Source organism: Myotis daubentonii, chromosome 5 (assembly GCF_963259705.1).
Source record: "Myotis daubentonii chromosome 5, mMyoDau2.1, whole genome shotgun sequence".
In the NCBI taxonomy this organism is placed as follows: Eukaryota; Metazoa; Chordata; class Mammalia; order Chiroptera; family Vespertilionidae; genus Myotis; species Myotis daubentonii.
The window spans coordinates 1,912,801-2,201,158 of record NC_081844.1 but is presented as its reverse complement, the minus strand read 5'-3'; the positions used below and the strand labels follow the sequence as shown (position 1 = coordinate 2,201,158).

General features: G+C 46.1%; 1 protein-coding gene across 1 annotated transcript; it reads right to left on the bottom strand.

Annotated features, from left to right (window-relative positions):
* Window positions 1–78,278: 78,278 nt before the first annotated feature.
* LOC132234450 (partner of Y14 and mago-like) lies at window positions 78,279–241,973 on the bottom strand. The gene is made up of 2 exons (XM_059695425.1): window positions 241,892–241,973; window positions 78,279–79,280 (listed from the first exon to the last, which is right to left on the bottom strand). The coding sequence occupies exons 1-2, from the start codon at window positions 241,971–241,973 to the stop codon at window positions 78,703–78,705; spliced, it is 660 nt and encodes a 219-aa protein (XP_059551408.1). The 3' UTR covers window positions 78,279–78,702.
* Between the last annotated feature and the right edge of the window lie 46,385 nt (window positions 241,974–288,358).

Below are 288,358 nucleotides of genomic sequence, written 5' to 3'. Positions count from 1 at the left end.
CACCCTCACGTCAACAGCGAACAGACAGCCATGGCGATCTTCAACCATATTGCTTGTGGAAGTGTTTTTCTTACTGAGAGAGGTGACTGTGAGTGAGTATAAAAATAATTTATTTGATCCCACCAGATAATTTTGTATGGAACTATGAGAGTGGATTAAAATTGAATATGTTGAAATAGAATCACCGTGGTACATTAATTTTTAAATCTCCATTGGGAGAGTAGAAATACACTGTATTATTAATAGGGGCGATGAAAAATATGAGTCGTCCCCCAGGGTTGTAAAAACAAGTCCTGCTGTATTTCACAAAAATAATTTTGAATGCTCGAATTTAAAGTATGACCCTGCATACGTTAATTTGGTTCCAGAACTAAGTAGTGACAACTAATCGATATGAAATAAATGAATATTGATATGGTAAGACTTTTTCAATATGTTATTTATAGACCCTTAAAACAAGCTCGACATTGCATCTAAGGAATCAATATGGTGATATGGAAATTATGGGGCTAATACTTTGTACTCTAAATTCTCAGGGTGATGAATAGTTGTTAAATATTTATTCCCTGATGATTTATGCCCTTGATTAGTTTCCAAAACTTATTCTACTTTAAAAAATGAGCAATCTGGACTCATCGATTTCCTTTACATTGGGTTATGTGGCCATTCTTCATGGCTGGACGAGAGAGAGAGAGAGAGAGAGAGAGAGAGAGAGAGAGAGATCACCTAAAAAATAGAAGGAAGCTGAATGTTTAGTTTATTGCGTCATATGTTTGCGCTGGTATAGGATAAAAGAACCAGGGTCTTTGTTTTAAATGATCAATTATTTGACATTTAATATCATATGCAATGCTTTTTCTTATTTAATTACACATTTGTAAATACAGGCTGTCCCCCAAACATGTCTACACACTTTAAGAGCTGATGGCTCAGTTGATATTTCTTTTCAGCCAGACTAAGCTTAGAACACAGGAAATTCATCTTAAAATGCTCCTGGAAATTTGAAAATGCAGCTGAAGTACAAACCCTATGCTTCAAATTATTCTTTTTAAAAAATTATTATACATTTTAATGTGGGAGACAATGGAAAAAGATGACAGTTGGCCAAGGCATGGAAGAAACATACGTAGGATGCCCCGAAACATAGATACACACTTTAACAGCTGATAACGCACTTAATTTTTCACTCCTCTTCAGGTTTAACTGATTTGAACTAATGTGTGAAGCCAGGCTATGCCTTAAACAAAGATTTACCCACTGGACGTTTTTATGGGGGTGCACTTTTGGTAACGCTTATGGCACAAAACCAGCCACAGCTGAAGAACTGAAGACACACAAATACCGAACGAAATGATTCTTGATGTTTGCGATTCCATCACTTCGGGTTATAAGCGGGGCCTGGACCAGAACGCCGTCCGTTTTAAAACAGGCGTTGACAAAAAGAGAGTACTCATTTCTGTGGATTCTTTTAAATTCTGGAAATGAGCTGTCTATTAGTAAACACTGACTTTATAATCATTCAAAGTGGGGGGGACACATTTTGGGGGGACACCCTATGTATAACTTTCTTCCATGCCGTGGCCAGCTTTCATCTTTTTCCCCAGTTGTTTTCCACATTAAAACATGCAAGGAGAGTGCAATGTGCCTGAGTCATTCTATTTTCAAGAATGAAGGGGAGTTTGGCACAGTTACAGAAAAGGAAGAGGACCACAGTGGGCAGGGAGGCCGGGGACGTTCTGAGGGAGCCGGGGGGGAGCCGTGGCGAGAGAGCAGAGGTGAGGCCTGACGTTCTCCTTCTTCTTCACCAAAGGCTCTTTGCCTCCAGCTCCCGAGGTGCCGCAGAAACATCCAGAACTTTCAGCCAATAAACTGAAATCTTGGTTTGCAAAAGGATCAACCTGATTTGGGACAAAAGAAAAAAAAAAAACTATCCACGTTAACCTACTGGCTGAAAACTCAGATGGCAACCCCCCCCCCGCCCCCCGTAAAAAAAAAAAGGTAGAAGAAATTCCTTTAAAATGTGAAAAAGACTTGGCGCATCTTAAATTCTTAAAAAGCAATCTCAAAAACATTTACTCTAGTAGTTTGTTTTTTGTACTTAGTACAAATGTTTCTATTAATTTTTATATGAAAATTTGTCTACATGGTTTGATTCCCAGTCAGGGCACATGCCCGGGTTGCGGGCTTGGTCCCCCGTGTGGAGCGTGCAGGAGGCAGCCAATCAATGATTCTCTCTTATTATTGATGTTTTTTTTTCCCTCTCTCTCTCTCCCTCTCCCTTCCTCTCTGAAATCAATAAAAATTAAAGAAAGAACATATTTTGTTTCAGCCCTTTACCATGGATATAAGTACCATAAGGTTGGGGCAGAAGATAATATAAATGGTCATGCATAAACTCTAGTGAGGAGTGAGACTGGATGTGCCCAGGCCTGAACAGACACAGTCAGGTACCCTGACAGGTGAGAGGTCAACAGGTCGTGACTGGAGGGAAGGCTGAGCTGACTCTGACCACAGAAGAGTGAGGATTAAGCTGCACAGGTTCATCAAAGAAAAATGGAGCTTTAAGGTGAGATATGCAGGAAGTCTTCTTTGATGAAAAGGTGTATAATTATGTAATACTAGAGGCCCAGTGCATGAAATCCATGCATGGGTAGGGTCCCTAGGTCTGGCCCTCGATCAGGGCCAATGGGGGCCTTCCTTCCCCTGGCTGCCAGCTGCCATCTGGGGCCTCCCTTCATTCCACATCATCCCCTGGTGGTCAGTGCACGTCATAGAGAGCGGTGGAACACCCAGTCAGTCGAACTCCTGAGGGGACAATTTGCATATTAGCCATTATACAGGATTGCCCGAACTCCAGGTGAAATTTCTATCTCCTCCCTTGGGCTTCACAGATTTACACACATGGGACTCTCCTGAGAGGAAGGGATTATACTTAGCCTTTCTTATCTCTGGCCCAAGACACACTATTTGGGGGGAAAATGTTGCCGATCTCCCAACACTTTCGGTTCCGCCCAGCCCAACCACTGGCTCAGTATTGAATCATGAGTTATATCAATGACTACATGCCAGCGTGTAAATCAACTACAAACACCCTTAAAGTCCTGGGCATTCATACAAAGGAATGTAATTGGCTACCTATGAATCCACACACCCTGTATCAATGTAATGCTTAGGGTAGCAATACATTCTCCCTTGTCTTATATTATGTATCTTGTCTTACAGCTAACAATTAGGTAAATGTAATTCAATAAAGTATTAAATAAAAATGATACATGTTTGGAAGAACACCTCTTACTACTCGTTGCTGCCGCTAGTGTAAACCCGTGTCGATCCCTGTGCATTCTGGGAGGAAATGTGTTATTTTTGTAAATAGGCAGAGAAACCAGTACTTTGCTGGTTTCAGAGAAATATATTGTAACGTCATCAAAAATGATTACCTTGTCGTCACTCCCCTACAAAACTTTTGAGAACCAATTCAAAGGTTAACTAGTGCACTGGATGAATTGATGTATTATGAACACCTTGGGAGTGCTGCATAATGACATGTCAAAATCATATTCTCTATCCTGACGTGTAAATGGTCCATACATAGGTGATTAAAAGAGAGGGATCCAGGAATATGAATACAGGTAATAAGGTCACCACCAGAGTTGAAAAAAATTAAAATTGCATGATGAAAGTGCTCATGAATACATTAAATAGTAAATTAAAGAGATTATAGAACATTTCTGAAAGGCACATTTCATTTTAAGGAAATATCATGTGAGGAAACCTAGTACCTTCAGGCAATTCTCTAAAAATAGGCAAAATAGACGCCAAGATTAACAGCACAGGCATTTCCCACAGGGAATAGTTTTTACATCCCACTTCTCTACTGGAGTTAAACGGAGAGACAATACCACCACGTGGACAGACCCATGACCTGGAAGGCAGGGGTGTGAACTCAAACTATAAGTAGCAAAATCCAGCTCCATGGCGCCGTCCTGAGACCACCAACCTTCCATCGCCGACATCTCCATTTGCCCACAGCGTGACCCTCAAGGTCTATGGTGCAGTGCACATTTTAAGCACTTTGACGTTTTAAAGGTGACATCCCATTGCATTTGGACAAGAGCTGGGAGTCTTTCAATAGAAACAAGAACTACCCTCTCACATGACATTACTAGCATCTACCAATCAGCCGTTACTGATAGAAAGAACCATGACTTAAGGTGTAATGCAGGGCACTATGGAATCCTACATAATAAAAGCGTAATATGCAAATTGACCAAAAGGTGGAATGATGACACGCACTGGCACCAGGCCAGCCAAGGCAGGTGCAATGTGATTGGTGGTGGGAGGAAGGTGCCATTGCCCCATGATTTGCCCCAAAGACAGAGGCCCAGGCCACCCTCTGAGGGACGATCGATTGGGGGGACACTTTGCAGAACCAGGGAACCAGGGGGTTGTGGTGGCAGGTGCTGGCAGCACCAGGCCAAGGCAGGTGTGGGCAGGGAGGGGGATGGGGGGCGGCTGGGACATGAGGCAGCAGGGGCTGTGCAGGCCTACCTTCTACCCTTGCATGAATTTTGTGCATTGGGCCTCTAGTTGATTTGTAAATACAAGTTGTATCTGTCTGGGTTCTCCTGAGAAGCAGCCCCACCAGATGTGGCTGTAAATAAAGATGTATTTGCAGGGACTGGCGGGCATGACCATGGAGTTGCCAGGATCAACATCTGCAATTCAGGTCCAAAGGCCAGAAGGCTGGAGACGTGGGGATGAGCCGGTGCTGCAGGTCACAGAAGGTCACCTGCCCCAGAAGCCCCTCTGCTCAGGGAGGTCAGTCTTGTTCTGTTCTGGGGTTCGGCTGCTCGATGAGGCCCCCCTACATTGTGGAGGCCACACTGCTCTCTCACAGTCCACAGACTTACTTTCCATATGGATCCCAGCCAAAAACACCCTCGCGGGGATGTCCAAAATCATGTTTGACCACGTATCTGGGCCCCACGGCCCAGCCGAGTGGCGTGATGTTAACTGTCACATAAATCAAATGTGATTGTTGATCATGTACCCGACATGTCCATGTTCCATCTTCATTACAAAGCCGCCTGGAAATTAATGAAAGGCAAAGCATGACCCAGCACACAGGGGGTTCACGGACCAAGCTCACACCACCCTTCACCCTCATGGGTTTCAAGTCCACAGACAGGCCTCGCACACAGTGCATCTCAGCTTCCCCGAGTTCCCACTGGAAAACACAGACCTTGGGAAGAAGCACTGCTCGCTTCATTTTTAACTACAGGGCAGCGATGTATCCCCTGGCAATGCCTGCGACGGCAGATGGCTTTCCGCGATCTGTTACACAGAAATACGAGGCCGTGCCTGGGCTTGGTCTGCGGGCTTGTCGCCCACGAAAGTGATTTGTGTGGCTGAGCCAGAGCGCACGCCCGGTCCCGCCCGCCATCTGGGGCAGCATCTGCCTGGAGCCCGTCAGTCCATCTCCTCAGATGTCCTCCAGGGGCAAGGCTACCGCGGGCACAGCCACTGCGGGCACGGCCACCGCAGGCATGGCCACCGCGGGCACGGCCACCGCGGGCAAGGCGGGATTGGTACTGAGACTTTAAGGGCTGACTCTCCACACATACTCATTTTGCATAAAATGTAAAACCGTAGTCGGTGCTCCTGCAGCCTTGGTAGTGCATATTCCCAACAATGAACTTGGGAAAAGTCATTTCTCTTCGAAGCCGCCTCTCCCTGCAGAAGCAGCGCCCAGCAGGGCTCCCGGCGAAACGCTGCTGCGGGGATCAAAGGCGCGAAGGGAATGATGGAATCCCAGACGTCAAGCATTTACAGAGAAGCACGCGTCTCGGCTCATTCTAAAGAGAGCGCAGTGCCTGTGCTTCATCACGTCTTTTCTTGGGTCGACGCTGACTGGCACGCTGGTCACCACTCGGTGACTGGGCATCCTCGCTGGCTCTGCACCACGGCCTCTGCCAGGCTGAGCACGTCCCACGGACACGTGTGTCGTCTTCGGTCCTTGGAGTTCATCTTCCCCGAGTGGTCATTCCTGAGGCAGCAGACACAGGCCTGCGATGCAGTGTTTGCAGTGGACGCAGCGACTTGGTAAGCGGTGACTACGGAGCTATTGGCTCACTTTTCTCCCTCCTCCTCCTGCATTCAGGCTCACTTTCCTTTCCCTGGTGTTTTCTTGGCCAGTGTTTCCAGATTAAAAATCTGGCTGCCCGAAACCCGGTGTGCAGCGAAGGACACGCTCCCTGCTCACGTTCACATCGGAGGCCCTCAGAGAAGGACGGCCGTCGCCTCAGCTCCCCGAGAACACGTCAGGTCATGGTTAATGTGAGCGTTGTTGAGGATCTGGGTCAGCGTGGGACATGGCCCTGTGAGCAGCCCCATGCTCAGGCTGCCTTCCTGTCTCCTGACTTCTGCTGCCTTGCTGCTGCGCAGACTCTGTTCACGTGCCTATGACATGGTTCCAGGCTCATCCAAGAAAACGAAGCTGCCGGCTGATGTAACTAGCCTCTTATCAGCGCCCGGCAGAGCGTCCGCTGCAGCATGCCTCGGCTGTCATAGTCCCCTGAACAGATTCATCCTCGTGAAACTCGGGGCCATAGACCAACGGTCACCTCTTCTCCCCGTCAGCCGTCCAGATGTGATTCTGAAAACAGAGGGACCTGATCTGACCGAGACGGAATGCTCTGAAGCCATCGGAGAGTGACCCTCATCACGCAGGGAAATTTTTCTTGGTCAGGAGAATCTGGGGGTTTACTTAGGAGTTGAGTTAGAAGCTGTCAGATGTAGGAACCTTCTCTGGTAGAGAACATTCAGACAAATGCTCACCTGGAGCCACAGTGAAGTTAATTTGACTCGATGGAAGGGTTGATGGAATTGGAATCATCAATGTGGGTGCAGAGTGATAGGAAAAAATCCACAGAAAGAGAAGAAAAATCCTCTATTATTCATACACTAGTGGCCTGGTGCACAAAATTCGTGCATGGGGCAGTGTCCCTCAGCCTGGCATGCACCCTCTCCAATCTGGGACCCCTCGGGGGATGTCCGACTGCCGATTTAGGCCCAAACCCTGTGGATTGGGCCTAAACCGATAGTTGGACAGCCCTCTTGCAACACAGGACTGCTGGCTCCTAACCACTCACCTGCCTGCCTGCCTGATTGCCCCTAACCAGCCCCCCTTGCTGGCCTGCTCAGCCCCAACTTTCCTCCCCTCCTGGTCTGATAGCCCCTAACTGCCTCTGCCTCGGCCCCACCACCACAGCTTTGTCTGGAAGGACATCTGGAAGGTCTCCCAGAAGGTCTCCTGGTCTAATTAGCCTATTACCCTTTTATTAGTATAGACAATCAGATTATATTATCAGACATTTAAGTAGAAATGTATTATGATATGTCATCTGATGATTCTGTTAATGTTTCTGTTACTATAGTAATAGTGCAAATGTGGATTCATAAAGGAAATAGGACTTCTTACAAACTTCAGCATCCTTACTCATTCCCATAGGCCACCACACCTGCTGGAATCCCAAGACTTTTGTTTTATTTTGTCTTTGATGCATATCACTTCAATGTCAGGATATTAAAGGTGGGAGCAAGAATCTTAGCAGAACTGTAATAAGTATGAGCTTTCATGGTGAATGCAGATATTTGAAAATCTCTAAGTAGTTTATGCATATTCTTTCATAGTCCAAATTGCTGAATATTAGGTTAATATAAATAATAATCTTGGGTACAAGTTAAATTAATAAAATAATTCAGGAATGCCTGGCTGGCATAGTTCGATTCCCAGTCAGGGCACATGCCTGGGTTCTGAGTTCCATCCCCAGTGTGGGGCATGCAGGAGGCAGCTGATCCATGATTCTCTCTCATCATTGATGTTTCCCTCTACCCTTCTTACTTCCGCTATGAAATCAATAAAAATATGTTTAAAATAATAATAATTCAGGAATAATTATCTTAAATTATACCTTACTCTGACAAGGGAAAGACCTCCTCTAAACACATGCAAAGCATTTGAACTGTCATGCGGACGTGGTAAAAGTCACTGGTGACAGCGAGGTGGGCGTGGTCAGCATCACAGCTGACAGTGTGGAGGCGTGGTCAGCATCACAGCTGACAGTGTGGGGGTGTGGTCAGCATCACAGCTGAGTGTGGTGGGCATGGTCAGCATCACAGCTGACAGTGTGGGGGTGTGGTCAGCATCAAAGCTGAGTGTGGGGGGCGTGGTCAGCATCACAGCTGACAGTGTGGGGGCGTGGTCAGCATCACAGCTGAGAGTGTGGGGGCGTGGTCAGTGTCACAGCTGACAGTGTGGGGGTGTGGTCAGTGTCACAGCTGACAGTGTGGGGGCGTGGTCAGCATCACAGCTGAGAGTGTGGGGGCGTGGTCAGTGTCACAGCTGACAGTGTGGGGGCGTGGTCAGCATCACAGCTGATAGTGTGGGGGCGTGGTCAGCATCACAGCTGACAGTGTGGGGGCGTGGTCAGCATCACAGCTGAGAGTGTGGGGGCGTGGTCATAGTCACAGCTGACAGTGTGGTGGGTGTGGTCAGGTCACTGCGGAAGGTGGACTGTATTATTGTTCCCACTTACGTCTCTACAGAAGGCTGAGCCTCCTGTCTGTCATGTGACTCAGCTTCCTTCCTGCCTTTGTGGTGAGCGTGGCCATGTGACCTGACCTGGCCAATGGCAGGGAAGCAGAGGGGATAAAGACAACAGCTCCCCCAGCCAGGGCGTGTTTCTGCCACGCTCCCACCTTTTACCTGTGACTCAGCACTGCTCCTCCTTCAGGCAGGAGGCTGAGAAGAGGACCGGGTGAGCTGAGCAGAGCAGTGGGGACCTGCAGCCAGTCCCGGCTGCCAAGCCCCTGATGGTTTTGAGGTCCTGGTATTCAGCCTTTCCCAGGGCAGACGTGAATGCACCGAGCTCTTCACACAGTGCCTCACAGGCACCCTGAGCACCTCCCTCCAGGGACCTCTGCATGCACGGCCAGCAGGATGAGCTGCACGTGTTCATAGACGCTAAATAAACTGCAGTGTGGGTACTCACACGGCTGGCAGGCATTACACACCCAGCTACATGGCGAAGGCTGATGCCCTAGAAAGGTGCTAACGGGACCAGAAGTGGTAAGAGGACAACGGTCCCCAAACGTGTGACCACGCCTGGGGTAACCCCAGAGGCCTCCTGCTGTCTGCACACCCGGCTCTGTCTCAGCCTCACTCCTTCACGTCTGGCAGAGGCCACGCCCTCTCTCACAAAGGCCTTCCTTCTGTTTAAATTAAATGTGTCAGGGTGACATGGGTTCATGAAGTGATATCGACGCCAAGTGTACAGTTCCATGATATATCATCTGTGTACTGCATTCCGTTCTTTGGAAAAATAAAAATGGAAAAAGAGACCAATCCCAATTCATTTTTAAGATTGTGCCCCACAAAACACTGGGGAATCTTTTGTTTGGGTGTATTTCAGCTCCCTGTTATTTGATTTTGTATTGGAGACATATTTATGGCTTAGAACCAAGAATAAAATGTGTATAGCTCATATATTTTCTTGTTTTATTAACATATACCTCATTTTATCAAAATGATCAGCAAAATAAAGTTATAGAATATATTTATTAGACTACATATTAGACCACTAGTAAGAGCTAAACATTAAATTCAGTAAGTAAAATCAACTGTCAATTCCATTTAAATATCGTAATAATATACATAATACATTTTATGTGAACTGATACGTGTATTTGCATATTATATGATTTTAGATACCTATTTTAAAGAAAACTTTGTGGCCCTGACTGGTGTGGCTCAGTGGATAGAGCGTCGGCCTGCGGACTCAAGGGTCCCAGGTTCAATTCTGGTCAAGGGAACATGCCTTGGTTGCAGGTGCGTTCCAGGTGGGGAGTGTGCAGGAGGCGGCTGATTGGTGTTTGTCTCTCATCAATGTTTCTAACTCTCTATCCCACTCCCTTCTTCTCTGTAAAAAATCAATAAAATATATTTTTTTAAAAAGAAAACTTTGTGATTACTTTGCTTAGTACTTATATTCTAGCAACATCAGAACCACCTGGGAGCTTGGTGAGACACAGATTGGGGGAGAGGGGCTCTGTTTCCATAGAGATGCGTGGGGTTCTAGACTTGGTGTTTCTTGCATTCCCCGTGAGCACCAAAGCAGAAAAGAGGCCTAAAAAAGTTAATATGTCTGAATTATAATTTTTTTTCTAAACTACAAACTAGGTCTCCTAACAGCAAGTTTTCTTTTACCTTCCATGCAATTCAAATGCCTACACCACCCAAGGTGATCTGTAGATTCAGTGTCATCCCTGCCAAAACTGGCATCTTTCACAGAAAAGGAAAAAAAAAATCCTAACATTTATATGGAGCCACAGAAGACCCAAACAATAGCCAAATAGCCAAAGCAATCTTGACAAAGAGGAACAAGGCTGGAGGCATCACACTTCCTGATTTCAAACTATAGTATAAAGGAGCCGTGGGCAAACTATGGCCCGCGGGCCGGATCCGGCCCGTTTGAAATGAATAAAACTAAAAAAAAAAAGACCGTACCCTTTTTTTAAAAAAAAATATATATTTTATTGATTTTTTACAGAGAGGAAAGGAGAGAGATAGAGAGTTAGAAACATCGATGAGAGAGATACATCGATCAGCTGCCTCCTGCACAACTCCTACTGGGGATGTACCCGCAACCCAGGTACATGCCCTTGACCAGAATCGAACCTGGGACCTCTCAGTCCGCAGGCCGACGCTCTATCCACTGAGCCAAACCGGATTCGGCAAGACCGTACCCTTTTATGTAATGATGTTTACTTTGAATTTATATTAGTTCACACAAACACTCCACCCATGCTTTTGTTCCGGCCCTCCGGTCCAGTTTAAGAACCCATTGTGGCCCTCGAGTCAAAAAGTTTGCCCACCCCTGGTATAAAGGTACTAATGGCCTGGTGCATGAAATTTGTGCACTGCGGGGGGGTTGGTCCCTCAGCCTGGCCTGCACCCTCTCACAATCGGGGACCCCTCACTCCTTACCGCCTTCCTGCAGCGGAAGCAGGAGAGGCTCCCACCACCGCCACTGCACTCACCAGCTGTGAGCCGAGCTTCTGACGGAGCGGTGCTCCCCCTGTGGGAGCGCACTGACCACCGAAGCTCCTGTGTTAAGCGTCTGCCCCCTGGTGGTCAGTGCGCATCATGGCAGCCAGTCCTTCCACCATTCAGTCTATTTGCATATTAGGGTTTTATTATATAGGATAGTAATCAGCACAGTGTGGGGCAGGCACCAAAACCAGCAAGTCAACCCATGGAGGCACAGCAGAGAGCCCAGGAGTAACCCGCCTGAATGCAGTCAGTCAATCTGACAAAAAAGGCAGATATAGACACCAGGGGGAACTTACAGTCTCTGCAGCAAGTGCTGCTGGGAAAACTGCACGGCCACATGCCAAGAAATGCGGCTTGGCCTGTATCTCACACCACACCCCAAAGTTAAGAGAACATCCATCAAAGGCTTGAAGGGGCCCTAACTGGTTTGGCTCAGTGGATAGAGTGTCGGCCTGCAGACTGAAGGGCCCCAGGTTTGATTCAGGTCAAGGGCATGTACCTTGGTTGTGGGCACATCCACAGTAGGGGGTGTGCAGGAGGCAGCTGATCAATGTTTCTCTCTCATCGATGTTTCTAATTCTCTATCCCTCTCCCTTCCTCTCTGTAAAAATTCAATAATATATATATATATATATATATATATATATATATATATATATATACATATATTTTTTTTAAAGGCTTGAAGGGAAGACATGAAACCCTCCACTTCCTGGATAAAAACCTGGGTAAATGCTTGACATTGGTCTTGGCATGATTTTTTTTTTAATTTGATACTGAAAACAAAGGCAAAACAAAAATAAGCAGAAAATTCCTCTAAAATGTTGGATGTAGGTACCCACCCCATTGACCACAGGACTGCGGGTGCTAGTGAGGGCGGTTTCCTACTTGCTGCCTTTTCCTCCTCACAGGGATGGCCAGGCTGAGGGTTTACTGCTACTCTTCAGAGGAAAGGAAAGACGGCATCAGGCTATCTCCACTCGAACTGACTCACACCACCCCGCTGACACACGATAGTGAATGCGCGTGTGGGTATCTATATGGATGTGTGTGCATGTACAATCTATATTATATAGACACTAGGGGCCCAGTGCATGAATTTGTGCACCTTGAAAGAAACTGTGGGTCGCAAAGCTGAGGTGGGCACAGGGGCAGGTCTTGGCCCATCCTCTGCACCCCTGTCTGGCACCTCCTGCCGAGGACTCCAGTTCCCTGTCTGCCAGCAGCCCCCCTCCCCCCTTCACTGCTCTCACTTGCTGACAGCGCAGAGCAATTGGGGCCGGCACCAGCAGCGGGTGTGAGCAGGCCCAGCACTGTCAGTGGGTGTGAGCAGCACATAAAATTATTTTCACTGCTACTTCATAACTGTCATGTTGCAACTGTTTTGAATCGTCATGTAAATGTCTGATATGCAGGATGGTCTTAGGCGACCCCTGTGAAAGGGTCGCTCGACCACCAAAGGGGTCACAACCCACAGGTTGAGAACCGCTGCCCTGAGGGGTGACGGATTGTGAGAGGGCACAGGCCAGGCCGAGGGACCCCACTGGTGCAGGATCGGGGTCTGGGAAGGACCATGGGAGGGCTCCAGGGTATGTCCAGCCCATCTCGCCCAGTCCTGATTGGCCGAACCCCAGCAGCAAGCTAACTTACCAGTTGGAACATCTGCACCCTGGTGGTCAGAGAGCATCATAGCGACTGGTTGAACAGTCGAATGGTCAGACACTTAGCATATATATATATATATATATATATATATATATATATAGTCAATAACTGCATCACTTTCAAGGCCATTATTTAAAACACTGAAGTACTGACTCCCTTCTTTCATTTTTCACTGTCACTTCATCTATCCTCTAGTCCTCGCTCTCTCTGGATATTGTCCCACCACTACTTGGGAGCATCAGCGTCACTGTCACCAGCGCCTTCCCCTCTTTGCTAGCCTGTCCTTTCTGTCCCGCCCTTTCTCATCACACAGCATAGAGACAGGGGTGCACAATTCTCCTGCCCCTCCCCACAGTTCCCACACCTGACTGTCCAGTTCCGAACTCTGATGGACAGCACATTATTTCATACTCAGTTATCATACCCACGGAAAAGAATGCGATTGGAGAAGAAAATACATCAGCTCTGCACACTTTTCTTGTTCTAAGTGAATCGAGGCATCTCATGGGGTGGGCAGCCCCACTAATGATTCCCCAATCAGTGAACCTCAAAAATGTCCAGGGCAGCCACTTCCTCCCATTCAATCTCCAACGTCTCCTCCCCTCCTTTATCAAGCTGATGTCCTGCCTCTATTTTACAGAAAGAGACTAACAGAGGAAAACAAACGCATTTTCTTCCGAAGAGCTGCCGACGCACTCCCACTCGTCTCAGAATCCTCTTCGTCTCTCCTCGGCACGCGGCTCGGCATCTCCGCAGATAACTGTGTAATGGGCTTCTTGGTCACACGTTCAAGACTGAGCTTCCCCCAAACACGGGCTGATCAGAAGGAGAAAGACAGAGTAGGAGCCAGACAGACTCCATCTCAACTAAGAGGAAAAGTCACCCTCAGGAGGGTGACACACGGCAACCCTGCTCTCCCTGCGATTGTGCTCAGAGGGGACAAAAACCTCGCACCTGGGGGACCCCGCCCCAAACCTAACCTGAATCTCAGCACGAGAAACGTCAGACACGTGTGAATGGAGGGACACCCCCCAAATACCCATGGCATCAAAAGCAAGACCGAGGAGCCATCAGATTAAGGGAGAGTAAAGACAAGTCACTCAATGCAATGCAAAATCCTGGGTTGGATCCGGGACCAGATTTTTTTTTATCCTTTGCCGATGAGTAACATCACTGAACAGTAGGCAAAATGTGAATAAAGTCATTACATCGGATACCAGGATTGTAGCACTACTACATACACGATTGCACTGTGGTTGGGAGAACTTTATCTCCCCATGTCTTATCCGTCTCTAAGAAGCCAATGTAAACCTTTGTAACAGACTTGGAACACTTTAGGACAGTGGCTCTCAACCTTCCTAATGCTGCGAGCCTTTAATACAGCACCTCATGTTGTGGTGACCCCCTATTTCACTGTTACAAATTGAACATCATTAAAGCATAGTGATTAATCACAAAAACAATATGTAATTATATATGTGTTTTCCGATGGTCTTAGCGACCCCTGTGAAAGGGTCGCTCGACCCCCAAAGGGGTCACGACCCACAGGTTGAGAACCGCTGCTTTAGGCTAAGAAGAGAAAATTCAAAATGCTTTCACTGGCTGGCGGGATATGAAGGGTATGTCCCGGATCCTGCAGGGAAAGATCCACACGGAAACTCGCCTTGTAATTCTCCCACAGTCAGTCTCGTTGTTAAAACCACTTACTGAACCTGTGAAACGCACGGTTTTAAATATGCACATTTTACATGGAAAACTGCTTGAGAATTTTCCGTGTTCGCTGCATCACCATCATGTTCCTCTGCATCAGCCAGGAAAGGGCTCCCTGCTGTTTGCACGATGATTTGCAGCGAAGCAGCTGAGGATGAATCGACAGTGCATGAGCACGCCTCTGGGTACGAAGACCAGCCTGTCTTGCTCATGTTGATTGGGTGTGCACATACCGGTTTGCAGAGTTTACAAACCTCGCCATGTACGCGTTTCTCCCCAACAAGAACAAAGGCTATCGAAGCAACCTGTCAACTAAATGCTTTCAGGCCTTTCCCCACACTGGTTCTCAACCTTCTGGCCCTTTAGATACAGTTCCTCATGTTGTGGTGACCCCCAACCATAAAATTATTGTCGTTGCTGCTTCATAACTGTAATGTTGCTGCTGTTATGAATCGTAATGTAAACATCTGATATGCAGGATGGTCTTAGGCGACCCCTGTGAAAGGGTCGTTCGACCGCCAAAGGGGTCGCGACCCACAGGTTGAGAACCGCTGCCACAGAATGTCCTATTTCATGGGAAACTGGGTTTCCTGTTCCCATAGGCCCGTTGCTGCCAATGTAAACATGCATTTTTAATCACTAGGATGCCCCCTCTTTCTGTGGCACGCACGATGCATTCTATCCAACAAGGTAGTGATCAACGCATCAAACAGAGGGGGCCACCAGGGGGCGACATGACTTGAATTGTAGCTTAGACTGCAGATGGGTTCTTTCCTAGAAACATCTGCCAAGATGTTTCCCAAGGACGGTCAAGAAAGAAGAAAACGTTTTGAGTTGTTGGAAGGCCGTTCTCCATGGCATCTGAGTTATAACAGCTTTGGTCCTGCCTGCAGTTCCCAGGGCGTTTGAGCAGCACACGGGTGTGGTGTGTACCATGTAGGGCCCTCCTGGAGGGACAGGACTGGGTGGTTTCCTGACCAGGAAATAGAATGTCTCCAAGGAGGTGCATTCACACAGCCTGACTGGCGGCTGTCTCATAGGCATGGCAGTTCCCCAGGCAAGGAATTAGCAGCCGAAACCCACACCACTGTGTGCAGAGCCCCAGGTCCTCCCTGGGTTGCCCTGTGGCCGCGGAGATGGTGCTGCTGGCCGGGCAGTGAGCATGAACCATCCTGCCTCTGACACAGGGTCTCCGTCCTCCACCCGCATTTGGGGCAGGTGCCGACTGGCTTGTCAGCTTCTAAGTGGGGGACGTCTCAGACCCAGCCTGGTTCTCAGCGTGCACCACACTTCACTCTCTGAAAGTTAATAGTCAACTTTCTCTCAGGAGAAGTTAAATAAAGCTCGGTTCTGTTCACTTGCCTCAGGAGTCTCTGCTTTTCAACTGCATTCCCCCAAACACACTCACTCATGCACACACACACACACACACACACACACCCTCAGGAAATGTGTGCACACCTAGATATGGAATGACTTTACTTTTCGGCAATAGGCAAAATTGGATGTGCACTCTTCTCTTACAGGATATGTATTTGTGCCCAAAGATTCTTGTGGAACGTTTATACCACGTTTGGGTCATCTTATATAATAAAAACCCAGCGACCGAAATGGCGGAATGACCGGAATCACCAGAGACCAGAACAACTGTGGCCCGACTGGCCCTCCCCCCCCACAGCAAGGACCCCCAGCCCGATCTGGGGCCCCCATCAGGGCAGGCCGGCTAGCGCCCATCCATGTGCCAGTTTTCTATCCTATATAATAAAAGGGTAATATGCAAATTGACTGTAATGTCCGATGGTGAATGGGGAACCGGGGGTGGGTGGTGGTGTATGCAGGTGGCACCAGGTCAAGGCCTCTGTCCTGCCAGTTGCCCCATACACAGAGGGTGACTTGTGGCGGGGGCGGGGCTGGTGAGTGGGTGGGAGTGGCCAACCTCTCGGTCCCTTCCCCCAGCCAGCAGGCTCCGGGGAAAGGGATGGCTGAGGGCAGCCAGGGAAGATGGCCCTGATCACAGGCTAGGCCTGGGGACCGTACTTGTGCATGAATTTCGTGCACTGGGCCTCTAGCTTAATATAAAATGTCTGGGTTAGGCATATTTAGCATTGCTCTTTCTGCTGTGTATTTTGAGTTTTAAGACTCTTATGAATCTTCGTATTGCAAACTCACATTGATGATTCCTTTGATCATGTGGTTGTATTTACACCCTGAGAGATACCTTATCTGTTGTCATGTCATTTTCCATGCTCTGCAATGTGTTGGATCTTAGTTGGAAAACTGAAATCAGAGTCAGACCATGTGAAAACACGTCTTTTCTATTCAACGAGCCTCCGTGCAGTGGCTATTGGCAGCCATGAGAGTCTTAGGAAGGGGCTGACAGGCTTAGAATGCGATATGTTTGAAAAACCTATTCTCTCTTTTGTGCAAAATAAACCACAGGAGACAAGAAGACGAGAGGAAGACTGCACTGGCCGTGCCCTCCTTGGGGCTGCAGGTGAGGCCGGGGCAGGGAGTGTGAAGGTTTGGAAGGAGGGTGCACGGGGTGGGGTTTGAAGGTGGAGCGGATGGAGTTCACGGGCCAGCTGTTGTCTGGGAAAGAAAGAGTCGGAAGTTAATTTAATGCTCTGGCTTGAGACACAGAGCCTCTTACGGAGAGCAACTGAGATGAGGGCATCAACAGGGTGATTTCTGACTCACTCTGATGTCTGTGACATGCAAACGGAGTTGCTGAGAAGACGTTGTAGACAGAGCACAAAGTCCAGGTCAGAGACAAGGCAGTAACATGTACATTTTAAACAGAACGCACTCGAAACTAAATTAGTGACTGAGGGATTTACCGAGGGAGGAGTCTGAGCACAGAGACCCCGACGCCCGCATGTTCACTCACTCCCGGCGCTCCTCCTAGCAGATGCCACAGGGCATCTACTTACAGTGTAATTGTCGGAAGCATAAAACATTATAAAGGAAATGTCATAGAAAAACAGCTTCAGTTTGGAGATTCACCCTAAGAAGGAATTAAATAATGTATGTTCTGTACACCCATTTCTTTCTTTCTTAGAAGCATCTCTTTCCATTATTCACTATTTCATCAGCTCTGGATCGGCTTAGTTTGTGTGTGTTTGTGTGTGTATACATGTGTGTGCATGCATGTGTGTGCATGTGTGTATACATGTGTGTGCATGCATGTGTGTGTATGTGTGTATGTGCACATGTGTGTGAATGTATCCTTTTTTCCTAAAGCCCAGCCTCCGTGTGGTACCATTTTCTTTTCAGAGTTTCTCTGTGAAATCCTCTCTCTCCATTAATAGCAGACACATCGCTTTCGCCTAGACCGATGTGGAAATCGCGGTGTGCGGCCGTCTCATATTTCCTGTCTCTCCTCCCTCATCTGTTTCTAAGAGCAGCATCCAGTTTAAAGTCCTAAGACATAATTCTATGAGGACACGCATCCGGATTAGAAATAGCACTCGGCGTCTCAGCCTTTGCCGCATTCCCGGCAACGACCGCATCTCTCACTCTCCCAGTCGGCTCCCCTCACAAACGCGTGCCACGCTCAGCACTTGTTCCCAATGTCCGTTGCGATGTCCGGGAGGGCTCCCTGATCCCCCACATTGCTGAGCTTGCAAGAACAGTATGGATGATGGCTAACCCTTTTCTGAGAGCTGTCTCGGTGCCAGGCACCCGCTGGCAGTCTCCCGTGCGGACTATGATGCCACGCTGGGGAAACCTTCACCCCTGGGGGCAGCCGGCCTGCGGGTGGCCCCGCACCTGGTGGTGTAGTATTTTGTGGGTGCAGGTTCTGCCTCCATGTGTGCTCCCCCATTTGGTGGTCAGTTCTGGCTGGGAGGGCCGGTCTGCCCATCTTCACTCCCCGCCCCTGAGTGAGTATTGACTGGATTAGACTGCACAGCTGTGTGCATAAGTAGCCACAGGAGAGGGGGACCCTCACGTGTAAATGTGTCCACCAGTGCTGATGACTGGAATTCATGATGCTAATTAAACACTGCTTTGTCATGCAAGTGAGTATTTCTATCAGAGTCATTGTGTTGACTTTATTTTGACAGTGAATAGCTCTGTAGACTCTGAATTCTCCAAAAGTATGTATTCATAATAAGGGAGAGACGGATTAATCTTCTGCAATCCTGGGAAAACCTGAGCCTGCCCATGAGCACATGCACTAATGTGCTGAACTATTATTCCGATAATGAGCAAACAGATTCAGCTCAAGCTGATGAATTATTAAATGACAACAGTGGACACGAAACTCACGTGATCTGTCTGCTGAGAACGGTGATGGGGAGAGAGAAGGAGGACACGGGGATCTGGTGGGGTCTGGCCACGGGGCATCTTCCAGGGTGGGAATGTACAGGGAGCATGTGGGTGGGGAGGCTGGGCTGGGGGGAGCTCTTAGGAAACAGAATTGAGGGGCTGGAGGCCGCTGCGTGGACCGTTCGCTAAGAGAACAGCGTTTTCCCCTGTGGGAGGTGATGGACATGCTCATTAGGGCGATGATGTACCTATCAGAACGCCACAGGGGACACTTTGTACTCATGCATCTCGCTGGTCAGTGATGCCTCGGGGAGCGGGAAACACTCAGAGCACGTGCGCAATGTCCCAGGGGGTCAGCTAGCGAGGAACAGCAGCGCCTGAGAGTTCAGTGAGATCGTGGCCGGGCCACGCCATGGGACATTCGCACAAGTTCAGCCTCATACAAACGAGAACGAGACGGCTCCGTGAGCCTTCACCTGGGATGTGGGGGGACCTGCAGCTTTGGGGGGAGCCCTGGAGATGGGATGTCAATATCTGAACAAAGGACAGAGGTGCCACGCAGCGCACCAGGAGGGCACGGCTGCGGTTTGAAGGAGGGAACGGCATAGGAGGGGGCTCATGTCCATTTTTATTATTATTTAAACTAGAGGCCTAGTGCACGACATTTGTGCACGTGGGGGATGGGGGGCCCCTCAGTCTGGTCTGAGCCCTCTCGCAGTCCGTGACCCCTTGGAGAATGTCTGCCTGTTGGCTTAGGCCCACTCCCTGCTTCCCTGTGGGAGCGCACCGCACCTATCACCAGGGGGCAGCTCCTGCGGTGAGTGTCACTCCCTGGTAATCAGTGCACGTCATAGCAACTGGTCATTCTGCTGTTTGGTCGATTTGCATATTAGCTTTTTATTATATAGGATAATTTTATTGATTTCAGAGAGAGAGAGAGAGAGAGAGAGAGAGAGAGAGAGAGAGAGAGAGAGAAACATCAATGATGAAAGAGAATCATTAATCGGCTGCCTCCTGCACGCTTCCTACTGGAGATGGAGCCTGCAACCCAAGTATGTGCCCTTGAGTGGAATCAAACCCGGGACCCTTCAGTCCACAGGCTGACGCTCTATCCACTGAGCCAAACTAGGGCCGTAAATCCATTTTTAATCTTCTCTCCCTTGTTTTCACCTCGCTGAGGATATAAACCATTTCTGATGGCCTTCAAAGTGGAAGAGCGTACCTCACCCTTTGCCGCGGGAACATGTGGTGTTTCCTGTGGAACGGGTGGTACTGGCGTTAGCTGCCTCCTCCCAGAAGTGATGGAGCTGTTTATAGACAAGCTGTCCATTTCGGATTATTTCACGTCGATGCACCTATTTGTCAAAACTCTCTCTACAATAGCTCAGAGGCCCTCTGCTCAAAGGGTGGCAGTGACCAGCACCCACAGGAAATAGCAAATGCGGTGAGCTGGGCTCAGCACTGCCCGGAGTGCAATGCGGAGGTGCCTGGTTAGCAGCCGAAGCCAGACGCTGTGAACACCACCTCACCGGCGTCCACAGTGGGCCCACTATGATGTGTTTATTCCCGTCATGGGTCACGGCGCTTAAAACACAAAGTAAAGTTGACTTAGTCAACAGTTGTTTTGTTTTGGTTTTTTTTGGTAATTTATGCTGATTCTTGATGATATGAGGGTGCACACAATCATTTGAGGAATGATTCGCCGAAGATGCACATAAAAGGCCACATATATTAAAGTCTTCTTAAATATGCGCCCAGAGAGCACTGCCCCAGGCCTTGCGAAGCAGTTCCGCGCGACAGGAGTGATGTATGCAACCGCGTGCTGGGTTTCTGTTTGCTCACAAACAAGACCGTGAACAGAAAATCGACACTCAGGGGCCTCCTGCTGTTATAAATAACGATACAATAGAGAACATGAATATAGGAGCAATGGTTTAACACATGAGTTAGTAAGAATTACAAAGATATGTCAATGGTATTTGCTGCAAAACATAAATTTAGGACCTATAAGTAAAGGAGCCAGGGCGGTTGGTGCAGGGAAACTTTATTTTTTAAACATATTTTTACTGGTTTCAGAGAGGAAGGGAGAGAGAGAGAGAGAGAGAGAGAGAGAGGTAGAAACATCAATGATGAGAGCGAATCATGGATCAGCTGCCTCCTGCATGCTCTCTGTTGGGGATCAAGCCTATACCCTGGGCACGTGCCCTGATCGGGAATCGAACCGTGACCTCCTGGTTCATAGGTCAACACTCCACCACTGAGCCACGCTGGCCGGGCAGGACATGCACATGTAAAAAAGCCTCGACACACATCTCGCATCTTCTACAGAAATTAACTAAACGTGAATCTACATGTAAAGTGATAGTTTCTATAAGTCATAGGAGGAGATCTAGTACCCTTAGTGCTGATGAGTTTTTCCACAAACACTGGAGGCAAGAATAGCTACATGGAACTTGATTAAAAAGAAAGCATCTGCTTTGTTAAACATGACATAAGAGGATGGGAAGACAGAGCACAGACGGGGAGAAAACACTGTCAAAAGACACATGGGATAAAGAGTTCTCACCAAAATATACAAAGAACTCCTAAAACTTAATAATCAAAAGCAATCCCACAAACACTCAGGCAATCCCTCTGAATGGAGCCTTCTCCAAAGAAGATAAACTGGTAGCACATGAGCTTGTTAAAGGACGCTGACTGTGCGATGCCATCGGGAAAGTGAAAATTAAAACAACAAGGTAATCCCCCTGTGCCAATCCTGGACTCGCTAACACCCCCAAACCTGACCGGTCCGGCAGGATGGGAGCCAGGGAGCCCCATGCGCAGCTGCTGGGTGCACGGGGGGCAGCCACTCAGGAGGCCAGTGTGCAGTGTCTGACAGCTGCCCTCTCAACCCTGCAACCCAGCGTTCACACCCAGGGAATCATCCATTTCCCTTGGAAACGTGTCCCCACCAACCCCTGCACAGGGATGTTAGAGCACCTCCTATATAATAAAAGGCTAATATGCAAATTGACCGAATGGCAGAATGACTGGTTGCTATGATGCACACTGACCACCAGGGGGCAGAGACTCCATGCAGGAGCTGCCCCCTGCTGGTCAGTGTGCTCCCACAGGGAGAGCACTGCTGAGCCAGAAGACAGGCTCACAGCTGGCAAGTGCAGCGGCGGTGGGGGAGCCTCTCCCACCTCCGTGGCAGCGCTAAGGATGTCTGACTGCTGGCTTAGTGGGACATCCCCTGAGGGCTCCCAGTCTGGAAGAGGGCGCAGGCCAGGCTGAGGGACCCCCCACCCCGAGTGCATGAATTTCGTGCACTGGGCCTCTAGTTTGTGTGCAAGTGCCCAAGCTGGAAGTGACCAAATGTCCTTCAGTAGGTGAACAAACTGTTTTAGATCTATCTACACAACGGAATATTGTTCAGTGATAAAAAAAAAAAAAAAATGAGGTCTCACCCGGCCGGCATGGCTCAGGAGTTGAGTGTTGACCTATGAGGCAGGAGGTCACAGTTTGACTCCAGATCAGGGCACATGCTGGGGTTGCAGGCTTGATCCCCAGTAGGGGGCGTGCAGGAGGCAGCTGATCAATGATGTTCCTCTCTCATCATTGATGATTCTCTCTCTCCCTCTCCCATCTTCTCTGAAATCAATAAAATGTATTTTTTAAGTGGGGTCTCAGGCAACGAAAGACAAGGATTATTACATGAATTGCTGCCTGAAAGAAGCCAACCTGAGATGGTAACCCACTGTGCGACCCCAAGTAGCTGAGGTTCTGGAAAAGGCCAAACTAGAGCAACAGGAAACAGCTCTGTGGTCCCAGGGGTTGGGGCAGGGGAGGGGTGCATGGGGGAAGCACAGGGGTGCTCGAGGTGGCAAAACTTTTCTGTGTGATACCACAGTGGTAGTTGCCTGGCATATTGCATAAATCAAACCCACAGACCTGTACAACAGGAAGAGTGAACCTTAATGCAAACATTGGGGTTTAATCATTTATCAACATTGGTTCCTTAATTGGATCAGCTGCATCGTGCTAAACACAAAAAGTTAGTAACAGGAGACAGTGTGTGTGTGTGTGTGTGTGTGTGTTGAGGGGGGGGTGTGTATGAGGACCCTCTGCCATATTTACACAAGTGCTCGCTAATCTAAAACTTCCAAAATTAAAATATGTTAACAAAAAAAGTGCACTCTTACAGCCCTTCCATTTTTATCGCTATTTGATTAAGAATTCATTTTCCTTGAGGGTAGAGAGGACCTAGAGGTCATGGTCAAATCACTGAGCAGTGTTTTATCAGTCAAAACTGAGCACAACTGAGCTGTTTTAAAATTACGTCTGCACATAGCACCTCTCTTTCTCTCTCTCCCTCTCTCTCTCTCTCTCTTAAACACACACACACACACACACACACACACACACACACACCTTTGAGAATGTAAGGACCCATTAGATTCCTTTGAAGACTCTATTTCTAGCTCAGAATCCCTCCAAGTGATCATGGCATTTGCACTCTATATGGGACTTGGTATGTACATTTTTTCATCTTCATTCTTTGAAAAACATTTTTTTCAGTGAAAGAATATGTTCATTTTTCTTGACTAGCAACACTAGAAGAGTGAATGATAGCCCTCGCTGGTTTGGCTCAGCGGATAGAGAAGTGGCCTTCAGACTGAAGTGTCATAGGTTTGATCATTGATATTTCTCTCTCTCCCTCTCCCTTCCTTTGTGACATCAATAAACATATTTTTTTAAAAAAAAGAAAGAAATACATTTCTTACTCTTATGTAAAAAACTACAGCATTGTTTAGTTCACAAGAACACTGAAGGGAAGGCACGCAGATGGCCCTGAAGCCCCCGCCCCCACACCCGCACAGCCTCCTCCATCATCAGCACCCCCACCCGATAGGACCGTGGTCACATGATACACCTGCATTGACAAGTCGTTATCTCCCAAGGCCCAGCTACCCTACCAGTCACGCTCGCTGCTGCACATTCTATGGGTTTGGGTAAACACACGATGACCTGGGCCCATCACTCTGGTTCTGTACAATGTGGTTTCACTGCCCTGAAAATCCCCCACACCCTGCCGATGCATCCCTCTCTGGCCCCTCTCTCTGGCCCCTCCCCCTGGCCCATGGAAGCCATGAGTCCTTGCATCGTCTCCATATTTTTTGCCCTTTCCAGAATGACATATTTGGGGGGAAAATGTTTTTGAAATCTAACTGTGGATGCAATCCTATATAATAAAGAGGCAATATGCAAATTAACCTTCATGCCCTCAGAAGATGGCTGCCTACAACCAGGCTGGCAGGGTGGTTAATGATTCTGGCAGGCTGTGTGGGGTGACCAGGCCATAGGGGGGCTGTGAGGGGCAACCAGGCTGGCAGGGGGGTAAGTGAGGGGTAACTGGGATGGTGGGGGGAGCAGTTAGGAGCGACCAGGCTGGCAGGGGTGGCAGTTAGGGGCAACCAGGCTAGTAGCGGAGGCAGTTAAGGGCGATCAGGTAGGCATGCAGAGGCAGTGAGGGGCGATCAGGCTGGCAGGGGTGAGGCAGTTAGGGGTGACCAGGCAGGCAGGCAGGCAGGTGAGCGATTAGGAGCCAGCAGTCCAGGATTGTGAGAGGGATGTCTGACTGCTGGTTTAGGCCTGATCCTTGGGCCTAAACCAGCATTTGGACATCCCCCGAGAGGTCCCAGATTGGAGAGGGTGCAGGCTGAGCTGAGGGGACCCGCCCCCACCCCCGTGTATAAATTTCGTGCACTGGGCCTCTAGTGTATGTATAAGAACCCAAGAAAATCTTCAGAATCATAATCTCCAAGGATAGTTGTTGGAAACTGGAACTTAGTTCAAATCTGAGGAAATGAGGAGCATCGGGGAACAGCAAGTCCACCACGCCTTCTCCGCAAAACCTGGCCTGGCATGCATTCTCTCCTGCAGATGTGGATAAACTGAGACAGAGAGTCACTGGGACATGAATCCCAGAACGAGCAGGGCGAGGGACCAGCACTAACATGTACACACTAACGTGTCAATTGCATGGATGCAGCACCTTCATCACCATGGATCAGCTGTGTGCTGCAGCTCCACTAACTAGAGTGAAGTTCTTTTCTTGGAGAAGGAGCTGGGGGTTGGATAGTGTCCCCTGAAAGTTCTGAGGGTGAGGCCCTGACATCGGTACCTGACCTGTGACCTCGTTGGATGGTGGCGTCTCTCCAGAAGTCACCAGCTAAATGCAGTCACTGGGGGTCTGACCGGAGGGAATGGTGCCCTCACCCAAGGGTAGCTTTGGGGATAGACACGCCCAGAGAGCAGGCTCATGACCATCCGTGGGAGATGGGGTGGCGTCAGCGTGGAACAGCGGAGGGACCACAGCTGGTGGCGACCACTGGGAGGAGGTCCTGGAGCATACTCCCTCGGGGTTCCTACAGGACCAACCCGGCAAAGACTGGGTCCCAAATTTCCAGTCCCCAGAACTCGAGACCCTAAAAAGCTCTGTAGAGTCTCCAGTTGGTGGCATTTGGTATGGCTGCCCTGGCCAACCCAAACAGGGGAACCTGTCGCGCCATGATAGTTCGCTTCCCTTTCACCACAAAAACTCCCACTGCTCCGCTGCCTATAAGGACGCGGGATGAGGTTGTTTCCTATTCCATCTGTGGGAATGTCCTTGCACAAGCTGGGCGCTGTCCATGCTGACATCGGTCAGGGAGCACGCGATGTCAGTGGCACTCCTCAGGCCCCGCAGGCACTCACTGAATCCCCTTAGGTTCTCTACTGCCATGTGCTTCTTTGTACGTGGCGATGTTTCAGATTCATCGCCTCCACCTGCAGGTGAGGTGGCAGCTCTTCGATGGCCCCTGAAATGCATTTTGAAAGATGGTAATTCCCTCTGCACTTGCACGAGGCCCTGAGAAAGCTGTGAGGATTGGAGCTTGAGCTCAGAAAAGCAGATCTGCTGCCCATCGGGGGTTAGGGGGACGAGAGCTTGTTTTTCTCTCTAACCCGGGACAGGGCGGCAAGTGTGTAAAGCAGTCAGACATCCCTGGTGATTCAAACATCAGTTTTCATCTCAAGGACTTCAGAGAGGCATGCCTTTGGCATATCCGCACTCTTTGGCCTGCTATGTTAGGTTGACCATATCTCAAGAACATCATCAAATCTGAAGCAAAAGCTAATTTTCAAGCCCATTCAGTGTTTGATAGAAGTGGTTGAGGGCAGCTGTCTTTCACAAAAAACTTCCATTTGGGCCCTGGGCCCAGGGCTACAGTGGACATGATGTGCCTTCACTACCACTCTCCTTAAGGGACACGTGACCATCGGCAACCCCTTGCCAAGAGCCAACAAGGACAGGGTTCGCAGTCCTGCAGCCACAAGGACCTGAATTCTGCCAACAACCTGGATGGCTTAGACTGAGGGCCAATGGGAATGCAGCACAGGGGTGACCTGGATTGCAGCCCTGAGGGCACTGAGCAGAGAACCCAACTACGTCTTGACCAGAATTCTGACCTCAGAAAATTGTGATCTAGGGTGTTTAAGCCATTCAGTGTGTGATAATTGTGACACTGCAACAAAAATTAACTCAAGTCCTCTGCAAGACAGTTTCTGTATTCCCGTGGCAACTCCCTTCAGTAGGTCTTAGTTGATTCTTCTTATATCTTCTTGTAAATAACTGCAAATAACATATGATTTAGGCTATTTATTTACTGTTGGCATTTCAGATGACTTCCCTAAAGTTTTTTCGACCCCCTCATAGCATTAGGTTATCTTAGTTTTAAATGTATGCCTTTGTAGGAACAAATAAGTCATATATTCTAATCTTCTGAGCAAACAAAACTTTGAAATATATATTGAGTGCAGTTAGTAGGACACTATTTAATAAATTCTTTGCACTAATTGTTAATATTGTTTTATAACTTGTATATAAATCTGCATCTATAAATTGTTTTAAATGACTGGAAGACTGAAGTTTTGGAATCTGACATAATAAGTTAGAGTTAATTCTTATGTTAAAAGGTCAAAACCTTGCCCTAGCTGTTTGGCTCGGTGGATAGAGCATCAGCCTGCAGACTGAAGGGTCCCAGGTTCGATTCCTGTCAGGGGCACATGCCCCAGTTGCAGGCACCATCCCGGTCAGTCCCTGATCAGGGCACGTGTGGGAGGCAACCAATGGGTGTGTCTTTCTCACATCGATGTTTCTCTCTCTGTGTCTCTCCCTCTCCCTTCCACTCTCTCTAAAAATCAATGGAAACATATCCTTGGGTGAGGATTAACAAAATAAAAAAAAGAGTTAAAACCTTAATTGGCAACTTTCTGCTCTAATAAGTCAGATATCACCTAAATATTTGACCTGATTGTTAGGTATATTTTACCTTTACTGGTATTTACATAAAATATTCCACCAAACTTCCTCTTTATGTTTAGACATAAATTCCTAGCATATAGGGATGTGTCAACATGCCAATTCTACATTGAAATGCAAAATGAAACTATCCGCATTTTATTTAATCCTTCTTTTAAAAGGTAAATACAAATTGATGTAAGGCATATTTGAATGAATTTCAAGGTGGGATATTGAGCTTGCTGTGCACAGAGGCTACAAGCTATCTTTAGAGCTGTGGTCTTGCACTAGTGAGGGTCTGTGCTAGTTGGGATAACCATCAAACAGATAGATATAAAGTGATAGCTCACTAGTAAGAAAGGTTGACCTATGCATTAGGTTGTCATCTAATTTTTTTTAAGCCTGCGGACTGAAGGGTCCTGGGTTTGATTCCAGTCAAGGGCACAGGCCCAGGTTGTGGGCTTGATCCCCAGTGTGGGGCGTGCAGGAGGCAGCCGATCAATGATTCTCTCTCATCATTGATGTTTCTATCTCTCTCTCCCTCTCCTTTCCTCTCTGAAATCAATAGAAATATATTTTAAAAAAGAGGGGAGGTGAGACTGAGAAAGCCTCAGGGGAATAGAATAAAAACACCTCTAGAATATGGGCATGTGGAAAGTGCTGTGGAAACTGAACACATGGGCTGGAAAATAAACTGAATTTTCTTCACATGCTCTAGTGATTTCAAAGGGCAAGTTCTATTTTAAACACTTTCATATTATCCCATTGTCTGAGGAAGAAAAACCAATTAAGTTTACAGTGTAATCTCTCTCACCAGCACTAGAGGCCTGGTGCACGGGATTTGTGCCCTGGTGGGGGGCGTGGCCTGCAGGGATCTGCCTGTCCTGGGTCAGCCTAGCGGCTGTGGACCTGCTCCTGCTGCGGTAGCAGCTGCTCATCCTGGTCAGCTGAGTAGTGTTCCCACTGTGGGAGCACACTGACCACCAGGAGGCAGCTCCTGTGTTGAGCGTCTGCCTCTGGTGGTCAGTGTGCGTCATAGCGACTGGTCGACTGGTCTTTCTGGTTGTTCCACCATTCGGTCACTGGGCTTTTATTATATAGGATACACACACACACACATACACACACGCGCGCACACACATATATGTATATATAAATATATCTATAAACACACACATCTATGTACACACACACACATACATATATATTTATATATAAATATATATACACACACACTAGCAGCCCAGTGCACGAAATTCTTAGCCCAGCCTGCACCCTCTCCAACCAGACATCCCTCTCACAATCTGGGACCGCTGGCTCCTAACCACTCACCTGCCTGCCTGCCTGATTGCCACTAACTACCTCTGCCTACCTGCCTGTTTGCCCCTAACTTCCCACCCCTGCCGGCCTGATCTCACCCCCAAATTCCCTCTCCTGGTGGCCTGATTGCCCCTACCCCCCTGCCAGCCGGATCTCGCCCACAACTGCCCTCTCCTGCCGGCCTGATTGCCTCTAACTGCCTCTGCCTTGGCCCCCACCACCATGGCTTTGTCCCGAAGGAAGTCGGACATCTGGAAGATGGCTGGTCGACCAGGTCTAATTAGCATATTACCCTTTTATTAGTATAGATATTTTAGCAAACATATATAAGGAATCAGGTAGAAAATAGGAAAACCTTAGGCTAAAGAAACACAGCCAGTCTCCTGTCTATCCCAATGCATCCCAGTGCCTTTGAAGAACTGCATTTGCCCCCCTGGACCTGAAGGCGTTTGTGGGGATCCAGGGGCCACATTGATCCCCCCAGAAAATGCCACGCCCTCAGCACCACAGGCGCAGCTGGGCACCATTTGGTTACGTCCCACTCATTCCCTCTTAGCTGTGATGTACCCCTGGATTGCCCTGAGGCGGTGTGAGTGACAGGAGGTGGGGTCACGCGCGGGTGACCACACCCACTCAGCCTCCTGCCCAAGGGTTCCTGGGACTCCGCCTGGAACCTCCCTGTGTGCTGGGCCATTTCAGGGGGCGGGGGCGGGGGTGGGCTTGTCATTTCTCAGGGACCCGACAGGAGGGCTCTGCCAGCTGCTAAGAGAGTTTCACTGTCAGCGTGGGAACAAGGGCAGAGAGGCAGTTTCCACAGCCTCCTGGGCGCACTGAGGGCAGGACTGGGCCGCAGCGTCATTGGCCACTCGGGCTTCCATCAGCCCACACTCCCAACTCCCCTCCTCCTCTCACAGGGTCTGGGGTCGGGGTGCGGGGGGGGGGGGCAGGGAGTGCCTCTGAGTCTTCTGGGAAATTCAGCTCTTTCTCACAGATTACAGTCACAAGAAGAATAAAAACAGAATTGGGGCACATGCAAATCCCTTTCGTAGTCTTTTGAGCAAACTCCGCATTTTAATATTCCAACAATGGGACAAACGTCTCGGGCTGGCTGGGCGCAAACCTTTATTAGCGAAGTGTCCACGAGGCCATTCATTTGATCTTCCCGCCGTTTGGTTTGGGTATTTTGCCATTAAAAGCTCCACGTGAAGAACTGCCCGCGTGTTTGGTCGCACAATGAGCCGTTTCTGGGCTGAAGAAGCCTGGATAGGAAAACAGACTTGTCAAATCACGAAAAGGCCGTCTTTCGGAAAAAGCTGGAAATCAACGTCTTCAAAAAATGCACCCTGCAATGAAGACCAATGCGCTGTGCTTTTCTTAAGTCTCGGAAACGTCAGTCCACTGTGTTTCTTTTGTGTTTTTTTTTTTTTTAACTCAAAGCTCTCTTCCTGCAAATATGTAAAGTATCTCATTTCCCGTTGCGTGGGGAAACTTGCTCCAAGGGCCTGCTGGGACGGGCTTGGCAGTGACATTCAAAGGTGCCACCCTCTGCCATGACCAGAACCCGGAGCTCTGGGCTCATGTCCGCTTGGCAGGCAGTAACAAGGACATTTTTACTCACAGTTCATCGTTTCCTGTCTCAGCCACCCTCCTTTGCCGCTGCTTTATGGATCACAGCGACTGAAATTGGCAGGTTATTGTGTCTAATCCGTGCGCGCCCCAAGTTTGCTGGTTTATGTAGAGGTCTCTGTGCTTGTGGCATTCACCTTGCTTTCAACTCGCTGGCTACAACCTCCTCGGCGCGATCGCTGATGAGGGACTGATTGGGAAAGCCACATCCTACCCCTTTTTTGTTTTTAAGCACTGATTTTCCTTGTCTGGTCATTGTTAAGAAAACTCAGAAATAACCTGTCAAATAGATGCAAGTGATAAGCTGGTTTCCGTGGGGAACTGGTACGAACTGTCAGGGAAGATTGAATATTACTTTTATGTTGACGTTATTGAAATATCTGCCTTTGCCCTGGCTGGTTTGGCTCAGTGGATAGAGCGTCGGCCTGCAGACCGAAGGGTCCCAGTTCGATTCGGTCAAGGGCATGTACCTCGGGTGCAGGCTCCTCCCCGGCCCGGGTCCTAGTCAGGGCTCCTGCAGGAGGCAACCCATTGTTGTGTTTCCCTCTGTCTCTCCCTCTCTCTTCCACTCTCCCTAAGAATCAATGGAAATATATTCTGGGTGAGGATTAAAAATAAAGAAATATGTGACTTAAAAAAAACACATTTTGTAAAGTGAGAAAATGCTTGCTACCTTTTTATCAGTTATTTTTATTTAGAGGAAGGTTTTTTTGATTTTTTTTTTGCAACAAATATTAACAGAGACTTAATTCTGAAAAGGACCCCAATTTGCTAATAGTTGTAAGTATCTAAGCGCACACATTTCTGTATTCACATATTCTAGCTGGTGTCTGAGAACTAGCAGGTGTCAGATAGATCTTCACATAATGAATAAATGCAGAGATACATCGAGAAGAAATCAAATTGGGTGCGATGTCTTCTTCTTCAGAGAAGTATCCATGCATTAGCGCAGTTCCATCACTAAAGGCCACTACCTTTTTGTTATTCCTGGGCTCCTGATTAAAACAGTGCTGGGAAATGTGAGTCTGGAGGGCGCGCCTGACATCTATACAAATAAAGAGTCAAGGGCCATTGCAACCGAACGGACGAACCAAAAACAGGCTGAGTGGGGTGACCAGGCCGGCAGGGGGGTTAGTGAGGGACAACCAAACGACTGAACAGCAGACTTTGTGGGGTGACCAGACCAGCAGAGGGTACAGTGATGGGTGACCAGGCCGGCAGAGGGGGGCAGTGAGGAGTGACCAAGCCAGTTGGGGGACTGTTGGGGGTTACCAGGCCAGCATGAGGGGCAGTAAGGGATGACAATGCTGGTGGAGGGGGCAGTTGGGGGTGACCAGGTTGGTAGGGGGACAGTTGGGGGTGACCAGGCCAGCAGGCAGAGGTGGTTAGGGGTGATCAGGCTGGCAGGGGGCAGGTAGGTGCGATCAGGCGGGCAGGCAGGTGAGCAGTTAGGAGCCAGTGGTCCCGGATTGTGAGAGGGATCCCGGATTGGAGAGGGTGCAGGCTGGGCTGAAGGGACGCCCCCCTCCATGTACAAATTTTGCGCACTGGGCCTCTGGTTTACAAATAAAGTTTTATTGGGACACAGCCGCCCTGGCTAGTCTCCCCGCAGTCTCTGGCTGCTTTCTCATGGCAATGGTGGAAAGGAGGTCCAATGACCCCCAAAAGCTGAGCTCTCTGCTGCCCGGCCATCTACAGAAACATGTTCTGACCCTGGAACTTAAATGACTAAACCTTTTCTTTAGAGATTCCATCATCCCTAAAATTTCTCATTACATAAGCAAACTGTTGACATCAATGCTAACATATCATTGGCCACTTTTCAACATGATTCGCACCGATAATGGCAAGGGTTTGATCTCGTCTCCACTGGTGCGTAGAACACCCAGGAGACGATAGTTAATTTAGCGGAACAGCTGTGGCTCCTTCCAGTCACCACGCAGAAAGGGTCTCGGTGGAGGCAAAACGTTATGAAAGAAAGGGATTAAAGAGGAAAGTGAATAGGATATGACTCCATTTACATAGAGTGGAAATGGGCAGAGCTAAATCTGCAGTGTGCAAAGGGGTGACAGCAACTCCAACGAGACGAAGTTAGTTCTTTGTGGTGAAAAAACCCTACTCTTGTGTCTTCATAAGGCACAGGTAGACATATGATGCGAAGAAAGATTAGGAAGTACAATGTCGAATGGTATTTTTTGGGGGGGCAGGGGCATTAAAAGGGTTGAGAGACCCTGGTGTAGAGCATCATGTGTTTAAAGAGCCCAGGTTGGAGTGAGATGAAGCCAGGGCTGGCCGTGGGCAGCTGGAAGGTGAGCAGTCAACGGCACAACAGGTTGAAAATGACGACGACTCAATTCAACTCCAGGAGAAGGAGCCTGAGGTCTTGGTGGGAGGACGGGACAGACAGACGAGGCCTGAGGCCTCAAGAGAGAGGTGCTGTCAACGTCCCCCAATGCCCCAGAGTGAGAGTCAGAGGGAGAAATGTTAGAGATCAACGGACTGGGGTGTGTGAGCGCACTGCTCGATGGCAGGACGTCCAAGGCCAGACAACTCCAAGGGGGGCACATTTCAAAATGTAGAGAAAGGTTAAAAAGTGGCCCTCGCCGGTTTAGCTCAGTGGATAGGGCGTCAGCCTGCGGACTGAAGGGTCCTGGGTTCGATTCTAGTCAAGGGCACATGCCTGGGTTGCAGGCATGCAGGAGGCAGCCGATCAGTGATTCTCTCTCATCATTGATGTTTCTATTTCTTTCTTCCTCTCTGAAATCAATAAAAATATCTATATATTTTTAAAATGGCCAAGATTCGCAGGATTTTCTCCTGACACCTCCTAGTGCATTTTCTCGTCTCCAGGTAAATCGCAAAGTTTCCATGTTTTGTATTGAATTTCAGAAGGGATCCAGGATTGGTTGGCTAAGCATCGTTCACGGAAATAGATTCACCAGTCATGTCAGCTTTTCTGTCCACTAACCTCATGTTAGTTATTTACAAACTAACTTTTTAGTTCATAAAGAACATGAGAAAAATATGTAGAGTAATACAGGAATATGTATTTTTATATAAGGTATACATTATATGTAAATATATATTTGACTACTAAATGTGTTTACTAGTAAATAAAAATTAAGCAGGTTTTAATACAAAAACTTGTGAAAAAAGAGGATTTAATTCATCGGAGCATCAATTCTTTTTTATTCTTCAAACAAAGTGCTAGCATTTGCCTAGGAACTCATTAGACTGCTAATATATCCAGTGAAATATGATTTAGCCTTTAAGTAAAAGATCCTCACAGGATTTAGAATTTTAATGAGACAGCGAAAATGAATTAATTGCAAGTGAAAGAAACACCTATACTTTAGTGTGAAATATTGTAATTAGATAACGATGCCAAATACTATATATAAATTAAAATTGTATGTTCTTCCAATTACTACCTGAAGTTATTATCATAATATATGACATGAGTACAATAAAAATTAAGTAGTTACTATATCTCTTAGAAGCTATGAACAGCATATTAAAAACCCCAACCAGTATCATGAGTGCTTCAGATAAGATACTCAGATGTGATCAGGTATTCAACAGAGCTCTTTTATGTGCTCTGAGAACAGGTGTCTACTTAGGTCCTCTGCCCATTTTTTAATTGGATTGCTTGTCTTCCTGGTGTTGAGTTGTATAAGTTCTTTATATATTTTGGAAATTAACCCCTTATCAGATGTATCATTAGCAAATATGTTCTCCCATACGCCGGGCTCCATTTTCGTTTTGTTGATGGCTTCTTTTGCTGTGCAGAAGCCTTTTATTTTGACGTGGTCTCATATGTTTATTTTTTCCTTTATCTCTTTTGCTCTAGGAGACATATTGACAAAAAATATTGCTACGAGAGATGTCTGAGATTTTGCTGCCTGTGGTTTCTTCCAGGATTTTTACGGTTTCTTGACTTACATTTAAGTCTTTTATCCATTTTGAGTTTATTCTTGTGTAAGTTAGTGGTCTAATTACAGTGTTTGTATTTTTCCAACACCATTTATTGAAGAAACTGTTTTTAATCCATTGCATGCTCTTGCCTCTGTTGTCAAATATTAATTGAGCATATAGGCATGGGTTGATTTCTGGGCTCTCTGTTACAATAGCCAAGACCTGAAAACAGCCCAAGTGCCTCTCAGTAGGCGACTGGATGAAAAGGCTGTGTTACATTTATGCCAGGGAATACTATACAGCTGTGAAAAAGGAAGAATCTCTTATCTTTCGTGACAGCATGGAGGGACCTGGGGAGTATTATACTAAGTGGAATAAGCCAGTCAGAGAAAGACAAATTCCATATAATCTCACTTATATGTAGAATCTAATGAGCAAAATAAAGTGACAAACAGAGGCATGGATACATGGAACAGACAAGGGGAGGCGGTGGGGAGGTACTGGATGAAAGAAGGTGACGGGATTAGCCAAAGAGCATATATGCATAACCCACAGACACAGGCAACAATGTGGGGATGGCCAGAGGGAAGGGGATGAGGCTGGTGGAGGTGATAAAGGGGAGAAAATGGGGACATCTGTGGTAGTGCCCACAATAAAAAGGAGAATATTAGCCTGACCGGTTTGGCTCAGTGGATAGAGCGTCGGCCTGTGGACTGAAAGGTCCCAGGTTCAATTCCAGTCAAGGGCATGTACCTTGGTTGTGGGCACATCCCCAGTAGGAAGTGTGCAGGCGGCAGCTGATTGATGTTTCTAACTCTCTCTCCTCCCTTCCTCTCTGTAAAAAATCAATAAAATATATTTTTTAAAAATAAGAATTTTAGAGATAACAAATCACAAGTATATTATTCCTATTTTCAAGTGTCTTATATTTAAACTAGAGGCCTGGTGCACAAAAATTTGTGCACTGGTGGGGGGTGCTCTCAGCCCCACTTGTGCCCTCTCACAGTCTGGGACCCCTCGGGAGATAACCACCTGCTGGCTTAGGCCCACTCCCCAGGTGGCAGATGGCAGGCCCGATCTCTAGGTGTCTGCCCCGCCTCCCTGGGTCACGCACAGGACAGGGCTGATGGCGGGGGGGGAGGTTGGGGCGCCACCCCCGGTTGCGTACAGGGCAGGGCTGATCGGGGGGTTTGGGTGCCAGCCCGAATCACACACTCAGCAGGGCCGATAGGGGGGTTGGAGCACATCCCCGGTCGGACAGGGCAGTGCTGATCCTGGGGTTGGGGCACTGCCCCTGGTGGTGCTCAAGGCAGGGCCTATCTGGGAGTTGGGGTGCCGCCCCCGGTCATGCTCAGGGCAGGGTTGATTGGGGGGTTAGGGCACCACCCCGGGTCATGCTCAGGGCAGAGCCAATTGGGGGGTTGTGGTGCCACCCCCGGTTGGGCACAGGGCAGGGCCAATCTGGCGGTTGGGGTGCCACCCTGGGTCGCACAAAGGAAGCCCGAGCGGGGCCGGTGGATCACTGCTGCCCCGCCCAGCTGCCCCGGGTTGGGTTGCACACCCAGATGTCCATCTCCCCAGGTCATAGATAGCAGTCCCTGAGGTGGCAGGGCAGGTGGGATGGTGCTGTCCCACCCTGCTTGCAGTATGCAAATTAGCCACCATCTTTGTTGGCGGTTAATTTGCATATCGTGCTGATTCATCAATGGGAGGCATAGCGGTCAATTACCATGTTTGTCTATTATTAGATAGGATGTGGGTCATATTTTTATCTACAGAATGCTAAGGAAAATATTTTAAATAAATTAATATAGTTCAAAAATTCAAACCAAAAAATAAAATAAATTGAAATAGAGCCCCTTTTAGAGCAACTAAGTAGTCAATATGGTTCATGAAAATAAATTATTGAAAAATAACCCTTTTCTACATGAGTGGTATGTGTTTGCATATGTGAGGATGGAACTATTCTCAGGGTGGCCCGATGTCACATATTATTTAATGTCTTTTAAATACTTGGTCATAACACACACCCACTCCTTTCTCAATGCACGTAAAGTTATTCAGCTTCTTGAGCAGAGCAAACTTCACTGACATAACACAGGAGTGTTCTTTGTTATATGTTGACCTAGCAATCATTTTGTCTAAAACTGAATTCACGAATTGATAGTAAGAGTTGAGAACATTTCCCCCTTGTTAACAATACGAGGGAAATGAACCGGAATACTAAACAGAGAAAATGCTGTAAATGACGTGCAAATATTCCCATTGGAGGTAAGCTTATGTTACTGAAACCTGTGAAAGTGATAATTAAACATATAGACATACAACTATGTAAAACATGCTAAAATATATAGATTTTTAAATAAAAAAATTAATAAGTAGAAAGCCCTCCTTAAATTTGAGAGTGAAAATGAGGACATTTGGAGGTAATTATGAAAGTTAGTTGTGCACTATCCATGTGTGGCTTCTTCTATTGTTCATGTGTTAACGTTTAGGGCCAATTAGAAATCAGTGAGTGCAGCCCTGGTCAGTGTGGCTCAGTTGGCTGAGCATTGTCCGCACATGCCCAGGTGTTAGGTTTGATCCCTGATCAGGGTGGGTGCATGAGGCAGCTGATGGATGTTTCTTTCTCAGATCGATGTTTCTCTGTCTCTCCCTCAGCATTCCTCTCTCTCTCTCTCTAAAAAAAAGATCAATAAAAAAAATTTAAAAAGCAATGCATGCATTTGTATTGCAATTTAGATGACTGCATATCTATATATATAAAAGCCTAAGTGATCGAACCACCGAATGACCTGATGACGGGTCAACTGGTTGCTATGATGCACACTGACCACCAGGGGGCAGATGCTCAACACAGGAGCTGCCCCCTGGTGGTCAGTGTGCTCCCATAGCCAACCTTCCATGGCTGGCTGGCCAACCTCCCGAGGTCCCTCTCCCCCAGCTGGCCGCCCCCGCACCCCCCCATCAGCTCCGATTGCTGGCCAGGCCAAGGGACCCCACCAGTGCACAAATTCATGCACCACGCCTCTAGTATTAAATATTATCATTGCCCTCAATATAATTTATACCTATAGTAAGAAAAAAATACAATAAGCTACTCTTAGAGTCTTATATAATTTTAAATAAAATACTTTATGATTATGTATCATATACACAAGCAACAAGAACATTATTATGCCTGGCACTTTGCTTTTAAAAGCTATTAAATTTTTAAAAAAATACTTCCTAAATTCTCATTGTTCATTTAAAAACAGATGTTAGTCTTTTTTTATATCTAAAAACTAAACATAACAGCTAACTATTACATTCTGTCAGATTTCATTTATATTTATTTAATTCTGTAGGAAAACAATTGCAAAGTACTTGAAGTCTCTGTATATAACATTTTTTATTATGGGGGTGATTTTTGATATTGTGTAAATCAACACATCATACAACCTAAATAACAGTGCTTTGCATTTTTACCCTCAATAATACATAGTTGCTACAAGACAATTGTTCACATTTTAAAATAATACTTTGTTTTGCCCTGGTCGGTTTGGCTCAGTGGCTAGAGCATCAGCCCTTGGACTAAAGGGTCTTGGGTTCAATTCCTGTGAAAGGCACGTACCTCAGTTGCAACCCTGATAGGGGCGTGTGCAGGAGGCAACCAATCGATGTGTCTCTCTCACATTGATGTTTCTCTCTCTCTGTCTCACACCCTCCCTACCACTCTCTCTACAAACATCCTCAGGTGAGGATTAATAATAATAATAATACTTTGTTTTATGAATATATATTGTTGTAATGTAGTAAATTGGATTATTATTATATTTTTATTTCCTACTGGGTGAATTTATACTTTGTTGCTTTTGTACTTGGACCCTTAGAATTTTTGCACATAAAGCTTTTAGAAATAATTAAACTTTTTATAAAATCTGAAGGGACATCAACCAATGAAGAGCCTTCCCAGATATAACACAGCCATCCACCGTCACGTCCTCATCACAGCAGCTACCTGATCCTGCTTCACAGTCACACTCCAGCTCCCACTGCCCTGAGGTGCAGCAGCTGGCTTTGTTGCGCTGCCCTTTAGCTTGCTTCTTGGTCCTTCCGTATTCTAAACAGCCACACCATGCCTAGTGTTCACACACTAGTTAAACAGCACAGATATAATTTCAGTAACTATTATGGTAGAGAAATTCTGAAAATATAACAGGTGTTTTCAGAAATACATATGACTCCAAAAAGCAGTAATGGAAACACTGCTGCTGGTTTATAAAACCCATGTGGCTTGGTGTGTGGATGGTGGTAGATGGAAACTGTAAGACTCTAGTGTAATCGTTTAATTTCCAGAATGTAAAGCATAAAAGGCAATGTTTGTCCACCAGCCAACTCATAAAGTGAATGACAATGTTTGATCCGGGGACTGTCTTTGGGTGACATTGACATAACTAATTCATCGCATAAGGCAGCTGTGCAATATTTACTCTACTGGGTTAGAAAATATCTCCTTTCATTAAAATACTAGAGGCCCGGTGCATGAAATTCATGCACAGGTAGGGCCCTTAGGCCGGGCCAGCAATCAGGGCCAATCAGGGCCTTCCAGATGCTGGCTGGGGCCTTCATTTGTTCTGCGCTGACCCCTGGTGGTCAGTGCACATCATAGCAAGCTACTGAACTCCTGGTCTCCTGGTCGAACTCCTGAGGGGACACTTTGCATATTAGCCTTTTATAAATATAGAAAATGTCTTGCTGAAGCTGTTGACCAACCAAAGAGGGATCAACAGAGAAGCCCCCCCCCCTCCCCTTTGAATGAACAGCTTCCTGGGTATTGTGGTCAGATAATATGCTCTTCCCTGTCTTTTCTTCTCAAGGAAAAACACACGATTTGGGCTCCTTTTGCAGCCACGGGATGAGTATCAAGTCCTTTTATAAGCGTCACTGCTCTTGCAAAATAACTCATTGATTCCACATGTTTTTACTGAGGATCGACTACCAGGTACCAGACTCCAGGGACACGAAGGTCCGACCCAGAAAACCCCCGCACTTGGAGAACTTCTCCTTTGGTGGGAGGTCAGCAGGCACCCAGCAGAGGGAGCAGGTGCATTTGCAAATGCTCTGAGCTCCTGGCGTCTGCATCTGTCTTTGCCTGAGACTATCTTGTCAAGAACAAGAGCAAGGAGAGAATTCTGCCCAAACCACAGAAGATTTTCCAGGGAGCTGACATCATCTTGTTACTTCAATTCCGGATCTAGTGAATTTACTGCGCATTGTCCCACATGTCTGACTGGTTCTCTCAGGGATGGGAGGGGCGTTGTCTAATACCCTGATGGGTTGGCTGTGCTCCATGTTGCTCTGAATAAAGAGAATTGCCATGGGCTACCAACCATCATAGACTCCTGAAAATCTGAGAAGCATTGCATGTTAGAATGAGACTACAGGGCAATCTGAACATTTGCTTATTCTGTGGCAACTAGTTTGAAGAAATTTATATTTCTCTTTAATTAAAGATTCACATAAAATGCAAAACCATAACTCCAAATTATCTATATATATAAAAGGCTAATATGCAAAGTGTCCCCTCGGGAGTTCGACCTGGAGACCGGGAGTTCGATCCCTCGCTATGATATGTGCTGACCTCTAGGGGGTGGTGCAGAAGGAAGGAAGGAAGGCCCTGGCTGGCAGCCGGAAGGCCCTGATCGACCCTGATTGCCAACCAGGCCTAGGAACCCCACCCATGCATGAATTTTGTGCACTGGGCCTCTAGTATATAGTGAAGAGCTATGTAAGGTAAAGATATCCTAAAAGCACAAACATGGGCGTTCAGGGACAGATGTCTGCTACTTTACATCCCATGTTATCGGTGTCAGAGCACGCAGGAGCCCTGCTCAGCGCTGCTGCTCTGCGTTGTTCTGAGTGGCTGTGAGTCGGGTATTCTTCTGAATTCTCCTTCCGACTACGCCAGGGCTGGTCTTTCTCACACCCTGCCCATTGTACTAACTGCTGGGAACTGAGTTCAACTTCCTCCTTTATCCTCTGCTCACTAGACACAGGTCAATTCTAGGCAATGGGGCAGACGGAGGAGCCATGAGGCTGTGGGTGTATAATGATGAGTGTTCATTGCAGAAGCCAGTGGCCGCATAGCCATCAGACAAGAACTGTCCTCCCAGCAAAGTCCATACAGGCAGGCAGCCGGACACCGGCTGGTGAACATGTACATCTTTCCCACACAGCAGCATTAGTCTCTGTGCCCACCCTTATTATCTGAGCAGCTGCGCGCTGCCCCCCAGACTCACCGCCTCACGTCGGAGCGACACCCGCCCTCTCCCTTAGAGCTGCAGCCTCATGGCCTCTCTGGCTCAGCAGCTTCTCCCATCTCCCCTGCCCAGCACACGGACTGGGTAACAGGGCAGCTGTCCCTGAGCTCTCTGTGAGCTCCTAGCCTCACATCGTGGCAGTCCCAGCTCTCAGCTCTGTCTCAGCTCTCCTGTCTCCTGCACACAGAGGAACTATATTCTCTGTGCTTGCCGCCTCTTCCTCTCTGAGCTCTCTAGCTCTGCCCCTAATCCAGCGGTTCTCAACCTGTGGGTCGCGGCTCCTTTAGCGGTTGAACGACCCTTTTACAGGGGTCGCCTAAGACCATCCTGTATATCAGATATTTACATGACGATTCATAACAGTAGCAACATGACAGTGATGAAGTAGCAACGAAAATAATTTTATGGTTGGGTCACAACATGAGGAACTGTATTGAAAGGGCCAAAAGGTTGAGAACCACTGCTAAGCCCTCTTTCTCTCTCTTGTCAGTAGCCTGTCTATTACTCCAGAGACAAAGAAGGTCAGTTGCCAACAGTGGCATCAATCCTATTTTGGGTTACAGAGGGGCACAGTGTGCCATGTGTCCTGCACCCGCTCATGGTACCTTGGCCCGATAGGGATTCCCAGGCTCAGAGTCCTTGGACGTCTTGATTAGGCTCATGCTCAGAGCGGCCTTGGCCATTCTGCTGTATTGATAACAAGGCCTGGGTGCTCCCACCAGCCTTGACTATCCAGGGACCTGGTGCGTTTCCCACAATCATGCAGGGACAGGAGTTGGTAGGTAGCAATATGCATCATAAACATACACAGTTTTTTCAGAGTGAATGTCTGCGTTCCAGCCGTTAAAAATATATTACAACCCAATCCTTCCTTCTCCCATGCCTATTAGTACATAGAAGGCAAAGTCATTTACAAAAATAAATTAATATGGATTCCTTTTAAAATCACCATCATATGCTTATTTTTGTAGTAAATCTCATTCCAGTGATATCGTGAATAACACTGCGGGTGAAAAATAATTATCTCGTGCCATCCAAGAGGAATGCTTAATGAAACGGTTAAACAGAGAACAAAGTGGCTACTGGGATCAATTTTTATCACACGTGGGCACCTGGAATGTTCAATACGTCATTACCAAGATGAACGACTTTAATAAAAATATAACTTTCTTCCACCGTTTTCTCAGTGGATCTAGATTAATATCGCATTGTGTGACGCGATGACCTATAGCACGTAATTTACCGAAGTTGCTCCTCTTTCTTACATAAAGTGTATCAGAGAGATGTTTCTGAGAAAAGTGTTTAGAGACTTTTCAACAAATAAATAAAACGTAGAAACACTGTGCTCCACACACTGGTAAGTACTCGCAAATCTCCAAAACATTAGTGTACCATTCATAATGGAATGCATCATGTTCACATAAAATGCCAGGAAATACCATTTAATTAAAGCAATATCACAGACAGCAATTTGGAGCCCTCAAATTCTTTATAAATGCCACCTAAATTGGAATAACGTACTTCATGCTCTTGAGATAAATGCACTGGACCATCTGGAAATAATCTCAAATGACACAGAGAATGAATTTGGATACTCCGTGGATTTTTATGGTTATGAATATAGTGATTATTTCCCGTTATGTCTGTCTCTAAGAGCCTATCTTTTAATCTCTGTATTGAGGAGGAAATATATTGGAAGCACATATAATTTTATGTAATACTAGAGGCCCAGTGCACGGATTCCTGTGCACTGAAAGGAAATTAATTAGAAGGTGGCCGGTGGGGTGGGACTGGATTAGATGGGTTGGACACACCCTGGAGACAACCTCCCCCAGTCCCTCCCCAGCTGGCCACAACTGGGCTGGTGCCAGGGCTCAAAGGACGTCTGCGGAGTGAGTGGGGTCCTTCCAGTAGATGGGGTTCCTTGGCCTGGACTGTGGGGATCGGGCCTCTCCGACATCCCCCGAGGGGTCCAGGAGTGCAAGAGGGCACTCTGCAAAGTTGCTGTCACTCAGCAGCTCCTGCATTGAACGTCTGCCCCCTGGTGGTCAGGGAGCATCATACCTACTAGCCGGTTGGCTGGTCATCTGGTCGGGTAGCCTTTTATATCTATACTAAAGGCCCAGTGCACGAAATTCATACAAGGGGCTCGGCCCTCGCAGCTGCGGCGGCTTGCCTCGGCCTTTGCAGTCCCAGCTTTGTCTGGAAGGACGTCCGGAAGGTCATTGGGCTGTCCGGTCTAATTAGCATATTACGCTTTTATCATTATAGATATATAAAAGCGTAATATGCTTCAAACTATGTAGGATTTAACTTCAAAAATCAACTAATTTTATCATAAATTAAACTTGAAGTGTGTCCTATAGGATTTTCTTTATAGTTTAATGTTTAAAAATATAACTAAACTAACACGTAGCAATGTGTGTGTATCTGTGTACAAATTGGTCAGTGAGTTTATGAACGATGGGACATGGGTAAAACAATTCCAGAAACAGGTAAAGCCTAATAGTCTTAAGCTAATATATTTTTTAAAAATATTTTTATTGATTTTAGAGAGGAAGGGAGAGGGAAGGAGAGATAGAAACATCAATGGTGAGAGAGAATCACTGATCGGCTGCCTCCTGCACGCCCCACACTGGGGATCGAGCCCACAACCCGGGCATGTACCCTGACTGGGAATCGAACTGTGACTTGTTGGTTCCTAGGTCGACGCTCACCCGCTGAGCCACACCGCCCAGGCTGCACTAACATGGTTAAGGAGCTTGGCCTTGAATGGTCTTTATTCTTTCTTATTTTGGTTTGTGTACCGCATGTGACCTGTACCTGGTGTTGAGCAGCATTTTCCTGTCGTGAGTGGAGGAGCGCACACCTAACACACAGATGCAGATCAGACCTACCCAGTGTCCGCCTTCGCCCCAACGGCGTTTGCATCAATAAAGGGGCATTTGTGATCGCACCGTTTTGGTGATTTTCACATCTGTCAATCCTCAGATTGCCAGGTCCTGTGCCAGTTCTGCGCCCGTGATGGCAGTGCCCTCACAGGTGTGGTGACAGCACAGATGGGGCTGCCCTGGACGAGCCTCCTTCTCTTTCACTCCCGCACCAGCTCGCAGTGCCCTGGTCCTGCCTGCTCAGCCCCCATCCCCTCCTCTCCAATGATGGCACCTGTCACGTCCCTCGTTAAGGGCTCATTCCTTCCGAAGCCATTAGCGCTGCCTGCATTCACCGCATTGAAACCTGCGGGCACGAGGTGGTTTGTCATCACATCCATCACCGGAGCCTGGCCTGCTGGCCCGGGAGGAGGAGTCCTCCCTGCATTCGTGGTGCTGCCCTGGTTCCCTGAAACTGTGGGCGACGGTCTCCAGCTCTCCTCCTGCGTGAGTGCCAGGGAGACCGTCGCTGAGCACACATGGCGACCTGACACGCACGGTCAAATCACATTGGCCTTGTTGTTTTAAACTCTCTTTTTTAAAAAATATATTTTATTGATTTTTTACAGAGAGGAAGGGAGAGGGATAGAGGGTTAGAAACATTGATGAGAGAGAAACATCGATCAGCTTCCTCCTGCACACTCAGTACTGGGGATGTGCCAGCAATCAAGGTACATGCCCTTGACCCCTGAGTCCGCAGGCAACACTCTATCCACTGAGCCAAACGAGCCAGGGCTTAAACGTTCTTCTTGATAATTCACTTGTGCACTTGTCCACCCCAATGTCTACAGCTACTCATGTCATTCCACCCCCAGGCGGCGGGGGTCGCTGTCACTCGGTGCCTTCGCTGGGCTGCTGTCTGGGAGGAACATTCCGAGGTGGTGGCTGGTGGTAGGGAAGGAGAGGGAGCCTGCATCCCAGCAGGGGTGCTAGGACCCCACTCAGGCACCAAGGACAGGGGGACCCCACACAGGCACACCCAGGACAGGGGGGACCCCACACAGGCACACCCAGGACAGGGGGACCCCACACAGACACACCCAGGACAGGGGACCCCACTCAGGCACACCCAAGACAGGGGAACCCCGCACAGGCACACCCAGGACAGGGTGGGGACCCCACACAGGCACCAAGGACAGGGGGACCCCACACAGGTACACCCAGTACAGGGAGACCCCACACAGGCACACCCAGCACAGGGGGACCCCACACAGGCACACCCAGCACAGGGGGACCCCACTCAGGCACACCCAGGACATGGAACCCCACACAGGCACACCCAGGACAGGGGACCCCACTCAGGCACACCCAGGACACGGAACCCCACACAGGCACACCCAGGACAGGGGGTGAGAGGCAGCTGTGGGTCCAGCCAAGCCAGTGATCAGAGAACATTCAGGCTGAATATCCATATTGTAAGTTAATTATTGAATATGTGTCTCATCCTTTGCTTAATAAGAAGCATTTATATGACCTATAATGTCATCAACATTTTGATTCTGTGACACGGATTTTCGACATTTCAGCTCTAAAATAAAATGAACAAATAGCTGAAAGCATTTCCTTCCAATATTAACGTACTTTCTGAGTATTAACATTATCCTGAAAGGCCCTTTTCTCTTATTTATCACCGATGGAAAAGCAGTGTTTGACAGGTAGCCTCTTGGACCACCTGAGAGAAGGAGTTTAGCTGAGGAAATGGACCGTGTGTCCCAGGCAAGTGGACATGTGTGAGGAGCAGGTCTGCCTCTGGTCAGTAGTTACAAAAGTCTGATAGCAAGTTTTAATTAGTAAATTTAACTCCTATTCAAAGAACAGAATATATATGGAAAAACAAGAAAATAAAACCAAAATAAATAAAATTTCGTGATAATATTTTATCTACTTAAGATATTTGATCTATTTAATGTAATGTGTATAGCTAATTATAATTGACATAGCAATTTTTAAAATAAGTGAGTAATCACTGAAATAAAATACACATGTAAAATAAAAACAATGTATGAAGATAATCCATTTTTGATATTTAATTTAAAAAGGCAATAGATGGCTAAACTATATAAGTTGCCTGAATGTGTTTGTCATTTAAAAAAAAGCAGGTCTGTAGGTATAGGCATTATTGTTATTAAGAAGTAATGTACAATATTCAAAAGGCTATAAGAGACCTGCAGAACATAGCAAAAGTGTGTATAAAGATGGAAAAGTTTAGAATTATGTAGAAGAAAACTATAAGTTTTATCCTTTTCATTTCCATATTGCTGCCAATCCCATACCCTGGAGAAATTTATTTTTTTTTTAAATAAAGATAAGTCTGGCCTGTGTGTTTCAGTGGTTGAGCATTGACCTATGAACCAGGAGGTCACAGTTTGATTCCCGGTCAAGGCACATGCCTGGGTTGCAGGCTTGATCTCCAGAGTGGAGTGTGCAGGAGGCAGCTGATCAATGATTCTCTCTCATCATTGATGTTTCTATCTCTCTTTGCCTCTCCATTCCTCCCTGAAATCAATAAAAATATTTAAAAACAAATAAATATGAAATCAGCCCTAGGGATGAAGGGAGACACATAGATAGAACTCCATCACGTCTATTGACACATATGATGATGTATTTGTTCGCACACATGTATGTAAATTCTGTGTTCATCAAGCAGCAGCCACAGGCCATCATTACAACCAAACTTTAACAAATAACATTATATAACCTTACTGAAGTATACATACACAAAGTATTATAATATATATTGATTTCAGAGAGGAAGGAGATGGGGAGAGAGTTCTAGAAACATCAGTGATGAGAGAGACTCATTGTTTGCTTGCCTCCTGCACGCCCCCTACTGGGGATCAAGCCTGCAATCCAGGCATGTGCCCTGACTGGGAATCGAACCCAGGACCTCTTGGTCCATGGGATGACGCTCAATCCACTGAGCCACCACAGCCGGGCCAAAAGTATTATTCTTAATGCATACATTGCTTCAAGGATGTAAAACAGTAGGTATGTAAGGCTTCATACTCTTTCCACTGAATTCATGAGACTAAGATGTTTGTTGTATACATTTGGATAGTTATGCCAATCAAAGGGAAAGGACTTGCAAAGCCCAGCAGGGCTCCTCTTACCTAAAAATGTTAAGACTGAAAGTTTAAATTCATTTAATCTCTCAATTACTCGCACAGATAATGTCAGGCATCAGCGGTGTGTCATAAAATTAGGAAATCACGTGGCATCTGGGAGAGAAAACTGTAAAATAGAGAGTGATCTGAACTTGGAAATTCTGTGCAATGGTCTTGGGGGGAGGAAAGTGATATCAATTCTTCACACACATTGTTTACGTTTAAAATAAAAATCTCCATATGTAAATCATCCTTTTCTTATCTTACTTTGACAAATTTAGATGTCTATTGGATTACAGTCATCATTTACTTAATATTCTATTAGATAAATAATGTGTTAAAATAATTTCTTTTATTGCAGAGATCAGATACAAAAAATGATGAAAACATAAAAAGCAACTTTGCTCCTACTGTTGCATGATGTGACATTTCTTTTAGTTTTTGAATCTTTATCTTTATTTACTTGAGAAGATCTTGTGAAGCTGAAAGAATAACAAAAGCACAGATCAATTGGACTTATGTTAAAATATTATAGTTTCCCATCTATTTATTTCTGTCTATACATCTTATTTCTTATCAACACAGGAGAGATGTGCTTACTATTTATATTAATTTCACTGACTTACTACGCTACAGTTGCACAATATTTTTTTAGGCTTCAAAGAAATGATTTCATTAACGAGATAGAATTTAAAGCAGGTAGGACACGTGTTAGTTAAGTTGTCTATTATTTCCAGGAAAAGAAAAGAGTGAGTTGTTCATCTGTGTTTCTAAGGTCAGATGGCAACTTCCTAACAAGAATCAAGAGCGTGAATGCCTTTCTTCGACTGGCTTATTTCGCTTAGCATAATGCTCTCCGGTTCCATCCGTTCTGCTGCAAATGGCAAGAATTCCTTCTTTTTTACCGCAGCGTAGTATTCCCTTGTGAGGGCATGTGCCGGAGGTTAGGGGAGGCCGGGGGGAGGTCAATGGGGGAAAAAAGGAGGCATATGTACTACTATTTGTAATACTTTAAAAAAATAAAATAAATAAAATAAAATAAAATAAAAAGAGTGCGAATGTCCTTGGGGCAACGCTATCTTCCAGGGAGCTGCAGCTCTTTGGCATCACTCTCTCATTCTGCATCTCACTGAGCACGTGTAGCACTTAATACATAGAGAGCGGACTGACAGCTGGCAGATCGGAGTGGGGTGGGGGACTGGGTGCAAAAGGAGAGGGATTAAGCAAAAAACAAAAACGAACTCATAGACGCAGACCACAAAGTATGGTGGTTGCTAGAAGGAAGGGGTTGGGGCAGTGAAGGGTAGAGGGGTCAGATAGATGGTGATGGAAGATCTGACTCTGTGTGGAGGGCACACAGTGCAATACACAGATCGTGTGTCGAAGGATTGGATATGCGAAACCTATATAATCTTATTAACCAATGCCGTCCCAATAAATTTAATTTAAAAATATATATGCTAAGTATTAAATATCCTATATAATAAAGAGGTAATATGCAAATTGACCCTCATGCCCTAGCATCATCACAAGATAGCTGCCCCCACGTCATCACAAGATGGCCAGCAGGGGAGGGCAGTTGGGGGTGATCAGGTTGGCAGGGGAGCAGTTAAGGGGCAATCAGGCCAGCAGGGGAGGGCAGTTGGGGGTGATCAGGTTGGCAGGCAGAAGTGGTTAGGAGGCAATCAGGCTGGCAGGCAGGAGAGCAGTTAGGCGCCAGCAGTCCCGTATTGTGAGAGGGATGTATGATTGCCAGCTAAACCGGCAGTCAGACATCCCCCAAGGGGTCCCAGATTGGAGAGGCTTCAGGCTGGGCTGAGGGACAACCCCCCTCAGTGCATGAATTTCATACACCGGGCCTCTAGTATTAAAAATATCTATGCTGAGCCAACTACTGGGTTAATCACATGATGGCCACCAACAGTCCCTTTTTCCCAGGTCCCTGTGCTGCTGGCCAATCAAGAACAAGGATTCATCCCATCCCATGGAGTCTGAGCTATTCCAGGGACTGTGATGACCCATGGAAGGTGTGAAAATGGTGATGGACGGCCTCAGGGCTCAGGGGTGAAGGTGCCTTGAAGTTTCCTGGCTGCCCCTGTGACTCAGCTGTGATGTAAAGAATTCCGATTCCCTACAGGAGAGCAAGGCCACCCGGAGAGACTGCAGGGTGAAAGACAACTTCGGGAGAGAGGCCCAGACTTCAGTCCCTCACAATCCAGCTGAGATGCCAGGCTCACAGGGAGTCACCCTCTGCAGGAACCACTGAGCGGCCCTGGCCCATGAGGGTGCATGTGGAGCACAGACAATCAGCAAGCCTGGCCCAGAGTAGAGTCATGAACAAACAAGTCCTTGCTGTTTTGAACTAGTGGGTTTGGAGCACTTTTTCTGCATCGTTCGATGGCTGAAGTGACCCCGGGGCCACATTTAGAATTCTTTGGCTAGAATTCCTCAGTCTAATAATTAACTGAAGGACTCTTTTGTTAAAAAAAAAAAAATGCAAACTGAGCAACGTGATTAGTGAGTTTTCTTAGTACATACAACTGGTTCATTTCAGGCAGGAAAAATTATAATCAATCTATCCATCCTATATAATAAAAGCCTAATATGCTAAGTGTCCGGTCGTCTGGTAGGCCGTTCAACCAATCAAAGTGTAATATGCTAATGATATGCTAAGGCTGCTCAACCGCTCGCTATGATATGCACTGACCACCAAGGGGCAGATGCTTACACTGGTAGGTTAGCTTGCTGCTGGGGTCTGGCCAATCGGGGCTGAGCAAGACAGGCCGGACATGCCGTGGAGCCCTCCCGCGTTCCTCCCTGGCCCCGATCGTGCACAAGTGGGTCCCTTGGCCTGGCCTGCACCCACTCGAAATCTGGGACCCCTTGGGGGATGTTGGAGAGCTGGTTTTGGCCTGATCCCACAGGCCAGACCAAGGGACCCCATTGGTGCATGAATCCATGCATGGGGTCTCTAGTTTAGTATATATAATAGTTTTGTTCATTTAAAAGAAACTAAAGGAAGATGGCATATAACCCATTTACAAGTTATGGGTTATAGGTTAAACTACTAAATTCCCATGAAAGCATTCCTTTTCCATAGATAATTGAGTCAAAATACAGGTTGCCTGCTTAACTTATGGTAGCTGAGTTTTCCTTATTATTTATTTTATGCTGTAAAATGTCATATGGCCTGAACATAGTCTAGGAAAGCACATGTATGCCAACATCTATATAATTTTTTAAAACAATTTTATTATTATTTTTATTGATTTCAGAGAGGGAAGGGATAGAAACATCAATGATGAGAGAGAATAATTGATAGGATGCCTCCTGCACACCCCCTACTGGGGATCAAGCCTATAACCCAGGCATGTGCCCCGACCAGGAATCAAACCTCGGATCCGTCAGTCCTCAGGTTGATGCTCTATCCGCTGAGCCAAACCAGCTAGGGCCAAAATCTATACCATTTTATTACCAACTAGAGGCCCAGTGTATGGAATTCGTGCATGGGTAGGGTCTGGCCAATCAGGACTGAGCGAGACAGGCCAGACATGCCTTGGGCCTGACCAGCAATCAGGGCTGGTCAGGTTCTCACTTCCCTGCATCCTCCTTCCCTCGCCACCTATGCACTGCCACCACATGGCACCACCTCCACCCGCCGCCTCCCCGCCTACCCGCCTCCCTGCCTCCTCCTTCTCTCACTCCCTCAGCAACCACTGCCACCACTGGTTGCCTGCCATGTTCTGCACTGCCCCTGGTGGTCAGCGCACATCATAGTGAGTGATTGAACTCCCGTTCTCTCAGTCGAACTCCCGAGGGGACACTTTGCACATTAGCTTTTTTTTTTTTTTTTTTTAATATATTTTATTGATTTTTTACAGAGAGGAAGGGAGAGAGATAGAGAGCTAGAAACATCGATGAGAGAGAAACATCGATCAGCTGCCTCCTGCACACCCCCTACTGGGGATGTGCCCGCAACCCAGGTACATGCCCTTGACCGGAATCGAACCTGGGACCTTTCAGTCCGCAGGCCGACGCTCTATCCACTGAGCCAAACCAGTTTCGGCCATTAGCTTTTTATATAGAGAGATGCCCTCTCCTCTCCTTCCTTCTTTCCACTCAATGCAGTTTCAAAATCTGTGCCCCTCCTCGCCTTGTGGGTGTTCCTCCCACAACTTACCAGAGCTAAGAGTCAAGCTGGTTTTCACAGAGTACCTCCAGGACCACGTGAGGTGCGCTGACGACCTGAAAATATGGCCGCGTGTGCTGAACAAAGACCACATCATTCCATTCTGCTCCCCATGGCTTCTATGTCCCAAGGTGGGTCCTTCACACATCAGTGGGTGACTGGCCGTTCACGGAGGTGTAAGACTGAGGCATGAATTGCTACCTGCCAGGAGTTTGTGTACGTGTGTGTCTAGGATAGAGGTTCTCAACTTGTGGGTCGTGACCCCTTTGGGGGTCGAGTGACCCTTTCACAGGGGTCGCCTAAGACCATCGGAAAAAACATCTATAATTGCATATTGTTTTTGTGATTAATCACTATGCTTTAATTATGTTCAATTTGTAACAATGAAATTGGGGGTCACCACAACATGAGGAACTGTATTAAAGGGTCGCGGTATTAGGAAGGTTGAGAACCACTGGTCTTGGAGAAGATGTGAAAACACAAAAAACACAAAAACACCACCCAGCCAGTGTGGCTCAGTGGTTGAGCTTTAACCAATGCACCAGGAGGTCACAGTTTGATTCCCAGTCAGTGCTCATGCCCGGGTTGTGGCCTCGATCCCCAGTGTGGGGCGTGCGGTAGGCAGCCGATCCATGATTCTCTTTCATCATTGATGTTTCTATCTTGCTCTCCCTTTCCCTTCTTCTCTGACTTCAATGAAAATGTATTAAAAAAAACCCAAAACACAAAACATGGACTCAGGTCTCCTGCATTGACTACTATGCTATTCTATACAAATAAAAGGGAAGGCTAAAAAGTAACTCACTTGTTTTGTTATGTGTTCATTATCATTCTTTTCTAATAAAGTTTAAGGCGCTGACTTATTTCCTCTAAGTCTACCACAAGGACTCCTATTTCCCTGGTAAAATAAGTAAAAATTACTCCAGGTACAAATGATTCCTTGCGCCGTCTTATTTTTACATTTTCTTATAAAAGTAATCTGGAATGTAATCAAAAGCAAACGGAATGTATCAGCGGGGCCCACACATTTCCATTTTAACTCTAAGGAGACCACGTCTGCCTTGACCTGCACTGACATCTGGTGGTCCAAAGCGCTTTGTTTGTTTTTATGTGTGAAATGCTCACGTTTTCTGCTTCTCCTCCAGGGTTTAAAGCGGCCGCTTTCATTATCTGGGATTCCGAACGGTCACCGCACGTTACAGAAACGAAATATTACACAGGACTGACAGCAAACGTGTGCTCCACCATCGCTGACCGAATGCCTTGCACAGGAGGTGCAAGATTTCTCGAAGCATGTCTTACTTTTCAATATTGAAAGGAAGCATGGAAAAGGTGATTCAGTTCATTCCAATCTTGAGAGGAGGCAGTCTCAATAATTGTGTGATTTTCTGTGTAATAAGAATCGAAACAACTAACCAAGCAACCAATGTTTTTAAAAATATTTTGACTGCTGGCCCAATATCTACATTTTTCTTAAAACCTGTTCCTTTCTTCCATGTGTACATTTTCTTTGCAAATTAGACGCTTTGGTTGGCTTCTCTGGGTGCACACTGGTAAGCACGGTGAAGGGAGAATGTCCCCAACCTCTCTCTCCTTCCATTATTTCCATATTTTCCGATGTCCTCAGCGTTGCCCTGGTTCCCTGCCCCCACCCGCCCCCCCAATCACTTCTAGTCATTCACAGCAGGAAGCTCAAAAGCCCTCCCCAGGCATTATGAGAAAGTGTAGTTTGGAACTGAGCGTACATGCTAACCTGCCTACACAGAGGACTGCAGTTCCTGTGGCTGAGAATGTGTCCAGCTTCAGCAACTGCAGCCCGTTTCACTTCTTAACAAACTGTCCGCTGCAGGAACTGTCGCCCTCTTTGTAGTCAGGGGGGGTCGGGGGCTGGGTGAGGAGGTGAAGGGATTAAGCAAAGGAAAACAAAACAAGGAAAGACTCATGGACACAGACAACTGTACACAGATGGCCAGAGGGGAGGGGGTTGGGGTAAGGCAGAAAGAGGAAAAGGGGGGATAAATGGTGATGGACGGAGACTTGACTTGGGGTGGTGCACACACACTGCAATATACAGATGATGTATTTTAGAACTGTATATCTGAGATCTATACACTTTCATTAACCAATGTCACCCCCAATACATTCAATCAATCAATCAATAAACAAACAAATAAATAAAGTAATTAATTAATTAAGAAAGAAAATAACGGTGGTATATATAGTACATGATATTCAAATTAATTTAATATTCAACTCATTTTGTATATAATAAAATGCACATTAATTATTTAATAACGTGCGTCTAAACCTAGTTCTGCTCAGTAACCATTAAAATTTTACAGAATAGCTGGTTCCCCAGAGTAATTCAATCGGTCCCATAGCCTCAGCCATCCCTGCTGATCTCCGTCATTCTGCTGCTACTGGTCTTTAGTTCTGGAATTTCTTTTCCACAAATTTCAAAACGAGCATCTCAGCGTTGACAATGAGCCTCCTCATTAACCGTGCACCCTGACCACACCGTGGAGGGTGCCCAGGCGTCTCCTTTTCCTTCTTTGCTTCTTCCCTGCACCTTCCCCCCCAGCCCCCAGCCCTCCCGGCTAGAGGGAGGCCACGGTTTCTAAAGCTGAGCACGCTCTCAGCGGTGGAAACTGCAGCCTCTGTGTGTTCAGGTGAAGATGCGCGTACAGTTCCAAACTGAATGTCCTCCCGGCACACGTGGGGCGCGGACATAGGGCTCCCGAGCTTCCTGCTGAAGGTTCCACAGGAATGAAGCTGATCAGGCCTACACTCCCCGACCCCCTTGCAGGGTGAATATGCAACAGCCACCGCCTCGCAGGTGGGGCCGCACAGGGAGCCTGGCTTCTGGCTGGTCACACCTGCTGTTGGCGCCTCTTCTGAGTGATGTCTGAGCATGCCTCCACCTTCGGACTTTCTAGGTAATCAGAGGGAGTAACCCAGGGACTCTCAATCTGTGGGAGAGATCCATGCCGACATACATACAGGGTGAGTTAGAGATGTCACACAGGGATGATGTGCTGCCCATGTCTACTCAATCCTCTTTCCGGAATCCCGAGGGCATCTGGCTGCCTGGTGGCTCTGGGGGCAGGGCCCTCAGGGGAGAACTGGCATGCTTCCCTTCCTGTCTCCGAAAGATGCTCCTTGCTGTTTCTGCTCTTTCTAAGTGCATTCCTAAACCAGGAGTTGTTCTTCCTGTGATTTCTGGAAACGTCTGAAACCTACAATTCTTAACGTAAGTACTGCAAGAGGCTTGGACAAACCTCATAAATCCTGTGACAGTGGTGAGAAACTGTAAGATGGGAGGTGCCCTGAGGACTATTTCATTTTCATGCAGCAAATGTCATTCCCAGAGAAACGCCTCCGAGACCTCCCGTGGTCCTGACACTTGACAAATAGTGGACTTTTTAACCTCAAGAGCTATCTGCACAGGCTCTGGAAACCCTAGTTTAACAGAGGATGAATGTGAAAGGCCATGGCCAGCGTGGCTTTCGGGCTCAAAGGCTTGGAGAAAGAGCTGATGTGCAAATTAACACACAAGACAAGAAATACTGATTTTGAAATTATGTGGGGAAGCCAGGGAAAAACTCAACTGTAGTAGTCAAGTTCCACTGAGTCTCAGCTGCTTTCATTTACAAGAATACACAATTACCTTTTAGGAATGCAAACAGACATATCAATGGTAATGTTTAGTAAACACTAAGATTATCAGGTTTGGGGGGAGTTTGCTTTAGGCCATTAAGTCAGCAGTAGGTAATAAAATGTAAATATTCACCCTGTGAATATCAAAGGAATCCAGGTCAGCCTTCTGATGGACTCTTGGAATTTATATTAATTATTGTTGATCTTGGTTTCCAGCAGAGGAAACTGAAGGTAACAGCTGTCTTTGTGCTCAAGGTCACAGGTTGTGCTCAAGGTCACAGAGGCTATGTGTTTGTGAAGACAGGTTTCAGCCACATTGACCCACCACAAGGGCTCATGGACTACGCAAAGCAGAGCTCACCTTCCTCTCATCACAATGTCTCCTGAGCATATTTAAATTACGAAGGTATAGAAGGGAAATCCGCTCAGTATTCCCCTGATCCTACAGGGGATTCTAATAATAATGAACCACAATGTGCTTGCTTAAGTGGGCCTTTGTGTGAACATCTAAATATTTAGCCTGTTACATCTCCCTTACAGAACTCCACTGGGCTGGACACGGAGTGGCATCACCTACATCACAGGACGGTCCTCAAGGTGGGGCTTATTGAGAGCCTTCAAGGACCTCCTCACTCGATAAATGCTCTCCAGGAACATGAACACCAGAGGAATCATTATCTAGCTCATTTTTTTATTTGCAAACGTTTTGCTTATGTATATGTGGATGGAAGGGGCCACATGCTGACCTGACCATCTCAGGGGAGGCCTGCAGGGGCCTTGCAAACTCAGAGACCTAAAGCCACCACAAAGGATGATCTGAAATTAAACCTTAAAAGCAGTGATGGTGAGCAGTTACATCCTAGGCTGGAATCATCCCTGACAAGGTCAACCTTTACCTTAACTGAGCCTATCTGTCTTTTTGCATCTATGATAACATACCCTTGAAGTGTTTGGGTAACTTGTAACTTCCCTTTTTCTGGAGCCCCTGGGGCACAACCAAATGTGCTGGGTGCCAGGACAGATGCCACAAATTCCTTCATTATCATGTTAATTGTTCCGCACCCACCTAAGTGTGTGTCCATCATTTTACTTTTTATCCAATCCCAGGAGTTCCCCTCCCCCTTTGCTTTCTCCCACCTCCTTAATCTATCACCAATGAATTTCATGTAACCCACCTACGTCCTTCCTTTGATTGCAAATGTATAAATACAGATCTAACTCTCCATTCTCCAGAGCATTATCTCAATTCCTTGAGGTTCTGCTTCCTGCATATGTCCACAGTTTGGCTCAAATAAACTCACAATAATTCTTTACAGATTTCAATGTTTTTTTTTACATTAACACATATATATTGGATTCTCATGTATTTTATTAGGGCATTTTCTAACTTTATGTTATAGTAGCTTTTATTCAATCCTGCTCATAGCAGACATTCAATTTATATTGTACATGTATTAAAATTATAACAATTTAGATTGACTTTTCATACTCCTTAAAAATGTGGCTTGGCAGGCACCTCTCTTGTTATGGAATATATACAAACACAACTCTGTGCATGTGTGTGTGTGTATTTGTGTATGTACGTGCCCACGCGTGTGTGTGAGAGACAGAGAGGAGGAGGGAGAGGAATAATTTTAACACATGAGAAAGGATAAAACAAATATAAAAATTTAAAAAAATAGATGAGCCCAGGAAAATGTAGAACTTATACTCAGGACGAAAAGTAAAAAAAAAGATTCTTAATTAATAAAAAATTTCTCTTACACTTTATGAATATTATCTTTTCTAAGATACATATGAAGCTTTTAAAAGAGAATATTTAGATAGAAACATTTCACTTATATTCTTAACGTTGATGCTCATAATTGCAAAAGTGAGAAGTAAGTACTTTAACAGAAAATAAATTATTTTATGGGAAAGGAATACAGGCTTAAAGCGGATATATGTTTTGCATATGGCATCTCTCCCCGGTAATAGAAAAGACTCACCAACAGAACAGGACGTGGAACACTTTGTATGCAGATAAGAAAGGAGTATTGAGCTGAGGAAAACAGCTGTTAACTGATTTTACGGCCCAGCACACACAGCTACAAGGAGCTTGATAATTCAAGGCAGATACTTGATTTTGTTTTTTCTTTCTTGTAGCATCTGGGCATTTCTGGCAAAAACTATAAATGGTTTTCTGTCTGAATAACTTAGGAATTGGCATCAGGACAAACCTGGCTAATACTGAATTTTAGAGATCCAGAAATTCAAGGCTCATAGTTAAGTTCTTGAATTTAAATGCATGAATCCAAACCTATAGATTTGAAAAGCAAGACTATATCTGTACCTACATAGAACTTGGTCTTCCTATATATGGTCACATGAGATGATGTGAGTGAAATGGTTTAAAAACAAAAACAGTGCTTAATTTACATGTTAAGCAAAAATAAAAAAAAAGTAGAAGAAAAAAATAAATACTGTAACTTGACTTACATCCAAAACTAACAGCGATCCAAACACCAAATGTAGAAACGTGTTGTTAGAACATTGTGGGTGTTTAGGCAGAGAAAATCTGAAAAGTATGAGAACATAAGAAATAAACAAGAGAGAGATATATATATCCATGAAAGTAAGCATGTTCTAAATTTGAAAATCTTGACAAGTGAATGGATTTCTACAGCGAAATTGATTAAGTCAAATTATGTGATTAAAATAAGCTTAAAGCCTAATAATTATGAACAAAATGAAATAAGATATAAAAGATTATCTTAAAATTTTCCAATTCCGATGGTTTTTATTGTGAATTATTTCAATAGTCATAAACATATTATTATCATACCTTCCTGATATAAAAGAAAACTCATCATGTATTGAACAAAACTAGCCAAATGTTTATTACAAACCCCGATTAGCATCTTTTAAAAGTTAAAGATCTTCCTGTCAACCACTGCGAATGGCTGTGGATATAACATTGACCATTAAAACACTAGCTCTTTTAGCAGAACTTCGCTTGATGGGGCTAATCCACCAGAGAAAATGCATTATTTTCAATTGTTCATGGAACGGTCACTAAGAAACCATACTTGGGGCCACAAAAAACCCCTTGATACACTTAAAGAAATAGGATTATGCAAAGTGAGGTTTAGGGCATGATGGAAATGAACTAGAAATCAATATGAGAAAGATATCTGGAAGTTTCACAAATTTTCCATCATTAACCCAACTCAAAATAACACATGTGTTACATGAGAAAATCACAAGGTGTGTTACAGATTATTTTGAATTGAAGGAAAATAAAATATATCATGTCAAGTTTTGTAAGGTGCAACTAAAGAAATTCTTAGTGGGAGATGTAAGAATTAAATACTTATATCAACAGGGAAGATGTTTTAAAAGCAATGATCTAATCTACCACAAGGAGGAAGTAGAAATTGAACAACACATTATAAACAAAGAAAGAAGGGAATAAAAAATAACAGGAATCAAGACAACTGAGAATGGGGAAAACAATAGAGACAATCAAAGAAATTAAAATTGTATCTTTGAAAACTTTAATGAAATTAATAAAAATCTAGCAAGCACCCCAAGGAAAAAATAAATAAATAACCAAAGAACTCACAAATGACCAATAACAATACCAATGAATAATAAGCAACATTATAAAAAAGGCTTTCTGTAATAAATTTGACTCTTCAATTAAAATGGACTAATACCTTGAAAGAGACATGATACTAGAACTCCTTCAAAAAACGAATATATACAGAACAGTCCTGAACTGTTAAATATATTCAGTTCTGAATTTAAAATCGTTCTGAAAAGAAAAGCAACAACAACAAAAAAACTTGAAAATAGAAGGTTTTACTGGTTAATTCTACCAAACATTTATGAAAGAAAAAATCGCTAAACTTATATAAATTCATCCAGGAAATATATAATCAAAAGAATACATATACCACAAGGAAAATGGCTAGCGATTAATACTCATTACGCAAGGACTTTCAAATACGCAAGTAACTAAAAGCGTATCAAAAGAGCAACACACATAAGAGATAGCAATCCTAACCAAGGTGGCGAGGAGGCTGTTGTTCTGGAAATGCAAGGCCAGTGCAACACTGCAAAACCCATCGATGCGCATCTCCATATCGAAAGAGTAAAAATTAGAAAAAACACATAATAATCTCAATAAATGGCTAAGAATTATTTGAAAAAATTAGCAGCCATTCAAAATAAAAGCTCATAGTAAACTAAGACTAAAACTAAAGCATTTTCTTACCTGTCACAGTCCATTTACTAAAAACATCAAGATTGGAAATAAACCGAATATATCTCTTTTCATGACTCCTATTCCCCGCTGCTCTAGAGTTCCTTGCCAGAGCAATGATGCCAGAAAAATTAAAAATTGAAAATGGTATTTCAATTAGAAAAAAATAAAATGGACCATATAAACATCATGTTTTTTTATAGAAAAACAACAGATTTAAGATACACGAAAGAGTGAATTTAGCATAGTAATAAAATAGACCATATTTCAAATCTATTTTATTTCTGTTTGTTAGCAATAAAAAAGTCAAAATTAAAGTACTTTTTACCAATGTACCACACAGATATGAACTATACAGGTCCAATTCTAATGATTTATTTGCGAGATTTTTAGAATGAAATCAATAAAAGTTTCATGAAAGGAGTCAGGGAAGTTTTAACTGAATGGAGCCATCTGCCATGCCCATGAAACAATGCCATTTCTCACTGGACTGATAAGTGGAGTCAACATCATCCTATTCAAAGTCCATGAGTAGTTTTTGTACAAACCAAGAAGTTGATTCCAAAATTTGCATAGACAAGCGGAATGAGGATCATCAAAATGAGCTCTAAAAAGAACAATTTAAGTAACAATTTTGTTTCAGCAAGCTAGGGACCAAGGAAATACTGCACATCCACTTCACAGAATCATGTGTCCTTTTCTTGTAAACACTCTAGTACCTATTTGAAGACTTGCTTTTGAGCTACAGTCATCAAGCCCGAGAGGAAACGGACCAGTGTTTATACCGACTTGAGAATGCCTGGTCATGAGGCTCCTGCAAGCCTGGTGTGGGGAGAATTGCTTTTCGTAAGAGGAACCAAAGGGACTCAATGGAGAAAAGAGAGCAATTTCCACCAGCGGTATCAGAACAAGTAGACCTCTTTAGGTACAAATGCATCTCAGCATACCTCACTTCATATACACAAATTAACTTTAAAAAAAATGACCATCTACTTAAACGCAAAGCCTAAAAGAATAACATTTCTAGGATAAAACATGAGACACGCTTTGTGATCACGAGTTAGGCAAAGATTTCTTAGAAAATACACAAAACATAGACGATGTAAAACGAACAGACGTTTATCAAAATTTAGAACTGCTATTGTAAGGAAAAGCATTTTATACAGTTTAAAACACATTCATCAAACAAAAGAAAACCAGGAATAGAGAAGCATGCCCTTAACTTGATAAAGAGTATCTAAAACCCTTACAGTTAATATCCTCCCTAATGATGAATGAAACACAATGTTTTCCCCTAAGACAGTCTACTCAGAACAAATAAAATACTTAGGTATCTATATATATAAAAGCCAAGAGACTGGAACAACCAGACAACCGGCTGCTATGATGCGCACTGTGGTGGCCAACCGGCCCGATCGGGGCCCCAATCACCCCCCATTCCCCAACCTCCCTCAGCCCCTTCCTCAGGTGTGCCTGGCCCCCAATCAGGGGCGGGGCAGGCTGGCCGGACTCCACCCATGCACAAATTCATGTACCGGGCCTCTAGTAGGATCCACCAGGGAGCACCAAATCTGATGCAAAAGCATAGAGTCTTTTATTCAAGCCCGGGACTTGGTCCCCCCCATGCCTCCATTACTGGATGCAAGAGAGAGCTCTGAGTCCCAAGGGAACAAAGAATTTATAGGGCTTGGGGTTGGGGGGTGGGGGCACACTCTGACCACTGATTTGGCCAATTTCGGTTGGTGGAGTGAGGGCCGGGGGCTAGTGATGCAAGGGCAGGGTGCAGCTAGGGTCTGGTTACACAAAGACAGGGGGGTGGCTAGCATACTCTTGGCCTTGGGCTAGTTTCCCCCGCTTTCCCATTGGCCGAGATAAGGGCAGGCTGAGTAACTGATACATTCTGCAGCTTTTTCTTGGAAGAGGGGTTAAGGGCACAGCTATCAGTCCTGTTCTGTCCTTTCACTAATACAATATATACAACGTATTAACTAAAACTATGAAACATGGGTGAAGTAATCTAGGAAGAGATAAGTGGACCAGAACATTACACACAATAACATTTAAATTCCCCCCACATTGACACGAGATTTCACCCGATTTCTACAAAATCCTTGGCAAGAGTTTTTAGCTATGAACAAGATTTTCCGAAGGTTACAGGAAAAGACACAGGCATTTGAATCGCTCATACAGGTTAGAAAAGAGGCCTAACGGAGGAATGATCGAGTCCCCATGACCTGAAGATGTGTAGCTATAGGAATCAGGCTGTTTCCCTGGGGGCAGACTCCTAGATTCATGAAGCAGAGCAAAGAAACAAAACCAGCTCCCATAGAGCCAACTGGTCCAGAACACGGTGCAGCAGCAACCCAGTGGGTGGTGTTTTCAACAAATGCTGCTGCATTAACTGACCATCCATGGAGCACACAGTGAAGGACCCTCTACTTACACCTCACATGTACTACACAATAGCTACACGTGGTATAGAGAGTAAGTCCAAAACATAAAACTTTCAGAGGGCAACATCAGAGATAACATTTAGGAAATAGAGTTTGGTGAAGAGTCTTTAGACATGACCAGTCTTTAGGCATAAAAGGAAATAAAATTCTAATGCATTAAAAAAAAAAAACACCAAAAAGCTTTTGCTATTCAAAAGCCCAGGTAAGAAAAGACAAAGTACAAATAGGGAGAAAAGACACAGGCAATAGCGTAGTGAGACCGAACCTGGCTTCTTCACCGGAGGAGAGAACCAAGATGGCGGCATAGGTTAACGCCGGAGTTTGCTGCTTTGAACAACTACTTCAAAAGTGAAACTAAAACACGGAACGGACATCACCCAGAACCACAGAAACGCTGGCTGAGTGGAAGTCCTACAACTAGGAGGAAAGAGAAACGCACACGGACACTCAGAGGAGGCGCAGTGGTGAAGTCAAATTCTGAGGTGCGGAGTGCGCGGAGCGGGCTGGCGGCGGAGGGCGCGGTTGTTGTTTTCAATCGGGAGGGAGTCGCAGACTCTGAGCACCAGATCCGGGCGAGTCTTTAGGGACCCAGACTCAAACGGGAGAAGCGGGACTGTCTGGCTTCGGTCAGAGCGAGTGCAGCTTTCTCTCCGAGCTTTGCAGCGGGTGCTGGGACTCAGAGAGGCAGAGCCCCTGGGGACATGACTGAGAGCCGCCATAACTGCTCTCTCCGGCCCACCCTGTTGATCCTGTGCGACCCGCCCCGCCCAAGCCCTGCACGGAGGCATTTGCCGGATAGCCTCAGGCAAAGGCATTTGCCGGATAGCCTCAGGCAAAGGCTAGATTAGCACCTCCCTAGAGGACAGAAGTTCTCTCACTGCTGACACAGCTGATTCTCATAGCCACTTGGCCTGGAGGTCAAACCCTCCCTGGAATTAGCTACAACAATCAAGATTTAACTATAAGACTTCGAACAAAGACCACTAGGGGGTACACCAAGGAAGCATAACAAAATGCGGAGACAAAGAAACAGGACAAAATTGTCAATGGAAGAAATAGAGTTCAGAACCACACTTTTAAGGTCCCTCAAGAACTGTTTAGAAGCTGTCGATAAACTTAATGAGATCTACACGAAAACTAATAAGACCCTCGATCTTATATTGGGGAACCAACGAGAAATTAAGCATACACGGACTGAAATAACGAATATTATACAGACGCCCGACAGCAGACCAGAGGAGCGCAAGAATCAAGTCAATGATTTGAAATGCGAGGAAGCAAAAAACATCCAACCGGAAAAGCAAAATGAAAAAAGAATCCAAAAATGCGAGGATAGTGTAAGGAGCCTCTGGGACAGCTTCAAGCGTACCAACATCAGAATTATAGGGGTGCCAGAAGATGAGAGAGAACAAGATATTGAAAACCTATTTGAAGAAATAATGACAGAAAACTTCCCCCACCTGGTGAAAGAAATGGACTTACAGGTCCAAGAAGCGCGGAGAACCCCAAACAAAAGGAATCCAAAGAGGACCACACCAAGACACATCATAATTAAAATGCCAAGAGCAAAAGATAAAGAGAGAATCTTAAAAGCAGCAAGAGAAAGAAACCGAGTTACCTACAAGGGAATACCCATACGACTGTCAGCTAATTTCTCAACAGAAACTTTACAGGCCAGAAGGGAGTGGCAAGAAATATTCAAAGTGATGAATACCAAGAACCTACAACCTAGATTACTTTACCCAGCAAAGCTATCATTCAGAATTGAAGGTCAGATAAAGAGCTTCACAGATAAGGAAAAGCTAAAGGAGTTCATCACCACCAAACCAGGATTATATGAAATGCTGAAAGGTATCCTTTAAGAAGAGGAAGAGGAAGAAAAAGGTAAAGATACACATTATGAACAACAAATATGCATCTATCAACAAGTGAATCTAAGAATCAAGTGAATTAATAATCTGATGAACAGAATGAACTGTTGATTATAATAGAATCAGGGACATAGAAAGGGAATGGACTGACTATTCTTAGGGGGGAAAGGGGTGTGGGAGATGTGGGAAGAGACTGGACAAAAATCGTGCACCTATGGATGAGGACAGTGGGTGGGGAGTGAGGGCGGAGGGTGGGGCGGGAACTGGGAGGAGGGGAGTTATGGGGGGGGAAAAAAAAGAGGAACAAATGTAATAATCTGAACAATAAAGATTTAATTAAAAAAAAAAAAAAAAAAAAAGACCGAACCTGGCTAGAGAACCTGGCTCTGCTGATCAACTGAAAAAAAAAAAAAAAAAAAAAAAAAACAAAACAAAAAAAAAAATAGCGTAGTGAAGACATGGGGGGCAGGAGCTAGGAGTATGGGGGGAAAAGGGGCAAGGGAGATAGTATTGTTGATAAAACTATCAACAATAAAAGGTTTGTTTTGTTTTTTAAAGTTGCTTACAGCCCTAACCGGTTTGGCTCAGTGGATAGAGCATTGGCCTGCAGACTCAAGGGTCCCAGGTTCGATTCCGGTCAAGGGCATGTACCTTGGTTGCAGGCACATCCCCAGTGAGGGGTGTGCAAGAAGTAGCTGATCGATGTTTCTCTTTCATTGATGTTTCTAACTCTCTATCCCTCTCCCTTCCTCTCTGTAAAAAATCAATAAAATATATTTAAAAAAAAAAAAAAAAAAAAAAACAAATAGGGAGAAAATATTTGCCAACCAAAACTCTGACAGAGGATTTATATCTGGAATACATAGAGAATTGTCAACCTCAGCCTTTAAAAATCTGACTTTCTAGTCACCTCAGAAAGCAGTTTACCAATTAATGATAAAGTTAAACATACCCTTAAGCCATATGATTAACAATACCAGATGCCCTAGCAATTACTCACCTAGGTGCTTCCCAAGGCAGATGTGTGCTCGTTTGTGTGTGTGTGTGTGTGTGTGTGTGTGTGTGTGTGTGAGAGAGAGAGAGAGAGAGAGAGAGAGAGAGAGAGAGAGAGAGAGACATTTACACACATAAAACATCAGGCAAAATGTTTATGAATTCTTCCATTCCATTTTTCCCCATGACCAGCCAGGGACCTAGCAGAGCTCTTCCTGAGATTGCCTATTACCTATTTTTTAAAGTAATTCTGTCTCTTTACATTGACTTTCCGGAAGCCACTGGGTCCTGGAGGGGTTGAAACCATGGCCAACCTCAGCACCACCAGGCTGATCAACATGCACAAGCCTGAGGATGAGTACCTTACTGCCCCCGGCACGCCTCACCTGGAATGCGCACCTTGTCCCCACATCTCCCTGCTGGGGGACCTGGGGGGGAGGGATGCTAGTTTCTATGGAAACATGACAATTCTGTGATGGGTACCAGCCTCCTTCTGGATACCACACGTGCTCAGCTAGACTCCAGGGCTCTGAAATAGTTGTTCAAATGCATGTTGCCCCTCAGTAGTTATTTCGGTGGAGAGATGGGTTTCCAGGAGGTTCTTGCTCCACTAGAAGGGACGAGGGGGGGACACAGTATATCCATCATCTCTACGTTTTCTTTTCTTTTCTTAAAGCATTCGATAGGCCCTAACTGGTTTGGCTCAGTGGTTGAGCATCAACCTATGAACCAGGAGGTCACAGTTTGATTCCCGGTCAGGGCACATGCCTGGGTTGCAGGCTTGATCCCCAGTGTGGGGCGTGCAGGAGGCAGCCGAGCAATGATTCTCTCTCATCATTGATGTTTCTCTCTCTCTCTCTCTCTCTCTCTCTCTCTCTCTCTCTCTCTCTCTCTCTCCCTTCCTCTCTGAAATCAATAAAAACAAATAAAAAGTGAAGCATGCCTTAGAGCTCCCGGTTCAGAGAGGCATAGTGTGTAAGCTGGTAAGTGGGAAAGTAGGAGGAAATCAGAGTGGTTTCCTCAGCTGTGCAGGGAAAGTCTCATCCTATGCTTTCTGAGCAGCATGCGCAGAGCTGGCTCCAGCCTGCAGCAGTGACGTGCGACAATAAACGCATATTCATGTCGGGGGTCATCCTTAGGTTCCGGAAGCCGCATGTGCTGGGGGAGACGTACCACAAGCTTTGTTTTCACAGGTTGTGTATTAGGAACAAAGATACTCACTGTTGCATGATATTTAAGTAAAATTTAGAAAGGATTCCTAACCGGTTTGGCTCAGTGGATAGAGCGTCAGCCCGCGTACTGGAGGGTCCCGGGTTCGATTCTGGTCAAGGGCATGTACCTTGGTTGCAGGATCGAACTCCAGTAGGGGGCATGCAGGAGGCAGCTGATCGATGTTTCTCTCTCATCGATGTTTCTAACTCTCTATCCCTCTCCCTTCCTCTCTGTAAAATCAATAAAAAATAATATATTTAAAAAAAATGTAGAAAGGATTTCTCAGGCGGGTTCCAGGAAGGATGAGCTCTCATTTTGACTTTTGTGTCTATGATACCTGTTGCCACTTGCTGACTGCCACCAGGTGTGACCCCAGCAGGGTGCACTTAGCACATGAGAGTGCCATCCTACCTGAGGAAGGCGGGGTCCCTGCTGGCCACATGCTTATACCAATGTGAGAACGCCTGGTCATGAGCCTCCCACAGCGTGGGCAGACTTCTCCAAGATGGAGCCTCGGACACGCCCAGGAGCGAGCCAGTGCACCTGTCCCTCCTCCTCACTGTGGTCACTGGCTGTTAGGAATGGTCACTGCCACCAGGCAGCACTGCACAGACACTGTGCCCCAGTTTTCTGATGAGTCCCTGGGGCCAGGCCTCTGTTCTTGCTCCCACGAAGACTGAAATGGGAAGAGGACACCCCCCACTGGCTGGCTACCCAGCAGTCCTGACTTGGCCTGGCTCTCAGCGCGCTGGCGCTGCCTCAATGTTTTTGTGTGTTATTTTAAATTAGAGGCCCGATGCACAAAATTCATACACTCAGGGGGAGGGTCCCTCAGCCCAGCCTGCACCCTCTTGCAGTCTGGGAGCCCTTGGGGGATGTCTGACTGATGGCTTAGGGAGGGGAGCGGGCCTAAGCCATCAGTCAGACATCCTTAGTGCTGCCGTGGATTTGGGAGAGGCTCCTGCCACCGCCGCTGCACTCACCAGCCGTCAACCCGGCTCAGGGCTTCTGGCTGAGCGGCACTCCTCCTGTGGGAGTGCACTGACCACCAGGGGGCAGCTCTTGCATTGAGTGTCTGCTCCCTGGTGGTCAGTGTGCATCATAGCAACCGGTTACCCCACCATTCAGTAGATATGCATATTAGCCTTTTATTATATAGTATGTTTTATTTCTAGAAGCTCCACTTTGCTCTTTTTTATTTTATATATATCTTTATTTGTTTCAGAGATAAAGGGAGAGGGAAAGAGAGATAGAAGCATCAATAATGATAGAGAATCATGGATTGGCTGCCTCCTGGATGACCCCCATTGGGGATCAAGCCAGCAACCCAGGCATACGCCTTTGACTGGAATCAAACCCGGGACCCTTCAGTCCATGGGCTGATGCTCTATCCACTGAGCCAAAGCAGCTAGGGCACACTTTGCTTTTTTCTATATCTTCTACTTATCTCCTTATTATGTTCATGCTTTCCTTTAAATTCCTCAACATATTTATAATAGCTGTCTAAAATTCTTGTCTGCTTTAGAACATTATTATTGTTTTTTTTAGTCTATTTATATTTCCTGATTTTGATTCCCACTCTCCTGCTTCTTCCCAGTAATTGCTAAGTGTCTAAATTTTTTGTTCTTCTTTTAAAGAGCGGCTTTACTTGGAAGACAGTTAAATTGCCTTCAGATCAGTTTTCAAGACTTGAATGTAAACTCTATTGGCAGGGACTTATCATGGCCTTTAATCTAGGGCCATTTAGCCTTAATATCAAGGCATGGCCCTCTGGGGTCTCTAGTAACTGTACCAGATGTTCAAAAATGTCTCATTACTGTGTGGCATCAGAACTCTACCATCTTTCACTTCTTTGTTAGTCCTGGGACTTGTTTAGCCTATAGCTTCCTAGTAGTTTGTTCTGTTCTCACTAATTGTTCTTTGACCAACAACTTGAAATCTCATTCTAAGTATGCAGGGCACAGTATTCAGCTAGAGATTCAATGAGACCCCATGCAGATGTTTGGGGCTCTTTCTCTGGGCCATGCCCTTCTCTCTGATACACTGGCTCAGAAAGTCCAGCCCCTGCAGCCTCTCTGATCCCACCTCAGTGAGACCACCATGCTCTGCTTAGAATCCCCTTCCACGTACTGTTTTCCAGGCAGAAAGTCAGGGATATGCACATCAGGGCTCTCTCCCTTTCTTTCCCTTCTCCCAGTGATCAACATGCTGCATTGCCAGTTGTCCAATGTTTGCAAACACGTGTTTCATAGACTTTGTCCAGTTCTGTCTTTATTTACAATGAGGAAAGGCACCCAGGACCCAGGCTTCCCTTGCAGCCCTGGATTCATCCGGAAGGACATCTGGAAGGATGTTCAGTCTAATTAGCATATTACACTTTTATTATTATAGACTAGAGGCCCAGTGCACAAAAATTTGTGCACTCAGGTGAGGGGTTTCCCTCAGCCCAGGCTGTGCCCTCTTGCAGTCTGGGACCCCTCAGGGGATGACCACCTGCTGGCTTAGGCCCGCACCCCAGGGGATTGGGCCTAAACTGGAAGTCAGACATCCCTCTGGCAGCCCCGGAGCCCTCAGGGGATGTCCACTTGCCAGCGGGGAGCAGGACGAAGCTCCAGTCAGACATCCTTAGTGCTGCAGAGGAGGCAGGAGAGGCTCCCACCACCACCGCTGTACTGGCACCCATCAACCTGGCTTGTGGCTGAGCAGAGCTTCCCCCGTGGGAGTGCACTGACCACCAGGGGGCAGCTCCTGCATTGACCGTCTGCCCCCTGGTGGTCCGTGTGTGTCATAGTGACCAGTCATTCCCAGTTGTTCTGCTGTTGGGGTCAATTTGCATATTACCCTTTTATTATATAGGATAGAGGCCTGGTGCATGGGCCTGCTGGTTTGCCCTGAAGGATGTCCCGGATCAGGGTGAGGGTCCCACTGGGTTTCCTGGCCAGCCTGGGTGAGGGGCTAATGGGTGTTTGAAGGCTGGCCACAGCCCCTTCAGGATGGGGGTCCCCAGTGGGGTGCCTGGCCAGTCTGGGTGGGTGCTGATGGCTGTTTGCAGGCTGACCAAGCCTCCCAGCCACCCAAGCTCCCAGTTGAGGCTGGCTGGAAGCAGGTATCTGGGATTTATTTATCTTCTACAATTGAAGCTTTGTTACCTTTTGTGGAGGCCACAGCCGGCCAGGGCAGGCGGGAAGCTTGGCTTCCTCCATTGCTGGGGCAACCAAGCCTCCTGCTTGCTCCAGCTCCGTGGCTGCCGGCTGTCATCTTGGTTGGGTTAATTTGCATATAGTTGCTCTGATTGGCTGGTGGGCATGGCTTGGAGCATAGCGGAGGTGCAGTCAATTTGCATGTTTCTCTTTTATTAGATTAGATGTCCTCTTTAGCCTCTGGCCATAAGCCCATTTCCAAGGTCTGAAAAAGCATTACAGAGGCCTGGTGAGGGGAGGCGTGAAGCAGCAATGAGGAAAGGATGTCCCCATTAGTGGTGCTGGGTCAATAAATATTCATATGGAAAAATATGCAACTGACTTTTGACTCACACCATTCAAATACCAATTTCAGAACTAAGTCATCGACAATAATAGCATGTAAGAACAGAAGGAGTCACCAAATGTTGAATATTCTAAAGTACTAAAAATCCTGATGTTTTAGATGTAAATTTAAATGAAAATGGTAACATTTTTCAAGATAAATGATATAAATTTTACCCTTAATTTTCATAAATAAGCTCTCATTCAATCCCCAAAATAGCAAAAGAACAACAACACACACAAACCACAAAACAAAACAAAAAAACCTGACTAAACGAAAACATGCATATGATGATAGAAAGAGTCCATAAAAATCAATAATCACAATACCAAAGATGGAATAAACTCATAATTTAGAATATAGAGATGGTAAAATTGTCCAAAAATGCAGATGAAATAGTCACATAATAGTACAAGAAACAAGCACTCAATGAAAGAACAGAGAATCCTTAGACATAAGAAGGATAGCGACCAAAAAGAAATCAAGGTGCCTATGTAGGACTTTAAGGGAAAAATGGGATAAGTACAGTCAGCAGATCACCTCCCAAAGCAGACAGACTAGTTTTAAACTCGTATGTAATACATGTGACTAATCTATTCAATTAAATCCCAGCAAAAGCCCTTTTTCAGGTAAATCTGAAAAATGAATGATGAAGTCTCCACATGGTAGACTTCTTCTTTAGGAAGAAGAAATAGGAGGGGAGCCTTTCTAAGGGGCAGCAGGACCCTGATGCATGTCTGTGACCTCAGTGTGGTGCTGACCCAGGACGGAGGTGGGAGCAGAGGGCAGAGTGTGCTGAAGAGCCATTCAACACGAGCTCCTGGAACACCAGTGAGGCTAGATGAGGCTATGTCAACACATGGTGCATCACAGAAGATTAAATATTCAGGGGGAAGTGTAACATGCTCAGGAAAAAAGCAGAAAATGGATATTCAGGAAAGATATTCCTGAGGTACAACAGCAGGACCCACAGAGATTGCAGCATCATGACGTTAAGGTGTTCAAGACACAGGGCCAAAGGGATAACGGTTTGTGCAGATATGGAAGCATATACAGATGTAAATGCAGAGAACACAAACACACATCTATGCAAGTAGTTCTAAGACTCCAGAAGAAAAACAAAGTCTAAATGAACTAAAGAATACAAGACTATGAGACTTTGAGATGGAGAATAACTTCGCATGTGAGGTAAGCCTCACTACGAGCAAGTTAACTGAAAATTAAAACTAAAGTGAGACGATAATTTGCATATATAAAACTGGTAAAACTTAATGTCTCTAAACATTAAGACACAATTTAGCAAAATGTAATGAAATTTAACAGATGAATAAATATGCATACATTTAAATAAAAAATCATTCTTCAATTTGCATACCTTACCATAACTCTCAAACATGTGCAAGTGGGGAAATATAAAATTACAGCCATAATGGTATTGTTTTAAGTGGAAAAAAAATGAGGTACATTTTTGAAAAAAAACAGTATACCATGAGTAAATGCTCTTAAAAATTGGCATAAGCATCTAACTTTTTGCTCACAAATACAGTGCAAATGACTAAAGAATATCGAAGTAGGAAAACTGCAGACGCGCTCACCGTCCACCCATTTCAGTGACTTCTGTGGGACTCTGCTAACTGAAGACCCACACGAAGGCTCACTACGGAGCATCCCTCCATCCCAAACAAGACTGAACCATGGAAAAATCGAATGGCCATGAAAAAGCCATGTGATGGTGCAGAGCTGGACACATGCAGGTCCAGCTTGGGAAGCGAGTGCAGATGAATGAACTTGGGCCCCTTCTCTCACTGCAGCCAGCCCCCTGGCCAGCCACCTGGGGATGCATGTGTGCCCATTCCAGCATCAGAGGGACATCAGGAGGCAGCGATCTCCTGACATGGCCAGCTCTGTCAGGGAGGCCCGGCAGGCCCACACTACTGGCCCCCCTTATCCACGAGGTCCCTTCCAGACCCACAGTGCATGCCTGAAACCACGGATGGTACCCAACCCCGCTTAAACAGTGATTCTTCTTACACATACATGCTTGTAATTAAGTGCAGTTGATAAATTAGGTACAGTGAGAGGTTAACAATCTACACTAATAAAAGAGAAAGATGCAAATTAACCATCACTCCATCACTCTGCTACACCCACAAGCCACGCCCACCAGCCAATTAGGAGCAAATATGCTAATTAACCCAACTAAGATGCCAGTGGCCACAGAGCTGGAGCAAGCAGGAGGCTTGGGTTTCCCCTGGCGATGGAGGAAGCCAAGCTTACCACCTGCCCTGGCCAGCCCTGGGCTCCACTCAAGGCTACAAAGTTTCAATTATAGAAGATAAATAAATTCCAGATACCTGCTTCCAGCCTGCCATGGCCTCCACTCAAGGAGCTGCAGGAAAAAAAAAAGAAAAAATGATGAGGCTGGGAGCTTGGGTCATTCGGGGGGCGTGGCCAGCCTGAAAATGGCCCTCAGCACCTCATCCAGGCTGGCCAAGCACCCCAGCAGGACCCCCACCCTGATCCAGGACACCCTTCAGGGCAAACCAGCCGGCCCCCACCCATGCACCAGGCCTCTATCCTATACAATAAAAGGGTAATATGCAAATTGACCCTAACAGCAGAACAACTGGGAATGACTGTTCACTGTGACACACTGACCACCAGGGGGCAGACGGTCAATGCAGGAGCTGCCTCCTGGTGGTCAGTGTGCTCACACAGGGGGAGCTCTGCTCAGCCACAAGCCAGGCTGACAGCTTGTGACTGCCAGCTTAGGCCCGATCCCCCAAGGATTGGGCCTAAGCCAGCAGGTGGACATCCCCCTAGTGGTCCCTGACTGAGAGAGGGCACAGGCTTGGCTGAGGGACCCCCCACCCCCCAAGTGCACAAATTTTTGTGCACCGGACCTGTAGTAGCTAATAATAAAATAGCACAATTCTAACAATCTGTACCAATAAAAGGGTAATATGCTAATTAGATGGGGTCAACCAGCATCTTCCAGACATCTGACTTCCTTCTGGACAAGGCCATGGTGGCAGTGGCTGAGGCAGAGACAGTTAGGAGCAATCAGACTGGCAGGGGAGCAAGCAGTTAGGGGCTATCAGGCTGGTGGGGGAGCAAGCAGTGGTGGGCAATCAAGCCGGCAGGAGAGGGCAGTTGGGAGCAATCAGGCTGGCAGGCGAGCAATTAGGTAGTGATCAGGCCAGCAGGCAGACGCAGTTAGGTGCGATCAGGCAGGCAGGCAGGTGAGCGGTTAGGAGCCAGTGGTCCCGGATTGTGAGAGGGATGTCTGACTGCTTGTTCAGGCCTGATACCTGCATGTCCCTGTGAAGAAAAAATGATCGGGCCTAAACCAGCAGTTGAACATCCACCAAGGGGTGCCGGATTGAAGAGGGTGCAGGCCAGGCTGAGGGACACCCTCCCTTGTGCTTGAATTTTGTGCACTGGGCCTCTAGTATACTATAAAGAATGCATATGTGAATGCATTTCTCTCTCACCCTTCCTCCAGTGATGCCCACCTGAGGAGATGAAGTAGGTAGGTGACTTGGCGTCAGTCTGCTTTGACCTCCTGACATCCGTCACAAGTGCTCACAGCTTCTCTGTGGGAATCAGAATCCACAGCATCACTGCTCTTGCCGTTTGGGGCTGTTAGGAAGTGAAATGAAGGCACTCAGAACTCAGGCACTGTGATCCATCCTGGACTGTCCACGTGAGAACAAGCTGGCTGCACAGTGGCTCAGGGGCTGAGTGCCTACAGGGGTGGACACTGGGACAGAGAGATGGTCCTGTCCCAGGTGGGGCAGAGCAGGTCTCCCGACAGTCCATCACACCCCTCAGAACTGCAGCGATTTAAAGCTTACGACATAGTTTGTCTCCACCAGGTACAAGCCCTACTGGAACTCAGGGAATACCACCTCTAGACACCATCGCCATCTCCTTCCATGCCCAGGCCTCATGGTCCCTCTGGCAGAGAACAAGGATCTCTTGGCCCTGAAGAAAAAAATGTTGCCCCCTTTCAGCAGGAAGCAGCTACAGAAGAGACCTTGCTCGCCTTTTCTCTGAAAGAATTCAGGGCCAAGATCCTTGATGGGGAATGGGGTGAGCAGTTAGACATGAGCAGAACAAGGACAATGGGCAGGTACGGAAGGTCACCATGGTGGACAGCCCCAGGTGCCTAGCAATGGACAATCAATTATAGGCTGGGACCTCATCTCCAGGGTGACCTTTCCTCCCCTAGCATATCCTGGACCCCCTGACCTTTCCTCCTGAGACAACATTGAGGCCTTGGTTGTATTTCAGCTCCAGACCCAGAAGAGCAATAAAACCAGCCACACTGACCTCAGAACCAGCTGCATTGGATAGTGACCTCCTATCCTGGTGCCACCAATCAATCAGTGGTGACCACAACCCTGAAAGGGCACACTTGGAAAGCTGGTCTTCCCCTGGGAACTTACCTAACATCTCCGCCCTTAACACCCTCAGAATGGAGGACCCCGTGCCTCTCCCTCCCAGGAGCATGCTCACCCTTTTCCTTTTCTCTTCTTCCTTCTCCCATATGCACCACCCCTCAAGTGTGTTACCATCACTTTCCTCACTCCCAAGCTCCAACAGCCCTTCCTTTGCCTCCGTAACTCGTTTCCTCAGCCCAGCTCTTCCATGAATCACTTCTTCTACCTCTGTGATTTTATAAATAAACTAGAGGCCCAGTGCATGAAGTTTGTGCACTGGGGGGAGGGGCGTCCCTCAGCCCAAACTGTGCCCTCTCACAGTCCAGGACCTCCGCGATTGGTCGCCCCAAAGAGGTAGGCTCTGCCCACCTGGCTGTGGCTCCACGATGGATTGTCCCCACAGAGGGAGGCCCCACCCACCTACTGCAGCCTGCTGGTCAGTGGCCTGGGCCTCCCTCTGCAGGGTGATCATGGGGCTATGGCCGGGCCCCCAACCAATCGCATAGCACCCACCTTGCACCAGTGGGTGTCATAGCGTGGTTGTCTGGATGGTCGTTCCACTGTTCAGCCATTCAGTCAATTTGCATATTAGGCTTTTATTATTATTGATGTTTTCTTATTTTAAAGAAATGTTTAAAAATGCCCAGCTGGCATGGCTCAGTGGTGGAGTATTGACCTAGGAACCAGGAGGTCATGGTTTGATTTCCGGTCAGAGCACATGCCTGGGTTGCAGGATTGATCCCCAGTAGGGGGTGTGCAGGAAGCAGCTGATCCATGATTCTCTCTCATCATTGACGTTTCTATCTCTCTCTCCCTCTCCCTTCCTCTCTGACATCAATAAAAATACGTTTAATTTTTTTTTTAATAAAGCTTATGAAATGCGTATTTCTGGAATTTTCCATGTAATCTTTGGGGTTGACATGGACTTGAGGCACTGGGGATAGTCATCATTATCCAGGCATGATGTTAATTATTTCCTAAGGAACATCTGGCCGGCCTTGTGTGGGCGTCCCCCTCCTGGGCACCCACAGCTGTCAGAGATAATGAGCCCCTTCCCAGCAGCAAAGCACGTTTCCTGAGACAGTGAGCAGTGCCCTGAGGGAGGCTGCCCGAGGGTGAGGGGGGCCATGGTGACCTGTCCTTGCTCAGTGGAGGTAGAGTGGGGACCACAAAGATTAAAGGGGCACCCCCACCCCACCCCACTCCAGGGGAACAGCAAAGTCTCCCAGAGCCCAGGTCAGCGCTGTGTTCTCGGAGAGGCCGTGGGAGGAAGACCCAGTGGAGAATGCTCTCCAAGCCCCCTGGCCCTCAGCGACACCCTGGGGGTGAGGGGCAGCATGAGACACACCGAGGCCTGGAGACCCAGTGTCCCTTGTCCAGCCCACAGCGTGGGCACTGTTTCATTTTTGTAAAAATACTGCTTGTGAGGGTAACTCACAGCCACTCTAAAGCGCTGGTCCGGGCAGCGTGCCCTTCGGTCACCCCCGCCGGTTAGCGTGAGATGCCACGAGAGGAGCCTGTGTGGCCTCCATGCCCAGCTGTTGCCGGGAGAGTGGGCTCCCGGCTCCGTGGCTCAGGGCCTGTCCAGCTCTCCCCTCGGGTCCCAGGACATTGCAGCCGCCTTGGCCTCACACACTAACTCGGAGGGACAGGTGCTGCCTCCTGAACTCGTTTCCTTCTGAGGAGGGTCCCTCTGCCTGGGGACTTACCACCAAGGAGAGGGGGGGCCCCGATCACAGGTCTGCTCAGGCCAGGACCGAGGCAGGCACAGAGCCAGGGCCCTGCATGAAAAACATCAGGAAGCCTCCTGGCTTTTGTCATTTTTCCCCAAAACTTTTACAGTTTTCTTCCCTCCATCCTAAGCTTTCATTTAATAGCTCACATTGGAGGTTGTTTTGTTTTTGATAGATATGTTTTTATTAATTTCAGAGAGGAAGGGAGAGAGATAGAAATATCCACGATGAGAGAATCATGGATTGGCTGCCCCCTGCTCACTCCACACTGGGGATCGAGCCTGCAACCCAGGCACATGCCCTGACTGGGAATCGAACCGTGTTGCCTGGTTCATAGATCAATGCTCAACCACTGAGCCATGCCGGCTGGGCGAGTTGCTGTATTTTACAAGCACAGTGTTTACAGGTTTGTGAGCAAACATCTGACCACAGTGGATCGCAGGATCTGGCTGATGGGTGGGAAGTTAGAGGGTGTGTAGGTTACTCCATCACTGCTTTCCCCCAACAAATAACACAGTTGCTCCGCCCACGGGGGGGGGGGGGCTGGGGGGGCGGGGCCGCACCAGCATGCCTGCAGAGAAATTATCTGATACTGCACAAACATTGCTTAGGAATGTGTTAATTAAGAGTTCTGCGGCTCTACATATAGAACTGTCTGACGCCTGTGTCTATGTGAATATATAAATTGGGGATTTTCATCTGAGTGTGTGTTTGAGACAGATACAGAGGCAGAGAGAGAGAAAGAGAATATGAGCTGGTGTTTCATTGTCGTCTTTGGGTTGCAGTGTTGAGAAAGGTCTGTTTAGTTAAAGTCAGTATTTTTACTTAGAATATTTCGTAATCGCTATACTCTACCCTTTTAACCAGTTAGAGCCACAACTTTTAACCGGGGCCAGGTGACCCTTTGGGGGAAATAATCTTTGTGTGTAGTTCTCGCTTCCTCAGGACACGGCCCTCAATGGTAGCGAGCTCAATGCGCGGGGAATGCGTCCTTAGTGTGATCTGAGGACGGGGCTGCCAATGAAATAGCATGAGTTGTGATAATATAGATGCCCCAAATCAAATCCGATTGTGATCTTGGATGTTCTTAAACTCGCCGTAGTTCATGAGATGAGGAAATGGCCCTCGGCTTGTATAGGCTGAGCCCACGACAGAACACTCGTTCTTGGACACGATGATGAATGGGCTGTAGCCAGGAGAACGTGTGGGCCACTTTGGACAGACCTCCCACCCCCACCAGGGCTGCAGAGTCCTTAGCTGGGAGCCGGGAGCGTCTTACTGAGGCTACAAAAGCTGGGGGGCTCCTCCAGGGACTTGGCAGGACCAGAGGACAAGCAGACAGAACTTTGTCCTCCGGTTAGTGTTTAGAACAGCGGTTCTCAACCTGTGGGTCGCGACCCCTTTGGGGGTCGAACGACCCTTTCACAGGGGTCGCCTAAGACCATTGGAAAACACATATATAATTACATATTGTTTTTGTGATTAATCACTATGCTTTAATTATGTTCAATGTGTAACAATGAAAATATATCCTGCATATGAGGTATTTACATGACGATTCATAACAGTAGCAAAATTACAGTTATGAAGTAGCAAGGAAAATAATTTTATGGGTGGGGGTCACCACAACATGAGGAACTGTATTAAGGGGTCGCAGCATTAGGAAGGTTGAGAACCACTACTTTAGAAGGAGACTGCACCCATGTGTTTCAAAGAAAGAGAAACATCACAGTTTCCTAGCCATCAGGACTGCATGCCCCGGTTCTCATGCTCCCCTGAGAAAGAGAAACAGGTGTGTCCGCAAGCGGCGACATAGATGGCGTCATGACGTGTCTTCAATCTCTGTTCTACGCTGCTTTTCCTTCAGCAGTGCTGTTCTTTCCTGTTGCGTTCTGTATGTGTTACCAGAAAGCAGTGTTTCACATCACAGTGACTTCTTCATCGCCACTGATTGTAATAGCGAGTCCGAGATGAGAGCAATGTTGTGAAGAGTCCCAGCCACGCAGGACTGGGCCAGACAGACGTGTCAGCAAACGTAAATGCAAACCTCACCTCTGCCCACGCACCAGTTTGGCATTTGCTTTGAATTAACCTACTTATCACTTTTTGACACACATGTTATGTGGTGTAAGGACACTGAGTGAGGCCCCCCCACGGACACTGAGTGAGGCCCCCCCACGGACACTGAGTGAGGCCCCCCCACGGACACCGAGTGAGGTCCCCCACGGACACAGAGTGAGGTCCCCCACGGGCATGAGTGAGGTCCCCCACGGACACTGAGTGAGGTCCCCCACGGACACTGAGTGAGGTCCTCCCACGGACACAGAGTGAGGTCCCCCACGGACACCGAGTGAGGTCCTCCCACGGACACAGAGTGAGGTCCCCCACGGACACTGAGTGAGGTCCTCCCACGGACACAGAGTGAGGTCCCCCACGGACACTGAGTGAGGTCCTCCCACGGACACAGAGTGAGGTCCCCCACGGACACTGAGTGAGGTCCCCCACGGACACTGAGTGAGGTCCTCCCACGGACACAGAGTGAGGTCCCCCACGGACACTGAGTGAGGTCCTCCCACGGACACAGAGTGAGGTCCCCCACGGACACTGAGTGAGGTCCCCCACGGACACCGAGTGAGGTCCTCCCACGGACACAGAGTGAGGTCCCCCACGGACACTGAGTGAGGTCCTCCCACGGACACAGAGTGAGGTCCCCCACGGACACCGAGTGAGGTCCTCCCACGGACACAGAGTGAGGTCCCCCACGGACACTGAGTGAGGTCCCCCACGGACACAGAGTGAGGTCCCCCACGGACACTGAGTGAGGTCCCCCACGGACACTGAGTGAGGTCCTCCCACGGACACAGAGTGAGGTCCCCCACGGACACTGAGTGAGGTCCTCCCACGGACACAGAGTGAGGTCCCCCACGGACACTGAGTGAGGTCCCCCACGGACACAGAGTGAGATTCCCCCACGGACACGGAGTGAGGTACTGTGAGCAGAGAGGGCAGGCTCTGTGCTTGGAGCGCCAGGCGTGTGGCAGTGCCGTCCCCTGGGGCTGCCTGGAAGGGGACGGTCATGAAGGGGGGCTTGGCTTAGCCTCTGCGCAGGGCGTCTGAAGGGCCGCTGATGGCCAGGGCGGCACCTGACAGGGCCAGACAGAGAGGAGGGGGACAGGGCGCGGCGTCTCCAGGGGAGTTTAGAGAAGATATGAAGCATCTCAAACGGACGAGATTCAACAAGGAAATGCTTTCTCCTCCTGTGACTCCCAGCCGCAGTCACACAGGACAAAGGCATTAGGGGGACGTGTGCCAGGCGCCTGGTGTAGGGCCTCCCGCGGCCTCAGATCCTGCGTGGCTCTGAGCTTCCCCCGCGTCAGAGCAGACCTTCTCAGCTACCTCCAAACCCTCCAGGACGCGACTCCGTGCGGAGAGCAGCCGGCTCCCAGGTGCCGGAGAACATGGCCTGTGCATGTGCGTGTGTGTGTGCGTGAGCGTGTGTGCATGTGTGTGTGTGTGTCTATTTCAGAGAGCGCCACTAAGATTTATGGAAAAATGCCAGTGGAGAGGACCACTTTATATGTCCCAATTTCACTGTTTCCTTAAGTTATAATTTTTTTTTTTTTCTAAATGAAGGTTAAAAGAGAGCGTACACTATGCATGGCCAAAAAAAAAAAAAAAAAAAAAAAAAAAGAGGTCAGGGATTGAGGGGGAAATAACCCATAAACACTGTGAACAGGAATCAAGACTCCAAGACTTGGGCATACTCCCCCTACCCTCAACCTCAGTTCCCGAGGGTCCCACCCACCCAATTTTCTTTTGAATAAGACACCCAAATCAGCAGCAAAGGAGCCTGGGGGAGTCACTGAGATTTTTGAACACTGGGAATGGGAAGGGGAAACGTCTAAAAAATAGGAGTTTGGAAGAAAAGGGAAGGAATGAGGGAGAGGCTAGGCTCTGGAGGACAGAGTTGGGCCATGAGAGATGGAAGTGAGCCAGTATGGGGGGGGTACCCCTCCTGGCTGCTGCTGCCATGTTCCCCAGGACCCCAGAAAGCCCCATGGTTTGTTTTAGTCCATTCCCAATTCCCCAAAGGCCTCACAGGCCGAGCTCCAAGTCCTCGAGCTCCTCCTCCAGCACCCTCCTCCTTGCTAGCTTTTCCAGCTGCTCTTTGCTGGGCTGGCTGACTTCTCCCGCCTGGATCCGTTGCTGCAGCTCTTCCACCTGCCGAAGCTTCTTCTTTAGGTTCTTTATCTTCTTGGCCTTCTCAGTGATAGCAGCCGGGTCAGGCTGGTCAGAGGCAGCTGGAGGAGCTGCCCGGGAGCCCTGTGGAGCACTGGGGAGTTGAGCTGTCTCTCCTAGGGACGCCTTTTCCAGAGTCCGGCTCAAGGCCTCTGCCTCCCCTTTCTCTTGCTGCTGCCGCCTCTTCTCCTTCCCCTTCATGTTGCATTTGGCTGTCTTGGAGAGGCCTGGTTCCCCGCCTTCAGACCTTGATGGGTTGATAGGGGCAATGGCCTCGAGGCTCAACCCTGGGGGCAGTTCTGGTTTGCTCTTGAATAACTTCACATACTTGTTCTCATACACGGGGACCTCCTCCTGGGGCACATAGCCTTCTTTCACCCTCCGCTGCTTGCGCCAGGTCCCGTCGGGTCGCTGTGTTGAGGCAATGTACTTGCCTTCCAGGTCCACAGGTTCCCAAAGGTGTGGACAGAGTCAGCGAAGAAGGAATGACATGGAGACAGCATTCAGTTGATCAGCAGCCTAGCCAGGTTCTCTAGTCAGGGTCTCCAGCCAGGTTCTTTCCAGGGGAGTTCTGCTCTTCCCGGCTGCAAACCGTCTTACCAGCTGAGCAATTTCGCCAATTCGGTGTGGGTGTTATTAGTTTCAGCTGCTCATTCCATTTGCTCTGGGACACGACCTGGGACGCGTCTGCCTATATCGCCACCATCTTCTTCTCCCCAGGTTCTGTAAAAAGTTATAATTGATTAAATGGATTATTTATACAAGAACCATCCCATTGTTCTCACGTTGCTGGGGGTTTTGTGTGTGTGCCTTTTTGCCTGCAGGCAACATTGTCATTGGGCTGTATTTTATTATTGCTGACGGGTTTTTGTTTCTTTTCCTTTGTATGGAATGTCAGATGAAATTGCACAGAGGCCTCGTTATTAACAATTTCAGAGGTAACAAAAGATGCTTCAACAATATTACAATTCATGAAGTCCCGGCCATATTTTAAATTGTTATTTCTACTTTTGTCATTTCTCCTTAGAAATATTTCAGTGACTCACATTCATCAGAATCAGTACAGTGTTGTCATATGTTACATGTTTGTAATTACAAATTAAAACACTTTTTATGTCAATAAAACTAGTTTTTATGAATTTAATTTAACATTTTCATCCAACAATCAGTTTTGCTATACTTATACCTATATTTTTTAAGGGATAGATTTTAGAAAACCAATAACTTACTTTTGCTTTTACTTTTACTGTTCACCAGATGGACCAGGTGCTGTCTGTTGGTGAAGATAATCCAGTCTGTTTCTTGCTTCAGTCCTATTTCTGTCCGCAGGAAGCACCTTGCACCAAGCAGACATGACTGCATCAATTGCTAAACTACAGTCTTGATCACTTTCCAGGCCCGGGTGTCTATATTTGCATTTTCACGCATGTTCATGAACTTATTGTTGAGCATCTAGGTAGTGATTTGTGGATGAACTTTGTCAAATGTAAATGCTGTGAGACCCCAGCGAGCACGAAGCCCGGGGACCTGGCCGCACCTGTTCACAGACTGACTCCCGCCCCACGGGGATGCTCAGGCACCAAATGGCTGAGCAGGTGGCATTAGGAGGCCTCGCCGGCCGGAATCTCATGTTCCAACCAACCCCTCCCCGCACTCTGTGAAGGAGAAGATGGAGCAGCCTGAGCCGCTGCCTGGCATGTCCTGACTAGCGGTTCTATTTTCCTCTGAGCCGTGGACATGAATCACAGTGAATTTGCTCTAGCGCGTCCACTCCCGTGTAAAAATTATGTATTTTCTCCTGTGGAAGAAATGGTAGTGAAGATTAAAAATTTTTCATTCTCTGAGAAACCGCTCCTGCACTTGAATAAGTGATAGTTTAATCAACATAAATATCCAATGTTTGTACACATGTTTCTCAACCCAGCGTTCACCTTTGTGTTTATATAATCACACTCATTTGGGTTGAGCTATGGGCAAAGACAAGTTCCCACAAATGATTCTAAAAAACCACTGGATTGATATCCACTGAGACCAAATACCAGATGAATCATTGCTTACATGCATTTCCGCATGGAGTAATTCCAGATAGCAATAAAAGATCAATTTTTCCTCTTCAGAATTTCCCAAAGTTTCCCAAGGTTAGTGGTTACACACTAACAGGAATTTCAGTGATAAAAGTTCTGTGTCCTCAAAAGTTTTGGGGATTCCTAAGGGATTCCCAAGATTAAAAAGGCTTTTTTCCCAGCAGACTTCAAGACATTTGTGAAACCAACATGCATTCATTTTAATCACCAATTTGCTAATCCTAAATGCATGCGTCTCTGGCTGTGTGAGGAATGTTGTTTTTCTTGAGTTGAATAAAATGGGCTTTAGGAAACCCTGCACTCTCCACCTCTCTCTGATGAAGACTAAGTTCCCTGTGTATTTTAATTTGTATAAAACAATGGTAGAATGACCACGCCCAAAACCAGAGTCAAACTATCCCAACCTCACTGCTTGCTGGCGCCAGCAAGCCATCCTATATAAAATCCTAATAAATAAAACCCTAATATGCAAATCGACTGAACAGTGGAACGACTCGTTGCTATGACGCACAATAACCACCAGGGGGCAGATGCTCAGTGCAGGAGCTGCCCCTGGTGGTCAGTGTGCTCCCACAAGGGGAGTGCCACTCAGCCAGAAGCCGGGCTCACGGCTGGTGTGGGAGCAGGTCTAAGCCAGCAGGTGGACATCCCCCAAGCAGTCCAGGACTGTGAGAGGGCTCAGGCCAGGCTGAGGGACCCCACCCGCCCCAGCACATGAGTGTCATGCACCTGGCCTCTAGTCTTTTTATAATTAAAAAAATCCACATGCCACGCCCGCTCTGGAAATTTTAAGAGTAGGGCCAGTGTCTGCTTTCCCACAGCAGCGTCCTATGGTGACAGTGCATTTCCTCTTGGAGCAGTTAGGGTTCATAGCACACGCCCCCCCCCCCTTGTTCACAGGGATACAGTCCAAGACCCCAGTGGGTCCTAGGCATGCACACGCTTCACTGAAAGGAAGCTCTTCCCGGCTCCTCCTCGGCAGATCCAAGTTGCCAGCATCACCACTCTTGTGCTTTGGGGCCACGGGGAAGTGGAAGGAATGTTACTGCGCCCTGCACCGGGACCTGAGACAGCTGACCTCTTCACCAGAGGTCACTAAGTGGCTGACAATGGAGGGTCCTCAGTGAGCAGACCCTGGACAAAGGGCCAGGAAGAAAGCGACAGTGGGAGCTGTCATGGCGCTACTCAGAACGGAGCACAGTTTAAATGAATTAATTGTTTATCTCTGGCCTTTTCCTCTTACTATTTCAGGACTGAGGTTGACCGAAGATCATAGACCACAGATAAGAGGGGATGACTCAACTCTTTTTGTCTGGCCAGAGGGATGGCCTCACAGCTTAGGCCTATTCAAGATTTTCCACCAATTTTTCTGTGCAGTTGAGTTTCCAAGGTTGAAACCATGCGAGCCAACCTCCCCAGGGATGTTCCTTTCTGTGCAGTTGAAAGACTTATTGGGGTGGGGGAGAGGCTGATGGGATTGTTCAGGTTGGACATTGTAGCCTGGGCCTCCTGGACAACCTTCTGGAGATCCTGGAGGCAGACATTCCTGCCAGTTTCCACTGGAACCCACAGCAGGAGAAGGGTCTCTGGCAGCCTGGACAGCAGGCAGGGACTGTTGCTCTTGCTTAATAACGTGAGAGATGGAATGCTGATTATGCCTGCTGTAGAAAGGAGTTTGCTCTGTGGAGCTTCTGGAAACTACAATAAATGAATTGCAGAGAATTAAATCTCCAGGTAACACTTCTCCTCTTGAGATGGAGCCCAGGGCATGAAACAGAGCCATTTGGAGATGAGGTTTCTCAAATCCTGTTTCCAAAAGACCATGTGGTCTGTTTCCCTTCAAACTGAAATATTTTGTGCAAGTCAGACACAGGGTGGCTATGGGCAGGGCCCCTGGCGTCATTGAGGGCCTCGAGCAGGAAGGACAGGGTTGCCCCTGCTGGGGTTTCTCCCTTCACTTGCCCCGTGGCCGCCCGGGGCTGTCTGTGCGCAGCTGGCTGAGCGGTGCTGGCCCCGTGTATGGATTTCAGCAGCGCATGCTCCTATGTGGATGAACCTGACGTGGAAGGAGCAGGCTTTTGAGGGGGATGCATGATTGTTCATGAGTGAGAGTTGGCCAGAGATACGGATGCACATAAACCATGGACTCATGGATGACCTAGAACAGTGATGGCGAACCTATGACATGTGTGTCAGAGGTGACACGCGAACTCATTTTTTTGGTTGATTTTTCTTTGTTAAATGGCATTTAAGTATGTAAAATAAATATCAAAAATATAAGTCTTTGTTTTACTATGGTTGCAAATATCAAAAAATTTCTATATGTGACACGGCACCAGAGTTAAGTTAGGGTTTTTCAAAATGCTGACACGCCAAGCTCAAAAGGTTCGCCATCACTGACCTAGAACAAGCATGTCGAACTCAGGCTAACACGGGCCAAATAAACGAGGCATGCGGCCTGCGGACTGAGAGTTTGACATGCTTGACCTAGACCAGCGGTTCTCAACCTGTGGATCGTGACCCCTTTGGCGGTTGAACGACCCTTTCACAGGGGTCGCCTAAGACCATCCTGCATATCAGATATTTACATTATGATTCATAACAATAGCGACATGACAGTTATGAAGTAGCAACGAAAATAATTTTATGGTTGGGTCACAACATGAGGAACTGTATTTAAAGGGCCAGAAGGTTGAGAACCACTGACTTAGACAGTCAGGGTGCTGGAAGAACAAGACTGAGGAACAATGACAAGGGTCACTGGGAAAGGGGGTAACGGTGGGAACAAGTTCACGGAGCACCGAGGACCGCAAGGCAGGTGAGGCCCTTTGCCATGAGCAGGTGAGCATTAGGACTCAGACTCTGAGTCTCCACCTGCTGTCACTTGGCAAGGTTGCTGACCACATGGTACCGGAGGCGGGGCTGCCACTGAGGTGGGGCCTGGGCTCACAGGATGGGCCTCTGCACATCAGCACGGGTCTCGGCCTTCCATGCTCCCAGGACCCTTGGGGAAGCAGCAGCAGTTCCCCACTGGCCGACTAAGCTCGGGTGCTGTTTCTATTGGCTTAACTGCTGCTTATCTCTGGTTTCCCCAGGTGCAAGCTGTGCAGGCAGATTTGCATACATTAGCTTATCTGCTAATGTAGGGGACCTGGGAGGGGAGGAGAAGGAGGTGCCTGTGCTCAGCTGCCCAGGGAGGTTGAAGGGGAGCCCCTCTGACACCAGGTGCTCCACCAGAGCCCAGTGGGGCTCATTCGAGGCACAGGCCAGGACGTATCCACATGGGTTTCCTCTAGTCCAGGGGTGGGCAACCTTTTTGTGAGTGCGTGCCAAAACCAGCAAAATCTCTGACTCAAAATTCTTCTGCGTGCCAACCCTAATTTTTTGAGAACATGTTACACCTACTTGATATCTCTTAAGGTGTACGTATGTGAAGAACCTTGAAGAAATAATAAAATTCATTAGAGCAACAAAAACACAGTATATGATGATGAAAAATACATTTATTTTTTAATGTATACATGTTATGTAAAATTATTTATCTAAGATGCACCTACACTGAGTTTATCTGAAAAATAAAAAAGTCGACATTAAGAAAAAAAATTGTAAATGGAAGATTATAAGAGAGGGTTTCACATGCCAGCAAAAGTGACTGGTGTGCCATGTTTGGCACGCGTGTCAGGGGTTGCCCACCCCTGCTCTACTCCCTCGTCCACAGCAGCCCCAGGGGCAATGCATTCCCTGGCACGTCCATGTGACAAGGGCACAGCAGGTCCCAGAGCAGGCGACACCCTCAGGGAAGGGGTCCCAGAGGGTGGCAGTCAGAATAGACTACAGTGGGCGTGGCTCAGTGGGTGAGCATCAACCTATGAACCAGGAGGTCACGGTTCGATTCCCGGTTGGGCCTCATCCCTGGGTTGCAGGCCCCATCCCCAGTGTGGGGTGTGCAGGAGGCAGCTGATCCATGATTCTCTCTCATCACTGATGTTTCTATCTCTCCCTCTCCCTTCCTCTCTGAAACAATAATAATATACAGGTATTTTTAAAGCGACAATAATGTTTAATACCAACAGGGCCTTTGCAGTTCACCGACGACATCTACCACCCATTTCATCGGCTTAGTGAGACACAGTTTATCCACACCGAGTTCCACACTCTGCTGCTGCCGATTCCAGATTGGGACAAAATGAGTGTCTTTGTGTTGTTGTTGCTGTGGTTGTATTTTTGTTTCATTCAAACTTCTTCACCATCTTCACCTTCTATGGTGAAATACTAAAATAGTCTAACTGTTCTCCTGGGAAGGTTACGATCTTCTGTGGAGAGCTGGATTATGACATCACGCGAAAGAAGGTCAATGAGGTAATTATGTGGGGAGATGCTCTGCGATGTTTAATTGCTCTGATGATTTCGGTTAATTAATTCCATAAATTCACTCACATTTAAAGATCCAACAGCACTAACTGTCTGAACTGAAAAGAGCTAGGGAATGCATCAGGTAAATGGATTTATTTTCATATGTAATATTTTCAGATAAGAAGTATTTCTTGAGTAAACCCATCCATAACAAGGAACATATTTTCATCTCATTCTAAAGGATATTTAAATTTGAATCTTCACATTTCACCGCAGAATGTAAGATACAACCAATTTTTTTCACGTTGAGCGTGTCTTATGTGTAAGGCCACTTAGCAAAGCTTTATATGTAGTATAAATATTGCATCTTATACCTAAATTAATCATATCACTTGGAACATGATGACCCTTTATAGAAAGAGTTCTAGGAAAAAGTGATTGCATCATCAGAAGAATATTATGCACCAATTACAATGAGTAAACATAGCAGTAGTAGCATCCATTCACAGGAATACTGCTTAAAAAACACATCTGGTTAACTGGAGTACACCTTACAGTGGCTCTCAACCTTGGCTGCACATTAGAATCATCTGGGGATCTTTGTTATGGGGTGAGGCCACAACATTAGTAACAAAGAAACAGAATTTCCAGAGGATGAGGCCCAGAAATCAGGATTTTACAAAGATTCCCAGGTGATTCTAACGTGCAGCCAAGGTTGAGAACCAGTGCCTTAGAATAACTAGGAAAGGTTTAGTCATTGTTATGGATTATCTATAATCGTTGTGATTTTGCTAAATTTTGTCTTTAATAATCTTCATTGTATTTGCTGTACCATGAACACTGGTGATTACATGCAGTAGCGTGAGCTATACGTGGCCGCCAAGGTTGTTTCCTTTTCAATTAATATGTTTTCATGCCTCTTGTTTTAACTTTAATTAAACTTGATATTAACCAATATGCCGTTATGTAAATTGTTTTTCACTGGCCTTTTTATTATTTGAGATGTAGTTATAGCCTACACACATGAGCAACTGAAACGTTTCCTGATAAGTACATTGCTCGGTAGAATTGAAAAATAGGAACCGGCTTATGGATTTAGGGGAAATGAAACACATTTTCTGAAAATTGAAGCTTTTAGTGCAGATTTAGATATCAAGTAACTTATCCAAAAATTTACTTTCTGGAATTGCAACTTAAGATATACAGATATTCCTTGTTGTTAATAGTATCTGTAAAATCACCTTGAATGTGAAGGATATTGAAAAGATTGCAAAGGAAACCTTTACAACAAGTTCATGATGGCCAAACTGAAGTGTAAATACTGCAAGTCTTTTGAAAAATGTACAAAATTAATTTTAGACTAAAAGTACTTTTATTTGAATAGCTATTGTTTTTCTAAATATATCCAATTTCTACATTTTATACCCATTTCTATAAAAACATATTGACCAGAAAAACAAATGATTAATTATAAAAAATATTTTTTGTCATAACAATTGATAAGCTGTAATAACTTCACTAAAATCTAAATATGTTTACCATAAGTAAAACCTATGATAAATTCTAAGTCAAAAAAGCATGTGGCTTGTATCAGCTGCGATTCTTATCACGCGTGTCTTCCACCGTCTCCCAGTGTCGCTGTTCCCGGCTGTGGCCCCAGGCTTGCCGGCCGGGAAATTGCCAGTGAAAGATGAGAAAGAACATGCAGCAGCAGAAGAAAAATCTGTGGAGAAAATTCTATTTATGGTCAAACCGGGTGAAAGCATCGTCTGCTGGATACGGAGATATTTGCAGTCTGTGGAACAGCTGAAGAGAGGAGGGCAGAGGTCAGTGATTAGCGGTTCCCAGCAAACTATGGAAAAGCCAGTGACTAAGAAAACTGACAAGATCTCAGAGAGGCCTGCCCTTCCCCCTGCCCCAGACACCAGAGCCACCCCTCCCTGGTAGCTTGGCTTTAACTAGAGATGAGGGGGAGCTGCTTCCTCCTACAATGACAGAAGATGTGATATATATTTTTTTAATATATTTTTTTATTGATTTCAGAGAGGAAGGGAGAGGGAGAGAGAGCTAGAAACATCAATGATGAGAGAGAATCACTGATCAGCTGCCTCCTACATGCCTCCTACGGGGGATAGAGCTGCAGCCCAGGCATGTCCCTTTGACCAGAATTGAACCCGGGACCCTTCAGTCCACAGGCTGACACTTTATCCACTGAGCCGAACTGGCCAGGGCAAGAAGTGATATTTTTAACAATACTTCAAACACCATCACTAGGCAGGGAGAGCTCGAGGTTTGTCCTGTATTATATGTTTTAAACCCAGGCTACCCTGTGTTACTGACATCTATGGGCCAAAACCTGAAGCCCTCAGCTTTTAGCTGTGACCTTCAGTAATGAAGTTTGCAAAGATTAGTAAAAGGATTTTCCACCGGGAAATATCTAACACATAAAAAAAATCTCCAAATATTTCAGTCATATCACCTTCGAATCCTTCTGTCTCAAACACGGATTAGTTCAAGACTATCACTATCTCTGCTTTTTAGAATCTGAAAACTATCCTATATAATAAAAGCCTAATATGCAACTCAACTGAATCACAGAACAACCAGTCACTATGACACACACTGACCACCAGAGGGAAGACGTTCAATGCAGGAGCTGCCCCCAGCCCCTAGCCTGCAGGCCCCAGGCCAGCCAAGGTGGTTGCCAGTGGGAGCACCCTGATTGCCCTGCCAGTTGCCCCACAGATCAGCCCTGATCGCTGGCCAGGCCTAGGGACCCTACCTGTGTATGAATTTTGTGCACTGGGCCTCTAGTAGCATATAAATATGTTGCATAATTTTTACCAGCAACTTGAATTAGTATTCAGGACCCAAGAATTCCAACAAAATGAATGCATAATACATGGAAGTATGGAATAGCTATGTAGGTTTTATTTAAGATATATGTTTTAACTTTAAAATAAAAGAAAAATATCTGCAAAGTAGTTGGCATGGTATTGTAGTATTGTGTGAAGCCAACATTATTGAATAAGAATAACAGTTAAGCTTCAGCAATTTATTACAGATTCTAAACTATGTTGACAATTATTAATGCAATATTATTTTTGCAGAAATAATTCTGACTGTAAAGTACAATTTCTGAATACTTCCAAATCTAAAAATACACACGGTTGTACATGCAAACACACAGGATTAAAAAGTAGAGGATCGTTTTCTTGGGGCAAAAAAATTGTAATTATTATAACCACTGTTTTTTTTTTCTTCTCCAAGAACTTGGCCTTAGGGCATGCCCAGCCCCTTGTGGTTCAAATGCTGATCTGTCCCTTTTCAGCAACTAGAAGTGCCGCTGGCAAGGGCCTCCTGGGAGCTTAATATGCAGCCTCCGCACTCTTGCCGAGGTTCTGCGTGTGTTGCATGGGTCTTACCTGGCCACGCATGCTCACTTTAGCAGATGTGCTGTTCAATTATTCCTATAAATGGAACGACAGAGAGAAGCAATCAAACTGCTTGTAGACTGTTTAGTTTTGTAAATCACATTTCCACTCTAAGGAAAGTGAATATATTACTCCTCAGATTGCATGTGGTATGCAACCGTGTTGTACTTGCCTTCTACATCCCTTCAACAGTGTGGATATTTCATATGATTTTATTTTATTTTTTTTTTACAAAACTGTAATTTGTATGTATGTCAGACACTATAACATTAGAGCAGTTTAATCCAACTCTGTAGGGGGGGGGAAAGGCGTTAGAATTCCTATATATTTTGTTCTCATAAAACCAGAAGAACCAGAACTGGTGTATGCCTCTTATTTATGGCCTACGGGTAAGGTTTTTTGTTTCACTTTTATATAAAGTTAAATTGGCCTTTTCTATTATTGATATGCAGTGAAGTATAACATTACTTGTATAAAGTCCATCCTAGCACTGAGGGAGCCAAGTCAGAAATACAAAAGTGATGCCTTAGGATAGGTAGACTTCTGAAAATCTAGAATCTGAGAGAGATCAATCAATTATTAACAAATTTCATCATCTAATAAAACATGATGAATTATTTCTAAATCAACAACCAACACTTGCTTTACTAATTAAAGACTTTTAAGCATATGATTCCTACCACTGCTCCCAAAGAAAGTATTCTAAAGCGCGTCTCTGTTTCAACCTTTAGGAAGAACACAGTAAGTCGCTCACATTAAACTATTTCAGTCCCATGAGGAAAGCTTGGCAGGCGTTGCTTGTTGGCAAGGTCAGAAGGGCCCCCATGTCTCCCAGCAACCTCTGCTCCTGTCTCGGCGGCCGAGTGTCTCTGCCCAACCCTGGTCTGGCTGCGACGCTCCTCCTGACTCTGGTTATCAGACACCCTCCTGATTGCTTAGACACACGTGAACTTGGCCCAGGTGCTGAATTAGATTGCCCTCCAGCGACTCTGTGAGTTCCTGACATCTGCGTTTGCAACCTCTGATCTAAATGATTGACCCACTGACCTATTATCCAAAATCTGTCATTTCTCTTACAAACAAAAACATTTCATGTAGAACTTCCGCTATTTATTACACCGAAGAGCCCACTTGGAAGGTATTATTTTAAATTTCCCAGAATACTCAGCGCCACTGAATTTGAGGGTTATAACAATAACAGGCAAGTAAATCTAATAGATACACTTTCCCCCACTGAGTTGAAGACTAGAGGGTCACCCAGCTCTCTGGGATCATCAAGATACCAGGCAAACAGGCTCGCAGAAGACGCAGGATGCTCATGTTGTGGTTTCTCTGCAACGGTTACAGGGAAGCTCAGTTCCTCCCACAGGAAGTGTGTGAGGAGGTGGGAATGGCCCTCGCTAGTTTTGCTCAATGGTTAGAGCATCGGCCCAAGGACTGAAGGGTCCTGGGTTTGATTCCAGTCAAGGGCACCTACTCCAGCTCGAACCCCAGCTCATGGCAGGGCTTATGTGGGAGGCAGCCAATCGATGTGTCTCTCTCACACCGATGTTTCTTTCTCTGTCTCTCTCCTCCCTTCCACTCTCTCTAAAATCAATGAAAAAATATCCTCAGGTGAGGATGACCAACAACAACAAAAATAGTGGGAATGAAATCCAGAAAGATCCAACCGCCAAAATTACAAGTCAGGGAGAGATGGGCTCCATGATCTGGCGAAGTCTGGCCAACTGTTTCCAGCATGTGATGGTGTTAGTAAGAATCCACCGAGTCTACAGTATTTTAAATGTGGTCCAGGCAACACCATAAGCAGAGGAGAAACGAACACCCCTTAGAGGTCTTGGACTCCTGGTTGCCAGCAGAACTGAACGTTGGCTCTTCTCCCTTTTGTGAAGAGCTGAGCGAGATTTTGATTTCTGTAAGACAATTGGTTCAGACACACAGAAATGGCGGCTGTGTGTTTGGCAGGGGAGAGCTGAAGGCTCATGGCCATGTGCTATTTTGTTTGGTGAACATGGTTCATCATATTTTTAAGACATTGACTGGCTTCTTTCTCTTTCGGTAAAAATTATTTCCAAGCATTTTTGTTGAGACAATAAACCAAGATGCCCTCCTTCTGTCTAGGAGAGGGAAAGAGAATCAAGCTATTTCCTCAAAATGATTTTAGTGGCTTAATGGGATGCTGTGTTGAGCGAAGGAAAGTTTTCAGAATGAGAAATTCTGAGGGAGTATCCTGAGGTCTCTCCAACATTCTCAGAAGGCGGGAGGTACATTGGCTCCTTTTCTCTCAAGATCACGCTGTCATTTTATTCTGTAACCAGGTAATAGTGTGCATATGTGCATGCATGTGTCTATTTGTGGGTGGTATTTTTTAGAAAACTTTCTACAAAAGTGTAGCATAGACACAGTGCATGATTATAACTGTGCAGCCTATTGAACTTGCATGGGGTGACTACATCCATGGCATCCGCACCATGTATACTAACAGAAAATGCCTCAGAACTAAGAATAAAACAAGTTTTACCTGCTTTTGACATATTTTGGATTTTATTTTTATTTTTTTAAAATATATTTTATTGAATTTTTTACAGAGAGGAAGGGAAAGGGATACAGAGTTAGAAACATCAATGAGAGAGAAACATTGATCAACTGCCTCCTACAGCACCCCCACTTGAGATATGCCCACAACCAAGGTACATGCCCTTGACTGGAATTGAACCTGGGACCCTTCAGTCCACAGGCTGATGCTCTATCCACTGAGCCAAACCAGTCAGGGCGTATTTAATTTTTAAAATGTTTATTGTTGAAAGCATTACACATGTCCCCTCCCCCTCCATTGACCTCTTCTAGCCCGCCACCACCCCGACCCCACCCCAAGCCTTCATCCCCCTATTGTCTATGTCCATGGGTTATGTATAGATGCATACAAGTCATATATGGTCTTTAGTTGATCTCTTCCCACCCACCCACCCTCCCCCGCCTTCCCTTTGAGATTCCACAGTCTGTTCCATGCTTCTAGGTCTCTGGACCTATTTTGTTCACCAGTTTATTTTATTCATTAGATTCCACATATAAGTAAAATCATGAGATGATGTGATACTTGTCTTTCTCTGATGGCTTATTTCACTCAGCATGATGCTCTCCAGGCCCCTCCATGCTGTCTCAAAGGGTAAGAGATCCTTCATTTTTACAGCTGCATAGTATTCCCATGGTGTAGATGTACCACAGCTTCTTTATCCACTCATCTACTGATGGAACTCGGGCTGTTTCCAGATCTTAGCTCTTGAGCTTTTGAAATGTAAATGGCCATCTTATGTGCCTGGCTCTATTTACTCCACGTTTTGTTTACGACACTCACTTCATTGTACATACCTGTTAAACCATAACTGAATTTCTACCCCCTGGTTTACCGAACATCGGGAATGGATGTTAAAGCTTCTCATTATGATTAATGGGCTTATCCACTAATCCTACTAATACTTTCCTTTTTGTTTGAGGTATTTAAAGGGTTATTCAGGATACACAGATTCAGAATGTCGGTAGCTCTATGGTTGCAATGTCATCTTCAGCATTATAATACCTAGTTGACGCTTCTGGCTCTATGCACCTGCCGTAAGGGAAGACACACCAGCACAGATTCAAATGTGCTTGTAAGTGGTGTCTTTTTCTATTCTTTTACTTGTAAGTTTTACCTGTTCATACATTTAATGTCAGTGTCTTATATACGGACTTAAACAAAGTTTACTCCATTCTAACAAGTCCATGTCTAAGTGGCATCCACTTGTGACTCTCCTGGGTGTCACTAGCTGCCCCTGTCTCTCCACGTCAGGTGGCAGTTCGCTCTGTGTGGTTCCCTGGTGGGGCCAGAAGGTCACAGATGTTCCATTTGCTCAGCTTTTTCTATTTTCACGCTGAGAGCGATGATGCCTAAGCTCTTCCCATGTCTGAGCTAGCACCAGAAGAAGCCCTGGGGTATTTTTTCTGATTATAATATTAATTCATCTTCATTGAAGAGAATTTATAATATACAGAATAAAAACGTATTCAATCAACAAACAAACTAATAACAAAACCTTGAATGGATTCCTATTGGAACTAAAATAAAAAGCAGCCCAACTGGCATGGCTCAGTGGTTGAGCGTCAACCTATGAACCAGGAGGTCATGGTTCGGTTCCCGGTCAGGGCACATGCCTGGGTTGTGGGCTCAATCCCCAGTGTGGGGTGTGCAGGAGGCAGCCGATGAATGATCCTCTCTCATCATTTGTGTTTCCATCTCTCCTTCTCCCGTCCTCTAAGAAATCAATAAAAATATATTTTAAAAAATCAAATGTCCTTTGAGGCTCCTTTAAGGCCAGGATTGGTTAGACAAGGTCCCCTTTCAGGCCTCCCCAGTGGCTGTGCCGGGAGCATAGTGGTCACCGGGCCTTCACACCATTTGTCTGGCTGACCTTCCTTTCCTCCTCCTCATTTTATTTATTTATTTACTAGTGGCCCAGTGCACAAAATTCATGCGGCGGGGGGGGGGGGGGGGCGGGGGGGGGTGTCCCTCAGCCCAGCCTGCATCCTCTCCAATCTGGGACCCCTCGGGGGATGTCCGACTGCAGGTTTAGGCTCGACCCCTGTGGGATTTGGCCTAAACCGGCAGTTGGACATCCCTCTCATAATCCAGGAATGCTGGATTCTAACCACTTGCCTGCCTTCCTGCCAGCCTGATTGCCTCTAACCGCTCCCCTGCTGGCCTGATTGACACCTAACTGCTCCCCTGCCTGCCTGATCACCCCCAACTGCCCTCCCCTGCCAGCCTGATCACCCCTAACTGCCCTCCCCTGCAGCCATCTTGTTACAATGTGAGGGCAGCCATTTTGTGAAGGCCATCTTGTAATGACGTCACGGTGGCCATCTTGTGACAATGTCATGCGACGCCACCTAGGCTTTTATTATATAGGATTTTTAACTGGTGAAAGTATTACCAATGTCCTTCCCCCCCTCTCCCCATTGACCCTTTCTAGCCCATTCCTACCCCTGGCCCTGCCCCAGGCTTCACCACACTATTGTCTGTGTCATGGGTTATGCATAAGTGCATGTAAGTTCTTTGGTTGATCTCTTCCCACCCTCCCTCTGAGATTTATCCGTCTGTTCATGCTTCTATGTCTCTGGATCTATTTTGTTCATCAGTTTACTTTGTTCTTTAGATTCCACATATGAGTGAGATCATATGATACTTGTCTTTCTCTGGCTTATTTCACTTAGCATGCTATCCAGGCCCCTCCATGCTATCCCAGAGGGTAAGAGATCCTTCTTTTTTATGGCTGCAAAGTATTCCATGGAGTAAATGTACCACAGCTTTTTTATCCACTCATTTGCTGATGGGCACTTAGGCTGTTTTCAGATCTTAGCTATTGTAAACTGTGCTGATATGAACATAGGGGTGCATACATTCTTTCTGACTGGTGTTTCAGATTTCTTAGGATATATTCCTACAAGTGGGATCACTGGGTCAAATGGCAGTTCCATATTTAATTTTTTGAGGAAACTCCATACTGTGTTCCATAGTGGCTGCACCAGTCTGCATTCCCACCAGCAGTGAACTAGGGTTCCCTTTTCTCCACATCCTCACCAGCACTTGTCATTTATTGATGGTAGCCATTCTGACAGGTGTGAGGTGATAGCTCATTGTAGTTTTAATTTGCATCTCTCTAATGATCAGTGACTTTGAGCATTTTTTCATATGTCTCTTGGCCATCTGTATGTCCACTTTGGAGAAGTGTCTGTTTAGATCAGCCGTGGGCAAACTACGGCCCGTGGGTTGGATCCGGCCCGTTTGAAATGAATAAAACTAAAAAAAAAAAAAAAAAAAAAGACTATACCCTTTTATGTAATGATGTTTACTTTGAATTTATATTAGTTCACACAAACACTCCATCCATGCTTTTGTTCCGGCCCTCCGGTCCAGTTTAAGAACCCATTGTGGTCCTTGAGTCAAAAAGTTTGCCCACCCCTGGTTTAGATCCTTTGTCCATTTTTAATTGGATTATTTGTCTTTCTTTTGTTAAGTTGTATGAGTTCCTTAAATATTTGGATATTAACCCCTTATCAGATGTATCATTGCCAAATATGTTCTCCCATACAGTGGGATCCCTTTGGTTTTGTTGATGGTTTCCTTTGCTGTTCAGAAGCCTTTTATTTTGATGTCGTCCCATTTGCTTATCTTCTCCTAAGATTACTTTGCCCTTGGTGATGTATCAGCAAACATACTGCTACAAGAGATGTCTGAGATTTTGATGCCAATGGTTTATCCCAGGAATTTTTAAGGTTTCATGGCTTACATTTAAGTCTTTTATCTATTTTGAGTTTATTCCTGTATAAGATGTAAGTTGTTTTTCTAGTTTCATTTTTTTTTTTTTTGCATGTACCTGTCCAGTTTTCTCAACATCATTTATTGGAGAGACTATCTTTGCTCCAATGTATGCTCTTGCTTCCCTTGTCAAATATTAATTGAGCATAATGGCTTGGGTTGATTTTGGGGGCCCCTAGTCTATTTCATTCATCTATATGTCTGTTCTTATGCCAGCACCAGGCTGTTTTAATTATGTTGGCTTTGTGATAGAGCTTGATATCTGGTATTGTGATCCCTCCAACTTTGTTCTTCTTTCTCAAGATTGCTGCAGCTATTTGTGGTCTTTTTTGGTTCCATATAATTTTTTGGAGTATTTGTTCTAGATCTGTGAAATATATTGTGGTACTTTACTAGGGATTACATTGAATATATAAATTGCTTTGGTTAGTATGACCACTTTAATGATGTTGATTGTATTAATCCATGAACACAGTATATTTTTTCTCTTGCTTGTGTCTTCCTCTATCTCTTTTTTCAATGTCCTGTAGTTTTCTGAGTACAAGACGTTTACTTCCTTGGTTAAATTTATTTCTAAGTATTTTAATTTTTTTTTGTTGCAGTGGTAAATGTGATTGTTGTTTTTTTAGTTTGTGAGAATTTATCATTGGTGTATAAAAATACCATGGATTTCTGGGTGATAATTTTGTATCCTGCTGTATTGTCGAATTGATTTATTAAATCTAATAGTTTTTTTGGTGCAGTCTTTAGGGTTTTCTATGTACAATATCATGTTATCTGCAAGTAATGACAGTTTTACTTCTTCTTTTTATTTCTTCTTTTTGTCTGTTTACTATGGCTAGGACTTGACTACTATGATGAATAAGAACAGTGAAAGCAGACATCCCTTGTGGAGAAAAAGGAACACTTGTGCACTGCTGGTGGGAATGCAGACTGGTGCAGCCACTATGGAAGACAGTATGGAGTTTCCTTAAAAAACTGAAAATGGAACTCCCATTTGACCCTGTGATCCCACTTCTAGGAATATATCCCAAGAAACCGGAAACACCAATCAGAAAGGATATATGCACCCCTATGTTCATAGCAGCACAATTCACCATAGCTAAGATCTGGAAACAGCCTAGTGCCCATCAGTAGATGAATGGATTAGAAAACTGTGGTACATCTACACGATGGAATACTATGCTGCTGTAAAAAGGAAGGAACTCTTACCATTTGCAACGTCATGGATGGAACTGGAGAGCATTATGCTAAGTGAAATAAGCCAGTCAATAAAGGAAAAATACCACATGATCTCACTCATTCATGGACAATAGAGACCATTATAAACTTTTGAACAATAATAGATACAGAGGCAGAGCTGCCTCAAACAGATTGTCAAACTGCAGCGGGAAGGCCGGGGAGGTTTGGGGGGCAGGAGGTAGGGGGGTAAGAGATCAACTAAAGGACTTGTATGCATGCATATAAGCATAACCAATGGACATAAGACACTGGGGAATAGGGGAGGCTAGGGGACTGTCTAGGGCGGGGGGATAAAATGGACACATATGTAATACCCTTTGTAATACTTTAAGCAATAAAAAAATAAATAAATAAATAAAAAGCAGACATCCCTATCTTGTTCCTGTTCTTAGGTAAAATGGCTTTAGTATTTGCCCATAGAGTATGATGCTGGCTGTAGGTTTGTCATATATGCCATTATATTGAGGTATGATCTCTCCATTCCCAGTTTGCTGAGAGTTTTTATTAAAAAAATGGGTATTGGATTTTGTCAATTTTTTTGTATCTATTGATACAATCATGTGATTTTTGTCTTTTAATTTGTTTATGTTATGTATCACAATTATTGATTTGTGAATATTATACCAGCCTTGTCTATCTGGAATAAATTCCACTTGGTCATTGTGTATTATATTTTTAATATATTTCTGTATCCAATTTCCTAATATTTTGTTGAGGAATTTTGAATCTATGTTCAACAGGGATATTGGCCTGTAATTTTTCTTTGTAGTGTCTTTGTTTGGAATTGGGATAATGCTCACCTCAAAAAAGAGCTTGGAACCATAGCTGGTTTGGCTCAGTGTATAGAGTGTTGACCTGTGAACCGAAGGTCCTGGGTTTGATTCCAGTCAAAGGCACATGCCTGAATTGTGGGCTCGACCCCCAGTAGGGCGTATATAGGAGGCAGCCAATTCATGATTCTCTCTCATCATTGATGTTTCTATCTCTTCCTCCATCCCTTCCTCTCTGAAATCAATAAAATTATATTTGAAAAAAATTAAAGAGCTTGGAAGTATTCCTTGCTCTGGTTTGGTGGTGATAAACTCCTTTATCCATTTTTTGTTTTGTTTTTGTTTTTTTGGTCTGGGAAGCTCTTTATTTCACCATCTATTTTGAATGATAGCCTTGCTGCCTTTAAGATTCTCTCTTTGCCTTTAATTTTTGGCATTTCAATTATGATGTGTCTGGGTGTGGGCCTTATTGGGTTCCTCTTCCTTGGAACTCTCTGTGCCTCCTGAACTTGTGTGAACTTGTGTGACTTTTTCCTTCACCAGGTTAGGGAAGTTTTCTGCCATGATTTCTTCAAACATGTTCTCTATCCCTTGATCACCTTCTATACCTTCTGGTACCCCTATGGAGTGAATATTGTTACATTTCCTGTGGTGACACAGCTTCCTGTTTTCTAATTGTTTTTCTTTTCTTTTCTTTTTTTTTTTTTGATTCTCTGATTGAACGATTTTTTCTATTCTGTCTTCTAACTAACTGATCTGATCCTGGGCTTCCCCTAATTTGCTGCTTATTCCTTCCAATGTGTCCCTTATTACTGTTATGTCAGTTTTCATTTCCAACTAGCCATTTTTCATAATTTCTATATATTTTATCATGCTGTTGAGCATCCTTGTAATCATTACTCTGAACTCTATTTCTGATACATTGCTTATCACCATTTCATTTCGCTCTTCTTCTGGAGAATTCTCTTGTTCTTTCATTTGGGGCTTTATTTTTTTTTTTCATCTTCCCATTTTGGCTGCCTGTTTGGCAGCTTGTATTCCCTCTGCTGGGGCTGGGTGTGTTTGGAAAGGACCAAGATGTGAACCAAGTTTTACTTTTCCTAGCCCCAGGTCTAGAAGCAGATCAAGCAAAGACTCAACGCGCCCAGAGATCCACCTCTGTCTGCAGTCTGATTGTTATTCTCAGTCTCTTAATGAGCCTCAGACTATGGACAACAGCAAGGTGTTAACTCCATAGGGTGGGGAGAGAGGTTTTCCAACTGGGTGGGCAGTTGCTTCGCCCCCAGTCAAAAGCTTCCTGGATGGCACAGGCCTGCCTAAGAACGATATCCTCTGTGATATGGGGACATGACTCAGGATACGGGGTGGCTGCCTTATGAGCTTCAACCCCAGAGCCCTCAGCCCTGGATTCTCCTCACACAGGTCTAGTCCACTCTGCCCTCCCTCTACCAGAGCTCAAGGTGAGTGGCTGCACACAAAATTTTGTGCATTGGCTCTTTAAGAGGGTGCTGGCATTTCCAGCTGTCTCTCCCTGGCAGACAGCAACCCACGGCTTTTCACAGCCAGATATTCTGTTGGCACCTTTCTCAGTTCTGTGCTCTCTGCTGGGGCGGGGGGGAAGTTTGGGATTTAGACCCTGGAATTCTCAGTGAGAACCCCCAGCAGCTGAGCTATCTCTCTGGAACGTCAGCTGTTGTCTGTGGGAGCCTGGCCAGCCCTTTCCCACCCCTGCCCTACCTATCAGTCTCTATGCCGTCTCCACTGTCCATCCTTGGTTATGAGGGTCCTGGCCAGCTAATCTGTTGGTTATTCAGGATGGTTTTTCTATATTTTAGTTGTAATTCTAATTTGGTACCAGGAGAGTGTTAATGCATTTTCCACTTAACCCGCCCCCATCTTGGACTTTGTTAAAGCTCATTTTAAACTGCTCTGCATAGAAATATGTTTTTTTCATCTCCCTATGTCAAAGAAACTCCCACATAAATTACTATATGTCCAGAACCTGTAATGGATTTTCTGAACCTTCCGCATTGTGTCTGCCTGCTGCTTGATTTTGTGCGGTTCTCCATCAAAACGCAGGCTCCACAAAGGCGGCAACGACTCATTTTCGTATTCGCCACCACACTACATTGACTGGCACCTCGCTTGGCATATAGTGGGCTTTTAATTAATCTTTTCTTATCAATATTTCAAACAGATCATTCTTAAAGGCAATGGTTAAAATATTCAAGCATAAACTTGAGATAGATGTAATTCCTGTAGATTCGGAAGCCAAGTTCAATAAATGGTGTTTCCTACAGAGTGTGTTAGTGGACAAGGTCTACTTCCTCCCTATTTTGAGTTTTCTTATCTATAATAATAAAAGGGTATTATGCTAATTAGACCAGATGTCATTTCAGACATCCTTCCGGATGAAGCAGGGGCCAGAGTGAAGCCCAGGTCCCAGGTGCCAGAGGGAAGCCAGTGCTGGCAGACAGAGAAGGAAGGCCTACTCTTTCATGAATTTTGTGCATTGGGCCTCTAGTCTTCTTATAGTGAAGCTAATTATAGTGTCTACTTCATAGACTGTCGGTGAAAATATATAAGCTGGTCCATCCTTGCTGCTTGACACAGTCGCTGCATTGAAGAAACATCTGCACGGCTTATGTTTCAAGGGACCTGGCGTATATGGCATACTGTTCTTAATATGTTTGCTCCCCTTCTTAGCGCTATGTGTTTTAACCAAAGCCACATCTCTGAGAAAGGTTGTTTCCCCAGGTGGGGATTTTTATCAGTAAAACCCCTTAACTAAGTGCCGGGGGGGGGGGTAGTTAATCACTTTAACTACAAACAATCACACTTAAGCTACTTAATCTTTACTCCCTGGAATGGAGACAAGAAACACCCTAACCTTTGAAATAGAATGGATAGGATTAAAATCAACTGGTATAAATACAGATGTAACAAGACAATAACACACAGAACTTGGCTGGAGATCCTAGCTAGAGAACCTGGCTAGGCTGCTGATCAACTGAACGCTGTCTCTATCTCATTACTTCTTTTCCAACTCCATCCATACCTTTGGGAACCCATGGACCTGCTGGGGCTGGACCCCAACAACATAAGAATTAAATATAAGAAATCATATCAAAAGGAATAATGATCATATATGTCACAAAAAGTATATACTTAAAATAGTCTGTAGTAGGCAGACTTCTTTGAAGGCATTTCTCTAAGGTTTTCTTAGCTCTGCTTAACTTATACAGCTTAGTTAACAGTCCTTTGCTTTCCTTACAAAGTCAAAGTCAGAGGCTCAATGGAGGCAATTATCTTTCACAAGGTCAGGATATAGCATTTTCAGGATACGGCTTGTTTGAGGGGAGCTGATCTGCTTAAGAAAACATGTTTATATTACAATTAGTCTTCATCATAATTCCCTCAGCGTTAACATTGTGTAAACAGCTTATGTATAAACTTGTTGCAAAGGCCTCTGAAAATGGGCCTTGTGCTATAAAAAGAGAAATAAGGAGATAAAAACATGAGTGATAAAGCCTCATAAGCCATAATTTGGCTTCCCCAAGCTGGCACCTATCGCCCTGTTCTCCTCCCCATCACTGGCTGTAGTGGTAGATACAGCGGCCAAGGGAACTTGTGAGGTGTTGGTATTTGAGTGGATGGTCTAAGTCTGTAGGTCCAGTACTTTTCCTACAGTATCTATAGCTCAAGGTCATTCCAATCATTATAACAGTTTTGTTTAAACACATCCATCAACCTGGGGCAAGTGGGATCAATATATTTCACGTTCTTCTGGGCTATTCTAACCTAACTTGGGGCCCTGTGATAAATACTGGTTAACCTATTATAAGAATACTAGAGGCCTGGTGCATGAATTTGTACACCAGTGTGGTTCCTCAGCCTGGCCTGAGAGATCGGGCCAAAACCAGCTCTCTGACATCCCCGAGGCGTCCTGGATTTCAAGAGAGTGAAGGACAAGCCCAGTGACCCCACTGATGCATGATTAGGGGCAGGGAAGGATGCAGGATGTTGGCCACCTAGGTAGGGACTGTGGGAGGGCTCCAGGATGTGTCCAGCCCATCTTGCTCAGTCCCAATTGGCCAGACCCCAGCAGCAAGCTAACCTACTGGTTGGAGTGTCTGCCCCTGGTGGTCAGTACACATCATAGCGAGCAGTTGAGTGGCCTTAGCATATCATTAGCATATTATGCTTTGATTGTTTGAATAGATGACTGGACACTTAGCATATTAGGCTTTTATTATATAGGATCATTAATAAAGAAATGTATCCAAAAGAAAACAAGTGGAATACTGAAAAAACATGAAATGGTATCATAATAGTAAAGATTTGAAGGTGTTGGGAGTCACGCATATGATAAAAAGTGAGCGTACATCATATTTTTGTTATTATTGAATAACTGAAATACTATTATCAAAGAAAAAATATTAAATTTGGCATCCATGCCCATATTTTCTGTAACAGTTCTTTCATTCAATGTTTTTACATAACTGAAATTATATCTTAAAATTTTACATTTTTATCCTTCTAACTCAAGGATTCTAAAACCATTGCACTTTGGAGTCAGTTGAGAAGCATTAAAAAGTTACCCATGCCTCAGTCTTAACCATGAGGATTCTAATTTAATTGGTCTTGTGTGCTGTCCAGACAGTGGCAAGTTTAAAAACTCTCCCAACTAATTTTCATAGGCAGACAAGGTTGAGAATTAATGCTTTAAGCAATGTTATTTTTATGTACCTTAACTCCTTCACCTACCTAATTGCAATTCATTTATTTATATCTCAACTGAAGGGTCATTTTCTCAGAATAGCCTAATTCAGTATCCTTAATTTATAACCCTATGCTATCCTGATACCTCCGTGTTCAAAACATTCATAAAATTTTACTGACAGAACGTGTTTAAGGTTTGTCTTTTTTTTTTCTCCAGAAAGATCCTGAGGCAGAAGAAATTTATCCATGCTTTTATTTTGATATTATACATCTTTTATAGTGTAGAATAAAAGCATGTACTAGGCTCCCAATAAATTAAAAAACAAAAACAAAACAAACTCAGATTAAGAGGTAGAAATTTCAACAATAACAGGTTCCATTTTTAACATTAATGCTATAACTGAATTATCTATAATTTAATGAATACTCATGATATAACAAAGGCTTTACAAGCATTATATTTCATTCTCAATTACCCCCCTTGATTTGATACACATACGACAAAATAATAAACTAAAGAGGTTGACAAAACCACCCAAGGTCACAAGCTAGGAAGTACCAGAACCCATTGTAGGGTTGGCAATACCACATGTGTATTTTCCACTGTGTGATCCTGTATCTCAATAATATAACAAACACACTCTAAACTTATCAGATATAGTCAAGCCTAGATGAGGTCATCTTGCCCACTGTCAGGTTTTCGTCATTGGTAGTATGCCAAGGAATGCTTCCTGAAGACAGCTTCCCCACAAACAGTGTGTGCACGCTGCCATAGTATCATGAATCTTATTATTTTGAAGATTCCTCTCTACCTCCTGACCCATCTGTGCAGTATGTGTGTGTGTGTGTGTGTGTGTGTGTGTGTGTGTGTGTGTGTGTGATAGAATGTGATTTGGAGGTATAGCTTTGGTGAAGATTTTTATTTTTATTTTTTTTATTTTTTAAATATTTATTGTTCATATTATTACAGTTGTTCCTCTTTTTGCCCCCCATAGCTCCCTTCCACCCAGTTCCCACCCCATCCTCTGCCCTTAGGTGAAGATTTTTAATAGACTGTTCCAATTTTAGTGGGAATCATATATAATAAAGAAGCAATATGCAAATTAACCCTTACACCCTCACAAGATGGCTACCTATGACCAGGCCAGCAGGGGGGTTAGTGAGGGGAGACCAAAGTACTAAATAAGTAGGCTCTTGGAGTGACCAGGTCAGGGGGTTAGTGAGGGACGACCAAAGGACTGAATAGCAGGCTGTGTGGGACAACCAGGCCAGTGTGTGTGTGTGGGGGGGGGGGCATGAGAGGTGACCAGGCTGTCAGGGGAGGCAGTTGGGGCTGACCAGGCTGGCAGGGGGGAAGTTAGGGATGACCAGGCTGGCAGAGGAGGGCTGTAAGAGGCGACCAGGTCAGTGGGGAGAGGGGGAGCAGTTAGGGGCGACCAGAGCAGCGGGGGCGGGGGGGCAGTTAGGGGCAACCAGGACAGCAAGGAGGGGGAAGTTGGGGGCAACCAGGCTGCCAGGGGGGGTAGTTAGGGGCAATCAGACAAGCAGGAAGGTAAGCGATTAGGAGCCAGCGGTCCAGGATTGTGAGAGGGAAGTCTGAGTGCTGGTTAGGGCCAGGGATCAGGTCTAAGCCGGCAGTTGAACATCCCCCAAGGGGTCCTGGATTGGAGAGGGTGCAGGCTGGGCTGAGCGGACCCTCCCTCTGTGCACAAATTTCATGCACTGGGCCTCTAGTTTTAATAGAAACCTTAAAGATAATAAACTATGTAACTTTGTGCAATATATATAAATATACATTCAGAATATAGTGGGTTGCATTTTTATTTTTACCTGAATATCAATCAATACCAGTGTTTCTCTACAGAGAGACAAGTAGGTCTTCCCCTGAGCAAGGGAGGTCAGAACTCAATGAGAGTAAGCCTCTTAATTAAAGGCGTTACTTAATGAAGCAAATTTAAATTTACAGTTATCTTACATTTCCAGAAACATAGACTATTAAACTCTGGGTAATTTATATAATTTAATGTTTAAAATGAATGAGGTATCACCTCACCCCTTTCAGAATGGCTATCATCAACAAACCAACAAATGACAGGTGCTGGAGAGGATGTGGAAAAAAGGGAGCCCTAGTGCACTGCTGGTGGGAATGCAGACTGTGCAGCCACTGTGGAGAACAGTATGGAGTTTCCTCAAAAAAATTAAATGTGGAACTGCCATTTAACCAATGATCCCATTTCTAGGAATATATCCTAAGAAACCCAAAACACCAATCAGAGAGAATGTATTCACCCTATGTTCATAGTGATAGGGGCACTTATAATCTGACTAGAGGCCCGGTGCATGCCATTTGTGCACTGAGGGGTGTGGGGGTCCCTCAGCCTGACCTGCACCCTCTCCAATCTGGGAGCCCTCAGGGGAGCCCTCTCCAATCCAGGAGTTTCGGCCTGTCTTTGCAATCATATGAGCAAATTGTCTGAGACCCCAACTCAGTTTGGTTTGTTGCTCACAGAACAATAGAGGCATTTTTTTTCTTTGCTTCATTGGTGGAGATTTCCTGGAAGTTTTAGGATAACTTCCCTTTAATTTTCCTTGAAACTCTGATTTTACTTATGTCTCTCACCTTCGCTTTCCCTCCATCCCCCACCACAACAGTAACTTGCTCCAGGCTCACTTTGCTCTAGTGTCTAGGAGATCCATCTGCCACCAGAACTACAATTCCCAGCATTCCTGGTGCTCCCCACTCTCTGGGCTTCCGCTTCTGGTCCTGGGGCTGCCACCAAAACTACTATTCCCAGAATTCCTGGTGCTCCCTAAGATCTTGGTTTTCCCTTCTTGCTCTGTCTCCTTCCCATGGCCTCCCACTCTGCCAAGTCCTCCAAGCCGCCAGCTCTCCTTCTCTGCTCTCTGTCTGGCAGTTTGGGGAGCCAAGTTCCCCAAGCTGCTCCACTCTCTGCCTGGTGCCTGTGTATGCAAATTAACCCACCATCTTTGTCAGGTTAATTTGCATACTCACTCCTGATTGGCTGGTGAGCGTAGTGGAGAGATGGTCAAATTACATGTTTCTCTTTTATTATATAGGATAGAGTGCCTGAATTAATTTGAAAAATAACCATATTATTTTAAATCTTAGAATACATATAGTTATGTGAATAGGGGGTTAAGTTTCTCTTAAGTTTCCTTTTCAGGGCCTGTGTGAAGTGATTGAGGAGGTAACTCAGCTGTGATTCCAGCAAGCAGAACCGATAAGCATGGCCAACCCACCAGGTGTCAAAACATCATCTCAACCACATCATCTCATCACCTGACAACTAAGGACAATAGCTGACATCTGCGGGAAGGCAGGCGCCGGGTGAGGGTGGGGGAGGAAAGAGATTGACAAGGCAACTTATAAGCATGTATGGACACTGACAGTAGAGTGGTGAAGGCCTGGGACAGGTGGGTGCTGGGTGGAAGGGTCAATGGGAAATAAACAAAACCAAACACAAGTGGCATCTGTAATACTTTCAACAATAAAGCTACATTTTGAAAGTCGGGAAAACTAAAAAAAAAAAATAAAATAAATGTTTCTCCTTCAAACACACGAGAAGGATAGTATGTCCCATAATCACCAGCAGAGATGTACCCTCATGTCAGCAGCTCATTTGAACACCGAGAACAAATACAATGTTTGCATTTCCCGGCATGAGAATCTGTTCAAACCTAAGGAAAATGATGGATGTTCAGTGTGAGCAGATGACAGTTAGCCGGCAAAATGACCTTTCCATATGAACATGCTATCTTCTCTTTATTTTATTTTATTTTATTTTATTTTATTTTATTTTATTTTATTTTATTTTATTAAGTTTACAGAATGAGTCTCTATCATATTGATCATTCTGCATATTTTCAGGTCAAAACTGAAAGTGGTTATTGCCTTATTATTTTTCATTTGGAACTTACTGATTTTCTGCCAGTACCTTACAGGTTAATTTAAAAAAAAAAAAAGGACTTATTATATTCCCTTGATTTACATATTTTCTAAAAGATAGCGCTGCAATGGGGACCCTTTTATCAGGCTGTCAGGGCTACCCAACCACTCTTCTGTGGTTGTTTTGACTTTAAGGTATGTCAGTTTCTTGTTCATTAGGACATTTTTAAAAAAATATATTTTTACTGATTTCAGAGAGGAAGGGAGAGGGAGAGAGATATAGAAACAGCAATGATGAGAGAGAGTCATTGATCGTCTGCCTCCTGCACGCCCCACATTGGAGATCAAGCCCACAACCCCGGCATGTGCCCTTGACTGGAATTGAATCTGGGACCCTTAGTCCACAGGCCGATGCTCTAGCCACTGAGCCAAACCAGCCAGGGCCAAAAGGACATTGAAAACACATTTAGACATGCACATGTTTGATGTAGGAAACTAAACATGGTAAATCAGTTGTTCAACAGAACACTGCGTTCAAAGCTGATGAAATCACATTCGGAATCTCCTTCATGAGAAGTTAACGGTGTTTCGCTGCCATTGCGCCCTTTGAGCTCCGAGGAGTGTGACTCAGAACAAGAGTCAGGGCACTTAGATTCCGTCCATCACACGGAATCGCCATCGTTGTTAGCTTTAAACCCTGCGAGCCCTTCTTCCCTTCTTTGTTATCAATTTGACTTGAAACTATAAAAAATACACAAGACAAACATATTCGGGATATGGAAATTTAAAGGGACCGCCTAACTGCCAATTCTCCGACTGTCATTCGGCTAGAAACGAGGCTGCTCATGGCTGCTTCCCACTGGGAAAACTTCATCTCAAACTAAATGGTTCTAAATGGGCACGTCTATTAACATAGATGGCTGCTGCCCCCTGAGGGCCGGCCACTTGCTGTCTGCTCTGTTTGGACTGTGAAAGTTCAATCTGGAGTTCCGGAAGGAGCGTCATGAAATGAAAACCCCAATACCGAAGATGTGAATTACGACTTCAGTTCTGCCACTCAATGGCTTTGCGAAGGAAATGTAACGTCTTAAACCATCCATCCCTGTATTCTCATACGTGGACCAGAAAGTCTCTTGGAGCCCAATGCCCACGTTCATGAAAATGGAGATACGACATCACATGGAAAGTCTGTGTGCCCAGAGGCCTGAATCTGCTCCCCTGAAAAGATTGACAAACCAGTTCAATAGCGGACTTAATTCATCAGGTCTCTCCCGGAACCCCAGCTTGAAGCCGTCACTGAGCTTCTTTAAGTTCCTGGATGTGAATCCCATCTCTGGTACATTCCTTATGCGTCCTGTTGAAATCATACACATTAGCCGTTGAAATACACGGGCTCATTATTTAATCGCCTCAACATTTTTCACTACACCCTTTACTGATGCTCCGAAGGGGATGACACAGTGGCGCCAGCATCTAGGCCAGTGACGGCGAACCTATGACACGCGTGTCAGAGATGACACGTGAACTCGTTTTTTTGGTTGATTTTTCTTTGTTAAATGGCATTTAAATATATAAAATAAATATCAAAAATATAAATCTTTGTTTTACTATGGTTGCAAATATCAAAAAATTTCTATATGTGACACAGCACCAGAGTTAAGTTAGGGTTTTTCAAAATGCTGACACGCCGAGCTCAAAAGGTTCGCCATCACTGCACTAGGCCAAGGTGTGGCTATCCTGGTCACAGGTTTTCAAGGTCACCCACGATGCACCATCACCTCTGTGATGACGGCCACTTTGCCATTTCAAAACATCGCAGGCGTGTCCAGTGCTACAAGGTTCAGGTGTGGCCTCGGTCAGAGATATGGTAGGAGTCTGAACGGCCAGGGCATCTGTCTCTGCATCAGCCTTTCGATTCGGAAACTGAGAAAGCGGCAAAGTCATTCCAACCACATTTCATCTGGTTATTCAGACTCACCGTCCTCACTGATCTCCAAGTCCATTTTAATCAGAAGCAAAAAAACCCAAACAAACAAACATGGTTTGCAGGCTCCTTATAAATATCTTTGAGAAACTACCTTTTTTTTTTTTTTTTTTTTTAAAAAGTAGAGCTCTGGGTCATTAGGCTCAGTATTATTTAACAGAAATGTGAATGTTTTCCACATCCAGCCAACAATTCCCCTGACAGAAACATCGTGCGTCCCAGATCCATTCAAAGTCATAACAGGAATAAACGACATTGATTCTGCCACCATTATCCTACAAATATGTAGAGTGGCATCTCTGATTTACTGGGACTTACTCTTTGTGAGTAAATTGAAAAAATATTCTCTGACAGGCTGAAAACATCTACAGTGTTTTGAAGTTTACCCATGAAGAGATGAAGTCTACCTTCCACCCTTGAACTTGTCTTGGCCTCTTGATTTGCATTGCCTCGCAGATGTTAGACATTACGAAGTGGGCAGAGATGTGACATGTGCTTGTGCAGTGGGCTTGCTCTCTGTTCTCACTCCACACCCTTCCACCGCCCTGGGAGAGAGTCAGGGACGGCCTGGAGGAGAGTAACAGATCCGTATAACACAGTGGTTCTCAACCTTCCTAATGCCGCGACCCTTTAATACAGTTCCTCATGTTGTGGTGACCCCCAATTTCATTGTTACAAATTGAACATAATTAAAGCATAGTGATGAATCACAAAAACAATATGTCATTATATATGTGTTTTCCGATGGTCTTAGGCGACCCCTGTGAAAGGGTCGTTCGACCCCCAAAGGGGTCGAGACCCACAGGTTGGGTTGAGAACCGCTGGTATAACAGGTCTCAGGAATGCCACCTGGCAGAGATGTGGGCCAGGGGTGAAAGGAGGCTATTCTAGACCGGGCAGCCATTGCCTCACCAGAGGTCAGCCAACCAGGCCCAGTCCAAAGATAACACGCAGCAGCGCCCGCGTACAGCCCGGCCCAATTGCTGAGCACAGCCAGCTACCTTGCCCAGAGAGCGTGCCCAGACAGCTACCCCACCCAGCGATGAAGCACAGTTTCTAGCCCCACCAAACTGGGTTACAGCTGGCAACCCCTCCCAACCAAGGAGCCCACCCTCGACCTTGCGGAATAGTGGTGCTCAAGTAAAGGTCTCACTGATGGTAAGGCCTGGCCTAGCGCCTCACCCAGCTTCAGGGCACAGCCTGCCTCCCAACCTGCCTGCAGGGCACAGCCTGAGGCCCTGGCCAGCTGCAAAGCCCGACCTAACACCCTGCTTCTGGGGTGTTATCCAGCATCTAGAAGGGTTCGGGAATCTGGAAAAGGGGCTGCACGTAAATTAATAAAGAGACTAGAAATATAAATTTGGAATACATGCGGGAGCCAGAGGAGACCTAGCTTCAGTAACCAAGTTCTCTCTGAATCTCCGGGGACCCCTCACTCTTTATTGACACAAATTTCCCTAAAGCAAAGCAGATATACATATCAAAGGTTAAGGTTTGGTATACAGTAGGCATTGTCAGGTTGTGGGGAACTGCCCTCCACTGTTCCAGTAAGAGGCAATAATATATGCAGATTTTCAGGTTTGGGGAAATGCTCTCAGCTATTCCAGCAGCAGGTAATATGACTCAGCCCTGCTGAATAGAGAAGCCCATTAACCTTTTGAGGACCTCTTGCATTTTATTATGCCATGCTGGAGCTAGCTTCCAGCACCCTGCCTCAGCGGGGCTCCGGCCAGTGGCACACCTGGTCGGGAGCACAGCCCAGACGTGGACCAGACGAGGAGTGATTGCAGCAGGGGCTCAGCCCATTGGCAGAGTCCACTAGGGGCACCTCCTGCCTGGGAACGTGTGCAACCCCCCTGAGTAGCGGGGGGTGCAGAGCTCAGCTAGTGACTCCACCTGACTGCAGACCCCAGTCAGCAGCCCACCTGACCAGGGAGCTCATTCTGTGGCCCCATTTGACACGGAGCCAACTAGAGGAACTCACACCCATGACCTCAGCGCACCAGCAGTAGCCTTGCCCATCTAGGAACCCTGATAGCAGCCATGGGTGCCCATGGGCACTTCCAGCTAATCTGTCCAGTACCCCACGCCAAGGGGACTGGTGAGGGGCCTTTCCCGACAGTGAACTTGCAAAGACTGGGAGAAGAGGCTGCTCACACAAATGCGCAACAGTGATGAAAGGACTCAGGTCCATGAAGAATCAGGACAGCATGACCCACCAAAACAACAACAAAACCCCCCAAAAAACTAATGAGGCTCCAGTAACTAACCCACAGAAATGGAGATGTATGACCTTTGAACAAAGGATTCAGAATAGCCCAGCTGGCATGGCAGTCCCTCCCCAGCTGGCCAACCTCCTGCATCCCTCCCTGGCCCTGATCATGCACCAATGGGCTCCCTTGGCCTGGCCTGTGCCCTCTTGCAATCCGGGACCCCTCGAGGGATGTCAGAGAGCCAGTTTCGGCCTGATCCTGCAGGCCAGGCTGAGGGACCCCATGGTGCACTAATTTTGTGCACAGGGCCTGTGGTATATATATAAATGTACAATGGAATATTATTCAAACAAAAAAAATGAGATAGTGATATATATTATACAAAAGATGACTGTTGAAAACAAATGAAGTGAAATAAGTCAGACCCAGAAGCCCACATGCTCATGACTCCATTTATCTGAAATATCCAGGATAGGGGATCTTAGAGGTAGAAAAACAAAACAAAATGGTCATTGCTAGAGACTGTGGGGTGTACAGAATGGTGGCTGATCACTTACTAGCTATTGGGTTTCTTCTGGGGTGATGACAACATCTGGAAGCTAAATAGAGCTCGTGGTTGCACAACACCCCGAGTGCGCTAAATGTGACCGAGTATACACTTTAAAACGTGAATCATATGTTTTATGAATTTTAGCTCAATTGTTGCTAGATGGGAGGGGGGGTTGGGGGGGTTGGGGGGTGGTTGAAAAAGGTGAATGGATTAAGAAGTGCAAATTGGTAGTTATAGAACAGTCACAGGGATGGGAAGTACAGCATAGGGAATATAGTCAATCATATTCTAACAAGTATGCATGGTGTCAGATGGGTACAAGATTTATTGGGGGGATCACTTAGTAAGTCATATGATGTTGAATCACTGGGGTGTACACCTGAAACTAATATAATATTGAATGTCTACTGTAATTTAAAAATAAAAAAATGTTTTGGTAATAAATATATAACATAGATAGGTGGTTAACAAAATTTTCCCAATAAAAATTGGCCTGACCCTAGCCGGTTTGGCTCAGTGGATAGAGCATTGGCCTGTGGACCGAAGGGTCCCAGGTTCGATTCCAGTCAAGGGCACATGCCTGGGTTGTGAGCTTGATCCCCAGTAGGGGGCGTGCAGGAGGCAGCCGATTCATGATTCTCTCTCATCATTGATGTTTCTATCTCTCTCTTCCTCTTCTTTCCTCTCTGAAATCAATAAAAATATATTTTTAAAAAATTGGCCCGAAAATATGAGTCTTTATTTATTATATGTCATGCATTATACTATTAAGTGACATGAGGTCATGTTATTGATAGTTCTTGATTTATTTTAATGGCTTGTCACTAATTTTTCACCACATGAGGGATCAGAGCTTTTAACATAGGGATGTGAAGTTTTAAAAATTATTCCTTAAAGCTTACAGATGCTCTGATGAATGATCTGACATGCCCTGTATAATCTTCCTAAATACATTTTCATCGGTTTTATGTAACGTTAAGTATTCAGAGACCTGCTAAGCATTTTACTAATTGGCAGCGATATGACACGTACGCTTAGAATGTTTATTACTTTTATCATATTGTAGTATTTTTTAATTTTAAAGTCTCTCTAAAAACGTTAACCTCTAATATTTGATCTGTAAATGTTGCTAGAGGTGTTCTTATCTTTTTACCTTTCAGATTCAATTACTTCTATATCCTTTGGACTCTTATTTCAAGGTGGTTTTGATGTTTCGCCTCACTTATTTAGAAAGCGCCTGGGTGAGATGCGGGCGTGCGCTGCAAGTGAAATTGCCTTTGGCTGTGTAATAAGATCTTTTGTGTCCTCATGCCTTCGGTATTTGAAGGTCCAAATATATGGCTTACTTTTTAAGAACGACACAGTCCTCAATATTTCAATGGTGGTGTCCTGCTTCTAGCCTGCCTCGGGTAATTATACTCAAAATTACTCTCTTTAAATTTAAAATGGCAGCGCTATGCTTGCGCCAAAGGGTCCGCTCTCCATTTTCCACCAGATTATCCCTGAAGCCACACGCGGAGGGGCAGGGCTCTGGAACTGAATGGTGTGATGAATTTGCTCCTCGGCTCTGGAATTGAAGTCACGGACAAAATTCTATCAATTGTTGGGTCAATGGACCCGGCAGGGGGTGTGTTAGGAGGGAGAAAGCCAGTTTCCTTCAGACGTTGGCCTGTCATGGACTCTCACTCTCATCTAATGAATAAATGATAAAAATATTAAACATCAAAAAGAGAAGAAGGAAAAGTCACCCACAGCTCCTGAGGAAAACAGCTGCAGAAATCAGAGGCAGCCCGCTGCTCTAGCCTCTCCCGGACCAAGTCAGCATCATGTCCTTTAAAGCTTAAATGTTGAATTAACCAATATGCTGTACACGCCGGCTACGCCATGTCACAGGACAATCCTGTCTCAAAAGCGTATCAGTTCATTTACAACTTTTACTAGTGATGGGTGTCAGGGGACTTTACTCAGCTGCACAAAGGACAGGAGAAACACAGTTCACTTGCAAAAACCAAAAACAAAAAACGAACAGTATGTGTGACATGATAGTAATTACACATGTATGTAGAGCAGCGGTTCTCAACCTGTGGGTCGCGACCCCCTTGGCGGTCGAACGACCCTTTCACCGGGGTCACCTAAGACCATCCTGCATATCAGATATTTACATGACGATTCATCACAGCAGCAACATGACAGTTATGAAGTAGCAACGAAAATAATTTTATGGTTGGGTCACAACATGAGGAACTGTATTTAAAGGGCCAGAAGGTTGAGAACCACTGATAGAGTTATATTCCTGTGCATAGTTGTATACCTAGTATCCCAGTGGCTATTCTGAAATAAAGTTGAAAGGACATATTTAAAATCACCTTAAAATAAAACATTGTATAAATAATCGACATTACTATGATGTAGGTTATAGTAATCGACTTTACTATAATTCCCATAACAATATTTTACTTCAATAACTTAGTAACTTATTACCCATAAGATAGGCTGGGTAGTCTCTTGGAATATACATAGTCTAGGGCAGCCGTGGGCAAACTACAGCCTGCGGGCCGGATCCGGCCCGTTTGAAATGAATAAAACTAAAAAAAAAAAAGACCGTACCCTTTTATGTCATGATGTTTACTTTGAATTTATATTAGTTCACACAAACACTCCATCCATGCTTTTGTTCCGGCCTCCGGTCCAGTTTAAGAGCCCATTGTGGCCCTCGAGTCAAAAAGTTTGCCCACCCCTGGTCTAGGGTAAAGTCTGTTCTCTAATGACAAATACTTTGTGGAAAAAAAAAACATTAAGTATAATGTTTTAAACTGTCAAATAACTCACTGTGAAAATTACTCCTTGTTGGCATTGAGAATTATTCTCCCACGTGCTTGAACTGTTTCTGCATTAAATTGTGCATTTCTCTATAATTTAACAGCTTCGCAAAGTCATCATCCCCCAGGACAGTTGCTTTTGGAAATAACATGAACTTGAACAAGTTGTCAAGTCTCCTTTCCTCTCTTCAGGTGTAGAATACACTATCTACTTCAAAAATGACGTGAATGAGGTCAAACCCTCCCGAGCCAGAAACACACGCATGATCATGCGTGTTCTTCCCGGAAGGCAGAGGGGTAGCTGTGGGCAGCTCTCCCCGGGAGGGGAGGAGAGGGATCAGGAAGCAAGCCCACAGGTAACCCTTCTAGCCCTCAAAGGGGCATTTTTGAATCAGACCAGAAAAGAGTAACTGTCCTTTTCAAACATACTGTTTGCACAGGCATAGTCCAGACTATATTTATCATTAAGACAAGGTGTTGGATTCTTCCTTTAAAGATGTAATCTTAGCCCTAGCTGGTGTTGCTCAGTGGATAGAGGGCCGGCCTGCAGACTGAAGGGTCCCAGGTTTGATTCCGGTCAAGGGCACATGTCCGGTTGCGGGCTCGATCCCCAGTAGGGGGCGTGCAGGAGGCAGCCAATTCTCTCTCATCAGTGATGTTTCTATCTCTCTCTCCCTCTCCCTTCCTCTGTAAAATCAAGAAAAATATATTAAATAAATAAAAGAAAGATGTCATCTTAAGTACAAAGAGAGGCCAGCTTTAACTGGGGCCTCCTGGCAGCGCCTTCTCATGTTGCCGTTGGACACCACGTGAAGGGTAGTCTACAGGGGAACCCAGAGAGGAAAGACCTGCCTTTTTTGTTTTGAGTTATGTCTACTTACCTAAAGGTTGTTTTAGAAAAAACGTACAGTTTGTTTGAAACCAGTGTGGCTGCAATCAGTTGCCCAGATAAATGCCAGCGATACACCCTGGCTCCCTCAGGGGTTCCATAGGGTTCCCTCCACCTGCGCTGGGTCCATGCAGGGCTGGGCCAGTGCAGGGGTCACGCCAAGGTCACAGGGACCCCCAGAGTGAGGAGCCCAGTAGGCTTTCTGCGCAGGCCCAGGCAGGGGCGCATTTCAACATACTAGCATTTAACACTAGTTTTTGGATTTATTACAGACACCATGTTTACCCCACCGTTAGTGGCAATGTCACAAAGTGCAACATCTGATTTCATTCAGATATCCACCAAATGGCACAAAAATATCAAAGATTAAAACTGGAAGTACTTGATGCCGCTGTAGTCTCATTTTTAAAGGTTTTATTTATTATTATTACTGTTATTATTATTTTTTTGTCTGAACTTACTCATCCAAAAAACACACAGATCCATGGCATTTCTCATTCATTAAGCTGTTAGGGTGGGAAGACCCCCCCGCTCTGAAGGTGTCACTTGAAGACCTACCTGAATGTCCCTGATTATCATTTTCTGCGTTGCCTTCCTCCCTCCAGGAGAGACGTTGCCCGGAGAAGGCTGGACACGCAGCTTGGAATTCTCTCCTAGTCTGACCTTTCCTGTTGACATTCAGTCATCGCTTCCGGAGAAATCGGCTTGATGACTGTATTAGCGAGGAGACGGCTCATGGGCTCCCGGATCGCTTGCCCTGTGCTGTTCTTCTCCATTTAATCATCTTAAATCTATTAGGGATATCAGCGCGGCTCCTTAGACGGCCATTAAAGGACTGGAAAATAGCTCATTACAGCAATAGCGTCACATGGCTCTATCCAGATAAACATTAAGCAACCATTCCATTAAGTTTTGCCATCAGATGAATATAGAATGTGCTTCAAAGGCATAATTTATCTGTCACCGGGGTTTGAAAAAAATCCTTGCTTTAACTTTCATATTTGCTCTATTTACTTTTTAGTGGTTCCTGGGCCATTTATCTCTTTTCAGGGACATTTCTTATTCTATTAAAAAAAAAGACAGAGAAAAAAAACACAGAAGAATCATGTTTTGTTTTTTTTTTGTTTTTTTTTTTTACTTTGCAATACTTTTAAAATAAGCACAGATGATGGTGTTTAAATTTACCAGAGATCTTTTCACTTGGCAAACATTGTTTATTGAGTATCACTTTGGTTTTATCTAGAGTAAATGATATTTTTTCTGCTTTGAAAAGTATACAAGTACGTTCACAAGTTATTCTAAATTCCAGGCTTGCTCCATCGTAATTCGTGGAAGGACAAGTCTTTCTCTCGGGCTAGATCGGACAAACCTTTGCTTCTCCTACACAGACATCCTGCCCACGTGGAGCCCAGGAGGGCCTGCGTGTCCCCCAGCTTTTGGGAACTTTGGGCTCCTTCCTGACCAGAGCCCCTAGAATGCTCTTTCCTCAAAGCACGAGCTTTGGAAACTGTAGGTGTGAACTCGTGCTCTGCTCCCTGCGGATGTAAGTCTCCTCCCAGCCTCTGCGACTGTTACAACCTGGGGACCGCTTTCTCAAGGAGCTGGGCTCCTCCTTGGAAATACAACCACCCAAGGAGGCCGGGCCTCCACTCGCAGTGCCTGTGGGACAGTGAGGGTGACAATGAGCCCACCCTGTAGGCCAGCCCCGCCCACACCCTCCGGGCTTTTCCAGGGGCGGACCCCAGCGCTCAGCATCCCCCAAGTCCGTCCTCCAGGGCCACAGGCCTGCAGGAAGCCTGCCTTGCCTGGTCCACCCTGTCCAGGCCCGTTTTCTCTCTGACGGGGCTGGACAAGACTTACATGAGTTCCCGAAGAATAAAGTGCAGAAGCTAAAATTTGAGACCATTTTGAGGAGATAGAAAAAGAGGTAGGTAGGCAGTCAGGGGCAGGACCCACCTGGAGGTAGGGGGTAGGGAAGGCAGACATGAGGAAAAGAAAGGACCTAGGTTGGGGAGGGACCCTGGCTGGGCAGGGAAAACTTGACCAGCTGAGCAAGGAGGGAGGAGGAGAGTGAACTTGACCCTTGACCGGGCCAGTGGAGAACAGTGATGTCACCTCGGACCTGAAGTTCCTGAAGTGGGCAGCCCTCAATCAGGGCCTCTCTCAGGCGAGAACTTGAACGTTGATATAATTGGAATTCCTTGAAGGGACCAATCGGAAGCTAGCAGAGTATAGGACTATCCCCTAGACATAGAGCTTAAGCGGTTACCCACTGTGGGCCCCCTGCCTGCTGCCTTCTTGCAGCACGGAGTCGGTGTACCCCGCCTAAGCTCTGTTTCCCCCCTAATCAATTTTGTTTTCTTCCACCATTTTGACAGTGAATCCATTCTTCAGTTTTATGAGACAAAGAACTCAGACCTGACCACCATATTTTGGGATTCAATTTGATATGAGAGCCCAAGGATAAAAAATAACAACAGTAAAGGCACCAAAAGCTCACTCTATCGAGGCATTTATATGAATCAAGTCACTGAATCCAGAAAACCCACACACACATACACATGCATACATCTCCCCACAGTTAACATATGGGGCGACTGAAGTACTTTTCAATATGGAAAAACAATAGCTACAGGTATTAAAAAGAAAAGGAAAAGTTCCTAGAAGTGTTCTATTCTTGTCTAATCCCATTATGGAATTTTCTATGTAAGGAACATAAAACAAACATCAGTAAACTGCTATCTCTTAAATACTTGCATTTTCTCAGAAATGCCTTCTCCAGCCAGGGTTCCACCTCTGTCAATGGTGTCAATGTGAGAAACATTCAATCCCATAAAGAATGTTGGTGAGTTTATTTGAACCAAACTCTCGACAATGGCCGGGAAGCAGAACCTTAATGGACTGGGATGGTGCTCCGAGAATGGAGGTTTCACGTCTTGTTTTATAAATTCTCATCAAAGGAGGAGATGTAGGTGGGTCACAGGAAATCCACTGGTGACAGATTAGGGAGGCGGGAGGAACCAAAGTGGGGAAACCTCTGGGATTGGATAAAAAGTGAAATGATAGAGGAGTGCTTCTTTTCATAGTCGGTTACAGGATAAATAGGTGTTAATAGTCAATAATTAACACCATAACAATAACAATGAGGGAATTTGTGGTCTCTGTCCTGGTGCATTGGCTGCGCCCTGAGGGGTCTGTGAAAAGGGAAGTGACAAGTTACCCTGACATTCCACAGGGATGTTCTGCTAAAGGCCAAAAGACAACAGGCTCTGTTAAGATCAAAGTTGATGTTTGTCAGGGAAGATACCAGCCTAGGACTTGCCTACCCACCATGAACTGCTTTTTAATTTTAACAAGTTTTAAGTTCAGACCATCCTTGGTGGTGACTTTAGGTCTCTGAGTTTGCAAAGGCCGCCAGGCAGGCCTCCCCTGAGCCAGTCAGGTTAGCATGTGGCCCCTTTTTGTCCACACAGGTGAGAAGTGGGATGCACAGTCATGTGACACAGCAGCGGTGACTGATGACCTGGCGTCTGAGGCAGACACACACGCCGCTGGGGGGAGCGGTGTTTTCCTGTGGACGCAGTCTCATTGAATGTTACTGGAGGTTTTATTCAGATCCATCGCTGAAGCACCCATTTCCATGGACTTCTGGACAATATTGAAGTATTGGAATACCGCAGTGGTTCTCAACCTTCTGGCCCTTTAAATACGGTTCCTCATGTTGTGACCCAACCATAAAATTATTTTCGTTGCTACTTCATCACTGTCATGTTGCTACTGTGATGAATCGTCATGTAAATATCTGATATGCAGGATGGTCTTAGGCGACCCCTGCGAAAGGGTCGTTCGACCACCAAAGGGGTCGCGACCCACAGGTTGAGAACCGCTGGAATACAGGGTGATTGGTATTAGAAACAATGGAAACCGAGCCATTCATTTATGATTGGATGGTTTATGCATAAAGCATGATGTAATGACATAAATGATGTGAACCAGGATTTTTTTTCACCGGAAAGGTCATTGCTGAGCTATGCTGCAACCTTCCCTAGGATTCCTGTCCTTCTTGGGGACGCTGTGAGCCAGGAGGACGCTCCGCCAAGCAGAGTCATTCCCCGAGAGCGCTGCTGGGAAGATGTTTGTTTGGGGCTTGGGGTGATGGATGGATTTTTGACAGGTAACTGCAATTCAGATCAGATGCAGACAGATTTAGCACCTACAGGCTTCTCCTTTATTAAAATCACTATTGATTTATTTGGTGCCTCTTCCTCCCTCCAAACCGCCTTGCATTTTAACACTTTTGGGGAATTAATAATTTAGCTGTGATACCTGTGGTTTCTATGGGAGACTGAAGTTTATTAGATTTTTTCTTGGTTCTGCAAACAATATTTTAAATAGGAAAGTACTTGAAAAATAAAGCCGGCTTCTTGCATTGTCATAAAAACCAAAAAAATCATGACATCATCAATAATTTTTCATTAAAGCTTGGCCTGTGTGGCTCAGTGGTTGAGGGTCAACCTATGAACCAGGAGGTCACGGTTGGATTCCTGGACAAGGCATATGCCCCGGTTGCGGGCCAAACCCCAGTGTGGGACGTGCAGGAGGCAGCCGATCCATGATTCTCTCCATTGATGTTTCTCTGTCTCCTTCTCCCTTCCTCTCTGAAATCAATAAAAACATATTTAAAAAAATAATTTGTCATTAAACATTTCCATTCTGTTGTGCAAGGGTTTGTTTAGCAATTGATTACGTTTCTGTGAACAGATCCTGCAGGCCTTAGCCACCGCCTTCTTTTTCGGGGTGCTTTTCTGGAAAATTGGCTGTGAGGTGGAGTCATGGGTGTGGGAATGGACTGGGGTGCCCTATGGTTTAACTGCTGAGGGGAGAGGAAGGTAAGATGGGGATGGAGAGGCGATGAAGGGTGACCCAGCCGAGCCTACAGGGAGCTCAGGAACATGACAGCTGAAGCACAGGGGCAGGTCTGATGCCACCCTCCTGTCCCCACGGTTGGGGGCGTGGGCTGCCTTCCGAGGGAGGAACACGTGACCTCGCGTGTAGCAGCTGCACACAGAGCCACTCGGCTGAGAGCCATGTCACACGCCTACCTGCTAGTGTGGCTGACAAAGGTGTGTGCCTGTCCTGAGGGAAACCTGTGTGTGTGTGTATGTGTGTGTGTGCACGCCGTAAATTAATGTAGAAGAGTCGATGTTATTTTACATGCCATAACACATATATACCATTTATGTTAATAGCAAAATTAACAGACCTGCACCCACTTTATTACCAACCTGTTTTAAGCTGTCTCTTTGGTCACATGACCTCTTCAATCACATCACTGGCCCTTTTTCTCAGGGATGATCAACCTCCTGTATTTTACTCATTAGCCTCTGTGACGGTGATAATGATGGCACTTCTCTGTGATGCTAATAGTTTATCATGTGACTGTGAGAGACTTGGACAATGGTCGGTCATGTGACGACGGTGACAGGCCTGAGCCATCATTGGTCATGTGACGACTGTGACAAACCTGGGCAATCGCCAGTCATGTGATGAACTTCTCACTAATGAGGTATCAGCCGGTGCATGTCACATGTCATGTGTCGGTGGATTCCTGACTCTGGACTGGCTTAAATGTAGACGTTCCATCCTGTGGGCTGTGTGTGCGTGTGCATGTGCGTGTGCGTGTGTGTGTGTGTGTGTGTGTGTGTGTGTGTGTGACTTATGGGTGCCCCTCAGCCTCACCATCTCACTATGGTGGTGTCATCTCCCTGCACAGTCGGTTTCTACTTTTTGTTTCTTTTCCAGCCCTATCCCCCTCCCACTTCACGTTAAACATAAAGCCTTGTGTCCTTCGCTCGGCACTCAGACCCTTTTCAATTTTGTTGTAAACGGGTTGCTCTGGGTTCAGGGTTGATGTCCTTACAATTTGTTTTTCGGGAACAAGTAAGTGTCGTCAGCTTCATGGCGGCATCTCCTGGGACGCTCCGAGTGGTCCCTTGCTTTTATTTCTTTATTTTAACATATTTTTTTATTGATCTCAGAGAGGCAGGGAGAGGGAGAGAGAGAAACTTCAGTGATGAGAGAGAACCATGGATCGGCTGCCTCCTGCACGCCCCACACGGGGGATCCAGCCCGCAACCCGGGCCTGTGCCCTGACCTCCTGGTTGCTAGGTCGACGCTCAGCCCCTGAGCGCCGGCCGGCCGGGCGGAACCTGACTTTTCTAAGGACAGCATCTGGGTTCCGTACAGAATGGAGCGGGACAGTTAATCGCTGGTCCCCACAGAAGCCTCCCGAGGAAGCGCAGGCCGCGTCTGCGTGTTCCAGTCTGCGGGGAGGAGCGTGCTCTCAGCCCACAGCTCAGGGGGGACAGCTCCTCGCAGGTGAGGCGAGCTGTCTCCCCACAATGTTCTCTTTGGGGAGAAAATAGGTTCTGTCTCAACACGCCCCCAGCGACCAAGGAAGCGTCTCAAAATAGAAGCTCCTCCACGTGCTGATGAGACAAGATGTCATTGCTGAGAACTCTGCTTGAAAGGCTGCATTTCCCCTGTCCCCTCCCTGCCCCCTGTCTGTCCCCTGTCTGTCCTCCTCCCCATTCCCCTCCCTGTCCCCTGTCTCTCCCCCTCCCCATCCCCCCTCCCTGTCCCCTCCCTGTCCCCTGTCTGTCCCCCTCCCCATCCCCCCTCCCTGTCCCCTCCCTGTCCCCTGTCTGTCCCCCTCCCTGTCCCTCTACCTGTCCCCTCCCTCTCCTCTGTCTGTCCCCCTCCCCATTCCCCCTCCCTGTCCCCTCCCTCTCTCCTGTCTGTCCCCCTCCCTGTCCTCCTCCCTGTCCCTCTACCTGTCCCCTCCCTCTCCTCTGTCTGTCCCCCTCCCCATCCCCCCTCCCTGTCCCCTCCCTCTCCCCTGTCTGCCCCCCTCCCTGTCCCCTCCCTCTTCCCTCTCTGTCCCCGTCCCCTCCCTGTCCCCTGTCTGTCCCCCTCCCTGTCCCCTGTCTGTCCTCCTCCCTATCCCCCTCCCTGTGCCCTCCCTCTCCCCTGGCTGTCCCCCTCCCCATCCCCCCTCCCTGTCCCCTCCCTGTCCCCTGTCTGTCCTCCTCCCTGACCCCTCCCTGCCCCCTTCCTGTCCCCTGTCTGTCCCCCTCCCTGTCCCCTCCCTGTCCCCTGTCTGTCCTCCTCCCTGACCCCTCCCTGTCCCCTCCCTGTCCCCTGTCTGTCCCCCTCCCTGTCCCTCTACCTGTCCCCTCCCTCTCCTCTGTCTGTCCCCCTCCCCATCCCCCCTCCATGTCCCCTCCCTGTCCCCTGTCTGCCCCCCTCCCTGTCCCCTCCTTCTTCCCTCTCTGTCCCCGTCCCCTCCCTGTCCCCTGTCTGTCCTCCTCCCTATCCCCCTCCCTGTGCCCTCCCTCTCCCCTGGCTGTCCCCCTCCCCATCCCCCTCCCTGTCCCCTCTCTGTTTCCCTCCCTGTGCCCCTCCCTGTCCCCACTCGCCAGCTATTCCTGTCCCCACAGCTGTTCAGCGAGAACAAACCGTATGGCTCTGAGCTGGGAGAGGAGGTGTTTGTTTTCTCCGAGTTCCTGATATTGAGTGAAATACATGCATCTCCAGAAATACATGGAGTTAATATTTCCCTTTTAACATGATGTGGGAACCATGCTTCATCAGAGGCTTAACTTAGACTTTATTAAAAACAAAACCTTAAGAAGTCACCTGTCCGCGGTGTGCAAAGCTCCGGCGGCCTGCCAATCACCTGGAGGAGGGGGGAGTAAAGTGAGACTTGGCACCGGCACCTGAGCTTTGCCCGTGCCCATGGCAGGACCCTTCACTGTCTGGCCGTCAGCTTTGTCTGAAGGGGAATCAGGAGGTTAGAGGACCTTCCCCTCTGGGCTCCTCGGCTCTAAAAGTGTGGGAGTCTGTGGTGCACCCCTGGCCCCCCCCTCCCCGTCTTCACCCCCGACCCTGCCCACCTGTCAGAGGGCATCTGTCCCTGGTGCTGCCGTCACGCTGAAGGCTGGCTTCCCTTCTTACCTAATCCGTGTCTGCTTCTGTCAAGACTCACATCTGAACAGCCTCCCTGCCCGTCAGTCAGCGAGGGGATTAGAGAGCTGTGGTCCGTCTACACCGTGGAACACCACGCAGCTGTAAGACAGGAAAGGACTCTTACCACTGGCAGCAGCACGGAGGGACCTGGAGGGCATGATGCTGAGCCAGGTAAGCCAGTCGGAGCAAGACAAGCATCACGTGACCTCACTCACATGCAGAACCTAATGAACACCATACACCGATGAACAAAAATAGAACCAGGGACAGAGAAGCAGGGAACAGCCCGGCAAACCTCAGCGGGAAGGCGCGGGAGGGTGGGCGGGTGGGAAGAGATCAACCAATGACCTCGTATGACATATGCATGGCCCGTGGACACAGACAAGAGCGGGGTGAAGGCCTGGCTGGGGGCAGGGGCGGGCTGGGAGAGGTCACTGGGAAAAGGGGGCATATGTAACACTTTCAACAATAAAGGTTAAAAAAAAAACAGGTGAGGGAAGGATTGGGGGGATGAGGGGACAATGGGCGGATAAAGACACATTTATAATACCTTAATCAATAAAAAGATTTTTTTAAAAAGACACATCTGTACGGAACTGTTCTCCAAAATTCATGACTAGGTTAGTTCTCTCAATACGCCTTCTCATTGCTTGGACGCTCACCAAGTGGGACCACGAACAAACTGCCACAGGTCCCCATGAAGGTGCCCGAGGGAGCCCGCAGGCCTCGCCCTGGCCCTCGCTCAGGCCCTTGGGCAGCAGACGCAGGAGGGAGTGATGGGCGAGGCGTCTACCTCCGTGCCCTTCAGTGCGCCCGGGACACAGGCTCAGCCTGGACCACCTCCCGCCTGACTTCAAGGCAGAGCGGGGAGAGCAGCCATCCTCCAGCTCTGATGTCACGCTTCTCCACAGCTGGTTTCTGCCTGTGTTTTGCCGTCTGTGCATGTCGTCACCCTCAACACCTGACTCTGTAGAGAACAGTGGTCACAATAGCCTCCTTCACGCGCTCTAGCATTTGCTGCGTTTACATCTTTTCCTTTATTTTCCTACAGGAACCCAAGACGAATCACGTATCGCCTGGTACTAACCGTAGACACACCACAGGCATGTTATTTCCACGTGACTCTACCCGATGGTCTTCATTAGCCTGCTTTTTATTTGGTTTTGTGTAAAGTGATCTTGCCCTGACCAGTTTGGCTCAGTGGGTAGAGCGTCGGCCTGGGGACTGAAGGGTCCCAGGTTCGATTCTGGTCAGGGGCATGTACCTTGGTTGAGGGCACATCCCCAGTGGGAGATGTGCAGGAGGCAGCGGATTGATGTTTCACTCTCATCGATGTTTCTAACTCTCCATCCCTCTCCCTTCCTCTCTGTAAGAAATCAATAAAATATATTAAAAAATAAATAAATAAAGTGATCTTGATATTTGCTCTTCTTTCCCTCTGCGTTGAGCTTGTGTTTGGATTTTATCTGATGTTTTGTTGTTTCAGTGGCATGGTCTGACTGAAGGGGCTTCATGCCATGGTGATAGTTTACAGAAACAATTAGATATGTACTTCAGTATGTGGCAGTTCCGTGGGCGACCTTCTCCCCTAATTTCAAGATGTAATGCGCACCTGTAGCTGTTATCTTTCTTTACTCTTACATCCCTGTGGTCTTTCCTTTAAACGTTTAAACAGCAGGGACGGTCACATGCCCCTGCTTGGGTGATCGTCCCGGAATGGAAGCTCTCGCCGCACTCTTCCATCTCAGAGGTGGACAGTGGAACATGTCATGTCAGCGGCGCATAAATCACGTGAAACGCCTGCTTTGAAATAAATATGTCACCTGCTTTATGAGACCACGATTTATGCCCGATTTTAAAGATGTTATGAAATCGATAGCTTTCTTATTTCTCCCGCCAACCGAGGTGATGTATTAATGCCGCTGTCATTGTTTCACTTGTCCCGACACCTCATGGCTAATGCGGAAAAGCCACCCGGCTCTTGTTGAACGCGTCGCGGCTGTGTACAGTCACCCGCTGGAGATCAATACCCTGATAACAGCGGCGCCTCCACTTATTCCTGCCGCTTAGGTCCCCAGAAAGACAACGGTTTCCATGAAAACCTACGGAGAAGTCCACCGAGAATTTTAGGAAAAAATAAATAAATAAAATAGAAATGGGGAGGAGTTTCAGGTACGCTCCTTTGTGATCTTGGTTAAGCGACAACATTTCCCAGGATCATTTTCTTCATCTACTTTTGACTCTCTAAGTCCCCTTATGTGTTTCAGGTTTCTGTCCCTGTAAAATCTTACCCGAGCCCACGGGCTGCCCGAGTTTCTATGCTCCTCAGGGAATCCTGTTCTTTCAGGGAGTCAGGCAAAGTGGGTCTAGCGCCCAAGGTGTGCACCAGTGGGTCCAGCCAGCACACCGTGCGGAACCCTCTGTAATCCACGCCCAGGTTTCTCTTCCCCGTCAACAGACGGAAGGCATTCCTCCAGAGGCCGGAGGAGCAGGCTGGGGGCCTCGGACTGAATGTTTGTGTCTCAACACGATTCAAATGTTGAAATCACAAGCCCCTTTGTGATGGCGTTGGGAGGCAGGGAGACCTGGAGTGTGCAGCCCTCAGGAACGGGATTGGTGCCCTTATAAGGAGGGCGGTCAGCTTGGTCGCACTCTCTGTTTCCTGCTGTGCAATGATACACCCAGAAGACGGCCATCTGCAAGCCAAGAAGCAGGCTCTCACCTGAACCAAACCTGCCCACACCTAGGTCTCGGACATCCTGGCCTCCAGACTGTGAGAGAAATCTGTGTGTTATTTAACCACCCAGCCTGTGGTAGTCTGTTATCGCCATCTGAGCTGAGACACTGGGAGAGAGACGGTGGAGTGGCAGGAACGGAGACCGTGGGCATTTGGGCTGAGCACATAACTTACTTGTGCTTCAGGGTCCAAGCTCATAGGGATGCCTCCCATTGATGATGGAGCGCTGCTGGGCATGCCCAGCTCTATGGCTTCGTGGGTCAGGTGACTCCTAGGTCACGGTGGGCCGCGCCAGGCTGGTGGCCCACGGCTAAGCTTTCTCTCTACGGAGGCCCAATCTCAGGCCAAGAATGGTTTCTCAGGAGAGTAGTTACACAGAAAGGATGGCCCAGCCTTGCTCCAAATCCCTATGAGTTTTTACTGAAGTTCACCTGTAGGGGGTGCCAGAGGCTCCAAATAGCATCCTGACCTAGTTTTCCATGTCCCTCAATTAGGAGGCCAAAGTAATGCACCCACATGAGGAACAGGTTGCTGCTAAAACCCAAAGAGGCCCCCTCATCAGGCGTTGTACCTCTTTCTTGGTTGTAGTAGGTGCAGTAGGACCAGATGTAACCATGTATCCTTCACCCTGAAGGAAATATCTTGACACCCCACTCCTATGGGCATCTAGAAACTTCACTGAGATAGAAGGCGCCTGGATTCATGTCAGTTCTATTTCCCACCCCCTGGGATGTCTTATAAGCCTAGAGCAGCTGTTAACTTCTTCACTGGAGCCAATCAGAATGATGTAACAATTTGTTGTTGCTTGGGCAATGTCTTACGTCATCCATCCATCTGAGACTCTCTTTCCTTTTGCTAGTAAGTTTTAACCCGTGAATATTTACTATAATTAGAATCAATTTAGGCCTTATGTCAACCATTGTATTGGGAGTTTTCTTTCTTTTTTTCTTCATTTCCTTTTTTTTTTATTTGATAGACTGGTTTTTCTTTCAATTTTTAAATTTTATTATATACAATATATGTTATTTTGACCTTCTTGGGGTTACCTAAAACTTTTAAGATCCAGATGTATGTGTGTGTTTTCTTACTAATGTCCAAATGCTTCGTTAGCTATATCTTTCCCTGGAAAATTATGTTCCTCTTCTTCTCCCAGTTCTTTACTTGTGTATATGTAGATAATTTATAAAGCCTAAGCAATACATTTTTATATTTATTACTAGAGGCCCAGTGCCCAGATTCATGCACATTGAAAGGAAATTAATTAGAAGGTGGCCAGCGGGGTGGGACTGGGCGAGATGGGCTGGACAGGCCCTGGAGCCAACCTCCCACAGTCCCTCCCAGGTTGGCCATACCTGGGGCAGCACCGATGCTCGAAGGGTGTCTGTGGAGTGAGTGGGGTCCCTCTGGCAGGTGGGGTCCCTTGGCCTGGCCTGCAGGGATGGGGCTGAAACTGGCTCTCCGACATCCCCCGAGGGGTCCTGGAGTGCGAGAGGGCACTCTGCAAAGTTGCTGTCGCTCAGCAGCTCCTGCGTTGAGTGGCTGCCCTCTGGTGGTCAGTGCGTGTCATACCTACCAGCTGATCAGACGGTCAGTCAGTTGGACAGTTGCTTAGCCTTTTATATATATAGATTATTCCTGAATTCTGATTTTATGACAATAGATTTAGGCAGGAGAATTTGGCATCTGAGGTATTTGGTGACTAAGAATGCATTTCACTTTATTTAGTTTTTGTGCCATTTAAAATTTCACATCATGGGGACAAACAAAATAGATCCAGAGACACAGAATTGTGCAACAGACTGAGGATCCCCAGAGGGAAGGGCGAAGAAATTAACCAGAGAACTTATATGCATATATGCATAACCCATGGGCACAGACAATAGTGTGGGGAAGGCCTGGGGAGAGGACAGGAATGGGGAGGAAGGGGGATCAATAAGGAAAAAAGGGGGAAATCTGTAAGCCTTTAAATAGTAAAGATACTTTTTTTTTTAAAGAAAGACTATGAAGAGAATAAGAGGTAAGTCACAGGCTGAAAGAAAGAAAACATTTTCACGTTATATATTTGTTAAAGGACTTGTTTGTATCTGTGCATAAAAAATGCTCAAAATACACGAAGAACCACAACCAGAAGACAGCCATCTGCAAACCATGACCCAGAAGGTCACAGTTTGATTCCTGGTCAGGGCACATGCCCAGGCTGTGGGTTTGATCCCCAGAGTGGGGCATGCAGGGAACAGCCGATCGATGTTTCTCTCTCCTCGATGTTTCTATCTTTTTATCCTTCTTCCTTCCTCTCTCTCTAAAAAAAAAAAAAATTAATAAAAAACATTTTTTAAAAAAATTCTCATAATTCAATCCTATATAATAAAATCCTAGGTGGTGCCACACAACGTTGTCACAAGTTGGCTGCCACAAGATGGTCACCACAAGATGGCCGGCAGGGGACGGCAGTTGGGGGTGATCAGGCCGGCAGGGGAGGGCAGTTGGGGGTGATCAGGCCGGCAGGGGAGGGCAGTTGTGGGTGATCAGGCTGGCAGGAGAGGGCAGTTGGGGGTGATTGGATTGTCAGGGGAGCAGTTAGGCATCAAGCAGGCCAGCAGGGGAGTGGTTAAGGGCAATCAGGCAGGCAGGTGAGCAGTTAGGAGCCAGCAGTCCTGGATTGTGAGAGGGATGTCCGACTGCTGGTTTAGGACAGGATCAGGCCTAAACGGGCAGTCAGACATCCCCCAAAGGGCCCCAGGTTGGAGAGAGTGCAGGCAGGCAGGCTGAGGGACAACACCCCACCCACACGAATTTTGTGTACTGGGACTCTAGTAAGAAAAATAAACAATCCATTTTTAAAAGGAGCAGAAAATTTGAACACTTCACCAAAGAAGATATTAAAAATATTTTACATCATGGGATTTACTTTCAATCAATAAGTTATAAAAATTTTAAAAATGAGTGAAAAATGAATAAATATATAAGACCTTATCTATGTACAATTATTTTAATTATAGACCATTTTTTTTCATTACACATAGCATTCCATGTCTTTTGTGTATTCATAACAAAGAATACTGTCTCCATGCAGCAAGATTAGAATAAATATATATATTTTTAATCCTCAGCCCAAGGCAGCGGTTCTCAACCTGTGGGTCACAACCCCCTTGGGGGTCGAACGACCCTTTCACAGGGGTTTCCTAAGACCATCGGAAAACACATATATAATTACATATTGTTTTTGTGATTAATCGCTGTGTTTTAATTATGTTCAATTTGTAACAGTGAAATTGGGGGTCACCACAATGTGAGGAACTGTATTAAAGGGTCACGGCATACCCTGATCAGTTTGGCTCAGTGGCTAGAGGTCGGCCTGCGGACTGAAGAGTCCTGGGTTTGATTCCGGTCAAGGGCATGTACCTTGGTTGCAGGCACATCCCAAGTAGGGAGTGTGCAGGAGGCAGCTGATCAATGTTTCTAACTCTCTATCCCTCTCCCTTCCTCTCTGTAAAAAATCAATAAAATATATTAAATTTAAAAAAAAGCGTCGCAGCATTAGGAAGGTTGAGAACCACTGCCCCAAGGTATGTTTTCATTGATTGAAGAGAGAGAGAGAAGAAAGAGAGAGAGACTTTGATGCGAGAAATGTCTAGATCAGTGGTTCTCAACCTTCTGGCCCTTTAAATACAGTTCCTCATGTTGTGACCCAACCATAAAATTATTTTCGTTGCTACTTCATAACTGTCATGTTGCTGCTGTTATGAATCCTCATGTAAATATCTGATATGCAGGATGGTCTTAGGCGACCCCTGTGAAAGGGTCGTTCCACCGCCAAAGAGGTCGCGACCCACAGGTTGAGAACCGCTGATCTAGATGTTGCCTCCAGCACACACCCTGACCTGAAATCAAACCTACAACCTAGGTATGTGCCCTGACCAGGAATCAAACCTGCAACCTTTTGGTGTATTGTGTATGGGACGATGTTCTAACCAACTGAGCCACCCAGCCAAGATTAGAATTAATATTTTTTGTTTTATATCTAAAAGTTAATTTGTTTCCATTCTGTTTAAATTGTATTTTTATTGAAAAGCTATTCTTAGTTGTTTCTTGGTATAGATCCTACTAATAGTAAATAATTCAGTTATATATATATATATATATATATATATATATATATATATATATATATATATTAGTTAAAATATATATATATATATTAGTTAAAATATATATATATATTAGTTAATATATATATATATATATTAGTTAATAGCATCACTTTATTTTAAATATTTTTTGTTGTTGAAGTTTATAAATAATTTTGGAAAATAAGCGTAAATTCCATAATGTTCAGATCTTATTCAAACACAGGTTAACCTTCAAGGAAGGGTAAAGTTTCCAGTATCATCTTATCTAACTTTCACAGACAAATCAATTCTATGCTCCCTCGGACTTCGTTCCGGCATCTGTTTCCACATCGATTCCCACTATCACGAAAGAAAACGATCCGGGGACTGGTAGTTAGCTCTCCTCCCTGGAAACTATCGTGCAGATTTCTCACTGCAAATATGTACCCTGAGCTTCTCCTGATCCTGGCCCCCCCTCCCCCCCCCAACCACCACCACCACCATAGTCCTAATTGACTCCTTTAGGTCGTTAAATGCCTTGCAGATTTCACTTTTATAAAATTAATTATTAAGCTATAAAACCGAAGTGTGTTACTGGTAATCATGTCCCCAACATTTTCTGTTTGATGTTTACTTTAAGGAAAGCCTGAGATTAAATTGCAACTACCTTTTTATGATTAAATTCCCCGTTTATGACTTTGCTAGTATTCCAGGCACTTCTCCCATAAATAAAAGGATGAGCCCTGCATCTCGGGTGATGGCCGTAAATTCTCGCCACAGGCCCCACTCAGAGCGGCCCGGGCGGGCGGCTCACCAGCAAGGCTTCCGTGGGACCCATTTATCAACGTCCAAACGCCCTGGTGAAATATGGCTGTTTTGCCCTTAAAAATGTGGATCAATCAATGTTATTGAGGGCTTTTCATCACTGAAAAATTTTTCATTTATGCTTGAGACTTTCATAACATTTTTAAATGATTTATTCTTGGATTATTGCTGTCGTCAGAATTCTTTTGTCTACTATGTCTGAGAAATAAGAACGCACGTCTATCTCTATTTGATCTTTGATATATTATTTCAGTCCTAATTGCTTTCTGGTCTGAATTTAGTAATATTAGAGAATCATTAAAATATATTAAACGATGCCTTTTAAGCCTCCAAATATTAAATGCCAGCTTATATGATTGCTCAGAACCATTCATCCCCTTTCGTCTGAAGTCCAAATTTCACCCTGAATTTTTTCCGCCGCTCTGACGATGCATAGTAAATACAACGCATGGTAAAAATTCACGTGAAGTAGAAGGAAGTGGTGTAATACAGGCATCGCCCTGCACAGCCTGGATCATGATGGCTGGCCTGGCCCAACGGGAAAAATCTCTACGCGTTGCCCAGTTTTAGAAGCCCAGCATGAGCGGCCCAGTGGTTCCCTCCTCTGCACCTTCGCTCAGAAATGGATGATGGAGGTTTCTTTGGTGCCATGCTTTGCATACCAGGCTCTGATTGGAGCGGTGGCTGGGAGGGACAGGGCCACCTCGCTCACTGCCATCCCTCGGGCGGGCCACGCACCTCCCCACATCCTCCTCCGAGCTTCTCCATCACCCAGTGAGCTATTCCCCTTCCCCATGCACAAGTGTGGGTCAGCTAATCCCACCTGCCCCGCTGTAACCCTCCGACAAAGAGCATGAGGCTGATGATAAACGACTCAGGCCCCCTCTGTCGGGGAAATTCTGGGGAACTTCTGATAACTTTCTCAGAGGTCTCAGATCACTGAGCCCATTGGTCTACAGCAACACCCAGATTATAAATCCTATTTCTCCTTTTCCCTCCTGCGTTATTTCTCTTTTTCTTGTTGATTTATTTTGGTTCTTCATATATTCCTCATCGAACATGTTATCAGATATAAGTCTTGCAAATACTTTCTCCCACTCTGTGGCTTTCCAAGTCATTCCCTTACTGGTCATTTTTGAAGACACATTAAAATAATGCAACTCAATTTATCAAAAGTCTTGTTGGACACTTGAAGGTTTAAAAGTCATGTGTGTCTTGCCCTAACCGGTTTGGCTCAGTGGATAGAGCGTCACCCTGGGGACTGAAGGGTCCCAGGTGCGATTCCGGCCAAGGGCATGTACCTTGGTTATGGGCACATCCCCAGTGGGAGGTGTGCAAGAGGCAGCTGATCGATGTTTTTCTCTCATCGATGTTTCTAACTCTCTATCCCTCTCCCTTCCACTCTGTAAAAAATCAATAAAAATATATTTTTTGAAAAAGTCATGTGTGTCCTTATATGAGTTGGGGGGGGGGCGGGGGGGGGATAGAGTGTTGGAAAAGGACAATGTTCCTTCCAGGTAGTAGGAAGATTTTAAATTGGTATTTCTTTGCTGTTCCCTTGTCTAAATTTGTTATACAAAAATGTTTGCTTTGTAATCAAGACAATTTAAACAAAACAAAAACAATGTTAAAATTTAGGTAATATTTTTAAGCAAGCTTATACAATCTACTTAAGATAGATATGCCCTAATAAGTGTATAAAGCGACATTTCTGCAGAATTTATAACTCTTAATTCAGCCAAATCATTTCATGTTTCAATGTGACTATCCAACTAGAAAATGTGTTATCTCAAGTTTACCATGTGGGCCCTCATTGCTGACATGAATGAGCCACAGTGAATTTTACACAGATGGAAGAGCTAAAGAAAATACAATTAAAAAAAAATTTCTCTATTGATTTCAGAGTGGAAGGGACAGGAGAGAGAGAGAGAGAGAGAGAGAGAGAGAGAGAGAGAGAGAGAGACATCAATGATGAGAGAAAATCATTGATCAACTACCTTCTGCACACCCCATGCTGGGGATCAAGCCTGCAACCCAGGCATGTGCCCTTGGCTGGAATCGAACCCAGGTCCCTTCAGTCCACAGGCTGATGCTCTATCCACTGAGCCAAACCGGCTAGGGTGAGAATACTTAATTCTTATACTTAAAACTCAAACATACTTCTTTGAATTTCAGTTTTTCAATTACAGGTATTGTGACTTTATGTGCTCATTACTCATTGGGGTGGTCCTAATAGTTAAATTATGTAGCAGGTGTGTGAGTGCACCCTTCAGGGACAGAGGTGACTGATGGAAATGCAGGTGCTGGCTGGGAAGCACTGGTGTATTATTCATGAGCGCCGGGCACCCCGCAGATGGCAACATTTCTCCCTTTGGGGAATGTTAATCTCAAAGTGCCCACAGCCAGGAAATCAGCACAGAAATGTAACCTCTACAGAGAGCCCAGCTCCATTGTTAACTACACGACCTGATACCTTCTGCAGGAAGTTTTATTAATTAATTTCTTCTTCCTGGAATATAATAATATAATTAATATGATTAATATAATAAATATAATATAATATGATATAATAAATATAATAAAATAAATAATATAATCTAAGCTAATAAAAGAGAAACATGAAAATTGACCACACCTCCACTACGCCCCAAGCCATGCCCACCAGCCAATCAGAGTGACTATATGCAAATTAACCCAACCAAGATGGCAGCTGGCAGCCACGGACCTGGAGCAAGCAGGAGGCTTGGTTGCCCTGGCGATGGAGGAAGCCAAGCTTCCCACCTGCCCTGGCCAGCTGTGACCTCCACTCAAGGCAACAAAGTTTCAATTACAGAAGCTAAATAAATCCCAGATACCTGCTTCCACCCAGCCTCCACTGGGAGGTTGGGAGGCTGAGGGCCATGGCCAGCCTGCAAACAGCCATCAGCCCCTCACCCAGGCTGGCTAGGCACCCCAGTGGGACCCCCCAACCTGATCTGAGACACCCTTCAGGGCAAACCAGCCAGCCCCCACCCATGCAGCAGGCCTCTATCTTATACTAGAGGACCGGTGCACAAAAATTTGTGCACTCGGGGGGGAGCGGGAGTCCCTCAGCCTGGCCTGTGCCCTCTCGCAGTCTGGGACCCCTCGGGAGATAACGACCTGCTGGCTTAGGCCTGCTCCCGGGTGGCAGAGGGCAAGCCCAATCCCTAGGTGCAGCCCCTGGTCGGGCTCAGAGCAGGGCTGATTGGGGAGTTGGGGCACCACCCCCTGTCATGCACAGAGCAGGGCGGATCTGGAGGTTGCGATGCCACCCTTAGTCACGCTCAGGGTAGGGCTGATTGGGGGGTTGGGGCACCGCCCCCTGTCACACTCAAGGCAGGGTTGATGGGGAGGTTGCGGTGCCACCCCCTGTCATGCACAGAGCAGGGCCCATCAGGGGGGTTGGGGCTCCATACCCTGTCACGCACAGAGCAGGGCCCATCAGGGGGTTGGGGAGCTCCCCCTGTCACGCACAAAGCAGGGCCCATCAGGGGGTTGGGGCGCTGCCCTCTATCACCCACAGAGCAGGGCCGATCAGGTGGTTGGGGCGCCGCCACTGTCACACTCAGGGCAGGGCCAATCAGGAGGTTGGGGCACTGCACCCTGTTACACACAGAGCCGCATGGTGATAAGGGGGTTGGGGAGCTCCCCCCTATCAGGCACAGATCAGGGCTGATCAGGGGGTTGGGGCTCCTTCCCCTGTCACGAAACAGAGCAGGGCGGATAGGGAGGTTGTGGCCCCGCCCCCTGTCACACACAGAGCCGCAGGGCGATCAGGGGGTTTGGGTGCTGCCCCGTCACACTGATCCCGGTGCTGGGAGGCCTCTCGGCTCCGCTGATCCCGGTGCTGGGAGGCATATTACCCTTTTACTATATCAGATAGAGGCCTGGTGCATGGGTGGGGGCTGGCTGGTTTGCCCTGAAGGGTGTCCTGGATCAGGGTGGGGGTCCCCACTGGCGTGCCTGGCCAGCCTGGATGAGGGGATGATGGCTGTTTGCAGCTGGTCAAACACCCTTCAGGGTGGGGGTCCCCACTGGGGTGCCTGGTCAGTCTGGGTGAGGGGCTGAGGGCTGTTTTCAGGCTGGCGGGTGACTGAAGCTCCCAACTGCTCCTTTTTCTCTCATTTTTATTTTATTCTGGGCCAGCTTTAGCTCTGGCTCCAGCTCTGAGGCCTCTGCTGCTGAATGCAGGTACCTGGTTTGTTTGGGTTCTATAATCGAAACACTGTTTCAACTCCAGCTCTGAGATCCCAGCTGGTTGAAAGCAGGTTTCTGGAGTTTTGTTTAGCTTCTATATTTATAACAATGTTTCAAACTGCAAGCACAGAGGCCGGCAAGGCAGGCGGGGAATGTTGGTTTCCTCCATCACTGAAGCAAGCAAGCCTCATGTTAGCTTCAAGCTGCCTGGCTGCTGGCCGCCATGTTGGCTGGCAGTTAATTTGCATATTTCGCTGATTAGCCAATGGGAAGGGTAGCGGACGTACGCTAATTACCATGTTTCTCTTTTATTAGATAGGATAATAAAAAGGTAATATGGAAATTGACCCTAACAGCAGAACAGCTGGGAATGACTGGTCACTATGACACATACTGACCACCAGGGGGCAGATGCTCAATGCAGGAGCTGCCCCTTGGTGTTCAGTGTGCTCCCACAGAGGGAGCTCTGCTCAGCCACAAGCCAGGCTGATGGCTGCCAGTACAGCGGTGGTGGTGGGAGCCTCTCCTACCTCCCCAGCAGCACTAAGGATGTCCGACTGCAGCTTAGGCCTGCTCCCCGCTAGCAAGTGAACATATCCCAAGGGCTCCCGTGCTGCCAGAGGGATGCCTGAGTGCCAGCTTAGGCCCAATCCCCTGGGGAACAGGCCTAAGCCAGCAGGTGGTCATCCCCCAAGAGGTCCCAGACTGCAAGAGGGCACAGGCCAGGCTGAGGAACCTTCCCCCCACCCCGAGTGCACAAATTTTTGTGCACCAGGCCTCTAGTATAATATAATATAATATAATATAATATAATATAATATAATATAATATAATATGATATGATATGATATGATATATAATGTTATGTAATATAATATAATATTATCTGTATATATAAAAGGCTAAGCAACCATCCGACCGTCCCACTGACTGACCATCCCACCATCCGACTATCTGGCCAGCCAGTAGGTATGACGTGCACTGACCACCAGGGTGCAGACACTCAATGCAGTAGCTGCTGAGCTGCAGTGACTTGGCAGCTGCGGTTCTCAGGTGCTGCACCCTGGTCCAGAGAGGAGGGAGCCCGATTCCAGGGTGCGTCAGCTGAAAACCTCCCTCTGGCAATCCGGGACCCCTCAGGGGATGTTGGAGAGCTGGTTTCAGCCCAATCCCCACAGGCCAGGGAGAGGGACCCCCCTGCTGGAGGGACCCTGCTCACTCTGCAGACACCCCAGGTCGGCCAGCTGGGGAGAGACCATGGGAGGTTGGCTCCAGGGTGTGTCTGGCCTGTCTTGCCCAGTCCCACCCCGTCGGCTACCTTTTATTTAATTTCATTTCAATGTGCATGAATCCGTGCACCAGGGCACTAGTATAATCCTATCTAATAAAAGACAAAAAAGGTAATTGACTATACCTTCGCTATGCTTCCCATTGGCTAATCAGGGTGATATGCAAATTAACCGCCAACCAAGATGGCGGCTGGCAGCCACGCAGCTGAAGAGAGCAGGAGGCTTGCTTGCTCCAGTGATGGAGGAAGCCAAGGTTCCCTCTTGCCGCGGCCCGGCTCGAAGCTCTGAAAGCAACAAAGTTTCAATTATAGAAGCTAAACAAACCCCAGATACCTGCTTTCAGTGGATGTGGCCTCAGATCTGGAGCCAGCTCTCAGCTCCAGTGACAGCAATGAAGTTTCAATTACAGAAGATAAATAAATCCCAGAATAAAAAAAAAAAAGAAGAAAAGGAGAGGCTGGGAGCTTCAGCTGCCAGCCAGCCTGAAAACAACCCTCAGCCCCACACCCGGGCTGGCCAGGCACCCCAGTGGGGACCCCCACCCTGAAGGGGGTGTGACTAGCTGCAAATAGCCATCAACCCCTCACCCAGGCTGGCCAGGCACCCCAGTGGGGACCCCCACCCTGATCCAGGACACCCTTTAGGGCAAACCAGCCAGCCCCCACCCATGCACCAGATCTCTATCCTATATAGTAAAAGGGTAATATGCAAACTGACCCTAACAGCAGAAAGACTGGGAATGACTGGTCACTATGACACACACTGACCACAAGGGGGCAGATGCTCAATGCAGGAGCTGCCCCATGGTGGTCAGTGTGCTCCCACATGGGGGAGCTCTGCTCAGCCACAATCCAGGCTGATGGCTGCCAGTACAGCAGTGGTGGTGGAAGCCTCTCCTGCCTCCTCAGCAGTGCTAAGGATGTCTGACTGCAGCTTAGGTCTGCTTCCCGCTGGCAAGGGGACATCCACCAAGGGCTGCCGGGCTGCCAGAGGGATGTCTGATTGCCAGCTTAGGCCCAATCCCCTGGGGAGCAGGCCTAAGCCAGCAGGTGCTCATCCCCCGAGGGGTCCCAGACTGCAAGAGGGCACAGGCCGGGCTAAGGGCCCCCCCCCCCCCGAGTGCACAAATGTTTGTGCATCGGGCCTCTAGTATAATATAATAAAATATAGTTTTAGTAATAGAAACTTCTAAAGGTAAATATAGCAATCTTGTCTTTAAAAATAGCTAAGTAAAACAGGAAATTGTTGGTGTATTTTTAGCACAACATTGAGAATGTCTCTTTTAAGGATGCTAAGTCTAAAGGAATAAAGTGGTAAGTGGTGCGTGTGAACGGGGAACACATCTAATGAATCAAGAAGGAATGGCAGATAAAGTGTACTTCCTTGTATTCTAAAGGACAAGCGGGACTCAATGGCCTCTACATTTCCCACCGCTCTAGGTTTATTTCCTAGATAGTTGGTGCGTGTGTAAATTGTATATTCTTGTTTTGTGACTTTTGTAAGCAGGCACGGTGTTTCCTTCGTTTTGTTTTGTTGTGGAAAGGGAAGAGCATGCGCGAACTCCAGTCCATGATCATAATGTGTAGTATAAACATCCACTAATTTGTTGAATCAGTTTGGACGAGCATTGCCTTTCAAAGTTGATAACCACATGACAGAGAAACAGCTGAAGGTGATTCATATTTTCCCCAAATACGAAGCCCCCCCCCAAAAAAAAAGAAAAAGAAAAAGAAAGCAAGAGCCACTGTATATGTGGCACCGACAATGAGAATGGTTTCCTTCAGAGACTTTATCACATTAGCAACCATTTCAAGATTATGAGTTTAACATTTATTCCCTTATCATTCATACTTTCCATGGAAACAAGTATGGCATCAATTTTGTCCCCAAGTTTCGTAAAGCAATGCCTGGCATATACTATTTATGGAATATCTTTTGTGAACAAAAACACTGATAGTATAAACATAAAATTTAAAATAATAGGTGGCCATGATGATTTCAAATATGATTTTCTACCATTGTTTGATATGGTACAAAATATGTCTTGAAAGAGTTCGTTTCTTCATGCATGTGTTTGGAAGCCTTCCAGCTGACCATGTTCAGCGAAGGACCAGGAAACGTGTTTCCATGAGGTTCATCCAAAGTACTAGCTTCTCGAATGGACAGTCTCAAAGTTACAGAAGACAAAGAACGCACGAATTAGCTGAAATTTGTAATTTCTAATGACCACATTTTCACTGTTATTGCTAGAAATAGTTCTTAGTGAAAGAGACAGTCCCTATGATTCCTCTGTAACAAAGAACATCTAGATTTAAAGTAAGCATTATCTGGGCAAACTATGAACACATATATTGTAGGCATGCCTCAGGATCCATCGACTACCAAAGAAAAGGCATATTTTCATCTAGGCAGATTACTTTATCAGAAAATATATCACAAATACACTAAGAAGAACTAGAAATCTAAAATAAATAAAATAAAAATACTAATCTTAATTTAGTCTTTCCCACAAATAGTTACATGTAAAGGGTGTCCCAAAATTCACGCAAGATTTGAATTTTGCATGAGCATAAACAACAACAACAAAAAATAAAAGCCTAATTTTACTTGGCTTATTGAATCAGATTTTAATATCTGTTGCCCTTTGATTTCAATCCCTTCAATTTGATAAGCATGACCAAGTACCAATGATGGCCCAGGAGCAGGGACAATGAAGACCAATGAAAACCACGGCTTTGCGTATGTGCCAGCAAAGCCGTGGAGGCCATTTACCCGATGTGCTATTCCATACATAACCCTGTACTGTATACTTTATGAATTGATCAAAAATTTACAATTGTTAATTATAAATCTGTGTTTTCTATCAAAATTACTTCTTGCGTGAATTTTTGGACACCCTTTATACGTGTAGGTAAATAAAACAGATACACAGATAAGTAATTATATATAAAATATATATTCATACACCCAAACACCCACCCTGAGCAGTGGCGTTGTAAAATGTGACAGTTGGGTTGATGCTGTTAAATTGCAATGGCGGAGACTCCGACAGTGCAATACATAATGACCTTGGGCGGTGACATGTTTTTGAACAGAAAAATTAGAAAACACAAGCTCATCCGTAATGAAAAAGAAAACAATCTTTACGTGGATCCATATCCTGGAAATGAATTGAGTGAAGATGGGAACAGAAGACCTGTAAGGTTAATTGAGAAAAAATAATTGAAGAAACCTGTAAGATATGAGAAAGTTGTTAAGGCTTATTATTTGTATATAACAATGTCTTAAGTAAAATCTCAAAAGAACAAGCATGTTAGAGGAAGAAGGGGGAGGAGGAAGGAGGAGGAGAAGCAGGAGGAGGAGGAGAAGGAGGAGGAGGAGGAGGAGGAGGAGGAGGAGGAGGAGGAGGAGGAGGAGAAGGAGAAGGAGGATGAAGAGGAGGAGGTCCTATTCATTGAAGGTCATTGAAAACAAATTTAGCCAAGACACAAGTAGATGGGGCATCCCAAGGAGAAGAAAGGGATCTAACAAGAGATGCCCAAAGGCTAACAAGCAAAGGAAGAGATGCTCAAACTCATCTATGAAAGATATGCAAATTGAAACTCCAGTGACTACACACATTAGGTTTCTACTCATTAAAATGCTGGTAACACCAAGAATTTCTATGGAGTCTGGGGTGCCAGGACACTGTAGATCGGTGCTGACATTTTAGAAAGGAAAACCTATTACCCATCAATCCAGGTTCTGAATACAGACCCAGAAAATTCTCCGAAAGAGCAACAAGACTCCCACACCTGACTGTGGAGAAGAATGCTGCCCTGGGCTTCTCCGAGTGCCTGATGAGCCACAGAAGCTGACAGACTGGAAAGACAGGGAAGGTTTGCTCTCATTTCTGCAGGAACATGAGCATTTCATGGGAGAAGAGAAGTGGGTCAGCAGGCACTGGTCTCCCCATCATTCTACACTGCTCCAAGCAGAAGACAATGCACCCCTTCAGATCCCTTTGGTCAGAGGTCTACACGAGAGAGAGTGGGGTGACTGAAAGCATGGCCGCCAAACAGGAGACGTGGGAGGGATGCTGCAGGTAGATGCGACACATCCAGGCTTTGCTGTTACATCTGTGGAGCTCAGGCTGCGTAGATTCAGCGTAACTCTTAGCGGCCCTGGGATTCATTCCTTGTCCTTCCCCGTATCTGATCACCGGGCCTGCCTCCAAGAGTCCGCTAGCTGGTTTAGAAGGATTCCCCTCTCTCTGATGCTTCTCCTTGGGAATGTTCCATCCATGGATCCCCTCTCTGATTCCTGGATATAAATCCCACTTTTCCATGCTTTTGGAGTTGACCACAATCTCTCTCCCCAATATTGCCATGGGTCCTATTCAAATCACAATAGCCCCTTTGAATAGAGTCTTTCTTTCCATCTTTAGAAATTTTTTCTTTAAAAATGTTGAAAGATACTAATTGAAACTTGAAGTTTAGAATGGCTGCATAGGATAGTGGGGGGGGGGGGGGGAGCAGGAAATAGGACGAAGAAAAAGATCTATTTTTTTAAAATACATTTTTATTGTTCAGATTATTACAGTTGTTCCTCTTTTCCCCCCCATAGCTCCCCTTCACCCGCTTCCCACCCCACCCCATGCCCTTACCCCTCATCCATAGGGGTGAGATTTTTGTCCAATCTCTAAAAATCAAGTGAATAAAAAATCTGAAGAACAGAATAAACTAGTGAATATAATAGAATCAGGGGAATAGAAAGGGAGTGGGCTGATAATTCTCCCGGGGGGGTGGGGGAAGAGGGGGTACAGGAAAAAGATCAATTTTTAAAGGGGTGTGTGGTACAATGATAATGTGGTATGAAATGAGAAATACTGTTAGTGCATCGTTCTGCCCTTGATGAAGAAAAAAAAATCATGTCTTTCTGAAATACTTATAATACTTCTTAGGTTAATCACAATCATAAATATTCAAGTTACAAATTACATGGGGTCTATCACAATTGCATATCTGTATTCCCATTTTAGAATCACAGGCTTTTAAAAATAGTACAGACATTTATGGAAATAAACTCGAAATGTTATTATCCCACTCTCCAAAGTCCTTACTGGTCCTTGAATAATCTACAAATGGCAATTAGCATTTAGCCTGAACCTATGGTTATGCATGAAGGGTAATAGTGTTAAAAAAACAAGACAACAGGCCCAAAATGGAGTCACTGATGCCAAGCCCCACCTCATCAAACTGACACAACTTAATTACAGCGACTCCTCTCTCTCAGGGATGGCTGGTTGCCTTCTTATTTGTCTCATTTTGTGTCCTAAGACCCAAAAGTGTCTGAGCAGGGGCCCCAGGAAATGGCAGCACAGAAGAGTTGGGTGCCCTCTGTCTGTGACTGGCATCCTACTGACTGCTGCCAGTTCTTGGGAGGGAAGGGAGGTGGCTGAGTCCTTTCTTTGATTATCTATGGGAATGGCTCTGGGTCCTGAGAGGGTTAGGATTTTTGCACCCTCTTTGGGGATGCCTCTTGCATGCATGGGGTGGTGCAATACTACAGGCACACCTCGAAGATATTGCAGGTTCTGCTCCAGAACATCATGATAAAGTGAATACCGCAATACAGCGAGACACATGCAGTTTTTGGTTTCCCAGTACATGTAAAAGTTGTTTACACTATACCAGTTATGGCGAACCTTTTGAGCTCGGCGTGTCAGCATTTTGAAAAACCTTAACTTAACTCTGGCGCCATGTCACATATAGAAATTTTTTGATCTTTGCAACCATAGTAAAACAAAGACATATTTTTGATATTTATTTTACATATTTAAATGCCATTTAACAAAGAAAAATCAACCAAAAAAATGAGTTTGCTTGTCACCTCTGACACGTGTGTCATAGGTTCACCATCACTGCACTATACTGTAGCCTATTAAGTGCGCAATACCATTACATCTAATAAACAATGTACATATCTTAATTAAAAATACTTTATTGCTAAAAACTGCCAACCATCATTGGAGCCATCAGCAAGCCATACTTTTTAAAAAATCTATATAATAAAGGCCCAAGTGACCCTTACAGCAGAACAACCAGAACAACTAGTTGCTATGATGTACACTACAACCAGAGGGAAGACACTCAATGCAGGAGATGACCCCTGGTGGTCAGAGCACTCCCACAAGGGGAGCGCCGCTCAGCCAGAAGCCGGGCTCACGGCTGGCAAGCGCAGTGGTAAGGAGCAGCCAGCAGGCGGGCGTTAAGGAGCGAGGGGTCCTGGACTGTGAGAAGGTTGTTTGCCTGCCGGGGAGTGGGCCTAAGCCGGCAGACAGACATCCTCTGGGGGGGTCTCGGACTGTGAGAGGCCAGGCACAGGCCAGGCTGAGGGACCCTCCCTTCCCCCTGAGTGCACAAATTTTTGTGCACCGGGCCTCTAGTATATAATAAATACCTGAGACTGACAAACATTGGCCTGTGGATCAAACCCAGCCGACAACCTGCTTTTGTAGATAAAGATTTTTTAGACCAAAGCAAGGCTCCTTTGGGTATAAATGGTCTGTGACTGCTTTCAGACTATGGAAGACAATGCTGAGTAGCTGGTGTTAATGCAAAAAAAAAACCACATTGAAACCTGTGTAAAATTTTTGTGAGTTTATTTGAGCCAAACTGTCGACATATGCTGGGAAGCAGAACCTCAATGAATTGAGACAATGCTCCGGAGAATGGCGGGTTACATTTGTATTTATACATTTGCAATCAAAGGAAAGGGTCAGCCAAAACCGGTTTGGCTCAGTGGATAGAGCGTCGGCTTGCGGACTGAAAGGTCCCAGGTTCGATTCCGGTCAAGGGCATGTACCTGGGTTGCGGGCACATCCCCGGTGGGAGATGCGCAGTAGGCAGCTGATCGATGTTTCTCTCTCATCGATGTTTCTAACTCTCTATCTCTCTCCCTTCCTCTCTGTAAAAAATCAATAAAATATTTTAAAAAAAAAAAAGGAAAGGGTCATAGGTGTGTTACATGAAATCCATTGGTGATAGATTAAGGAGGTGGGATAAAGCAAAGCAGGGAAACCCCTGGGATTGGATAAAAAGTAAAATGATGGACACACACTTAGGTGGGTGCAGGATCAGTTAACATGATGATGAAGGAATCTGTGGTCTCTGTCCTGGCGCCCAGCACATTTGGTTGTGCCCCAGGGGCTCTAGAAAAAGGGAAGTTACCAGTGACCCAGACATTTCAAGGGTGTGTTATCATAGATGCAAAAAGACAGACAGGCTCAGTTAAGGTAAAGGTTGACCTTGTCAGTGAAGATACCGGCCTAGGACATAACTGCCCCCCATCACTGCTTTTAGTTAAAGTTTAATTTCAGACCATCCTTTGTGGTGACTTTAGGTCTCTGAGTTTGTAAGACCGCCATGCAGGCCTCCGCTGAGCTTGTCAGGTCAGCATGTGGCCCCTTTAGTCCTCACTGGTATGAATCACAGAACCTAAAATATTTACTTTTTGGTCCTTTAAGGAAAAAGTTTGCTACCTCCAACTTATATTGTTAATTCTTCCTCTCTCTCTCTCTCTCTCTCTCTCTCTCTCTCTCTCTCTCTCTCTCTCTCTGTTCTTTCTTGTTTTCCTTCTTTGTTCAGAGAGAAACCCCACTTGTATTACTTATTATCACTCTCCCAGAGAAACACAATCTTTTGCAGGAGCCCAGATTCAAGGTCACTGGGATTACCAACGGAAATTGATCTTAGTGCCTCCCTAGGTCTCAGTACTGAAAGCTAAAATTGCCATTGCTAAGTGCAAGCGGCAACTATTTTTTTTTTCATTTCTTAAAAGGGATAGCCTCATCTAATAAGATGTATCTCAACCACAATATTCTTAGCTTATGTAGCTAGAACAGTCTGGAAATTTCCAAAGATGCTTGTTATTGTTCATTGAAAATGACCAATGTACTTAGAAATAAGATTGCATTCCCTTTGGGGGATCATATTTCTTTTACTCTGACATTCCTTTATGATGCAGAGAAGCCCATAAAATATTAAACTGTAAAAATATTCTTTAAAATAATATAAAATATAGAAAGGACTTGCATTTGGAGGTTTTGAGCAACGAGTTTAAACCACAGGGTTGGCAGCGTAGCAAGATGCGCAGACAAGATATTGATTAAAACTGGTGCAAACAGGCTGCGTTTGGACAGTTTGTGTTGGTGGCGAGGACCCAGCCACGAAACGGGCGGAAATAGAATTTGGCAGAATTAGCAGCTTGGAGAGGCATGTGGTCCTGTTGGAAGAACTGTGGCTCCTGGAAAAATAACAGAGTTGGAAAAATTTACAGGATTTAAAAAAAAATCATCCTTTCCTTTTTTAATTTTTTCATTCGTGCCAGTATGCCACCAACCACCTGTTCTTCCCATCACCCAGGGAGAAATTATAAGAGAGAACATCTGGGTAATTTAACTAAAAAATAAGATTGCTCATTACACTTCCGAATTTCTTCCTACAAAATGCTGACAGTAAGAACACAAGACGCTCGGTCTGGTCTGATGGCTTTCCTGCGAAAGTACGCGCGCTTGGTTAACTCGGAGCTTCATGTGGGAAAATATTTGTAATTAGAATTTAGGAATCTTTATGGAGTGACTGTCCTTTTCCCTTATGGAAGCCATTTGCAATTAAAATCACTGTGAGCTGATTCCAGAAATCCCCACCGATTAGGGGTGCTCGTCAAGAACTGCGCACGTTTAACCACGGCTCTGAGACGCGTGCCCCCGAGGGGATGTGCTCACCAGCACCCCCCTAGGAACCAGCTGGCTCAATGCCAGTCTCCCCGGATGACTTGCCCCTGATGCTGCAAACGCTTTCCGTGTCTGACACACGGTGTGGGTAAAGTTAGAGGAATGCAGGCTATATTTTATTTACCGTGTATTTCATATTGGAAAAGACCGATGGCCATTTAGAAGTTAAATCCAGTCCTTCTTTGAGAGCAAGCCAGGGGCTATCTCAAAGAGAACTCTCAGTGGGAGACGGGAGACCAGAAATAACCTTCAAGCACCAAGGGACGCTGCCTCAGGCGAGATGAGTGACAGCCCCGTGGGAGGACAGCTCTGACCTGCCTCGCTGATGCCAGCATCGGAGCTGTCTCGCGCCCTGCCAACCAGCTCGGCACCTCCACTTCCCATGTTGGCATCTAATAACCATCACTTACCTCATCCCAGAAAGACCCCAGCAATGATGAGGCTACTGAAACGCCTGCATCAGGGCACCTGCCACTTTTGTTTCATTCGGGCCTGGCTACCAGATAATCCCAGGCATGAGTGTGGTCAGCATGAGTGTGGCCAGCCCTGGGAATTCTAAATAAACGCATGGATTCCTGAAGCACAGCAGTAGGACAGGAGCAGATTCAGATAAATGATTGGTTTTCATGTTCCGTTCTATATGATGGTTAATGGGTGAGCTCTGTGACATGTGCACACACACATGGGAACACCTGATCGATTTTACAATGACTGCGTGTGGTTCTTCTCTCTAGGAATGAGGGAAATCACTGTAACTGCTTTGCTCATGCATAAGACAAGGGCAGGTGTATTGTAAAAATGTCTTAAGGGTTTTAGTGCATAAGAGTTCATTTGAATGACAGAACTAATTTCAGAACTGAAAGGAAACTTAAAGATATTTCAACCCAACCCCTCATTTTAAAGTTCAAATAACTGAGGTTCAAAGAAATTGAGTTTTAGACTTTATTTTTTTGTTTTTGTTTTTTGTAAATATATTTTATTGATTTTTTACAGAGAGGAAGGGAGAGGAATAGAGAGTTAGAAACATCGATGAGAAAGAAACATCGATCAGCTGCCTCTTGCACGCCCCCTACTGGGGATGTGCCCGCAACCAAAGTACGTGCCCTTGAACAGAATCGAACCTGAGACCCTTGAGTCTGCAGGCCAATGCTCTATCCGCTGAGCCAAACCAGTTAGGGCTAGACTTTATTTGAGTAAAAAATGAATATAGACAAAACATGATATCTTCTTGAAGGAATATTTGACCATCATACATAAATTCAAAATAGAGTCACAAGTGAGGGTTGTAAATGAATAAAATAATAATAATATTTGTTAACACTAATATCCAGTCATCTAAGCAATTCCTAAGGTATATTTAATACTGTCTTTATTTTTGTCGTGTTAAAACGTATTTCCCCTATTCATTATCACTAATTAACACTTACAATAAAACAAATAAGGCCAAAGAGAAGAAGGCAATGATTAAATGGAAGACAGGAAAATGGCAAGGGAAGGAGAAAAGAAGAAATAAGAAAAAATAGATATAAGTGAAAGCAACACATTTTTAAAAAATTATCATGTGTTTCATGTGTGATTCTTCCCTGGAAGAGGAGTAAAGACATCAAGTAAAAATTCTTACAGGCATACATGAATATGCTAATTAACTAAAGGTACATGTAAAAGATTAAATCTCTTTAAGGCTTTAACATTTTAAAACTTGTTTTCAAGAACATATACTCAAAGAGACATCAACTGAGTGACGTAGGGTAGACTCCCCGATGGCAAGCTAGATTGTTGGGGCATCAGGTAGCTACCGAGACCCAGGAGACAGGGTTTATAGGATCAAACAAGGAAGAAAAGGGAGCGTCTGAGAGACAAGCTGCTTTGAAGAGAAACTCATCGATGCAAAGGCATATATATATATTTAAATATATTTTATTGATTTTTCACAGAGAGGAAGGGAGAGGAATAGAGAGTTAGAAACATCGATGAGAGAGAAACATTGATCAGCTGCCTCCTGCACACCTCCCACTGAGGATGTGCCCGCAACCAAGGTACATGCCCTTGACCAGAATCAAACCTGGGACCTATCAGTCTGCAGGCCAACACTCTACCCACTGAGCCCAACCAGTTAGGGCCAAAGGCATATATTACAAAAATAAAGGAGAAAATTGATCATGTATGCATCTGTCTCCCCATAAGGAAGCAAACACTGAAAGACATATGAAGGCATGAGATAATAAAGAAATCAATGGCAAATAAAATGAATATCAAATGAAGAAATTCACCAACACCCACATTTTGATTTTGAAGGAAAAGAGAGAGAGAAATGAACAGTGGGCAATACTGACTCCGCGATTAGAGAAAAGATACAAGTTGCAAATGTGAGAAAGAACCAATGGGCCTTATAGGACCTATCAAAAAAGGCAGATACGCAGTGAGGGTAAATAAATAACAGAGGTCACTGAATCCAAATGTAATATTAGAAAACCAAGGGCATCTCTGTAGTCCATCAATAATTGAACAGAAAATATAAAATGACAACCTATTGTATTTATGATAGCATCAATAAAACACTAGGTATCTTATTAAAATCTAAAAACTATTAGAAAACAAAGAACTATGTTAAGTGGATGTATACAGTATGACGGTAGACAGGAATTCTCACTTTTGTTGAAACCTGGTGCTCCCCCTACCGGTGCTGAATAAAGATGAAATGCAATATTGTTCACAATCGAAGTAGTGAGAGTAAGAGTTCGTCGGCAGACTTACACTGTAAGAAACGGCAAAGGAAGTCTTCAGTCAGAAGGAGTGGCATGGGAGACAGAAAGCGATTGTACACACAGAAATGAAGAGCACCAAGAGACAATCAAGAAGACAAAATATTTTAATTAGTTTAGTTGCTCTAAAAGATAGTGTGCTAATGCAAGCATGTTGTTTATAGCACGTGCAAAAAGTACTCTTATGCTTGTTTTAAAATTTAATAAAGGATGTACACATATTTAGAGGAGATAAAGTAGAATTATAAAAAAAAATACTCAGTTAAGCTAAGAGACGTCAGAGCAAGTGAAAATGCTTAGCAAGTTCAATTTATTCCAATCCTATTAATGTTCACATACACTTAAATTATGTAAGCAAAACAATTAAAAGAGGTTGTCAAATTAGACTTGGGGGGGGGAATCTAACTATATGCTATCTAGTGGTAACTTATGTTAAACGTAAAGAAACAGGCGGGTAAAAGATGGTTGCTCAAACCCTCGCCAGAATAATGCTAGGGTACTAGATGGGTGAACTTCATGGTGTTCCAATGTGTGTGATGCAAACTTGACAGAATTTATGAGAAAATTAAAAATCCAGAATTATCCAGACTCCTGTCTTCGTCACGGATGGAACAAGTGGGCAGATGCACAACATGGATGTAGACGAGCTGGTCAAAACATCACCCGCTTTACCTGAGTTTACCCAATGGATGGACAGTGGAATCCACCTTCACCACAGGCGAGCTGGACATTCACTGAGATGAACCACATCCTGATCTTAAACCTCAGCACTAAGGCCACCACACAAAGATGGTCTCAGACACCAATGATTTCAACTCTTAATCCATAACAGAAAGACATCTAGATGATTTCTAAGCATTTAGAAATGAAAAAAAAAAACTCACTTCTGATTAATTCATGGGCCAAAAAATGTATTAATGGAAGGTAAAAACACTGTAAATGAAAATATATTAAAATGTATATGTAAATGTGGGGTGGGTTGATTGGGGAGAGAGGGGACATATGTAATACTTTCAACAATAAAGAATACAAAAAATTTTGTGGGGTGAATTATCCCTTGAATGTCACATAAAAACACTTATATTATGAGAAAGAAAGGCCTCAAATCAATAATATAAGCTTTTACCATAATCTAGAAAAATAAGACCGATTTAAACCCAAAGCTAGCAGAAGAAAGAAAATAAAATTCACAGCAATGTCAGTGTGATTTTAGGATAATTATAGAATAAAATGCACAATAATTAAATGTATTCCCATATAATAACAACAAAAACTGAAATTTGAAGTAAAAAAAGTTTATATTAGCATCAAAAATGGGATACTCAGGTGTAAATTTAACAAACTATATGTTGTTATGTGTAACAAAACCTCAAGACACTGATGAAAGAAATCAGAGAAGATGTAAACAAATGAAAAGACACATCACACTATTGGGTTGGAAGACATATTCTTAGGATATCAATTCTCCCCGTTTGGGTTTAGAACTTCAATGTGCTCCCAATCAAAATCAGGCTTGGTAGATACTGACCAACTAAGTTAAAACTGACATACAAAGATGACAGAAATAGAAGAGCTAAAACAATTTTGGAAGAAAAGAAGCTTAAATGGTGTAGGACCCATCCTAACTGTGTCACAACTTACAGATAAGTGCAGTAGTTTTGAAAGAATAGACACACAGATCAATGGAACAGAACAGAGATGTCATAATTAGACCCACATAAATACATTCAAGTAATTTTCAACAAAGGTGAAGACACAATTCTTTTGGAAAAGAATACCAGTAGCCTTTTCCAAAAAATTTTATGGGAACATTTGGACTTCATCGCACACAGAATCAAATAAACCTGCATGCATTCTTCACACCTAATGCAAAAAATGTCCTTTAAGTGGATCATTGCCTAGTGATAAGTGTCAAATTTTAAACTATAAAACCTCTAGAAGAAAAGTCAAATGCCAATCTTGGTGATCTTGAGTTTCGAAAAAAGTTAACGACATGATATCAAATGAGTGGTACTTATGACCATTGGACTTTATCAAACTTAGAAAAAGTTTTACTCTGTGAAAGACACTGTAAAGAGAATGCTGATAAAATATAACGACACCTTTAGGAGTAAATATTCCCAAAGCATATATGCAATAAATGACATACATCCACAAAGTACAGGGAGAAAATAATGATTCAAACCTACTGATAGAAAGGAAACAAATCATCAGTGAGCCGCAGATCTGAACAGAGATATTAATGACGAAGGTGTAAGTGAAATGATGCTAAACACCTTTAAGCATGAGGGTGATGCGACGTACCACCATAACGACGTTCCATCTCACTCCACTCGTATAGGACAACTGACTCCACCGTCCTGACCTGGCTAGGGACAAAAGCACCTGTGCCTTCTATCCATTGTTGGGAGGATGCAAAATGTCACAGGTGCTTTCAGAACTGCTCCTTACAACAACTGCTTCTATTTCTTCAGATCTACATGAGAAAGATGAGGATCACATGACCTCGCTCAGAATGTATTTTGACAAGCATGTTGTGGAGGAAGAAGGTGGGTGTAGTGTCTGTTGAGAATTGTACTCAGTACAGTGTTCCTTGTTATCAGAGTAAATTTGGCCCCAGAAGGGTCTTGGCTCCAAAGACTGTCTGTGACCAGAGTCATGTAATCCATCAACTTCTTCCTTTCTGAATAAGAAACCCAGCCCTGCAGGCCATAAACCACTTCCCATGGCAACGGTCATAATCCAGCAAATTTTTAAAAATATATATTTTTATTGATTTCAGAAAGGAAAGGAGCGGGGAAGAGAGATAGAATCATCAATGATGAGAGAGAATCATGGATCAGCTGCCTCCTGCACACCCCCTACTGGGGATCGAGCCTGCAACCCGGGATGTACCCTGACTGGGATTTAAACCATGACCTCCTTGTTCATGGGTCGACACTCAACCACTGAGCCACACAACCCTAAAGTCCCTCTTGAAGCTATTAACTCAAGTGAAAGGAATACTCAGTTCACACAAAAAAAATCCCATGGATATTTATAGAAGCTTTACTTATAATCATCAAAATCTGACACCAATCTAGGTGTCAACAGTAGACCCTTCAAGCAATGGGATTCTACCTAGCAATAAAAAGAAACAAACTATTAATTCACATACCTAGGACATTAAATTCATTTCATTGAAGAAAAGAAGCTAACGCTATGTGACTAGTGCTATCTGATTAAATGTCTATGATGGTCTAAGAAAAAGCAAAAATATAGAAATGGCAAGGAAGTCAGCGATTGCTCATGTATGGAGATGGCCATGGGACTGACTAAGAGGGACAGAGATTGGGGGTGACTAAACCACGTCACATGTCATTGTGGTGGAGGGCAAATGACCACGTATTTGCCAAAACCTGTGGAATTGCACAGTACACCGTGACTTGGAAGTGTATCTGAAAGTGACAAATTCAGTGGTGATGTGCAGAGAATTCACGATGGAATGCAGACTGATACATCAATTGACCTGTGTTACAAGTGACTTGCACAAGTGTTCGAGGAGGTGGGCATGAAAAAAGTGAACTTCCATAACTTTGATGAGGAGTTTATGGTCAAAGACCCAAAGAACTGTACACAGACATCCGACTCTGGTAAATGTGTTTCCCACAGGCCTCAAGGTATCTCCCCCAAATATGTATCGATGAAAAAATGAAGGTGGTACCAGAGGAGAGAACTGGCAGGCACCGCCTTCACTGAGCGACCGGGTTCATGTCACCAGCACTAACAGGTATCGGTAAGATATCTGATAAGATGTATTGAAAAGAGCCCATCATCTGTGTGGTACCCTTTCCAAAAATATATAACTTCGATTTAGTCAAGAGACAGCATGACGTGTGCAAAGACAGTCAAGTACAAAACTCTTGACAAGGACTTTTGAAAATGTCAGTGTCATAAAAGGCAAAGTCTGAGGGACAGTCACAGTTCGGAGGAGATTAAGAAGCCCTGAGAACTAAAAGCAAAGCGAGTCCTACACTGGGTCTTGCAATTCAATGTCAGAAGAATGAATCGCAAAGATGTGGAAACAGCCCCAGTGCCCATCAGTAGGTGAGTGGGTAAAAAGCTGCGGTGCATTTACACCATGGAATTCTGTGCAGCTGTGACAATGAAAGAGCTCTTAGCATTTGCAACAGCATGGAGGGACCTGGAGAGCATTATGCTGAGCGAAATAAGCCAGTCGGAGGCAGACACGTATCACATGACCTCACTCATATGTGGAATCTAATGAACAAAATAGGTCCAGAGACACAGAAGCAGGGAACAGACTGTGGAACCTCAGAGGGAAGGTGGGGGAGGGTGGCTGGGTGGGAAGAGATCAAGCAAAGAACTTGTATGCAACTATGCATAACCCATGGACACAGGCAATGGGGTGGTGAGGGCTGGCATGGGGGGTGGGGGTGGGGGTGGGCTAGAAGAAGTCAATAGGGGAATAAAAGGGTGACATGTAATACTTCCAATAATAAAGATGAAAAATAAATAAAATACAATAAAGATAAAAAGGAGAAGAATGACATTAGTGGAAAACCTGGTGAAATTGCAATAACATCTCCAGTTGACATGACAGCATGGTACCGGTGTTAATTTGTTTGTGTTTAGTTTTCGCAGTTGTTCCGTACTATATGAGGTATTAACATTAGGGGCACTGATGCCCGGCTGGCTCGGCTCAGTGGTTGAGCGGCGACCTAGGAACCAGGAGGTCACGGTTCCATTTCCTGTCAGGGCACATGCCCGGGTTGTGGGCTCGATACCCAGTGTGGGGTGTGTAGGAGGCAACTGATCCACGATTCTCTCTCATCATTGATGTTTCTATCTCTCGCTCCCTTTCCCTTCCTCTCTGAAATCAATTAAAAAAATTAGGGGCACTGGTTAAGTGGAAACTTTCTTCTATTACTTTATAAATAGCATTGTTGAAAGTTGAAAAAACACTCCCAATTTATTAATCTCCCACATTGGGTGTTCACTAGGTCCCTTGATATTTTGGGTGTAACATCACTGTTGAGAAAGCTGAGCAGAAATTTCTAACAATGAACTGAATTAAAATGACACTTACATGCACACATTTTGTCTCTCATTTTTGTCGTTTCTTATTACTTTGATTTAGCACTAAATTAACGGATGAGACAATTTTATTAACATTCAGTATCTGATACACAAATCACAGCTACATAATCAATCAAATGCTCCGAAACAAGGAAAACATAATTAATTTTAAGTAAGTATGGGTGAAGAGTCAGAGATTTATGCGGACAACAAAATGCCATAAGCTTTAACAAGCAACACATCATATCTGGCTGTCATACGAAGGTTACAAAGTTCCAGAAATAAATATAAATCAACGTCTTAGCATAAAACACAATTTATAGAACATTTTAATGTGACACATTTTCAGAATACCCAGGTTAGTTCTCCTCTAAACGATACATGATATACAATTACCCACTGTTCGTGCCGCTTACGATTGCCTGTGATGTGACACCTCACTAGCTCATGATGATTATAATCACTTAGCCAAGGACCTGGTTAACCATGGCTTTGAAACAGGTATCAACCATGACTAATGATATCCTATTATTTCTCCAAAAAGAGCAACTATCAATTATCAAAATAAAGAATAAACATTTTAAAAACGTATTTGTCCTTTCTGGGAAATTGTGCATAAACGTGTCCTGTGCGCTGGGGAGTGGGTGCGCTGTCAAAATTTGACTAGAACTTTGCAACATAAACATCTTTTGCACCTTAAACTATGAAGATTAAAATAATTATATTCAATATGCATTTCTAAACTAGAGAATGCTTAGTTTGAATAATGCAACTTGAGACACGCTCACTAAGTTCTGCATAGATCATGAAGACAAAATCTCTAGAGTCATATAACTTCCTTATAGATGAAGTGAGAGAGACAATACACAAAATACACAAAATAAACAAGAAAAGGAGGGCGTCCTGGCCTCCAGATGACCGACTCCACCATGGAGAAGAAGAGAGCAGGGACGCAACGTGGGGTGAAGAGTGGGTTATTCTCTCACTCAAGAAGGTAGAAGACTGGTGATGGTTTTCAACTTTTTCCTTTGAGATCATTTGAGATTGACAAGAAGTTGAAAAGACAGTTGAGAGCTGCCAGCTACCCTTCCAGCCACCTTCCTGTCATGCGAACATTTCCACAATCATCGTGAAATCACAAACTCTGTGGAATTTGCTCAGTGCAGCTCTATTGAGGAAGCTCGGCCTTCATGCACCTTGCACCAGTTTTGACCTTCTTCTGACCTTGGGCCTGACCAGGATGCACGCTGCACATCCCTGTTATGTCTCTCCTTCGGGGGTTCGCTTGCTACTCAGGGCCCCAGTATTTCTGAAGAGCGATGGGCAGGCATTCCCAAAAACCTGCCTTCTGTTTGATGTTTTCTCATTAGTCTGGATTATAGATTTTGGCAGAGAATTGCACAGGGATGAAGTGACTTTCTTATCACATCAAGGGGTATGTAATGTCAGTATGGCATAGCATTGATGATGGTAACCTTGAATACTCGGGGAAGGTCATGCCTGTGAGATGTCTCCAAAGTGAAATGATTGTTTCTGCATGTTACGTTCCAGGAATGGATCGCGGGGTTCATGCCACACGTGAGGCTGGAGAATTACACTTGGCGTCGGGAGCAAGAGCTACTGGGGAATTTGAGGACAGATGTGAGACCGTCACCGCATGTTGAGAAGATGTTAAAGAACTGGTGTTGGATTTTGCAAGTATTAGGTTTCTCCTTAAAACGTGCCTTCCCCTGCTTTTATAATCAGTCCGTCAGTGGATGCTGACTTGGTCCTGTGATGGGGATTTTTAAAATCCCCTCATTCATTGAACATTCCTTATATTGAGATCTTCCCCCTCTACTTATTTGTTTGCTCAGCCATCTATTTGTATCAGTAGGGATTCGTGGCTATTACTTTTACCTATTTTATTACGTAACCAGAGGCCCGCTGCACAAAGTTCATGCACGGGTAGGGTAGGGTCCCTAGGCCTGGCCGGCTATCAGGGACAATCGGGGCCTTCCTTCATTCTGTGCCACCTCCTGGTGGTCAGCGCACATCATAGCAAGCAAATCGAACTCCCAGTCTCCAGGTCAAACTCGCAAGGGGACCCTTTGCGTACTAGCTTTTTATATAGAGAGGTAATCTATTTTGAGTCAAATCTCATTCTAGAAATAGGACAAATATCCACCAGGGAATTTACAGATGAGTTTGGTGAGATAATTGAAGAACACAGAATTAGTTTCTTTTTTCCCCCTTTTTAAAAAAAATATTTTTATTCATTTCAGAGAGGAAGGGAGAGGGGGAGAGAGATAGAAACATCAATGATGAGAAAGTATCATTGATCAGCTGCCTTCTGCACGCCCCACACTAGGGACCAAGCCCACAACCCAGGCCTGTGTCCTGACCGTGAATCGAACCCTGAGCTCCTGGTTCATAGGTGGATGCTCAACCTCTGAGACAAGATAGCTGGGCTTCTTTTCTTTTCTTTTCTTTTCTTTTCTTTTCTTTTCTTTTCTTTTCTTTTCTTTTCTTTTCTTTTCTTTTCTTTTCTTTTCTTTTCTTTTCTTTCCCTTCCTTCATTCTTCTTTCTCCTTCCTGTCCCTCTTCCTCCTCTTCCTTCTCCTTCTCCATATATATATATATATATATATATATATATATATATATATATATATATATATATATATGACAAATAAGGTCTGAGGACCTAATGGGTAACATGGTGTCTAATGTCGATACTACTGTATTGTCTAATTGAAATTGTCTAAAATATTAGGACTTTTAAGTGCTTTCACCACCAACAACAAAAAAAAGGCAGATATGTGAGGTAAATAAAAACGTGTGTTAAATCGGTGGCGGGAATACTTTCACAATGTATGCGTATGTCAATCACACTGTATACTTTAAACATATTACAGTGTATTTGTCAACTACTCCTCAATTAAAAAGAATAAAATATGTTGAATTTATCTTTTAAAAAATGAATGCCTTCTGGGCTCCGCCTCCGGAAGGAAGCTGAATGCTGCTCCCAGGAGGGAGCTGCGATGGATCTGGCCATGGCCCAGTTGCACTTGATTCTGCAAGCGCAGGCCTGGGGCAGCCCGGGCAAGGCAAGGGGTCCCCAACCCTGCTGAGCGGTGCCAGGTCAGCCCGGTGCCTGCATCCCCTCCCCGCTGCCCTGCCCGGTGTCTGCTCCTCCGGCCATGGCTCCCTGAGGTACGGGCACCAGCCTGGGCAGCCAAGTCCTCCCTGAGTGCAGACACGCAGCTTCGGTTTGTGAGTTTCTATCTTATAATCCAGAGCATTTAAAGATTTGACACAGAGTCGACAAAACGTGTTCAGCCTCCCACAAACGTAATTTGGTTAGTCTTCGTGCCGAAAATGACCCACCAATGGAATAAATCACCATACAATTCCCATAGGATGGACCAGCAACACGGAGGCTGGACGGGTGAGACTGTCGCTGAATGTGATGACATTCAACAAGGAGGTCAAACCCTATGTGAAGACTAACTAACACACTTGCTTTAACATGCGGGTGAATTTAAACCATTTTAACATTCGAAGGCATTCTGAGAAATAAGAGTCACTTACCTTTGTATATTTAAGATGTTTATAAATAACTTTTATATTTATTAGGTGAACTCTAAGTTTGGGGTTTCATGGACAGAATAAAATCTAATTGGTACAGTTTAATTAACTAGAATAAACGTTACCATGTAGTTTTCTTAAACCACGTCCCTGAATTTTTGGGGAGTGCATTTTTTCTAGTATGATTATATTTTTATTCTTTACTGAAATTACCTGATATTATTAAGTTACATTTTATGGACAAAATATATACAGTTACTGATATCTTCAGTTGGATCTACTCTGAACGGTAATATTTTCCTGAATGGAAACACTGTTCCTATAGCTCATGAGGGACTTGATAAGCTCACAGTAAATTATTATAAACTAGAGGCCTGGTGCACGAAATCCATGCAAGGGGCTCGGCCTTTGTGGCCACGCCCCCCAACCACTGGTCATTCCGGAAGGTCATTCCACTGTCCGGTCTAATTAGCATATTAGCTCTTTATTATATAGGATTAGGAATATACTTGTCTAATTTTTTATAAATAAAAATCAATAAGACATTATTTATTGGGAAAATAATGTGGCGAACACAGTGGGGCTGACGCGTGAGAAGGTGGCAGACAGTGGGACAGATTCCCGCTTTTCACCTGGGCTTTGCGTCACCGCGAAGCCACCAGGGCTGCTCTCCACAGGGGCTCCCGGCCCAACGTGCTCTTCCCGATTCCAACACTCAGCCCTCCTCTTCTTCATTTATCCTGTGTCTCTAACACATTCCCTACACATTGCACCACGTGAGTGTCACATCAGACTCTGTATCGTCACACTGCAAAGCTGCTGAGCAGTTTGGAAACATCGCCCTTCAGATGCCAGCCGATGGCTGCTCCCTTCCCTGAAAACATCTACCCAATGCCAAGCGAGCTGCGTGCTCCAGGCTTCTGTGAATGAGCTAACATTCTTCAAGTCTACACACGGCTCCCTCCCTCTACACCAGGCATATGGAACCGCGTTCCTGTGGGGTGGCATCGGGGTGTGGGGAGCGATTGCCATTTCCCCACGGTTAGGCTTTGGGGCCCGGCTGGGGCTGGAGGTCCCCCGAGCCAGCAGGAGGGATGTTTCTGTCCATGTCCACGGAGCCTGGCACAGAACCTGGCTCATTTAATTAGCGCCCGAAATCACCTCCCACAGCACATCCTGCATGACAGTAGCACGCCCGGAATGCAACGCACATGATGACTTCCCAGAACCTGCTCCTCCATCAATTCTGGTGCGAAGTCTTGGCGAGACCGGGTTCTGGCAGCACAAATGACGCAGGCTTCCTTGCGAACTCCTGTTCGTTACCAAGACTTGTGGCATCGGCCCATAATGACTCATCTTGACTCGCATTGTTTTATTTTATGGATCAAAATCTTTAAAAAAAAATTATATCCGTATCTTGCATCTAAATATTTTGCAATTACATAAGAGTCGATGAAATTTGTAGCGTCAATAGAGTTTCAACCACCGTAGTGAAATATGATTGATATACAAAGCTGTGGATATTTAATAGACACAACTTCCTGAGTTTGGGTAGACGTGTGTGCCTGTGAAACCATCCCCACCATCTGTATCATACACACATGCATCACCTACAAGTTCCCTCCCATCCTCTAGTAATTATTTGTGTGTAAGAATATTGAACATGTGCTTATGCACCACGATCATGGTTCAATCCTTGGTGAGGGCACACAAAGAGAAGAAAAAAATAATTAACATAAAATCTACCCTCTTGCCTGGCTGATGTGGCTCAGTGGTTGAGTGTCGACCTATGAACTAGGAGGTCAGGGTTCAATTCTGGGTCAGGGCATATGCCTGGTTGTAGATTCCATCCCCGGTGTGGGGTGTTCAGGAGGCGGCCGGTCCATGATTCTCTCTCATCATTGAAGTTTCTATCTCCCTCTCCCTCTCTCTTCCTCTCTCTGAAATCAATAAAAACATATATATTTTAAATCTACCCTCTCCACCAGGTTTACAGTATCCAGTACAGTATTCATTAGTGGGCAGACATGATGCTGAGCCCGCACAGGGGGGTCCTGAGGGGTTTGCTGTGAAGGATGGTGGCTCCTGCATGGCGCTGTCCCCTGGTCAGCCAGGCTCCCTCCCGTGTCTGCACACTCAGCCCACCTCCCCGTCAGCGTTCTCCTTAGTGTGGTCCTTCCCCAGGCACTTCCCAGGGGCTTCTGCCCAAACTCCTTCTCTGAGCCGTGACCAACTCTTTCTTCGCTCTCTCTTAGTGCTTTCCCACTCCCAGCCCTTCCCGCATCCCTTCTCTGTATCCTCAACAAAACTGCTTTTAAAGATGGAGGAGACATTGAGAGAGTCTCAGATTAACAACAATAACAACAAAATTGAGAGAATAAGCAGAGGTACCTCCATGGGCCACTGCAGAGACTTGTGTGGCCTGACGCAACACTTGGATGTAGGGCGCTGAGCACCGGGGAGTGGCTGCTGATGGGTGGGGATGGTGCTTCTTTGGGGGCAGATGAAAACTTGCTACATTTGACCAGGTGATGGCTGCGTGCCCTGAGAATATACCGCAGTAAATTATTATAAATGGAGAATGTACTTAAGTCTAATTTTTGATAAGTATAAATCAATGCTAAGACATCATGTAATAGAAAAAAATAATCTGGCATGCATACCATGCAAGTGAAGTGTGAGAAACAGGGTATGATATAATTTAAGAGGTAAATACTATGGTAGGTGGATTATATCGGTAAAGCTGTTAGAAGGTTATGTTGACATTTAAGGTGACTGAACTTAATGAAGCAATAGAGATTTATTGTAGACTAGAGGCCGGTGCATGAAATTCGTGCACTCGGAGGGACCGGTTCCTCAGCCCAGCCTGCACCCTCTCACAGTCCGGGAGCCCTCAGGGGATGTCCGATTGATGGATTGATGGCTTAAGCCTGTGAGGAGTTAAGCCTGGCTTCTGGTTGAGTGGCACTCCCCCTGTGGGAGTGCACTGACCACCAGGGGGAAGCTCCTGCATTGAGCATCTGCCCCCTGGTGGTCAGTGCACATCATAGCGAGCGGTTGAGTGACCTTAGCATATCATTAGCATATTATGCTTTGATTGGTTGAATGGACGACCTGATGACTGGACGACTGGACAACCGGACACTTAGCATATTAGGCTTTTATTATATAGGATAACAAAAAGGAAAGGGCAGAATGGGAAGATTTGAGGGAACTGGATATTTTGAGATCAGAAGGGAAGGGGATCTGGCAAAGGAAACTGCAGCGAAGAAGCCAACAGACGGAAGAAAGCAGGGACAGGAAGCCAGGCAAAGTATTTTATTTTTATTGGTTTCAGAGAGGAAGGGAGAGAGAGAGAGAGACAGAAACATCAATGATGAGAGGGAATCATTGATCAGTTGTCTCCTGCATGCCCCACACTGGAGATCAAGAGCGAAACCCAGACATGTGCCCTGACTGAGAATTGAACCATAATCTCCTGGTTCATAGGTCCATGCTCAACCCCTGAGCCACACCGGCTGGGCCGCGCAAAGTATTTTAAACAGGAGACAGAGACCCTGCTGGGAGGTCAGTGATCTGATGGACAAGTATTAAACTTCTGATTGGCCAAGATGGAAGCTGTTGGCAAGTTTGATAGGTGGGCTTTGGTGGAATGAACGTAAAAGGAAAATCCTAGAGTCCCATAAAGAGAGAAAAGGGAGAGATGTTATAGCAGGCAATTCAGGAAGTGCTTTGTCACAGCCAACAGAGGAGGAGGGTCTGTGGGGGAGCCACTGTTCCTGGGACAGGCTATGGAGGTGCCTGGCGACCGAGCACAACGCACATTAGATGGAAGAAGGGGGAGTACCACACGGAGGAAGGGGCAGGTATCACCCTGAGAGCAAGTCCTCGATGCCAAGAAGAGCAGGGGTCCCTTGCAGAGCAGGGGGAGCTGAGCAGTTGGAGCAAGAGGGCTGGTGGGTGGGGTCTCCACCCACAGCGTCAGCTGCAGGGCAAGCATGCCTCCTATTGGCTTATATTTTCTCACTGAGATGCAAAAGAAACCAGGAGTCGATGTAGTACAGAGTTTTGAAAAGAACAAAGAAGATGCAAGTGCAATTCCCAGAGATTCGAGGCACTGACTGAGCAGAGAAAGCAGAACTCTGCCGGACATTGCAAAGGCATGGCGAAAGGCTCGCGGCCTTACTTCATTTAGCATAATGGTCTCCAGTTCCATCCATGCTGTGAAATAAGCCAGTCAGATAAACATCACATGACCTCACTCATTTATGGAATATAATGAACAACATAAACTGATAAACAAAAACAGATCCAGAGACAGAGAAGCATTGATCAGACCAGCAAACCTCAGAGGGAAGGTAGGGGAGGGTAGGGGGAAGGAGGAGAGATCAACCAAAGGACTTGTATGCATGCATATAAGCCTAACCAATGGACACAGGCAACAGGGGGGTGAGGGCATGAGTGTGGGGGGGGGCAATGGGATAAGGACACATATGCAATACCTTAATAAAGACATTTTAAAAAAAGGCTTGCGACCATTTATTTAAGCGTCCTCTCTCACCCACTTGCTTTTGCTCAACTTTAAGTATGGAGAATGGAAAAACAGATTTAGCCTAGCCAGTTGGATTCAGCGGGAAGAGCATCCGCCTGTGGACTGAAGGGTCCCAGGTTGATTCTGGTCGGGGGCACGTGCCTGGGTTGTGGGCTCCATCCCCAGTGTGGGGGGTGCAGGAGGCAGCCAATCAATGATTCTCTCTCATCATGGATGTTTCGATCTCTCTCTCCTTCTCCCTTCCTCTATGAAATCAATATAAATATTTTTTTAAAGAAAAAAATAGATTTAAACATAAGATCGGTATGATTATCTGACCAAAAATTAATTCTTGGATTTTGAATTTCAATACAGAGGCAGGTGCATGTTGCAACCAGGTCACTGGGCGGGTCAGCCCCGCTGGCTCTTTAAGAAATCTCACCCTTGTAGTCATGCTAAGCTCTGACCTGGTGTGAAAGCCGCTGCTGAGGAAGCTCCCGTCCCAGGGGGGATGGGAAAATATCTGCGGATAAGGCTTGGGTAGAAGTGCGCTTACGGGGACCGACTCCAACACGGTCCCTGCTTTCTGAGACCATCGCTGTCCATCACGGGACTCTAACGATGGAAAATCAAATGACCACTTTGAATACTTATGCAGACCGAGAAGGTTCCCACTTCCCACCAGCATTTGGGCAGGATCAGATATTATCTACGATGTTAACATGATTCATTAAAAGTGTTCCGAATGCAGCCGTGATCACATTGATTTATGTTGTTATAAAATACAGCGTCTTCTTGTTTTGCTTGTCACGAAAAACACCGTATTTAGCATTTGAGCAAGGTGTACGCCACTTAAAAATCTGAATGGTCGCTAAATGCAAGTGTTTTTGTGAAACCCCTGCTGCAGGTTGCAGGTCTGGAGTTTGGAAGCACTGGCCGTGGCATCGCTACGTGGAGTTTTACTGCAATAACCGGAAATTTCTCAGGCAGAGTCCGGGGCATTTGCACAGATGACACCATCTTGGGAGGGGGGTGGGAAAATATATCTTCCTATATTTTCACTACTTTTGTTTACCCAATCTGGTAAATTGCAATCACAGGTATATCAGCATCCAGGTGATTTTTATCATGTTTGCTTCCATGAGAAAAGACTAATCTTCTCCATTGAGCAGTGCGTGGCTGGATTTAGCCCTGTGAAGGGTGTGTCAGAGGCAATCAGTGTGAGGAGGCAGCAGCAGCTCTGCCCACCTGTCAGTCAGGAGCTGCCCTGTGGCACAGCCCAGGGTGCCGGCGGGAGGCCTTGGTGCCCAGGGGCCTCCTCATTTGCTGAGCCACCCTCAGCCGGCTCTGCTCAGCGCTCTGCCAGCTCATGAATGCAAACATCATCTAAATGAGAATCCACCAGACAGGGCGGAGGGGCTCTGTCTGCAGGGCCTTCTGTCAAGAATTGGGAGCTGGCGTGTGGGGGGGTGGGCGGGGAGTGAAAGTGAGGCAGCAGCTCCTGAAAAGGCCGAGGATGGCTGGCAGCCTCATTATGGGGGTCACCCTTAGACCAGGTCCGTCCCACACGGCCCCGATATGGGAGGGAACAGCTCACAGTCTCTAGCCCAAAGTCTCCTGAAGCCTGAGCCACACGGGGGTGAGCACAGTCTTTGGAGCTCGCTAAGGTTCAAGAGGAAGCAGCACCCATTGTCCTGCCACCACCAAAGGCCTCACTGAGCATGTCTTTCTGATTCCTTCATGCGGTTTCACACTGTGACTCACCTGTCTCTCGCAGGTAATACCCACATCAAAATCATTTTTGTTTCAATAATATAGGCAGGACGCCATTTTATTCTTACTGCGACAGACACATCATTACCAATTCTAGAAATATATAAATGTATAACATAATAATATCAGGATTTAAGAGCACAATATATTTTTTAAATCTATTTTTATTGATTTCAGAGAGGAAAGGAGAGGAGTAGAGAGAGAGAAACATCAATGATGAGAGAGAATCACTGATCGGCTGCCTCCTGCACACCCTTTACTGGGGATTGAGCCCACAACCCAGGCATGTGCCCTGACTGGGAATTAAAACTGTGACCTCCTGGTTCGTAGGTCCATGCTCAGCCACTGAGCCACGCCAGCCGGGCCACAATGCAATATTAAATGTTTTAAATAAACCAATCTACACCTTAAACACTTAAATACACATTGGGTACACTTACATTTCAGAATGTAATCCCTTCTCCTGTAATGAGCTTTAAATTTCACTCCATGTCATAGAAAAGATAAGCATAGTGATGTAGAAAATTCTAGGTTGCATTCACATACGTCTCGTAAAAATGTATAATTTTAACATAATTCTTAGTTTACACCAACTAACCAAACAATTTTTAACACTGGTTTACGGGCAAAATAGTCATTCATCTTTAAGAATTTTCCACCAGTCAAAATACAGAGTTTTGGTCAAAAAGGAAGAAAAGTTAGATAAGAGTCCCCGGTGTCTTCAACTTTGAAGGAGCCCAGTCTCTTTATGGCGTTTCATTGCTGGTCTTCGACTACGAACCTTGGCAACTGCATGTACCTGGTCTGATGGCCATGGTCAGCCCACAACCTCCGATTGTACTTCCTTCTCTCTGAGAATCGTCCACAGGAAGTTGAACCGATCGCTCCATTTGCAACCTTCCTACCTGCCAGCAACAGCTGGGCAGTCGTTCATTACCTCCTCTGCAAAGAGTGAGCTCCCAGCCAAGTCAATAATTACAGAATCAAATGGAACATCAATTTCCATCCAAGATTTAATTTGGCAGCAGAGTGTCCTGAAAAATAGACCCTCATATATCACTACAATCTCTGCTTCACTGTCTCGCTAATGTTTCTGCCCAAGTTTGTGTAAATGATCATGCTGCCATCCATATTATAACATAACTATTGGCCCCGTGCACAAAAATTTGTGCACTCAGGGGGGCGGGGGCGATCCCTCAGCCCAGCATGTGCCTTCCTGCAGTCTGGGACCCCTCGGGGGATGTCCACCTGCTGGCCAGCACAAACAGGGACATAGCATCAAGTCCCCCTGCACCAGAAGACCCAGAGTCAAGTCCCCACCCACTTGCGTGTGCCCCCTGGATGCAGCATTCAGCCTTATGGAGGGGCTGACAGGTCTGGATACTGCTGCGATTGGCCGGCCGGAGTGGTGAAAGGCCTGACACTGCAGTGGCCGAGCTGAGGGGACTGGGCACCACCATCTTTGTGATGGAGTGACAGAGTGGTGAAGTGATGGTTAATTTCCATACTGCTCTTTTATTAGATAGGATCCTTTAAAAATCGAATTTCGATAGTAATGCCCTCACCGGAAAAGAACTATTGTATATTCCTTGATTGCTTAAGGCAACCTTAACACATAATACTACAAAATTCTCTTGAACTTTGGCAAATTCCTAATAATTTATTTTTCTTTGTGAAGTTGGATCTGCTTCTGTGTTTCCCCACTTTTATATATTTTTCTCCATTCCAGAACAATTCAAATCAGGTTGTTGGTGTTCTTGGATAGGGAATCTTCACAATTAAACATGATGGACGAGCCCAGTGGTTGGCAAGCTCATTAGTCAACAGAGCCCGATATCAACAGTACAACGATTGAAATTTCTTTTGTGAGCCAGATTTTTTAAACTTAAACTCTATAGGTAGGTATATTGTTATTAACTTAATTAAGGCCCTCCTAAGCTGGCCTTTGCTAAAAACGTCCTCCATCTGATTGAGTAGGTTCGCTGAGGTCGACCCCTTCCAACTCTCCCATCCATACTCGTCTTGTAGACTTGTTTCATCTATCTCCTTTCGTTCATCCTCTCTATATGTCCAAACCATCTCAACATACCTTTCTCCGTCCTCGACACTACATCTTCTTTCACTCCACAACGTTCCCTAAAATTAACTTAATGAACTTTACTTAAAGTTTTAAGTCAACTTTGCACTGTAAGTGTGTGCCCGCATGTGGTATTTTGTGGAAGAGCCACACTGAAGGGGCCAAAGAGCCGCATATGTGGCTCACGAGGCGCGGTTTGCTGACCACGGCACTAGTCTCACTTCCGGATTCTATGAAACAGATGAACTGATGTTCTTATGACATCATTCCAAGGATTCTGATGATCTCTCTTGCTAAATGTTGGTAATTGTCCCCAAATGGAGACCGGAAGGAAGCCCATTCTATTGGCCACTGTGGAGATGTCCACATTGAATTGGTGGCCACAGCAGAGCCGGCTTCTCACATTAACACAGGCTCTCGGGGGCAGGGGCCAATATTTGCATCTCACTGTGGCTTACTCCTAATTCCTGGTCAAAGATTGTGAAAAGTTTGACTAGAGCACAATAATAATGACGAACAGAACATCTTTTATGGTTAAAAAGTATAGATATGACAATATTGTAAAAGATTATCCTGTTCATTCCGTCAATATTTGTATCCAAGTTTTTATCAGAGTTATTTTTCTAAGTCGATAGATGCCCCACATGTGTCAGATATTATTGCACATTTTAAAATAGTGCCTGGCTTGGCAGTGTTTCAGAAAGTCTGCCCACAAAGCAATTAAAAAATAAACAGATTTAACTAATGAAAAATGGTGCTCATCTCTAAACACAAAATGAACAGTTTAGAATGTGGTAATAAAATGTCGCAAAGAAAAAGTCATTTAAATTTAATTAAAAATCTCTTTTTTCATCATATTTCTACAACTATTGTGCCCATAAAGTGACAACTGAATTGATCATTTCCTACTCAAGTGTTTGCAATATTGAACATATTGGGAGACGGTTGTATTTTCATCATGAAGGTGGCCCATCCACGGAGCCTCCTCCTGCTTAACTACAAGCATGCATATTTATTTTATTTTTTAAAAAGCATATTTTTATTGATTTCAAAGAGGAAAGGAGAGGGAGAGAGAGAGAAACATCAATGCTGAGAGAGAATCATGGATCGGCGGCCTCCTGCACGCCCCACACTGGGAATCAAGCCCGCAACCCGGGCATGTGCCCTGACCAGGAATCGAACTGTGACCTCCTGGTTCCTAGGTCGACGTTCAATCACTGAGCCATGCTGGCTGGGCCAGCATGCACATTTTTTAAAGGTGATAAGCAACCTTGTTGATCAGAAAGGAAATTGTTTTTAGCATATCAAACACAAGCTAAATATTTTACACCGATCACATTATAAAGAGGGCATATTGATCAAGAACATAAATGAAATAAATAAAAGTTACTCAAAGGAGGTCCTGAAACAAGAGAAACCCACCCCAGTGGTGTCTAGCCGATGAAATCCAAAGTGCCAATCACAGCAAAGAGAAAGCTGTAAAAACGCTGGAGTACTTCTGTGTCCTTTTGATCAAAGTTGCCAGCAGTTTCTTTTTGAAATGCAATCAAAATACAGTTTCAAATAAACATCTCACCTCCTTTGAAAGGTGACTAAGACAGCAGTTCCCTTGAGCTAAGCATCAATCCCACATGAAAAGCGAATGTACAGTTGAAAGGGAGTGGGGAGAAATGGCGATGCGAATGAGCAGAGGAGATGAGACTCAGTGCTGACTGCAGAATAGAAAGCAGACCTTCCATTCACAGGCAGGAGACGGCTATGCAAAGATGGCAGATGCCCCGGGAGGAGAGTAAACCCACCTTCCACCACGTAGAAGAGAAAGAGTTAAAACATTCTAAGCTCCGAGGATTACTCTAAGCAATTACAGGCATTGTGTAATAGAAGTTCCAGTACCAGATAGATAAAGCTGGCGAAATAGAAAGGAGAAAATGATTTTAAAGAGTGAGCGGATACACACGGAATTCTCTGAAGTGGTGAAATTTAGCTTTCTGAATCCAAAGAACAGCCAGAAAAACAAAACAAAACAACAAAAAAAACAACACAAACAAACAACAGCAACAAAAAACCACACCAAAATCCTTCACATGGCCCTCTAGTGTCAAGTCCTGAAAGACCAAGTTAGATGCTACTGAAATTATGCCCATCGGAAGAACAAAGGGTCAGACACAGACTTGAAGAAAATATTGGCAGAACACACAAATTTTAAAAAACAAAAACCACAACTGCATCTGCAATGTATGATGAACACTTAAACCTCAGTAATAGGAGAACAAACAAGCCTATTAAAAATGGGCAAAAAATATGAACAGAAACTTTGAGAAACACATGAAAACGGTAAGCAAGCATATGAAAATGTGCTGCACATCATTTTTATTACATGATGGGAGAGTAAAACAATGAGATATGTCTGCCTCCCTATTAAAAAGGCTATGGGGCCCTGGCTGGTTTGGCTCAGTGGATAGAGAGTAGGCCTGAGGACTGAAGGGTCCCTGGTTCGATTCCTGGTCAGGGCACATGCCTGGGTTGCTGGATGATCCCCAGTAGGAGGGGTGCAGGAGGCAGCCAGTCAATGATTCTCTCTCACCATTGATGTTTCTATCTCCCTCTCCCTTCCTCTCTGAAATCAATAAAAATATATTTTAAAAAAATAATAATAAAATAAAATGGCTATGAAGCGGCCGGCATGGCTCAGTGGTTGAGCGTCAACCTATGAACCAGGAGGTCACGGTTCCATTCCTGGTCAGGGCACAGGCCCGGCTTGCAGGCATGATCCCCAGTGTGGGGCATGCAGGAGGCAGCTGATCCATGGTTCTCTCTCATCATTGATGTTTCTCTCTCTCTCTCTGCCTCTCCCTTCCTCTCTGGAATCAATAAAGATATTTTTTAAAAAATGGCTATGAAACAAGACAAAAGCAAAGCACACTCCCCATGGCTCAAGGCCGCGGAGCACGGAGTCCCTCCCCTGCAGGCGGGCGCAGGACGGAGCAGCGGCTCTGAGGGCCGCTTGGCGGTCTCTGCCCAAGCCCAGCCCAGCCTCGCACAGTCCAGGACCCGGCTCTCTGGGTGTTCACTAACTGAAGTGAAAACCATGTCAACACCACACGAGGCATGGGATGGTCCCAGTGGCTCTATTCCCAACCCCCCGCCTGGAGGAGGCCGAGGCGCCCTCAGTAAGGAGCTGGATGAGACCAAACAAATGAAAACCACCACCAGCAGCCAAAACGCCAGGTAACTCCATGCCTGGGACAGTGCCCGGCACTGAGGGAGGCGAGCCGGCAAGCCGTGCCAGGGGGCAGATGAGTCCTGAATGGGTTTTACTAAGACCGGGCTCTCCGGAAAGGCTGGGCGACTCCGGTCATGCCACAAGCTCAGAGACAGCGGAAAGGCGGGTGGATGCTGCTCGTCCAGGCGGGAGGGGAACAGGGAAAAGCAGGGGGTGCTCGGGGCACTGGGCACTATCCTGTAAGAAACTCTGAGAGAGGCCACACGCACGAAGCACGGTCACCAGCCACAGAGCTTCACCGTACAGAGTGCACCTCACTGCTTTTGTAAAAAAAAAATAAAAAAATGTATATATATATATATATATACATATATATATATATATATATATATATATATATATATATATATATATATTTGTTGTTGTTGTTGTTGTTGAAAGTATTACATACATCCCCTTTTACCCTTATTGACCCCTCCCAGGCTGTCCCCCCCCTTCCCCCAGGCCTTCGCCACCCCGTTGTCTGTGTCCAGGGGTTATGCACATACCCATCTGAATTCATGGGTTCATCTCTTCTCCCCTCTCAACCCTCCCCTGCCTTCCCTTGAGGTTCAACAGTCTGCTCATGCTTCCGTGACTCTAGGTCTATTTTTGATCATCAGTTTATTTGGTTCATTAGATTCCACAGATGTGTGAGGTCATGTGATGCTTATCTGTCTCTGGCTGGCTTGTTTCGCTCAGTAAAAGAGACCATCACGTAGGCAGGGATAGCAGGGAGGATACAGGAGAGAACAGACGATTTACCTGCCTTAGGCCTGTGCACACCTGCATGGGAGAGCTGGAAGTGAACCCCCCTGACCTAAGTAACTATGGGCATGGACAGTCCATGGCAGCAGAGGCAGCACACACCGCACAGAGGACACAGTGTGTGCAAAGAGGCGCTAGGAGCCCCTGGGCCCTGGATCCTGGAATTGAGTGACGAGTGAATGCAGGGCAGAGGGACAGCGCCAGGTTCCTGTTGGAGTTGGAGTTCCTGACCCAAGAAAGGGCCAACCTAGTTCATCATCCTATATAATAAAGAGGTAATATGCAAATTAACCCTCACAAGATGGCTGCCTACAACCAGGCTGGCAGGGGGGTTAGTGAGGAATGACCAAACGACTGAACAGCAGGCTGAGTGGGGTGATCAGGCCGGCAGGGGGGTCAGTGAGGGATGACCAGGCCAGCAGGAGGGGCAATTGGTGGTGACCAGCCCAGGACGGGGGGCAGTTGGGGCAACCAAGCTGGCAGGGGCAGTAAGGGGTGACCAGGTCAGCGGGAGGGCATTTAGGAGTGACCAGGCTGGCAGGGAGGGGGCAGTTGGGAGAGAACTGGCTCGCAGCAGGGGGCAGTTAGGGGCAATCAGGCTGGCGCACAGAGGCAATGAGGGGCAATGAGACCGGCAGGTGGGGGCAGTTAGGGGCGACCAGGCAGGCAGGCAGGTGAGCGATTAGGAGCCAGCAGTCCAGCATTATGAGAGGGATGTCCGACCGCCAGTTTTGCTTTTTTTTTTTTTCCCCCCTGTTGAGCTCTCTGAGCTTTTATCGTTGATTTGCAGCTGCATCTTCTGTAGCCTGGCTATAAGCCTGCACTTGCCTTTTCAGTCACATCATAACGCTTCGTGGTGACCCAAATCCTCCGTTTCAGTGAAGACATTTAGCATCTTTCCTCTTACAGTTAATTATTTTATGCGTTGCCAGCGGATGCACGCTTACTCAGATAGCCTGTGTGATACTTCCTCCCGTATCATGCCACAGAGTCCCCAATTTCTCTACACCACTGAGCAAAAAATTCACGGCTGATTTTTCACAGAATCAACTCTGACGTTTTCCAGCTATTTGATGAGCGATAGTTACAGAATAAACATGGCGCTTGCAGATGTGTGTGTGGTGTTGCCCTGAACGAACACAGGGGAGCGGCCTGATTCCAGACGGAGGCAGCTTGGGATGTAAGCCTGAACGGGAGCGTTGTGGAGTGTTTTGAAAAATGTGCAAAGCAATTCCGGCTGCTGTGGTGACGGCCAGAGAGAACAGATGGGGGGAGCGGGCCTCCCCCACCCGTGACTCCCACTGCAATCAGCTCCTGCAGGAGGGAGAGTGACTCAGGGACCGAGAGGTGGGCCTTCAGTCCGGCACTGCCCTCCGTGTGGTTTTCCATTCAGAAAACTATTCCTGGGTTCCGGGCGGGGGGGCTGCTTCCCCGGGCCCAGAGCACATGCACCCCACTGGTCTCCGTTCCTCAGACAGGAGCGACCTACTCACGCTTCCACATAATCACCAGAAACAAGCAGGCAAGCAGGAGGCTGGGAGGAGCATTCGGCTCACCTCGTGGAGAAGACAGTCCCCACGCACCCCGCTCTCCTTAGCCTGAACCGGGCCTTGCTGCTCATCTCCATGCTGACCTGGGTCCGGATTTCCATGGGCACGGGCAGCTCAGCACAGCCAGTCACTGGGGTTAGGAAGCAGAACTGCTCAGGGGCCAACATGGCAGAATGTCCAGATTTGCTTTTGATGGCAACAGTGAAAAAGCAAGATGTAACTAAGTGCGATCGTCAAGTGAGGTTAACTCCTCTAGACTCCCATTTGAGTACTTGGATTTTTTTTAACAAAAAGATGGAGACCACGTAGTGTCTGGTTTGCTCTGTTAGGAAGGTGATGATGAGTACGGCCAAGAAAGTAGTGGGCTGGCCAAGAGAGTTAGAGCTAGCAGACTCTTGGGTGTAAATTTAAGCTGCATGTTTAGACCTTCATCTCCTCCTGTGGTCTGCCCTTAAGCTGACACAGCTTGGGCAGGTATGAATCATCTGTTCCTGTTCTGTCACAGCGTTAAGAAATTAGAAAAGGCCCTGGCTGGTTTGGCCAGTGGATAGAGCATCAGCCTGTGGACTGAAGGGTCTTGGGTTCGATTCCAGTCAAGGGCTCATGCCCGAGTTGCGGGCTCCATCCCCAGTAGGGATCATGCAGGAGGCAGCCAATCCATGATTCTCTCCCATCATTGATGTTTCTATCTCTCTCTCCCTCTCATTCCTCTCTGAAATCAATAAAAAAAAGTATTTGGGCCCTAGCAGGTTTGGCTCAGTGGATAGAGCGTCAGCCTGTGGACTGAAGGGTCTTGGGTTCGATTCCAGTCAAGGGCTCATGCCCGAGTTGTGGGCTCCATCCCCAGTAGGGATCATGAAGGAGGCAGCCAATCCATGATTCTCTCCCATCATTGATGTTTCTATCTCTCTTTCCCTCTCATTCCTCTCTGAAATCAATAAAAAAAGTATTTGGTCCCTAGCCGGTTTGGCTCAGTGGCTAGAGCATCGGCCTGTGGACTGAAGGGTCCCAGGTTCAATTCCGGTCAAGGGCATGTACCTTGGTTGCGGGCACATCCCCAGTAGGGGGTGTGCAGGAGGCAGCTGATCAATGTTTCTCTCTCATCGATGTTTCTAACTCTCTATCCCTCTCCCTTCCTCTCTGTAAAAAATCAAAATGCATTTCAAAAAGTATTTGGGGAAAAAACAGAAATAAAAACATTAGAAAAGGTCAGCTTTTAGCTACAAATGGAGAGGGTTTTTTGGATGTATGTTGTGGGGTGTCTGCTCTCCTGCAAGGGGATGGACCTCCGTGGACGTGGGGCATTGGAAGAAGACATGGGAAGTCGTAGGCATATCGGAGAGACGTTACTGCCAACCATGGCCATTGCTGACACAGGACAAAACAGTTAGACAAAACAGTTCTTCAAAGTAGCCGAACAACGCAGCCATCAGTAACACACGTTATACCAACTTAGACAGAACAGGCTCCTGGCCAAATGGTGACCTCGGTGTGTGGGTTACGGAGAGGTGCCGTGCACTGCACACAGGAAAACTGCCCTGTCATTGCCTCTGCACACGCGTGTGCAAATTGGCCTTGAACATCCGGCGTGCTCTGATCAGGGCTCCCACACACGTCAAATGAGACGATGGAATAGGCTGGACCAGTTGTGCCACGTGGCTCCGTAGCTGAAGAGCCCACCTACGGGGCCACGGATGTCTTACTGCAGACTGGACAGCATCGCTAGGAGGCAGACTGCTGGGTCGCCTGGTGCGCTGCGCTGTGTTCTGCCCGCAAAGGCTGCCCTCCGGGTGGAGGCTCAAGGCCCATGGCCTTGGATGGTCTGATGGTTTGTCTGCCTTGCCTCAGATTTTTTCACTGTAAATAGATTTAAGTGTGTTTGTGTGTTTTGTTTTGTTTTTAAATGTCAATGGAGTAGAGTATATCCTTTAAACTAAATGAGCGCTAGGATTCTGTTTTATGGTAGGAGGTATTCATTTACACCAGGTAAGGGTAATTGAAAGAGTATTTAGCAGACAGGCATGAGAATCCGTAGTATTTGGTTTGCTCTGTTTGAAACGCGTCTCCAAGGCCAAGTTCTTTCTCAGGTCCCCATGTTGGTGACACGCCTGGGGTGTAACAGAGCAGATTTTATTGCCTGATGCCACATTGGCGGGCACGGCATTGCCTCCATAGCCGTGGACCATTACCTTCTGATTCTGAAACGCATTCCTTTGTTTCTGTTACACCAGACAGGCTATATTTCCACAACCAGGATGCAACGTGAAGTCAGACGTGCTTCCCCTCCCGTCTCCTTCGATAAAATAGACGCCTTGCCCACGCTGGCCTGGTCACCGCGATGAGGAGTAACAGGTTCTGATCAGAGGAAGGAAATCAGGCTTCCAGAACATTCCAGGGGATGGACTCAAGTTGTGGGCCTGTCAGGAGTGGGCCTGAAGACGGTGACCGAGCCAACGCCAGGAAGTGTGGGTATCTCACAGCTAAGCGCAGATTACTGTTCACTAGATCGCAGGAGACACAGGAGATGGGAATTAGATGGAGGGACAATATTTTTCTTGTCCAACCTTCAGTCAGATCTTAATTAAGACTCTGGCTTATCTACAAACTCACAGGCAAACTCCCGTGGGCAGAAGCCAGGGGGGTGGAAAGACAAGAACAATAATGGATGCTAAACGTTTCAGATATCGAGCTCTGCCCAACACACACCATTTTTATCAAAATTACATCAAAACTAAAACTTCCGGCGCTTTAGGTGGAGTAAAGCTCATACTTATAAGATTAAATACGTTGGTAGTACTTAATTTAGAAGGAAATTTGATGGCATTTTAATTAGCACCAAACTCATTTTTAGTGTAAACTGTTAATTTTACTTTTCCTTTTGGAGTATTGGCTCATGCATTTTTTTTTCTTCAAAAAACAAAAACAACAACAATTTAAACAAGTTAAGACATCTTAAATTGTTTTTCTTAATTTCTTCACAATACTTTTACAACACATGTGTAACAGGAAGTTTATAGAATTCTAAATTCAGGAAATTAGAATTCTAAATATAAACTCATCTTTCCATATGAGGAAAAAATGAGCTAAGAGTGCACTTGATATTTAAAATAATTTAGTCAATGTTAAATTCGCACATTTTAGTATTTCTTTCAAATGTCACCATGAAAATGTTAATTTTGATATTTTCCTCATTATGGTTAAGCTGTTGGGATATATATTTTTCAGATGATCAATTCACAGATAAGATCGAAGTGTTTCGATGTTGAAGTTACCATCAGTTGTGAGCACCGCGCTCAGCTTCTTGACCCCCAAAATGGGGGCGCTGAACCCCCTGGTGTCTGAAGACTGCTCATAAGGTTTTGGCCTCAGACTCTTAAAAATATTATCTACAAACATTATTATCTGAGTTTTCCGGCAAACAAAAATCTAATAGCCCAGCCTGTATGGCTCAGTGGTTGAGTATTGAGCTATGAACCAGGAGGTCATGGTTCAATTCCCAGTCAGGGCACATGCCCAGGTTGCAGGCTCGATCCCCAGTAGGGGGCATGCAGGAGGCAGCCAATCATTTCATGATTCTCTCTCATTATTGATGTTTCCATCTTTCTCTTCTTCTCTGAAATAAAAAAATTTATATTAAAAAATAATAAAAATAGTATAAAGGAGGATTCAATGTTTTACAAGCCTCATATCCAAAGATTAAAAAAAATGTATGTGAACCTCAAAGGGAAGCTCTTCTTGAATTTCACAGCAGCCATTTTCCTTTTGGAAAACCATTTTTTAAACATTGACTCAGCAAAAGTCACGTTCCCTATCCCCCTGCAATTTCCACATACACATCACCGGCTCAGCATGCCTTTCTCCAATGGCACCCTCTCAACTCTCTATTAGAATTCCTCATTTAAAATTTCCTTGCTGTGGACACGATAGTTTGGCCTTTAATTCCCTTTCCCCAGTCCAGGTTTCTCAGGGACATTTTCACGATGATTTTATTTTGTTTTCTGACCCAAAGGGATGGCTGTAATAGACAGAGGGTGGGTACAGAAGAGATGGAACAGCAGCCTCCTCACAGAATGGAGGAAAGGCTGATCTTGATAAGGTCTACTGTGGTGACGGTGCACTAAAGTGTTTGCAGTGGTTGCTGATATTGTGTCCATCTGCACAAATCTCGTTCTGACTAGATCGATGCTCGTGGAGGCATTAGTCTGATTTAACACGCTCTTGAGAAGCATCAGCATTGTTGGTTAAAAGTTAATTCGGTAATGGGAGGCACCGAGCCCAGTGGACCGGATGATCCAAGCTAATTTCCTCCTGTGTCTGTAATATCCATGTGCACATTATTCCATATATGCATGTGTAATACACACATTACATAAATATGCTATACACTATAAAATAGAAATCCTATTAATATTTTATTATTACATCTGAGGAAATACAGGGCTCAGGTCTTAACTTTATCAGAGTCATGTATCTAATCTATACTAATAAAAAGGGTAATATGCTAATTAGACTGGGAGACCTGCCGGACGTCCTTCCGGACAAAGCCATGGTGGCGGGGCCAAGGCAGAGGTGGTTAGGGGCGATCAGGCCAGGAGGGGAGGGCAGTTGGGAGCGATCAAGTCAGTAGGGGGGGCAGTTGGGGGCGAGCAGGCCGGTGGGGAGCAGTTGGAGGTGATCAACCGGCAGGGCGGAGCAGTTGTGGGCAAGAAGGAGAGCAGGCAGAATGGTTATGGGTGATTAGGCAGGCAGGCAGGTGAGCAGTTAGGAGCCACTGGTCCCGGATTGTGAGAGGTATATCCGGACATCCCCTGAGGGGTGCCAGATTGGAGAGGGTGCAGGCTGGGCTGAGGGTCCCACCCCCGTGCACGAATTTTGTGCACCGGGCCACTAGTATGTTATATAAATTTGGTTTGAACCCAAAGGATAGTGTCAATATTCACTGGAATCTCCCAATTAAATTATTTATTCTCTCTCTTCAGTTACTTACCTGGAAAACATGTCAGTACGAGGAGTTCTGGAGTACTCTCATTTCTTCAGCTGTGAAATGATCACCCCCAGATGGGCCACATGGGCAAAGGGTTCACTGGTTTATGCTCAGCGTCTACGTTCCGGGGAAGTGCTCTGCTGGGCGGCTCTGCAGCTCACTGGCTGTACAGCTTGGACAACACAGTCCCCAGGTCTGTGATCAGCATCCTCATCATAAAAATGAAAATTGTAGCCTGGTTGGTGTGGCTCAGTGGTTGAGTGTTGACCTATGAACCAGGAGGTCATGGGTCGGTTTCCGGTCAGGGCACATGCCCAGGTTGCGGGCTTGGTCCCCAGTGTGGGGCGTGCAGGAGGCAGCCAATCCGTGATTCTCTTTCATCATTGATGTTTCTATCTTTCTCTCCTTCTCCCTTCCTCTCTGAAATCAATAACATTTTTAAAAAATAAAAAATAAAAACGGAAATGATGAGTGCTAACTCCCAGAGGCGCTGCTTAGGATTAATCCTATAAAGCACTTGGAGCAGTGCCATAGGTAATGACGTCACTTTGGTTTCCGAGTTCATTCTCCTGCTTTTTTTTAATTTTTATTTTTTTGATCTTCAGAAAGCATGTTCTTGAGAACCGGGTCCCTTGTGATTGATAATCAGTTAGTTTCTTGTGAAAATGGCAGTTAAGGTAAATTTCTACTGGGCTTTTCTCTTTGTAATGGAACATATTTCTATGATATTTGATCCATGTTTGGAAATGAAAGATGTGTCACAAACACTACGTACCTTAAAATTCACAGGATTTTCAGCTGATGAAATTATTTAAGGACATTTGAGGAAAAAAGCTTACAAGGTAGTTAGTTACATTTGACAAAAAAATTTCAAATAATACCTTGGATACCTATTTTTGACAATTATTCTGATACCTCCTAACTCAAAGGAGGCTGTCTTAGTAATGCTAATTTTAGTGTAGCTTTAAAACATTTATTTCATCATGAATATTTACACTGTGATTATGCAGATATTAGCATGTTTTTAGTGTTCAGTTTGAGGACCACAATGAGCATATCAACATGCAAATTAGTGATGTAATTTATATTTAATAGCCCAAAGCTTTATGCTAAGCATATAACCAATTAAAACATCTCACTTTTCCTAGTGGAGGTTCAACTACAATGTGGTAAAAATGAAGCTCAACACTTTACCTCTCAATATTGTTTATTCATAGGTTCCCCCAAACATAATTTCAGAGATTTAGGGATGTGCCAGAATGACTTTTCAATTGACATACATTAAAAAAGTGTGCCCTAGCCGATTTTGCTCAGTGAATAGAGCATCAGCTTGCGAATTGAAGGGTCCTGGGTTCAATTCCGGTCAGGGCACATGCCTGGGTTGTGGGCTCGATCCCCAGTGTGGGGCGTGCAGGAGGCAGCCAGTCAGCGATTCTCTCTCATCATTGCTGTTTCTCTCTCTCTTTCCCTCTTTCTTCCTCTCTGAAATCAATAAAAAATATATTTTAAAAAAAGAAGTCTATGGGTATTGTAACACCAGATAGAGTTGATAAAATACAGACACAACCACCTACGCTTCTTTTGTTTTGCCGAACGATTTCAAAGAGAGAAGGAAAATGAAAGACATCCATTAACAAGCCGGGTTCAGCTCCAGCACAGCCAGGCCTAGGCCTGCTTACACGGTGATTTATAGCGCGTTTACCAGATGAAGGGAGGCTTTGTTTCTCATCGCTGTGCTGCCGGTCCCCGTTTGGTCTTGAACTTGGCAGTGGCCACAGCAGCCTTGGCGCTCGGGGCCTCTTTCTGCACAGAAGGAAACATAACTCCTCTTGGAAATCTGTCCCAGTAGGGAGAAATGGGAGGCGAGTGGCCCGGCAGCGGGGGCAGCGGGGGCAGCGGGGGCAGCGCTCGTCCTCCGGGATTCACTGTCAGTGAGGCGAGGGAAGAGGAAATGGAGTGTGAGGAAGTGCCTTTCTTTTTTTTAAAGAAAATTTTAAATATATATTGTTATTGATTTCAGAGAGGAAGGCAGAGGGAGAGAGATGGAAACATCAGTGATGAGAGAGAATCATGGATCGGCTGCCTCCTGCACGCCCCACACTGGGGATCAAGCCCACAACCCAGGCATGTGCCCTGACTGGAAACGGAACCGTGACCTCCTGGTTCATACGTCCACACTCAACCCCTGAGCCACGCTGCCGGGCCCTTCCTTTCTTCCTTCCTTCCTTCCTTCCTTCCTTCCTTCCTTCCTTTCTTTCTTTCTTTCTTTCTTTCTTTCTTTCTTTCTTTCTTTCTTTCTTTCTTTCTTTCTTTCTCTCTCTCTCTCTCTCTCTCTTCTTTCTTTCTTTCTTTCTTTCTTTCTTTCTTTCTTTCTTTCTTTCTTTCTTTCTTTCTTTCTTTCTTTCTTTCTTTCTTTCTTCTTTCTTTCTTTCTCATTAGTTCAGAAATGGAAATATCTGAACCTCTAAGCAGGGGTAATCCTGAGCCCAAGGAAGGGGAGATTGAGCTGGAAGGGGTCACTCACTGGAGAAGGCAGAAGTCCTTGGTCTCCATCCCATCTCTCTCTCCACCAGTGCGGGGGGGGGGGGGGGGATGTGAGGGACAGAGAATGCGGGCGGCTCACTGGTTTGCAGACGCCTTTCTGGTAAGTTCTGTGTAATCAGTGGAGGGTGACTGGGCGCAGAAGGAAGAACTGGGGGTGAAGGAAAGGCAGGAACAGCAGCCTCTGCTGATCCGGTTCCTCTGCTGGGGATGCGGGAACCCCACCGACGGCGTCGTTTCCGAAGGAAGAACCCGCCCGAGCCCTTGCTCCCCAGGCAGGCGCGTGCGTTCCAAGATGGTTCAGTTTCTCGGAACCTACAGCAGCCTGTGCAGGTGCCGCTGACGGAGGCAACGTGCCACCTGCAAGTGTTACCCACAGACCCCACCAGCAGGTTCCCGAGGGGAAGCCGCCGCATCCAGCAGGCCCCGTCGTGTGCAGGACCGTGTGCTCATTTTATTTACAACCACGAATTCCTGCTTGTGCCCATCCTGGGTGAAGCAAGGAGGAAGAGGCAGAGGCGCTGCCTGTGATCCAACGTGCAGGCGTCTGGACAGGCGGTTGAGCGCTCACACCCGCCTCAGAAAGGGCGCCGTGGACATCATCGACCCGACCCCCAAGCTCGGGGTTCTTGCTGCTGCCTGCTGTCCTGTAAGGGCCTCTCCACTCAGGGAGCATCCCTCCTCCCTGCACCCTCTGAGGCCACAGCCACTCCTGGCTGACCTGTCACAGGCCCTGACCCAGCCAGAGGGGCCTGTGTCCATGTAAATACAGGAGGGGACAGGGAGCCTTCATGAGATGCTCATTGTGTGGTCCTTATGTGGATGCACATACACACACACCACACACCCACAGCACACACCCCCACAATGCACACACCCACAGCACACACCTCCAGAGCACACACATCCATAACACCCACACCTGCAACACACAACCCACAACACACACACACCCAGCACACCCACCACAACACACCTCCATAGCACACACCTCCACAACATACACACCCACAGCACACACATCCATAACACCCACACCTACAACACACAACACATGCACACCCAACCACAGCACACAACACATGCACACCCACCCACAACACACCCAGCATACACATACACCACACCCCCATAGCACACACACACAACACACACCGACAGCACACCCACCCACAATACACACACATGACACACACCCACAGCACACTCCTACAGCACACACACACCCATAATACATACACACACACACACCACACATTCTCACAACACACACCCACATCACATGAAAAGGCTCATCTCGTTCACTAGAAACTAAGGGGAAAAGACGATCTTATTTCGTAGGAGAGCCAACAGAGAATAAATACAGATTTAAATGCACACAGTGATTCCTCAGTGAGGAAAACGGGCTGTGTGTGCAGTGCTGATCCAGGGCGGGGTGTGTCCTGGCAGTTGGCCTCAGTGATAGACCGAGGGGCTAGGAAAACACTCATTCCATAAAACTTCCTTAAAAAATGGACAGAAAAGATGATGGACCCAGTGCTCACCATTCCCGAGAGCCTCACTAGGAGCCCATTCCTCATGTAAATGAATTCTCATGTAAATGAATGCCTCTGTCATTACCAACTTATCCACTTCCCCGCGCCTCTCATCAACTTACCTGGGCCGACAAGAGCCCTCAGGGGACTGTGCTGGGACTCGCATGGCATGCGGTGAGGAAGGCTGTGAAAAGCGTGTTTCAGGCATAATAGGGAGATGCATGTCATTTTCATTAAAGTCACGGGGGATGTTTAATAAATCTTTTATGTCACATATTTTAAGATTTTTGAGTAATGATTGTACAAGAGTTCATATATTGCTCAATTTTTAGAATGGACAATTATGGTAAAGAAAACCATAATTGGGTTTTCTGGGGATCTTTTGCTTCTTTTTAGGAAATCTTTATCCTAAATACAGAAACTGTTGTTGTGAACATAAAATAAAAAGACCAATTTGCTACTGATTGATTTTATTTCATGAAGAGCAAGAAGTAAACAGTGTTCAGAGGAAATTGGCCTTGGATATTACCATGTGAATGAACAAAACATGTCTGATTTACATTCTGTCAACTTCACTTTAAATAAACATTGAATGGCAAACAAAAATAAGCTAACTCTTTGGCTGCATAAACTCTGTCTTAAAAACAACCACATGCTGATGTTTTCTGTGACTAAATTGTTGTTGCACCTGGATGGGGAGGCACAGCTCTGCACTCATGTTCACACTCGCCTCATTACATAACCCCACCCCTCCGCACGCAAAAAAAGCAAGAAAAAAGACATTTCCCAAGGTGTGGTTGAAAGCCTCGTCTCATCCACACACTCAGTCAGCGTCCAGCCCACACTCTCATCCAGTCACATCTCTGAATGTGAACTTCAGGAGTGCTCCGAGAGTCAGCCGCCACCCAATTTATAATTCTACTAGAGGCCTGGTGCATGAAATTTGTGCACGGGAGGGGGTGTCCCTCAGCCCAGCCTGCACCCTCTCCAATCTGGGACATCCATCTCACAATCCTGGGCCGCTGGCTCCTAATCACTCACCTGCCCGCCTGCCTGGTCTCCCCTAACAGCTCTCTGCTGCCAGCTAGGTCACCCCCAACTGCCCTCTCCCTGCTCACCCCTAACTGCCCCCCTTGCCAGCCTGGTCACCCCCAACTGCCCTCTGTTGGCCTGGTCACCCCCAACTGCCACTCCTGCCAGCCTGGTCACTCCTCATGGCCTCCCCGCCAGTCTGGTCACCCCATGCAGCTTGCTGTTCAGTTGTTTGGTCGTCCCTCACTAACTCCTCTGCCGGCCTGGTCGTAGGCAGCCATCTTGTGAGGGCGTGAGGGTTAATTTGCATATTACATCTTTATTATATAGGATATGCCCAGCCCATCCAGAAAGATAACACGGCTCTCCAAATAGCATAGCTGGAGAGAGAGGGGATTAAAACTTAAAAAAAAAATGTCTCTCCAAACACACTCCGTGGCCTGGGAGAGAGCTGCAAGTGCACTTGGAGGAACAGGGCCCAGAGCCACCTGTGGTGGGAGAGACGGTCGGTCCTTGGCGTGTGAGACAAATCACAGGGGACGCAGGCTCTGAGATTCGCCTCGGCCCGGACTGCGCAGGCCATGAGCCATGGGTGGTCTAGAGTCCAGACTCAGTTCTGGAGCTGCCAGCAGAGGGAATGGTGCCACTGTGGACACTGAGGGGAAGCCGACCCATGAGCCTGGATGTGGGGAAGGGGCTCTGTGGGCCTGAGTGGGGAGAGGGGAGGGTGGATGGTGAATTGGAGGAGAGAGAAGGACGACAGGGGCTCACTTTGTCACAGGAAGGCGTTGGCAGTCTTAGGAGTCAACATAAGGTGCGAAAGTGGGAGTGGGGTGGGCAGGGGAGTTTACACGGAAATGTGTGGCAGAATAATTGCACAGGCGAAAGAGAAGGAGAGAGGACAAGAGGAAACATACTTTTAAAAAGAGCTGTGTGGGGCTGGAGTGGAGACTGAACTGAAGACTGAAGAGGCTTGGCTTCTCTGCTGCAGCTGAACCAAAGGCCTGGGTCCCGGGTGGCGGAGGAAAACAGGTGCCAGCAGCCAGGGGAAGGAAGGCCTATTGCGCGAATCTTCGTGCAAAGGGGTTCTAGCCCTATATAATAAAAGGGTAATATGCAAATAGACTGAACGTCAGAACAACCAAACAACCAAAAAACTAAAAAATAAAAAGAGCTGTGTGTTCATTTGCTTGGATGGCCATTACAAAATACCATGACCAGGGGACTAAACAAGAGAAATGTGTTCTCAGAGTCACAGAGACCAGAATCCCAGCTCCAGGTGCCGGCCGGTTGGTTCCCACTGAGGACCGTCCACAGGAATCTGCTCCGTGCCTGTCTCTCTCCTGCATCCTGATGGATGGCTGGCGATCCTGGTGTGTGCTGGCTTAAGGAGACTCGCCTGGTCTTGGCCTTCCTTTCACATGGTGGACCCCCTGTGTGTGTGGCTGCCTTCAGATCCCCCTTGAGAGAAAGAAACAGATCATATTGGCTCAGGGACCAATGGCTTCTGTCTGACCTCGAGTTAACTAACTAGTGATGTGTTTCGTGACCCTGTCTCCGAATAAGGTCTCATTGTGAGGTGCTGGGGCCCAGGACGTTAGTAACAGATGAGTTTTTGGATGGACACGATTTAACCCATAACAAGTGGTGGGAAAAGAGACTTGAAAAGTATAATTAATGCTAATATTTTTGCATAAAATTTATAAAGTGAACAAGGATAGGGAGTAAGCACCAGATGATCCCGATATACAGAGTTGAGGATACGGAGGAACAGAAATGTGAGAGGCTTCTTGTCAGGTTGAGAGGCGTTTATTTCTGTGAATTTCATCTTGCTGAGTTTGCCGTGGCCAGGAGTGTTAACGTACGCAAAGTCTGAAACTGTCTCACATGGATGGGTTCTGGAAAGAAGTTTGTACATCACCCCAGAAAAAAACAAACAAACAAACAAACAAACAAAAAAAAACAGGCGACCATGAGTAACAAACAAAAATGTATACAAGGTATAAATTGTTTAAATCCTTTACTGAAAATCAGAGGAGCCGGCCAGTGTGGCTCGGTTGGCTGGGTGTCATTCCGTCCTTTGAAGGGTTGAGTCCCGGTCAGGGCACATGCCTGGGTTGTGGGCTCAATCCCTGGTGAGGGGCGTGAGGGAGGCAGCTGATTGATGTTTTGCTCTCTCTCTCCCTCTCCCTTCTTTCTCTCTGAAAAAAAAAAAAAAAAGCAGAGGAAATTGGGTCAGGGGTGGGCAAACTTTTTGACTCGAGGGCCACAATGGGTTCTTAAACTGGACTCAGAAGAAGGAGCTGCGGCCGTGTTTCCCGACGTTGCCATGTTAACGCTGCTGCTGGTGAAGGAGCGGAGGGGAGAGCAAGAGAACCCTCCGCTCTTCTGGCTCCGCGGGCCGGATAGAACAGCCGAACGGGCCGCATCCGGCCCGCAGGCCATAGTTTGCCCACGGCTGGGTTAGACAAACAGAACTGACCTTATAGTAGTTTAGGAAACATCTAAAGTCATATAGAGTAAGAACTGTTGAAAATTAATGAATGGAATGATACCCACATCAAGCAGTTGAAACTCAAGAAAACAGGTAAATCAATACTAATGCCAGACAAAACAGAATTTTTAAAAAATCTTATAATAGCACCCATGTGAATTTTTACATTGATTAGCTATAGTAATTAACAAGAATCTGGTGTAAAAATAAACATACATTAAAAAAAAAACACATCAAACATGTCAAATGAAAAGGTAAGAAATAAATGCAAGATAGAACAAAATAACATTTAAAAGTTAACCATTCCCTAGAAAATAAAACATTTTAGTGTACAGTATGTTGATTAAGATGCTTTGCAGAGTTAACAAAATAAATCTATTGCACTTCACCCAGCGATCAGAGAAGCTCAATCTTTGGGGTGCGCGCTGCCTCGCGGGGGACAGTCTTCCCATGAGGCAGAAGCTTGGCCATCAACACGGTGGGCAGAGCTGTTTCTCCGGGCATGAGCTGCCCCAGGGCATCTGGACAGTCACGACTCTCAGGCACATCCATGGAGTCGCTACCACCTGGTGTCTGGGCCAACCCGGGCCAACCCAGGCCCTGCCCTTGATAGAACAGGCTCTTTTCCTTGGGAGTTCAACTTCCTTTGCTTGTGGCTACTCACCACCCTGTCTGATATATAGCCTTGTTTGGGGCTCAATGTCCTTGGAAGGGACTAAAAAAGTTCAGAGTTTGGCAGAGGGAGAAAATGCAACCCCGAGGGAGGGCACAGCAATGCCTGGAGCTCTGGAAAGGAAGCGGCTCCTCAGAAATTTCCAGAAGTGGTGCCAGTCCTGCATCCATCGTCCTTGACTGCCTCCAACCTGGGAGTAGGTGTGAACTGGGTCACAGGAAGGCAGGTGTGAGCTGTGGGCCATTCTGAGCTGAGCACCTCCTTGGAGCACAGCTGCATGTAAGCAAAGTGGGTACCTCTCAGGGCCGGTTATGTGAAGTCAAGGGTACCTATATATATAAAAGCCTAAGTGACTGTTACCACCGGTCACTATGATGCCCACTGACCACCAAAGGTCGGATGCTCAACGCAGGAGCTGCCCCCTGGTGGTCAGTGTGCTCCCAGAGCCAACATCCAGCAACCAGCCAACCTCCCATGATCCCTCCTCCCGGCTGGTCAGCCCCGATCAGCCCCAATCACCAGCCAGGCCGAGGGACCCCATCCCTGCACGAATTCATGCACCGGGCCTCTAGTCTGTCTATATGAGTGGAATGTGCCCAGAATTTTAAAGATGGTCATAAACATGGACATGGGAACACATGAGACTTGTAAAATTTAGGATTTAGCCATTGTCTTACAATCAGTCATCAGTCTGCATTTGATTTTTTCTTTATTGATTAAGGTATTACATATGTGTCCTTATCCCCCCATTGCCCCCCCTTCATTCATGCCCTCACCCCCTGTTGTCTGTATCCATTGCTTATGCTTATATGCATGCATACAGGTCCTTTGGTTGATCTCTTCCCCTTACCCCCACACTCCCCTACCTTCCCTCAGAGGTTTGAGCATCTGATTGATGCTTCTCTGTCTCTGGAGCTGTTTTTGTTCATCTGTTTATGTTGTTCATTATAGTCCACAAATGAGTGAGATCATGTGATATTTATCTTTCTCTGACTGACTTATTTCACTTAGCATAATGGTCTCCAGTTCCATCCATGCTGTTGCAAATGGTAAGAATTCCTTCTTTTTTACAGCAGCATAGTATTCCATTGCGTAAATGGACCACAGTTTTTTAATCCACTCATCTGCTGATGGGCACTTAGGCTGTTTCCAAATCTTAGCTATTGTAAAGTGTGCTGCTATGAACATAGGGGTGCATATATCCTTTCTGATTGGTGTTTCTGATTTCTTGGGATATATTCCTAGAAGTGGTATCACTGGGTCAAATGGAAGTTCCATTTTTAGTTTTTTGAGGAAACTCCATACTGTTTTCCACAGTGGCTGCACCAGTCTGCATTCCCACCTGCAGTTCATGAGGGTTCCCTTTTCTCCGCATCCTCTGCCAGCACTTGTGGTTTGTTGATGTAGCCATTCTGACAGGTGTGAGATGGGACCTCAATGTCATTTTGATTTGCATCTCTCAGATGATTAGTCACTTTGAGCATGTTTTCATAAGTCTCTTGGCCTTCCTTATGTCCTCTTTCGAAAAGTATCTATTTAGGTTAGTTGCCCATTTTTTAATTGGGCTGTTTATCTTCCTTTTGTTAAGTTGTATGAGTTCCCAGTAAATGCTGGAGAGTAAACCCTTATCAGAGATAACATTGGCAAATATGTTCCCCCATGCAGTGGGCTTTCTTGTTGTTTTGCTGATGGTTTCTTTTGCTGTGCAGAAGCTTTTTATTTTGATGTAGTCCCATTTGTTTATTTTCTCTTTAGTTTCCATTGCCCTAGGGGCTGTATCGGGGAAGATATTGCTTAGGCATATGTCTGAGATTTTCCTGCCTGTGGATTCCTCTAGTATTTTTATGGTTTCCCATCTTATGTTTAAGTCCTTTATCCATTTTGAGTTTATTCTTGTGTATGGTGTAAGTTGGTGGACTAGTTTCATTTTTTTTGCATGTATCTGTCCAGTTTTCCCAACATCATTTATTGAAGAGACTGTCTTGACTCCATTGTATGCTCTTGCCTCCTTTGTCAAATATTAATTGAGCATCGTGGTTTGGGTTGATTTCTGGGTTCTCCATTCTATTTTGTTCTTTAAAATATTTTCCTTACCCTAAGATGTATAGTTCTCTGATTTAATGACAATTCTATCTTGAAAATGAGACCACATAATTAAAATAGAACCATTCTGTTAAACATTTGGAGATATGCCACTGTATGTAACATCCTGACAAATGTGCCTAACATGAATATTCTGAAATTTTAATAACGAAAAGAGTCACAAAATCATCTCAACGACCTTTTAGGACAAAGTCATTTATGATCCCAGGAAAAGGTTTCAATAGATTGAAGAACATTTAGAGCACTTCCCATTGTGTCCCTTACAAAAGTGACATCAAACTCAGGCATGACAGGGGACCAGTTCTAGGTCTCTACCAGGCGCCTGGCTCTGCCCGGGGTCCCCCAGCTCTGCCTGCTCACCTGACTCAGCAGAGCTCAGGCCGTGTTAAGTGGTGTTGTTCCTGGAGAGAGAGAGAGAGAGAGAGAGAGAGAGAGAGAGAGAGAGAGAGAGAGAAAGTTAGGTGGGAGAGGCCGACTAGGAGCCCATAGCTCACAAAGGCACAATTTTAACTGTGTCTAAAGCAGGAGCTGTAAGGCCATGAGAACATAAACAAACGCATAGACATCGCCAGGTCAGAAAATGTAACCCTCCTCCCAACAGAACATTAAAAAGCTGGAAATTATACGAGCGAATCATGTATAGGGTGTCCCAAAATTCACGCAAGATTTGAATTTTGTGTGAGCATTAGCAACAACAACATCAAAAAGTAAAAGCCTAATTTTACTTGGTTTATTGAATCAGATTCTAATATCTGTTGCCCTTTGATGTCAATCCCTTCAATTTGATAAGCATGACCAAGTACCAATGATGGCCCAGGAGCAGCGACAATGAAGACCAATCAAGACCACAGCTTTGCGTATGTGCCAGCAAAGCCTTGGAGGCCATTTACCCGATGTGCTATTCTATACATAACCCTATACTGTATAATTTATGAATCAATAAAAAAATTACAATTGTTAATTATAAATCTGTGTTTTCTATCAAAATTACTTCTCGCGTGAATTTTGGGACACCTTATAGAAAAGAAAGCCAATGAACTATGGAAGCCATTGACCGTCCTGAGCAGCCTCCCACAGTGCGGTGTGGAAATGATGGGCTTCTCGATAGTTAGCGTCGGGGCAATGGATCCTTTGGGGGTGACATCGGATTCCTAAGCACAACCTTCGTAAGTGTCCACTGTGATTGGATTGTGAGCAGCACTGTGACCCATAAAGCAGGAAACAGCCGGAAGCAAACATGTGGGAAGCTCTTGATGACGGAGGGTGAACAACAACTCCTCACCCAGGACACAGGCATTGACCAGAGAAGGGAAAGTGCTCACCCTGACTGGCCCCAGCGTCAGCTCTTCCGGTCATCAGCCCTCCCAGCGGCCACACTCACAGGGAAGCAGCTATCTGCAACGCTCGTATCAGACCAAGGACCTGCTTTTTAATGTACAGAGCAGCCGTGGTCATTAATGCGATGAGGCTCCCCTGTGCAGTAGAACAAGAGGTAGAAACCCTTTTGGGTGCTTCACACATGGGAGGCTGCCCAGCCTTGGCCTGAGTGGCTCAGTTGGTTGGAGCATCACCTGTTCACTGAAAGGTTGCAGGCTGGAGTCCAGGTCAGGTTACATGCCTGGTTATGGGTTCCATCCCCAGTCAGGGTACATGGGGAGGCAGCCGATTGATCTCCCTCTCTCTCTCCCTCCCCCTCTCCTTCTCTCTCTCCCTCTACCTCTCCCTCCCCCTCCCCTCTCCCTCTCTTTCCCCCTTCCTGTCTCCCTCTCCCTCTCTCTCTCTTTCCCCCTTCCTGTCTCCCTCCCCCTCTCTCTCTCCCTCCCCCTCCCCCTCCCCCTCTCCCCCTTCCTCCCTCCCCCCCTCCCCTTCTCCCTCTTCCTATTCCCCTCCCCGCCCCTCCCCCTCTCTTTCCCTCTCCCTTATCTCCCTCTCCCTCTTCCTGTCTCTCCCTTTCTCTCTCCCTCTCTCAAATCAATAAAAAAAATGTAAGAGGCTGTCTTAAATAGCCCAATGATCCAAGAAAAGGCGTTTCATTTGATTCATCTTGAAGGCAATGCAAATTAAAGCCACAATGAAATACAACTGCAGGCCTGTCCCAGTGACGATAACCCCAGCGCTCCTGCCCATGGGGACCCACGTCACGTCTCAGACGCGGCTCGTGGGACGGTGCAGAGCCGCCATGTGCACTCACACGATGCGACCCACTCGGTGCCCACGCAGCAGAACCCATGTCGGCCCACTGACACACCGTTAGCCTCACCATGCGTGCGACAGCAGTGTTCAACAGAGACCAGAGAATGAGCAAGCCTGCCTCCACGCAGCAGCACGGATGTCACTGCAGGCACAGTGTTCAACCCAGACACCAAACACACAGCGCAGGGGCTGCTGGGCGGTAGCAACCCGAGTCCCCACACAGCCAAAGGGGCTGATGGTCGGCGTGACAATGGCGGCTCCTGGCAGTTTCTCGGTGGCCTCCTGGGGAAGCCACGGCCTGGGCATCTGCTGAGGCCCTGGCTGGGTGCTCAGGACTGGGAGGGTTCAGCCAGCAGTGGGCCTGTGGTTCTGCATGTGCGTCGTGACGTAACGTTTGCACAGGCCACACTGTGCTGTATTCAAGGTGGCGAAGGAGTAAGTGGAGTGATTGTCACTGGACAGCCAAGGGCTCTGGCCGCCTGTCACCCCTGAGCCAATTCTGCAGAGACAAGGTTGGATCCTCTGTGAGCGTTTATCCCAGTCCTGCTGGCAGCAGGGGGAGCAGCAGGCCACCCACAGACATCTGCTCTGCCCCCCACACGCCAGCTGCTTACATTGGGTAGAAGGACAAAGATTACGTGGGGAAGTGGGCAAAAGGGTGCACCAAAGGGGTAGTTTACAGGTAACGTAACAGGGGCTGGGGATTTGCAAAGGCCTGTGGGTGTGCAAAGGCCTGTGAGTGTGCAAAGGCCTGTGGGTGTGCAAAGGCCTGTGGGTATGCAAAGGCCTGTGGGCGTGCAAAGGCCTGTGGGCGTGCAAAGGCCTGTGGGTGTGCAAAGGCCTGTGGGCGTGCAAAGGCCTGTGGGTATGCAAAGGCCTGTGGGTGTGCAAAGGCTGGGGGTCTTCAAAGGGCTGGCGGCTCTGGTTTCTGCATCAGGTTGTTGATCTTTCCATGATCACAGGCAGCTCCCAGCTGGGGAGGATGGGCCGCATTTCCGGGGTGAGCTCCCAGGGCCCACCTGCACCTCCCAGCCAGGTGAGCACGCGCCTTCTTTAACCAGAGCAACCCAGTCACGGCTAACGGAGCAGGACCGACGTTTCTTAGTCATCGCTGGGCCCACACTCTGCTTCTGCCCGTCACTCTCACTTGGCTTCTGCATGTGTCGTTAGAGTCAGTCCAGCCACGGTAGTTAGAAGTGACTCCTACGTCATCCGGAGACCCGAAGTGCGAGGAGGGAAAGAGGCAGCCCCGGAGGAGAGGAGGGTGCGAGGACCTGCGTGCCCAGGGCCGGTGTGCGGCCCACGCCCAGCCCGACAGGAAACGCGGTGCGAGTGACCCCGCGGCACATTCTTGCTCAAGGTCACGGGTGAACGTCGATCACAGCTGAGCGCCTTTGAAAGTTCTTTGCAAACCTGGAAATGCATGGCTGTGCAGCCCCTTTAAAAGAACATACTCAAAAGGCGGCATATTTCTTTAAAAATGTTGCAATAAATACAATTGTTTTGGAATGACCCCCGCCCCACAGGGAACTCCTTGCATGTCAGCAACTTCACTGCAAAGCGGCACCTGCAGACACGTTCTGATGCTTTTCCTGTCGAAGCGGGATTGTCTCTGAGCCGTGTCCCTGGGAAGCCGGTTGGCGAGCACAGAAGGGTTTGGGACACAGCGGAGAGCAGGAGCCAGGACAGCCCATTGATGCACAGTATCTGAGGCAGCAACGTGCAGGGGGAGGGGTCGGAACGGTGGCCCCGGGACCTCAGGGAAGAGACAAGGTGAGTGAGTCTGTCCAAGTGCACGTTCCATTTAAAGAGATTTTTTTAGTCCTGGCCGGTGCGGCTCAGTGGATAGAGCGTCGGCCTGCGGGCTGAAAGGTCCCCGGTTTGATTCCACTCAAGGGCAGGTGCCCAGGTTGCACCTCAATCCCCAGTGGGGGGCATGCAGGAGGCAGCCGATCGATGATTCTCTCTCATCATGGATGCTTCTGTCTCTCCCTCCCCCTTCCTCTCTGAAATCAATACAAATATATTAAAAAAATAAAATAAAGAGATTTTTAAAAAGTGCCTCTCGTGGCTCCTGCGTGAGCCAGTCCTTCCCCGAGGAGGCCTGTCTGTGGGATCTATGGCGGCAGGAAGCTTCGTCCCCGTGTGATGACAATCCCGTAAATCCCAGCAAAAACAAACCCGAAAACATCGCTTTCTATCCGACATCTAGAGCACGTTTGGGGCATATTACCGGGTGTGATATATGTAAAATGTTACAAATCTTTTTTCACGGGGCCTTTCGGTTGCTTAGTAACAGGGGAAGGGAAGGATCGATAAAAATAGGTCACCATTAAGTGAGGGACTTGCTTGTTTTTATGTCAGGAAATATAGTTTGAGGATAATGACGGACATAAATCCAGGTGCGCTGAGCCTGCCCACTTCCCCGGCCCCTCGCAGCCCTGCTCCCCTTCTGCTGAGATGCTAAACGCCAAGAGGTCGTCCCTCTTATTCTGCCACGGACGCTAACCACTGTTCTTAACAGCCCATCCGTGCTTCCAATTACACACGAAGTGAGGCAGCCGCCCTGCCACTTCGAGGTGCTGCCCAGGCCTGTCACGGGGACCACCCCTACCCCGGGGTCTCCAACTCAAAGGAGCCGTTCTTTCCCTGAAAGCAACACAGAACACACAGCGGACGACCTCACTGACTGACATGTGCACTTTGCCGTTCATGGTCACTGGGAGTCCCTGGGACGTTCCATTTGAACTGATTTAGGGAATCCGCGTTCATTACACTCGCGTCAGTGGAGTGATAGTCTAGTGTGTGTTTGTTCACGTGACACGGGTTAGCCCGAAACCAAAACCCCCACGCGTATCTTTGATTCGATCATAGAAAAGACAGAAGCAAGATCATGATTTATTTTCTGTCCTGAAGAGGCATGACCTCAGGCTCCGCTTCCAGATCGCCAGGAAACTGGATGAACTGGGAGGAAAGACATTTTTAAAAATCCAAGTACATGAAGGCATACAGGCACAGGAGAGGAACCAAGGCAGGGGGCAGAACAAACAAACACCACGAGAAGCCAGGAGACGCGACAGGCACGTGGGATGTTTGCCGTCATGTGACTGTCCACACGGAGGCCGTGTTTGCTCACCAGCGGGCAAATGGAAGTCCCCCCTCCCCCACGCCGCGGCCGCTCACGCCACACTGGAGACCGCTTAGAGCTGCAAGTGAGGAGACAGGGCCTCATAAGGAAGGGTCTTCAAGGGCGCAGACCCCACCGCCATGGAGGAGACGCCAAGATCCAAGAGGCCAAGCAGAAGATTACATGGGCTCAGCCAGGACACCGGCCGCCGCCCACAATGTGAAGGTGAGACGATGTCTGGAGTCTGGGTCCAGCCAAGGTAAATACCATAAGAACCCAAAGCCACCAAAATACTCAAGAAAAGAATAGTTTCTAAAGGCCTCCCCCAACAATGCCTGGTCCGCAGTAAAACCACCCATGTACCCAAGATAAGGACCAATAGAGGGTCTAAAAGTCTTCCCCCCACAATACTCGGTCTATGGGAAAACCTGCCCCTTAAGAAAGGGACAGAGCCAAGCTTCTAGAAGCCTTCCCCGCACAAAGCCGGGTCCACAGTGAAAACAAGCGGGGAGAGTGGCGGGTGTGAGAGGGAGCAGCAGTCATCGTTGTGATGGAAAGCAGGCAATGCACTTTGAGCTGGGATGTGAGTGGGGACTGCTAGTCAAGAAATTAAAGGAACCCGGCCAGTGTGGCTCAGTGGTTGAGCGTCGACCTATGAACCAGGAGGTCACAGTTCAATTCCGGGTCAGGGGATATGCCGGAGTTGGGAGCTCCATCTCCAGTAGGGGGCATGCAGGAGGCAGCTGATCCATGATTCTCTCTCATCATTGATGTTTCTATCTCTCTCTCCCTCTCCCCTCCTCTCTGAAATCAATGAAAATATGTTTAAAATTGAAAAAGAAATGAAAGGACATGAGCTGACGGTGAAGTGGCAGGTGGGTGACTGCACTGGGGAAGTGGAAACCAGAAAAACAACAAATATAAATCCTGGAAGGAAATTGTCCGGTGCCTGGAAAGGAGATCCCATGGGTGTGATGAGCAACAGATTGGACAGAGCAGAAACATGGGAATGAAAGTTGAAGATAATGCTCAGGTTTACAACGGGAAGTACGGGTTTCAAAGCGGATTTGGAAAATAACAGATTATCCCTGCGATGTGGGTTGATATCAAACACCCAGCAACAGCAGTGTCACTGGAGCCCCAGAACAATAGGGAAGAAACAGTGTTCATCAAAAACAAAGCTTAGGAAGCTCCCAAATTTTGTGGAAAATATAAACTATTGGAAACAAGGAGCCCAGAAAACCCAAAGCAAGGTACATAGAAAGAAAGACATAGCATGGTATACGGGTGCAACATATCAAACGGACAAAAAAAAAAAAAAAAAAAAAAAGAAAATGTTGAAAGCAGTGAGACAAAAACATTCCATTCCGTACAAAGAATGGCTCAATTCTCATACATAAAAATAGAAAGACAGAGACCATGGAACGGAATCATTAATATTCTGAAGGGAAAAAAATATGTCAACATATAATTTTACTTCCATTTAAAAGCCTTCAAAATAGAATCAGAATGATATAATTTTCTTATGAATGAAACCGGAGATAATTAATCCTCATCAAAACAATGCTGTATAATAAAAGCCTACTATGCAAATATACTGAACAGCAGAAGGACCGGTGGTCGCTATGATGCACACAGACCACCAGGGGCAGATGCTCAATGCAAGAGCTACCCCCAGACTGCAGGCCCCAGGCCAGTCAAAGTGGGTGCCAGCAGGGTCCCTCCAATTGCCCTGCAGGTCATCCTGCAGAGGGAGACAACCAGCGGCTGTGTGTGTGGGGGGTGGGGCCCTGCCAGCAGGCCCCTACCCCCTCCAGATCACTCCGCTAGTCACCCCGAAGATCAGCCCTGATCGCCGGCTAGGCCTAGGGATCCTACCCATGTACGAATTTCATGCACTGGGCCTCTAGTATAACATAATAATCAAAGCAAAATCTCTAGGAAGAAATAAAATGACAAAAGATGAACACTTAGATCTACAGGCAAGAATGAAAAACTGAAAGAATGGTAAGTAAGACTAGGACATAAAGGCTAACAAGCTCTCCTATCGTCATTTAATAAAAAGAGATGTTCTTATGGAAATTGGATATGACTGAACAGTGCTGAGGAGTTGATGGAGTATGTCGATACCGCAGATGTATGATTTGTGACAGCTACGGAGCAATCAGTGGGTATAGCTAGACCTGTATGTGCTGAATCAAGCATCTCATAATTACAATGAGGTTGAAAAATATTTACTTAAGCCCAGCCAGCATGGCCCAGTTGGCTGAGCACTCGCCCATGAACCAGGCGGTCATGGTTCCATTCCCAGTCAGGGTATAGGCCTGGGTTGTGGGCTTGATTGCCAGTAGGGGGCGTGCAGGAGGCAGCCTATAGATATTTCTCTCTCAGCATTGATGTTTTTCTCTATCTCCCACTCCCTTCCTCTCTCTGAAATCAATAAAAAAAAAAACACATTTAAAGAAAAAAAAATATTTACCTACACTTGACTTTGATAAAGGATACATATATTCTCCTCGAAGTACTACACAAAACAGCGCAACAGCTAATAATTAAAACTCCACTAGAACAACTGAAAGGCCATACTTACCACACTCATTTCAATCAAAAGGCAGGAAGAGGGGAAGGGACAGTGAGCAAACAGTGCTACTGTCTCAGTCACCGCTTGACCTGCTCCCCCTAAACAACTGAGAATCCAGAGAAATCAGATGAAACAAACCCATGTTTTCAAGACCTTGGGCGTAGAGCAAAAAAGGGCAGTTATCTCTGAAAATAGGAAACTTTTCAGCCCTGTGGTCGCCCCATCTTCAGGCCTTGGAGAAAGTCCGGGTTGTGGAGCACCTGGGGGACCCAGGCTTAGCCCAGCGCGCTCCCCGCGTGGAGGGGAGGGGGTGAAGGTCTCGGGGGCCAGGCGGCTGGAGCCTCCATCAGGCAGTGCTGGGCAGGAGGAGTGCAGGAGAGAGGATCCTGGACCCTCCTTGCAGGGGCCTCGCACGTCTCCCGCACAGCGTCAGCCAATGCCTGCTGTCCAGAAGGCGAGGCTGGGAAAGGGCCACCTGGAAGTCTCAGAGGACGTGGACTGGATTTTTTTTTTTTTTTTAAGACCCAACTGAGTGTTGCAACAGGAAAAATAATGACATCAGGGTAACACTACTCAAGATCAAGCTGGCTTGGTTCTATCAATCTTAGACCAATTCGACTTCAGAGCAAATAATATTACCAGGAATAAGGCATGATATTCACAGTAATAGAGATGCCAGTCTATCAAGGAAATATAACAGCATCAAATGAGTATGCATCTAATCAGAAAGCTAAATAATACAAGAAGTGAAAAATCATGGAATTGCAAGGAAAAATACACAAATCTACAATTTTAAAACATTTAAATATATATATATATTTGTAATATACCGTATATACTATATTTTTATTAATTTCAGAGAGGAAGAGAGAGGGGGAAAGAGAGAGAATCATTGATCAGCTGCATCCTGCACACCCCCTACTGGGGGATAGAGTCCACAACCCACGTATGTGACCTTGACTGGAATTGAACCCGGGACCCTTCGGTCTGATGCTCTATCCACTGAGTCAAACTAGATAGGTCACAAATCTACAATTTTTGACCAACAGTTTAGAAACTCTTTCCTGGTAATTGAGGGACAAAGCAAACAGATTAGTAAGGAGATAAAGGATCAACACTACCAGCCAACTTGACCTAAGTATCATTTCTAGAAAACTTCCCCCAGTAATTGCAGAACACACACTTTTTTTTTTTTTTTCCAATGAACATCAAGCATTTATCAAGATAGACCACATTCTGGGCTAGGAAATGAATCTCAATAAGTTTGAAAAGATTCAGGTCATCAAAAGTGTGTTGTTCAAATGCCCTGGAATTCAGATAAAGGCAATGGCAGGAATCTCTGAGCAATCGGTGTATTCGGGGTCTCCAGACAGAACCAATGAGGTGAGCGGGGAGTCTTGGCCAGATTTCCCTTCCCAGGCCCCGGGGTGGGGGCAAAGCTGCAAAGGCAGCGAGGGACACCCATGTCTGCAGGTTTAATGAGAATGGATGGCTCAGCAGGGGCAGGAGTGCTCACAGTGGGTTTCCACCTCCTGCAGGAGAGGCAATTATGGTGAGAGCCGCCCAGTGGAAGCTGTTAGTGCCACTGAACCCCACAAAAGCAGCAAATCAATAGCAGTGCGACCTGGGCGGGAAGGTGCAGAGTCTAGTTCTGTCAGAAACCATTGCAGATGCAGAGGTTCCGATTCCAGCCCCAGGGCCCTTCAATCTCTGGTTTCACAAGGGCACGCAGACGGGGTGTGGGTAACAAGGGGGATGATGCGCTCCTGCAGGTGGTGAATCCAACTGCATTCCCTGCACCAGAGGCCAGCTGCTCTGTGGAGATGATCAACACAGATCCCGGCCAGGCCTGAGCAAGCGAGTCACTGTCTCACTTCTGATGAACAGAGAACATCAAGATACCCTCATTGTGAAGCAGCGTCGTTCTGTTCCATGCGATGACGCGTGCATAAAGCTATGCGCTGATGCCCACAATAAAATTAACAGCGGACTATCCAGAATAAGATGTTTTCATATCGCTGAGACACAGCTGACATACAGAATTCAGGGGTCTCCTAATACACACACACGCTGTGCACTTGAAGAAAACGATAGATAGGCATAGAGGATGAGTGTACGTGTGAATTTGTATATTGTGTGTATGTGTGCCCGTGTGTATCTCACTCAGGGGATAGACTATTAGGTACTCAAAATAAAATAAAATAAAATAAAATAAAATAAAATAAAATAAAACATACGAACCTTTTTGAAAAACCTTTCAAACTTAACTAAGCTGTATGGATGATCATTTAAAAGAATACCAGCCCAGCTGGTGTGGCTCAGTGGTTGAGCGTTGACCTATGAACCAGGAGGTCATGATTCCATTCCCGGGAAGGGCACGTGCCCATATTGTGGGCTCCATCCCTACTGTGGGGCGTGCAGGAGGCAGCTGATCAGCAACTCTCTCTCATCATTGATGTTTCTATCTCTCTCTCTCCCTCTCCCTTCCTGTCTGAAATCGATATAAATATATTTCTAAAAGACTAGCAACATCTCATGTTGTAATTTTCAAATGCCCCTTGTGGATTCCAGGGAGCACAGGGAGGGCTTGGAGGGCAGGTAACAGAGGGCCAGTGGACTCCTGCTGCTCCAGGCGTCACTCCCAGCTCCCTTAGATGCCACCTCATCAACTGAGAACAGGTGTCCTGCCCCCAGCGGAGGGAGGGAGGCAGTGACCTGGCCTGGACCACACCCTGAGGCTCTGTCCTCACATCACAGGGATGAGGGAGAGTCCTCACATGCCCTCTCTCCCCAGGACAGCAATGCCTGCCATCCACCAAGACTCGTGTCATTGCGCCTTTGACACTTGATGATCCCAGCTCCTGGGGTCCCACACGTCACCCACACTCATTTCCCAGACTCCAGCCCAGTGATAGGCAAACTCATTAGTCAACAGAGCCAAATATCAACAGTACGATTGAAATTTCTTTTGAGAGCCAAATTTTTTAAACTAACTATATAAGTAGGTACATTGTTATTAACTTAATTAGGGCACTCCTGAGCTGGCCTTTGCTAAAAGCGTGCTCAATCTGATTGAGGTACATTCGCTGAGGTCGACCCCTTCCAACTCTCCCATCCACACTCGTCTTGTATACTTGTTTCAGATAGACAAGTGTGGATGGGAAGGAGTCGACCTCAGCGAACGTACCGTACCTCAAAACAATGTACCTCCCCCGTGCTGCTGTGTATTCCGTGATCCGCCTGCACCGCGTGTCCCGTCGCCCAACCGACAGACATCCCCCACTTCTTCTAAGGCCACTTCTTCAAAATAGACTCGCCCAGGCCAAAAACCGACTTCTGCCCATGGGCCACGAAGTTTCAATCGCACTGTACGCGCGCCTGCACATGCTATTTTGTGGAAGAGCCACACTCAAGGGGCCAAAGAGCCGCATGTGGCTCTCGGTTTGCCGACCACTGCTCCAGCCCTGTATGTCTCCAAGCATGCTTCTCCCAACATCCCCCAGCTCCTAAAGCTCTCTGTCCATCGCCAGGAAGGCTCATTATATTCTCCACCTCTTCTCAGAACATGCCCTTCGCGTTCCTGCTCTGCAAATCTATTGCATCCTTGAAAACACTTTCCAGGGAGCCCTTTAATGTTGTTTTTTGTGCGCTTTTTTTGTTTGTTTGTTTCATGTATGTCCAGCCCCTTGGTTCTATCATTGAACTTGGATGCAGCTAAGAGTCCTTGCCTGTCAAGGTCACTTTCCCAGTAATCTTCCCCCTGACCCTCGGGCCTTAGTCTTGAACCTGATTCTATTACCTAAAGCCTGATATTGTGTGTATGGTCTTCTAAGCGCCTGGCTACCCCTTCTTTCCTGTGTGTTTAGTCCTGGGCTCCCTGTGTCCGTCCTGATGACACTCCTGTCTTAGTTACCGACAACTTCACTCTGCACAGAAACAATACTTCTGGCACCCCACCTACTCTCTGCTTTCCTTCCCTCGGCCTCTCACTTCCGAAGTGTGTACAGCACTGAAATGTGCTACAGTCCGTAAATCCATGTATGCTGGCCTGGGAACCACTGTTTTCCAACACACTCCTTTTGAACTCTGACTCCCATAGTCATGTCCCTCCCGGTACCTCTCATCTATTGACCATGGCCCTTAGCATGGGCCCTCCCCTCCTGAATCGTCCACTCGTCTGTGCTCCACTTAAACACGATGATAAGTCATGACAGTCACCTCACGTGTGTCCGCTCTGCTCCCTTCCCCTGTGGAAGGAAGAGGAAATGTTCTTTATATATATATTTTATTGATTTTTTTGCAGAGAGGAAGGGAGAAGGATAGAGAGTTAGAAACATCAATGAGAGAAAAACATCCATCAGCTGCCTCCTGTACACCCCCCACTGGGGATGTGCCCACAATCAAGGTACATGCCCTTGACTGGAATCAAACCTGGGACCCTTCAGTCTGCAGGCCGACGCTCTATCCACTGAGCCAAACCGGTCAGGGCAAGGAGGACATGTTCTTGATATCAGAAGTGAAAAGCTGCATTTATTGCTTCTAAGCGGGGAACTGAGTTTGTGGAACACATATTTCCGAATGGAGGGGGCTGAAGGCTCACCTAGAGGTTGGAGACATAAAGTTCAAAGGCCATAGAAGTACAGACGCAGGGCTGTTTAGGAACTTGAGCAAAGTGTCAAGGGATGTGGCTGATGCTGATTGGTTGCTGAGCTCTCAGGGGCGAGAACTCATTGGATGGCTTTAGAGCAGGTGATTGATGCAAAGTTATCATTGGTCCATTAGAAAGTGTTTAAGCCTCGTTCTGGAGTTTCCTAGTTTGTTTCCAGTAGCGAAGAATCACGCATCTTTTCTTGAATTTGGAGTGAGGAACATTTTTGCCCTCCCGCCCCCCTTTTTGTTTCATTTTCTTAGTTGGGAAACATACGTGATGATTACATTCAGGCCTGTCTCTGACATGTGCTTAGGGTCAGTAGCGAAGATTCCCGGAGAAAGTCACGAGTGCTCGCTCATGGACTGACTCCAGGTGATACTTTCATGGTAGCGGAGAATCACACCTGCCCCTAGTCCCCAGCTACCCCCCTCCACTAGGCCCCAGCTCCACCTCCTCCTTCCTCTCAAACCCCTCACCCTGCCTCCATCCTCACTTGCAAAGCCATGTTTCCAATTTCATTGAGAAAATTTAAGTCATCAGGAGAGAATGCCTGTAGCAACCGACCATAAGTATGTGTTTACTAGCAACTCCCCCATCATTTTGCCTTATTGCCTGTTGCCTTAGGTCTAGCATGTCAAACTCAAAGGCTCACATGGGCCAAATAAACAAGGTTTAAGTGTATGTGGCCGCAAAAAAACAAAAGCTTCAATTCTCATAGAAACGAAGGTTTATTTCTATAGAGACATGCTGAATACAAAGGGCTGAAATAAATGAGTAATCCTATATAATAAAAGCCTAATATGTAAATTGACTGAATGGCAGAATGGCCAGGGGAATGACCAGTCACTATGATGTGCACTGACCACCAGGGGGCAGATGCTAAGCTAAACAGGAGTTGCCCCCAGACTGCAGGCCCCAGGTCAGCCAAGGCGGGTGTGAGCAGGGGCCCCCCAGATTGCCCCACCAGTCGCCCTCCAGAGGGAGGCGACCAGCGGTGGTGGTGGAGGGCAGGGCCGGAGAGTGGGTGGCACCAGGCCAGCCAAGGCAGGTGTAAGGGGAGGGCCCTGATCACCCCACTGGTTGCCCCACAGATAGGCCCTGATTGCCAGCCAAGCCTAGGGAACCTACCCTTGCACGAATTTCATGCACTGGGCCTCTAGTCATTAACATAAAACAATAGAACATTTTAATAAAAAGTAATACTTTTTCTTGAACATTAACTTACCAGACACTGAGTAACTGCACAAATTAATAAGCATAATGCAAATAAACCCATTTTTCTCATTCTCCGAAAGGGAAATATTTCCTGCTGCGCACACCAAAGAAGTCAGTCCAAGACTAAAGATGTGGCCATCGGCTGCTAAAATATTCACTGCTAGTATTAGTGGAGAGAAATGGTGCGCCTGCGCCTAAGGCATATAAGGGAAATGAATGCAACATGATTATAGTAATCAGTCATTAGCGAATACTGTAGTTCATTATTAATAATTATGTATAAGAGGATATTGTAAAAATTAAGTCATGAATTTTTATTAAATTTTCTTTCATACCATTATATTGGCTGGGACACAAAAATATTCATTGTGGCCTGCATGTGGCATGTGGGTCTCGAGTTTGACATGCTTGGTTTAGGTGTTCTGAGTTTTTCTAAAACCATTTATTCAATTTGTGAAATATACCTCATTCCTTCTTATTAAGAACTAGAGGCCCGGTGCACAAAAATTTCTGCACTTGGAAGGGGGGGTGGGGGGAGTCCTTCAGCCCGGCCTGTGCCCTCTCACAGTCTGGGACCCCTCAGGGGATGACCACCTGCTGGCTTAGGCCCACTCCCTGGGGGGTTGGGCCTAAGATGGCATTCAGACATCCCTCTGGGAGCCCAGCAGCACTCGGGGGATGTCCACTTGCCAGCGGGGAGCAGACCTAAACTGTAGTCGGACATCCTTAGTGCTGCTGAGGAGGCAGGAGAGGCTCCCACCACCACGACTGTGCTGGCAGCCGTCAGCCTGGCTTGTGGCTGAGCAAAGCTCCTCTGCTGAGGTCCTGCCCCAGCAGGTCCGGGGGTCCCCAAAGGTGTGGACAGAGTCGGTGAAGAAGGAATGCCACGGAGACAGCGTTCAGTTGATCAGCAGCCTAGCCAGGATCTCTAGCCAAGTTCTGGTGTTTATTGTCTTGTTACATCTGTATTTATACCAGTTGATTTTAATCCTGTCAATTTCTATTGCAAAGGTTAGGGCGGTTCTTATCTCCATTTCAGGGAGTAAAGATTATGTAGCTTAAGCATGATTGTTTGTAGTTAAAGTGATTAACTACCCGCCTGGCACTTAGTTAAGGAGTTTTATCCCCTCCCTAACTTCAGGGAAAAATCCCTACCTGGGGAAACAACCTTTCTCAGAGAGGTGACCTTGGTTAAAACACATAGCGCTAAGGGGAGCAAACATATCAAGAACAGTATGCTATATACGCCAGGTCCTTTGAAACATATGCTGTGCAGATGTTTCTTTGCTGCAGCGACTGTGTCAAGCAGCAAGGATGGACTGGCTTCCAGCAAATTCCCCCTTTATTTTATTTTTTAAATGATAGCGCATGCAAATCAGTGGCCACCTCTCAGATTGGGCCGTTTAAGACACGGAAGAAGACTGGCAAGCAATGATAGTGAGCATAGCTATAAACATAGTGGATGGAGCGCAGAAGGAGCCCCATTCCTGTAGAAGGTTGCCAACCTCTTCAGTGAAGGGATTTCAGCTGTCCTCAAGTTGTTGGTTTGATTGTCTTTGTTGGTCTGGCTAGCAGGCGGCGTCACTGGCGACAGGCTTCCCGAAGCGTCAGCGAGTTCAAGGGCTGCATCAAATTGTCCATCAGGGCCATGCTTGATGGTGGTGTCAGTGTCCGAGGAGGAGTAAGCTGTGCCCTCTGGGTCAGCTGATATGGAAGATGGAAGGTAGTAGAGAGAAAACGAAGAGAAAGCAAAAGAACTACAAGGCATGCAAGTGTTTAGAAAAAAGAGGGAGAAGAAAGGGAAGAAGGCAGCATCCTGACACAGCCCTTTCCTTCAGCTGCCCCTTTCCCTGTGGTCCAAGGTAGAAATGGGAAACAAGTCTTGTTGCAGTGAGAGGGCAGCTGCTGTCAGCCAGTCTCTGTCTTTACCTGGGTCCCGATCTGAGCTGGGCATGGGAAGGGGGAAGCAGCCATGGGGGAAGGAGACCTCCTTCAGAAGGGGCGAGTGTTCAAGCCCCTGCATAGTTGGGGGGTGAGGATCTTTGCCCCACCTCTGTTGACCCCCAAGTTCTCTCCTGAGGCCCCTCTGTGACTGTGCCTGTCTTAGGTCGTACCTCCATGAGGAATCTTACCGGTCTTTGACTAACCAGCCATCCTCCGGGGCCAGGCAGGGTGATGTGAGGTTCAGTTCTGTCTCCTTGGTAGCCTATGCCCCAGTGGCCTCCATGCTCAGCAACTGCCTTGGGATCCTCTCGCCTGCTGGCGGGGCCCCGGCATTGACCACATATCTTGGGGAACCCAGGTTTCTTCTCCAGGGAGGGCCCAGCTCATGCCATTGGGCAAGAGACAGATCCATGGTACCAGCTACCATGAGGCTTCAACCTCAGCATGAACAGAGAGCTCAGGCAACAGCTATGGGCAATTGGATTGCAAGAAGAGGGTCCCTCTTGACACAAGGGTAAGAGGGGCCAATACAGGACAAAGGAGAGTCCAGGACAGGGCTTTCTCAGCCCAGGATGTCAGGCTCTTGGCACAAGACAACTCCACTTCGGGGCATATACCAAACACACCTAGTCACAGCATAAAAGGGAGGTGCCCTTCCTGGAACAGTAGGGTAGGGAGATTCTAGAAAAGGCTGTGTTCAGGAGAGAAGGAGAAAGGCCAAAGGACCAGCAAACAAGTAGTCAGATTTTTAAAAAGGAAAGGAAAAGGAAAAGGAAATGTGGGGCAAAGCTGGGACATATGGACAGACAAAAAGGAGACACATATGATCCTCCCAATGGACAGGTTGTTCCAGCTCAGGTCTGCACATCTGCTGCAGACGGGCACTGGTGAGGTGTGCTAGGGTGAGGCGGAGATGGGGGGCGGTGAGACATAAGGTTGGACTAGACGGTCTGGAATCCACAGGTGAGTCGAGGTCCTGTGGAAATATACAAGCATATTCTCTCCCCAGGTTAAAAGTACATCAGGTCCCTTCCAGGCTCCTGTAAGCAAGTCTCTCCATTTGACCAGGGCTTTAGCTTTATAATACAGGTAATAAAAGAAATGGAGAACCATGAGCAGAGGGGTGAGACGGGGGTCTGGATGTCCGCAAGGGGGGCCTGGAGGGCGGCCGTGTAGGGGTGGCTGCCCAAGGTGGAAGAGAGTTGGGACCTGACTGGTAGCGAGAAGGTGGGTGAGAGGAAGGAGATGGGAAAGGCTATGGCCAGGGAACACCTCCATTAACTACTCTTTAGTCTGAACCAGAATTCAGGTTGAAATCTGATGTGTGAGAGGTGGATCTTTCTAAAAAAAATAATTTTTTTATATATATTTTATTGATTTTTTTACAGAGAGGGAGAGAGATAGAGAGTTAGAAACATTGATGAGAGAGAAACATCGATCAGCTGCCTCCTGCACATCTCCTACTGGTGCTGTGCCCGCAACCCACGTACATGCCCTTGACCGGAATTGAACCTGGGACCTTTCAGTCCGCAGGCCGACGCTCTATCCACTGAGCCAAACCGGTTTCGGCGAGAGGTGGATCTTGATGTCGTGGAGCCCGATCCACGCTGGCCCATGTGCAGTGAATTCTGTCGCCCACTTCGCCAGGACATGACTTCTCTCTTTCTTTGTCCAGGAGGAATATATTTATTTTCCCTAGTGTTTATGCTGTGACTCTCACGTTCACTGGAATTTCTCTGAACTGCTGTGTATTTTTCTTCTTCATTTCTATCATCATTTTCCAGGGCTACCCAGGCTTTGTACAGGGCACTTGATTCAATTTCTTCTGCTAATTGGTTTGCTCTTGCTTCTCGTTTTAAAAATTCTTCTGAATTATCCCTTTCTAAGGGCACCGTATATGAAGATAAACTGCTATCATATGTAGACACTACACCATAATGTTCTTCATTATATCGAAACATATCATTGGGATCCCATCCACTAGAGACGTCATTTTCCAGAGTTTCTAGCTCCTCACTGGTAGCGAGTTCCCCTGCATCCCAGGGCACCAGGTCCTTCTCTTTGTGTTCACCATTCACTTTAGCACTGATAGCTGAATCAGTAAAAGCATCGCTTCTTGCATAACCGGAGTCCATATCTTTAAACTGTACCACAACCAAGTCTGAACACTTAAATAAAATACTCTCCATTATTTCTTCATGTTTTCGCCTTGAACTGGATTCTTTTGATCTACATTTCTTTGCCCAATGGAATCCTTTCTGACCTCGGGGACAAACAGTTTTTGGAGGATTAATATGATTCCCTGATGTATTTCCAGGCTGTCGATGAGCTTGCCATCTGGCTTGAGTATTCTTATTTTTATTTGGGCATTCTCTGCAAAAGTGCCCAGAGAAGCCACAAGAGTAGCAGTGCATATTTCTTTTATTACCTGTATTATTGCTGGCTGTTCAGGCGCCAAGTGCTGAGGTCCAACCCCAGCAGGTCCAGGGGTCCCCAAAGGTATGGACAGAGTCAGCAAAGAAGGAATGACACGGAGACAGCGTTGAGTTGATCAGCCGCCTAGCCAGGATCTCTAGCCAAGTTCTGGTGTTCATTGTCTTGTTACATCCGTATTTATACCAGTTGATTTTAATCCTGTCAATTTCTATTGCAAAGGTTAGGGCGTTTCTTATCTCCATTTCAGGGAATAAAGATTATGTAGCTTAAACGTGATTGTTTGTAGTTAAAGTGATTAACTACCTGCCTGGCACTTAGTTAAGGAGTTTTATCCCCTCCTTAACTTCAGGGAAAAATCCCTACCTGGGGAAACAACCTTTCTCAGAGAGGTGACCTTGGTTAAAAAAACATAGCGCTAAGGGGAGCAAACATATCAAGAACAGTATGCTATATATGCCAGGTCCTTTGAAACATGTGCTATGCAGATGTTTCTTTCCTGCAGCGACTGTGTCAAGCAGCAAGGATGGACTGGCTTCCAGCAAATTCCCCCTTTATTTTATTTTTTAAATGATAGCTCATGCAAATCAGTGGCCACCTCTCAGATTGGGCCGTTTAAGACACGGAAGAAGATTGGCAAGCAAGGACAGTGAGTATAGCTATAAACACAGTGGATGGAACGCACAAGGAGCCCCGTTCCTGTAGAAGGTTGCCAACCTCTTCAGTCAAGGGATTTCAGCTGTCCTCAAGTTGTTGGTTTGATTGTCTTTGTTGGTCTGGCTAGCAGGCGGCGTCACTGGTGACAGGCTTCCCAAAGCGTCAGCGAGTTCAAGGGCTGCATCAAAGGGTCCATCAGGGCCATGCTTGATGGTGGTGTCAGTGTCCGAGGAGGAGTAAGCTGTGCCCTCTGGGTCAGCTGATATGGAAGATGGAGGGTAGTAGAGAGAAAACGAAGAGAAAGCAAAAGAACTACAAGGCATGCAAGTGTTTAGAAAAAAGAGGGAGAAGAAAGGGAAGAAGGCAGCATCCTGACACAGCCCTTTCCTTCAGCTGCCCCTTTCCCTGTGGTCCAAGGTAGAAATGGGAAACAAGTCCTGTTGCAGTGAGAGGGCAGCTGCTGTCAGCCAGTCTCTGTCTTTACCTGGGTCCCGATCTGAGCTGGGCATGGGAAGCGGGAAGCAGCCATGGGGGAAGGAGACCTCCTTCAGAAGGGGCGAGTGTTCAAGCCCCTGCATAGTTGGGGGGTGAGGATCTGTGCCCCACCTCTGTTGACCCCCAAGTTCTCTCCTGAGGCCCCTCTGTGACTGTGCCTGTCTTAGGTCGTACCTCCCTGAGGAATCTTACCCATCTTTGACTAACCAGCCATCCTCCGGGGCCAGGCAGGGTGATGTGAGGTTCAGTTCTGTCTCCTTGGTAGCCTATGCCCCAGTGGCCTCCATGCTCGGCAACTGCCTTGGGATCCCCTCGACTGCTTGCGGGGCCTCGGCATTGACCACATATCTTGGGGAACCCAGGTTTCTTCTCCAGGGAGGGCCCAGCTCATGCCTTTGGGCGAGAGACAGATCCATGGTACCAGCCACCATGAGGCTTCAACCTCAGCATGAACAGAGAGCTCAGGCAACAGCTATGGGCAATTGGATTGCAAGAAGAGGGTCCCTCTTGACACAAGGGTAAGAGGGGCCAATACAGGACAAAGGAGAGTCCAGGACAGGGCTTTCTCAGCCCAGGATGTCAGGCTCTTGGCACAAGACAACTCCACTTATGGGGCATATACCAAACACACCTAGTCTCAGCATAAAAGGGAGGTGCCCTTCCTGGAACAGTAGGGTAGGGAGATTCTAGAAAAGGCTGTGTTCAGGAGAGAAGGAGAAAGGCCAAAGAACCAGCAAACAAGTAGTCAGATTTTAAAAAAGGAAAGAAAAAGGAAAAGGAAAAGAAATGTGGGGCAAAGCTGGGACATATGGACAGACAAAAAGGAGACACATGTGATCCTCCCAATGGACAGGTTGTTCCAGCTCAGGGCTGCACATCTGCTGCAGACGGGCACTGGTGAGGTGTGCTAGGGTGAGGCGGAGATGGGGGGCGGTGAGACATAAGGTTGGACTAGACGGTCTGGAATCCACAGGTGAGTCGAGGTCCTATGGAAATATACAAGCATATTCTCTCCCCAGGTTAAAAGTACATCAGGTCCCTTCCAGGCTCCTGTAAGCAAGTCTCTCCATTTGACCAGGGCTTTAGCTTTATAATACAGGTAATAAAAGAAATGGAGAACCATGAGCAGAGGGGTGAGACGGGGTCTGGATGTCCGCAAGGGGGGCCTGGAGGGCGGCCGTGTAGGGGTGGCTGCCCAAGGTGGAAGAGAGTTGGGACCTGACTGGTAGCGAGAAGGTGGGTGAGAGGAAGGAGATGGGCAAGGCTATGGCCAGGGAACACCTCCATTAACTACTCTTTAGTCTGAACCAGAATTCGGGTTGAAATCTGATGTGTGAGAGGTGGATCTTTTTTTAAAAAAAAAAAACAATTTTTTTATATATATTTTATTGATTTTTTTACAGAGAGGGAGAGAGATAGAGAGTTAGAAACATTGATGAGAGAGAAACATCGATCAGCTGCCTCCTGCACATCTCCTACTGGTGCTGTGCCCGCAACCCACGTACATGCCCTTGACCGGAATTGAACCTGGGACCTTTCAGTCCGCAGGCCGACGCTCTATCCACTGAGCCAAACCGGTTTCGGCGAGAGGTGGATCTTGATGTCGTGGAGCCCGATCCACGCTGGCCCATGTGCAGTGAATTCTGTCGCCCACTTCGCCAGGACATGACTTCTCTCTTTCTTTGTCCAGGAGGAATATATTTATTTTCCCTAGTGTTTATGCTGTGACTCTCACGTTCACTGGAATTTCTCTGAACTGCTGTGTATTTTTCTTCTTCATTTCTATCATCATTTTCCAGGGCTACCCGGGCTTTGTACAGGGCACTTGATTCAATTTCTTCTGCTAATTGGTTTGCTCTTGCTTCTCGTTTTAAAAATTCTTCTGAATTATCCCTTTCTAAGGGCACCGTATATGAAGATAAACTGCTATCATATGTAGACACTACACCATAATGTTCTTCATTATATCGAAACATATCATTGGGATCCCATCCACTAGAGACGTCATTTTCCAAAGCTTCTAGCTCCTCACTGGTAGCGAGTTCCCCTGCATCCCAGGGCACCAGGTCCTTCTCTTTGTGTTCACCATTCACTTTAGCACTGATATCTGAATCAGTAAAAGCATCGCTTCTTGCATAACCGGAGTCCATATCTTTAAACTGTACCACAACCAAGTCTGAACACTTAAATAAAATACTCTCCATTATTTCTTCATGTTTTCGCCTTGAACTGGATTCTTTTGATCTACATTTCTTTGCCCAATGGAATCCTTTCTGACCTCGGGGACAAACAGTTTTTGGAGGATTAATATGATTCCCTGATGTATTTCCAGGCTGTCGATGAGCTTGCCATCTGGCTTGAGTATTCTTATTTTTATTTGGGCATTCTCTGCGAAAGTGCCCAGAGAAGCCACAAGAGTAGCAGTGCATATTTCTTTTATTACCTGTATTATTGCTGGCTGTTCAGGCGCCAAATGCTGAGGTCCAACCCCAGCAGGTCCAGGGGCCCCCAAAGGTGTGGACAGAGTCGGCAAAGAAGGAATGACACGGAGACAGCGTTGAGTTGATCAGCAGCCTAGCCAGGATCTCTAGCCAAGTTCTGGTGTTCATTGTCTTGTTACATCTGTATTTATACCAGTTGATTTTAATCCTGTCAATTTCTATTGCAAAGGTTAGGGCGCTTCTTATCTCCATTTCAGGGAATAAAGATTATGTAGCTTAAGCGTGATTTGTTGTAGTTAAAGTGATTAACTACCCGCCTGGCACTTAGTTAAGGGGTTTTATCCCCTCCCTAACTTCAGGGAAAAATCCCTACCTGGGGAAACAACCTTTCTCAGAGAGGTGACCTTGGTTAAAACACATAGCGCTAAGGGGAGCAAACATATCAAGAACAGTATGCTATATACGCCAGGTTCCTTGAAACATATGCTGTGCAGATGTTTCTTTCCTGCAGTGACTGTGTCAAGCAGCAAGGATGGACTGGCTTCCGGCACTCCTCCCATGTGAGAGCACCCTGACCACCAGAGGGCAGCTCCTGCATTGAACATCTGCCCCCTGGTGGTCAGTGTGTGTCATAGTGACCAGTCATTCCCAGGCCTTCTGCTGTTAGGGTCAGTTTGCATATTACCCTTTTAGTATATAGGATAGAGGCCTGGTGCTTGGGTGGGGGCTGGCTGGTTTGCCCTGAACGGTGTTCCGGATCAGGGTGGGGATCCTGCTTGGTTGCCTGGCCAGCCTGGATGAGGGGCTGATGGCTGTTTGCAGCTGGTCACACCCTCTTCAGGGTGGGGGTTCCCACTGGAGTGCCTGGCTAGTCTGGGTGAGGGGCTGAGGGCCGTTTTCAGGCTCGCAAGTGACTGAAGCTTCCAACCTCTCCTTTTATTCTTTTTTTTTATTCTGGGATTTATTTACCTTCTATGGCTGTCACTGGAGCTGAGAGCTGGCTTTAGCTCTGAGGCTTGTCTCCAGCTCTAAGACCTCAGCTGCTGAAAGCAGGTATCTGGGCTTTGTTTAGCTTCTATAATTGAAACACTGTTGCAACTCCAGCTCTGAGGCCCAGCTAGCTGAAAGCAGGTTTCTTGGGATTGTTTAGCTTCTATAATTGCAACATTGTTGCTTAGAGTGCAGCTCAGAGCTGGGCAGCAGCAGGCGGGGAACCTTGGCTTCCTCCATCACTGGATTAAGCAAGTCTCCTGTTCACTTCAGCTGCCTGGCTGCTGGCCGCCATCTTGGTTGGCAGTTAATTTGCATATCGCCCTGATTAGCCAACGGGAAGCATCTCAGAGGTATGGTTAATTACCATGTTTGTCTATTATTAGATAGGATGATTTAAGATTCTCTACTCTCTCTCCTATTATTGGTTATTTGCTTTATAGTAAACCAGAGGCCTGGTGCACAAAATTCATGCATGGGGAGTCCCCTCAGCCCAGCCTGCATCCTCTCCAATCCAGGATCCCTCTCACAATCTGGGACCTTTGGCTCCTAACTGCTCACCTGCCTGCCGGCCTTATCATCCCCAACTGCCCCCCCTGCCAGCCTGGTAGCCCCCAACTGCCCCCTCGCCAGCCTGGTCTCCCCACACAACCTGCTATTCAGTCATTTGGTGGTCCCTCACTAACCCCCCTGCCAGCCTGGTCACCCCACGCAGCCTGCTGTTTGGTTGTTACTGTTACTGTGATGGCATCCTGGACAATTTGCATATTCCTCTATTATTAGTATAGATGAGTCCCACTCACAGATATGCTTCCTGTTATTTATCCCAGTCTTTAAAACAATAAAAAAATTCTCCTCGCCACACTTTCCATACCAGCTACTGCTCTGTGTTTTTGGTTTATTTCTGAAGCTTAGGCAGGCATAAGCTAGCTCAATCCTTTATACCTCTTTATAATTACTGTCTCCCAATTCCTGGGGCCGGTGCGGGGGGGGGGGGGGGGGGCAGGACGGGAGATAAGCCAGAGGTCACTTCTTACTCCCAGGAGGAAGCTCAGAAATAGTAGACCTCAGTAGGTCTAGATTAGCCCAAAAAGCATAAAACTTCTCAAAATGTTTCATAATGTGAGCATCATGAAACCTTATTGATATTCTGTTGTAATATTATGTCTATAGTTTGATTTGGGTGGTATTGACATCTTTGTTCAATTGCTGTCACATCTGTGACAACTAAATAGGCATTATCTATATGTTATCATTATAATATGTACATTAATATATAGTAAGCATGTGCAATGTGTTAATGTAATGTTTTGACCTTATATCCATATCTATATATTTAGACATTATTTTTAAAAAATCTCAGAAATCTCTGATAATTTGGGCCTGACCAGATAGCTCAGTTGGTTACAGTGTCATCTCCATCTGCCAAGGTTGTGGATTTGATTCCCACTCAGGGTACCTACAAGAATCAACCAATAAATGCATAAATAAGGGAAACAACAAATTGATTTCTCTCTCCCTCTCTTTCTCCCCCCGCCTTTCTCTCTCTTCCTCTCTCCTTCCCTGCCCCCTCTAAAATCAATTTTTTTTAAAATGTATTTTATTGATTTTTTACAGAGAGGAAAGAAGGGAGAGAGATGATAGTCAGAAACATCAATAAGAGAGAAACATCGATCAGCTGCCTCCTGCACATCTCCCACCGGGGATGCGCCCGCAACCCAGGCACATGCCCTTGACCGGAATCGAACCTGGGACCCTTCAGTCCGCAGGCCGACGCTCCATCCACTGAGCCAAACCGGCCTCAGCTCTAAAATCAATTTTTAAAAGTCTTTGATAATTTTTCTCATAGGGGACATTTACACTTTTGCTAGATTAATTCCTAGGAAATTGATATACACAAATACTACAGTAAATAGTATGCTAATAGTCAATGCTAAGGATAGTATAGTAAATAGTCAACCAGGTTATTTAATTATTTGCTGCAAATGTAAAAAAGGCAACCGACTTTCTACGTTATTCGTATATCCTGCTGATTTGTTAACGTCCTGTTATTTTTAGTGCTTGTAGATTTGTGGGGTTCACTGATAAATAATAATATTTGAAAGGGTAGAGTTTTATTTACGCCTCCCCATACCTGTGTGTTCATTACTTTGCATTGTCTCATTGGACTGAGGAGGGCCTCAGCTCCACCTTGAATAAGTGATGTGAGCAGGCATCCTTAAATGATTTTAAAGGGAACGCTTCTTATTTTTTTCAATTTAAGACTAATTGCTCCAGTGAGTTACTGTGGAAAATGGCATTTATGGATATTTACAGTAATACACTATCCTTGCAAAAAAAATGGGATTAAATAGATTTGGTGATTATATACAACATTTAGAACCACTGTTGAATTTATCTTTTCTTTTTCTTTTTCAAATTTTGCAGGTTGATCCCTGAGGGAAATCGGCCTGAGTGACTTCGCCTGGATTTGTAATTTGATGAATCGGATTTCCTTGACTGTGTGATGAGAAGTCTTTCTTGTTTTCAGAGATAATTGAAAATTAGGAGGAACTTTTTTTTTTCCTTTTCCTTTTGTTGATTTCAGAGAGGAAGAGAGAGGGAGAGATAGAACATCAATGATGAGAGAGTATCATTGTTCAGTCGCCTCCTGCTCACCCCCCACTGGGGATGGAGCCCTCAACCAGGGTATGTGCCCTGACCAGGAATCGAACCATGACCTCCTGGTTCACAGGTCAAAGCTCAACAACTGAGCCACGCCTGCGGGCAGGAGGGGCATATCTTGAAATTTGGTGATTTCTCATAAGAAATGACCTGAGTCTGATAATTCCTTTATGTGCAGTTACCACCCCACTGCCCACATCTGTTTAATACTTAGAGGGAAGTTCAAGGGTTGCTGTTTTTTAATCTTGACTAAGTTGGTTGATATATTTTTCTAGGCATCTTCCCATTTGAATTTAGGCTTAAATATTGTTGACGTGTAGTCCTTGACGGTCTTCTCTTCTCCTCCTTCATCTCTGCAGCATCTATCGTCATCCTTAACCCCTCCCCCGATTCATTATATCTCCTCTCAGTCCCTCTGTCATTCTCGCAATAAATATTTCCTTTGGGGTAGATATTTACGAGCTGTTTTAAGGCTACAATTTTCTCTGGGAGAATGTAAGAGTACGGATGCAGCATTGATTCATATATCCACGCCCCTTAATTTATTACGGTTCTCCAGATTCTATGCAAGCTGTACGGAAATAAAACTTGGCATTTAATTTCCAGAAACTGTAGAGTTTTAAATATGGTCAATAGTTCTTTAAAGGAAATTACAAAGAACTCAGGAAGACCACCTGCTAACTCTCTGACTTAAGGTTCAGACAAAGAGAAAAGTGAGATGTCAGGTGAATTGAAAGTAGAAATACACCTGAGTGGCTTTCTGTGCCCCCTTTAGCTGGAAACCCGCTGTGGAAGACAATGACATAGAGTTCTCTTCTGTTGTTGTCTGAAAGGTATTGAATTATGTGATGCATATCATGTAATTTTTTTTTCATGTAATTTTTAAAATCAGATCAGAGTAACAAACAAATGATTAGAACATACTATTTATAGCAAATATCATTAAATGACTACAATAAATTTCTCTATCAAAAAAGAATTAGAGCCTTAACCGGTTTGGCTCCGTGGATAGAGCGTCGGCCTGCGGACTGAATGGTCCCATGTTAGATTCTGGTCAAGGGCATGTACCTTGGTTGCGGGCACATCCCCAGTAGGGGGTGTGCAGGAGGCAGCTGATCGATGTTTCTCTCTCATCGATGTTTCTAACTCTCTATCCCGCTCCCGTCCCCTCTGTAAAAAAACCAATAAAATGCATTCTTTTTAAAAAAGAATTAGAGTAATGAAGTTCATGATTATAGCCCAGCCGTGGGCAAACTACGGCCCGCGGGCCGGATCCGGCCCATTTGAAATGAATAAAACTAAAAAAAAACACCGACCGTACCCTTTTACGTAATGATGTTTACTTTGAATTTATATTAGTTCACACAAACACTCCATCCATGCTTTTGTTCCGGCCCTCCGGTCCAGTTTAAGAACCCATTGTGGCCCTCGAGTCAAAAAGTTTGCCCACCCCTGTTATAGCCGCTCCCTTTCCTTGGCTGCGTTTTGTTGTTAAAGCTGCTGACAAGCATTTAAACGCTGTGCCTGAGGGGAAAATGCCAGCTACCCTCGAGGGAGGAGGAGCCCGTGGGCACAGTGTTTCCCAGGCCAGAAAAGCAGGAGTCAGTGAGCAGTTAGAGGAAATGATGTGTATCTAAGATTTTGGAAGAAAATGAATTTGGAAAATAAATAATTGTACATCGCAACATTGTTTTGTGTTATTTATTTATTTATTTACTTTACCTTCAAGAATCCATCGTTCTTTCAACCCATCTGTGAAAATGTAGACCACGTTTACTGTTATTTGTGCCTGGGAAGTTAGATTTTGCCACAGGGGTATGTTTTACATTCTTCTTTTTTTTTTTTCAAATATATTTTATTGATTTCTTACAGAGAGGAAGGGAGAGGAATAGAGAGTTAGAAACATTGATGAGAGAGAAACATCGATCAGCCGCCTCCTGCACATCTCCTACTGGGGATGTGCCTGCAACCAAGGTACATGCCCTTGACAGAATCGAAACTGGGACCCTTGAGTCCGCAGGCTGACGCTCTATCCATTGAGCCAAACCGGCTTCGGCTGTTTTACATTCATGATGGAGACTTCTGCTTACACTCGTCCTTGGCCTCCTGTTTGTACCCCAAGAAAGGAAGAAAAGATGGGGACTCAGGACCCACAACTTCCATGAGGTTCAGATGGTGAGAGTATGATGTCCCCCTCCACTGGCTAACAGCGAGACACTGGAACATTTATCCTAATTCGTTTCATTGTCACATTAATTTCAGCTTAGAGCAGTGGTTCTCAACCTTGGCTGCACATCAGAATCACCTGGGAACCTTTTTAAAATCCTGATTTCTGGGCCTCATCCTCCGGAAATTCTGTTTCTTTGTTATGGGGTGGGGCCACAACATTAGTAACAAAGAAACAGAATTACCAGAGGATGAGGCCCAGACATCCGGATTTTAAAAAGATTCCCAGGTGATTCTAATGTGCAGCCAAGGTTGAGAACCACTGGCTTAGAGCACGGGAAATCATGACGCTCTCAATGATTGGGAATGCGGATGAAGGATTACTCCCAAGTTAACCACTTAGTTTATTAATATACGTACCGAAGAGAAGGGACTGAGAGCTTCTGACTGATGTGTTTTGGGAACTGACATACCAGCACCCAGGAGGAACATTCAGAAAACCTAACGCAATTAACTTGCCCCATCTTTAGTCTATAATGTTGATGTTTAAATTAAACGAAGCCTTTTTGTCTTTTTAATTCTAAAATTAAATCCCATGAATCAGTAAAGACTTGAAACATACATAGGACAATCGATAATTCGATTCCTATTTGATTGTCATGTGATGTATAACCAATCACAGTAACATTCATAGAAACTACCCACATGCTTTATCGCGGCCAAGGACCTGGGCTCTCCTGCCATCGGCCTTGTCGCAAGTCAGTTTCTCTCGCAGGTAACACGGCCTCGTCGTGGGCAACTCAACCTCTTCCTGTCCACTTCCTGTCCACTTCCGGGCCTGTATTTCCACGAGTTGCATTGCTACACTGGTTCTCTTTCCTTTTACAATTCCATGTTTTTCTTTTTAAAAAGTTATAGGAGTTTCTCTATCCTCATAATTAATCAGTTGACTTTATTCTTATCACTAGGATGTATGGTCTATGAAACTAGAAAATACATGATTTTTATCTTTTTTCACCTTTTTTTTTTAAAATATATTTTATTGATTTTTTACAGAGAGGAAGGGAGAGGGACAGAGAGCCAGAAACATCGATGAGAGAGAAACATCTATCAGCCACCTCCTGCACACCTCCTACTGGGGATGCGCCTGCAACCAAGTCACACGCCCCTGACCGGAATCGAACCTGGGACCCCTCAGTCCACAGGCCGATGGCCCATCCACTGAGCCAAACTGGCCAGGGCCACAGTTTTAATCCTAATTCTCAGGATTGGGCCTGACTCATAAGAGGTAACACATGTTTGTTTCATGAATACAAATGCACTCACTTTGATGGGTAAAACGTAGTCCAGGTAAGGGACCTCAAAAGAGAATGTTTTCAGTGGCTTGCTTAGAAGTGATTCTGCATTGTTAGAAGGGTTTCCTGGGTTTCATTGGTGAGATATTCAAACATATCTTTTAGGGTTATTATGAACATAGTCCAAAACATCACTTATAGTTTTCAATCACAGCCACGTGGTTTCCTATCCCTATCTTAATCTCCATTTTTTTTATTTTATTCTGCAATAGCTTTAACGTTCTAAATGGCTCAAAGTTGTTGCTGGATAAACCTGCGCATGGGGGACTCCTTTTATCAAAAATCACTCCTCTTTCGGGGATACTGGTCATGCCGGGAGGAGCTCTTTGGGCTCAGAATCTAAGACTAAATTTTTAAAAATCACCAGGGAACGTCTACAGCCCCACACAGGGACAAGCGTGTCCATATATCAAGTAGCAGAGAAATTTAATCCAAGTTTGCAGAGAACTAATTAGACTCACGGTTGGTGTTAACATTTGATGGGCTGGTGTTGTATAATTATTGTCGTCGCACAGATAATTAAACTATCTATTAAAAATGAAGTAAAATCAAGTATTAGTGGGGCATTTAACATTGTTTAAAAACTATTCTTATGATGGAAGGAATCTCTTGAATATGGACTCAGATCTCATGTTAGGTGGCCACCTGTGTGTACCTTGGAAAATTCTGAACTTGCAAACCAAGCAAAAGGCTAAAAACAGTGGGTAAGTGAGATCTGGTTATTGCTGAATTCTGCCTTCTCTAATTGGAATTTTTCTTTAGCGCCTTAGGAGAAAATGTTCAATTACTGGGACTTTTCAAAAAGCAGTGCATTCCTTACCTTTGGGCCAGTTGCCAAGAAAAAAAAATGTAAAGGTACCTTCCATCAAATTTTGCTTCCTATCAATGAAGTGGGGGCCATTCTATTGTTAGTAGCATTGCTTGCAAGCGGAGCTGAGATGGCCGTATAAGAGAACCGGGACGTTACACTTGTGATCCCTCTTCAGTGACCATGAAACTGACCTCTCGTACTGAAGACACCACAAATGACTTTCAAAGAAAAGAATACAGCCCTACAGCGAGGGGCCACCCAAGGACTTAACTTACTGGGTAAGTAGGAACCGCAGCCCACAGAGAGCGCAACGGTTTGAATACGGCGGAGGCTGGGGGCTAGAACCTCAGCAGAGCACATGGACTCAGTGAGTGTTAATCCTGCCTTTTCCTGGCATTCTTCCCTTTCCTTCTTTCTATTTATGTATTTATTGATTGATTTATTGATTGATTGATTGATTGCTTCTTCCTTTGTTTTCTTTCCTTAAGCGGAGAAGGAAAACATTTATGTTCGCCAAGATATACAGAGTGGAAAAGATGCAGATTGCTCTGGGAAATGGATCTCTGAAGCTCGAGTGTGCACTCGACCCACACTGTGCCCTCGTCGGCTTCATAGATGACTTGATGGACGCTTACATTTTACACGCGGCACAGCTCCAACTCAACTGCTTTCTTGCTCTAAGACACTTGCAATATCCAGCAATGCCATCTTTTTCTCTTTCCTTTCTCCCTCCCTTCCTTCTTCCCTCCCTCCCTCTCCCCTCCCTCCCCTTCTTCTCTCCTTCCTCCCTCCCTGTCTCCCTCTTCCTCCTGCTCTTCGTCCTCCTCTTGCTGCTTTTCATTCTCCTTCTGAAGGAGTGAGGACCCAAGACCGCCTTCTGTGCGGGCCTTTCCCTCCTCAGGAAAAGGGGCGGATCTCAAGCGGCCAGCATGTATTCCGGGAGGGTAGTACTTAGTGAGAGTGGACTTCCTAATTAAGGCTTCCTAATTAGCAATAAAGAACACACCTTCACTGCATGTTAATGACAGCATCGATGTCTGACAATGGCCAATCCTCTTATTAAGGAAGGAGAGGACGGCTAATTAGAATGGGTGTAAGTGGCCTCTCACATAATCAGAATGCTCATCTCCTCTAATAGCTTTGCTCTAAAACTCGAAAATAACATGAATGCTGTTTTACTTTCTACTGATCAACTGCCATGGATTCAGTGGACTGTAGGACAAAAAAAATAAAATAAAATTATGGGAAGTAGTCCAACCAGCGTGGCTCAGTAGTTGAGCTTCCACGTGTGAACCAGGAGGTCAAGGTTTGATTCCCCATCAGGGCACGTGCCCAGGTTGCGGGCTCGATCCCCAGTGCAGGAGGCAACTGATCAATGATTCTCTGTCATCATTGATGTTTCTAGCCCTCTCTTCCTCTCCCCTCCTCTCTGCAATCAATAAAAATATATATATTTTTTAATATATTTTATTGATTTTTTACAGAGAGGAAGGGAGAGGGATAGAGAGTTAGAAACATCGATGAGAGAGAAACATCGATCAGCTGCCTCTTGCACACTCCCCACTGGGGATGTGCCCACAACCAAGGTACATGCCCTTGACCGGAATAGAACCTGGGACCCTTGAGTCCACAGGCTGATGCTCTATCCACTGAGCCAAACCGGTTAGGGCAATAAAAATATATTTTTTAAAAAATTCTGGGAAGTAGATACAAACGTGCCCCTCTCTGTCTTCTCTGAAATCGAGGACAGTTGCAGACGAAGGCCTTCTGTCTCTGTGCCGTGGAGAGCAGCGGTCACCAGAGGGCTGGCTTTGATGGCTCAGCTGTGGTTCCAGCTCCCTTCCCACTACAGAATGGCAGCTATCATTCCATTTCCATTTTGAACATTGATTTCAATGTTCTATTTTAGGGACAACGTAAGACAAAGGATGTGAAACTGTTTATAGGTCTGTCATCCTGTATAATAAAAGCGTAGTTTGCAAATTATCCCCTTGACCGGGAGTGTGTCCGGGAGTTCGACCAGGGGGCAGGGCCTGCTGGGGGAAGAGAGGGAGGCCCCGGGTGGCATCTGGCAGCCACTAGGGACCCTACCAGTGCAAGAATTCCATGCACTGGGCCTCTGGTTAAAAAAGAGTTCCCTGTTTTTATGTCATTAAAAAATATTTCTCCTGCTTTTCCCTCTCTGTTAATAGTGACACAAATTATTTTTCTTCTGCAGTGGGTATTTCAGGATACAAAAGCTATTAAAATATTGTTGAAACGGGTTTGCATGCACTCCGTCTTGAAAGATAATGTCTATACAATCGCACGTCTGTTCATGTGGACAAAGTAGGAAAATAGAAGAGTGTACACACACAAAGCAAGAACATAGTAACATCAGGAAATCTAGCTCAGCGACCTCCGCTTCTGGGCCAGTTGTCAGTTTATTGTGTCTCAGCTCCAAACTCATCTCCAGTGTGAGCTTTCATGACACAGAGATTTCCGCCCGGCCAGCGTGGCTTAGTGTTTGAGCTTTGACCTAGGAACCAGAAGGTCACGGTTCTATTCCCAGTCTGGGTACATGCCCTGGGTTGTGGGCTCGATCCCCAGTAGGGGGTGTGCAGGAGGCAGCTGATCAATGATGCCCTCTCATCATTGATGTTTCTATCTCTCTCTAGCTCTCCCTTCCTCTCTGAAATCAATAAAAATATATTTTAAAAAAATAATAACACAGGGATTTCCTTCAAGCCTTTCTCCATTCAAGTAGCACTGCACTGAGCGTTCAGTAGAGGGCGCTGTAGGGATATCGCAGGAGGAAGGGTTCTGGCCCAACTCACTGCTGTGAGCTGTCTGGGTGTGAGATGCTGATGTCAAGTAAACCCTGTGTGCTCAACCTATTGGCTTTAAACTGAAGAGAAAGGAAGAGAGGAGGAGATGGGCAGGGGAGGGACAACAAGGGAAGGAGGGAAGAGGGAAAAAGTTCAGGAATAGGTGAGAAAAGGGGGTGGAAAAGCATGGCAATTAAAAAGGTGTGGGAAAGGGTGGGTTAAAGAGTTTCCTGGGCCTATTGAGATTTTAGTTGGCTGTTTCCCGTGTTAAGACTTGAAGGAGGCATGCTTATTTCATCCGGGAACTCACTCATCGTTGGCGGGGCGGCTAGCAACTTTGGCACACACCGCTGTAAGGAAATGTTGGGAAGAAAGATCGTCGTGTTATTTTAATTTTTCATTGAGTTTGAATCATAGCTCCAAATGGAAGGAAAATATGTTTGTGTTTTATAGTGAAGCAAGTTAAATTAAAAATGTTCCAAGAACTTCAATGTAATATGTCAAAATTTGGTCTCATAACTTATGACAAAATATCTGCTTTAAAAATTTACATCCCAGCCCTAACTGGTTTGGCTTAGTGGATAGAGCCTCTGCCCACAGACCAAAGGGCCCCGGGTTGGATTCTGGTCAAGGTCATGTACCCTGTTTTCGGCTTGATCCCCAGTAGGGGGCGTGCAGGAGGGGGCTGATCAATGTTTCTCATTGATGTTTCTAACTCTCTATCCCTCTCCCTTCCTCTCTGTAAAAATCAATAAAAAAACATATATTTAAAAATAAAATAAAACAAAAATTTACATCCAAAGATTCAGATAAAAGTATGTAATCCAGTCCTGGCAGGTGTGGCTCAGTTGGTTGAGCATCCTCCCATGGACTGAAAGATCACTGGTTCAATTCCCTGTCAATGCACATGCTCAGGTTATGGGTTCAATCCTGGTTGGTTGTGTACAGGAGGCAACCAATTGATATTTCTCTCTCACATCAATGTTTCTCTCCCTCCCCCTCCCTCTTTCTCTAAAATCACTAAAAACATATTTTTTTAAAATAATGTAATCAAGTAAGTAAATATTATTGGTTTTCATCACAAAGTTAAGAGAATCATATAATGGGGTTTATTTGTGATTAAAATATTCATAATGCTGGTATAAAATGAAGCAGTTGTCATCTGTAACAAATTAGTAAATTTAATGATAAAATAAGACAACAATTTACATTAGAGACATAATGTTGAAAGAAAGACAAAAAACAGAATATTCAGTACTAGAGTCCCGGTGCACAAAATTTGTGCACTCTGGGGGGTTCCCTCAGCCTGGCATGTGCCCTCTTATAGCCCGAGAGCCCTTGGGGGATGTCCGACTGCCAGCTTAGACCTGCCAGGGAGCAGGCCTAAGCCAGCAGTCAGACATCTTTAGTGCTGCCTCAGAGGCAGGAGAAGTTTCTGCCACCACTGCTGCACTCGCTAGCTGTGAGTCTGACTTCTGGCTGAGTGGTGCTCCCCCGTGGGAGTGCACTAATCACCTGGGGGCAGCTCCTGCATTGAGTGTCTGCCCCCTGGTGGTCAGTGAGCATCATAGCGACTGGTCATTCAGCTGTTTGGTCAATTTGCATATTAGCCTTTTATTGTGTAGGATTATATCAACTTCAGATTGTTGTAGATGCTGGGAGCCTCATATTTGTTACCATGGGAGTGTGTGAGATTCAGGGATAGTATAATAATTGTGGCATATTGAAAGCAGGAAAGGAAGGTCATACAATTAAAAATAAAAAAGAAGGTTACGTTCGGCCTGCATGGTTCAGTGGTTGAGTGTTGACCTATGAACCAAAAGGTCAGGTTCAATTTCTGGTCAGGGTACATGCCAGGGTTGTGGGCTCCATCCCCAGTGGGGAGATGTGCAGGAGGCAGCCAATCAGTGATTCTCATCATTGATGTTTCTATCTCTCTCTTCCTCTCCCTTCCTCTCTGAAATCAATAAAAACATTTTTTTAAAGAAGGTTATAAAAATCACCATGGCATCCAGACTTTGACAGTAGCATCATTTTTTACTCTATTCTTTAACTATTAAAATCAACACTAATCTATTTGGGACAATATTGATAATGTGGGTTTTAGCACAGAACAGGGAAGGTCTGCTGTAAGGACATCAGCTCACAGAGCAGGACCTATGATTAGCGATTTGAAGTGACCCCTGGGAGCCGCACCCTGACCAGCAGGATCCCAAGGTTGGAGTGACAGCCTATGCAGTCAGCAGAACAAGGAAATCAACAAATAGATTCCATACTCACAGGCCTTGGAGCTCTCTCTGAAGACAGCATGACGCCTTCTTTAAATATGTATCCCATTTTAATTTATTTAAAATGACATTTGTTACATTTTTTATCAAATACATATGGTAATTTGCTTTGGGAAACATTTGCATGTTAATCATGAATAAAATATGTAACAAAAATGAATGTCACCTATAGCAAAATCTATGCAAAATACTAGCATAAAGCTAACAGCAGGAATCCTCTAAATGGATAAAGATAAATCACATTCAGCAAATTGTAAATGGAGACCAGAGAAAAAAGCATTGCAAAACTTTCCTTGAGGCTCCTGACCTCGGCACCTACACGTAATTATTTTAAATACGAAAGTTGCTTTTCCTGATATCGCTGATGGATTGTTCCTGACAACTTTTCTACTTCCTAATGTAATTTTTGTGAAGATTGAAGCTCGAGTGCACCGAGGTGCAGCAGTACAGCTGGGACTCAGTGTGAGGAATATGGAACACGGGTAATCTTATTAGGGGGGAGCATCTTGCCTGGCTTTCTATTTCTATTTAATAAATGTTTACGTTGGCAAACATTATGACGGTTGTTGGGAATTACGTTCAAGATGTCACATCAGGTTCTCATTCTTTTAGACTTCGTCAGTAAATGTGCCGAGGAGAAAACATTTGTGATATATTTATGTTTCAAGTGTCGTTTACTTAGGGATTTCTCTCATATAGAGTTATGGTGCTGACTCTGAGTCATAGGTTGAAAAGAAATTTGGAGAGATAATTGGCGATTTTAAATCTTATATAATAAAAGCATAGTATGCAAATTGTCCCCTCAACTGGGAGTTTGCCCAGGAGTTCGACCAGGGGGCGGGGGGTCTGCCAGGGGAAGTGAGGGAGGCCCTGGCCGGCAACTAGCAGCCCCTAGGGACCCTACCAGTGCACAAATTTCATGCTGGGCCTCTAGTCTATAATAATAAAAGCGTAATATGCAAATTGACTGAATGTCCAAACAGTGAAATGACCATCCAGACACCCTTCCAGATGACCTTCCAGATGAAGCCAAGACTTCAAGGGCCGAGGCAGCTGTGCCAGGGCTGCAAAGGCCTACTCTTCCATGAATTTCGTGCATCAGCCTCTAATATATATATGTATATGTATATGTATATGTATATGTATATGTATATGTATATGTATTATATATATCTTGGTAACATAGAGTGGTAAAATAAAAGTTTCACATTACAAACCAGGAAGCACAAAATTAATTCTGCTTTTATGGAGTTGACAACTTAGAAGTGAACACCATGGGCTCTGGAGAGGGAGAAAAATTCCCCTCCCACCCTTCTAGGTTCTTTGGCTGGTCTATTCATCAAATTGACATAAGACAGATTAACAAGAGGAAAAACAAGTTAAATGATGTACTTACAGGAGCCCCATAAATATAGGGAACCCCCAAAGGCAGCCAGGTGACTGAAACGTACCTGACACCCTGAGCTGAGGGAAGGGGAGGGGTTGAGGACTCAGAGAGAGGAAGGTCTTTCATAGGAAGGCAGTAGAGAGGTTTGGGAAGCAACGGTTGTCCTGCTACTCAGGTAAGTTGCTGAGGTGAAAAGGAATCTCTGGCAGTAGCTCTCTGCCTGGGACAGCCCCCCTTTCCAATGGAAACTTGAGGTCCAGAGGGGAAGGGGAAGAGCTTTACCTGAATCTGTTGGGTTTTGATAGCCTTGAACTCAAAATAATCCTTATGTTGAAGAGATACATTTTGGGTGGTCTGATCTGCTCCTGTTACCTGTTATTCCAGAATGTCTAGGTGTGATCCCAATTCTTCCATTTACTATTCATGTAATTGCAGGAGAATTACCTAACTCTTCTGTGTTACAGTTCCATTATCTATGTGAGAGACTAATATGAGCCGTTAGTCATAGATTTGTGATATCTGTTCATATAGGCAAATTCATACACATGCATATCAGTTGAGATGTGTTTAATGTATTAGTTAATGCGGTGACCTGAAGGTTTGTCCCCTGCAACTTTATATTTTAGAACCTAATCCCCAATGGGATGGGATTAGGACTTGGGGCCTGTGGGAGGGGATTAGTTGGTGATGAGGATGGGGCCCTGATGGGTGGGATTAGTGCCCTAAGAAGAAGGCCCAGAGAGCTCTGTGCCCAACTTCTACCAGGTGAGGTGACTCCCGGAAGATGTGCTCTGTGGACAGGTGGGCTATCACCAGACACTGAATCTGACAGCACCTTAGTCTCTGACTTCCAGCTTTCAGAACTGTGAGAAATAAATGTCTATTGAGCCTAGGCCACCCAGGCTATGGTAGTTTGTTGTAGCAATTTGAAGGGCCTAAAACAGTTAATACTAATTAACGCATCTTAACGTGCTTAGGGCCTACTCAACTTAACGATATCTACTCATTAAAAGTTAGTCATTGCAGGGTTTTCCTTGGCCAATGCTAACCATTCCTTTTCCAGAGGAATAGGGCACTATTGTCTACATCCAAATCCACTTCATTTATTACTATAAGTCAATGAAAACACAGGCCCTAATTTGCATATGTTTGCTTTACACTGGAACCATTTGCAAATCCATCTGCCCTTTGACCTGGCAGAGATAAAGCCCCAAAGCAGAGTGCTGACATCCAAAGAAGCAGAGCTAACGTGCAGGACGCTCCCCATTGTCTTCATGGCACAGCGTGACTTGCATTCTTGGCGTCCCGCTGGTCAACCAGATCTGCAAGGGCTTGTAGATGAACACACCGTTGCTTCACAAGGAGCTTCAGTGCTCCCAGAGAGCTTTGTCAGGGGAACGTTCACATTAAGCATTCCACACCATTTCTGATCCTGGAGGCTAGAGGTTGTCTTGCTAAAATATTCTTTGTAAGCCTTTTCTTAAAATTATCGTAAAGTGATGGATCATAGCACCCAAGGGCATATGCAAAAGAATCTTCACTCCCCTATCCAAGGTCAAGCTAAATAGATGACCGTAGGCATTTTCCCCCTCTACACTTAGAGCTATCACTTGCCGTTCTTGTCAGTAACTTTCATGGCTTTGTTTTACTTTTCTTTAATGGACACTACTTTTTTGTGCTGGCCAGGCACACATGTATCTCTGTCTGCAATGAGCTCAGGTATTTTCTGGCTGAAAAGATAGGGTTGTGCCCATCTGGCTTAATTTAATTACGTGCAATACAAGTCTGAGTCGAAGTGTTGACATGGAACAGAGAAGTCGAACCAATTGGAACTTACAGAGAAAACACGAAGGGGCAATCTCATTTGCACCAACTACCGACGCTCATCCGCAGACAATTTAAAAACCATGTCAAAATGTGTTCAGAGACACGCGATGAAAACATCGTGAAAGCGTGCAGACAGGGCAGCACCTGCGAAGCCACCAGGGGTCAGGCCAGAAGCCACGTACGAATAAAACCCGGCTATAAAACAGACACTCTCCCAGCAGCGCCATGCCATGCCCCCTCTCCGACGTCTGGCAAAGGCTGCGCTCAATCATGGGCCATCGTGGGTCCTGCAGACATAGTTTATGTGTTATAATGAAACTCCGCGGTCAGAATCCTCTGAGTGGGCAAAGCTCCGGGAATAAACGTGTCACCACGTAATAAATCTAAGCGGAGCGAATCAAGGAATAAATATAAAACGTTGAGGATTTCATCCACGTTGGCCATGGTGGAGACTTGGCGGGACTGGCCATGTCAGTGTGATGAACTGCAGAGCAGGGCTTGGCGGGTTTTCTCAGGAAAAAGTCTTGTAGGAAAAGCAAGGTCACTCTCTTCTCACTTGTAAGAACTTGGAGCATCAAACTTGGAAAGGACGCGTTTATATTGAACACAATAAAAGGGAGGCTTTAACTTTCACTCTTGATTTATTTTTAGGTTTAAATAAAAATGGTTTCGTTATAGCCTGGCAGGCGTGCCTCAGTGGTTGAGCATCAACCTATGAAGCAGGAGGTCACGGTTTGATTCCCGGTCAGGGCACATGCCCTGGTTGTGGGCTCCATCCCCAGTAGGGGGCGTGTAGGAAGTAGCCGATCCATGATTCTCTCTCATCCTTGATGTTTCTATCTCTCCCTATTCCTTCCTGTCTGAAATCAATAAAAAACATATTAAAAATGGTTTAATTATAAACAGCTACATCATCAACATGGGCGACAGAGTCTAAAAGTCCTCCTTGGGATGAAGTAGGGTCAACATCAAGTTCAGGGACCCGGGGGCAGGACTCCCAGTTTCCCCAGCTTTGCCCCAGCTAGAGCTTTGCCCGCTTACTCTGTGTGCCTAAGGGGGTCTCCGTGAACTCTAAGAGGCGGCATATTTCAGCAAGAGCCTGGAGATGGAAGGAGAGAACTCAATTATAACTTAATTAAAACTGAACATAAACATGAAACAAATGCATCTCGTTTCCAAGGCTAGTCACTGTCATATCTCTTTGACACTTTCGTCAAAAAATACCTTCAAAGAAGTTGCCTGATTTTCTCTGTGTAGTTTCTGTTCATTCATATTTTTTAAGTTGCTTGCCAGGCTTAACACCCATGTTCCTGAATCCAGTGATCAATTTTCAGGACCTCCCCACGTGATGTAGCGACATAGTGTGATGCAGCCCCTCCCCCCTCCCCCCTGCCCCCTCCTTCTCCATGCTCTTCCCCTGGCCCCACAGACCCCGCGCCCCTGGGAGGCCTCCCTGTGCTGGTAGCTGTTCCTCTCTTCTCGGGCCTCTTCACACTGGAATGTCCCAGGGCACACGCTTTGGTCCTTATTCTTCTAAAAAAATCAATGAAATCTATTATCTTAAATATATAAGTCTGCGTAAATCCATAGATATTATAGATAATATGTGTGTGCCCATTTTACAGCTAAAGAAATAAGAGTCAGAAAGTGTAAACTGATTCTGATAACAGAACAATGAAGTGGTACCCATTCCCTCAAAGTGACTCCATAGAGTTCTGACAGTATTTTCTCCACTAAAGACCATGTGTTTGTAATATACAGGTAAAAGTTAATAAATAATCAGGGAGAGTTGGATATATATATCATATTGCAAATACACTGTCACACAAGTACATACCCCGTAGAATCCACAAATTACCTACTCAGAACCTATGATATACCAGGAGTAAGAAAGTTCACTGAGAAGAAAATGACATAACTTCCCTAAAAAGTTGTAAATCTAATTGAAAAATAATATGCCCGGCCACCATGGCTCAGTGGTTGAGTGTGGACCTATGAACAAGGAAGTCATGGATGGATTCCCTGCCAGGTCAGCTGCTTGGGTTGTGGGCTCAATCCCCAGTGTGGGGCGTGCAGGAGGCAGCCGATCCATGATTCTCTCTCATCATTGATGTTTGTATCTCTCTCTCCCTCTCCCTTCCTCTCTGAAATCAATAAAAATATTTTTTTAAAAAAAGGAAAGAAAAATAGTACACACATGAGATAATCTCTATGACATACAGAATTGTTCCTTCAGAAATGTTAAGAAGAAAGGGTTATTGTGGACTCTGCGTTTGTAGGGAGTATGCAGAGCCAACCCAGCTGGAAATGGAGGGAAAGGCTTGTGATGCATCAAGAACAGACGCTGCCATTGAGATGAGCACGGAGGCGCCTGCGTCCGGAGGGTGTGTGTGTGGAGGTGACTGTGGATTTCCTTGGGGAGAGGAGAGTCCCTCCAGGCAACCGAGGAAGGGACTGTCCTGTGACTGCTCTTCCCGGGTGCCGCTGCCCAGGAGACAGCATCTCAGACACCTTGGAACACAATCGAATTCCCAAAGGTGTGTGCAGCCCCACGGCCGAGACCTTTCCGAGGGTCCTAATGTCTTCTCGGGGTGTCCATGGTCACAGGTGGTCATGGTACTGAGTGCACGATCCCACGGTAGGGAGTGGCAGGGTGTCTGTCGGGTTGTCCTTTGGCAAGATGGCCCTGCCAGGTGTGAACTTGAGAACCTAACTGTGTACAGATGTGTGTCTGATGGAGCTCACTTTCCTCGTTCTCTAAAATCTCTGGGACAAATTACAGCGGGAAGGCTGGTGAGTGTTGGTGGGGAGGTAAGAGATCAATCAAGGATGTATATGCATGCATATAAGCACAGCCAATGGACACAAGACACTGGGGGAGGGGGGCAGGGCATGTGCCGGGGGGTAAGGGAGGGCGGGGGAAGGTCAATGGGGAAAAAAGGAGACATGTCTACTACTATTTGTAATACTTTAAACAAGAAAACAAAATCAAAATAAATAAATAAAATATCTGGGCCCTGGGGTGCTGAGATAGTAATTGTCCATTGGGGTCTCGCGATTCGAGGTTGGATTCGTCTATCACTCAGGGCATTTGCAAGACGATAACAAATAGAAACCTTAAGAAAACGAAATTGGATTCCATTCTCAGAAGGGTGCTCCACTTGGAATTTACTGCCGTCCTCATCCACTCCATCTTCCTTAAATAGATATAAACGACACTATTGCTGGTTACCAAGTTACTCTATTTCTTGATGGGTTTTTATTATCGTAGGACTCAGAATATGGTGCATGTATTAGTCCATGTACACTAAGTGATGTTTTAGAATTTATGTTAGTACAGTTTTCTGTAGTCTTGAGCTACTCAAGAAATCGGGGCAATGTGGCTTCTTTATAATAATTATGAAAAATGCTGCTTGCTTAGAAGGTCAAGAATGAAGACATTGTATGCTCAGCTGGCACGACTCATGAACCAGGAGGTCAGGGTTTGATTCCTGGTCAAGGCACATGCCTGGGGTGCAGGCTCCATCCCCAGTGTGGGACGTGCAGGACGCAGCCGATCCATGATTCTCTCTCACCATTGATGTTTCCATCTTTCCCTCTCCCTTCCTCTATGAAATCAATAAAATATATTTTAAAAGACAGCAAAGTTTTAAAAAAGAATGTAGACATTATAGATGGACTGGACGCTACTCCATAGAAGTGGCAAGCTTGCCCTTGACGCACGCTTTCAGGATGGTGGCAACACGCTGTGCGTTCGAACTCCGTTATACGGTGTACAAGCTAGAGATGCACCCGTCACCCCGAAATGGAAGACGTGCCTCTGAGTTGGTGAATGCCTCTGAAACCCTCTCACTGACTATAAAGTTATAAGTTAGCTCCCTGAGGCTTTCTCAGACAAGGGTCCCAAGTTTTCTGTCAAATATATCTAGAAAGGCCACGTCTGCAGAAACGCAAGAACTTTTTCCACCCACACATCCACAAATAACAGCTGGAGGCCTTTCCTTCTATTTCTCCATCTATGAAGGAAAACACCCCCACATGTTCCGACATCAAACCACCTAGAGCTACACAGGGAGAAGCTCTCCCGGGCGGTGCTGCCCCTCGTTTCTTACTTTTTTTTATTTTATTGATTTTTTACAGAGTGAAAGAGAGAGAGAGAGAGAGAGTTAGAAACATCGATGGGAGAGAAACATCCATCAGCTGCTTTCTGCACACCTCCCACTGGGGATATGCCTGCAACCAAGGTACATACATGCCCTTGACCGGAATCGAACCTGGGACCTTTCAGTCCACAGGCCAGCACTCTATCCACTGAGCCAAACCGGTTAGGGCTGCCCCTCGTTTCTTGAATTCCACCCCAATGTCCATAAGTAAAGATGTGCTTGGTTTCTCACCTTTCCCTCCAGAGCCTCTTAAACAAAACCTTCTGCTTACATAACCAATGACTACAGATGTGTGACTTCACTCAGCCACTTCTTTTTTGAGCCTCAGAGCCCCGATGAGTCCTCAGTCCTGGCTGGACAGAGCAGGACTGTGTGTGTCCCCATGATGTCCCCATCAGCCGGGACAGCTCGAAGGCGCTCCCACAGCTGCCTCTGGACGGCTGATGTCTCATTGGCTCAGAAACGTGGCCCCTGGGCTGACAGCGCTGAAGGTCAGTCAGGCGCCTGTGAGGGAACCTCCGCGTGGTTTGAAGGCCACACAGTGTATCTGGATGTCCAGGGCCCAGCTCGTTCCGTGGCCCAAGTGCAGGCGCCTTGCTGTCAGCATCACTGCCACACGTGCACTCAGAGCCCCCATTGTCAGTAGCTGCTAAGAATCTCAGGACTCATGGCAGAGCATTGCACTGAGCAGGAGACCCTCTGAGCCTGGGGCTGTGTGAAGGACAGGCGTGTGTCCACGAACTGGCTTGTGGTCACAGAGCGTTGCCTCTGGCACACGTGTTCATAGTGACTCACAGACCTGCCTCGTGCAAAGGAGAAGGGATGCACTCATCTTGGCAGAGAGGGTCGCTGAAGGGTTTGAGCCTATACAGCAACCACCACACGGTGTAAGCCAGCAGTTCTCAACCTGTGGGTTGCGACCCCTTTGGGGGTCGAACGACCCTTTCACAGGGGTCACCTAAGACCATCGGAAAACACATATATAATTACATATTGTTTTTGTGATTAATCACTATGCTTTAATTATGTTCAATTTGTAACAATGAAATTGGGGGTCACCACAACATGAGGAGCTGTATTAAAGGGTCGCAGCATTAGGAAGGTTGAGAACCACTGGTGTATGCGAAGAGAAGTAATATGGCCCGGCTGGCGTGGCTCAGTGGTTGAGCATCACCTATGAACCAGGAGGTCACGGTTCAATTCCCAGTCAGGGCACATGCCTGTGTTGTGGGCTAGATCCCCAGTGTGGGGTGTGCAGGAGGCAGCCGATCCATGATTCCTTCTTATCATTGATGTTTCTCTCTGTCTCTCCCTCTTCCTTCCTCTCTGAAATCAATAAAAATATTTAAGCAATCAGATGATTTTTTATTATAAACCACTAATTTAATTTCTAAAAGGTGAATGCAAGAACTGTAGAACAATAAATAAATTTGTAAAAATTATACAGAGTTCAATAAAAGGAATTACAAAATAGTGTGGATTGTTCTAAATTTTGTATACATTACTGACAATCTGTAATTATTTTAATTCCTAACTTTGTGAATGCTAGAATAAAATACCAGAAAAATAGCTGAATCTTTCAAATCTTTTTTCTCTCACAATTTATTATTGCATCTTATGATACTTCCTATGAATTGTTGATGGTGATTTTGTTTAACTCAAATGTTGTTCTGATTCTATTTTTATAATTATGAATTGTATGGTGAAAGGAATCATTACACTCATTCACTTTAATTTTTTAATGATCTTTCTCACTAGAATAGGATTCTACAAAATTCTACGTATTATTGGGTGTGCCGCAGAATTGTGACTTAATTCAGGTTTTCATACATTTCCTGACTTAAAATCAAAGACGTAGAGCTGAACATACATAAAGAGAACACACTCAGAAACCCATAGTAACAGCATTTTGAAATGTGTGATTTTTATGTGAGCGGCTGTGTCCTTTTATTCTCACACCCTTCCTTTCAGATCTAGCCGAACTTTAGCAAGTTTCACTTTCCGGGAAGAAAACCGCCAAGTGTGTGCCATTGTCTCATAACTTCCCAATTCTGCTAATCTCAATAATTGTTTAGGTCCCTGACCTTTAAGTGCAGTTCTGACAAAGGAGGTTGGTAACATGTGGCTCCGAGATATTTGGCACATAATGAAATGGTCGGCTTTAATTAAAAGCTAAGTTATTGTTAGAAAGAAAGGTCATGCTAAGGAAATGCCACTTCTGAGCGCATTAGGCAGCGCCCTGCAGTGTGTGCGGCCGGACACGTGCAGTCAGCGCTGGCATTTCGAGGGGACGCAGAGATACGCGTGGCTTCGCCTGGAACATCGCTACGTTCTCATGTTGCCTGTGTTCCTCTCAAAGTGTTTTTAATCCGTTAAATGCTAAGTGCCACACTCTTTGCATTTGTCTTGGCGACTCAAATGCTTCCCTGATAAGAAAACATACTTACAAAGTTTAAAAGAGCAAATGTGATTCGGGGAATGTTTGAAGGTATTTCTGGACCACAAAGCGTATGCTTCACACCTACACACTAAAGTTGTGATCATCGTATAACCTATCTTTCACTGGTGGAATATAAGATGTGCAATTCATAATGGAATCAGTTGGAAGCATGGGGACTTCATTCTTCATATATTTCCAATATTTTATTTGGAAGATTGACCTGCTGTAAGATACATGTCTTTTTAAAAAATATATATATATTATTGATTTTTTACAGAGAAGAAGGGTGAGGGATAGAGAGTTAGAAACATCAATGAGAGAGAGACATCGATCAGCTGCCTCCTGCACACCCCCTACTAGGTATGTGCCTGCAACCAAGGTACATGCCCTTGGCCGGAATCGAACCTGGGACCTTTGAGTCTGCAGGCCGATGCTCTATCCACTGAGCAACACCGGTCAGGCTAAGATACATTTCTTTTGGTGCTACTTCCTCCTGGAGCAGTTTGAGATTCGGGTTTTGGCCTTTTGCCCTAATAAGTCAATAGATGTGATGCCCTGGATTCTGAGAGGACGTAAGAGAAGTATCTCTGAGGATGGGACAAATTAAAGATCTTGATATCGGCAAGAAATGAAAATTATTTTCTTTTAAAATTAATCGCTTTTACACACACAAAAAAAGCAGTTCTATTTTTTCATTCCCCTCATCCTGTGACTCTCTGCTGAGGCAGACAGACCGGGCCTGAGCTGGCCACTGGCTCCTTCAGGCTGAGCTCTGATTCGGGTCTCCAATTCCTACTGCAGGTGAGTTTGGGAAGGCAAACAGCCGACATACAGCTTTAAAAATACTGGTCTCTCCCCCCGCTGACATGGTTGAGTGTCGACCTATGAACCAGGAGGTCACAGTTCGATTCCTGGTCAGGGCACATGCCCGGGTTGCGGGCTTGATTCCCATTAGGGGGTGTGCAGGAGGCAGCCAATCAGTGATTCTCTCTCATCATTGATGTTTCTATCTCTCGGTCTCCCTTCCTCTCTGAAATCAATACAAATATATATTAAAAAAAATAAAAATACTGGTCTCTCATTCTTCTGAATTATATAGCTCTCAGTCTGAGGGACTATACATTTGCTATTCAGACTGTATACTAGTTCTAGTATTTTGTTTCTTCAGAGAATGAATTTTACTCTTTCACACATTGGCAGTACACCATTTCAGTTGGCAAAGGAAAAGAAGTAGTTGAATCTATATGTATCTAATTTTTGAAGGATGACAATGAAGATATTGTCCATTTTATCACTCAATATCTCTTTTTGAATTTTATCGATTTTTTTAGAGAGAGGACAGGACTGAGAGAGAGAAACATTGATGTGAGAGAGAAACATTGATCATTCGCCTCCCGCACTCGCCCGGTCCGCAGCCTGAGTATGTGCCCTGACTGGGAATCAAACCTGACCCTTTTTGCTGTGTGGGACGGTGCTCCAACCAGCTGAGCCATACTGGCCAGGGCTACTCAGTAAGTCTTTTATTAAAGGCACATTGAAAAAATTAATGTTCAATTTCAAAGAAAAAACTTCCACATGCATTTTTTACTTCAAAATCATAATTTTCCCTATAAACCTTATAATTGTGTTTCTTCTCATAATGACTAATAGGAAATGTTTATCATAATCTATTAACTGCTTCTAATTTATGATATATATATCTTTGTATAATATTATCAATTTTAGCTTTATTTCATTTATCTATACTTACAATCTCCTGCTCTCAATTCCCTTGTTAACTTATCAGATAAATATTGTTTATAAACTATTAAAGATCACCACATATCCTATCATTTTAATAACATAACATCATATTTTAATTATTTAATTGCTTCTGTGTAATAGTCCATGACCAAGAAATGGGAACTCTTGAGTGAGAGATGAGATCCCGTTGGATATGCTAAAATGCTATTATATACATTGAGGGAGTAACATGGGTTATCTGTTCATGGACGTATACATTTGAAAGAATATTATGTGGGTTTTTTTTAAGATAAGCTATCTTTTTTGCCCTATCCAGTTTGTCTCAGTGGATAGGGCATCTGCCTGCAGACTGAAGGGTCCTAGGTTCAATTCTGGTCAAGGGCATGTGTCCGTGTTGCAGGCTTGATCCCCAGTGGGGGCGTGCAGGAGGCAGCTGATCAATGCTTCTCTCTCATTATTTATATTTCTATCTCTCTCTTTATCTCCCTTCCTCTCTGAAATCAATAAAAATATATTTTTTAAAAAAGGAAAAAGAAAAGATAAGCTATCTTCTTGAAGCCAGAGTACAGTTCTAGAAAGCGTCTTGAGACAGCAGTAAGAGATGCAAGCTTATCCAGCCTCAGGGAGGGAAAGATAAGGGGCAATTGGTAGTTAGGGCTTCATTCCCTGGGTGGAGATGAGGTCATCTTAGTCCTTCAGCTAGAAAAAGTTCAAGCAATGTCAACATCGAAACTTGAAGGTAATTATACATATCTGGATTGATAGTAGGTGAAATTAAAATATGATTGTGTTAAAATATTCCATCAAATGCATCATTGTTCAGCATTTTCATTAAAATAATCCATGGATTCATTAATCCGATATGGATTGAGTACTGTCTTTAGGCATTACTCTCGACAATAAAAAAAATCAATGGTGACGAAGAGGGAAGGGCCCTGCCCTCAGAATTTAGGTTATAATTGGGAGAAATGGACAATAAGGAATTAGAAATAAATATAAGAGAAAAGGATGAAACGATGAAAAATGCCACACAGATCACTTTACATGTGCTGGTGAGCTATTCCCTTCTGGCAGGGTGGACAGGAGAGGTGTTCTCACTAGGTTGTGTTTAGGCCGAGGGAGGAGTAGAAGAAACGGGATCAGATGAAAACACTCAGGCAGAACAAATGCAAAATCTCAGCTGGTCACAATGTTGAGGTTTTAGAGAGATGAAGAGCAAAATCTGTGGTCAGGAAAGAATTGTCAATGACAAGAGATGCATTGCCTGTGGTTGGAGAGGTGGGTTCATGCCAAACAATGAGGGAATGAGCTGAGATCTTGGCAAGCAGGAGGCCTGCAGCCCTGTGTCTGAGTTACCTATATCCTATATAATAAAAGGCTAATATGCAAATTGACCAAACAGCAGAACAACTGGTGGCTATGATGCGCACTGACCACCAGGGGGCAAACGCTCAATGCAGAAGCTGCCCCCTGGTGATCTGTGTGCTCTCACAGGGGGAGCACTGCTCAGCCAGAAGCCAGAAGCTGGGCTCACGCTGGCAAGCACAGCAGTGGCAGGACCCTCTCCCCCATCCGCAGGAGTGCTAAGGACCTCTCAGGGGATGTCTGACGCTCCTGGACTGGACTGTGAGAGGGATAGCTGACTGCTAGCTTAGGCCCACTCGGGCCTAAACCAGCAGGTGGACATCCCCCAAGGGGTCCCGGACTGCGAGAGGGCACAGGCCAGGCTGAGGAACCCCCCACTCCAGTGCACGAATGTTGTGCACCAGGCCTCTAGTGTATATATATATATATATATATATATATATATATATATATATATATACCTAATATGCAAATTGTCCCGATGGGAGTTTGACCAGGAGACCGATTGCTCACTATGACATGCGCTGACCATGAGGGGGCAGAGTGAAATGAAGGAAGGCCATGGCCCATAGGCAGCAGCTGGCAGTTAGAGAAGGGAGGCCCCAGCTGGCAGCTGGAAGGCCCTGATTAGCCCTGATAGCCCGCCAGGCCTAGGGACCCTACCTGTGCACAAATTTCGTGCACTAGGTCTCTAGTCTATTAATAAGGTAACTCTAGGCTCTGTAAGTTTAACTAATGATTAAATAAAAACATGGACATGGCAATCTGTTGGGATGATATTAGTGTAGTCCCTGGCATCTTGGACTAGGTGGTAGTGATTGAGTTAGAAGCACATGGACCAGAGCAAGGCTTAGGATCAGTGATTTTCAACCGGTGTGCCACAGATATTGTTAAAGCATGCAACACCTGGCTACTCAGTCAGGGGCATGGACCTCTTTTCCCTTAGATCAGTGGTTCTCAACCTTCCTAATGCTGCGACCGCTTAATACAGTTCCTCATGTTGTGGTGACCCCCAACCATAAAATTATTTTCGTTGCTACTTCATAACTGTAATGTTGCTACTGTTATGAATCATAATGTAAGTATCTGATATGCAGGATGTATTTTCATTGTTACAAATTGAACATAATATAGTGATTAATCACAAAAACAATATGTAATTATATATGTGTTTTCCGATGGTCTTAGGCGACCCCTGTGAAAGGTTGTTTGACCCCCAAAGGGGTCGCGACCCACAGGTTGAAAACCGCTGCCTTAGATGGTCCAATTAAAAAATGACAACCGCCAGCACCACCATAGCTATCCAGAGTGAATAGGTCGAAATTCTACATAGTATTTGTCAGATTGGCAAAAAGACATTTTGGGTGTGCCGCAGAATTTTAGTAATCAGCTTATGTGCCGTGAGATGGAGAGGTTGACAATCGCTGCTATAGATAGAGAGATAATAAAGCAGCTAATTTGTCTGATGTTTACCGGAGGCGGCAAGGGAGAAAAGATAGTCAGGGAAACGTTTTGTTGTTGTTAATTCTCACCCGAGGATACTTCTTCCATAGATTTTTAGAGAGGGAGAAAGGGAGGAAGGGGGAGAGAGAGAGATGGAGAGGAACATTGATGTGAGAGAGACACATCAATTGGTTGCCTCCCACAAGAACCCCAACTGGGGCCTGGGATCGAACCTGCAACTCAGGTACATACCCTCACCCAGGAATCAAACCCACAACCCTTAGGTGCACTGGCCAAAGCTCTAACTATTGAACAATACTGGCCAGGTCAGGGAAACATATATTTTAACTGAGTGGGGTCAATGGTGTAACCTATGACTGCAGAATGGAGGGGGTGAGGCCACTGTGTGAACTTATTGCAGAGTTCAGTGTTGGTGGCATTGAACTTGAGATGCCTGTTATGGGCCTAACCGAATACCTGAGGTGAGCATGTGGCTTTGGCATGATGGTCCTCAGAAATGGAAGTCAGAGCTGGAGATAGAGGGTGGACGGCCATCACCTGGGCATGGCTCTGACGGCCATTGAAACAGTTAAAATCACATTGGGACCTGAGCCGTGTGTCATTCTAAAGTTTAGAAGCTGAGCAGTGAAGGAAGAAAAAGTGCTCAGAAATGGAGCAGCCGGTTCCTTAGGAGAATATTAGAAACGAAACGTGCAAAGGTCAAGCAAATATAGTGTTCCTGTAAGGATGAAGCTGCTGCTTTGAGCAATGGACCTAAAAGAATAATAATAAAATGTTCCACAAATGAGTGAGATCATGTGATATTTACCTTCCTCTGACTGGCTTATTTCACTTAGCATGATGCTCTCCAGCTCCATCCATGCTGCTGCAAATGGTAAGAGTTCCTTCTTTTTTACCACCGCGTAGTATTCCATTGTGAAGCTGTACCACAGTTTTCTAATCCATTCGTCTGCTGATGGGCACTTAGACTGTTTCCATATCTTAGCTATTGTAAATTGTGCTGCTATGAACATAGGGGTGCATATATTCTTTCTGATTGGTGTTTCTAGTTTCTTGGGATATAGTCCTAGAAGTGGGATTACTGAGTCATCAATCAGACTGTCAAACCTCAGAGGGAAGATAGGGGAGGGTGGGGGTAAGGGGGAGAGATCAACCAAAGGACTTATATGCAAGCATATAGGCCTAACCAATGGACACAGACACCGGGGGGCGGGGGGGGGGGTGAGGGCATGAGTGAGGGAGGGGGTGGGGGGTAATGTGGGGATAAGGACACATATGTAATAACTTAATAAAAATTTTTTTAAAAAGAATAATAAAATATAAATAAATAAATAAATAAATAAATAAATAAATAAATAAATAAATAAAATAAAGATAAACAACACTCAAAAAACCCGGATTTATCAACGTGGAGACCATTGCTCACGTGAGGAGAATGATCTAAGGAACAGTAAGGACAGTCCCCATGTAGGAGGAAAGGAGAGGCTGAGAAGAGAGTGAGGAAAAAAGGGAGGCACTGCCTCTAGTGAGTTGTTTACTGAAAATGAGAGATAATGCAAAATAAAGCACAGTTAGCAAGCCACACCGCCAAAGGGTAGACTCCGAGCCCAGAAAATATTTAAAAATAGGACTAGATCAAGATAATTGTCATGAATGTCACCAATTCGGGGTGTAGAGCAGAATGCGATGCCAAAACAATATTTATAAAAAAAACAAATGGGACACAACTCAGCCTTCCTAGAAGCCAGTCCAACTCTGTTACTCTGTGAAAAGTGTCTTTTATTTTTACATATATTTTTATTGATTTCAGAGAGGAAGGGAGAGGGAGAGAGAGATAGAAACATCCATTATGAGAGAGAATCATGGATCAGCTGCCTCCTGCACGCCCCACACTGGGAATTGAGCCTGCAACCCGGGCATGTGCCCTGACCAGGAATCAAACTTGACCTCCTGGTTCATAGGTTAATGCTCAACCACTGAGCCATACCAGCTGGGCACGTGCCCAGACTGGGAATTGAACCATGACCTCCTGGTTCATAGGTTGATGCTCAACCACTGAGTCACGCCAGCCGGCATGGTCTCCACTTCCCACACTGGGGTGAGTTACAGAAGTATTGCAGACTGTATTGGAGTCTTATTTCCATCCCTGCAAGGAAACGGGTTGTTTTAATAAGGCGCAGGGGGGAGGGGGGGCAGTTAGTGAAGACACAGGACTGGGGGGTGGAGTTTGCGATCTGCGTAGGTAACGTGTGTGGCCAGGATTGCACAAAGCCAGCAGGTATCATGCCGTCACGTGCTTAAAATACACACAAAAAGGCACAGTGACCACTGAAGGTGCACTGTGAGCATGGACGGTGTGTGTCATAATTCCAAATACAAAGCACAGAAACACACAACAAAGAAGCACAGTGGATATGCTGACACCAGCTCAGGCCCGCGCACACACTCTCCCGTCATCACACATCTCGGTGAGCGATGTTAACGGCATCGCTGGTAAAGCCAGAATACATGTCTCCATGTCTATCATCGTTCGCTTTACAAACCTGGTACAATGGGCCGTAACCTTGAGTCTGTGAATAAGATTAAAAATAAAAAGATGAAAGCGACATCGCCGACGCGGGGAAGGTGACGGCATGCTCTTTATTTAAAATGAAAGTGCTTGCACATTTGTGGAGTCTTAGCCAGGTGAGTAAGGCTTTAAATTCTTTGTCTCTACTCAGTGTCAAGTATATGTTAATGGGGACCCAAGGATACACCATGATTGACCATTCCATCCCAGGGTGAAGCGTGATGGCGCTGACATTACCATCCAACCACCTACTTGGCTTGTCCTTATTATACTCTGTTTATTCAGCCAGGGTAGTCCTTTAGGAAAGCGCAGGATTAGGAGGAAATTCAGTTGATCAATTTATAACGTTGATCCAGGCCACATAGTCCCTTCAGGTGGCACCATAGGAAGGCACTGGCCTCTGAACAGAGATCCTTCGAACTGTTAGATCTTCCGTCTCTACCTTCCTCTAGGAAATGTGTCCACTACTATTGAATTAAAAGCATAACTTAAATTGTCACCAGCGGCATGATTATGAAAAGACTAGAGGTCTGGTGCATGAAAATTCATGCACTGGGGTGGTGGTGGGGGGTCCCTCAGTCCAGCCTGCACTCTCTCACAATCCGGGAGCCCTCAGGGGATGTCCTACTGACGATTTAGGACTGCTCCCTGCATAAGCTGTAGTCTGACCTCCCTTTGAAGGAGGCAACCAGGCCGACCAGGGGAAGGCACCACCCCCATCACCCTGCTACTGCTGCTGCCACTGGCCTCCTTCTGTGAGAGGTGACTAGGTGGCCCATCATTGCCCCTCTGCTGCCACTGGTCACTGTTGCCTTCCCCCCAACATTGCTGCCCCTCCCTCTGCCCATTGGCAGGTGCCTTGGCTGGCCTGGCACCGCCTGCTTGCCAGCCCTGCCCCCCAGCAACTGGTAGTTCCACCATTTGGTCGAATTGCATATTATGTTTTTATTATCCTATGTAATAAAAGGCTAATATGCAAATGGTCATCACTCCCTCATATGTAACAACTGATCAGCAGGAGGCTGTGTGTGCAGCAGGCGCGTGTGGGTGGGCAGGGCTGTGTGCACGCCCAGTCACCAGGAGATGCATGGAGCACCTCTCGGTCCCTCCATCCCCCGGCTCCTGAGGGCTCCCACAGGCGGTGGCAGCTTGCTCCCGCTGCCCTCGGAAGCGGTGTGGCTCCCTCCTGCTTCCCTCCCATGGAGCAGTGTGGCTCCCACCGGCTCCCATGGAAGCAGTAGGTGGTCTACTGCACATGATTTCACACACTGGGCCACTAGTATAGGTTATAAGTCATCGACTGGGAGTGCAGGTAACTATTTTAAAATAGAGAGTGGGACAAAAGTAGGTTTACATTTGTGATCACATGAAACACAATTTATTCTTGTATTATTATTTATTCACTAGAGGCCTGGTGCACAGATTCGTGCACATTGAAAGGAAATTAATTAGAAGAAATATTTTTTTAAATATATCTTTATTGATTTCAGAGAGAAAGGGAGAGGGAGAGAGAGATAGAAACATCAATGATGAGAGAGAATCATTTATAGGCTGCCTTCTGCTCAACCCCCTACTGGGGATCAAGCCTGCAGCCCAGGCATGTGCCGTTAACCAGAATCTAACCTGGGACCCTTCAGTCCACAGGCCGATGCTCTATCCACTGAGCCAAACCAGCTAGGGCAGAAGAAATATTTTAGAGGCCAGGGAAGGACCCTGGGAGGTTGGACGGCCGGGGAGGGACCACGGGAGGGCTCCAGGGCGTGTCCGGCCCATCTCACCCAGTCCTGATCGGCCAGACCCCAGCAGCAAGCTAACCTACTGGTCAGAGCGTCTGCCCCCAGATGGTCAGTGCATGTCATAGCCACTGGTCAAACAGTAGAACAGTCGAATGAATAGTGGGGCACTTAGCATATTAAGCTTTTCTTGTATAGGATTGTTGCATTATTTCTGTATGAACCACTGTACTCCTACCTTTGCCCTACCCTGTAAATTCCACATGCCATCTCAAAGAACCGTGTGTTAATCACTTGTCCACAGTGTGAGCTGGCCCACCTTCCATGGAGAGAGCTCACATTTGACATCAGCCCACTGTGCTCCTCCCGAAGATGAGAAATCCATGGGGCCAGGGGAACATGCCCACCCAGGCTAACCCCGACCCCTCCCAGCCATACTCCGGACACCCAGACTCGAGTCCCCTGCCCTGATGGCCACAGTCCACCTCCATGACCTGCTGCCTGTTCTGTGTGTGGGTCCCATGAGGGCAGTCAGTGTGTGCCAGGGACACACGAGTCCTAGGTGCCAGGCATGACTTGGATGGGGCCCGTGTGAGGTGGGTGCAGAGCATGGGTGTGTGCAGAGCTGTCCACACACGTGTGCCCAGGGCCGTGTGATGTGGATGGAACCAGTAGAGAAGAAAACTGAGGGCCGCTTCCCCATCTCACCCTAATTGCTCCCCAAATAGTAGAAGCAAGTCTGTGTTTTATTCTGGAAAAAAATGGGAATATTTATGCCGCAGCACCTGGCTGTGTAAGGCTGCTGAGAGTGATTCTTTTCCAGTTGCTGACTTTGTTAGCACACTAGAATCCTGGATGCGTTTGACTGTGAGTGGGTTTTGCACTTTTCGCCTGCTAAGCGCAGTGAGCTAGCAGTTTTCTCCTTGCGCACAGATGGTCTGTTATTCTGTCTTGATCAGAATCAAAAGTCCCTGAAATGCTTTCGATTTCCTGCGAACCTCTTCTATTTTAGAGCAACTGTTAAATACGCCTCCACGCAGCCACCCACAGAAATCCCTTTGCATGTATCTGTGACAGGACCGATTCTCGCACAGGTGTAAACATGGTAATTTTTGTAGGCGTTTAATAAACGATGTTTTTTAAGGAAAGGGGTATCGTATCAATGAAAGGAAGACTCATCATGTCACCTACCGGAATTTTCTCATTTTTAGGGAAAATCACGTCTCCCACGGCAGGGTTGCTTATGGGTCTGAGTCACCACACAAAACACGTACTTCAGTCTCTATTTGTAGTGGCAGCCTCTTTGGGATGCAAAACATACACACAGACAAGTCCATTTAGTCTTCATTAAAAAATGCCAACTCCAAAGGAAATGTATGGACACTATGTCAACAGATACTTTCAAAGTTTCATCATTTCACTAACAAATTTACAGTGACCAACATGCCTCCATTTCTATCTTTTTTTAATTAAGGGAAAATTCATGATTAAACATTTTACAAGGACATACACTTAGTTAGAAAAGACATAAGATACTTCTAAGATTTGAAGGATGAAGGTTAGTTTCTGGATTTGAAAAAATAAAGATCGGCAATCCCACCATGCTGGAAGAAATCCTTTTTTTAGCTGAACAAGGATACTTGTGGGAGGAAAGCTAATGAAATAATTAATTTTATGCCATTGAGCCGTGACAGTGTTTAAAGAATGTAGGAGAGAGTGGAATATCTCAAGTGGGTGTCATGGCGTGTCAGCTGTGCGGCAGCCGTGTGTTGACATGTGTCAGCCATGTAATCAGCCCCAGTGTGGATTGCCATTCCAGCGGATGAAAGCATCTTGCTGGGAAAATGAAGCTTTCCCGTCGGAATCTGTGTCCGTAGGGAGAACACAGGCTCAGAGGAAGCCCTGCTTTCAGGATTTGAAATCCTAAATACACGTTTCAGAAGCATGTGCACAATGATCGTTTCTGTGGCGGGCAGAGCCTCCATGTGCTCTGGTCAGAAACACGGATATGGGCCAACTTGGAGGCAGCGCAGGCTCCAGCGCCGTGGCCTCTTCACACGTGACCCTCCTAATCAGGACGCTCAGCGGGAGACCTCACAAATCAGGGACAATCAGCACTCCTAATAACATTAGGGCAGTCCTTTGAGTGATTGGTAATTTCCTAATCAGTGCTGAAGACTTTTCTGCAGAGAGGAATGAAGTCGTGCACGCCAACAAAAAGTAAAAAGAGCCCGGTTGGCGTGGCTCAGTGGTTTGAGCGGTGACCTATGCGCTGGGAGGTTATGGTTCAGTTCCCGGTCAGGGCACAGGCCCGGGTTGTGGGCTCCATCCCCAGTGTGAGGTGTGCAGGAGGCAGCCGATTCATGATTCTCTCTTATCATTGACCTTTCTATCTCTCTCTCCCTTCCTCTCTGAAATCAATACAAAATTAAAAAACTTAAAAATAAGAAGGAAACAGCGAGTGAAGCCAGTCTGCGATCTGAACCAGCCCCAAGTGGCGTGGGCCGTGAGAAGGCTGAACCTTGTGACGAGGGTCCCTGTTCACTCCGAGTTCCTCCCAGTCAAAGGCCCTCCTCTCGGCTGCTCTCCGGCTTCTCTCAGGGCCCAACGATGTGCAGATACGTAAACTGAGGTGATCACTTTCCCTCCATATCCTAACAGACTGTGAGATATAGTGAGGAAAAAACAAAAGCAGGGAGTGCACAGGGCATCCCTGGGGATTTCAGCCCCTGGGGAGGCCGGGAGAAGGGATGGTGGGGACACAGTGTGTGTGGACACCAGCTCAGGGGGGCGTGGCTGGCATGGTGCCCCCTTCCTGGCTTTCAGTGAGCAGCCACCTGGAGTCCCTGAGCAAAAGGTGTGCCCACGAAGGGAAAGGCAGGCATCCACAGACGGCCCGCTTCACCCCCGGGGCCCGGGGTCCTATCCCTGCATGTCCCAGGCTGTTTACGTCCCAGTTCCTACCAGCTCAGTAATCCTCTCCTTCATCTCCAGGCTCCACGCACAGCTCAGCTCGCAGGGCAGCCTGCACCGGGCAGCTGGTCAAGCACATGCATGCGGGACCCCACGTCTGCGTTTCCTTCAACAGCCCTTGGTCATACTTTTACCATGATGACAGCAGCTGGCTGTCTTTCATTCTGAGCCGTGGCGAGGTCATGTCCCTCTATCACAGATAAGAAGACGAGGTGCAGCTAAACTACGTAACTCAACGCCACGCAGCCTCGGGCGGAGTGGTAAGGCTGTTAGTCCGGGTCTGAGATGTTCTCTACATGACTGTGCGATTCTGCCTTCTGTTTTATTTACTCGGTGAACACGCTGGTGAGAGGCCCACATTAGGGTGACTGGGGAATTCTGAGTCTTTGAGCCGAAGGTGTGTTTTGCCCTCATGGTGGACACGTCGGTAGCGCTGAGCAGTATTCCCATCCCTGGCCCCCAAGACCCTCTCTAGAACGTTGTCTGCCATCGCTCAGCCTTCCTCCTGGTCTGCTGGCTCCTCCTCACCTGCCTGCTCCAGGTCCTCCTCGGCTGTTGCCTCTTGAGAGTCGTCCCTCTTCCCCGAAGTTCTGTCCTTGACCTCTTTCATTCTTCCTTGGCGTTTGCTTCCGGCTGTGCTCGCCCGGTTTACGACTTCCTCCACCATTTGAAAGCAGTGGCCTCCACAGGCAGATCTCTAGTCCACGTGCCTCTCCTTGTTGAAGGCGTTTCTAGCTCCTCGCAGAGGTGGCAGCCCTGTGCCCCGCAGGAATCTCCAACTCAATACGTCCACGTCGTCACACACTATTCGCTGTCTGCACTAACGGCAATTTGGTCAACTAGCCTTCCACGGTATAAGCCCCAGAGTTATTCTTCACAGCCCGGTGTCCCTCCTCCTCACCAGCTCACTGGTCACAGCTACGGGGTGAAGTCTGTTACTCCAAAAGGCATGTTGGAGTCCTGACCCCTCTGACCTCTGCATAGGACCCTCTCTGGAAACAGGAGGTTTTGCAAATACAGTTACGATGAGGTCCTAGCTGAGTAGCGTGGGGCCAAGTCCTGTGTGACCGCTGTGCTGGTCGGAAGAGGAGGAGAGACTGGGACACAGAGGCAACGCTGCCACGTGAGTGAGTATGGAGACGATGAATGTAGTTAAGGGGCTGCAAGCCCAGGGCAGCCAGGACGCCAGCAGATGCGTAAAGACCCAGAAACGAGTCCTCCCCAGACTTCTCAGGGGGAGAACAGCGCCGCTGGCACCTTCACTTTGGGCTTCCAGCTTCCAGGACGTTACACAAGTTCTGTCGCTTTAGCCCGCCCCGTCTGTGCTACTCTGTAAGGGCAACCTTAGAATCTAACAACCTCTATCGCTTGACTCTGGCTTTGTCATGCCTATTTTCTTTCTGCTTCTTCAAATCAAGGTTTTTGTTTTGCTTTCTCTCAACTATTTCTAAGACTTCCCTTAATATATCTCTCCCTTCATCCTCAAACAATGGCCAGATTGACCGTCTAAACATACACTCCGATTCTGCCACTGCCCTGATGAAGCGTTCACTGGCTTCTCATTGCACACAGGAGGACAAATTTCAAGTTTCTTTCTCTTTTTTTAAATATATATTTTAATTGATCTCAGAGAGGAAGGGAGAGGGAGACATAGAAACATCAATGATGAGAGAGAATCATTGATGGGCTGCCTCCTGCATGCCCCCCACTGGGGATCGAGCCCACAACCCAGGCACGTGCCCTGATAGGGAATCAAACCATGACCTCTTGGTTCATAGGCTGATGCTCAACCACCGAGCCACACTGGCTGGGCCAAATGTCAAGTTTCTTAATGGGGCTGACAGCCCCCCCACCCCTACGGGCCAGCCTCCTGTGTCACCTCCCAGCCCTGCATTAGGAACTCCAGGGACACTAAACTGCTTCCTGTTTCTTGGCCCTGCCTATCTCTCCTCACTCCAGGAAAGAATGATGCACCCCTTGTTTCTAAGGCAACCGCCCCTTCTCCACCTGGACCCCTTCCTCTCCTCAACACTTCATCTCACAAGACTCAGCTGAAAGGGATTTAGTTGGTGAGAAGATCCTAACTCCCCAGCTAGGTTAGGAGCCCCTGCACAGGCTCCCTGGAGCCAGGGCTGCTTTCATCTCTCATTGTCATTCCTTCTAGAAGTGCATTTCCTGCTAGACTGGGAGCCTGGGAGGGAGCATGGCTCCTGACCCCCAGGAGGTCCTGGGGGGCATCTGAGAGGCCCCAGAGGTCATCCCATCAGGTCTGGGCACTCTAGCCCGCCCACACGTTATCGCCCGGACTGTTATCCTGAGAGCGAACGCCAGTTATTTCAAAATGCACACATCATCCCCGGGTGTGGGTGTTTTAGGAGAGCTGTGTTTGGAATCAACCTCACTTAAATGTTTAGTATATTAATGGCCGTGTTTTAACAAAGTGAAAAAACACACAATGTTCTTGTAAACCATTCTAGATCAAAACGTAAAAAGAATGTATGGTTTTATACGTGCAAATTAATGTCTGTTATCATGTATCTGTTATTGTTGTCTGAGGTAACTTCAACCGGAGAAGTTCTGGAAACACTGATTTTTCCTCTATTTTTTTTTTTTTTAAATGTGAAATAACAGGTTTCTTGGAATAATAAAATAGGGAGTATGTAATTGGAGTAAAATAGTTATGGCAGCATTTACTATGTTGCATGACATATTTTGAAACCCAGACTGTGTTGTTATGTTTAGAATTTACTTTAGGAAAATAACTGCATATGAAACAGGTAACATGGTGTATTGTTTTGGTAAAAAAAAAATTAAAAATTATTTTTATTGATTTCAGAGAGGAAGGAAGAAGGAGAGAGATATAGAAACATCAATGATGAGAGAGAATCATTGATCGGCTGCCTCCTGCCCGCCCCCGACTGGGGATCAAGCCAGCAACTCGGGCACGTGCCTTTGATCAGAATCGAACCTGGGACCCCTCAGTCTGCAGGCTGATGCTCTATCCACTGAGCCAAACTGGCTAGGGCAGCTTTGGGTAAAATTTAGCTAACCTGTCATCAAGATTCAGGCCAAAGAGAAAAAAGAAAGTTATTATGTTATTCACTGAATGGAATCTTCATGACGGAGCCATTCTAAAGGATGACCATGCTTCAGATAGGATCCCCCAAAAATGTAGCTAACATATTGAATACATTCCGATGCATCCCTTCTATTACAACCTTTTCTGCATGCCATAGAAGCCACTGCGTCTACATTCTTTACAGGAAAAAGGGCTTATTTCTCCTTTTCAGGCAGCAATGCTGCTTAGCATGCTCCGGATGGAGTCTTGCCGTTGCCTCACGGCGATGCGGGATGAGGGTGTTGCCCTTCCTCGAGCACAGCCGCCCAGGCGGCATCGGCCTTGCTCAGCCTCCCAGGCCAGGGTGCCCCTGAGAAACAGCCATGTCCCCCACAAGGAGACCGACACGTTTGGGGTGAAATAAGTAGGATTTGCGATTTCATGGTTTCCTTTATCAGAGTGGCTTACCTTGACACCTGTTAGCACAAACATCTCCCAGTGCAAGACCGATTAGGAATGAAAGTCAATAACATGTCACCATGATCAAGGCTTTCGTGTTGGGTCCAGGCACCTATGGCTCAGAATAACAGTTTCCCCACTGGCATCGTCCTGCACGCGGCGCTGACTGCGTAACGCAGAGGGAAGCTGACACTCCCTACTCTCAGGAAGAGGACTGCTCCCTGTGAATTTGTACAACATGACCGCCACGAATCACGTGCAGTCACAGCTGGACACACATGCACACCCACATCCGTGCAAACCCGCGGCCGGGGCCATGGGGTCATGCACCGTGATCGCTGTTGACATTGTGTTGAGGTTGTTGTCACAGCTGGCGATGGACGGAGAAATGGGTATTAATAAATAGCACGTGCTGCTGCTGTGGCATCTACATGCCAGGCCCACAGGGGCCACCGAGCTTCATTTCTTTTTTAAAAATATGTTTTTATTGAGTTAAGAGAGGAAGGGAGAGGGAAAGAGAGAAGCATCAATGAGGAGAGAGAATCATGGATCAGCTGCCTCCTGCACGCCCCGCACTGGGGATGGATCCTATAACCCGGGCCTGTGCCCTGACCGGGAATCGAACTGTGGTCTCCTGTTCATAGGTGAACGCTCAACCACTGAGCCATGCTGGTTGGAGCAGAACTTCATTTCTTTTTTCTTTTTTTAAATATACTTTTATTGATTTCAGAGAGGAAAGGAGAGGGAGAGATAGAAACATCAATGATGAGAGAGAATCATTGATTGGCTGCCTCCTGCACGCCCCCTACTGGCGGCGGGGGGAAGCAAGCCCGCAACCCCAGGATGTGCCCCCGCCAGGAATCGAACCTGGGACCCTTTAGTCTGCAGGCCGATGCTCTATCCACTGAGCCAAACCAGCTAGGGCAGAACTTCATTTCTTAACCACAGAAGTTGTCACTGGGAACTAGAATCACTTTTTAAATGACTTTAATGTGTAATCACCTACAAAACCAGGTCATCACAGGACAGTACTGTGCAGAGCCAGCCTAGTCATCTTGCAAACACACCGTCAAGGGAAGTGCTCCACGGAGAAAGTTTGAAATGCCAGGGTTTTCGAGTCAGCGTCATACCATCTAACTGAGCAGCTGGCTGTTTTAAGCATCAGTCTCCAAAGAGAGCAAACACGTTAAAGTCCAGGTCACAAAGCTGGGAGTAAATGAGACGGAGAGAGACAAGTGACAGAAACAGTGTCCCCGATGTGACCTCTATGTTTCCTGCTCCACGTTCACGTGAAAACCTGTGACCCAGCCCTGCCTCTGCTTCCGGGGCGTGGAGGCGGGTCCTTGGGCAGAGTTCCTCTGAGTCCCGCCCCCCCGGCTCTCTGTGTCCTCGTCCCCAGAGCCACCTGGGCAAATGCAAGAGGACAGAGCTGAAAAGCCAGGTATCTCTACATGACCCTCCTTCTTCCTTTTTAATGAATATTATGTTCTCACCTGGCCGGCATGGCTCACTGGATGAGCATGAACCTGTAAACCAGGAGGTCAGTATTCAATTCCAGGTCATGCCCGGGTTGCAGGCTCAATCCTCCGTGCGGGGCGTGCAGGAGGCAGCCGATCAACCATTATCTCTCATCATCTATGTTTCTCACTCTCTCTCCCTCTCCCTTCCTCTCTGAAATCAATAAAAATATATTAAAAACTTGTTAAATCATGTTCTTGAACAATTGGACACTTTGAAATATACTGCATGCTAATAATAATAAAATGGCTAGGTAAATTGTGGCTCTTCCATACACTTGTGTATTCTATAGCCAGCTAAAATTGTGTTAATGATTATGTTAAAATACTTATAAGTCTACGTGAAAAAGGATTTTCATATATATAAAACTAGAACTAGATTTCACATGCAACATATATGTAATCCATGTGAACAATACTTTCAGATATGTAAAAATATCATTAAAAACACAGAAAAAAGGGAACTAATACATATAACTTGTTTATGAGTAAAAGCATAAAATAAAATCCCTGTGGAAAATACATTACTTTTTAAAGTCATATTATCTTACTAATACAGATCACTTTAATAAATGAAAAAAAAAGCATTCACAGACAATTGCTTTGATACATGTTCTGCCAACATAAGAATGATTTTAACCTTTTGAGTGCCAACCAATATCCTAGGAACTATGCTAAAATTGCTGAGGCATTTTTGCTGATTTTACAGCAGTTTAGGGAAAAAATTATGAATCGCAAGTAAATGAAGTTACATATTCAATATCTTCCACAAAATCATCATTTTCACAGCAGGAATTGACATATTTAGCAATATCATCACCACTAATAAAAGCAGACTTAGAACTGGACACTGCAGGAGGAGCGCCATAGCGAAAGACAGGAGGAGCACGATCATGCTCCCCGGCACTCTAGGAGTTAAGTAACACTTTCTTCAAACCTTCCTTCCCTCTCTTGAGACATAGACTCATATAGACCTGAGTTTGCCCTCAGTATTGAGCATGGGTGGGACTTCCGATAAAGGGGGCAGGTGAATTATCATTTTGGGGGCCACTGGCTCAGAAAGGTAGCATCAGTAGGTGGGGTGCTGCGCTGAGCAGCTGGTATGCTGTTCGTTAGATGGGCTGAGAAATACAGCCACCCGCTCCCACAAGCACCACACTCTGCCCAGTTCTTACAGTTGACTTTCAGAGGCTCCTGGGAGGCGGGGCCTGGCTTGTTTGAGGAGTTAGGAGCTTCCAGCTTAGCCTGAACATCTCTGCAGTCATGATTATCAATATCCGACCTTGAGTTGCAGGTCAAAGTCTCAAAGATTTTCAAAAAATGAAGAAGCAGTTCTGGGAAGAAATTAAAAAACAAAACAAAACACGGAATTGCAAGTGATGTGATGCACACGGATTTGGAAGATCGACATACCAGACATTCAAGCCATGAAACCCTCTGACTCCCCAAGGTGAGCCCCTGCTCTTCCATTGTCGCCCCTGGTGTGCGGTTAGGGTCCTGCTCACCCTTCTTTTCCAATCATAACGGTGGGTCATTGAGGTCATTTCCAATCACCCAGGGCCCTCGGGGCCGCAGGAAGGAGCATCCCGCTCCAGCCGCTGGGCCACTCACCCTGAGGCCCGTCCTCTGAGGATTGAACCCAACAAATCAAACACCAGGCAGATGGCTCTGACTTCCCGGTAAGTCCCGCCCTGGCCTCTGCCCATGGTCTGGCACTGCCACTCAAACCTCCACTGCACCTGACCCAGCCCCTCTGTCTCCACTGTCCACTCCAGGAGCCCCTATGCAGGCGCCCTCCTGCATGGCTGTGCTGGGAGAAGTGCCTGAGGAGCCACAGAAACCCGCAGACCTGCTGAGTTAAAGACAGCGTGTCGGTGCTGGAGGAGTGAGTGTGTAAGAGCTAAGAGCTAAGGGATCGCCACAGAACCGTCATCTGCTAACAGGATAGAACGCCAGATGGTTCCACCCTCATCGATACTGCCTTTCCCTCTCCTGACACCGAGGCCCTTTCTCTAGCCATGTGCCCACAGCCCCCATGCCCCTGCCTTCGCCGGTTCCCGCTACTCCTGGCAATGCCCGTCCTGTTCCAGCTCAAGGCCATGGTCTACGGTTCTAATTCTCCCAGATTTAACTAGACTGTGAAGACCAAAGGCATTTTCAAAAATGCTGAAAAAAAAAGGAAAGCCGCTGTCACCCTGGCTCACTGAGCAAAGTCGCAGAGACTGAACATAAACAGCCTTTCCTCAAGGCTCAGGTGGCGGTAAGTACACAAAGGGTGACATGGTCCCACTGCCTTCGAGGAACATCAACCTGAAGCCACAAACTGAATTTTTACAAAGTCCAGAGAGAGAAATCCCCAGAGAAGCCAGGAATTAAAGCAAGATGCGTGGAATGAGTGCAAGAAGGGGAGTTGTGGGCATTTAAGAGGGCGAGCCAGACCCCGTGGCTGAGGGAACGCGGGGAGAGGAGAGGAGAGAGTGTCTTATTGACCCTGAAAGCACCTGAGAGAGGGCGAGCCGTGACATGTAGACGGGATGACGTGCTGCAGATGCGGTTCCGCGATGCTGGATTCGGTGAGATTTCTTGTGTTCACACTAACCTGAAAGGCCGGCCAGAAACTCAGTGGCCAAGTCTGGGCCGAAGCCGCCCTCTGGAAGCATGAATCCTGCCACGGGCAGCATCGCTGTGGGCCCTGAGGGAGGACATGCCAGGAAGAGGTGGCCTCCGCGGGCCTGGGAGGGACTAGGGAAGAAGAAAGTGAAGATCTTAAATATGCACACTTTTCAGGCTGTCTGGTGAGAGGGAGAGAAAGGAGGAGAAAGGGAAGCAGAAATATACGGTTAATGGGAAAGGATATAGAGAAGTTACTGATTTTGCAAATTTCATATTTTTACGCCCCCGATGGCTCATAGATTTTACTTTTACTGAAAATCTCTCTCTTTTATTGCTGGCTGTCTAATTTACCAATTACTCACGGCAGGTTTTGCGTCTTCCTGTGCTGTCTCAGTGCCCCAGGATTTATGACCACAATATCTTTCTCAGTTTCAGCCACTTTCCCCAAATGCTTTTTACTAGTGGATGTGCCGACTGAGACCCCTGTGGGCGAGATTAGCTTCAGACTCTCGTCTTCTCTCCATGGCCTTTTCATTACTGCCTCGTGTCATCAGCGCCTGGTAAGCACAGGTTAACCGCGCCAGCTCTGCTTCCCATCCACTCAGCCATCCTCTCATCCAGCAGAAGTCCATGGGGCGACTCCACTGAAGTCGTTTTCCTTACCTCGGTGGTTACTAATCAAGCTCATTTAAGCACCTTTTTAAAAAATATATTTTTATTGATTTCAGAGAAGAAGGGAGAGGGAGAGAAAGAAACATCAATGATGAGAGAGAATCATTGATCGGCTGCCTCCTGCACGCCCCCTACTGGAGTTCGAGCCTGCAACCCGGGCATGTGCCCTTGATCTGAATCAAACCCAGGACCTTTCAGTCCACAGGCCAACACTCTACCCACTGAGCCAAACCAGTAAGGGCCAAATCAGTTTCATTTAGAAAAAGTACCCCATATGGCTGTCCGTCAACTGTGTGCAGAAGAGAAATCATTATTATAGACTGTTCCCTTAATAATGATAACTCCTCTAAAAATTCGGTTAGTTATGACAAGTGAAAGATGAGATTTGGATATAGAATCCATAGTAAATGTATCACCTCCGTGCAAAAAATAATAAACTTAACAAAGCAAATGTAAGTGAAGTCTAGGCAATACCGCTGTTCCTTATATGATCACATTCTATTTTCACTTGAGGAGGAGTGAGGAGAGGTCTCACTTTGGATGCTTCCCAGCTAGAACATGAGGCGTATCATCACTTTCCAAGAACCTCCATTAGAACATCTCCAAAGAATTGGGATCTCAAAGTCAATGAAATGGGAAGAACTATCTACTTTATAGGGCAAAAATAATACAGTGTTATTCTATGATATTCCTCCTTTATTGTGCTAGTAAATTAAACTCTGATTGATGCCACAGTCTTAAAATGGCCCTTCAAATTATAAGGGGTTTTCATATGTCATGTATTCCATGTAGCTTTACTGTGTTGGTTTCCTTTATTTATATTTTGTCTAACCTACCATAAGGGTTTACCTGTGAGTCCTATGATTAAAATATGACCATCCCCAAAACAACAAGAAAGCCCACTGCATGGGAGAATATATTTGCTAATGATATTTCAGAAAAGGGTTTAATCTCCAACATTTACAGAGAACTCATACAACTTAACAAAAGGAAGATAAACAATCCAATCAAAAAATGGGCAAAGGACCTGAATAGACACTTTTTGAAAGAGGACATACAGAAGGCCCAGAGACATATGAAAACATGCTCAAAGTCACTAATTATCCGAGAGATGCAAATCAAAACAACAATGAGGTACCATCTCACACCTGTCAGAATGGCTATCATCAACAAATCAACAAACGACAAGTGATGGCCAGGATTTGGAGAAAAAGGAACCCTAGTGCATTGCTGGTGGGAATGCAGACTGGTACAGCCACTGTGGAAGACAGTATGGAGTTTCCTCAAAAAGTTAAAAATGGAACCCCCATTGACACGGTAATCAAACTTCTAGGAATATATCCCAAGAAACCAGAAACATGGGTCAGAAAGGATATATGCACCCCTATGTTCATAGCAGCACAATTTACCATAGCTAAGATTTGGAAACAGCCTAAGTGCCCATCAGCAGATGAGTGGATTACAAAACTGTGGTACATCTACACAATGGAATACTATGCAGCTGTAAAAAAGAAGGAACTTTTACAATTTGCAGCAGCATGGATGGAACTGGAGAGCATTATGTTAAGCGAAATAAGCCAATAGGAGAAAGATAAATATCACAGGATCTCACTCATATGTTTGATGAACCAGAATAGATCCAGAGACAAATGGCAAGGGAAGAGGTTTTTTGGGGGGGCGTTAGAGAGCAACCAAAGGACTTGTATGCATGCATATTAGCATAACTGATGGACACAGACACTGGCACAGTGGGTCTTTCCTGGGATGGGAAAGGCTTGGGGGCGGGGGGAGGTGGTCAAGCGGGGACAAAGGAGACATATGTAAAACTTTAGACAATAAATAAATTAAACATAAAATAAAATAGAATCATCCCCAAATTATCTTTTTTACTTCATTCCCAATATGTTTTAATCTTTCGCAATGATCTAACTTTAACTCCTCTGATTATGATGCATTATTTGTATACATATTTGTGAAATGTTAGCAGTTTTATCATTGGAGAGCCTGTGTCATGTTAGGTGCTCACTTTTGCCCCGCCTCCCACAGGGTTATGTGCTCATTAGTAGAGCTGCTAAGTTAGAAGAACTAGTGCACAGAATGGCCGCAAACCCAGTGGGTTAACTTAGGTCGCACTGGTGAGAGTGCCTGTTGTAAATGCAATACCAAGATTGATGCATTTATATAACCAGCTACTCCTACTGAAATCACATGATAGAGGACTCAATGAAATCCTACTCATAAGTCAGCACATGCATGATTAAGCATTTAGGTACCACAAAGATGAAAATACTGTGGTGATCCCTGCAGCCAGTTATAATGTAATAACTAAACAGTTTAATACTTATGCGAGACTAATAAAATGCCCCGACAAATTAACTTCCTAAAGTGACCTCTTTTAATAAGTACTTAATATCAAACTTATTCTAAATAATTTTGGAGTGTGTTCTGCTGGTACCAGAGCACACACTTATTATGCCTTCCAGTAATTGAATAGGGATTAGGCCACATGTGTGATCCACTTGGTCGGGCGCTGGAGCTGGGATACAGTGAGCTGAGCTCATCCAGTCTGGAGCCTGAAGGTCATCTTGAAGGTCATTCCCACATGAGACAGGCTAAGACATGGGAAAGGACTGCCCGACTAGGAAGTTAATTAATCAAATAAGATAGAAATCTTAACTCTTCAGAGGCTTAACATAGCACAGTAGACACAGCTCTGCACCTGGGATCCCGGGATCTGTAGGAACTCAAAGCTGTGCAGAGAATTGTGGAGCTACATTGAGCACCGAAGCTCACACAGTAGGTCTACTGATGTCATACGCACAGGTTTGTGTCTGCACTTTTCTGAATGGAGGGAAACTTCCCTTTATTTTCAAGAGATGTCGGGATGGATGGTTCCTCTTGGGACCTGGGAAAGCCCCCAGGAAGACGGGCTGGGACCTCAGGGGTGAGTGAATGAAGCCATGCAGAGGTAGGGCTGAGTGTGTGGTCCCAGTTGCTGTGGTCTTGCAGGGCCCTCACAGCGGGTCGGTGTTGGGCTTTGCCACAGGTGCGGTGTCAGCGGAATGACGCACTGGTCAGGGGCCGTCGCTCTGCTGCTGTGTGCTTTGGTTGGGAAGTGAGCCTCAACTTGCTGACATATCAGTGTTAAGATCCACAAAGTTACTGAAGGAAGCACTCTATCACTTCACAGATTCATTTTCAACTGGTGGAGTAGCTACACTGAGGAGATCATCTACAAGCCACATTGGGGGGAACATCTATATCCAAATTGGTGAAATTGCCACAGAGCCACTGTGACATAAACATGTCAAGGAAATTATAAAAATATACAGTTCACCATAGAAACTGTCCGTGGAGAGGAATACATTCCTGCTAAAACGTATGAGAGCTTTCAGAAGCTATTTGAATGTTCTTTCATAGACTACTTTAGCGCATCTTTAGCGGTTTGCATATGGTAATTCATTTCTGAAGAAAAATCGTTTTGACTTAAATGGTCAGCCTTTTGGAGTGAGAGTCTGCATCTGGATTATATATTTATCTATACAGATGGGAAGTTAGCATTTGGATATCCTAGACGCATGGAAAACAAACCTTTTTTTTTTTTTTTTTAAGGAAAACACTAGATGTAAAAGAACTATGACTTATCCTACATAATAAAGAGCTAATATGCTAATTAGACTGAACGGCAGAACAACCATGACCCGATGACCTTCTGGTCGAAGCCTGGGCTGTGAGGGCTGAGCCCCTTGCATGAATTTCGTGCATCAGGCCTCAAGTGCAGGAATAAAAAGAAGAAATGAAAAACAAAAAACAAAAACAACAACAATAAGAACTGTGACTCTTTGTGGGTGCCAGGGAGCCTCAGGAGAAGCACTGGGGATCGACAGAAGCACACAGTCTGGGTACATTGAACACCGATTTCAGGGAAGCCTGGGTCTCAGGTGTGGATTAGGTGGAGGGTCGGTGGCCATTGCCCATCGTAAGGGACACGGGCTGAGGACAGACTGTGAGCCCCAGGACAGTGGCTTCATTAAACTGAGAGGGCCTCATGGGAAGGGATGGAGAGACACTCCATCTGCTGGGTAGACACTCTTTATCGTGTGTGTTTTTTGGAGACTGCAACTTCCTACAACTATTACTGTCAAATACACAACACATTTGGACATAAGAGAAATTTTATTCAAAAACGACTAGATAAGATCTGAGTATAAGATCCAGGAATGTCTCAGAATTAAACAGAGAACAGGGAATCAGAACAGGGCTGGTAGGAAGTGCGTGGTGGAGCAGGCTAAGTCATGGAAGGAGCAGATGGCATGCTGGGCGCGGTCCAATGGGAATCTGCCTTGTTCTTGGGATGAGCCTGCAAGGAGGAACTTATGCACCTGAGCCCAGGGGTGAACTTAGTGTCAACAGCCCATGAGGAGGAAAAAGCCTGACAAAGGTTAGGTCAAGTCATGTCAGAGGATAAGGAATGGGTGCATGTGAGCATGTGGTCATCACACACAGATAATGGGTAGAAGGATGGATGGATGGGTGGATGTGTGGATGGGTGGAGGTATGGATGGATGGATGTATGGAGGGAGGGAGGGATGGAAGGAAGGATGGATGGATAAATGGATAGAAGGAAAGAAGGAAGGAATGAAGGAAGGAAGGATTGGATGGAGGGAAGGAGGGATGGATGGATGGATGGATGGATAGATGATATATAGAGAAATGAAAATAGAAGACAAATTAATCTAACAGCATCTAGATAATAAACTTAGGTCTATTTGACCACAGGTAATGTTACAAATAAATTCTTATGCCCTGACTTATTTTGTTCAGTGGTTAGAGCAGGGGTCCTCAAACTACGGCCCGTGGGCCACATGCGGCCCACTGAAAACATTTATCCGGCCTGCCAGGTGTTTTTGCCGCCGCTGCCTGTTGCTTAGCAGCCAACTCTCCCGGCCCGCAGTGAGCATGTGTGGAATGTGCGCCGCACTCTCCGACTCCCCTCCTTCTCTCTGTCTCTTGACTCCTCCTCTCAGTCTCGGGTGTGATCAGAGGAGTCATGAGCTTGACTGTGCAGAGCCTGCTGCTGCCTGAGGACCGAGGTAAGAACAAGTTAGGATTTATTTTATTTTTTTTTTTTTTGAAGTTAGGAGGCCTATTTTTTTGTTTATTTTGCAGTTAGTAGGGCCTTTTTTTGAAGTTAGGAGAGCCTTTTTATCTGAAGTTTTGTTTTTTTACTTCAAAATAAGATATGTGCAGTGTGCATATGAATTTGTTCATAGTTTTTTTTTAAACTATAGTCCGGCCCTCCAATGGTCTGAGGGACAGTGAACTGGCCCCCCTGTTTAAAAAGTTTGAGGACCCCTGGGTTAGAGCGTCAGCTCTCGGACTGAAGGGTCCTGGGTCCATTCCGGTCAAGGGCACATACCTCCATTGCAGGCTTCATCCCTGGCCCCAGTCAGGGTTTGAGTGGGATGCAACCAATGGATGTGTCTCTCTCACATGGATGTTTCTCTCTCTCTCTGTCTCCTCTCACATCCCTTTCCATTCTCTCTCTAAACAACAAACAAAAAAATAAGTTCTTATGACCCTGCCCAAGACTACTATCTTTTCTGGGCCTCAAGTCCCCAAGTGATATCATGAAGGCATACACGCTGATGGTCTCTGGGCCTATGTAGGCCCAACACTCTGAGATTCTCTGAATCTGTGTATGACTACGCTGGGAGAGACACCCTAGAATTCAGACAGCTCAGCTCAGGAGAGGGGTGTGTAGCGGGGGTCGTGGAAGTAGTGATGAGCAAGGCGTGGAGCTGGGCCCTGACGCTGTCCTGGTGGGCTCTGCACCAAGGTTTTCACAGAATCACTTTGCTCTGAAATAAGGTGATTTTTCCCTCTTTTACTCTTCAACGGTGGAGAAAAATGCCAGAAGAAAATAAAATGGAAGCCAAATAATGTAACCAGTAACTAGAATAAATAGTAAATATTGGAACGGAACTTTGGAAAAGAGATTATTTTAGCCATTCTGCAGAGAAAGAAATGTTGCTGCAGCCCCACTGGAAAGCATCCTAGATGCTGAACGAGTTATTCCCTGTTCCCAGGAGAAATCACATCAGATAGCACACGTCTGTGTTCCTGAGTCATTGGGGTCTGACCAGGTGAATGCAAGAGCGTGAGCATTCATCCTGTCATTATACGGAAGAGGGAAGGCGTGAGTACACCGGGTAAGATGGTTTCGGAGCGCCTCTGAGCACCCTGTCCTATTAATCTTGCCAGTGTCCTCATCTACCCGCCCGCCCTCCCCTCCTGAGCGCTCTGATATTCCAATTAACTGTGCTGGAGGCTGAGGACAAGTGTGGGCCGGAGCCTGCCACTGGGCCAGTTCGGGGCACCTGGTGACCACACCGGGCGGAGGTGCCTGCTGGGAATGATGATTGCTTACCATTCAGTTTTTGGAGAATCAAATTATGCCCCTTCCATAGACAGGAAGCCTTCCCAGCAGCACCTCGCAGCACATACGATGTCTACTTCCCCCGTTGGAGTAAACCCTTTGCAGCCAGGGCACCATCTGCTTCCCGTCTGGTTGGTGATGGATTGCGGGGCCCTGCAGCCCCCCAGCCCTTGGCCATTGTTTGCATGGCGTTTGATCACCATCCAGCTTTGCATGTAGTGCTCCCACTGCCCGCCCCGCCCCTCGGAAGCTCAGAATGGCTTTCATCACTGTGGGCGAGGGCAAGGAGGCGGCCTGCAATCTGTCCAGCCAGCGGGGGAGTCCTGCATGCGGTTTGGTGCCGGGCCCTGGCTCAGGGCCTTGAGGGGCCATGTCCTCCTGCCCGAGGATGCCATGCTGCCCTGATCTGTCCTGGGCATGAGGCCTGAGGGCGAGGCCGTGGGGGCCGCTCTGGCTGGTACCCCAGCGCCAGCAGCAGGGCGCGCTGCCTACGGTGCTTGTAAAGATTTAAGGATGGGATGGAGTCGCAGTGGGAGGTGAGGTGGATTGATTTTAGCATATTGGTGCACGCTGGCTTGGGGCGAGGAATAAACCCTCACTCCTCCAGGCTGAGGTTATTACTGTTCATTTGTTCTTATTGATTAGCTGTCAGTGATAAGATCTTGCCTCTCAAAACGAGACAGGTGCCGGTGGCCACGTTTCCTGTCTGAGGAGCTTTTCTGGAAGCAGTTGATGGTGAAAGGGAATAAAGGGGGAGGGAGCGAAAGCCAGGGCGCCTGCCCTGTTGGAAATAGCCCTTAGATATTAAATGGTGGAATATTAGAATTTTACCGGCTCAGTAGGATGCCTCTGAGATAATACTGACACATAATGACAAATGAGCTTTCCTGCTCATTTTTAGAGCTTGGAAGTGTACAATATATATGTTAAAGGAAATAGATTATGAGGCATATTTGTAAAACCACCCTTAGGGAAGGAAGAACAGGGTGTGAACGCGTTTGTTAGCAGGTCATTTTCACCAGCAGCTCTGCCAACAAGCAGAACAAAGATAAGCAACCCCAGTGGCAGAGGAGGAAGCTGGGCAATTGTCTGGTCTTGTTTTGTTTTGTCTTTAATCCTCACCCTACCATATATACTTACTGCTTTTTGGAGAGAAAGGAAAGGAGAGACAGAGAGAGCAAGAGAGCAAGAGAGGAGTGGGGAGGGAGGAGAGAGAGAGAGGAACAACGATGTGAGAGAGAAACATCGATCCATTGAGTCCCACACGCCCTGCACCAGGGATCCAACCCTAAACCGGACCCGGAATCTGACCTAAAACCTTTCTGTGTAGGGGATGATGTTCCAACAACTAAGCCACCAACCAGGGCCGGGGTAGTTTTATTTATTTATTTATTTATTTATTTATTTATTTATTTATTTATTTATTTATTTTAAATATATTTTATTGATTTTTTACAGAGAGGAAGGGAGAGAGATAGAGAGTTAGAAACATCAATGAGAGAGAAACACCAATCAGCTGCCTCCAGCACATCTCCCACTGGGGATGTGCCCGCAACCCAGGTACATGCCCTTGACCGGAATCGAACCCGGGACCCTTCAGTCCACAGGCCGACGCTCTATCCACTGAGCCAAACCGGTTTTGGCTATTTATTTATTTTTAATACAAATAATCATGCAAGTAAAAGTAAAATGAACATGGAAATTAAGAAATATCTCTAATAATAAAAGCATAATATGCTAATTAGACCAGCCGTCCTTCCGGACAACCTTCCGGACAAAGGCTCGGCGGGCGGGGACTGAGCCCCTTGCACGAATCCCGTGCATCAGCCTCGAGTGAATGTATAACATGAAAGAAAGCTCACGGCTTGAGAGATAAAGACGGTAAAGGGTTGGTGTTATTCTATTAATGTGGTTTTTGAAAACGAGCACATAAATACAAAATGAACAACATTTCCTAAGCGTGGGCACAAGCGGAGCATCCAGGACGTGCGGGTCCGGTTCTCTACAGTCGCAGCCACATGCCCTTGGTCATGCCGGACAGCAGGCTCCTGGGTACACGGGGCTGGGGCGTGGGCCGCACCACCAGCTCAAACGCTTCTCGCCTTTGTGGACGGACTCTCTGTGGGGTCCTGAGGCCGAGCCCTGGTGCCAGTGGGCGCTCCCCAAATGAACATCCGTGTGGAGCAGGACCAGGGCCGGGATTCACTCTACTAAAGTCCAGGTAACGTAATGCACTCACTCGACGCTTAACAATGCATTTACAACAGCTTTCTACCACACGGGCCAATGAAACAGGCTTTTTGTTCGGGGGTGGGGAGAAATGTTTAATCACTGACAACACAAAATGATTTTTAAAAATACAGCAGGCATGGCTCAATGATTGAGCGTCGACCTATGAACCTGGAGGTCACGGTTTGACTCGGGTCAGGGCACAGGCCCAGGTTGTGGGCTCGATCCCCAGTGTGGGACGTGCAGGAGGCAGCCGATGCATGATTCTCTCTCATCATGGATGTTTCTCTCTCTCTCTCTCCCTCTCCCTTCCTCTCTGAAATCAATAAAAATATATTTTTAAAAATGCAGCAGGCGGTGTGGGGCTGATTCCGTTATTACCTGTAAATTTGCTGCAGACACTGGGACCCTTCGTTCCTGCCCCAGATGAGCCAGGCTCACTGCCCACGTTGGCGCCATGGAGGGAGGATGGGTGAGCGCTCCCACAGAGCTTGTGGGGCCCGACCCGTACGTTTCACATGTAAAGGACACTGGTGTTTAGGTCAGCAGGTCCCTCTGAATTGTGTTGGGCAGAGTCTATGCCAGGTCATCTGAGAAGGAATGTGTTATTCGTGTCCTATAGCCGCTCAGAGGATTAGAATAAAACTTCCGGATCAAGAGTGTCCAGTTCAGCCAGGAACAGGAAACGGGGTTATTTCTGCCGCTTTTGTCTCCTCCCACATTAACATGGGATTTGAGGACCTGTAGCAGCTTGTCTGACACTGACATGCTCTGCTGTCATGTAGATGTTTTATCATAAATGCTGCTGTGTTTGGGGTTATGCCCATAACTGCTTACCAGGAAGGAGAGGGGGCTGTGCATGCTGACCTCCCCTAAGAAACACCCAGGAAAGAAAGCTCACTCGTCTGGTTTACTTTGTGAATGCCTTTCCATTACCTACCAGCTGAGGTGCTTGCAAAAGGCAACCCATCCAGGTGTCTCTTTCACTTTCACATTGATGTTTCTCTCTCTCTCCTTTTCTCCTTCTCTCCTCTCTCTCTCTCTCTCTCTCTCTCTCTCTCTCTCTCTCTCTCTCTCCCTCCCCCTTTAGTCTATCTCTGTCCCTTTATTCTTCCCTCCCTTCTACTCTCTCTAAAAATCAATGGGAAAGAGATCCCTGGGTGAGGATTAACATCAACAACAAAACTACAACTGTAGCTATTTGCATTCACTCCCATTTGAAAAGGCCGCATAACAATCGATTGTATTTACTAGTACCAGGAGGAGAAAACTCCTCATTCCTTTGTGCACCGCTCCCACCACAGCCCTTCTCAGCCTGGGGACTCACAGCTGAGCTGGCACAACTGGGAAACTCCCACTCCCACCTGGTTTGCTTCTCCTCTCAACAGTTCACAATGCGGGGCTCGGTCCTGACACAGGCACACACGTGCCTCTTCAGTTTACCTCACCTGTACTTGCTCCAAATACGAACCATCGTGCGATCTCCTGCTCACTCCCTTTCTCACAACATAGATGATGCAGGAGAGAGGTTGCATGATAAACATGCTTGGTGAATAGCAAACTTTTTCACCCCCAATATTATGGAGGATATTTCAAATAATGTCAGAATTGTTAGATGGGCCCTGAACTACAGATTGGAAACTCAATTTCTTTTCAGTGCCAGAGTTCGCTATCTATTTTTTTAGGAAAAATAAGACACAACACACTTAAAATTCATTTTCCTATCATTGCAAACAGATATGACTGGTAATATATTTTTTTAAAATATATCTTTATTGATTTCAGAGAGGAAGGGAGAGGGATAGAGTTAGAAGCATCAGTGAGAGAGAAACATCGATCAGCTGCCTCCTGCATACCCTCCACGGGGGATGTGCCTGCAACCAAGGTACATGCTCTTGACCGGAATCAAACCTGGGACCTCAGCTGGTAGGGGATCAAACCTGCAACCCAGGCACATGCCCTTGACTGGGAATCAAACCTGCAACCCTTCTGTTTGTGGGCTGACGCTCTAACCATTGAGGACACTGGCCAGGGCACTCTGCCTTCTTTACAAGAGCAGGGACACACGTAATGAGGACATGCAGTGACGCGCTTGTGGGCACCGTGATCCCCTTTAAGTTCAGACCAAGCACAGACCTCAGTCTCTTTGCTGGGGACTCAGTGTTGGCCGCGGACTGTATAAGTCTTTGCCTGTGCGCTGTGGCCCTGCGGATGGCCCAGTGGTCACTGGACGCCCATCAGTGTGGAGTGATGTCACTGTGCTCTGAGGTGCAGACGTCAGAGGTAGATGGGGTGCTCTCCATGGCACAGACTTGTAAGTGGGTGAAGCAGGTGGGACCAGGAGAATGGCAAAGATCAGCAGAAATGGCCAAAGCCTGCTTTTTCAATATATATATACTAGAGGCTCAATGCACGAAATTCGTGCAAGAGTGGGCCTTCCTTCCCCAAGCTGCTGGCACTGGCTCCCCTCTGGCATCGGGGACCTGGGCTTCCCTTGCAGCCCCTGCTTGGTCCGGAAGGTCGTCCAGAAGGATGTCCAGTCTAATTAGCATATTACACTTTATCTATACAGATAGATATAAATGAATTTGTTTAATTTTGGAGAGGAAGGGAGAGGGAGAGAGAGATAGAAACACTGATGATAAGAGAGAATCATAGATCATCTGCCTCCTGCCTGCCCTACACTGGGGATAGAGCCTGCAACCTGGGCGTGTGTCCTGACCTGGAATTGAACCGTGACCTCCTGGTTCATAGGTTAACAATCAACCACTGAGCCACACCGGCCAGACAAAAGTAATTTTTTTTTTTAGTCCTAATAGAACTTCCAAAAGAAATAAGGATAAAATATCTTTTGAGGCAGCTGATTAAAACTGGATAAAAACAAACAAACAAACATTGGGAAATAAAATAATGCTTTATTTGTGAAGTTAAATGAATGGACTTGAATCTCTCGTCCCTTCGTCGGAAGTCTTACTTCATAACCACCCAGGAAGGCAGTGATGACTGAGTTTTAAAGTAAATGCTTTGCCTCCCTGAGCCCCCCAGGGACACAGGACACGGCACAGTGGCCTTACCTCCAGCACGGAGCACAGGACCCCTGTCCTTGATCACGTTCGCTTCTGTTCTCAGAAACGAACAGGCTGGATTTCTCTCTTCCGTTCCCATCAGGGAAGATGAGCTTCTGTTGTCTCCTCTCGGCCAAGTTCACTTGCAATAAAAGGAAGCTGGGAAACTAGGTCCCATAGCTCAGAAGTCACCTGTTCAATGAGAGTCCACTCGTCCCCACAGACCATGAGCCAATATTTCTGAGGATGTTTCTGTGGCCACTGCCACACCCCCTGGGGCTCCAGATGCCCCAAAATGGAAAAGCAGGGGCCAGACATGAGTACAAACTTCACCCTGAAGGCGTCACGGGAGCCAGAGTCTAATTAAAGTGTGAAAGCTGGGTAGGCACATTTATGTGTTATAGAGACTTGCGTCTCTGTGTTATCAATATGTGTTTAAGTCTATATCACACATGTACATACCATACACTTTCCTACAGCCAATTAGATGCGTAGACAGGATACTGTGCCAATATTTATGAATCCGCCAAAATATCATCTCCCAGGAAATTCTGAACATCTTACCAATGGGATCATTTCTAATCACCCAAACATAGTTATCTGTGAAGTTATTCATATCCGTTAAACTGGCCAATTACGTGCGTCTCGTTTTCTGTTTGCACGGTGTCCTGCAGTCAGCTCACCGCAGCAGTACTGCTGCCCGATGCGCCTGTTCTCAGACCCCTCGTCCCAGTGCTTTCTGGGTTTTGTGGTTGAAAGCGCAGCTGCCCATTCCCACTGGGAACATGTACTCAGAAGTAAGGGGAGGAGAGAAGGAGTATATTCTAACCTGGACCTGGGGTCATGCTTAAACATGGAGAAGGGCTATGTGTTGTGTGAAGACAGTTCATCCAACAGCACCATTCCTTCTCAGTTCCTCTGTGACTTACAGACGCGACCCTGGGAGGTCAATGCAAGGCCATGTAAAATCCGCCAGTGGTCTCGCTGGCTTCCTTGGAGTGACAGAAGTTACACTAATCCCTCTCTCTGGAGGGTCTGGGAGGTGACTCATGAGTAAGTCCACCTCCCCAGTTGTAAAAAGGGCATGTGACAATTGCAGCCAACGTCACCTTTTAGAACTCAGAGAAGGGGAGCACTTGGGACACGACTAGCTCAACCATGTGATGTCAAGACAAGAGGATGCAAGCCAGGGGCTCTGAAGTGATTGGGCCACGTCCACTCGGAGAGATGACTGCAGAGTTGGGGCCAGCATCTTCTCTCTGGACTTCCCTCTGACACTTTGGGTGCCATTTTAATTCTTTTTTTTCTCTTCCTGTGCTGCCTTCATAGGCCCCATGCCATCTGCTGACCGCTCTTCCATACGCGGCAGATCGAAGCACCTTTTCACACCCCGGGTCTTCCTCAATCTGTGTCCTTTCACACCTCACTTGGCTCCCCTGTGCTGTCTGAGCATGCAGCGTGAATGTCTGTGAACGCCTAGTCGTGTGGAAAACCCACCGGGTTATTCTAACCCAGGCAGCGGCTGTAAAATAAAACGAAAAGCTACAGCTACGCTAGCTTTGGAGTTGGATGCAAGAAACAGGCATGAAGCAGAGAATGTTCATGGTGGAAAACCAGGGGGTAAAGCACAGAGTGGCATTATGTTCAATAATCAAACATCATAATTATGCTCACGTAGGGACTGGTCCCCTTTGACACCTGCAATTGTACCGAAACATAAGTTTCCTAACTTTGCCCAGTACTTGCCCTCATAAGAAAGAAAAGAAATCTCCATAAATTCTGGTAAGACAAGAGGAGGGGCGTCAGGGACCTGCTCTCAGGGAATCTTGTTAAAAAACTCTACCATGCCCAGCCGGTGTGGCTCAGTGGTTGAGCGTCAACCTGTGAACCCGGAGGTCACTGTTTGATCCCTGGTCTTTGGAAATGGTCTTAAGGGCACACAACAGATGAAGAAACATTATTTAAGAAAATGTACAAAGATTTTTAAAGAACAGGGAGTCTATGGCATGTGAAACACAACCCACTCCTTCCTTTCCCTCTGAGATGAGCCTGATGAAAGCTCTACTCCGATCCATGCAGCCAAGAACCAAGGCCCCTCTTCCCTGGATCCTGGCTGGAGGCAAGGAGGTCTGCCTAATGTTGCTGGACTCACCTGCATGCATCAAAGCCCAATAAGATAGGACAGAGATTTGCAGCAAAGAAAGTGGGGGTTTATGTAAGGCAGTGGCCCAGGCAGGGACACACAGGTGAGCGAGTGCTCTATGACCTGGCTCCCAGCTGGCTCCTAGGTGGTGGTTAAATAGAGAAAAGTCATGAATCAGGGTGACTAGGGCGTTAGGATCCTGGTCAGTGAAGCTTTAGAGCTGGTGTGGTCAAGAAGGGCCAGTCAGCCCTGGCTGGTGTGGCTCAGTGGATAGAGCATTGGCCTGCGGACTGAAGGGTCCCAGGTTCAATTCCAGTCAAGGGCACCTGCCCAGGTTGTGGGCTTGATCCCCAGTAGGGGGCATGCAGGTGGCAGCTGATCAATGATTCTCTCTCATCATTGATGTTTCTGTCTCTCTCTCCCTCTCCCTTCCTCTCTGAAATCAATAAAAATACATTTTAAAAAAGAAGAAGAAGGGCCAGTTAAAGAGTCTTTTCTCAAGATGATTGACACCCAAGGTGCCTGCTAAGGAGCAATGTCTGGGGTTTCACACCACAGGAGGGAAGGGTAAGGAAACAACTAAATCAATCAGCCATTCACATGGCCAATATCCTATATAATAAAAGGCGAATATGCAGATTGTCCCCATGGGCAAGAGTTCGACCAACCAAGAATTAGACGTGCGCTGGCCACCAGATGGCAGCGCAGAACATGGCGGGCGTTGGCGACATGGCACTGGCAGCAGGCAGCAGTGGAGGCGTTGGCGGCCCGATGGGTCCCAACAAGAGCTAGACCACGGTGGGATGGTGGAGCAGGTGAGCGGGCGGCACCAGGCCAAGGCAGGTGTGAGCAGGGGCCCAATCGCCTTGCTGGTTGGCCCACAGATCGGCCCTGATGGCTGGCCAGGCCTAGGGACCAGGCCTCTAGTATAATCATAATAAGACACTCAAGGAGGGGTTGTTACTCAGAGCTGCCAGATTTCAACAAAATGTCCAGATTTCAACAAAATTATGACATGCAAAGCAACAGAACCATCTGAGCATCCATGGGAGAAAAGCAGGCTCCGGAAGCTGCTAGCGAGAGCCACTGGATGTGGGGCTTGAAAGACAGAGCCTTTGGAGTAGCCTTTATGAGTAAAGGGAGGCGTGATCAAAATGTTGCATCAAGCCCGGCCGGCGTGGCTCAGTGGTTGAGGGTCGACCCATGGACCAAGAGGTCACGGTCTGATTCCAGTCAAAGGCACATGCCTGAGTTGCAGGCTTGATCCCCAGTGTGGGCCGTGCAGGAGGCAGCCGATCCATGATTCTCTCTCATCATTGATGTTTCTCTCTCTCTCCCCCTCTTTCTGAAATAAATAAAAACATATATTTTTAAATAAAAACATAAACATAGTATGTAAAAAATATATATATTTTAAAAAAAGTTGCATCAAATAGAGAACACTGACACCGCGATAGAATCTGTAAATTAAAATAAATAACTGAAATGGAAACTTCACCAGATGAGCTCAACAGTCGATTTTCAATGACAGGGAAGTCAGCTGACTTGCCGAGAGACCAGCTGAGATGGTGCAATTGGAAGGAAAGAGAATGAAATGAACCCAGACACAGGGAAGTGCAGGGAGTCGCGAGGCTTGGCAAGGTCCTCGTAACACGAGTGTCAGGAGAGGAGAGAAAATATGCCAAGAAGTCTGCAAACTTCCAAAATGATGAAAAATGTTCATCTGCACCCAATAAACTCACCCAAATCCAGGCAGGTAAACACAGAATGATCCACAAACGTGCTCACAGCAGACATGCTGGCAGCCGAGACCCGAAGACTCCAGGAACAGCAAGAGAAGGACAAGCAAGCTGCACATCACTCATCAATGCCACCTACACATCAGGACAGACGGGCTAGTGCATTACTTATTATTATCCAGAAAGGGATCTGAACTAGGAATCATTACAAATTATCATAAAACTAGAGGCCTGGTGCAAGAAATTCATGCACTGGTGGCGGGGGGGGGGGGTAGGGGGGGAGGTGACCCTCAGCCCAGCCTGCACCCTCTCCAATCTGGGACCCCTTGGGGGATGTCCGACTGCTGGTTGAGGCCTGATCCCACACTTGACAAGCACTCAATGGAAGCAGCATCCCCATTTATGAATGAATCTTTCATGCTTCAAACCTCCTTCCAGATAATAAAGCATCATTAGATGGAGAACATGCTACAGAAAGCCACCAGGCCATGAACATCAGAAGAGAAAGAAATGGAGTGGGCTTGTACTGGTGAAAGATCAAGGGTATGTGCCTGAAACACTGTCAGGTTAGAAGAGAGAGGAGGAAGCCATGGCAGGCAGTTTCCAGAGCCCATGAAGAGGACGGAACCGGATGGGTGCTGGACAGCTGGCGGGCGCAGAGCTATGTCACGGAAGCAAATGTGTCCATCACACCAGCCGGCAACGCTGCCACGGCCCGTGAAGCTGACAGAGACAGCCCGGGCGCAGGCAGGAGGCTCATCACTCAGGATAACCAGCCTTGGAAATCCCTTTTGGAAAAATATGTGAACGTGCCCCGGCAGCTACACAGCCTTCCCCACTAATGACAGTTAAAAGCAGGCAGAAAACCACACGTCCTTTCCTGGCAGGGAAAGTGATTGTTAACAGGAAGCACTGAACATTACCACAGACGATCCCGGACTGTTTAGGAAATGCGCAGGTGAGGATGCAGTGGAGCCGATCGGGATGTGTTATAGGCATGCACAGGTATTACATTAGTATGTGCATAACATGATACAGCAGGTGTTGTCCTATAACCATTGGCCTCCAACAGGGATGTGATTGTAGGGACCACAAACCATTGTCTGACCTTTCCCAGAATCACAGCCCACCTCTCCCACCTCTCTCTCCTCCTAGTGCGAGGTCCCCCATGGAGACAGCCCACCTCTCCCCCCTCTCCCTCCTCCCAGTGCAAGGTGCCCCATGGAGACCCCCCTCCTCTCCCCCCTCTCCCTCCTCCCAGGACAGAGGTCCCATGTGGACACCCCCCACCTCTACCCTCAGCTCCCTCCTCCAAGTGTGAGGTCCCCCATGGAGACCCCCCCTACACCTCTCCCCACTCCTCCCTCCTCCCTCCTCCCAGTTCAAGGTCCCCCATGGAGACCCCCCACACCTTTCCCCACTCCTCTCTTCTCCCTCCTCCCAGTGTGAGGTCCCTGTGGAGACCCCCACCTCTCCCCCCTCCTCCCTTCTTCCAGTGTGAGGTCCACCAGAGAGACCTCAGGAAGGTGGCATTTCTCCTATTTGGTTTTGAAGGAAATCAATGTTAAAGGCATTGCAGACGGATCACGAGAATTCTCGCCTCATATTACACAGTGTTTCACAAAGTCTCATACTTTAAAAAGATATTAGCTTGTAAGAACATGTAATAAATAACTTCAAAGTGCAATGGGTGTTTAATTTTAAAGCGTGCCTGTGCCTTTAACATGTCTGCAAAACGTTTTTTGTACTCGTTCAATAGAAACTTACCTGGCCACTGGATAAAGCTGGCAATGAAACTACTGGTCCACAGTGTGTTAGCAGACCACAGTGATGGTGGGTCCCAACGATGCAATCAAAGTATATGCAAAATATTAGTTTCTCAATATTTCAGTCTTCCACCTTCACTGAATACAATAACCCAAACTTACAGTAACAAGCAGAGATCTTTTAAAAACGCATCTTTATTGTTGAAAGTATCCCTTCCCCCTCAGTGACCCCTCTGCCCCTCACCACACTAATGCCTCCTTCCAACCTTCTGAATGTTTAAAAAAAATGGAATTCTCTTACATCTAATCATTTAAAAATCACTTTACAATTATATTAAACTGGTGCCTATCCTAAAAATGTCTTTCAGTTCATGCAAACTGCTTGTCCGCACGTTTTAATGTTCGCAATCGTTGTTACTATAGTTATCGGCATTAATTCCCAGAGAGCATTCAGAGAGGGCTGGCTATTCTAATTGAATCCTAGCTTTGGAAGTCGCTATAATTACATTTTGTCAAACAGGACTTGTCATGCCACGAGTTGTGACTCATGTCACAGAAAAAGGATTACTTTCCCTCACAGGCTAGAAGCTTCTAGAGCAATGGTTCTCAACCTTTCTAATGCCGCTACCCTTTAATACAGTTCCTCATGTTGTGGTGACCCCCAACCATAAGATTATTTTCGTTGCTACTTCATAACTGTAATGTTGCTACTGTTATGAATCATAATGTAAATATCTGATATGCAGGATGTATTTTGATTGTTACAAATTGAACATAATTAAAGCATAGTGATTAATCACAAAAACAATATGTAATTATATATGTGTTTTCCGATGGTCTTAGGCGATCCCTGTGAAAGGGTCATTCGACCCCCAAAGGGGTCGCGACCTACAGGTTGAGAACCGCTGTTCTAGGGGATGATTAGAAAAGAGTGCTAACCTAATAGAAAAAATATGCCGAGACAGGTATGTTGCCCCCAAACTACATTGAAAGTGTGAGATACTAAGAAGGCAGTTTGATCGTGTATGTTACGATGACAAACGCTGCCCCACATGCTGGGACCCGGTAGCTATACATCTAGGACTCTCCCACGTGATTATGTGAACTCACGTGACACACAATACGTTCAATATTTTCACTGACGTGTCCTTTGCAATTCCAAGTGATTCAGAACCACTAGGATGGCCATCATTCGGGTGCTGGATAAGATGCGGTTCACCTATCCAGTGGAATGTTACGGGGCAGTCAAAATAATGGAGATTTTTGTGTGTTCAGATGGCCATATTTCTAAAATATACTTTTAAAAGCAAGTGAGAGGCGAATGTTGTGTACATGTGCGCTCTGGTGTAACCACAGGGTGCAGTGGGCGATCTAGCACAGCAGGTCTTTGTGCAGCCAGAGGAACCTCTAGGGAGTCCGGAGAGTGGACGCTAAACAAGGGCCTGTGACCCAGGCATGTCACTCATTATATCCTTGTGAATGTTTTGCTCCCACTAAATAAATGTCAGATTGATTCAAAAACATCAAAGGAAATGATGAAAATTTAGGTGTCATCTGACCAATGAAAGTATAATATTTCTTTTTTAAAATATATTTTTATTGATTTCAGAGAGGAAGGGAGGGGGGAGAGAGATAGAAACATCAATGATGAGAGATTCATTGATTGGCTGCCTCCTGCACGCCCCCTACTGGGGATCGAGCCCCCAACCCAGGCCTGTGCCTGAAAGGCGCACCGCCCGCCTCTCTGGGTGGTGCGGGAGGAGGAGCCCGGCCACTAGGCTCTGGAACCCCTCCGGGCCAGCCGCAGTAGGGCCTGGCCTCCACGGAGCGGTCCGAGTGTCCGGACCGGCTGCGGCTGCGCGGCCCGCGGTGGGGCCAGGCGGCGACCGACCACGGGGGAGGTCGTGGGAGCAGAAGGCCTCACCGCCTGGCTCTTTCTTCCCTTCCCCCATGGTCGGCTCCCCGCTTGCCCGCGCTGGGGCCAGGGGTCCATCCGGCCCTCGGGGCCCGGTCGGGGGGGGCCAGGGCCTGCGTGGGCCGGCCGCCAGGCCCCATGAAGCATGGCCTGGCCGTGCTGCTGGTGGCCTGGGGCATCGGCTCCCCGGCCCACAGCGGGAGCCCAGCGCGGGCTGCCACCCGCCCGCTGCCCCCCGGGCCAGGCCCACGCGGGCCACGTGGACCCCTGGCCCCAGTGCGGCAGCGGCGGCGGAGTGGGGCGCGTGCCCTAGCCCGGGGAGGCCGCCATGCTGCAGTGCACCGGCCTAGTGGGCCGGGCCTGCTCCCAGCGGATGCTGCTCTTCCGGAGCCGGGCCGCTCCGCCGGCCGCAGCCCGTGTGCTGGGCCTGTGCCGCCCAGACGCGCCGCTGCGGGAGTCCCGGTCCGCCCGCAGGCCGGCTGCGGGTGCTGTGCGGGAGGGCCATCCTGCCTTGTGGCCTGCTTGAGCGGCAGCAGCGGGAACCGGGCGAGGACTGCGCCCTCCATCTTGCCTTGGGTCCTCCATTTTGGGACGGTGCCATGTGCTTCTTCCCAGAAGACGCCGCTGCTAGCCACACCCAGGATTTCTCTGGACTAACCAATAATAATCAAGGGAAGTGCACGCCATCACTATGACCACATCCTGTACCAACTGCGCCTGGCCAATCGGCGGGGCCTGCCCTCACTCCACCCCTGTATAAAACCCCCTGTCCCATCAGGCCTCCCTCTCTAGGCCACTGGACTTTCCGTTGTGTCGGTGGGTCTGGTGAACAGGGAGCGCAAACCAGCTTGCATTAAAAGGACTCTTTGCTTTTGCATCAGACTGACTGGCTCCCTGGGGGTCTTGGGAACCTTGAAATCTGGGCACAACAGTGCCCTTGACAGGGATCGAACTTGGGGACTCTTCAGTCTTCAGGCCGAGGCTCTACCCACTGAGCCAAACCGGCTAGGCTGAGATGCACTCTTGAGTTTTCTCTGTACCCTGACCCAGAATCAAACCGTGACCTCCTGGTTCAGAGGTTGATGCTCAACCACTGAGCCACACCATCTGGGCAAAAGTATAATATTTCAATGAATCAGACACTATTCTTGTGAACATGTTTGCAGAATGCTGGTAGAGTTATTTGCAATCCTCTTCACACAGTTGAACCGTATTAGGATGACAATGAGCTAAATGCCTTGTACTTTTCATGAACCCTGTGGCTAAGGAATGTGTTCCCTACTCAGTCCCTATGCTTCCAGCATTGTATGGCCCTCTGCACATGGCTTTAAATCGTTGTGGTTTGACTTTATCCCGATAGAATCAATGCTTACTTTTCAAAATCTTTTGCATTTTATATCTAAAATATGGCTATTTCTGCCCCAGCTGGTTTGGCTCAGTGGATAGAGCGTTGGCCTGCAGACTGAAGGGTCCTGAGTTTGATTTTGGTCAAGGGCTTATGCCCAGGTTGCAGGCTCGAACTCCAGTAGGGGGCGTGCAGAGGCAGCCAATCCATGATTCTCTCTCACCATCGATGTTTCTATCTCTCTCTCCCTCTCCCTTCCTCTCTGAAATAAATAAAATATATTATTAAAAAAATTTTTTCTATTTCTTTCTCACTCCATGTTTCTTCATCAACATAGCAGCTAAGTGCTTTTTAAAGCTCCTGGCAACTGTGACACGTCAAAACCCTTGCCCTGTAGATCCTTCAGCCTTGGGGCTGCGCTGTGAGTGTGACCAGAACAGACCAACCCCTGAGCAAATGGGCAGGTCCTCCCCACAGTGGCTGTGAGCACCATACAGGTGCTCTCCTGGGAGGAGGGTTGGCGATCCCTCAGATACCTGCCTGAGCTCTTCCAAATGGGCAGGGATTTGCCAAGCGAAAACCAGGAATTAATCCAAGAAGAGTGCGTGCAAACACACAAAGGAGGTCCTTTCCAGTCGCCCCCCTCCACCCCCATGTGTCATGCCAAGTAAGAAGCTTTTCCAAGGTGGGGCAGGGCGGTGGGGGGCGGTCAGCTGCTGTTGCCACTGTGCGTGCTCAGCGAGCCCTGCTGTTTCTATAATGGTTTGCTCCTTAAAACAGCCCCAATTCCAACCACGCTGGGGCTTCCCTTCTGTGATTCTATCAAAAAACAAGTTATTTCGATGATGATTTATTATCATTGTTCCTATTGCTATAACATGGTATATATATATCAAGACTCCAATTACATTTTTAGATGCCAAATTTATTCTCTGAACACTGTGATGGAGGGCCGTTCCTGGGATAGATTGCTCCTGACCTGAGCTGGTCACCCCGTGGCATCACAGCGTGGCTGCTGCATGAACATGAGATACTTGCAGATTAATGGCTGCGCCCTCTCTGTCCAAAGGGGGTCAGGCTCAACCGCACAGACCTCTAGCATACTATGCCCTAATTCGCAGAGGTCAAGAGATGTAGATTCATTTAGAGTGGCTAGCTGATTTTCAAAAATCTCATTTATTTTGAACCCCAGTTTTCTATCACAAATATTTGTTCTATGTCCTTAGAACATTTCCAAACAACTGGGTTATCCACACGTCTAACTCAGCAAAACCAAAATTACTCTCATCAACTGCATGTTCCTCCCTAACACACAGCCACATTTTCTCCTTTTCAATGAATCATCTTTATAAAATAATTACAAAATTCTATATAATAAAAGTGTGATATTCAAGTTGACCAAATGGTGGAATAACCAGTTGGCGGGGGGTGGGGCTGGCTAGTAGGTGGCGCCAGGCCATCCAGGGCATGTGCCAGTGGGCAGAAGGAGGGAATAGCGATAGGTGGGGGTGGGAGGGGGAGACGGCGACCAGCAGCAGTGGCGGGGTGATGGGGGTGGTGCCATCCTCTGATCCGCCAGCCAGGTTGCCTCCTGCAAAGGGAGGCCAGGCTGTGGCTTAGGACATCCCCTGAGGACTCCGGGACTGTGAGAGAGTGCAGTCCTGGCTGAGGGACCCCCTCCCCCCTAGTGCATGAATTTTCATGCACTGGGCCTCTAGTAATTATATATTTTCCTTCTTTCTCTCTCTGTATTTGCAAACAACCACTCAATTGCGATTTAATAAGACAATTATTTTATCATCCCTCCTGGTTTTTGTGGATGGTAATTCAGGCTGTGTTCACCTGGGTGGCTGTTTTGGGTGTATATGTCTACACAGTGGTTGAGGTGGATTGTGCCAGAGGTTAGTTGATTCCTCCATCTCCCACAGGGATGCTAGCTTGGTCTTCCTAGCAGCATGGTGACATCCTGGTTCTTGGAATAGCTGCATGATCTCTGACACTTTCAAAACATGAGCACCCCAGTATTTCAACTCAACAGGGGGAGGCTGCCTCATCCTTCATGACCTACCCTTGGAGGTTGTCTAGCATAATTTCTGACACAGTCTGACAGTTTCAAGTGATTTAAAAACCCATTTGGACTCAAGGGGAGGTGGATTGTGCAAACTGCACGAAGGGAGTGACAGCGGTTCTCAACCTTCTAATGCCGCGACCCTTTAATGCAGTTCCTCATGTTGTGGTGACCCCCAACCATAAAATTATTTTCGTTGCTACTTCATAACGGTAATTTTGCTACTGTTATGAATTGTCATGTAAATATCTGATATGCTATATGTGCTTTCTGATGGTCATGACCCACAGGTTGAAAACCACTGGTCTAGAAAGTCATGTCAGATGAGAGGTGATATTGGAGCCGTCTTGGGAAGATGCAATCTTCCAAAGTATTTATCATATGAAAAATCAAACCAACCCCTCCTCAAAGACATACCAAGCAGAAGCCAAAAGAAATAAGTATGCAAAGCGATATTGGAAAGAATCATACACTGTGAAGTAATTAAAAGGAAACTGAGGGCTACATGTGACAAGATAGTTACTTGGAGACAGAGCCTCACATGGTATGTGCTACAAATTCCCAGGAGTGTGGCATCACACTCTATTTGTCCTCTGTGACCCCTTCTTTCACTTAGCGGAGTGTCTTCCAGACCCATCCACGCTGTTGCCAGCAGTAGGCTTCCTTCTTTGTTAAGGCTGAGTATCACCCTGGGTTACACAGATACGGACTAGAGGCAGTGATAGAGAGAGAGAGATGTACCACATCTTCATCACCCATTTGTCTGTTGACGTTCATCTGGGTTGCTTCCATATCTTGACTCTGATGGATGTTGCTGCAATGAGCATGGGGGTGCAGGGGTCCCTTTGAGATCCTGATTTTTATTTCTTTGGGTGTAATCCCAGGAATGGCATTGCTGGATCACATGGTAGTTCTATTTTGAACCTTGTGAGCCCCCCCCCCACCACCACTACCACTGTGGTCCACAGTGGCTCTATCATTACATTCCTACCAACAGTGCCCCAGGGCTCCCATGTTTGTCCATCCTCACCAACACTTTGTGTTGTTTGTCTTCGGCAATAGCCATTCTAACAGGTGAGAGATGATACATAGTCAAACTGTAGAAGCATAAAATCAGATGGCAGTGTCCAGGAGATTGGGGAGGGAGACGTGGGGAGTTATTGTTAATGGACATAAAGTTAAAGTTATGCAAGATGAATAAGGCCAGAGATCTAACTACAGTGCCAGGAGTTAGCTCTGTGGTGTGACATACTAAAAAATTTGAGAAAAGGTAGATCTCATGTTAAATTTGGAGGTGACAGTTATAGTTATATTGACTTTGCTGGTGGTATGAGTGCATGCATGTGTCCAAACTCATCACAGTGTACATATTAAATATGTGCAATTGGGGGGGGTCTATCTGCTAACCTCAATAAAGTGGTAAAGAAATCATGGTAGTGAGAGATTGGTGTTGAAATGAATCTGTAGAAGGAAATGTAGACATTTTAAAAAACAGACAAGAGTATGCGGTGTCGATAAATAATGATGTGTACTTAGTATTTAATAGTAATGCGTTTTATAACATAAATAGAACACATACATGCCTCAGTAGGAGAAGGGTAGATTTCCAGTATAGCACATTGTTGTGACTATCTTACAACTTGTGTAAAACAATAATTTAAACCTCACCATGTCCTATGTCATAAACAGAAATAAGTCAAGACAGTTTAATCACAAAAAATAAATCATATAATCATGAAAGCACTAAAACTAAAAGGGTACATTTTTATATAATCTGCAAGATGCAAGGTCAAGAAAGTTGTACCAAAAGCAAAAGAAATAAAATATTTTTTGATATGTGGAAGAAACTGAAAAAATAAATTTTATGTCCAAAATTTAAACACATTAAAAGCCAAATAGATAACTAAGGATGTTAGTTTCATTACATCAAATTGAAAGAGACAAAATAACTCATATTTTAAAACAATTCCAAATTAAATTTTAAAACCAAAAAATCCAACACCTTGATCAATTCTACTAAATATTGTATCAATTCAAGCTCACCTTCAGTTATTCTTTTCCCTGAATCTATGTTCTAACCTGACTTTAATTTTTTGGTATCCTTAATTTTAGGTGTGCCATTTAAAATAAGCTGTGATTGTACTTTTGCCCAGCTTTATAGATGTTGTGTCTACGTGTTTATTTTCCACATCAAAATATTCTTTGCAAGTTATATCAACTGACATAATGAACATCTACACTGAATGTGATTAGTGACGTGACAAGGTGTATAGCTCTTATCAGTGGCTCTTCTGGCTTAACAAAGCAGTTGCTTCAACTAGAGACAGTGAACCATGCCTCAGGGGCACCCAGCACTGCCGAGCTCTCACAGGAAACCTAAGCCAGGCTCTCAGGAGGAAGTCAGATGGGACTATTCACTCTTCGAAAACCATAAACTCAATAAAGTTTGAAAGATCAATATGTATATGAAGATATACATGTATCTATCTGTACACATCTATATCTATACCTATATCTATACTATATCTATATCAATAACTATAGTATATCTATACTATATCTATATCAATATCGATAGTATATCTATACTATATCTATATCAATATCTATAGATTATATCTATAGATCATATCTATAGATTATATCTATATCAATATCTATAGATTATATCTATAGATCATATCTATATCTATAGATTATATCTATATCAATATCTATAGATTATATCTATATCAATATCTATAGATTTATCTATATTAATAGATATTGATATAGATATAGTATATATATAGGTATAAATATAGGTATAGATATAGATGTAGATGTAGATGTAGATATAGAATAGATATAGTGTAGATATATTATAGATAGAGATAGAGAAAGAAAAAGAGATAGAGATAGAGATAGAGATAGAGATAGATAGAGATAGAAAGATATTCTGAATCCCAGCAGGATGCGGAGTGCCATGAATGTCAGTAGAATGCAGCTGAACCTTCTAGCACCGTTGATTAGAGTTTCTTTCACGATCCAGGTACATAATTGACTGTTTTTATTGCTGTTAAAATGCTTCCACTTGACATCCTGTCACTCGTGATGATGGACAGAAAGTGCAATTGCATTGCCAATCAACTAATGAGAAATAAAGTATAAAGACTACTTAAGAAAAAAAAACAAAATGTTTATAGCTCATGTACATAGAAGAAATCCATAGAACCACTCAGCCATATGTAGGATTTAAAGTATTTAAATAATACTTGCATCTTTTAGGAGGTATACATTGTACCATTGGTAGGTGATAACCTGGAGTAACCATGTAATATGAGGTGTATTAGTTCTTAATGTGTTCCTGCGTTACCCTTCACGCTTTGTGTATATTACTTATTTTGCATCTCACGACTCCCTCTGAGGTCATGCTATTGTTTCCATTTTATTCCCGAGGCCCAGAGATGGTAAGTAACTTGCACAGGGTTGCACAGCACGTGAGGAGCGGGATCGGTGTTCCAGCCACAGAGTCTTGTTCCGTAGCCTGAGCCCCACGGCCTGTGTTCACAAAGCTGTGCTGCTGGGGAGGGAACGGTAGAAGGACATGGTGTGTCATCGGAGGGGGGATGCCAAGGGCACACAGACAAGCCGCCTGGAAGCACGGGCACTGCAGGACGCAAACAGAACCTCTGAAAGCAAGCTCACGTCAGAGCCCACATCCCAGACAAGAGGACGCAAAATGGGAGCCCAGAGGGACTGATTCAAGATTTGATTCCTCAGAGTGCCATTAGGGCAGGACCGGGCAGGATACGGTTTACATCGGCGTGAATCAGGTGCAGAGTAAATGAATAAACGCGTGCTCACGGCTAATAGAAAGGAGCACGTGGCTGGGGAGGAGGCTCCATCAATGCTGAGAACATCGTACCGTCAGGTTTTATTTTATTGTGTCTCAAAAAATGAAAAGGAAGGAAGGAAAGATGGAGCTAATAGAAAGAAAGAACTGAAGGTAAGAGAGAAAGAGAAAAAAAGAGGAGAGGGGGGAAGAGAGGGAAGGGGAAGGGAGGGGAAGGCAATGGAGGGCAGGGGAGGGGAAAGAAAGAAAAACAAAAGAGAGAGAAGAAAGGACCAGCTGGAGGACCACCCTTGCATGGGGCGTCTTCTCTCAACCCCAGGCTCATCCCAGGCCATCTCACCACAGACACCATCTCTCACACAAGGTAGAATCTTTACTCTGCACATTTGACTTATGTCTGTTCCTTTTTACAGGATATCGCTTTAATCAAAATTACTCTTTTTAGCACCAACCCAAACAGGACGTGTGCTTGAGGCCCAGTCTATTCTGCTCTCCCTCAAAGCCCTTGTCTGCTTCAGACCGCGGCCAGCAAGGCGGGCAGCCCTTACAGCCCCCATTCAGATGGAGTGGTGGCTTCCATGGTCCGCGGAGTGTGACAGGTTCACAAATACAAGCCAAGATGCCATTCCCACGGCCCAGATGTAGCCAGCACACTCCTGATTCAGACTGTGAAACAATCAAGGAGACCAATTCCACCGCCGAGCAAACGTGATGTCACAGGTGTCCTGGGTGCAAAAAAATCCTGGCAGAGCTTTCCTTACCTCTCCGCCGCACCCCGGGCTCAGAGACGGGGCACAGTGAAGTCGGACTATGAACGGGACTCCCAGACTTCGTGAGAGAAGGTGATGGCTGTGTCCCCAGGGCCACCAACTCTGCCTGCCCCAGTTCAGTCCCTCTGGGTGATCTGAGAAAGATCGAATGACCAGCACGCAGACCTGAGGGGTGGCAATCTACAGTCTGTCTATAGTGCGTGAGAGTTGCACACAGGACTGTCCATAAGTAGGAAACTAATCGAGAGCGAACACGAGACAAAGCTCTGCGTGTTAAGCCGTTTGAACTTTATCCTGAGATCCTCGGGAAGGCACACCTGGCTGGGAGCTGGGCCGCGTCGGGATCACGTTTGCCCTTTAGAAATCAGTGTGGGGACGAAATCACACGGGAGCCACCTGGGGTCAGACCGGAGTTCTGAGCTTCTCCCGCCGCGTCCACGGGAGCAGTGGTGAGTGCACGCTGGCTGCGCGTGTGGGAGGGGGTTGTGAGACAGTGAGTGGCAGGGCCTACAGCATTGATTGACAGGAGAGGACACGCCAATCAAGTGAGATGACGCTGACTGCAAGAGTCTAACCTAACAGCACGAGTGCAGGTGGGTTGGTCACTGAGAGGGGGAGCACTGGGGAATCACGTATTTCTGAGAACATGGCAAGAGGCTGATTTGGGGCAGAATGAAGCGAAACCATCCACGGGACACCCGGGCTTTGTGAGAGCAGGGGCGTGGCTTTCTGTCCCCGGAGCCCCCGCCTCTGCCTGCCCCATGACAGTATCTCTATAAAAACCGGTTGCAGGAGCGAGCGTCGGAGAGATAATTTGGAAGGACTGTGACAGACAGTTGTGTTACAGTCGCTACAGACACAAGGGCCCTGAGGGAAAGCCAGGAAAATGGGTGTCGTTAACCAGAAATTGGTTATCACGTAGTAGAGCTATCAGGCCAAGGACGAAGCTTCGAGAATAATGGGATAACATTAAGTAACAAAGAAATAAATGGAAGGAAGGCCCCAGGGACAGGAGAAAATCCAGCTGACAGTGGGGTCCCAGAGGCTGAGGAAGAAGAGGCTCAAGAAGCAGGGAGAGCACTAGCTGGTGTGGCTCAGTGGATAGAGCATCAGCCTGTGGACTGAAGGGTCCCGGGTTCTATTCTGGTCAAGGGCACATGTCCAGGCTGTGAACTTGATCCCCAGTAGGGGGCGTGCAGGAGGCAGCCAATCAATGATTCTCTCTCATCATTGATGTTTCTATCTCTCCCTCTCCTTTCCTCTCTGGATTCAATAAAAATATATTTTTTAAAAAAGCAGGGACATTGCAGTGGCAACAGTTTCAAAATAGTGATTTAGTCTCAGGACAAAAGGACAAAGCAAGACAAAGGGGCTTTTTTATTCACTGATCAGGTTCCCGGATTTTGATGATCCTTCTTTTGTTAGTGTTATGCAATCCAGCACTATGCTTTATAGTGCGCGCTGCTTACGATATATGCTCGGTCTTAAAAATAATGCCATAAGGTCCAATGGTGGAGACGCAGTCCTGGAACCTGGTGTCTGATTTGGTGTGTGTGTGTGTGTGTGTGTGAGTGTGTGAGTGTGTGAGTGTGTGTGTGTAAGTGTGTGTGTTTGTGTGTGTGTTTGTGTGTGTGTGTGAGTGTGTGAGTGTGTGTGAGTGTGTGTGAGTGTGTGTGAGTGTGTGTGAGTGTGTGTGTGAGTGTGTGCATGAGTGTGAGTGTGTGCGTGTGAGTGTGAGTGTGAGTGTGTGAGTGTGTTTGTGTGTGTGAGTGTGTGTGTAAGTGTGTGTGAGTGTGAGTGTGTGAGTGTGTTTGTGTGTGTGTGTGTGTGAGAGTGTGTCTGTGTGTGTGAGTGTGTGTGTGTGTGCGTGTGTTAGGAGAAACGGCTTTGGAGTTAGAGAAACCTCAATTCAATCTCCACTCCAGCTGTGTAAACTTGGAGAGCTCTGAGCAACTTTCCTATTTAATCAAATTGGCAAAGGAATACCTTCCAGAGAAGTTTTAAGCATTGAACGAAACACACACACACACACACACACACACACAGCACTCGAAACAGTGTTTTAAACTTAGTCGATGCCGAATGAGGGGCAGCTGATTTCTCACCAGAGTTTAGAATCTTCTCACTTAAATATATTCAGTGAGAAACCTGAGCACAAACCTGTACCCTCACAGATTCTGAGGCGCTGATCTAATATTCTGAGAAAGAGCATGGGAAGGAGGGACAAGAGGGGCGCCAGCTTGTACGATGGATTCCGTAACACACAGCAGCGCCGGCATCCTGAGCTGGAGCCTGCCCACAACAGGAGTAAAGACCCCACCGCCAGAAAGAGGGCCGGCGCTGTGGTGGGCGGGTTTGAACATAGTGGGAGTATGGGATTCAGGGGTCAAGGGCAGGTGGGCGTGTCTCTGCCCTGGTCTTTCTCTTTCTTTCATCAGTCCTTCCTTCCCGCCACTTAAATCTTAGCTCTGTCTCCAGCATCACCTGCCCATCTTATTATGTCCCCCACTCTCCACACGGAGTGGGGGTGGTAGACCAGACATTTCTCCATGGAAATCAGGTCGTGTTGTCTCTTTTCTTCAGAATGAGTCTCCTGTCCAAAAAGAAAAAGAAAAAAGCACAATTATTTGGTTCATTTCTACATTTTAAAGGTCTTTATGTCAAAAGACCCTACCTCAGAAGGGTTAGATTAAAATCCACACCATGGACAGAGAGACACCATCTTGTCCCACACAACATGGGAAAAAAGTCTTACAAAGATGGCAGAAAAGGTTAATTTAGAATATTTCAGTGCTTACTATTAAAAAAAAGAATGAGTAAACCATGTTATACAGTTCACTGAACTAGAATTATATGCAACAAACTAGGATTGTCTTCCACTGATCCTCACCGGAATATTAAACTTTGACTATGAAATCGGAATCCTTATTTCTGTTTGGAAAACCAACCCTGGCTATCTGTTCTGTGGTCGATCAAAGTTCATTTGAAGTGGACTTTTTCAGTCACCTTCCTGAAACATGTTGTTTCTTCTTAGCCATTCCGGGAAAGCCGGCAGGCCATCACATCATGACTGGAAGAGGCTCTTTCCTCAGACTGCTCAGCCACTCCGCTTTCTGACCTAAATATTGTGCCTTCATGGCCTATATTCTCTGAGTGCTCTTTTTATATTTAAAAAGAATATATATATATATATATATATATATATATATATATATATATATATATATATATGTGTGTGTGTGTGTGTGTATTCTTTAATATATATGTATATATATTAAAAAGAGTTATAACTATATATATAAAAGCCTAAGTGACCATTATGACTGAATGACCAGAATGATTGGAACAACCGGTCGACCAGTCGCTATGATGCACACTGACCATCAGGGGGCAGATGCTCAATGCAGGAGCTGCCCCCTGGTGGTCAGTGAGCTCCCACAGCTGACCTCCCACGGCCCCTCCCCCCAGACGGCCAACCTCCATGGCCCCTTCACACCCCCCGCCCCACCTGGCCAATGTCCCATGGCCCCTCCCCCCTATGGGCCGGCCCCCTGATAAGCCCTGATCGAGGGCCAGTCGGCCAACCTCCTGGGGTCCCACCCTCTGGACGAATGGCCTCCCTATAGGCCTTGATCGCTGGCCAGGCCGAGGGACCCCACCCATGCATGAATTCGTGCACTGGGCCTCTAGTATATATACATAACTCTTGTTGGGAGATGGGCTACAAATGGACATGGCACATGGGCAAGAATATGGGACTGAACCCACCAAGTGGTGTTTTAGCAGGTTCTCTAAACCTGCTAAATGACTGTGAATGAGTGTGGAATGAGTGTGATCCACTCACACAGATTCCCATGTGGAAAACAACAGAGAAGTTATTTTTAACACAGGTGAGCCCAGACCTAGTTTATGATGGATAAAGCATGAAAAATAACCTAAAATCTTAAAATGACAGATATATTTCAGGTGTCTTATGATTGAAAAAGTGAGATTCTTTTTTTCCTGCTGGCTTAAACGATGTTTCAAAAGTGACTTCTAACCTCAGTTACCATACAATGCAAAATGCATCATTTAACTTTCTTAAAATACCCCCCAAAATGCACTTGGTGCCAATGAATCCCCACCAGGAGACGGGCATGACCTGCAGCCAGACCACGAATCCCTGGCATGAGGGTCTGAGGTCCCAGAATGACATTTGCTCATGAACTTGGAGGAGTCTCCATGTCGCACCTCCACTTTCCTGCTTTGGTGATGGTACTTATATCCTCTGTTTTCGTTTACTGTCCTGAAGATTTTCATTTTGTCCTTGGTCGTTTATTCACAGTTTGCAAGTTATTTAATTGAGATAAAATCCAACGTCATCTGTAATGAAGCTACTAAAAATAGATGTTCTGAGGTGAGTTAAATAAATAAAATGACAACATGAATCTAAATAAGATCCAACATCCAAGTGGAGGGTATAATAAAATCCCATGTTTATTTAAAAATTGCTATTCTCTCTAAGTGTAAGGTCTACCAATGGAATCATACTACAATCCTGAAATACACCGAGAGAAATAAAAGGTTAAATATATGCCTAGAAAAGTAATGTAGCAATTGACAGACCACTTTTATAAAATTTAATATATATATTTTTTACTATCCTACAAATTTGGATTCTAGGAGTTTGAGAATTTTAAGGAGAAAGTTGGCAAAAAACAAAATGTGTCCTTCAAATATAATTTTATTTTGTAGAACAAAAACCCCAGAAGATATCTGCTTAATAGCATCACCGCTCAATGGAATATACTTCATTGAATAAAACTTTCAGTCAAGCAGTTGTAGACACGGGATAGCAGCTAGGTGATGCATGGAAGGCGCCAAGATGGGGGTGCTCCCATAGTCGCCAAACTGTAATGTGTCTTGTTAACATGCAACTTGTGTGCCCACTTCTCCATAAAAGTCCAAACCTGGCCTGTAGAGATCACTGACTAGAGAGTAGAATGAAATAAGTTTTCCTCAGAGCAAGAGCACTGAACTAGCTGGTTTGGCTCAGTGGATACAGTGTCGGCCTGTGGACTGAAGGGTCCCAGGTTCAATTCTGGTCAAGGACACATGCCCAGGTTGTGGGCTCGATCCCCAGAAGGGGGCACGCAGGAGGTAGCCAATCAATGATTCTCTCTCATCATTGATGTTTCTACCTCTCTCTCTCCCTTTCTCTCTGAAATAAATAAAAATATCCTATCTAATAAAGAGGGAATATGCTAATTGACCCTCATGCCTTCGCAAAGATGGAGGCGCCCACAGCCAATAAGTAGGGAATATGCTAATTGACTGCCATGCCCTCAAAGATAGCAGTGCCCACAGCCACCAGATGGCAGTACCCAGTCCCCTCAGCCCCCCAGCCACCCAGGGCCAGCCCGAGGCTCATGTAACCAGGGCCAGCTGAGGCTTGAGCTGCCAGCAGTGGCAGCAGCAGAGGTATAATGGGGGTGTCACCTTCCCCTGATCATTGGGTCACCTCCTGCACCTGAGGACTCCTGGACTGTGAGAGGGGGCAGGCCTGGCTGAGGGACCTCCCACCCCATGCACAAATTTCATGCACCGGGCCTCTAGTTTTTAATAAAAAAAGAAACCCTGCACTGAAGGCTAACTTTTGCCCCTTCCCCATCATGACCTAGATAAGCCGCTTAATGTTGACCAGCTCATTTTCTTCTCTGTCAGATATAGATAAAGCCAATTTTCAAAAATAGGTAACTAAGATTTTGTTCATTAACATTCCATCTAAATGGCTATTAATTTCCTATGTGAGCTGACAGCTCCTACCTGGATGCTAGTCATTATTATTCTATTCTCTGGGCAGGCAATACCAAACTCAGAGATTTTCAACCCTTTCACCTCATGACACACATATGCTAATTCCTAAACTCTGTGGCACACCAAATAAAGGTGTTCTGTTTTTTGCCGATATGACAAAAAATAGGTATAATTCTGACTCATTCACACCAGATGGCTATTGTGGTGTTGGCTGTTGTCATTTTCCAATTTGACCATCTAAGGCAGTGGTTCTCAACCTTCCTAATGCCACGACCCTTTAATACAGTTCCTCATGTTGTGGTGACCCCCAACCATAAAATTATTTTTGTTGTTATTTCATAACTGTAATTTTGCTACTGTAAACATACTGTAATTATATATACTGTAATTATATATGTGTTTTCCGATGGTCTTAGGTGACCCCTGTGAAAGGGTCATTCGACCCCCAAGGGGGTCGCGACCCACAGGTTGAGAACCGCTGCTCTAAGGGAAAAGCAGTCGGTGCCCCTGACTATGTAGTCAGTTGTCGCATGTTTTAAACATTCTTGGGGTGCACCAGTCGAAATTGCTGCCATAACTGGAAGACCAAAGCTTCAATTTGTAGTTTTTCTCATTTTTATAAGCCAGGCACTTAATATGCATTCTCTTTTTTTATTTTTACACTAGAAGGTCAGTGCAAAAAATTCATGCAAGGGTAAGCTCTCATGGCCCCGAGCCCCCGCCCCCCCGCCCATACCCACCCCTCAGTTCCCTAGTTCCATGGAACCCCAAGATCGATCACCCCACAGATGGTGGCCTGGTCCCACCCTCTTTGGGGCGACCATGGAGCCCCCTGATTGATCACCCTGCTGGCCAGTGGCCTGGGCCTTCCTCTGCAGGGCGATCGTGGTGCTATGGCGGGCCCGCCGACCAATCGCGTAGCACCCACCTTGGCTGGCATGGCACCAGTGGGTGTCATAGCATGGTCATCGGACGGTCATTCTGCTGTTCAGCCGTTCAGCTGATTTGCATATTATGCTTTTATTATAGATCATTTAAAATCACATTGTGAAGCCTATGTTTTTGCTTTTCATCTTATGTAGTAAGAAAAAAATAGCAAACTCAGGAACATTAAGATCTATGTCCAATCTCACAGCCAGAAAGAGCCAGAGTCAGATACAAAGTCCTTTAGAACTGAATATTGCTTCACTGATAGGTCGGAATGAGCGCCATGTTTGCCTTGTAGCATGTAGCGTGTCCCTGGGTCTCTGTTGCTGAACGTGTGGTCAGGTGTGTCATTGATCACCGTGGGAAGGACTTAAGTCACAGTGCATCTGGCTGCTACCCATGGTTTGGATGCCAGGATTTGAGAAATGCCAGCTCTTGAGGAAATTCTCTTGATGGCACCTCGACATTTTCAACACTCACTCAAGTGAAGAGAAATGCATTGTGTGTGCCATCCCCAGCTCCATATACTTTAGAAGGAGGTGTGGGGAGAGTGGGCAGTAGATTCCCTTGAATTTCAGAGCTTGCAGCTCACATCGGAGGGACCTGGTTGTGTGGACTCATGGGGATCATTACAGAGCTTAGCAGAATTCTTGGGGGGCAAGGTCAGCTACAAGGTCAGATTCAGGACACCAGAGAGAACCTGTGGAAACAGGAGTGAGTGGTCCTCCCTAGCCACTGATGTCCAGTAGCCTGAGCCGTGAGTTCTACCGCAGGACGAGAAAGGACATGGGCACTTTCAAAGACATCGTCCTCTGGGCCCCAGGAGATGTGCACACACAGCCCTGCAGGAGTAAGTGCATGAACGTTTCTTTTTTAAAATATATTTTTATTGATTTCAGAGAGGAGGGGAGAGGGAGAGAGAGATAGAAACATCAATGATAAGAGAGAATCATGGACCAGCTGCCTCCTGCACTCCCCCTACTGGAGATCGAGCCTGCAACCCAGGCATGTGCCCAACCGTGAATCAAACTGTGACCTCCTGGGTCATAGGTCAATACTCAACCACTGAGCCACACTGGCCAGGCTGAAAGTTTCCTTTATGAGAAGAGTGATATCTGATAACAGTTCATTGTGAGAAAAATAGAACAAACACCCGTTCACTCATCCAAAGGCACTCTTATTTTTAAACGTTACTCTTTTCTCTCCTTTCTCTCCTCTCTCCTTTGGCTTAACTTCAATGAGTTTCTATTTGTTTTTTCAAATGATTCACCTATTTCCTATCACCTGACCTAAATGATAAGCCTTGAATTTTTCTTTACAGGGGATATATTCAGAAGGGCATGACGCTACATGTAACCAACATCCTCGTTTTTAAATAACAAACAATCTATTGTTAAGGGAAGGCATAGGCATAGATAAGGTATTGCAGGTGGATCTGATAAATACAGATTCCAAAGACAACTTGTAGGGGGGGGGTCCCCACCACTAATAAGCATTTATCAGACGCCAGCAGGTGTCCCAGAACTCAGCTGTTCTGGCACCAGCCACCCGCAGCGTCAGAGCCGCAGGTCAGGGCTCAGTCCTGCAAGATTGCCCCCCCATCCACCACGCCCCACCCCCACCCCCGCACACCCACTCCGAGGCTGTCCCAGCCCCAGGCGGCCACCTGCGTTTCTGACCTTGACCCACTGGGTGTGATCAGATGTTATCACCACCCCCTCTTGTGTTCAATTAATTTTCTAGAGCAGCTCCCAGAACTCAGAGAAACACATTAGGTACTGGGTTGCAGGGGGGTTTTTTTTTGTGTGTGTGTTTTTAAAATCTTTATTGTTGAGAGTATTACTTATGTCCCCTTTCCCTCCCCTCTCAATTACCCCCTCCTCCCATCCCAGGCCTTCACTGCCCTATTGTCTGTGTCTATGGGCCATGCATAGATGCATGCAAGGTCCTTGGTTGATTACCTCTCACCCTCCCTCCCTCTCCCGCCCTCCCTCTGAGGTTCCGCACTCTGTTCCCTGCCTACATGCCTCTGATCCACTCCGTTCATCCGTTTATGTTGTTCATTAAATTCCACGTAGGAGTGAGATCCTGTGATGCTTGTCTTTCTCTGGCGGGCTGATTTTGCTTCGCACGAGGCTCTGCGGGTCCCTCCAAGCTGTCGGATTGCAGGCTTATCACACAAGGAGACGACGCAGGAGCAGGCAGATGGGAGAGGCACGGGGCAGGGCTGGGCAGGGCCAGAGCCCCTCGCTTGGTCTCACCACTTGCAGACTGTGCGCCCTGCCTGGTCCTCTCCCTCCCGCCTCCAACACGCAGAACATGCACAAACCAAACATTGTCAACAACGCCACTGCTCACGGGTGTGGTCCCCCACGTGCACCCCCAAGTCTCCTCACCTTCATTCTGTCATTTATAGACGACGAGTCTCAAAATTAACAGGTTGAATTTTCTTTCCGTGGGATTCTCTCATGCAAACCAAAAGCAGTGAGGTAGAGGCAAGGAACGCCCGTACAAATGCGATTTAGAGGATGAGCAGTGTTACTTCTGACCCTATCACTACAGGGACCATCAAAACCAGGGGAAGAGTGTTACTTCTGTCCATATCACTATAGCAACAATCAAAATCAGGTGTAAAGGTAACAAAAAAAGTGATCTGTGGTCAATATAATGATGTACATGAAATTATGAAAATGTAACATTGGTTAGTCACTGGATTTTCATAGCATGAAATGATGTAAACATTTAAATTATGTTTTTTTTATAAAGTACATTATGATTTTAGACAAAACCCATGAGGTAACATCATAAAAAGTGTAATGAAATTTACCTGTGCTTGTGTGTGCGTGTGTGCATGTGCGCACACGTGTGTGTGCACGTGTGTGCTTGTGTGTGCGTGTGTGTGTGTTTACATGAGCTAAGTCTGCACCTAGCAGAGTAGGGATTCTAATGTGGCTACACCATACACATACCCCCATACAAGTAGTAACATGTAATAACCCTACAGCGAAAGATTAATTATCTCTTAAAATTAGTATTTGCTTTTTTCAAAAGACTGTCTCTGAAGTTAGCTCATGAGAGTTCCTCACAATCCTGCTGTTTACTTAAGAACTAGGGAGAAATTTTCTTTCATCTATGGCAATATGTTCTTTGAAGCTTGCGTTTTCTAATATTGTTATAATTTTCTCTTTCCTCCTTTAAGTTGTCCATTCCATACACGCTTATGGTTACAAAGCTGAGTCCTGGAGAAGCGATCCCCTGGATGGGACCGGGGTCTCAGGGCAGCCCCTTCCTTACTGGCTTTGTTTTCATTCATTTGGGCATCAGACGTGGATGTGGAGTCAATCCGTATTCTCTGTGGTTCATCAGCCTCAGTGTTCCCACTGGCAGGTGTGGGCGCGGTTCATGCAATCAGGCGTCCCCACCCGGAGCCCTGTCCCTCCGTGGGTCCCTCCCTCGTTACACTCAGCCGGGCATTCACGGGGTCACCGTCCTGTTGTGGCTGTTTTTCTGTTCTCTGTAGGGACTCATGCCTGGCCCGTGTGGCTCAGTGGTTGAGTGTTAGCCTATGACCCATGACCTATGATCACTGTTCTATTCCAGGTCAGGGCACAGGCCCAGGCTTCGGGCTCCATCCCCAGTGTGGGGCGTGCAGGAGGCAGCCGATCCATGACTCTCTCTCATCGTTGATGTTTCTCTCTCTCCCTCTCCCTTCCTCTCTGAAATCAATAAGAAAATATATTTTAAAAAAAGGGAGAGAGACTCATGATGCTCTTCGTCTTCAGTGCTAGAGGGGCGGGGCTGGGGGGCGCTGGACCCTGAGACGGTCCCACCGACACCTGCATGGTCCTGGGGCCCATGGCTGCTCCTTGCACACGTCCGTCCGTGTCCTGCGCTTGTTTGTGGCCGAGACCTTCACGGTGAGAGCATCTGCGGCCCCTCCCTCCGCCTCTGAGGTTTGGTGCTGGTTCACTCTGTCCCATGAGGCCGACAACGTGTCATCATGTGGCAGCAGCAGCAAAGACAAGCAGATCAGGGACGGGCAGACCTGGCCTAGTCCCTCGGGGGCTGGGCTCAGGGCCAGGGCCTCTCTCTGAGCCGCCTCGTTGCCATCGCTGGGGCTGTTCCTCCTCTCCCAGCTCCCATTGCTTCCTGCGCTCCGTGGGGAGTCAGATTCAAGAAGTTGAAATCCATTGCCCTGGCTGGTGTGGCTCAGTGGGTAGAGAGTCGGCCTGCGGACTGAAGGGTCCTGGGTTCGATTCCTGGTCAGGGCACGTGCCCAGGTTGCAGGCTGGATACCCAGTAGGGGGTGTGACAAAGGCAGCCAATCAATGATCCTCTCTCATCATGGATGTTTCTCTCTCTCCCTCCTCCTCTCTCTTCCTCTCTGAAATAGATAAAAATATGTTTAAAAAAATAAGTTGCAATCCCTTAAAAGTGTGTATGTTTTTACATTAGGTGCACGTGCTTCCCCACAGAGACACGGGTGGCAGACGGGGTGGCAGACGAACTCCGGGGGCTCCGGGCGCTGCTCCCTGCTGTCCGTGTGGCTCCCTCCCCGTGAGGTGAGTGTAGGCGCAGCTGTGACTCACACCACACTAACAGGACACCGCGAAATGGACGTGTCTCCCAAGCCGGGCTC

Coding starts and splice junctions, on each gene's coding strand:
- LOC132234450 (XM_059695425.1), bottom strand. CDS start 241,973: ATGAAAGAGGTCAAGGACAGAACTTCGGGGAAGAGGGACGACTCTCAA. Junction 79,281..241,891: donor GGAGGACCTGGAGCAGGCAG/GTGAGGAGGAGC, acceptor TGGACCTGGAAG/GCAAGTACATTGCCTCAACA.